This window comes from Pelophylax lessonae (assembly GCF_965119305.1).
Source record: "Pelophylax lessonae genome assembly, chromosome: 12".
Taxonomy (NCBI): domain Eukaryota; kingdom Metazoa; phylum Chordata; class Amphibia; order Anura; family Ranidae; genus Pelophylax; species Pelophylax lessonae.
Window position 1 is genome coordinate 215020173 of NC_138779.1, and position 288297 is coordinate 215308469.

Genomic DNA, 288297 nt, shown 5'->3' on the forward strand with positions numbered 1-288297 from the left:
TTTGGGGGTTCCAACTAATTTTCTAGCAAAAAAAATAACAGTTCTTTAGCAAAAAAAAAAAAAAATGTCACATGTAAAGAAAAAGTGCCAGAAAAGCTTTTTATAAGGGGAAGGCATGGTCACTTTAATGGGATGACCATATTTGGGGGGAGGAGCTGCGGCCACGTGATAATCACAGCATAGGGAAGCGACGCTTGTACAAGTCACGGGACCACACACCGGGCGGCGTGCGTAGCGACGTTGCGTGGTTACGTCACATGTTTACGGAAGTGAGGCGCCGGTGCTGGGAAGATGGAGGACAGGGACAGGCGGACTCTGAGGAGTAACAGGATGATGCTGGTCAGCTCCCTGCAGCTGGGGGACATCTGGGACCCTCTGGTGGAGAGGGGGGTGTTCACTAATGACATGATAGAGGAGATCCAGGTGAGGACTCTGTGGCAGGGAGTGCTGCCTTGTGTAGATGTCATTGTTGTCAGCTGTTCCTGGTTACCAAGGACAGACAAAGCTGCCCTAGAAGTGTCCCCTGTTTCCATGAACACAGACTGTCCCTAGAAGTGTCCCTAGTTACCATGGTTACACCAGACTGTCCCTAGAAGTGTCCCTGGTTACCAGGGTTACACCAGACTGCCCCTAGAAGTGTCCCTGGTTACCAGGGTTACACCAGACTGTCCCTAGAAGTGTCCCTGGTTACCAGGGTTACACCAGACTGCCCCTAGAAGTGTCTCTGGTTACCAAGGTTACACCAGACTGCCCCTAGAAGTGTCCCTAGTTACCATGGTTACACCAGACTGTCCCTAGAAGTGTCTCTAGTTACCATGGTTACACCAGACTGCCCCTAGAAGTGTCCCTTGTTACCAGGGTTACACCAGACTGCCCCTAGAAGTGTCCCTGGTTACCAGGGTTACACCAGACTGCCCCTAGAAGTGTCTCTGGTTACCAGGGTTACACCAGACTGCCCCTAGAAGTGTCCCTAGTTACCATGGTTACACCAGACTGTCCCTAGAAGTGTCCCTGGTTACCAGGGTTACACCAGACTGCCCCTAGAAGTGTCTCTGGTTACCAAAGATACACCAGACTGCCCCTAGAAGTGTCTCTGGTTACCAAGGTTACACCAGACTGCCCCTAGAAGTGTCCCTAGTTACAATGGTTACACCAGACTGTCCCTAGAAGTGTCTCTAGTTACCATGGTTACACCAGACTGCCCCTAGAAGTGTCCCTTGTTACCAGGGTTACACCAGACTGCCCCTAGAAGTGTCCCTGGTTACCAGGGTTACACCAGACTGCCCCTAGAAGTGTCCCTGGTTACCAGGGTTACACCAGACTGCCCCTAGAAGTGTCTCTGGTTACCAAGGTTACACCAGACTGCCCCTAGAAGTGTCCCTGGTTACCAGGGTTAAAACAAACTGCTCCTAGAAGTGTCCTTAGTTTCCATAGTTACACCAGACTGCCCCTAGAAGTGTCTCTGGTTACTAAGGTTACCCCAGACTGTTCCTAGAAGTGTCTCTGGTTTCCAAGGACACACCAGACTGCCCCTACACACACAGGCACATGTACAAACACATATGAACACATGAACATAGACATACACAAAGACACACACAAAGACACACACAAAGACACACAGACGAACACACAGACGAACGCACACGAACACACAAGCACACACACACGAACACACACACGAATGTACACGCACACACAGACACACACACACAAGCACACGAACACGCACACACGAACATGCACACACGAGCACACGCACACACGAACACACACACAAGCACACACACAGACACAAACACACACAAGCACAAGAACACGAACACACACACAGACACACATGAATGCACACAAGCACACGCACACACGAACACAAGCACGCACACAGACACAAACACACACACACAAGCACACAAACACACACACACAAGCACACACACAGACACACACGAACACACACACACAAGCACACGAACACACACAAGCACACGCGCACACACACGAACACACATGTATAAAGCCATTTTAAAATGTTCTAGCACAGTACCTTTTTCTCATTCAGCCGGGTACTGCACTGTAGGGAGAAGCAGAGAGCCCAGCACACTCCTTTCTCCCTTTACTTTCACTTTTGAAGCTGACGGAGCTCCCTCGCAGTGCCGATGTACAGTTTGGCAGGGGATCCGGAGATAGGGATCAACTGACAGCCCTACTCTCCCACTATTCCGCAGCACACCTCAGGACCTCTGGCGACACACCTGTGTGCCGCGGCACACTGGTTGAGAAAGGCTGCACTAGACTGCCACTAGAAGTGCCTTTGGTTTCCAAGGATACACCAGACTTCTCCTAGAAGTGTCACTGGTTTCCAAGGATACACCAGACTTCTCCTAGAAGTGTCCCTGGTTTCCAAGGATACACCAGACTTCTCCTAGAAGTGTCCCTGGTTTCCAAGGATACACCAGACTTCTCCTAGAAGTGTCCCTGGTTTCCAAGGATACACCAGACTTCTCCTAGAAGTGTCCCTGGTTACCAAGGTTACACCAGACTGTCCCTAGAAGTGTCCCTGGTTACCAAGGATACACCAGACTGTCCCTAGAAGTGTCACTGGTTTCCAAGGATACACCAGACTGTCCCTAGAAGTGTCCCTGGTTACCAAGGTTACACTAGACTGTCCCTAGAAGTGTCTTTGGTTTCCATCGACAGAGCGGAGAGACCACACTGTTTCTAGAATGGTTCTCTGGTTTCCAAGGACAGACAAAGTTGTCTGTAGAAGTTCCAAGGATTCCAAAGACAGACCAGGCTACCCCTAGAAGTGTCCCTGATTCCAGCACTAACGAGCTCTATGACCCTCTGTAAAGTGATCCCCCCCTGGAAGGGCTGGCCTAAGCCACGCCCCCTCTCTTTATCAACGCGATTCCCTCTCAGTGCTGCAAAAAGATCTGATATGAATAACCACCTCCGACATTTCCAGAAGGGTCATAGGCTCCGCCCACCATAGAGATTCAGCTGCTACCCCTCATCAGATCTAATGTCAGCCAAAGTCCAAGTATCGGCTGGGAATCCTTGTCCAAAGACTGTCGATGCAAATTACGCAAGGCTACCTAAAACTCTGCCAGGGCATTGATTGGCTGGCATCATGTCTTGTTTCAAGTAGGAAGACCTTTAAAAAAAACCTGCTGTCTAATTAAAAAAAAAAAAAGAGACCCTGTCTTTAGCATTTGCTGAGAACAATTGTTCAGGTGCAAAATCTCTGGTGTCACGCTTTACCCGGCACATCCATTGAAGTCTAATGGGCCAAATCCCCCGCCGCTTCCAGCTAGGGACCCCAAATTTTTTGGGGAGGTCGCCCGCCCACCTGGCGACGTAAAACGCGGAGCTCGAACCTCCGGTCCCCCCGGGGTCCGGAGTTACGGTCGGCATCCCAAAACTTTTGAACATCTGGAGTCCAGAGTCGCCGGCCGCCCACGGCCACCCGCCAGGCCCCCCCCCCCCCGGTTTGGGGGACGAAGGGGATCAGCCCGGGGGAGTGGGCGGGGCGGAGGGAGGCGCGGCGGGCACAGGTGTCAAACAGGCGGCCCTCCAGCTGTTGCGGAACTACAAATCCCATGAGGCTTTGCAGTTACAAGTATGACTCCCATAGGCAGAGGCATGATGGGATTTGTAGTTCTGCAACAGCTGGAGGGCCGCCACTTTGACACCCATCTAATATAATAGTGAGGCTCTTTTCTAGCTGTATGGATCCTGATGCGTTATCCTCTCCTACTTTTTTTTTTTTTTTTTTGCACGTGTGCAGCTCCCTCTCTCCCCCCCTGCTGTTGTGGACTATATGCTCTAAGGTTCTTATTTTGGCTTTACATATTTGATATCATTAGGATCCCCTGAGGAAGCCAATGCCGAAACGCGTCGCGATTTCTACTGGTGATTGTACATTGATCCCTGTGTCTGGCCAGATACAAGAAAGAAGTCTTTCATCTGATTCTCTATTATTAGAAACCTATGAAGTGGGCCACCAGAGAGGTCTTGTTGTATATGTACTAGGGATCGACCGATTATCGGCAAAGTCGATATATCAGGGGCTGATCTGCACTTTTCCTGATATATAAGAATCGGCCCGGAGGTTACCGATATTGCCGATATTTCAGGAAAGTGATGTACCGGAGTGATACCTGCAGCTAGAGGCATCCCCCCGGTACCGGTGTCCATAGCCGACGGTCGGCTGTCTTGTAATGATAACTGATGTGGCTGAGAACCCGCTCGGCTGTCATTACAAGGAGCGGGAGGGGACGTCCTACCCCCCCCCTCCCACCGCCTTCTGCGGCTCGCCCCGGGTCTCCCGTCCCACCGGGCAACCAGCCTGCACAGCCGCCGAAGACCCGATCACGTACCACTTAAGCCCCAGAGGATTTGGCTGCTCAAAGACCAGGGCCTATTTTGCGATTCGGCACTGCGTTACTTTAACGGACAATTGCGCGGTCGTGCGATGCTGTACCCAAATGAAATTGACGTTCTTTTTTTCCCCACAAACAGAGCTTTCTTTTGGTGGTATTTGATCACCTGTGCGATTTTATATGAAAATTCTCAAAAAAAAAAAATGTAAAAATCAAAAAATTTTTAAATTTTAGGCCAATTTGTTTTCTGCTACATATTTTTGGTAAAAAAAATTTCAATAAGCGTTTTTTGATTGGTTTGAGCAAAAGTTATTGCGTTTACTAACCAAGGGAAAGATTTATGTCATTTTTATTGTTTTTTTTTTTTCAACTAGTAATGGCGGCGATCTGCTCTTTTTTTTTTTTTTTTTTTTTTTTTTTTTTTTTTTTTTTTTTGCGGGACTGCGACCAGTGTTAATTTCGTCGACTAAAACCGACTAAAACGTTTTCGTCGACTAACACAATTCAGATGACTAAAATACGACAAAAACTAAAATGGCATTTTAGACAAAAGACTATAACTAAAACTAAATCGAAATTTGCTGCCAAAAATGAACACTGGTGCATGCTCAAAGCATAAATAATAACATATTCGATTTTTCACTCCAGGACCAGCAGTAGTATATAATGAGTTTGGAAATTGTAGAGAAATGCTTAAATAATGCATTACAAATTACAATTGAACTACACCCATTTGATTATAGATGACTAAAATGAGTTTTAGTCGACTAAAATGTAGGGCGTTTTAGTAGACTAAAATATACTGGAGTTTTAGTCGACTAAAAACGACTAAAACTAAAACACTTGCAGAAGACTAAAATGGGACTAAAACTAAAATGCCATTTTAGTCCTAAGACTAAGACTAAAACTAAATTGAAATTTGCTGCCAAAATTAACACTGACTGCGACATTGCGGCGGACAGATCGGACCCCTGACTGACATTTTTGACACTTTTGGGGGTACCAGTGACATTACTGCAGTAATCAGTGCTATACATATGCACTGTTACTGTGAAAATGACAGGGAAGGGGGTTAATTTTATTGGTGATCAGTGGGTTAAATGTATCCCTAGGGGCGTGATTCTAACTGTGGGGGGGCGTGGCTTTTGATGTAACCACAGAGACATACAATCCTACATAGCAGGATTGTATGATCTCTGCAGTTACACCAGGGAGAATGACAGGCGGCTTTGTTTACATCAGCCGTCTGCCTTTCTCCCTCTCCAGCGGGAGATCGCGAGTGACCGGCGGACATCGGAGCCGCCGGTCACTTGCGTGGGGATGTCAGGGAACGAGCGGTGCGCGCTCGCCCCCTAGAGGCTTGTGGGCAGTACGTCGCTTTGCCCAGGAGGGGCTGACCGCCACAGTATATAGTATAGTATATAGTCGTGCGGCGGTCGGCAAGTGATTAAAACGTCAAGGGTATAATTAAAAGGGGCTAAAATATTATTGTGTGCGGCCCCCAGGACAGCCTGCTGTCATCTCACAGAGCTGAAGCTGATGTTTCAGGGAAGCTCCACACTTACAGGGATAGAAGGGCTTTTTAAACACCAACAGATAAAAATGGTGACAGGGAAGGGAGCTCCAACACACAAGAGCACAGAATGGCGCCTGCTTAGTGTAGCAGAAAATGTATTGGGTATAGATAACAAGAGACTCACTTATAATAAGGGGTCTGTCAGCATGGGGAGTTGACGAAGGAGCATGGATGCTCCGAACGCACGCACTTCCTGCTTACCTCTTAACGGGACGTGACGTTATCGGCCTTGAAGCCGGAACACGGCCGCAGTCTATACTAGGGGTGCACCGATCCGACTTTTCTTGTCCTGATACTGATATCGATACGTGGCACTGTGTATCTGCTGATACCGATCCGGAACTACACACATACACATTAAGCATGCGGCTGCAGTCCAGAGCAAAGTCACTGCCTCATGTGTACGGCTCCTCCATTCACAGGCGGAGTGCATCTGATATCACTCCGCCTGTGAGCCGGCCCTATACAGGAAGTAGCGGCTCCCATCCCATACTACTACTACTACACTAAGGGACGGTTGAGATGCGACTCAGCAAAACCAGATCGGCCCGTGGATCGGCGGCTCCGTGCAAGTAAGGGACGGCTGAGCCAGGACACAGCAAAACCAGATCGGCCCTTGGATTGGCGGCTCCGTGCAAGTAAGGGACGGCTGAGCCGGGACACAGCAAAACCGGATCGGCCCGTGGATCGGCGGCTCCATGCAAGTAAGGGACGGCTGAGCCGGGACACAGCAAAACCGGATTTGCCCGTGGATCAGCGGCTCCATGCAAGTAAGGGACTGCTGAGCCGGGACACAGCAAAACCGGATCGGCCCGTGGATCGGCGGCTCCATGCAAGTAAGGGACTGCTGAGCCGGGACACAGCAAAACCGGATCGGCCCGTGGATCGGCGACTCCATGCAAGTAAGGGACTGCTGAGCCGGGACACAGCAAAATCGGATCGGCCCGTGGATCGGCGGCTCCGTGCAAGTAAGGGACAGCTGAGGCGGGACACAGCAAAACCGGATCGGCCCGTGGATCAGCGGCTCCATGCAAGTAAGGGACTGCTGAGCCGGGACACAGCAAAACCGGATCGGCCCGTGGATCAGCGGCTCCATGCAAGTAAGGGACGGCTGAGCCGGGACACAGCAAAACCGGATCGGCCCGTGGATCAGCGGCTCCATGCAAGTAAGGGACTGCTAAGCCGGGACACAGCAAAACCGGATCGGCCCGTGGATCAGCGGCTCCATGCAAGTAAGGGACGGCTGAGCCGGGACACAGCAAAACCGGATTTGCCCGTGGATCAGCGGCTCCATGCAAGTAAGGGACTGCTGAGCCGGGACACAGCAAAACCGGATCGGCCCGTGGATCGGCGGCTCCATGCAAGTAAGGGACTGCTGAGCCGGGACACAGCAAAACCGGATCGGCCCGTGGATCGGCGACTCCATGCAAGTAAGGGACTGCTGAGCCGGGACACAGCAAAATCGGATCGGCCCGTGGATCGGCGGCTCCGTGCAAGTAAGGGACAGCTGAGGCGGGACACAGCAAAACCGGATCGGCCCGTGGATCAGCGGCTCCATGCAAGTAAGGGACTGCTGAGCCGGGACACAGCAAAACCGGATCGGCCCGTGGATCAGCGGCTCCATGCAAGTAAGGGACGGCTGAGCCGGGACACAGCAAAACCGGATCGGCCCGTGGATCAGCGGCTCCATGCAAGTAAGGGACTGCTAAGCCGGGACACAGCAAAACCGGATCGGCCCGTGGATCAGCGGCTCCATGCAAGTAAGGGACGGCTGAGCCGGGACACAGCAAAACCGGATCGGCCCGTGGATCGGCGGCTCCATGCAAGTAAGGGACGGCTGAGCCGGGACTCAGCAAAACCGGATCGGCCCGTGGACCGGTTCATTTTACCGATCCCCCAATCCACCTATTGTGGAAGTATCGGTGCCGATATCCGATCCTAATATCGAATTGGTGCATCCCTAGTGTATACACCGCCGCCGGCCTGCTGGAAGACACTGACCGCCATCAGCACCTCTACAGGATCGCCTTCACCGTTCCTCACAGCCCCTATAGGGTGGCAGCAGATTAACTTTTATCAACTCCCCATGCTGACAGACCCCTTATTATAAGTGAATCTCTTGTTCTCTATACCCAATACATTTTCTGTTACACTAAGCTGGCGCCGCTCTGTTCTCTTCTTTCTCCAGAGCTTCTCAGCAGGCAGCCGCTGAGTATAGTCTCCCCACCCAGGACCAGAACTGGACTTTTTGCCTAATATCTCATCATGCCATCCCTAATAATTGCTTATTTTAACAACTTCTCCTTTACTAGTAGTGCGCCATGACACATTGTAAGCTCCAGCACACTGCCTGTGATTGACAGTCTCAGCTCTGTTCCTGTGTGCTGTATGGAGGGAGCTGTGTCCTTCCCTCCAATCAGCTCTCACTGCAGAGTGTAATGACAGCTCTCCGTCCCCTGATTTCTGAAAGCGAATACAAGCTGTGTAAATTCTGCACTTTGAATGTATGTAGAGAAGCAAAGGCTGCTGATAAACGGGTACAACGTATATAGGAGGATCTCTTCGTATCCCCTGAGGCCAGTCACTGCACTGAGGATATGGAAGTAAAGCGGAGCTGAACCCAAAAGACGAAACTCCACTTGTTTGCTCCTTCCGCTGCCACTTTTGGGTGGGTGGATACTTTTTAAAACCAGGTAACTGCTCCCACTTCCAGGTAATATCGCTGCAATCATTGTGCTGCAATTTACAAAATTTCCGGCCCCTCCTCTTTCGTCCCCTTCCCCCTCACTGCCTTCTGGGAGACACACAGGTCCCAGAAGACAGCGGGGACCGTTCACAATGCGCAGCACGACTCGCGCAGTAGGAAACTGGCTGCAAGTCTTCACTTCCTGTTTCCCTTAGTGAAGATGCCGGCGCGTGCACCTGGAGCCAATGGACGGATCTGATTGGGGTGCAGACATTGTGGGATCTCTGGACAGGTAAGTGTCCTTTAAAGGTCATCAGCTACAGAATTTGTAGCTGCTGACTTTTTTTTTTTTTTTTGCAGGCTGGAACTCCTTTATAAGATATGCCAAGATGGAGGTAGAAAAAAGTATCATTGTTACATGTACCAAGCAATGAGTCAGAAGTAACAAATACTTGTCAATGTTATTGTTGAAATTGTTAAATTTAAAATTCCAATAAAAATTTAAAAGTAAAAAAAAAAACAAGAAATTGTTAAATTAAAATTCCAATAAAAATGTAAAAAAGAAATTGTTAAATTAAAATTCCAATAAAAATTTAAAAGTAAAAAAAAAAAGAAATTGTTAAATTAAAATTCCAATAAAAATTTAAAAGTAAAAAAAAAAAAGAAATTGTTAAATTAAAATTCCAATAAAAATTTAAAAAAGAAATTGTTAAATTAAAATTCCAATAAAAATTTAAAAGTAAAAAAAAAAAGAAATTGTTAAATTAAAATTCCAATAAAAATTTAAAAGTAAAAAAAAAAAGAAATTGTTAAATTAAAATTCCAATAAAAATTTAAAAGTAAAAAAAAAAAAGAAATTGTTAAATTAAAATTCCAATAAAAATTTAAAAAAGAAATTGTTAAATTAAAATTCCAATAAAAATTTAAAAGTAAAAAAAAAAAGAAATTGTTAAATTAAAATTCCAATAAAAAATTTAAAAGTAAAAAAAAAAACAAGAAATTGTTAAATTAAGATTCCAATAAAAATTTAAAAGTAAAAAAAAAAATAAATTGTTAAATTAAAATTCCAATAAAAATTTAAAAGTAAAAAAAAAAAGAAATTGTTAAATTAAAATTCCAATAAAAATTTAAAAAAGAAATTGTTAAATTAAAATTCCAATAAAAGTAAAAAAAAAAAAAAAGAAATTTTTAAATTAAAATTCCAATAAAAAATTTAAAAGTAAAAAAAAAAAAAAGAAATTGTTAAATTAAAATTCCAATAAAAATTTAAAAGTAAAAAAAAAAAAAGAAATTGTTAAATTAAAATTCCAATAAAAATTTAAAAAAGAAATTGTTAAATTAAAATTCCAATAAAAATTTAAAAGTAAAAAAAAAAAGAAATTGTTAAATTAAAATTCCAATAAAAAATTTAAAAGTAAAAAAAAAAAAACAAGAAATTGTTAAATTAAGATTCCAATAAAAATTTAAAAGTAAAAAAAAAAATAAATTGTTAAATTAAAATTCCAATAAAAATTTAAAAAAGAAATTGTTAAATTAAAATTCCAATAAAAGTAAAAAAAAAAAAAAAAAAGAAATTTTTAAATTAAAATTCCAATAAAAAATTTAAAAGTAAAAAAAAAAAAAGAAATTGTTAAATTAAGATTCCAAAAAAAATTTAAAAGTGAAAAAAAAAAATAAATTGTTAAATTAAAATTCCAATAAAAATTTAAAAAAGAAATTGTTAAATTAAAATTCCAATAAAAGTAAAAAAAAAAAAAAAAAAGAAATTGTTAAATTAAAATTCCAATAAAAATTTAAAAGTAAAAAAAAAAAAAAGAAATGTGTTAAATGAAAATTCCAATAAAAATTTAAAAGTAAGAAAAAAAAAATTTGTTTAAATTAAAATTCCAATAAAAATTTAAAAGTAAAAAGAAAAAAATGTCATTGAAAGTCATAGACTGTGTGTTTGTTGGCGTCAGTTTTCTATTCTTAAGAGATACGAGACAGCAGATGAAGCTTTATACATTTTTTGGGAACTTGCAGAAGGAGTAATTCTTCTTTTTTTTTTTTTTTCTTTTCCTCTAGAGAGCCGGGACACGCAGAGATCAGGCTCGCCAGTTATTAGTGGAATTGGAGACGCGGGGTAGCCAGGCGTTTGCGCTGTTTCTGCTTTGTTTGAAGGAGAGTGGACAGCACAGCCTGGTGGATGCCCTCCAGGGAGGTGGTGGAGGTGTGGTAAAACCAGCGCCCGTATACCCAAAACCAGTGCCCGTATCACCAGCACCGATCGCCCATCTTCCTGTGGGGAGACGTGAGCCTCCATGTAAGTTGTTTTTTTTTTTTTTTTTTTTTTTTTTTAAATTTAGTAAAAATAGGTAAAGTGGTAGTAAATTCCTTACAAAAAAAAAAAACGACCCTAAACGTAGATTTAACCACTTGCCGCAAAATTATGTACCTGAACGCCATTCTGCTTCAAGTGGTTATACCGGGATGTAAAAATCATTGATTTTTATCCACCCTGGTCTGTGACAGTTTTCTGTAGCATTTCATTTAATAAATACTATTTGTACCCCCCTAGGAGGCATTAGGGGCCGCATTTGAGGTCCTCTTTACTCTGTAAATTGACAACCACTGCTCTAACCCTTCCTTATTTCATACAGAATATAAACATTTCTGGTGATTCCCTCTATTAGATATTATTATTATTATTATTATTATTATTATTTAAAAAAAAAAAAAATCAACTAGAGTTTATTTTAATTTTGTCCTTTCTTCTCATTAATTTAGCTATTTTTTTTTTGTGTTTGGAGGCTTCTCAAGTCATGAAGGGACTTCTCAACCTTATAAAAGAATAGTTCTTCTATACTACCTGCAAAGTAGAGGAAATACATTTGAATTGTTTGGGGTAAACTCATATTATTCATCATCATTTAATAGGATTTAGAGAGTTCAATACATAAACTACGTATGCGTTCACTACTGCTGGGCTTTAAAACCTTTTTATTTTCCCCTTTTTTTTTTTTCCCTTTAATTTGTATTTTTTATTTTTACAATGTCCCTTAACCACTTGATCCCTGGAAGGTCTTACCCCCTTCATGACGAGGTCATTTTTTGCCATTCGGCACTGCGTTGCTTTAACTGACAATTGCGCAGAAGTGCGAAGCTGTACTCAGATACATTTGATGTCCTTTTTTTCCAACAAATAGAGCTTTCTTTTGGTGGTATTTGATCACCTCTGCGATTTTTAGATTTTGCGCTATAAACAAAAAAAAAAAAAAAAAAAGACAATTCTGAAAAAAAAACAATATTTTTCACTTTCTGCTATATAATATAATATGATATAATATATATATATATATATATGTGTGTTTGATCACCTCTGAGATTCTTAGATTTTGCTCTATAAACAAAAAAAATAGCATCAATTTTGAAAAAACACCAATCTTTTCTACTTTGTGCTATAAAACATTCCCAATAAAAATTGTATTCTGCTACATATTTTTGGTAAAAAAAAAATCCCAAAAAGCGTATAATAATTGGTTTGCACAAAAGTTATAGCGTTTACAAAATAGGGGATAGATTTATGGACTTTTAAATGTTTTTTATTAGTAATGGCGGCGATGAGCATTTTTTACTGGGACTGCGACATTGCAGCGGATAAATCTGACACTTTTTGGGGACCAGTTATCAGTGCTAAATAATATGCAGTTACTGTATAGATGACACAGGGAGGGAAGGGGTTAACACTGGGGGTGATCAAGCGGTTAAATGTGTTCCCTAGGTGTGCTTACTAACTGTTTTGGTAATGGATTGAACAGAGGCAGAGCGATCGGTGATTCAGCTTAGCTTAGCTGAATCACACGATCTTTCCCTGCCTCTCTGACAGGAGAGCCGTCTTACATTGTTTACATTCCAGACGGCTCTCCTGTCAGTTTTGCCAAAGATCGCAGGAGGAGATCGTGCCCACTCCTCCAGCGGTTTACCTCCCGCTGTGACTAATAAGCCGCGTGCACATAATCCGGTAGATCTACGAGATTATTTGAAGCCGAGCCGCCCTGCCGCAGTAAATCGGTTGGCAAGTGGTTAAAGAATTTTTGATAACTTTTCTTGCTGTCGCAATGAATGTAAACATCCATGTAATTAATACAAGATGACAGGTCCTCTTTATGGAGAGATCTGGGTTCTAAATGGTGGGATTCAAGTGTGAATTTCTGCCTGAATTCACACCTGAACCGGACCATGGCCCGGCTCCATGGAGAGCCGGTCACACTTGCTTGTCATGCAATTTGGATACGGGGAAACCCACATCCAATTCTCATATGTGTGAACCCAGCCTTAAGAGGAAAAGAAAAAAAAAAAAAACAACCATTTGTACATTGGTCTAAAAAACGGAAGCGACGTCAATGTCGCTCTGGTCCTCCAAGGACATGAATAGGAGCGGCGGTCATCTTTCTATCACTTCTCTCTGAGAAAACCATCAGACTCCGGATGGTTTCCGGGCTCGGCGATCGGTAACGTTAGCCTGGGAAGCTGTAGGGGGCACCTCTCCCGTGGCAAATTGGCCACTGGGATCACTTTTATCAGAAAGCCGGCCGTCTGAGGGAGGTGCAGCTGCAGCCATAATCCTGGTATTTAACGTCAAAGTCACTATGTAATTTTCCAGTTAGCCAGTTGGCAAGTGGTTGAAGGATAAGTTCACTTTTGCAGGTAAAAAAATGTGCATTTATTATTTATTTATTTATTTTGAGCCTGAAAAGCAGGCATCACTAAATGGCGGACCCCGGGCCAAGTCCGGACCGAGTCAATGCTCCCTCCGGCCCCACCACAGTTGCGCCATTTAGGATTTGCTTTTTTTCCCTCTGCCGCCGCTGCCCACTAGCTGCCACATTACCAAGCTGCATGGTACTATGGCACCATGTGATGTGGCACTCATAAAGACGCGCTACGTTTGCCCATTGTGGAAAAGTACCATTGAGAGCCAAACGTACAGTATGATTCAGACCTCGGCTGGAAGAAAATCTTACTGACTGGACCGTGATAATTTTTAATTCAATACCCCTGCTGTAAAGCATGTCACCAGCGATCAGATCACTGGTGCCATGCAGGTCTCCAGCAGATCTGCCAGTGTGCCTGTGTGCTCGTACATCCCATATGGCAAGATACAATCTGCCAGGAAGTACCACCATGGGGCTCCACAGAGCGCCATGATAGTTCTTTGAAAACTACAAGCAAAGGCTGCCAGACCTTGTAGTTTTGCATTCACAGGGCACTGTGAATGGGTGGCGTGGCCAGGTGGGCGGAGCTTCAGACACATTTTTATTTTTTTAATTGCAACAGCAGGGAAGGAAGGGGGGGGGGGGAGATCCCTGCTAGTTGTCAAATTGGGGAGGTGCGGGGGCCGGTCCATTCATAACCTGTTACTCCCTAAATATGGATGTAAAATGTTACAAAAGGTGAACTTATCATTTAGGAATATTATTGGATGCAGTATTGGACGTGATCCGTGTTTTCGTAGTTTTATATCATATTCCTGTAGAGTGTTATTGGTTTTATTGAACAGATATAATGACCCCTTTCTAGTAAGAGATTGACGGATTATCAGCACAGCCGATATACCGTGGGCTGATATGCACTTTCCCCGATATATTGGAATCGGCCACCAAGGTTACCGATATTTCGGAAATTGCATGTACCGGAGTGATGCCTGCAGCTAGAGGCATCACCCCGGTACCGGCGTCCATAGCCGACGGTCGGCTGTCTTGTAATGACAACTGATGAGAAGCCGCTCGGTCCCCCCCCCCACCCGCCGCCTTTCATGGCCAACCAGGAGACCCGGTATGGAGAGGGAGGGGATAGCTATCTTCATGCCACAGCGGGATGGAGAGGAGAGGAAGGTGTACGGGGATGGGAGAGGAGTGTGTGTACAGGGAGATGGGAGGAGATTGACACTGATATCACCTACCTAGCTGTATGGGGATCCGCATGCAATGCTATGCAAGTCCTCTGCTGGCCTCTGCACCCGCTGGTGACAACCTCCACTATCTGTCACATGTTACAACGCAGAGCTGTCAGAACAAGGCTGGAGGGGGGGGGGGGGGGGCAGGACTACACGAGGTGATCAGCACATACACCAACCCAGAGTCCTAGAAAGGGTGATCTACACCAGTTTATGGAGGTCTTCACCAGTACACCAGTATAGGGTGATGTGCACAAGTATATGGCGATCTGCAGCAGTTTATGGAGATCTTTTCCAGTATGCCAGGGTGGGGGGCATTTACTGGTCATATCTCCAGCCCCAGAATGGCCACTGCTAAGTGCATTTGTGAGGGAAGAGTTGTGGAGAGGCAGCTGACCAATAAAGGGGGGGGGGTGCATTTAGTGGAAGACCCGATCAAAGCCGCATTCATCCCTGATCGGGTCTCCATGCAAAGATTCGGAAGTGATGTCATGACGTCACTTCCGGGTACTCTGTGCCAGATTAATAAAAATGACAGCATTCAAAACAGCCAAACTTGGCGTTTTTCAATGCTTTTAAGTGCAGAGGAGGGGGTCTTTTAGACCCCCCCCCACCCCCAGATCCCTCCACAAGAAAAATATTCTTTTTTTTTAAATGTGCGAAAATATCGGCCGATACCGATACGCGATGACCAAAATATCGGCAATGAAAAAACTATATCGGTCGGTCACTACTTTCTAGTATCTGCCATGTTTATGCTCTTTATTTGTATAGCTGCTGCCAAGTTAATATCATGAGTTTTTAATTTTTTTTAAGCTGCAATAATATTTAATTGTCTTCTTTCCTCAGGTAATCCAGTTGTAAAGACTAAAGTAATGGACATAGAAAAGGTTGGTATTGTTTGCACTGTGTGGCTTATTTTATACATAATTTGCATATTTTACAACTCCTAGGGGCTCGTTCACATCTCACCCAGCATTTTTAAAGCTTCATAACCGCCCTTCAAAACTTGCCCTGAATAGTACAATGGCACCCCACAGTGCTGTTCACACAGGAGCTGTAGCGTTGTGTTGTGTTAAAAATAAGGCAGCATGTCACTTTCACGAGGCACTGACGCTTGTCAGCCGCCTCCATGGATTTCAATAATAATGCTCTGTAACCGCAGCTTAAAGCGGAACTTTACCCATAATATTTTTTTTAGCAAAGAACCATACATTCCACATGATTAATTATGCTACCAAACTTAGTGTGTGCTGTAAAATGCCTCCAGCGTTTTTTCCTGATTCTTCTTGCCGGAGGCCGCCATTTTGCTGAAGCCCAGAGCCCCAGCGGTAAATCATAAAGCAGAACTAAACCCATCGCTCTATGGTTTCAAAAAACCGTTCCATTCTTGAAATGCTGGGATTGCTTAAGGCCCCTTTCACACGTGCGGACCGTTCATTTCATCAGTTCAGTCATGTTAAAAATTATTTAAGTTTACTGTGCATCAGTTTTTCATCCATTTTTGTAACAGTTTTTTACATCCTCCAGTTAGAGCCCCTAACTACCTCCCGCCCAATGTATTGTGAAATGACGGGCGGGCATCGGCTCTCTCATTCCGGGACGATGTCTTATGACGTTGTCCCATTCTCTCCTCGCTTGCACACCCGCAGAGATCGGTGGTGCGCTCTGTCCCTGGGACATGGCGCATCACCAATCTTGGTAAAGAGCCGATGGTGAGGCTCTTTACCTATGTGATCACCTGTGTCCAATCACAGCTGATCACATGTAAATAAGGAAATGTCGGTTATCGGCATTCCTCTCCTCACTGACAGCGTGTTAGGAGAGGAGAGCTGATTAGTGGCATTTCCTCACAGAGGAGATCTGCCCAGATAATCAGTGCCCTGATTGATCAGTGCAGCCCCAACAGTGCCCATCAGTGATGCCAGCCAGTGCCCATCAGTGATACCAGCCAATGCCGCCTATCAGTGCCCATAAGTAGTGCCCATCAGTGCTGTAAATTGGTAGTAGTGCCTCCTCATCAATGCCCTTCAGTGCCGTGTCATCGGTGCCCATCAGTGCCACCTCATCAGCACACCTCACTTATTTACAAAGTTTTATAACCGAAACTACAGCTGGCCATACACTATATGAAAAATCGTTCAAACTCATTTTTTAAAAACTAACACTCGGCCGTGAGAGCAAACGATCGTGCCATCATGTATTGACCAATAAATCGTTCAATGGACATAAATGAATCCGTTTTTTGTTCCGTTTTTCACATATATGCGGTGCAGACAGTCTGGGCGAGAAATGCATTAACCTTTGAATTTATCGTTCGTTCGGCAGAAAATTTCCAAACTTGTCCTTTGTTTTTTCGCCTCAAAAAGGTCACAACCAATTACCGATTTGTGCCCATTAACTGGCCGAAAAATTAAAGAACTGTCCAAATAACTGATCTTCAGCCGATTTTTCGGATAATTTATGGGCAGCATTATAAATTTTTTTTTTACCATTTTTTGTTTGTTTTATATTCGATTTTTGTTATTGCAGAAAATAAAAACCCCAGTGGTGATTAAATACCACCAAAAGAAAGTTCTATGTCTCTCAAAAAAATCTGAAAATTTAGTTTGGGTGCAGCCTTGCATGACCGTGCAATTGTCATTCAAAGTGTGAGCGCGCTGAAAGCTGAAAATAGGCCTGGGCAGGAAGGGGGTAAAAGTGCCCGGTATTGAACTGGTTAAACAGTATAAGCACTTATTTTCAAAGTTTTACATAGCTATACATGTAAAATGTTCCAGCATGAAGTGATCCGGCAGGACAAAATTTTCTGACTAAATTAAGGCCATATTTCCAGGATTATCCGATGAACTTTGATCCCTGCGGTTATTGTTTAATCATCAATAACATGGAATTTGCGGAATCCACGGGACTGTCCTTCAGAGGCGGCTCGGATATTGATCGGCAGAAGATGGAGATGCGGATGAGATCGTATCACTTCGAGGTGTCTGTGAAGAATAATCTGAAAGGAGCGGTCAGTGTGTTTTATACTCTGATATGTCCAATAGAAATGATACTTGGTATAAGGTGTTGATGGGTCATGTTATTATATCCTTATATGCAGGAAATCCACAAGGAGCTCCAGCTTCTGGCCGCCAAAGATCACAGCAAGAGGGACTGCTGCCTGGTCATCATCCTTTCCCATGGCTGTGAGGTGAGACGCTCATACAGATGTATTACTATTAAAGTGGTTGTAAAGGCCGAAGGTGCATTAAGATAAAAACCTTCTGTGTGCATCACCCTCCCAATACTTACCTGAGCCCATCTCAATCCAACGATTATCGATGCACAAAACACTCGGCAGTACGGGAGTCTCCCTCCTGATTGGCTGAGACACACAGCGGGCACCATTTGCTCCCACTGCTGTCACTTAAACTCTGTGAGCCAATGAGAAGATAGAGGGGGCAGGACCTAGCCGTGGCTTCATGTCTGAATGGACAAACAGCTGCGGCTTGGCTCGGGTGCCCCCATAGCAACCTGCTTAATGTGGGGGAAACTCAACAGGAGGGAGGGACCAGGAGCGCCCAAGAGGGACCCGAGAAGAGGAGGATCGGGGCTGCTCTGTGCAAAACCACTACACAGAGCAGGTAAGTATAACGTTTTTTATTTAAAAAAAAATAAAAAACGAGACTTTAGTATCACTTTAAAGTAATTCTCAAAGCAGAAGGTTTTTTTACCTAATGCATTTTATGTATTAAGGTTAAAAGCCTTCTTTATACTGCCCCCCATTCTTACCTAAGCCCAATGTCGATCCAGCGCAGTGCATGAGAGCAGCATCGCCTCTCTCTCGCTCGCTCTCTCTCGCTCTTTCTCTCTCTCGCTCTCTCTTTTTCACGGTCAGAGACTATGGCCATGCTCCTGGACACGGTCAGAGACTATGGCCATGCTCCTGGACACGGTCAGAGACTATGGCCATGCTCCTGGACACGGTCAGAGACTATGGCCATGCTCCTGGACACGGTCAGAGACTATGGCCATGCTCCTGGACACGGTCAGAGACTATGGCCATGCTCCTGGACACGGTCAGAGACTATGGCCATGCTCCTGGACACGGTCAGAGACTATGGCCATGCTCCTGGACACGGTCGGAGACTGTGGCCATGCTCCTGGACACGGTCCGAGACTATGGCCATGCTCCTGGACACGGTCAGAGACTATGGCCATGCTCCTGGACACGGTCAGAGACTATGGCCATGCTCCTGGACACGGTCCGAGACTATGGCCATGCTCCTGGACACGGTCCGAGACTATGGCCATGCTCCTGGACACGGTCAGACTATGGCCATGCTCCTGGACACGGTCCGAGACTATGGCCATGCTCCTGGACACGGTCCGAGACTATGGCCATGCTCCTGGACACGGTCAGAGACTATGGCCATGCTCCTGGACACGGTCCGAGACTATGGCCATGCTCCTGGACACGGTCCGAGGCTACTGGACATGGTCAAGGAGTGCAAACATGCTATAAGAGTTGTTGGAGACTGGGGACATTCTTTGGGAGTCACAGACTGGAGGCACTGAAACTGAGGGCCACAGGTTGGGCACCATGACTTTAGTCCCTTCCCACCATAGCCTGTATGGTTTTACTGTCTTGTTGGGTCCCAAGTTCTTCTCCATAGAAAACTTGAACTTGGTTTCCATACACCACAATGATGGTTACCAAAAAGGCTGAAACCACTTGTATGCAGAGAAGCTCACAGTGTGCGGTGAAATCATTGCAAGCCATTTCAGTCCAGGAGAGGAGCCGCTACAACTGTGCAAGACTAAAGGGAAGGCCAAAGGTCAGATTTCAGGACTTGGATTATTTTGGGGAAAAGGAAGTATATGTATGTTGCTGTGAATGTTTTACATTGAGGTGTCCTTTTACCGATAATTGTAAGAATCTCTGACAGGACAATGAAGTTGTCAAACCGATGGAGCTGCTCATTAAAATGAAAGCGTATCTTTCTTCTCAGACACGGCACACGCGGTTTCCGGGCGGAGTTTACGGCACCGATGGTGTAAAGATCCCCGTGGAGAGAATCGTCACTTACTTCAATGGTCACCACTGTCCGAGTCTGGGAGGAAAACCGAAAATCTTCTTCATCCAAGCCTGCGGAGGCGGTAAGGAGGACTCATAGGCAGTTCTCATTATAATTCACACTTCACATGAGTCAGTCGGTCACTATCAGCATTTCAGAATAATCATTTGTTTACATTATTTTGAGTGAAAAAGGTGGAGGTGGTTATATAGGCATTTGCTTTGCTGTTGTTTCGTTTTTTTTTTGTTTTTTTTTGTCTCTTATTTTTTACGTAAAATATGCACTCCTTTTCATTTGCAATTAATAGAAATAAAAAATTCTCATTCTTTCCCACTCTTTTAAAGAGACCCGGTCACCAATTTAAAAAAGCACAGAAAAATCAAAAATTTTAAATGCTGCACGAACACAGCTGTTTGCCCCAACTTGGCAGACATGTGGGTGAGCGGCCCCTAATGAAGATGGTGTCTGCTTTGGGGCCCCTCACCCACACTGCTGTTAGTTAACCACTTCCCGGCCACGCTATAGCCAAAAGATGGCTACAGCACAGTTGTCCAGTTCTGGGAAGGGCGGCCACGGACATCATCCTCCCAGAACTGCGCCCCCTGGGACGTGTTTTCGAGCTCTGTGATCGCAGATGCCAATCACAGTGGCCCTTTACCATGTAATTAGCTGTGTCCAATCACTGATGGACACTGGTGAGGAGGCACTGATTGTAAACAAACTTGCCAGTTTTTGGCACTTCTTTCCTCACGCGAGAGAAGAGGAGAGCAAGCAACTGGCAATTTTGACAGAACATTTACACTGATTATCAGTGCAACCCCGTAAGCACTGCTTATCGGTGCCTCCTCATCAGTGCTGCTCATCAGTGCCTCCTCATCAGCGCAGCTTATCAGTGCCTCCTCATCAGCGCAGCTTATCAGTGCCTCCTCATCAGCGCAGCTTATCAGTGCCTCCTCATCAGCGCAGCTTATCAGTGCCTCCTCATCAGCGCAGCTTATCGGTGCCTCCTCATCAGCGCAGCTTATCGGTGCCTTCTCATCAGCGCTGCTTATCGGTGCCTCCTCATCAGCGCTGCTTATCGGTGCCTCCTCATCAGCGCTGCTTATCGGTGCCTCCTCATCAGCGCTGCTTATCGGTGCCTCCTCATCAGCGCTGCTTATCGGTGCCTCCTCATCAGCGCTGCTTATCGGTGCCTCCTCATCAGCGCTGCTTATCGGTGCCTCCTCATCAGCGCTGCTTATCGGTGCCTCCTCATCAGCGCTGCTTATCGGTGCCTCCTCATCAGCGCTGCTTATCGGTGCCTCCTCATCAGCGCTGCTTATCGGTGCCTCCTCGTCAGCGCTGCATATCAGTGCTTCCTCGTCAGTGCTGCATATCAGTGCAGCCTCATCAGTGCCCATCAATGCTGCATATCAGTGAAGCCGCCTCATTGCCCCCCTCATCAGTGCCCATTAGTGCCTCCTCAACAGTGCAGCTATCAGTGCCCATCAGTGAAGACGAAAGATAACTTATTTGGAAGATTTTATAACCGAAACTAAAACTTTTTTTTTGTTTCATTTATTTAGCAAAAAAATAAAAATTCAGTGGTGATTAAATACCCCCAAAACAAAGTTCTATTTGTGTGAAAAAAAATGCTAAACATTTCATATGGGTACATTGTTGCATGACTGCGCAATTGTCATTCAAAGTGCGACAGCACTGAAATCTGAAAATTGGCCTGGGCAGGAAGGGGGTGAAAGTATCTGGTATTGAAGTGGTTCAGGTCGACCTTTTGCATCTGTGCACCGGCTGCATTCCCATACACTTACATGGGCTGCATACATGCAGCACCTGACAGTTCAACCTGCATGAGTACATAGCTTATTCACAGTGTACGGGCATCAGCGCCTGTGTGAAGGAGACCTTATAGTAGATATTTTTTGTAAATGTAGAAAACCAATCTCTGAAATCATTTTGTAACTGTTCAGTACACGGCTCTAATGAAAATGTCATCTATATTGTGATTTTGATTTTTTTTAAGATCAGAAAGACCGAGGCATATCGGTGGAATCTGCAGACCCCCCTGGGAAATTTGACAATGGTTCCTTGCAGTCTGATGCCACTCCTGTCCGTCCTGATGAGGAAGATGGAGACGAAACGGATGCAGTGGCAAGCCTGCCCACCTCCAGCGATATTCTGGTGTCCTATTCGACCTTCCCAGGTGTGTATATATCATGGTCTAAGACAGAGATCCTCCAACTACGGCCCTTCAGCTGTTGTGGAACTACGCATCCCATGAGGCATTGTAAAACTCTGACATTCACAGACATGGCTAGGCATGATGGGAATTGTAGTTCCTGAACAACTGGAGGGCCATAGTTTGAAGACCCCTGGTCTAAGACCTTCCAGCAGGAAGGAGGAATCCACAGCCATTAGTTGCCGTCATAAATGTCCTTCCTCTATTGCTTTGTTGGTTAGTGGCAGGTTTTATTTAGAACTTTTACATTTGTTTCCTCCCAAGCTGTCAATCTTTCCATCAGGTTACGTCTCCTGGCGCGATAGAAAAAGCGGATCATGGTATGTGGAGACGCTGGACGAAATCCTAGAAACCTACGCCACGTCTTTGGACTTGCAGACTCTGCTGGTCATGGTTAGTGTGTCCCCCGGTTCTGGCTTTGTTTTTTGTGTTTGCTGTTACGTGGGCCAATTCTGACACTTCTCACATACTGTACATGTGAAAATTTTCTTTATGTCACATGGTATTTGCGCAGCGGTTTTTCAAGCGCAATTTTAAAAAAAAATTACACTTTAACCACTTACCGCATACTGACGTACCCGTACGTCGGGTAACTTTGCGGGGTTATACCGGGATGATGCCTCTAGCTAGAGGCATCATCCCGGTACCATGGTTTAAAGCCGACGGTCGGCTTTCCGTCGGTAACGATCGAGCGGCTCCCGGGTGAGCGGGAGGGGACGTCGCCCCCCCCCCCCCCCCTCCCGCCGCCTTCCGTGGCTTTGCTCGGGGCTCCCGTCCCACCGGGAGCCCCGAGCACCCAGCCGGCACGTCCGCCGGCTGGTTGGAGTCCTGATGAATGCCGGAAACGGCATTGATCGGGTCTCCGATGACGTAACCCAGAGGCGGCGTCCATGACGTCACTTCCGGGTTACTGTGCTACAAAAGGCGGCAAATTTAAAAAACGACTGTATGCAAAAACGCCGTTTTCTGCGTTTTGCATACAAGGAAGTGTAGTGGAGGGGTTTGGGGTCTTTTAGACCCTCGATCCCTCCATAAAGTGTACCTGTCACTGCATATTGGTGTCACAAGGGATGTTTACATTGCTTGTGACAGCAATAAAAGTGATCAGATTTTTTTTTTTTTTTAAACTGTAATAAAGTTTTAAAAAAAAGAAAAAATAAATAGGAAAAAAAAAATGTAGCCGCCCCCGTCACCGTTAGCTCACGCACAAAAAAAAATGTATACGCAAGTCGAGCCGCAAATGAAATCGCTGTTCAAACCACACATGTGAGGTATCGCCGCGATCGCCAGAGCGTGGGCAATGATTAAAAAAAAAGAGCTACACTCTAACTCTAAACTGGTAACCGTTAAATAAATTTAAAGCGTCGCAGATTGAGATCTCTATTGACCGTAGTTTGTCGCCATCCCACGGGGGGGTGCAATTTTAAACCGTAACATGTTGGGTATCTATTTACTCGGCGTGACATCATCTTTCACAATATAAAAAAAAAATGGGCTAACTTTACTGTTTAGTATTTTTTAAATGCAGTGAAATGTGATTTTTCAAATTTTTTCCAAAAAAATGGCGTTTTAAAGACCGCTGCGCAAATACCGCGTGACAAAAATTTTTGCAATGACCGACATTTTATTCTCCAGAGTCTTTGCTAAAAAAAATATATATAATGTTTGGGGGTTCTAAGTAGTTTTCTAGGAAAAAATACTGATTTTAACTTGTAAACAAAAAGTGTCCGAAATAGGGCTGGGGCTTAAGTGGTTAATGAATTTTACTGCACACAAACACAATAAAATACCTAATGTAAGGAAATGAAGAATCCGCGCACACTAATGAAAAAAGCAGCTAGCAATAATAAAGCCAGCACCAATCTATAAAAAGTATAAGTAAATAAAATTACAGCGCTGATAAATGTTAGTGAAAGTCTCAGCTGGGCGGTACTCACGCCCTACTTCAAGGAAGATCAGCACAGAGTCCAAAATACACACGACTGTCCAAATAGAAAGATCACAGAAGTAATTCCGGTGTCACATGTGAATAAAGACAAAGTCTATAATAGTGTGATAATGCGATGAGCAGATGTAGGGAGCAGGGGAACAGGTCACACCAGTGATGGAAGTCCTAGAGTAACACCACATAAATATCTCCTCCTTCCCCACATGTAGTGCAAACTCACCGGATTTAAAATCCAAAAAGGCATATCCAGTGTATCACAACCCCCGCCATCATGGCTTCATCTCCTACATTCAGACATGATTCAGCATGGATTCATGAAAAATCGTTCATGCCAAACCAATCTAATAACCTTCTACGATGAAGTGAGCTGCCACTTAGATAAAGGTAAGCCTGTGGATGTGGTGTATCTGGACTTTGCAAAGGCCTTTGACACCGTTCCCCACAAACGCTTACTGTACAAACTAAGGAAGGTAGGTATGGACCATAAGGTGAGTACCTGGATAGAGACCTGGCTCCAGGGGAGAGTACAGAGGGTGGTGATTAATGGGGAGTACTCTGATTGGGCGGGTGTGGAAAGTGGGGTCCCCCAGGGTTCTGTCCTGGGACCAATCCTGTTTAATTTATTCATAAATGATCTAGAGGAGGGGATATCTAGTACAATCTCAGTATTTGCGGACGATACTAAACTAAGCATGCCAATATCTTCTATGCAGGATGTGGAAATCTTGCAAGCGGACCTGAACAAAATAATGGGGTGGGCAACTACATGGCAGATGAGATTTAATGTAGAAAAATGTAAAGTAATGCACTTGGGGGCCAGAAACCAGAAAGCAAGCTACTCAGTAGGGGGGGAACCTCTGGGTGAGTCTAGGATGGAAAGAGACCTGGGGGTACTGGTAGACAACAAGCTTGGCAGTGACATGCAATGCCAAGCCGCTGCAAGCAAAGCCAACAGAATACTGGGATGTATAAAAAAGGGGATTCACTCCAGAAATAAAGAGATTATTCTCCCGCTCTACAAGACTCTGGTCCGGCCACATCTGGAGTATGCTGTCCAGTTCTGGGCACCGGTCCTCAGGAAGGATGTGCTGGAACTGGAGAAAGTCCAGAGAAGGGCAACAAAAATAATTAGGGGAATGGAGGACATCGGCTATGAGGAAAGACTACAAGCACTGAACCTATTCTCTCTGGAGAAGAGACGATTGAGGGGGGATATGATATCAATGTACAAATACTGTACTGGCGACCCGAGCATAAGGAACAAACTATTTAGAGTAAGGGAATACAATAAGACACGTGGCCACTCACTAAAACTAGAGGAAAGGCGGTTTAACCTTAAAGTGCGTAAGGGGTTCTTCACTGTAAGAGCGGTAAGGATGTGGAATTCTCTTCCGCAAGCAGTCGTATCAGCAGGGAGCATTGATAGTTTCAAAAAACTATTGAATGGACACCTTAAAGACCACAACATACAGGGGTATACAATGTACAACATACAGGGGTATACAATGTACAACATACAGGGGTATACAATGTACGGTTAAAAGCAAACACACACACACATCATAGGTTGAACTGGATGGACTTGTGTCTTTTTTCAGCCTCACTAACTATGTAACTATGTAACTCCACACAAATATTCACACGTGTACTCAATAGGAGAGACACCAGTATTAACATAAAGGCAAATCCCATTTATTAGTTTAAAATGAAAGTACAAAACATGGTAACGCACATGTGTCACGACGCTGCAAGCATCACAGCGGTGCAACCAGAAATAGCCACCACGCCCTGGTTGCGCCGCACTGATAGGCGGCACTGGTGTGCACTGAGAGGCGGCTCTGATGGGCACTGACGGGCAGCACTGATGGCCACTGATGGGCAGCACTGCTGGTGGGCACTGTTTTTTAGCTTTTCTGTAATCAGGGCACTGATCGTTCCCCTTTGTAGACAAAAAATTGCCATGCAAAATAGGCCCTTACCCCTGTTGAAGATTAGTAAAAAACATTGGGATAGAAAAAGGCGGGGCTTTGCGGGCCAGTGGGAGTAGAAGGATCAAAAACGGAACCAATAGTAAAATCAAAGATACATTTTATTGATATAACAAGTAAAAAACAAGCATGGGTTGCCATGCATGTATGATAGCAACGAAATAACATACAAAATTATTAAAATCAAAATATATAACGTCACTGTTTGTATAGAAACATATCCCACAAAGGGATTAGAGCGAAAAACAAAGCCTGTGTAGATGGAAGATGGGTCTCAAGCTGGATTCGGTCACGGTGGTTCCCCAGCAAGGCGACGCGTTTCGCTTAAGGCTTCCTCAGGGCCTGAGAGACCATAACAGACCGATGTTTCCTTTTAGCAGTGACTTGTGTTAAGCGACAGGGCTGTAGCGATGCACAAGCTGTTCGGAAGATAATACTTCCGTATTCACCATACAGAATCTATATAGGCATCAAAGGAAAATCTCTTGCATTAAATCCGATATATTGGGTCCCAGCTGTGTCATCAAGGTCAAGGCTGCTAAAGATGGCTCCACTCTAGCATCTTGGGGTACAATCACCCCTCAGCAAGTAATTATCCTCTTCCTGATTTATTCATCCATATGTGCGATCACCCCCAGATACAATCAATCTAGTGTTTATATTGCAATAGTTTAAGCCAGGCTCAAGGGACCTTTCTCTGTGCAGTTTGTAGGAGGTATATCCCCAAACTTGTCCTAAATGACGGCAGAGTTGACCTCTCCTCAGACTGAAGGGTGCTCCAGGCAGGGAAATAGGACCTATGCAAACATCTATTCCAATTATATGGACCAACGGTCCTGGGCTATAAGCCCTCTGTATTGTCATATGCTCACCGCCTGCCTTAAGCGAAACGCGTCGGATTGCTGGGGACCTACCGTGACCGAATCCAGCTTGAGACCCATCTTCCATCTACACAGGCTTTGTTTTTCGCTCTAATCCCTTTGTGGGATATGTTTCTATACAAACAGTGACGTTATATATTTTGATTTTAATAATTTTGTATGTTATTTTGTTGCTATCATACATGCATGGCAACCCATGCTTGTTTTTTACTTGTTATATCAATAAAATGTATCTTTGATTTTACAATTGGTTCTGTTTTTGATCCTTCTACTCCCACTGGCCCGCAAAGCCCCGCCTTTTTCTATCCCAATGTTTTTTACTAATCGTTCCCCTTTGAGGAGGAGTCGCTGATCGGCTCTCCTCGCCACACACTCTGACAGTGTGAGGCAAGGAGAGCCAATAAATGGCACTTCCTCATTTACATGTGACCGCTTGTGATTGGACACAGCCGATCACATTGGTAAAGAGCCAAGTCATTGGCTCTTTACCAAGATCGGGGTCGCGCGATGACCTAGCAACATGGCGCGGCCACGATCGCCGCACTTCGCACCCTCACGGGCGTGCAAGAGAGGCTGCCCCAGAACAATAGCCGCACCGCTCTGCCGTCATTTGACAGTGGGTGGGCGGGAGTGACAGCTCTGAAAGCTGAAAATTGTCCTGGGCAGGAAGGGGGTGAAAGTGCCCGGTAAGCAAGTGATTAAATGCAAGACACAGACAGCTATGTTTAAAATGTGAAGCAGAACAATTGGGGAGTATTTTGGTGTAGCATTTTAGGCTACAGGAGTAAGGAAAGAAAGGGAATAGATGTGCACATTGTCATGCTTTGCAGCTGGTGTGTTTTAAAGTGATTTTTGTTTTTTTTCCTGTGCAGGTGGCAGATGTTGTATCATCAAAAGGAACTTATAAACAGATCCCTGGATACTTCAATTTCCTTCGCAAGAGGTTCTTTTTTAAAACGGATTAGGGGGAAGATTCTGTTTTTCATTTTCGGTTCTGTATCGATACCCTCAATCATGGGATTGCCCTGTAGCTTCGGACCTAAAGGCTAAGATTACCTTTTGAATATATTACATGTTCCATCCGTATTTAGAGTGGAATATATAACCTGTTTGATGTCCTTCATCCTCTTCCCCTCCGACCCCCCCCCTCCCCTGTGACAGTGGGCGGGGATCTTCTCTTTGCACCCACTCACAATTTAACCACTTGACAACCAGTCACGTAGCTGCAGGCATTACCCCAGGACCATTTTTTAGAGCCTGCTGTCAGCTCTTTTGTAAAAGCAATCCTAGTGGCTAACTAGCCCCTGGATTGCTTTTACAAGAAGTGAAAGGGAACTGCCCCCCTCCACCTTTTGTGGCTTTTCCCATCTGACTGGGAGTCCCGTTCACCAGCTGGCGCTATTTCCACTGGTTGATTAGAGCAGTGGTCCTCAACTCTGGTCCTCAGGGCCCACTAACAGGCCAGATTTTAAGTATTACCTTGGGGAGATGCAGACTAGAGTACTGCAATCACTGAGCAGCAAATCATATCACCTGGGATGTATTTCAGTTATCTTGCAAATCTGGCCTGTTAGTGGGCCCTGTAGGCCAGGGTTGAGGACCACTGGATTAGAGAGCCGAACAAAGAATGGATCGGCTTTTGGCTGTGGTAACCTGGAAGCAATGACCTGACATTACTTCCGGTTTACTGTATAAAGAACACAAAGAGGGGTGTACCGACCTTGTGCATTACCCAAATGGAGTTTATTAAAATGAAATGAGAAGACATATACTCACAAAAACTGAAATTGTTAAAAGCATATCGATCCATAATGGACCCAAAGCAACTAGGTCATATATATATATATATATGTGTATGTATGTATATATATATATATATATATATATATATATATATGTTTGGAGGTTCTAAGAAATTTTCTAGCAAAAAATACTGATTGTTACCTGCAAACAAAAAGTGCTAGAAAAGACTGGGTCTTGAAGTGATTAAAAACTCTACATGGCCACCTCATTTAGAGTTCTGTGAATGAATGAACTACAAGTGCCATCGGTCACCACGGCCTACAGCTTGTAGTTCTCAATGGACTGAAAGGGCGCTGGTGAGCATGCTCATAGTTTATTGATTCTTCCTGAAATTCAGTAACTGCCTGCCCATATCGGAGGTACAGAGAGACATGCTACTGAGAGTCTGCAAGATCCTGGCATTGCACCCATGATCAGCAATGCTTTACAGGCTCCAGTGTTAAAAAAAAAAAAAAAAAAAAATAATACATTTTATATTTACTTTTTTACCTGGAAAAAAAGATATGCATTTCTTTTTTTTTTTTTTTAAATAAAAGGTGAACTTATCCTTTAACTGACACACTCCTATGAGCTCCTGTACAACTGGTGCCATAATGTTTTTAGTATTTCAGTACACAAGGCTAACTTTTGGTATTGGACGCAGCTGACAAATTATTGGATAGTACAAAATGCATTTTTGGAAAGAAGAATGCAAGCAGCCTTATTTCCTTTCCTTTTTTTTTTTTTTTTGGGGGGGGGGGGGGGGAATGATAAGGAGTCGTGCACCTTTTTTCAGATTTTTTTTTTTCTTTTCTTTGCTATTTGTATCAAAGAACTTTATCAATGATGTGTATGGATTAATGTCGTCCTTCCTTTCTACAGTCTTACTTATCATGAGACCTGACCACACCAACAGCTGTGTCACTTCTCACGTTGTAAGGACACCTTCAGATTGGGTCAGCCTTTTCCATCCTTGGTAAAGCCTCTCCCTGGGCAAATATTGAGTTCCTTCACCATAAGCACTTTTCAATCATCATGGAAAAGCTGAACTGTTTTGTACATTTTTTCTTAAATTTTAATTAAAGAATAAAATATTTTTTTAAAGCGGAAGTTTATTGTGCTTGTAATTTGCCTTCCCATCAGTTCCCTGCTTGGGCATGCTGGTTTGCAGGTAAAGGTCCATAAAGACATGGATGAGCGAGTTTGGGGTGGAGGAACTTGACTGGCCTGCACAGAGTCCTGACTTCAGCCCGATAGATCACCCATGGGATGACTGCAAGCCATGCCTTTTCGTCCAACATCAGTGCCTGACCTCACAAATGCGCTTTTGTAAGAATGGTCAAGCATTCCCATAGACACACTCCTAAACCTTGTGGACAGCCTTCTCGGAAGAGTTGAAGCTGTTATAGCTGCAAAGGGTGGGCCAACACCATACAAGGAAGCAAGGGTCACAGATAAGCTGAAGATCATACAGCAACCATCTGTCACTGCTTTTCCTTTCATAGCATCTGGACCACCCTATAGCAGTGACAGATGGTTGCTCTATGATCTTCAGTTTGTTTGTGACCCTTGTTTCCTTGTATCAACCTGTTAATTATTATACAGGGTTTATATGGCGCCAACAGTTTGCGCAGCGCTTTACAATGTGAGGGAAGACAATACAATTCAAAACAGGAGGAACTAGAGGGCCCTGCTCGTTAGAGCTTACAATCTAGAAGATCCTAACTTTGTTACCAACTCGGCTTGCCGTTGGATTTTCTTCTCTGCTTGACCCCTGATTGTGACATAACTGTGCATGACTCTGACTTGGCTCCTGACTACAGTACCATCTTCACTCTTCTGATCCACTGTGTATGACCCTGGCATTGGCTCCTGTCACCTCTCATTTCACTGACCGTCTGTGTATGACCTTGGCCCGGATCCTGAACGTGACACCACCATTAGTTACTGCACCACGTTTACCTACTGTGGGTATTGGCACTCCCAGGGCCACAGAGCGAGTTTGAGGTGGAAGAACTTGACTGGTCCTGACCTCAACCTGATAGAACACTTTTGGGATGAACTAGAGCGGAGACTGCGAGCCACCCCTTCTCGCGCCTGACCTCGCAAATGCGCTTCTAGAAGAATGGTTAAACATTTCCATAGACACTCCTAAACCTTGTGCACAGCCTTCCCAGAAGAGTTGAAGCTGTTATAGCTGCAAAGGGTGGGCCAACTCAATAACCCTACAGACGAAGACTGGGGATGCCATTTAAGTTCATGTGTGTGTAAAGGCAGGCGTCCCAATACTTTTGGTAGTTGTGTGTGTATTTTTAGCAGGAGTTCCCTGAGATTGGAAAGTTATTTTAAGGTTTCCTCTGTGTTGAAAAGGTTGAGAAAGGGTGCCTTTTTAGTATTTTTTTTTTTTTTATTTTTTTTTTCAAATTCCTCAGAAAAACAAAAGTCTAATATCTATGTATATAAAAGATTATTCAAGAAAAAAAAGACTAAAAAATTAAGTTATCTCTTGGCGTGGGGTAGAATGTACTGAGAACAGAGCCACCTGCTCCACAATACATGAACATTTGTTACTGTGGCCTTGACACCCTCCAAAGTATTTTCCTCGGCCAAGAAAAACACACACAAGCCATAGTAAGATGTTTATTCCAATGTCACCTCTGTGTATACAGCTTCTAATTCTAGATTTGCATTGAGTCATTTGTTGTAAATAAGGACACGGTAGTTACTGATGAAACCTTACCAGCATTATTTTTTTCTTTGAATTACAGTACTTGCCTAACCGGGTTAGGCCTCATTCACACAGGCATGCATTTATAGGACATTTCTAATTGCATGTATTCATCTTAATTTACACCAGAAACTGCGCATTTACTGTGCCTTTTTATTTGCATTTGACGAGCATTTATTATGCACATTTGCGATGCATTTTTCCTAAACTTGCATTTCCTGTGAGATCACTTCCGTCTTCTTTCTTCTTTGGGGTTTTGTGCTTTGCACCACATTTTTGTGCATTTACATGCATTTTGTGCATTTGCAGTGCAGAAAAATGCAGTTTGCTGTACTTTTTTTACTGCACTGCAATAGCATAGTTGCCAACAGTCCCCATTTGCCCGGGACATTCACGAAAAACAGAACGATATCACAGTCTGAGCCTGTCTTGAGCAATATCCCGAAAAATAGTCTTTGTCACAGGGGGTCGCTATGGGGGTGTGGAGCACACCAATGGTGTAGCTGTAGGGATCCCATGTGGTCCCTCTGTCACACAACTTTCAATATGTAGTCTTGTCCCGGCTCAGCTTGTATTTGTTGTGATCGGCTGTGGAGGGGCTGGGTGTCTGCTGTGCCTCATGAAGCTGCAGGACCACCCTCTTCCACTCGGCTTATCGAAAAGAAGGGCAGCGCGGTGGTGAACAGGGAAGAGACACAGCTACAGCTGCGGTGAGTCCTATAGAAAGCTGTCTGCTAACTGTCCTATGCAGCAACTTTTGTGTGCCTGTCCCCCATCATCCTGTCCCAGTGTCTTCCCTCTCAGCAGCTGAAACAGCCCAGCTCTGCTCATAACTCCCCCCCACCCCCTTCACCAACCCTATTTAGCCCTCCTCTTCTCCATCCACCCCAACTCTGCTTACCCCCCAACCCCCAATTCTGCAAAACCCCCCTTTTCTCCATTCCCCCACAACTCTGCTCACCCCTCCAACCCCCAACTCTTCTCCACCCACCCCCAATTTTTGCATCCCTCCCCCGTCTCATCTTTCTGTTGGCAATACCCCACAGATTCTCTATGGGGTTTAGGTCAGGTGAGTTTACTGGCCAATCAAGCACAGTGATACCATGATCATGTGACCAGGTATTGGTAGTTTTGGCAGTGTGGGCGGTGCCAAATCCTCCTGGAAAATGAAATCCGCATCTCTATAAAGCTGACCAGCAGAGGGAAGCATGAAGTGCTCCCTAATTTCCTGCTAGAGGGCTGTGCTGACTTTGGACTTGATAAAACACAGTGGACCAACACCAGCAGATGACACGGCTCCCCAAATCATCACTGACTGTGGAAACTTCACACTGGACCTCATGCAACTTGGATTCTGTGCCTCTCCTCTCTTCCTCCAGACTCTGGGAACTCTGTTTCCAAATAAATGGCAAATTTTTACAGTCCGTTTGGCCAGAAAACTCGCCTGACCTAAATCCCGTATAGAATCTGTGTTGTATTGTCAAGAGGAAGATGATAGACACCAGACCCAACAATTGTAGATGAGCTTAAAGACACTATAAAAGCAACCTGGGCTTCCATAACACCTCAGCAGTGCCACAGGCTGATCGCCTCCATGCCACACCGCATTGATGTAGTAATTCATGCAAAAGAAGCCCCAACCAAGTATTGAGTGCATACTATACTGTACATGGACAGACTTTTCAGTAAGCCAACATTTCTGTATTAAAAATCTTTTTTTTTTTAATTGGTTTTATGTAATATTCAAATTTTCTGCGATACTGAATTTTGGGGTGTCACTAGCTGTAAGCCATAATCATCAAAATTAAAAGAAAGAAGTGCTTGAAATCTATCACCCTTGTGTGTAACGCACCTATATAAAATATGAATTTCACTTTTTGAATTGAGTCACTGAAATAAATTAACTTTTTGATGATATTCTAATTTTATGAGATGCACCTGTATTACCACATTCTCTGCTATTAGTCATCTCTGGCTCTATTTAACCACACCCCCTTAAGCCACGTCCAATATTTAGCGTAATTTATACTACGCCAATTTTTTTTGCACCCGCTAGACCAAGCCTATAAATAAATACCCTGCCCCTAATTAAACTAATAATCCGCCTACAGAAAAAAAAAAGTGTCCCTAAAATTTGTTGCCAACTATGCAATAGTGTGAACTATGCCCATAGGACAACCTGGATTTTGGACTGTCTATGCAGTTGTAATGTGGTCAAAAATGCATCCCTCTGCATCTGGTGTGAATGGGGCCCCAAATGGTAGATAAATGGTAAATTCATGTGACAACACTGAAGAAATGACACTTTGCTACAATGTAAAGTAGTGAGTGTACAGCTTGTATAACAGTGTAAATTTGCTGTCCCCTCAAAATAACTCAACACACAGCCATTAATGTCTAAACCTCTGGCAACCAAAGTGAGTACAAATGGAAATGTCCAAATTGGGCCCAAAGTGTCAATATTTTGTGTGCCTCCATTTTTTTCCAGCACTGTCTTAACCCTCTTGGGCATGGAGTTCACCAGAGCTTCACAGGTTGTCACTGGAGTCCTTTTCCACTCCTCCAGGATGACATCACAGAGCTGGTGGATGTTAGAGACCTTGTGCTCTTCCACCTTCTGTTTGAGGAGACCCCACAGATGCCCAAAAGGGTTTAGGTCTGGAGACATGCTTGGTCAGTCCTTCACCTTTACCCTCAGCTTCTTTAGCAAGGCAGTGGTCATCTTGGAGGTGTTTGGGGTCGTTATGTTGGAATACTGCCCTGGGGCCCAGTCTCCGAAGGGAGGGGATCATGCTCTGCTTCAGTATGTCACAGTACATATTGGCATTCATGGTTCCCTCAATGAACTGAAGCTCCCCAGTCCCGACACACTTGTCCTTGTACTTCTCACCTGGTTGCCGCCACACATACTTGACACCATATGGACCAAATACCATGGTTTCAGTAATCCATGTTCTTAGTCTGCTTGTCAACAAACGGTTTGTGGTCTTTCTTGTGCATCATCTTTCGAAGAGGATTCCTTCTGGAATGACAGCCATGCAGACCAATTTCATGCAGTGTGAGGCGTATGGTCTGAGCACTGACAGGCTGACCCCCCCCCCCCCCCCCCCAACTCCTTCAACCTCTACAGCAATGCTGGCAGCACTCATACGTCTATTTCCCAAAGACAACCTCTGGATCTGAAGCTGAACATGTGCACTCAACTTCTTTGGTCAACCATGGTGAGGCCTGTTCTGAGTGGAAACTGTCCTGTTAAACCGTTGTATGGTCTTGGCCACAGTAATGCAGCTCAGTTTCAGGGTCTTGGCAATCTTCTTAATAGCCTAGGCCATCTTTATGTAGAGCAACAATTCTTTTTTTTTTTTCAAATCCTCAGAGAGTTCTTTGCCATGAGGTGCTATGTTGAACTTCCAGTGACCACCAAATAACACCAAATTTAACACACCTGCTCCCCATTCACACCTGAGACTTTGTAACACTAACAAGTCATATGACACCAGGGAGGGAAAATGGCTAATTGGGCCCAATTTGGACATTATCACTTAGGGGGTGTACTCACTTTTGTTGCCAGAGGTTTAGACATTAATGGCTGTGTGTTGAGTTATTTTGAGGGGACAGCAAATTTACACTGTTATACAAGCTGTACACTCACTACTTTACATTGTAGCAAAGTGTCATTTCTTCAGTGTTGTCACATGAAAAGATAGAATAAAATATTTACAAACATGTAAGGGGTGTACTCACTTTTGTGAGATACTGTATGTGTGTGTATATATATATATATATATATATATATATATATATATATATATACAGTAAAACCTTGGTTTTAGAGTGTTTTGCAAGACAAGCAAAATCTTTTTGTAAATCTTGAGTTGATAAACAAGCGATGTCTTGATATGCAAGTAGCATCAATTCACAACTGAATATAAAAGAGAAGAGAGGAGCCTCTACTGTAAGTGTAGCAATATGGTTACATTTAATGAAGGTCCAACATTTAGCAACTCACATGGTTGATTGTTAAAACAGGCACATCTAAGTATGCCGGCATCCGGGGTAAAGCTGTTCACATAGACCAGGGGTGGGGAACCTACGTCCCGGGGGCCGTATGCGGCCCTCAAAGTCATTTGGTCCGGCCCCCCATGCAGCTGAGTCTGTCTCTCAGCTGATCTGTCAGAATGGAGCCAATGCTTCCTGTATAGTTCCGGCTCCGTTCTGACAGTCTGAGTGAGTCACAGGCGGAGTGATATCAAATGCACTCCGCCTGTGACCAATACAGGAGACATCGCCTCTTCCTCCAGCGCGGCACCGCTGCTAGCCAGCATTTCCCGCCAGCAGCACACACAGCAGTACCAGCCAGAACCAGCAGTACCAGCCAGAGCCAGCAGTACTTGCAGCAGTATAAGCCAGAGCCAGCAGTACTTGCAGCAGTATAAGCCAGAGCCAGCAGTACCCACAGCAGTATAAGCCAGAGCCAACAGTACCCACAGCAGTACCAGCCAGAGCCAGCAGTACCCCCAGCAGTACCAGCCAGAGCCAGTAGTACCCACAGCAGTACCAACCAGAGTCAGCAGTACCCACAACAGTACCAGCCAGCAGTACCTACAGCACAGTACCAGCCAGCAGTACCCACAGCAGTACCAGCCTGAGCCAGCAGTACCAGCCAGCAGTACTAGCCAGCCGTACCAGGCACAGTACCCACAGCACAGTACCAGCCAGCAGTACCAGCCTGAGCCAGCAGTACCCAAGGCAGTATCTACAGCACAGTACCAGCCTGAATCAGCAATACCCACAGCAGTACCAGCCTGAGCCAGCAGTACCCGCCATCAGTACCCACAGCACAGTACAAGCCAGCAGTACCAGCCTGAGCCAGCAGTACCCACAGCAGTACCAGCCAGCTGTACCCACCAGCAGTACCAGCCAGCTATACCCACCAGCATTACCCGCCAGCAGTTCTTTTCAAAACTTACCACCACAAAGTCGACTGCGCTCCAGACTGACCGACGCAAACCTGGAAAAAGAGTTGCGAGTAGCAACATCATCAATACCAGCTAACATCACACACCTCACCAAAGAGAAGCAGTTGCAGCCATCACATTAGGGGTGAGTTAATTAAATGTTTGACCAAATATAACAGGCACATTTTTAAGTTGATAATTTTGTACGGCCCTCGAATGATTTCATAAATACCCAAATGGCCCTTGGCAGAAAAAAGGTTCCCCACCCCTGACATAGAACATCCTCCTCACCGCCCTCGACATTATCCCTTCCACGAGTGCTTCAAGCCTCGCTTTCAGATCGCTCTACTGCAGGGTAGTCTTCCCTTTCACGACTGCAAACTTACGGCGGTGAGGAGGATGGTCCATGTGGCCAGCTTTACCCTGGATGCCTGCATTGTTAGATGTGCATCAACCATGTGAGTTGCTAACTGTTGAACCATAATTAGATGTAACCATATTGCTGCACTTCGAGTCGCCTCTCTTCTCTTTTATACACTGTAGCGCCTACCCGATTTTGCTTCCAATCCCCTTGTGGAGGAGCCATTTGTGGATGGACCTTTTATGGTTACACAACCTATCACATTTCTATAATCTTTTTATATGGACTATAAACTGAAGCATTTATGAATAAATGATTGTGAAATGAATCATTTGAGTTTCCATTATTTCTTATGGGGAAATTCGCTTTGATATACGAGTGCTTTGGATTGCATGTTTCCGGAAAGAATTATGCTTGAAATCCAAGGTTTTAATATATACAGTATATATATATATATATATATATATATATATATATATATATATACTGTATAGTATATAAAATGTGGATGGCATTTTAGGGTTTATGAAAGTCATCCTATAATAAATACTGGTATAACTGCTGAAGATAAAATAATTGGTTTATGAAAATAAAATACAACAGTTCATACATTTAAAATAGTAATGATAAAAAAAGTAAACATTTTTTTAAAAATACTAATAAATGGATCACTTAGTTTTACAGAGCCAGCTGATAGGGAACAATGTAATAACCAACCACTAGACGGGATGAGAGGGAGATATTTGGACTTGGATACAATATTATGATGTGGGGCTTCAATTTTAAATTCACGCATTCCCTTCCTCACTCTATACCAGGGATCTCCAAACTACGGCCCTCTAGCTGTTGCCGAACTACACGTCCCATGAGGCATTGTAAAACTCTGACATTCACAGACATGACTAAGCATGATGGGAATTGTAGTTTCTGAACAACTGGAGGGCCGTAGTTTGGAGACTCCTGCTATATACAAACTGAAAGAAAAATTTTAGCTGGAACTCCAATTTACAATTCTCTATCAAATAAAATGTAACCTTCAGCATCAACTATTGAGAAGCCTTTTGTGTAAATGGGCCCTCTGGTTCACCTCAGTTGTACTATAGATAGGGGTGTCGGCTCCTGTGAATATCTCAGAATTCATGCACCTGCTTTAACTTATTAGCTTTATAATCTTATCTTTTCAATGAATAATGGCCCCTAGGCTGTATCCTGGCCAGAAATCTGGACTGTTCCTTTGGCTGCCATTATCGTACCTGCGTGGTAGGTAGTCCAAAAAATTAGCCAGTTTGTGTATATATAAGGCGTTAGACATGATCGAGTCATTCTACAGGTCACAATCACAATGTTCAAGTTCGTGGTGCTCGCAATCTGCCTTGGCTACGGTAAGCTAAAGAGTTGTCTTTGTGTTTCTTTGGGAAATCTTTTGTATAACACGTCCCTACTAGTTGCTAATAAAGTAAGACACATTTGAATTTCGATCCTAAGGAATAGGTTTAGCTAGGCAGAACCTGTCAATTTTGGCTATGGGATTACCAATTGGCTAGTTTTGACAGTGGGTTTACCAATTGGCTAAGACTTGATTGTGGGATTGCCAGTTGTCCAAATTTTGATGTTGGGATTACCAACTGGCTAAACCTTGACAATGGAATTACCAATTGACCAAAGCTTGGCAGTGGGATTACCAATTGAGTAAGTCTCGATGGTGGGATTACCAATTGGTTAAATCTTGGCAGTGGGATTACCAATTGGCTAAATCTTGATGGTAGGATAACCAATTGACTAAATCTTGGTGATGGGATTACCAATTGGCTAAATCTTGATGGTGGGATAACCTATTGGCTAAATCTTGGTGATGGGATTACCAATTGGATAAATCTTTGTGGTGGGATTACCAATTGGCTAAATCTTGGTGGCGGGATTACCAAATGGCTAAATCTTGGCAGTGGGAGTACTAATTGACTTAATCTTGATGGTGGAATAACCATTTGGCTAAATCTTGGTGATGGGATTACCAATTGGCTAAATCTTGATGGTAGGATAACCAATTGACTAAATCTTGGTGATGGGATTACCAATTGGATAAATCTTTGTGGTGGGATTACCAATTGGCTAAATCTTGGTGGCGGGATTACCAACTGGCTAAATCTTGGCAGTGGGATTACCAATTGGCTAAGTCTTGGCAGTGGGAGTACTAATTGACTAAATCTTGATTGTGGGATCACCAATTAGCTACATTTTGGTGATAGGTTCACCAATAGATGGGTCATCTTAAATCCGCTATGCTTTTATAATTCTGGTCATATTGACAATCTGCTTCAGCTGATGACCTTTAAAAACAAGTATTTGGTTTTTCATCAACTGCCACCACACTGGGCTTCGGTTAATAAAATAACGCAAAAAGAGCCATGATGTGAAAAAGTCCACAGCAGCCAGAAATGCGAGAAGCTTGGTCACCTGTATATACAATATACTACAGTATTAAAGCAGAGCTAAACTGTATCTGAGTACCACAAGCTGAAAATGCTATTTAATTCATTTTTAATATTCAGTGCAAACTCCCCCATCCGTCCATGTCTCCTTGCTTTATTTTGTTGAGAAAACAAGTTGGCTCTGTCCCGCGAAACAACGTAACTGTGCTTCGTTTCGCGATACTGCTAGTGGGGGGCACGCACACACGCCGCTTGGCTAGGGGGGGGTCAATCAGAGGGTCCGGTGGCTGGAATTGCCGCGGGGAACCGGGGTCGCTCCCCGTGGAGACAGATCGGCAGTCTGCCATTGTAAACACGGCAGACCGCTGTTCTGTTAGTTATGAGCACAGTGATCCTGTGTTCCTCTTATTTAGGAACACAGGTCTCTGTGTTCATGCAGCAAGCCCATCCCCCCCCACAGTTGGAAAGCACCACCTAGGGACACATTTAACTCTTTGATCGCCCCTGGGGTTAACCCCTTCCCTGCCAGTGTCATTAGTAAAGTAACAGTGCATATTTTGAGCACTGATTACTGTATTAATGTCACTGGTACCCCCAAAAGTGTAAAAAATGTCAGTTAGGTGTCCGATCTGTCCAACGCAATGTCGCAGTCCCGCAAAAAAAAATGTTTCCCCTAGTTTGTAGACATGATAACTTTTGCGCAAACCATCGATATATGCTTATTGTGGTTTTTTTAACCAAAAATATGTAGAAGAATACAAATTGGCCTAAAATGTAAAAAAAAATTCAATTTTTAAATTTTGTTTATTGGCAATGTTATATAGCAGAAAGTAAAAAATATTCGGTTTTTTTTTTTTTCAGAATTGTCACTCTTTTTTTGTTTATAGCGCAAAAAATAAAAATCGTAGACTTGATCAAATACCACCAAAAGAAAGCTATATTTGTGGGAAAAAAAGGACATACATTTTATTTGGGTACAGCGTCGCACGACCGCGCAATTGTCAGTTAAAGTAATACAGTGCCGTATCGCAAAAAATGGCCTGGTCATTAAGGGGGGAAAACCTTCCTGGGCTGAAGAGGTTAAAAGTCAGCAGCTACAGTATTTGTAGCTACTGACTTTTAATTTTTTTCAATCAAGGCTGAACTCCGCTTTAAATCCACCACTCAAAAGGAAGCACTCCTATGATGAGTGTTTACAGCTTGCAACATCAAAGAGGGGATTCTGTAGTCCACCGAGAAAGCTGGGAACAATGAAACTGCTAACAATCAAGCATAGGAAGTTATCAGCTCACAGGATTTCTGGCAGGACCAACACTAACACTTCCGGTCAAAAAGTGGTTAAACTCACTTAGTGCCTTATCTGCATTAAATTAGCCACAGAATGTGTGTAATTAATATGCATTTGGTTTTAAAGGGATGAGGTGGCAACCCAATAGCAGCATGAGGGTTAAAAATAGTTCATGTTGCTAGAGTTGTTTAATTTAGGAAGAAATCATACACTTACGGAAATTCTTTTTGGTTATTTTTTGAATTTAAAAAAGTGAATAAAGGAATTGGTAAATGATATTTTGTTTTTCCTTGTAGCCTACAGCTGTGGCAGGCCAGCTGTACCCCCCAGCGTTGCCAGGGTAGTCAATGGTGAAGATGTAAGACCACACAGTTGGCCATGGCAGGTATGCTCAATGAAGTACATTTCAATAAGCTACAAATTAACTTTCAGCTAAGTTCTGTCATGAAACATATCCTTTTTAACTCTTTGCTAAACTCCTTAGCCTTTTGTGTAAGGCCGTGGAAGATAGACCTTTAGAGAAAATGGGAGGAGCTCAGACGAAAACATTTTTCAGATGCTTATAAAAAAGTTAAATGCAGCAATTTCTGAATTAACTGAGAGAGACAGGGAGATACATTTCAACTTAATTGGACATATTGTTCTAGGAATTTAAATATTGTTTTGTGCAAGTCACTTAAGACTGATAAATACAGATAGCTGATTGGCCATTGCACTTTAAGTGTAAAGTATGCATACAAAAATGATAACTAAATATGGCCGATCCTCTTACATGCATATCTAAATATCAGATCGGAGAATAGTTCACGGATAAATGATTGGACACATTGGAAATTTTTAGTTTGTTTAGAGCCAGGTAAGAACAATGTATGGAAATGTCTACCATCAACTGTACAGTGAAATGATGATGTGCAGGGAGATTAGGAAAATATTGCAAGAGATTTAATATCTTATTACTGATGAATGCCAATGATGATAACAACAGCTAACTACTTTCTAGTACCCCAGATTATTCTTTTAAAAAAACAGGACCATGGATGTTTGATCAGTGCAATTTTTTTTTGTGTGCAGTTTTGTGTGTGTGTATACATTAAATCATTTGTACATGTTTTGAAATTTTCCTATAGTATAACCACGCAAGAAAGTGTGCCAGTATGACCTTTGACTTTCTACTGTTCCCCTGATGTCCTTTTAAGGGGCTGTAATGGGGTCATAAGTCACCCCCAAAAATTTCAATACCAGCATGTTCCTGAAAAGATTACATTTTCTTTTGTTTATATATGGGTGGATTTCACTCACTCATTCTCCCAACTTTTTCGATGATTTAGCATTGTATGTTATTTTCTCTCAATACTACATTTTGCCATGTCTCCCTCCTAGATGCTGGATTGTCAAACAGTGTCTTAACAGACATTGTATCATTTTGCGCACATGCGAGAGTTTGATATTCCAAATAAAGAATTTATAAAAAAAAGTACACTTTTAAAAGATCTCTATTGTATAACCAGGCACATCAAGTAGGTTTGCTACTTGTTTCCCTGATGTCCTTTAAGGGACTGTAATAGGGTGAACAGTCACCCTAAGTTACAATTTTCCCCTGTTGTATCAAAAAGCTGTTTGCAGAGCCAGTGCTCTCTGCACACACAGTTCTACCAAAGAAAGCACCTATGGCGTTCTCTTAGATTCCCATGCTCCACAGGCTAATTAATAATTTACTTAAATCGAGCAACACTTAAAGGGCCATGCTCTGGTTCAGCAAAAGCCTTGATATTCTGTAAAAAAAAAAAAAACCCAGGCACAAAAAGCAAGTTTGCCAGTATAACCTTTTGACTTTTTACTGTTCCCCTGATGTCCTTTAAGGGGCTGTAATGGGGTCAACAGTCACCCTAAGTTCCAATTTTCTCCTGTTGTGTCACAAAGCTGTTTGCAGACACAGTGCTCTCTGCACACACAGTTCTACCAAAGAAAGCACCTATGGCATTCTTTTAAATACCCATGCTCCACAGGCTAATTCACAATTTGCTTTCATGGCTTAACACTTAAAGGGCCATGCTCTGGTTCAGCAAAAGCAATTCTGTAAAAAGAAAAAAAAATTGAGGGGACTTCACTGCTGTGAAAAATAACACAGAGCATTATCGACATACATTCCTGAAATTGCCTAAAAAAAAAAGTCCTACCGAATATTCCATCATCTCGAATCATCTTTGCATATCAGTACCAGTATGACCTGTAAGATGCTTCATAATTTTAATTAATTCAATCTTCCTTGTCTCTGTTAGATCTCCCTGCAGTACCAGGGATCCAGTGGAGCCTGGGGACACACCTGTGGAGGCACCCTGATCTCTGAAAACTGGGTCCTGACCGCTGCCCACTGTATCAGGTGACTTTCAGATGCTGAAATTTAAATATTGTTCCCAAAAACTCATGTAAACCCTTTTTTTTTATTTTTACATGTGACACATTTCCTTTTAACTGGTTTTCTTTATTAGAAAAAACAACAATTAATATAGAGCTGCTATGCAAGGTAAAATTGCTTCCTCGCTTCCTTGTGTCAGTGGCAATTAGGCGACCCATGCACTGGTTGGCTCACTGCTTTTGAAAAACACTGCGCTCATTTTATTTTAATGGCATGTCATGGAATAAACAAAAAAATCCGGGAGACTGCACTCCAAATAAAGTCCAAGTTTGTTGTATAAAAAGCAATATAATACGGCAACCAAGCATTGTGGGGCATGAGAAAAACTCCAGACATTTCGCACTGTTCTAGCTCTTAATTACGACTCTACTAATTAAGCTCAAGAGCAGTGTGAAACGCGTTGACTTTTTCTCATTCCCCACCGTGCTCGGTTGCTGTATCATGTTACTTTTTCTACAACAATAAATATGGACTTATTTGGACTGCAGCCACCCAGATTTATGCTTATTCACAGTGTTCAGAGTGACGAGGTAGACTTGCACCCAGGCGAGAGGTGTGGGGGATCAAGATAGCAAGCCAACATGGAGCAGCATCATATTGTTTACGGCATGTCATGGGAAGGGCAGCTATCGGCAAACTCAAATGCCAGTGAATGCAGGTTATTAAGGAGAGCGTTATTTTATGTTTATTGTTGTCCATGTAACACCTCAGTCTAGGGAAACTTTGGACACAGAATTATACCAAGATATAAAAGTTTAAACAGGGAATGTCCTAGGTTGGGTGACCTGCACAGCACAGATTCACCTCCAAAGCACTTATCCAGTTTCACTTGTGTTTTGTCCAGCTCCTCAAGGACATACAGGGTTTATCTGGGCAAACACAGCCTGCAGACTGCAGATGAAGAAGGTTCTGTTGCCATTTCCACTGAGAAGATCATTGTCCATGAAAAATGGAGCTCTTTTTTAATCCGGTGAGTATGACATGACTTTGGAATACACGATCTGTGGTTGCATTTACATTTTTCTTCCCTGGTGTAAGTTAAGACTAGATGTTAATGTTCCTGGTCTTCAGTCCCAGCTAATCCTGTGGCCCTTAACACTAACCATCCCTATAGTCCTAATATTAACCTTCCATCTAACCCCAACACTAACCTTCATGTAACCCTTACACTATATCCCTTCCTTTAATCCAAACACCAATCTTCCTACTAACCCTTGCATGAATTCTTTCCACCTTTCTGTAACTCTAGTTCTAACCCTCCCTGTAACCCTAAGGCTGATGTAAGACTGGTGACTTTGCAGCTAGCGACACATCAAGCTGGAGAATCTTCCCCTTACCTTTGGTAGTCGTACTTATACTGGCCCAAAAAGGCTGCAGAGTCTAGATTGCCACCCTCAGGGCAGGGAGGGAGTGACATATCAATGGCCCCTCTAGTGAGACCTATTCTATGGAGACTGGCAGGAAGTTTCTTAGTGATCCTGAGGTTAGCAATTTGTTACCCGCAACAGGTTTACGGCCTTAACACTAATCTTCCCATTAACACTAACACTAAGCCTACCTGTAACCCTATAAACTAAATCTCCCTGTAATAACCCCACTGTAATCCAAACACTATTTGCAACATCGGGACTGCGCAACTCAGTGTACAGTGCAGATTTTAGACTGACATTGATGTCACCCAACACTATTGGTGCTTTTCCACTGCATGGAACTGAACGATTCTGCTCGCTTTTGTGCTTTTCCACTGCTGGTACCACATGGTACGGTGTAGGAACGGTTCGGTTCGGTACGGTACGGCGGCGCTTTTCCACTGCATGGAACTGAAAGGTACCGCTCTCAAAAACAGTACCACCTCGATTGTTGTTCCAAGAGGTACCATACCCGGTACCATATCCCACAATCCTTTGCATGCAGTCACTACTAGCCACTGATTGGTCAGAGAATTGTTGTTATCCCACCCGCTTAACTTTAGTACTACTTTAGTGGAAAAGCAAACCATACCGGGACCGTACCGTACCGAACCGTTCCAACACCGTACCATGCGGTACCAGCAGTGGAAAAGCAAACCGGGCCAAGCAGGGCCGAGTAGAGCCGAGCCGGTACTTGCAGTGGAAAAGTGCCATAAAACAGTACCCCCTCGATTGTGGTTCCAAGAGGTACCATACTGGTACCATATCCCACAATCCTTTGCATGCAGTCACTACTAGCCACTGATTGGTCAGAGAATCGTTGTTATCCCACCCACTTAACTTTAGTACTACTTTAGTGGAAAAGCAAACCATACAGTACCGAACCGTTCCAACACTGTACCATGCGGTACCAGCAGTGGAAAAGCAAACCGGGCCAAGCAGGGCCGAGTAGAGCCGAGCCGGTACTTGCAGTGGGAAATGGCCATATGTCCAGTAAGGATATGTCGCAGAGAGAGGGAATCTGGGCAGAAAATTGTGCATGTATCTAAAAAGCATATGCCAGGGGAGACCCCATTTACTGCTTTAAGCCTGCAATACCCATGTGACTGATGTATGTGTGTTCTTTCAGCAATGACATCGCTCTGATCAAGCTGTCCGAGCCCGCCCCAGTCAGCGAGAGCATTCAGCCCGCCTGCCTGCCCCCTACTGGTTCCCTCTTGGCACATGATTCAAACAGCTTTGTGACTGGATGGGGTCGTCTGTACAGTAAGCAATGTCTTTACCTTTAAATAGGAATTTAAATTCTTAGTGATGGTTCTGGTATTTAAAGTGAACGTGTCAGCCATTAAAAGTCCTTCCTAGGAGCAGGAAGCACAGAATGTCTGAAGCACTATGAATTTGTTAATGCGTATCCCTCCCTCCCTCCCTCCCTCTGTTTCCTTCCTTCCATTTCCATTCAATTCTTTTACTGCTTTCCTCCATGTCCTTTATATTCTTTCCTTCCTTTCTTCCATTTCCCTTCCCTTCCTCTCCTTCCTTCCTTTCCCTTCTCTCCCCTCCTTCCTTCCTTCTATTCTATTTCTATTATTTTCTTCTTTCCCTCCATTTCCCCTCTATTCTTTCTTTCCTTCTTTTCCTATCTTCCTTCCATCTTCTTTCTATTCTTTCCTTCCTTTCTTAAAGTTTCTTTCCATTACCTATTCTTTCCTTCCCTCCATGTCCTCTATATTTATTCTTTCTTTCCTTTCTCCTATTTCCTTTCTCTTCGTTTGCTTCCTCCCCCCTTCTTTACGGTTTCAATAATTCCTTGTTTCAGGATAGTTTTTGTCTTTACCACTGGACTGCAGAATTTTATCTCTTCCCCACTTTTAGAATAATTGGGGTGCAGTTAGGCTTTAATTTTCACGTTCCACAGAGATGGCTTTGTCGGCCTTACCCCCCCCCCCCTATATTCAGTAGCTCCTCTTGGATTGATAGATTGAATTTTGGTTGATCATACAGCTGTCAGTAGCTCTCCCCCCAGCTTAAGATGATTACATATCATTGTGTGCTTTGTGTTTCAGCTGGCGGACCCATCGCTGATAACCTGCAACAGGCTCTCCTCCCAGTGGTGGATCACACTACCTGCTCCAAGTCTGACTGGTGGGGCTCTCAGGTCAAGGACACCATGGTCTGCGCTGGCGGTGATGGCATTGTCTCTGCATGCAATGTAAGTCATGGTCTTCCTTAGTGCTTAGTTCAATATAGGTCACCAAATTTGAGATTCATACTATTTCTGATCGATTAGGGTGAGCCAATAGTGTGGCACAACATCCTACTGAATCATACTAATGTAGCACTACTCCCTTGGGAGCTGCTGGTTACGGGTTACCCTGGGTTACCCTTAGCAACAACATGACAGTTCAGCATTTTCAAAGTGTTTTGGCTCAGTCAGGAAGCAGTCTAGGAGCTTTGGTTTTTGTGTTTTATTGAGAACTTGGATAGGAGAAGGGAATGAGTGAGATACTCCAACTTGAATCAACTATGCACAAATTGCTGGGACGACTAGATATTGCTGAGTGCGGCAAGGCTGCTGCTTCACCTTGTCACTAGCAGTGAAGAAGTAGTTATTGAACTGTATAAGATAAGCTATACTGTACTGCAGAACACTCTTCAGGGCCCTTTCTGGCACCCCCTTTGTTCCTATTCTTCAGGGTTCTCTACACAGCACCCCCTTTACTGTAACTCTCTGAGAAAGGCAGACGGCTGATGTAAACAAAGCCGCCTGTCATTCTCCCTGGTGTAACAGCAGCTATGTAGGATCGTATGTCTCTGTGGTTACATAAAAAGCCACGCCCCTTTACAGTTAGAAGCGCGCCCCTAGGGACACACTTAACCCCTTGATCTTTAATAAAGTTAACCCCCTTCCCTGCCAGTGTAGTTTTTACAGTAACAGTGCATGTGTATAGCACTGATTACTGTAGTAATGTCACTGGTACCCCCAAAAGTGTCAAAAATGTCAGTCAAGGGTCCGATCTGTCCGCCGCAATGTCGCAGTCCCTCAAAAAAAATCGCAGATCGCCGCCATTACTAGTTGAAAAAAAAACAATAAAAATGACATAAATCTTTCCCGTAGTTTGTAGACGCAATGAAATTTTGCACAAACCAATCAAAATACGTTTATTGCGGTTTTTTTTTTTACCAAAAATATGTAGCAGAAAACAAATTGGCCTAAAATGTTAAAAAAATTTGATTTTTAAATTTTTTTGAGGGGGAATTTCATATAAAAAAATGTGAAAATATTGTTATTTTTTCAAAATTGACGCTCTTTTTTTGTATATAGCGCAAAAAGTAAAAATTGCACAGGTGATCAAATACCACCAAAAGAAAGCTCTGTTTGTGGGGAAAAAAGGACGTCAATTTCATTTGGGTACGGCGTGTCACGACTGCGCAATTGTCTGTTAAATTCACGCAGTGCCGAATCGCAAAATAGGCCCTGGTCTTTCAGCAGCCAAATCCTCCGGGGCTTAAAGTGGAGTTTCACCCTTAAAAGACACTTTGCCCCATCTGCTTGCTCTGTGTCACCTGAAAAATAAATGGATAATCACGATTTTTTTTTCTTTACTTACCTTGTTTTAGAAGAAAATATACTCACCTTACTTCCACTTCCTCCCTCTGGGGCCGCGGCCCGCGCCGTCACTTCCTGCTTGCATTGATTCCTGGGAGCTGAGCGTCATCGCTCCCAGGAGTCAATGCGCCTGCACCGGCCCCCGCACGTCATGTCCGGTGCAGTCGCATCATTCCCTGCTAAACAGCTTCTGGGCATGCCCAGAAGCTGTGCAGGAATGACGTGCCTGCACTGGACATGACAAGCTGGCTGGTGTAGGGCATTCTGGGATGAAGAGGACACAGAAGAGGATGCCGAAGAGGACGCGCTGGCTTCAGCTGCCCACACCTGAGATGGCAGCGCTGGACAAGACATTTTCAAGGTAAGTATTTCTTCTAAAAGGTAAGTGCGACCTGGGACAGTTCAGAGGCTGTCCATTGTGGAATGCATTAGCCCTGACTGTATTTTAGTGAAAAAAACTTTCCGAGGGTGGAACTCCGCTTTAAGTGGTTAAAATAATTTAGATGTCTTTTTAAACCCAACATTGTTACTTCTAAATCACCGTATCTAATGATTGCATTGTACTCTGCAGGGTGATTCCGGTGGACCCCTGAACGTTCAGGCCGCCGATGGATCCTTCGAAGTGCACGGCGTTGTCAGCTTCGGCTCCGGCCTCAGCTGCAACTACAAGAAGAAGCCAACCGTCTTCACCAGAGTCTCCGCCTACATCGACTGGATCAATGATGTAAGCCCGACTGACAACAGTCAGCTCAAATGATTGCTTACCTGTGCTGCTGCTGCTTCTTCCACTACTTGCATGAAAAAAGAGAAAAGATGTATTATTCACTCAAAGGCTGCATTCATTGGTGCATTTTATATCTGTCACAAAACAATACCATAAGGCAGGGATAAGCAAACTGTGGCCCTCCAGCTGTTACAAAACTACAAGTCCCATCATGCCTCTGCCTCTGGATGTCATGCTTGTGGCTGTCAGAGTCTTGCTATGCCTCATGGGACTTGTAGTTCTGCAACATCTGGAAGGCCACAGTTTGCGTATCCCTGCCATAAGGTCTTGTTCTCTAATAATGGGTCATACACACAAATCTATGACAGTGCAGTGAGAAGGAAGCCTTGTTTCTCCATTCCGTTTAGATGTCTTGAGAAATATAAACGTTGTTAAGCTATAAAGATCACAAAAGAACATCCTCAGCATTCCTTAAAGATGTTCTTCAGTCCCCCCAAAGAAACTAGAAGCAGCTACAAATACTGTATCGCTGGTCTTCTGTTCCCCAGCACCACCATAGTAACCATGGGGGGCCGGCTGTAACTACTTGCAGCTTCATAGCTGTGCCCTGTGAATGATCCTGCAGCCTCCTGTGACCTTTGCATGTCCCAAGAGCCTGCGGGTCAGAGATTGGGGTGGTTGAGTTGAACTTCTGCTTGGAGGAGGAATTGGGAGCGGGTACCTGTCAAAACCGGGTACCCACTCGCCAAAAAAGTGTCCAAAATTTGAAGAGCAGGGGGGTAGGAGGCAGAAAAGTCGACCTTCCCTTTAGGGGTGAAGTTATGCTTTAAATTGGTTCTAAAGGCTCAAGGTTTTTTACCTTAATGCACTCTGGGGCCAGTCCTACCCCCAGCCCCCTTATACTTACCTGAGCCCCATCTTAATCCAGTGATGTGCATGAGAGCAGTGGCTAGCTTGGGTCTGTCTCTCTCTCTTCATTGGCTCACACAGCAGCAGGAGCCATTGGCTCTAAAGCCATTGGTTCTAAAGGCTCAAGGTTTTTTCCTTAATGCATTCTGGGTGCAGCCCTCCCCCCAGCCCCCCCCCCCCCCCTTATGCTTACCTAAACCCTATCTTAATCCAGCGATGTGCATGAGAGCAGTGGCTCTCTTGGGTCGCTCTCTCTCCTCATTGGCTCACATAGCAGCAGGAGTCATTGGCTCTAAAGCCATTGGTTCTAAAGGCTCAAGGTTTTTTTTCCTTAATGCATTCTGGGTGCAGCCCTCCCCCAGCCCCCCCCCCCTTATACTTACCTGAGCCCTATCTTAATCCAGCGATGTGCATGAGAGCAGTGGCTCTCTTGGGTCGCTCTCTCTCCTCATTGGCTCACACAGCAGCAGGAGTCATTGGCTCTAAAGCCATTGGTTCTAAAGGCTCAAGGTTTTTTCCTTAATGCATTCTGGGTGCAGCCCTCCCCTTAGCCCCCCCCCTTCTACATACCTAAACCCTATCTTAATCCAGCGATGTGCATGAGAGCAGTGGCTGTCTTGGGTCGCTCTCTCTCTTCATTGGCTCACACAGCAGCAGGAGTCATTGGCTCTAAAGCCATTGGTTCTAAAGGCTCAAGGTTTTTTTCCCCTTAATGCATTCTGGGTACAGCCCTCCCCCAGCCCCCCCCCCTTATACTTACCTAAACCCTATATTAATCCAGTGATGTGCATGAGAGCAGTGGCTCGCTAGGGTCTCTCTCTCTCTCCCCTCATAGGCTCACACAGCAGCAGGAGCCATTGGCTCTAAAGCCATTGGTTCTAAAGGCTCAAGGTTTTTTTCCTTAATGCATTCTGGGGGCAGCCCCCCCCTTTATACTTACCTAAACCCGCCCCCCCCCCCTTTATACTTACCTAAACCCTATCTTAATCCAGCAATGTGCATGAGAGCAGTGATTCTCTCGGGTCTCTCTCCTCATTGGCTCACACAGTAGCAGGAGCCATTGGCTCTAAAGCCATTGGTTCTAAAGCGTCAAGGTTTTTTCCTTAATGCATTCTGGGTGCAGCCCTCCCCCAGCCCCCCACCCCCCCCTTCATACTTAACCTAAACCCTATCTTAATCCAGCGACGTGCATGAGAGCAGTGGCTCTCTTGGGTCTTTTTCTCTCATTGGCTCACACAGCAGCAGGAGTCATTGGCTTCTACTGCTTTCAATCACAGGCAGTGAGCCAATGAGGAAAGATTAGGGGGTGGCCGAATTATGCGTGGATGGACACACAGAGCGTGGCTTTGGAGTGAGCCTGCTTGAGTGCCTTCATAGCAAGAGGCTTACCATTAGGGGGGGGGGGGCACTCAGCAGTGGGGGAGGAGCCAGGACCATCGGCGGGGAACCCAAAATGAAGAGGATCGGGGCGGCTCTGTGCAAAACCATTACACAGAGCAGGTGAGTATAACATGTTTGTTTTTTTTGTTTTTTAAGTCTTTTTTCACACAGGCAGCTGGGTGGCGTCATCACCGCCCCTTTCCCCCCACCGCCAACTTAAAGTGTAAAATGCAGCTGAAGGAGGCTGCAATGCTTTGTGTCACATGCCAAGTTGACAGGTGGAGGAAGGAGCATTTAAATAGATAAAAAACTTTGGATTACATACACTGTATAGGTGCAATATAATATGTTTTTTATATATTCAAATATAGTTTTTTTTATATATTTATATATTTTACATATTCTCCTTTCTTGCAGAAAATCGCCAACAACTAAAAGACTTCTTCCATGGCAAGACTGTAGCATTCTCCATCTGCTGTTTTATTATCTAGACCAGTCTTCGAGTTTATGAATTAATAAAGATGAATGAGCAAACACATCTGCCTTGTCGCTGAATCATTTTCTCGGTTGATTTTGCTTCTATTGGTTCAGTTGTGTTGCAAACTGCCCTATCCTGTAGAGGTGCAGCAATCCAAAGCAGCCAATCAGATCTCATTGTACTGGGTTCAGATCATAGACAGATCATCTCCGATTGGCTGCTGTGGTTACTGGTACGTTTCGGCGCTCAGGTGAACTAGCGTGCCCATCGATGCGGGCATATCGCTCATTACCTGCCCGCTGTGAGCGGCCGGAGTATCGTCATCGATATGATCAATCATAGCAATCGCATGATTACAATATAAGCAAAACTATTCTGAATGGCTTCTATTCATAACAGCTTGCTTACTGTTGGGATGCTGTGATTGGCTCACAGCTATCACATGGTACCTGGAATGAGAGCTGTTCATGACAGTTAAAAGTATTGCTTATAACAGTGATCATCACTGTTATAAGCAATACTCTGAATGGCTTCTATTCATAACAGCTTGCTTACTGTTATGATGCTGTGATTGGCCCACAGCTATCACATGGTACCTGGAATGAGAGCTGTTCATGACAGTTAAAAGTATTGCTTATAACAGTGATCATCACTGTTATAAGCAATACTCTGAATGGCTTCTATTCATAACAGCTTGCTTACTGTTATGATGCTGTGATTGGCCCGCAGCTATCACATGGTACCTGGAATGAGAGCTGTTCATGACAGTTAGAAGTATTGCTTTTAAAAGTATTGTTTATAACAGTGAGCATCACTGTTATAAGCAATACTCTGAATGGCTTCTATTCATAACAGCTTGCTTACTGTTATGATGCTGTGATTGGCCCACAGCTATCACATGGTTCCTGGAATGATAGCTGTCCATGACAGTTAAAAGTATTGCTTATAACAGTGATCATCGCTGTTATAAGCAATACACTGAATGGCTTCCATTCATAACAGCTTGCTAACTGGTGTGATGCTGTGATTGGCCCACAGCTATCACATGGTACCTGGAATGAGAGCTGTTCATGACAGTTAGAAGTATTGCTTTTAAAAGTATTGTTTATAACAGTGAGCATCACTGTTGTAAGCAATACTCTGAATGGCTTCTATTCATAACAGTTTGCTTACTGTTATTACGCTGTGATTGGCCCACAGCTATCACATGGTACCTGGAATGAGAGCTGTTCATGACAGTTAAAAGTATTGCTTATAACAGTAATCATCACTGTTGTAAGCAATATTCTGAATGGCTTCTATTCATAACAGCTTGCTTACTGTTATTACGCTGTGATTGGCCCACAGCTATCACATGGTACCTGGAATGAGAGCTGTTCATGACAGTTAAAAGTGTTGCTTATAACAGTGATCATCACTGTTATAAGCAATACTCTGAATGACTTCTATTCATAACAGCTTGCTTACTGTTAAAAGTATTGCTTTTAAAAGTATTGCTTATAACAGTGAACATCACTGTTATAAGCAATAATAGTGTAAAAAAGAAAAATCCCAAATCAGCCCCCCTTCCCCAGAGTAGTACAATGTCACTAGGGTGACAATGAACTACTCTAATGACAGTATGTAAAAAAACTAAAAAAAAAAACTAAAAATAAATTGAATTAAAAAATTGTATTAATTTTTATTTTTTAATACTGTCACCAGTCAGTATCCATGATCACCACCACACCAGTCATATGAAGACACTGTACTGCACTGGTGACAGCATGTTAAAAAAAATGTGAAAAGAAAACAAATTTTATAAAAATTTCTTCATTTAAAATTATTATTTTTTTTTTAACTTCATAAAACTCGCAAAGTGTCTTACTAAATAGCTTAGGCTGTCTACTTTCCAAAAAGGGGTCATTTGGGTGGTATTTGTACTGTCCTGACATTTTAGGACTAGGGTTGAGCGAACACCTAGATGTCCGTGTTCGACGGGTTCGGCCGAACTTTAAAAAAAAGTCCGGGTCCGTGTCCCGGACTTTTACCGAACTTTTCCCGGACACCGAACCCCATTGAAGTCAATGGGGACCCGAACTTTAAGGCACTAAAATGGCTCTAAAACACCAAAGGAAAGGGCTAGAGTGCTGCAAATGGCAGCAAAACGTAATTAAGAGCATGGCAAGTGCTCTGCAAACAAATGTGGATAGGGAAATAACTTAAAACAACAAAAAAAAAACAGAAAAATAAAACAATGTTCTTCTTCATCTCTGAAGGACGAGGCCCATATGGAGTAGGAGGGAGGTTGAGGTGGTGGTGGATGTGGCGGTGACATAGGCGTGCGCACAGGGTGTGCTGGGTGTGCCTGGGCACACCCTAATCACCTAGGGCACATAGCATTGCCAGTGAGGAGATGGGAAAGATCTCCCTGGGACCTGCTCTGCTCTATTTCTCCTTGCCTACAGGTACATGGCCCCGATACATTACTCTCCCTGCTGGCAAACACATGCATGTGTATTTCAACTTTGGGGTGCACACCTTAATGCAATAGGCTGCGCACACCTATGGGCGGTGTAGGTGGAAGCGGCGGTGGAGGAGGACCAGGGCCGGATTAACAGCATCATGGGCTTGGTGCTGAGGATTTTGAAGGGCCTTAAGGGCCGTGCCTTGCCATGCACCCAGAGGAGGAAGGGTGCAGCCATGCATGCCTAATTCAACATGGGATGCTGTCTCTGAAGCCCATAAACACATCCATGCATCGCCAACTGTCCCTCCTTGTCCGGCCTTCACGCTGTGTGGGGAGGTTCTGAGGGTGCTGCCTGGGGAAGCGAGCATAGAAGCCAGACTTCTGTGTTTACAAGTGACAGAAGAGCGGTAACAGTGAATATGGCCAACCCGGGGCCTATATAAAAGGTAGGGGCCTGGAGCTGCAGCTCCAATAGCCCCTACATTAATCTGGCCCTGAGGAGGAGGACGAGGTAGCCAACACTGCTTCTTTTCAAAAATTTTAAATGAGGGTACACCCCAAAAGAGTGAGAAAGAGCAAAAATGGAACAATGGGTGGGTAAGGTCGGTATCCATTGCTATTCTGCATAAGGTACGGAAAAGTCCCGTGGGATCCATGCCTGGTTCATTTTAATGAACGTGAGCTTGTCCACATTGTCTCTGGACAGGCGGCTGCGCTTGTCTGTTATAACGCCCCCAGCCGTGCTAAATACCCGTTCAGATAATACACTGGCTGCAGGGCACGCCAGCACCTCCAAGGCGTAAAGGGCAAGCTCAAGCCATGTGCCCAATTTGGAGACCCAGAAGTTGAAGGGGGCAGACCCGTCATTCACTACATGTAGGCGTGTGCACACATACTGCTCCACCATGTTGGTAAAATGCTGCCTCCTGCTAAGACGTTCCATCTGAGCTGCTGGTGCTGCTGTTTGTTGTGGCGTGCTGACAAAGCTTTTCCACATTTCGGCCATGCTAACCCTGCCTTCTGAGGTGCTGGCGGTGCCCTGGTTGCGTTGGCGACCTCCTCCTCCTCCTCCTCTGCCTTGTGCTTCCACTGTGGCCCCGCTGTCAGATGGGAATGCCAGCAGCATGGCGTCTACCAGCGTGCGCTTGTACTCGCGCATCTTGCGATCGCGCTCCAGTGAGTGAATTAAGGACGGTACGTTGTCCTTGTAACGGGGATCCAGCAGCGTGGCCACCCAGTAATCAGCACAAGTTAGAATGTGGGCAACTCGGCGGTCGTTGTGGAGACACTGCAGCATGTAATCGCTCATGTGTGCCAGGCTGCCCAGAGGCAACGAAAGGCTGTCCTCTGTGGGAGGTGTATCGTCCGTGTCCTCTGTATCCCCCCAGCCACGCACCAGTGATGGCCATGAGCTGGCCTGGGTGCCACCCTGCTGTGAACATGGTTCCATCTCCTCCTCCAGCTCCTCCTCCTCCTCATCCTCCTCATCCTCCAGAACTGTGCCCCTGCTGGACAATTGCGTCCCTGGCGTTTGCGTGTGCAGGAACCCACCCTCGGAGCCCCTTGCGAATGACTGCCCTGAAAGCCTTGGAAATGTTACCTCTTCATCCTCCTCCTCCTCCTCATCCTGTGCCACATCCTCTTCCATCATCGCCCGAATTGTTTTTTCAAGGAGGCATAGAAGTGGGATAGTTAAGCTGAGAACGGCGTCATTGCCACTGGCCATGTTGGTGGAGTACTCAAAACAGCGCAACAAGGCACACAGGTCTCGCATGGAGGCCCAGTTAAATTAAATAGCGGAATAGAAAATATGATCCAAAAAAAGTGTATGTATATCACACGTACACAACCACACTGGGCCCCAATTACTATTGTTTGTACCCCTAAAAGGCTAGATGAGGAGTAGGGGGAGTATGGAACAGGCAGCACCCTCAAACCTTCAGAAGTATGAGATGAACCCCAACAACTTGGAAAGGTGGATCTCTCTCACACGTACCGACACAGACTATCCCGCAATTCAATTGATCCTCACAGGTTTTTATTGAATAGCGGAATAGGAAATATGATCAAAAAAAGTGTATGTATATCACACGTACACAACCACACTAGGCCCCAATTACTATTGTTTGTACCCCTAAAAGGCTAGATGAGGAGTAGGGGGGTATGGAACAGGCAGCACCCTCAAACCTTCAGAAGTATGAGATGAACCCCAACAACTTGGAAAGGTGGATCTCTCTCACACGTACCGACACAGACTATCCCCCAATTTAACTGATCCCCAAAGGTTTTTGATTAAATAGCGGAATAGAAAATATGATCCAAAAAAAGTGTATGTATATCACACGTACACAACCACACTAGGCCCCAATTACTATTGTTTGTACCCCTAAAAGGCTAGATGAGGAGTAGGGGGGGTATGGAACAGGCAGCACCCTCAAACCTTCAGAAGTATGAGATGAACCCCAACAACTTGGAAAGGTGGATCTCTCTCACACGTACCAACACAGACTATCCCCCAATTTAACTGATCCCCAAAGGTTTTTGATTAAATAGCGGAATAGAAAATATGATCCCAAAAAAGTGTATGTATATCACACGTACACAACCACACTAGGCCCCAATTACTATTGTTTGTACCCCTAAAAGGCTAGGAGTAGGGGGAGTATGGAACAGGCAGCACCCTCAAACCTTCAGAAGTATGAGATGAACCCCAACAACTTGGAAAGGTGGATCTCTCTCACACGTACCAACACAGACTATCCCCCAATTTAACTGATCCCCAAAGGTTTTTGATTAAATAGCGGAATAGAAAATATGATCCAAAAAAAGTGTATGTATATCACACGTACACAACCACACTAGGCCCCAATTACTATTGTTTGTACCCCTAAAAGGCTAGGAGTAGGGGGAGTATGGAACAGGCAGCACCCTCAAACCTTCAGAAGTATGAGATGAACCCCAACAACTTGGAAAGGTGGATCTCTCTCACACGTACCAACACAGACTATCCCCCAATTTAACTGATCCCCAAAGGTTTTTGATTAAATAGCGGAATAGAAAATATGATCCCAAAAAAGTGTATGTATATCACACGTACACAACCACACTAGGCCCCAATTACTATTGTTTGTACCCCTAAAAGGCTAGGAGTAGGGGGAGTATGGAACAGGCAGCACCCTCAAACCTTCAGAAGTATGAGATGAACCCCAACAACTTGGAAAGGTGGATCTCTCTCACACGTACCAACACAGACTATCCCCCAATTTAACTGATCCCCAAAGGTTTTTGATTAAATAGCGGAATAGAAAATATGATCCCAAAAAAGTGTATGTATATCACACGTACACAACCACACTAGGCCCCAATTACTATTGTTTGTACCCCTAAAAGGCTAGGAGTAGGGGGAGTATGGAACAGGCAGCACCCTCAAACCTTCAGAAGTATGAGATGAACCCCAACAACTTGGAAAGGTGGATCTCTCTCACACGTACCAACACAGACTATCCCCCAATTTAACTGATCCCCAAAGGTTTTTGATTAAATAGCGGAATAGAAAATATGATCCCAAAAAAGTGTATGTATATCACACGTACACAACCACACTAGGCCCCAATTACTATTGTTTGTACCCCTAAAAGGCTAGGAGTAGGGGGAGTATGGAACAGGCAGCACCCTCAAACCTTCAGAAGTATGAGATGAACCCCAACAACTTGGAAAGGTGGATCTCTCTCACACGTACCAACACAGACTATCCCCCAATTTAACTGATCCCCAAAGGTTTTTGATTAAATAGCGGAATAGAAAATATGATCCCAAAAAAGTGTATGTATATCACACGTACACAACCACACTAGGCCCCAATTACTATTGTTTGTACCCCTAAAAGGCTAGATGAGGAGTAGGGGGAGTATGGAACAGGCAGCACCCTCAAACCTTCAGAAGTATGAGATTGTGTTCACTGTACCCCACAAAGATTGAGTTCACTGCACCCCACAATGATTGTGTTCACTGCACCCCACAAAGATTGTGTTCACTGCACCTCACAAAGATTGTGTTCACTGTACCCCCCAAAGATTGTGTTCACTGCACCCCACAAAGATTCTGTTCACTGTACCCCACAAAGATTGTGTTCACTGCACCCCAAAAAGATTGTGTTCACTGCACCCCAAAAAGGATGTTGTTCACTGCACCCCAAAAAGGATGTTGTTCACTCCACCCCAAAAAGATTGTGTTCACTGCACCCCACAAAGATTGTGTTCACTGCACCCCAAAAAGATTGTGTTCACTGCACCCCAAAAATGATTTTGTTCACTGCACCCCAAAAAGGATTTTGTTCACTGCACCCCAAAAAGGATGTTGTTCACTCCACCCCAAAAAGATTGTGTTCACTGCACCCCAAAAAGATTGTGTTCACTGCACCCCACAAAGGATTTTGTTCACTGCACCCCAAAAAGATTGTGTTCACTGCACCCCAAAAAGGATGTTGTTCACTGCACCCCAAAAAGGATTTTGTTCACTGCACCCCAAAAAGATTGTGTTCACTGCACCCCACAAAGGATTTTGTTCACTGCACCCCACAAAGATTGTGTTCACTGCACACCAAAAAGGATTGTGTTCACTGCACCCCAAAAAGATTTTGTTCACTGCACCCCAAAAAGATTGTGTTCACTGCAGCCCAAAAAGATTGTGTTCACTGCAGCCCAAAAAGATTGTGTTCACTGCAGCCCAAAAAGATTGTGTTCACTGCAGCCCAAAAAGATTGTGTTCACTGCAGCTCACACACAGAAAAATGGATGTGGATCACTGACACCTGCCTATCTCCAATCCCACACCACACAGCAATATCGATTGTAGTTTGTAGAACACAGTTTCCCTAAAATTCAGCAGACTCTGTCCCTAACAGGATTGAGAAGAGATCGTAGATCAGGATTGAGTGCAGACCCCACCCCCCACACAGCAATATCGATTGTAGTTTGTAGAAGACACTGACCCTATAATTCAGCAGACTCTATCCCTAAAATGCCTACAACTCGCCCTGCCTAAACACTCCGACCTGTCCCTCAATTCTATCCGGACACAAATGGTTTTTTCCTGCCTATCTTTCCCTAATCAGCAGCCAGCACGTTGATGTGTGCTCTGTCCCTGAATCTAAGCAGCATAATGACGCCGCTGCGGCTGCCTCGAACTTATAAAGACTTGGTCACATGCTTCAGACGGCCAATCACAGCTACTGAGACATTTGCAGGCATGGCTGGGATGGCTTAAGGCACACCAGTTAAACGATTGTTGATTGGCTGTTGAAAGCCCGCCATGAAAAGAGCGCCAAAGCATGCAAAACCCGGAAATAAAACGACCGAACACGGATTTTTACCCGAACATACAGTAAAGTGTCCGTGTCCGTGTTCGGGTACAAAAAATCCAATTATTCGGTACGAACACGAATAATACAGTCCGTGTTCGCTCAACACTATTTAGGACCTCAAGAAATGAGATCAGTACATCAGGATTGATCGATTTTTTTCAAATATATATCCCATAGTTTGTGAACTCTATAACTTTCCTACAGACTAAATAATATACACTAGTCAGTATTTTTTTTTATCAAAGAAATTTAGCAGAATACAATTTGGCCTAATTTATGAAGAACGATTATTTGTTTGCAAATTTATTTAACAGAAACAAGAAAAACATGGTAGAAAGAAACATTTTTAAAAAATAATAGAAACTTTATGGATTAAAAAAAAAATTAAGAAAACATCTACTGAAAGATAAAAAATGGAAAAAAAAAAGGAGAAACTAAGAAGAGAAATAAGGAGAAGAAAACGAATGCAGCCACCACATCGAAGAATTGGTAAGCTGCAAAAAAAAAAAAAAATGTATTTGGGGTTTAATACTGCTTTAACAGCTGCAGATAAAATAATGAACTAATAAAAAGGAAATAAAATATTTGTTCATACATTTATATTAGTATTGAGAAAAATAGGCAATAATAAAATCATATACACTATATTGCCAAAAGTATTGGGACGCCTGCCTTCACACGTACATGAAAATGGCATCCCAGTCTTAGTCTGTAGGGTTCAATATTGAGTTGGCCCACCCTTTGCAGCTATAACAGCTTCAACTCTTCTGGGAAGGCTGTCCACAAGGTTTAGGAGTGTGTCTATGGGAATGTTTGACTATTCTTCCAGAAGCGCATCTGTGAGGTCAGGCACTGATGTTGCATGAGAAGGCCTGCCTCGCAGTCTGCACTCTAATTCATCCCAAAGGTGTTCTATTGGGTTGAGGTCAGGATTCTCTGCAGGCGAGTCAAGTTCCTCCACCCCAAACTCACTCATCCATGTCTTTATGGACCTTGCTTTGTGCACTGGTCCAAATCATGTGGTGGAGGCGGGATTATGGTGTGGGGTTCCTTTTCAGGGGTTGGGCTTGGCCCCTTAGTTCCAGTGAAGGGAACTCTTAAGGTGTCAGCATACCAAGACATTTTGCACAACTTCATGCTCCCAACTTTTTTGGGAACAGTTTGGGGATGGCCTCTTCCTGTTCCAACATGACTGCGCACAAATTTTAGTAGATCAACCCCAGTGTAACCACCAAGGTAGAGATAGTTGGTCTTGGATAAAATGATGTGATACTTTATTTCTAAAGTCACTCATTCCTTTCCTCACTTCATACACACTGAAAAAAATAAGTTTTAGCTGGAACTCCCGCGTACGATTCTCCTTAAAACAAATGTTCACCTCCCGCATCAACTATGCAGATGTCCTTGGTGTAAATAAGCCCCTTTAGTTCACCTCAGGTGTAACTCAGATGTAGTTGGGGGTATCGATAGGTGTAACTCAGATGTAGTTGGGGGTATCGGCTCCTGTGAATATCTCAGAATTCATGCACCTGCTTTAACCTATTAGTTCTATAATCTTATCTTTTCAATGTACAATGACCTCTAGCCTTTTTCCATACCAGAAATTTTGGAATGTTCCTATTGGTGGCTATTATCGTACCTGCTGCAGTTGGTCTCGGAGAATCAGCCAGTTTGTGTATATAAGGCGTCATTCTACGAGTTATTCTACAGTTCACAGACACAATGTTCAAGTTCGTGGTACTTGCAATCTGCGTTAGCTACGGTACGTCAAAGATTTGTTCTTGTGCATTTTTGGGAACTCTCTTATATAACATTTCTCTACTAGATACTATTATAATAAGACACATTTGTAGTTGAATAATAGAGAATAGGTTTAGCCAGACAGAGCATGTAAATTTTGGCGGTGGGACTACCGATTGGCTAAATTTTAGTGGTGGATTACCAATTGGCTAAATTTTAGCGATGGATTACCAATTGGCTAAATGTTAGCAGTGGGATTACCAATTGGTTTAGATTTTGGTGGTGGAGTTACCAATTGGCTAAATTTTGGGGGTGGAGTTACCAATTGTCTAAATTTTGGCAGTGGGGGTTACTAATTGGCTAAATTTTGGCGGTGGAGTTACCAATTGGCTAAATTTTGGCAGTGGGGGTTACTAATTGGCTAAATTTTGGCGGTGGAGTTACCAATTGGCTAAATTTTGGGGGTGCAGTTACCAATTGGCTAAATTTTGGCGGTGGGATTACCAATTGGCTACATTTTGGCAATGGGATTACCAATTGGTTCCCAGTTGTAGCAGTGCAGTAGTGAGGGCCTAAAGATCCTTGTGTGCTTTCAGAAAAGAAGCACAGAGTATCCATATAATCAACCCTATTGGTGCACCCAGTATATATACAGTATATACAGGGTTTTTTTTCAGCACCTCCGGCACTGACTGTATGTAATGGTAAAGGGTGCTGGGGTGTGCTGTAGGGTCTATTGATGCTGGCTGCTGGGGGATTTATTCTAGCTAGAGGGGATCTAGTTTATTCAGGGGGATCTATGCTTGCTGGTGGGAGACCTATTGTTGTTGGGGGGTGGGTCTTATATTGCTACGAGAGATCTACTTTTGAGGGAAGGGTCTATTATTGCTGGATGCTGGGGAGTCTATTGATGCTGGCTTAGGGGAGATTTGTTGTTGCTGCCAAAAGGGGGGGGGGGGTTGTTTCAGATAGCCTATTGTTGCTTGAGGGGGCTCTATTGTTATTGGCTACAGGGGATTTATTTTACTACGTTTCTTGTTATCATTACCAAATTCCATACAAATTACTTATCACCACAAAATTATACTTGGTTCTGTATTCTCTCAAAGGGCAGTAATGGGGGGTGGGTAGGGGTTGGAACCAAGGAGCGGTGATCGGAGGTAGGTTGGGGTGGCGAAAAGGGGATGACTCAGAATGGGGGAGTTCCTGCACCTATTCTCTCTCAAAAAAAAAGCCCTGAGTATGTATATATATATTTATTTGTAAATTTAACTATTTTTTATATTTTCTTTCTCTCTGTAGCCTACAGCTGTGGCGTGCCAGCTGTAGCGCCCAGTGTTGCCAGGGTAGTTAATGGTGAGGATACAGTACCATACAGTTGGCCATGGCAGGTATGCTCAATGAAGTATCTTTCAAAAAGTTACAAGCTTACTTCCAGCTAAGTTCTCTCTTGAAATATATCCTCCTTTAATGTTTTGCAAATTCCTTAGTACTTGAGAATGGGCAGTTGCACTGTAGTGAAAAAGGAGGGTGGAAAGAGATGAAATGCAACAATTTCTGAATCAACTGAGAGACGCACACACACACATTTCCACTTAGTTGGACACATTGTTCTAGTAATTGAAATATTCTTTAGCAGAAATTACTGCTTACTTAGGAGCAATAAACACAGATTGCTGATTTGTTAAAGCTATACATACACACATGATAACTAATTATGGGCAATCCTCTTAGATTACTGTGCATATGTAAATATCAGAAAATAATAAATGGACAGGTTGGACAATTTTAGTTTGTTAATAGCCAGTCAAGGGCAATGCATAGAGATGTTTACTGACAACTTCATATAGAACTAATGATGTGCAGGTAGCTAAGGAAAGGATTTCAAGAGACTTATTACCTTATCGTTAACATGTACTCCTGATAAAAAAAATAGCTCCCCACCCTCTTCTGTAGTGTCTCAGCTAATTCCCTTCAAAAAAGAGTAGCGTGAATGTTTGATGAGTGCAAATAATAATCAGTTTTGGCTGATTGTGTCCATTTATATGCTTTTAAAATATCCTTATAGTATATCCAGGCACATCAAGTTAGTTTTTCAATATGACCTTTGACTTTCTTATTTTCTTCCGCTGTCCTTTGAGGGCTTAAATGGGGTCATCAGTCACCCCCAGTTCTAAGTTTTTCCTATTCTGTCCTTTGAGGGCTGTAATGGGGTCAGCAGTCACCCCAAGTTCCAATTTTCTTCTATTGTGTCCTTTGAGGGCTGTAATGGGGTCAGCGGTCACCCCAAGTTCCAATTTTCTCCTATTGTGTCCTTTGAGAACTGTAATGGGGTCACCAGTCACCCCAAGTCTAAATTCCCTCCTTTTGTATCACCAAGCTGTCTGACCAAATGCTCTCTGCCTATACAGTTTTATGAAAGAAAGCATGTATGGCATCCTTTTAGATGTGCATGTTCCTTAGGTTATTTTACAAGCTCAAGGCTCATCACTTTATAGAGCCATGCTCTGGCTCAGCAAAAGTCATGAGAGTCTAAAAAAACAAAAAAAAAGTTTGTGGAGTATTTATTACCATGCAACATTACATTTACGTAGAAGTCCCCTTTCTCCCTTATGGAGAGCATTAGTTACATAGGTTTCTAGAATCACCTGAAAGTCTATGCTTAATATGCCACTGAAGTCCCTTTGCATATCAGTACAAGGCTGACATATAGGATTTTACACAATAATAATTAATTCAATCTTTCTTGTTTCCTTTAGATCTCCCTGCAGTACCAGGGATCCAGCGGAAACTGGGGACACACCTGTGGTGGCACCCTGATCTCTGAAAACTGGGTCCTGACCGCCGCCCACTGTATCAGGTAAGTTTCAGATGCTGAAAATTAAAGTAATAATCCCAAAAACTAAAATTATTTGTTTCCATTTTTAGTACATGTGATTCATTTTCTCTAACTGCTTCACTTTATTAACAATAGAAAAGAGGAAAACTCCAACATGTTAAAAAACAAGGCAATTTATATAGAACTGCTATGCACGTTAAATGTAATGTTAAGAAAAATTGCCTCTTCACTTCCTTGCATCCATGGCAATTTGGAGACCTGTGTCCTAGTTGGCACACTGCACTTGTTTTATTTAACGACATGTCAGCTCAGAGCAACCTCAAATACCAGTGCATGAAGGTAATTAGGGAGAGTGTTCTGTTATGCTTATCATTGTCCATGTATGAAGCTCTGTCTAAGGAAACTGTAGACACAGAGTCCTATCAGGAAATAAAAGATTAAATGTCAGAGCAGGTCCTAGGTTGGGTGACACCAATACACAGATTCACCTCCAAAGCACTCATTTATTTTCACTTGTGTTTTGTCCAGCTCTGCAAATACATACAGGGTTTTTCTGGGCAAATACAGCCTGCAGACTGCAGATGAAGAAGGCTCTATTGCCATTTCCCCTGAGAAGATCATTGTCCATGAAAGATGGAGCTCTTTTCTCATCCTGTGAGTATGACATGACTAAGGAATACACGATTTGTAATGGGCTGCATTTACGTTCTTCTCCCCTATGCTCACTCTGCTGTGTCTAGGTGTTGATGCTCCTGGTCTTTAGTCTTATCTAGACTTGTGACCTCAACACGAACCATTCATGTAATCCTAATACTATCCTAATACTATTCTATCAACTAACCTCAATCTGTGATGGACTGCATTTACTTATTTCTCCCCTGTGCTCACTCTGGTGTCTAGGTGTTGATGGTCCTGGTCTTTAGTCCCATCTAGACTTGTGACCTCAACATTAACCATTCTTGTAATCCTAATACTATCTTAATACCATTCTATCAACTAACCTCAATCTGTGATGGGCTGCATTTACGTTCTTCTCCCCTGTGCTCACTCTGCTGTGTCTAGGTGTTGGTGGTCCTGGTCTTCAGTCCCAGCTAGATTTGTGACCTCAACACTAGCCAGTATAGTTCAAATTCCCATCGCACACATTCCTGGATACAGCACATTTATAATGGGTGCTGCAGCGATCACCAGCTGGACACTGGATATATCACAGATAAGTATACCTGTTCGCCAGCACACCATGGATCTTGCAAAGCAGTCCAAAAACTTTTTATTGCGAAAAGACAAGGTATGTGCCTTGACGAAGGGGTCCTGTGTGGCTCCAAAACGTTGCACTTACCTTGTTATGATGTGATCCTTTCGCAATAAAAAGTTTTTGGACTGCTATGCAAGATCCATGGTGTGCTAGTGAACATGTATACTCAACACTAACCATTCCTGCAATCATATTACTATCCTAATACTAACCTATCAAATAACCCCGATCTGTGATGGGCTGCATTTACAGTCTTCTCCCCTGTGCTCACTCTGGTGTGTCTAGGTGTTGATGGTCCTAGTCTTCAGTCCTAACTAGACTTGTGACCTCAATATTAACCATTCCTATATTCCTAATACTAACCTATTAAGTAACCCCAATTTCTGATGGGCTGCTTTTACGTTCTTCCACCCTGTGCTCCCTCTGTTGTGTCTAGGTGTTGATGGTCCTGGTTTTCAGTCCCAGATGGACTTGTGACCTCAACACTAACCATTCCTGTAATCCTAATACCATCCTAACACTAACCAAATGAATAATCCTAAGACTAACCTATCAAGTAAACCCAGTCTGTGATGGACTGCATTTACGTATTTCTCCCCTGTGCTCACCATCAACATTAGATGTTGATGGTCCTGGTCTTCAGTCCCAGCTAGACTTGTGAACCCCAACACTAACTCTTCCTGTAACCCTAAGGCTGAGTTAAGATCTTTGACTTTGCTACTAGTGGCACATCGCAGTGGAGAACCTTCCACTTGGCCTTGGTAATTGCTCTCGCGCTGGCCCCAAATGCTGCACAATCTAGCTCTCTAGCATCAGGGCAGGGAGGGAGTGACATCTCACTGGGTCTGCTAGTGAGAACAAATTGATAGGGAGAGGCAGGAAGTCTCTTAGTGATCCTGAGGTTAGCAAATTGTCACTTGTGACAAGTTTGCCCATGTGAAATGGCCCTACCACCAACCTTCCCAATAACACTATGCTAACTAACTGTAACCCACAAACTCCCCCACCCTTTAAACTAGCTCTCTCTTTAATCCTAAAGCTGTCCCTCCCTGTAACCCTAAAAGTAACCCTCCGTGTAATTTCAATACTAACACTCCCTGTATTTTTAACACTAAGGCTCCCTGTAAATCTAACCCTCCATGTAACTTTCGCACAAATTGTCCTGGTAACCCTAGCAATAAGCCTTCCTATACTCTCCCTTTAATTCTAACACTAATACTCCCTGTATCCCTAACACTAACCTAACCCTAACCCTCCATGTGACCCTCATACAAACCCTCCCTGTAACCCTAACACCAACCCAACCGTAACCATAACACTAACCCTCCCTGTAACCCTCACACAAATGCTCCTGGTAACCCTAACACTAAGCCTTCCTGTATTTCTAATAATTACCCTCCCTATAATTCCAACACTAATACTCCCTGTATCCCTAACACTAACCCTCTCTGTAAGTCTAACACTCCATGTAACCCTCACACAAATGCTCCTAGTAACCCTAACGCTAAGCCTTTCTAACAATTACCCTCCCTATAATTCTAACAATAATACTCCCTGTATCTCTAACACTAACACTCTCAGTAAATCTAACCCTCCATGTAACCCTCACACAAATGCTCCTGGTAACCCTAACACTAAGCCTTCCTGTATCTCTAATAATTACCCTCCTAATTATTCCAACACTAATACTCCCTGTATCCCTAACAATAACCCTTCCTGTGACTCTAACCCTAACTCTCAATTTAACCCTCATACAAACCCCTCCCTGTAAACCTAACACCAACCCACCTGTAACCATAACACTAACCCTCCCTGTAACCCTCAAACAAATGCTCCTGGTAACCCTAACACTAAGCCTTACTGTATCTCTAACAAGTACGCTCCCTATAATTTAAACACTAATACTCCCTGTATCCCTAACACTAACCCTCCATGTAAATATAACCCTCCATGTAACCCTCACACAAATGCTCCCGGTAACCCTAACACTAAGCCTTCCTGTATCTCTAATAATTACCCTCCTTATAATTCCAACACTAATACTTCCTGTATCCCTAACACTAACCCACCCTGTAAATCTAACCCTAGCCCTCCATGTAACCCTCATACAAACCCCTCCCTGTAACCCTAACACCAACCCTCCCAGTAACCCTCACACAAATGCTCCTGGTAACCCTAACACTAAGCCTTCCTGTATCTCTTACAAGTACCCTCCTTATAATTTCAACACTAATACTCCCTGTATCCCTAAAATCTACCCTCCATGTGACTTTCATACAAACCTTCCCTGTAATCCTAACACCAACCCACCTGTAACAATAACACTAACTCTCCCTGTAAATCTAACCCTAACCCTCCATGTAACCTTCATACAAACCTTTCCTGTAATCCTAACACCAACCCACCTGTAACAATAACACTAAAGCCTCGTACACATGCAACGAATTTCCGCCGACCGGTCGTCCGTCTTTTGTCCAGAGTGGTGTCTGTTGGTTGGAATGTGCTCTAGACTGCACACAAATTTTCCCGTACGACAGAATTCTACTTCAGAAGTGATGTCATGTGTTGGATTGCTTTGTATGTGATGCATCTCTGAGCATGCCTAGTCTTGCTCATAAGATTTTTCCCCGTCGAAATCTGTACTAATGAGACGAAAATCGGACGTGTGTTGACGGAGGACAAATATTTTAATGCCTGCACATCGGGATTTTGTCAGCCGAAAAGTCGGAGTCGGCTGTCGGAAGCACCATACTTACAAGCCGAAAATTGGCAGATCTGTCGTTGGACGAAATTTCCCGGCCGAATTTCTTATCGTGTGTACAGGGCTTAACTCTCCCTGTAAATCTAACACAAACCTTCCATGTAACCTTTGCACTAACCTTCCTTGGAACACTAACTCCTCTAAGAAACCGTAATGCTAATGCTTTTTTTAACCCCAACACTAAATCCTCTGTATTTCTAACATTAACCCTCCCTGCTGCAATAACACGAAATTCTACCTGTAATCCTAACTCTAAATTATCTGTGTAACCCTAACACTAAATCCTCTGTGTAACACTAACTCTCTCTGTAACCTTAACAATAAATCCTAACTGTAATCCTAACACTCTCTATAATACTCTCCCTAACTCTCAATCTGGTAACCCCTGGTTTGCAAGCCTAATTCTCCCAAGCCGGGCGCTTCATTCTTTCTAAATATTATTGCAAAGCAAATATCACTTGAAAAGTCCTGTCAGCTGATTAGTGTAATTTCCAGTACTAAGTGAATATGGAGCGTATGCTTTTATTGGGTCCAATTTACTTCTTTAAACCCGCAATTCCCATGTGACTGATGGATGCGTCTTCTTTCAGCAACGACATCGCTCTGATCAAGCTGTCCCAGCCCGCGCCACTCAGTGACAAAATTCAGCCCGCCTGCCTGCCCGCTAGTGGCGCCCTCTTGGCCAATAATTCAAACAGCTATGTGACTGGATGGGGTCGTCTGTACAGTAAGTAATGTCTTTACCTTTAAATAAGAATTCAAATGTTATAGCGATGGTTCTGATATTTAAAGTGAACCCATCAGCCATTTAAAGTCCTTCCTAAGGAAGGCAGCACAAAGTGCCTGCGGCTACTTTTGTTCAAGCATATCCAAAAGGCAGAATCTATCGTTTAATTTTCAATGGAGTGTGGAAGAGTTAGAATCTCTGTCGGGTTTTCTTTATTGCTGTGTCCCTTCTGGGGAGATTCACCCCCTCTGAATATCTTGGTATCCTTGTCTCTGGTACAGAAAGTGATAGGAAATCCAAAATATTACAGTTATCACTGGAGCAGAAATCGAGAGGAAATCTTCCAATGAGGACACCTCTTCCAGTGACAACTATCTAATGGAGGGTTTCCCTCTACTTTGGAGAGACTTCCTCTCACTTCCTGTTGTAGCTGTCGAACAGGAAATGCGGGTAGGTTTCCCCAAAGGAACACTGACAGGCCAATGCCTCCTTCTATTATAATTTTTTTTTAAAAAAGTTTAGGTTTTAGAGCTTCTTTTAATTAGAATATCTTTTCTCTATGGCACTTTGAACCAATGGCTCAACTTCCCCCAACTTCATATGACCCGTCCTTACCCCAAAACCACTCCTTGTGCAGTAAGACCCACCCTTTTCTTAGTTCTTTCCTTCCCCCCCCCCCTTTTTTTCTTTATTCCCTCTATTTCCTTTTATTCTCTCAGTCCTATCTTCTATCCTTCCTTTCTTCCTTTTTTTGCATTTTGTTTCTATTCTTTTCTTTCTTCTCTTCAATTCCGTTCTTTCATTTTTATATCTAGTCCATATTTCTTCCTTCAATTTCCTTCCCTTCCCTTCCCTTCTTCCCTCCTTACATTTCTATTCTATTCTTTCCTTTCTTCCATTTCCTTTTTTTTCTTTTCTTCTTTCCTTCCATATTATTTCCCTTCCCTCCCTTTCTCTTCTCTTCTCCATTCCCTTTCTATCCTTTCCTTCCTTTATACCATTTCCTTTCTTTTCTTTTATTTTCCTTTCTTCCGTTTTATTTTCTATTCCTTATTTTATCCTTCCATTTTCTTTCCTTTCTTTCTTCCCTCCTTTAATTTATATTCTATTCTTTCCTTTCTTCCATTTCCTCTATTTTCTTCTTTCCCTCTATATTGTTTCTCTTCTCTCCTCTTTTCTCCTCCATTTCCTTTCTATCCTTTCCTTCCTTTATTCCATTTCCTTTATTTTCTTTTCCTTTCTTACATTTTATTTCTATTCCTTATTTTTTCCTTTTATTTTCTTTCCTTCCTTTCTTCCTTCCTTCCACATTCCTTCCTTCTGGTTTCCTTCCTTTCTCTTATTTAATTTCTAATCTTTTCTTCTTTCCCTGCGTTTCCTTTCTATGCTTTCCTTCCTTCCTGTTTTACTTTTCTCTTCTCTGCTCTCCTTCTCCTTCCTTCTTTTTTCTATATATTTTTTTTCTTCCTTCCCTCCCTCCATTTCCTTTCTTTCCTTCCTTTTAATTTTTTTCCCCTCCATTTCATTTATATTCCTTCTCATTTTTCTTCTCTTTCTATTTATTTTTCCTTTTCCTTTTTTCTTCTATTTCCCTCACTTTTTTTTCCTTTCTTCCCTTACTTTTTTTTTCCTCCCCCCATTTCTTTTCTGTTCTTTCTATCCTTTCTTTCATGTTCTTCCTTTTCTTTTGCTTCCTTTCTTCTTCTTCCCCTTCCAACTCTTCCCCACTTTAGGAAAAAAAAATTGATGCAGTTAGGCCTTAAATATCACCTTCCACAGAGATGGCTTTGTTGGCCTTACACCCCCTATAGTCAGTAGTTCCTCTTGAGTTGATAGGTTGAATTTTTATTGAACTTACAGTTATCAGTAGCGGTCCCTCCAGTTCACGACGGTCACATATCATTGTGTGCTTTGTGTTTCAGCTGGCGGACCCATCGCTGATAACCTGCAACAGGCTCTCCTCCCAGTGGTGGATTATCCTACCTGCTCCAGGTCTGACTGGTGGGGCTGGCAGGTCAGGGACACCATGGTCTGCGCTGGTGGTGATGGCATTGTCTCTGCATGCAACGTAAGTCGGGGTCCTCCTTTGTACTTAGTTTAATATTGGCTGCCAAATTTGAGATTCAGGCATATGAGGTGTGCACCCCCAGGAGGGGAAGAAGCAGGTTCAGCCTACCTCGTTGGTCATGCAATTTCCATTGGATGGCGGATTAGACTATCTGAACTTTGATCCTCTGTTCCAGCAGAGATCACATGATCAAATGCCTAAGCTTTATTGATTGCATGAGCAGCACTGTAGAAAACCCAGAGCAGCATTTTCTCCAGCAAAAACACTATTTCCTGATTTGATAAACCTTGCGAGTAATATCCGTATAGTATAGGGTTATAGATTCTGTATCTTCATATAGATCATTGTCAGGGGGGTGTTTTTTTAAATCCAGTGAATACAGTTGTTGCTTTTAAATCACCGTATCTAATGATTGCATTGTATTCTGCAGGGTGATTCCGGTGGACCCCTGAACGTTCAGGCCCCCGGAGGATCCTGGGAAGTGCACGGCGTTGTCAGCTTCGGCTCCGGCGTCAGCTGCAACTACGAGAAGAAGCCAAGCGTCTTCACCAGAGTCTCCGCCTACATCGACTGGATCAATAGTGTAAGCCCGACTGACATCAGTCAGCTTCTTGTACAAATGATTGCCTACCTGTGCTGCTGCTTCCTCTTCTGCTTGCATGAAAAAGGGAAAGGATATATTTTTGCAAATTTGTGTCTTTTGTGGAGTAAAAAAAAAAAATTATACAATAAGGTCTTGCCCTCTGATAAGGGGCCAAACATACAAACCTATCATAACGAAATATATAAAAAATGTGCAGCACCTTTCAACAGAGATTCACTAAAAGTATTGGGACGTCTCCCTTTACACGGACATGAACTTAAACCACTTCCCGACCAACCGCCGCCTTTTTACTGCGGCAGGGTGGCTCTCCTGCGCAAACCAACGTAGATCTATGTCGGTCGTGCGTGGGAAGCTAGGGGACGCGCTCCCGCCCCCACTCGGCAGTAGGGAAGCCGATGTGCGGGTCAGGCGGCTCCTATTGCCGTCTGACACCCGCGATCGTTCCCCGCTGAGAGAGAAGGACGGTCGGCTGTTGTAAACACAGCTGACCGTTCTTCTCCCTGGAATGATCATAGAGCCCCTGTGATCCTTCTATATAGGATCACAGGTCTCTGTGGTCATTTCACAAGCCACACCCCCCCCCCCCCCCCACAGTTAGAATCACTCCCCTAGGATCACATATAACCCCTTGATCACCTATACTGTTAACCCCTTCCCTGCAAGTGTCATTATTACAGTAACCATGCGTATTTTTAGCACTGATTACTGTAGTAATGGTAATGTCAATGGTACCCCCAAAAGTGTCAAAAATGTCAGTTAGGGGTCCGATCTGTCCACCGCAATGTCGCAGTCCCACAAAAAAAATCGCAGATCGCCGCCATTACTAGTAAAAAAAAAAAAAACAATAAAAATGACATAACTTTCCCGTAGTTAGTAGGCACAATAACTTTTTGCGCAAACCAATCAAAATACGCTTATTGCGATTTTTTTTTTTACCAAAAACATGTAGCAGAAAACAAATTGGCCTAAAATGTTAAAACATTTTGATTTTTAAATTTTTTTGGGGGGAATTTCATATATCAGAATGTGAAAAATATATATTTTTTTTTTTTCAAAATTGTCAATCTTTTTTTGGTTATAGCAAAAAATAAAATTGCAGAGGGGATCAAATACCACCAAAAGAAAGCTCTATTTGTGGGGAAAAAAGGACGTTGATTTTATTTGGGTACAGCGTCGCACGACTGCGCAATTGTCCGTTAAAGTAACGCAGTGCCGAATCACAAAAAAGGCCCTGGTCAGGAAGGGGGTAAAATCTTCCGGGGCTTAAGTGGTTAAAGTAACGCAGTGCCGAATCGCAAAATAGGGCCTGGTCATCAAGGGGCAAATCCTTCCGGTCTTAAAGTGGTTAATGGCATCCCAGTCTTAGTCCGTAGGGTTCAATACTGAGTTGGCCCACCCTTTGCAGCTATAACAGCTTCAGCTCTTCTGGGAAGGCTGTCCACAAGGTTTAGGAGTGTGTCTATGGGAATGTTTGACCATTCTTCCAGAATCGCATTTGTGAGGTCAGGCACTGATGTAGGATGAGAAGACCTGGCTCGCCGTCTTGTCCCTTGCAGAACGGTGATCTGCCTTGTTTACATAGACAGATCGCTGTTCTGCCTCTCCCAGGGATGATCGCGGGGGGCCGGCAGACATCGGGTCTGCCGGACCTGTAGATTGACATCCCCGCTACCCAATCACGGCGTTGTAGTGTATTAACACAGACAGGCTTGTACAGGTTGCGTGATCGTGCCTTTGGCAGCGCGATGACGCCATCTAGTGGCTATTAAACAAAACTATATCAAGGTACGTCGTTTGGCACAATAGCACCACATTGCCGCAGTAAATACACAGGGGCCGGCCGGCAAGTGGTTAATACAAGACATGGGAAATGAGAAGGAGCATTTAAATAGATGAAAACCATTGTACTGAATCCTGTATATAAGTATACTATAATATGTTTCTGACATTTTCCCTTTTTTTTTTGCAGAAAATCGCCAGCAACTAAAAGTCCTCTCTTATGGCCGGACCGTAACATTCTCCAACCGCTCTTTAATTATGTACACCTGTCTTGTAATTTATGATCCAATAAAGATGAGTGAGCAAAACGGATCCGCCTTGTCTCTGAACCATTTTCTCAGTTGGTTTTGCTTCCATTGAATCGGTTGTGTTGCAGGCAGAGTTTTAAAGGTGCAGCAATCCAAAGCAGCCAATCAGATCTCATTTCACTGAGTTCAGATCATAGAAAGATAATTTCTAATTGGCTGCTGTGGAGCCAATGTGGGGCAGTTTCTTTTAAATCCTGCAAACATCCTGCTTTTCCCCCAGTTTATACAATTCTGACATGGGAATGTATACTTTAAATATGATGGCATCGAGTAGGCTGGTGTTAAATGGGCACCAGTTTTTTAAAATCTATCTACAAATGACATTGGATTGGGGTATATTTATCGAATTATGAGGAAATTAGACAAATGATTGCCTATATAGAGAAGGGAGAATTAGAATATTCTGTGTTTTTTATACATGGGCCCCTTACATAGGCACACCCTAATAACCCTGTGCGCATTAAGCCGGCCATAGATGGATCGAATCACAGGCAGGTAATCAGGAACTGCCATAGATTCAATCCATCTATGAGCAGGCTGGTTGTACTGAAGTCAGTCCATTGATCGACTTCAGTACAACCAGACTGTCGGATTAATGTCTGTAAAGTTGACACGTTTCGCCAGATATTTGGCTTTTTCAGGACTCAGACACATAGAAAGGGTTTTTGCATGCAATTACTGCCAGCAGCCGGAAAGGGTCTATTGCTTTGTGTGCCAGCGGGGAGATGGGAAAAATTTCCCTGTGACTGACTCTACCATAAGAAAAGTGCTTCTGCACTTCTGTCTAAGAAGGAGGAAGGGGTCAGAGATCCCAAGGAGGGGACAAGGGAAACCACCCCTAACTCCGAGAAAAAGGGGGACTTTACCGGATGTAGGGTGTGCAGTAAGTAAGCATATCACCACAACAACATTATTATCTTAAAAAAACATATGAATTTATTAAATACACTGAGGTTAAAAACCATAGACAAAGATCAGACATATAATTACAAACATAGCCATAGGAAATTCAAAACCATTCATGAGTGGTGATGGTCTTCTAAATGGTTCTGATGCGTTTCGCAGGGCTATTGTGTTCCGAAGTGCTTCCTCAGAGACCCTTGACTTGTTAGCCAACGCAGAAAATATGAGGAACGAAACCTTCATTGGCTGAGATAGGCATTACCGTGTACACATGAAGTGAGTGTCCAGTGACCACATCCAAAAGAGGATAACCCCCAGATAACAACTCCAGGGTAGCCCTCCTGGAGAGTACTGAACTCTGTAGATCTGGGCAAACAATAGAGCAGCCCGGCCTTGATAGGGACTCACCAACTCTTAGATCTTAGCAAACAAACAAAAAGATGCGTGTCCCAGTGGTGGGGAACTTCCGCACTTCTCTATCACTGTGCTGGTGGGGAGATCAATGCGCAGGCACTATATATATATATATATATATATATATATATATATATTGCCTAAAAAAATTAAAAGAACACTTTAAAAATTCATCAGATCTCAATGGGGAAATATCTCATGCTGGATATCTATACTGGTATGGACTGGGTAATGTGTTAGGATCTATACTGGTATGGACTGGGTAATGTGTTAGGATCTATATTGGTATGGACGGGGTAATGTGTTTGGATCTATACTGGTATGGACTGGGTAATGCGTTAGGATCTATATTGGTATGGACGGGGTAATGTGTTTGGATCTATACTGGTATGGACTGGGTAATGTGTTAGGATCTATACTGGTATGGACTGGGTAATGTGTTAGGATCTATACTGGTCTGGACTGGGTAATGTGTTAGGATTTATACTGGTATGGACTGGGTAATGTGTTAGGATCTATACTGGTATGGACTGGGTATTGTGTTAGGATCTATATTGGTATGGACGGGGTAATGTGTTTGGATCTATACTGGTATGGACTGGGTAATGTGTTAGGATCTATACTGGTATGGACTGGGTAATGTGTTAGGATCTATACTGGTCTGGACTGGGTAATGTGTTAGGATCTATACTGGTATGGACTGGGTAATGTGTTAGGATCTATACTGATATGGACTGAGTAATGTGTTAGGATCTATACTGGTATGAACTGGGTAATGCGTTAGGATCTATACTGGTATGGACTGGGTAATGAGTTAGGATCTATACTGGTATGGACTGGGTAATGTGTTAGGATCTATACTGGTCTGGACTGGGTAATGTGTTAGGATCTATACTGGTATGGACTGGGTAATGTGTTAGGATCTATACTGATATAGATTGAGTAATGTGTTAGGATCTATACTGGTATGAACTGGGTAATTCGTTAGGATCTATACTGGTATGGACTGGGTAATGTGTTAGGATCTATACTGGTATGGACTGGGTAATGAGTCAGGATCTATACTGGTATGGAATGGGTAATGTGTTAGGAATAAAATGATGCCACATAATTTGATGGAAATGAAAGGCTGAATTCAAAGACACCCCGAAAACCAAAGTGAAAAAATGATGCAGCAGGCTAGTCTATTTTGCTGAAATTTCATTGCAGCAACTCAGAATGGTCCTCAGTAGTGTGTATGGCCCCCACGTGCTTGTATGCATGCCTGACATTGTCAGGGCATGCTCCTAATGAGACGATTAATGGTGTCCTGGGATATTTCCTCCCAGATCTGGACCAGGGCATCACTGAGCTCCTGAACAGACTGAGGTGCAACCTGGTGGCATCAGATGGACCGAAAGATAATGTCCCAGAGGTGTTCTATTGGATTTAGGTCAGGTCAATGTGGGGGCCATTCAATGGTATCAATGCCTTCATCCTCCAGGAACTGGCTGCATACTCTCGCCACGTGAGGCCGGGCATTGTTGTGCACCAGGAGGGTCCCAGGACCCACTGCACCAGCGTAGGGTCTGACAATGGGTCCAAGAATTTCATCCCGATACCTAATGGCAATCAGGGTGCCATTGTCCAGCCTGTAGAGGTCTGTGTGTCCCTCCATGGGTATGACTCCCCAGACCATCACTGACCCACCACCAAACCGGTCATGCTGAACGATGTTACAGGCAACATAACATTCTCCACGACTTCTCCAGACCTTTTCACGTCTGTCACATGTGCTCAGGGTGAACCTGCTCTCATCTGTGAAAAGCACAGGGTGCCAGTGGCGGACCTCCCAATTCTGGTGTTCAATGGCAAATGCCAATCGAGCTCCACGGTGCCAGACAGTGAGCACAGAGCCCACTAGAGGACATCGGGCCCTCAGGCCACACTCATGAAGTCTGTTTCTGATTGTTTGGTCAGAGACATTCACACCAGTGGCCTGCTGGAGGTCATTTTGTAGGGCTCTGGCAGTGCTCATCCTGTTCCTCCTTGCACAAAGGAGCAGATACCGGTCCTGCTGATGGGTTAAGGACCTTCTATGACCCTGTCTAACTCTCCTAGAGTAACTGCCGGTCTCCTGGAATCTCCACCATGCTCTTGAGACTGTGCTGGGAGACACAGCAAAGCTTCTGGCACTGGCACGTATTAATGTGCCACCCTGGAGGAGTTGGACTGCCTGTGCATCCTCTATAGGGTCCAGATATCACTTTATGCTACCAGTAGTGACACTGACCCTAGGCAAATAGGTACCAGCTGGAAAAAATATACAGTGACATAGGAAAATGGACTGTAACAGAACAGCAAGGGAAACCAAACTAAACTAAAATAAAATCATATATTTTTTATATAATCATAAAAAGCATAAAAACATCAGTATTGCAGCTTATATATATCAGCAAATTTTTACCCTCCAGTTAATATATTAGTAGCTCTCTATATAGGAAAAGTCACATATACAGACTAGGATGATATCAGTCCAGTATAGATGAAGTGAACTTGTCCTAATATCTGTAAACTCAACACGTTTCGCCAGATATTTGGCTTCTTCAGGACTCAGACACACTGAGAGGGTATACAGTGGATCTAAGCAAGGGGACGTCCACCCACCAATGCCTAAGGCGGGCACATGGGATATCATAGGCCACAAAACCCAAGCACTTAAACCAAACTAAACTAAAATAAAAACATGTCTTTTTTATACAATCATAAAAAGCTTAAAAACATCAGTATTGCAGCCTATACATATAGGCAAATAATTACCCTCTAGTTATTACATTAATAGCTCTCTATATAGGAAAAGTCACATATACAGACTAAGATGATATTAATCCAGTATAGATGAAGTGAACTTGTCCTAATATCTGTAAAGTCGACACGTTTTGCCAGATATTTGGCTTCTTCAGGACACAGACACACAGAGAGGGTAAACAGTGGATCGAAGAGGCAGGACGTCCACCCACCAATGCCTACGGCGGGCACAGGGATACCATAAGCTACAAAACTCAAGCATGTAAAACAAACTAGACTAAAATAAAATCATATATTGTTTATACAATCTCAAAAAGCATAAAATTATCAGTATTGCAGCCTATACATATAGGCAAATTATTACCCTCCGGTTATTATATTAGAAGCTCTCTATATAGGAAAAGTCACATATACAGATTAGGGTGATATCAGTCCAGTATAGATGAAGTGAACTTGTTCTAATGCCTGTAAAGTTGACACATTTTGACAGATATTTGGCTTCTTCAGGACTCAGATACACAGAGAGGGTAAACAGTGGGTCTAAGCGGCGGGACGTCCACCCACCGATGCCTAGGGTGGGCACAGGGATACCATAGGCCCCAAAACCCAAGCACGTAAAACGAACTAGACTAAAATAAAATCATAAAAAGCATAAAAACATCAGTATTGCAGCCTATACATTTAGGCAAATTATTACCCTTCGGTAATTATATTAGTAGCCCTCTATATAGGAAAAGTCACATATACAGACTAGGATGATATCAGTTCAGTATAGAAAAAGTGAAGTTGTCCTAATGTCTGTAAAGTCTACATGTTTCGCCAGATATTTTGCTTCTTCAGGACTCACACAGAGAGGGTATTCCCTTAAATCCACACCCCCTTTCCTCCCCTCTTTTCCTTATGTCCTCCTTATTACAGAGAGGGTATACAGTGCATACGTCCATCCACCAATGCCTAGGGCGGGCACAGGGATATCATAGACCCCATAACTCAAGCATGTACATGAATAAGGGTGGCCAGGGTCAGAATTTAGGTACAATAAGCCATATAAGTAGTGACAGGGGATCTCAATGCAGAGCAGGGTCTGAAAACAATTAAATCCCCAGTAAAAGCAGCACACAGTACACACATAAACACTGGTTAGGCACACATTGAACCCCTTGATTGCCCTAGATGTTAACCCCTTCCTAGCCAGTGTCATTAGTACAGTAACAGTATATAGTATTATCATTGATTCCTGTATTAGTGTTACTAGTGATGTCAGTGTCAGTTAGTGTTAGATTCTCTGCCGCAATTTTGCAGTCCCGCTATAAGTCGCTGACCGCCGCTATTACTAGTATAAAAAATATAAAAATAAAAATAAAATTCCAGTATATATCCCATAATTTGTGGATGCTATAACTTTCATACAAACCAATCAAAATACACTTGGGATTTTTTTTTTTTTTTTTAACCAAAGACGTAGTAGAAGGCCAAAATTTGTTAAGAGATTGGATTTTTTTTTTATTTTTATGTCTTTTTCATTTATATATATATATATATATATATATATATAAAAAAAAAACAGTGGTCAAAAACCAAAATCTCTATTTGTGTGAAATAAATGATAAAAATGTAATTGGTATACAGCGTTGCATAACCAAGCAATCACCATTTAAAGTAGCACGGTGCCGAATAGCAAAAAATGGCCTGATAAAAAGTGGAGGGGTGGCGGTGGGGGGTAAAACCTTTTGGAGCTGAAGTTTGCTCAAAAGATAAATATTTCCCAGTAAACAATTTGTTAAAATTCTTACCCCAGTACATGCACTTTACAAATTTCAATTCTGCTTCTCTCTCAGTGCTTCTTCCCTTAATTTCCGGTCTTCACAGGAAAGTGTTGTCTGGAGTCAGCCTGTTATTTGGGAGAAGGGAGGAGCAGGGGAGTGCGCTGCTATCCTAGACAACTGGGCTGTGTGTTTCTATTGATGCACACTGTGCAGGGAGACACAACTCTAGTCACAAGGGTGGCTCCATAGGATGCTGCAAGAGAAAGGAGCCACCCTTGAACAGGAAACCTGGGGCAGCAATGATTACACCAGATTAAACTATATGTAAATCCTCACCTTGTAAAACAACCCATACAGTTTAAAATAGAAATGATAGGTAAAACATTTCGTAAAGATATGTATATATATATATATATATATATATATATATATATATATATATATATATAAATACACAATACCTTTCTTTTAATTTTTTTATAAGTGATCACATACCCTCTGTTCTTAGCCGCATAGAGATGTAAGGGTGGAGAATCAGCAGAACACTGGTCTTCCCTGTTATTTGGCAGTGCAGGAAAGGAAAGGAAGGTGGGGGGGGGGGGGGGTTAGGACTAGTCTGATCATTGGAAGAGAGCAGACTGAGTTCCCAGCACAGACCGAAAACTGACCACGCTGTGCTCTCATACATAGTGTGGCCAGTTTTTAACAGGAAAGTAGAGGGACTAGCAGGAACACTGGGGATTTCACATAAAGGAACCAATACAAAGAGAACAGGAGATTTCTTCATACAAGCACATGGTACAGCAGCCACATATCAGGAATATGAAATGTTGGGGTAAAATATTATTTAAAATGTAACACAGGCAAGGATGGTGATCAGTGGCTGGATGCAGAATTACCCCCCTGCCCTAGTATTGGGGGTCAGTGACTGGATGCGATATTACCGACCTGCCCTAGCATTTTTGGTCAGTGGCTGGATGCAACAATACCCACCCTTCCCTAGCTTTGGTGGTCAGTGGCTGGATGCAACAATACCCACCCTTCACTAGCATTGGGGGTCAGTGGCTGGATGCAACAATACCCACCCTTCCCTAGCATTGGGGGTCAGTGGCTGGATGCAACAATACCCACCCTTCCCTAGCATTGGTGGTCAGTGGCTGGATGCAACAATACCCACCCTTCACTAGCATTGGGGGTCAGTGGTTGGATGCAACAATACCCCCTTCCCTAGCATTGGGGGTCAGTGGCTGGATTCAAAAATACCCCCCTTCACTAGCATTGGGGGTCAGTGGCTGGATGCAACAATACCCCCCCCCCTTTCACTAGCATTGGTGGTCAGTGGCTGGATGCAACAATACCCCCCTCCCTTCCTAGCATTGGTGGTCAGTGGCTGAATGCAGAAATACCCACCCTTCCCTAGCATTGATGGTCAGTGGCTGGATGCAACGATACCCATCCTTCCCTAGCATTGATGGTCAGTGGCTGGATGTAATACCCACCCTTCCCTAGCATTGGTGGTTAGTGGCTGGATGTAATACCCACCCTTCCCTAGCATTGGTGGTCAGTGGCTGGATGCAGCAATACCCACCCTTCACTAGCATTGGTGATCAGTGGCTGGATTGGATGCAACAATACATACCCTTTACTAGCATTGGTGGTCAGTGGCTGGATGCAACAATACCTCCCCCCCCTTCCCTAGATTTGGTGGTCAGCGGCTAGATGCAACAATACCCACCCTTCACTAGCATTGGTGGTCAGTGGCTGGATGCAACAATACCCACCCTTCACTAGCATTGGTAGTCAGTGGCTGGATGCAAAAATACCCACCCTTCACTAGCATTGATGGTCAGTGGCTGGATGCAACAATACCCACCCTTCAATAGCATTGGTGGACAGTGGATGGATGGAACAATACCCCCCCTTCCCTAGCATTGGTGGTCAGTGGCTGGATGCAGGAATACCCCCATTCCCTAGCATTGGTGGTCAGTGGCTAGATATAATACCCACCCTTCCCTAGCATTGGTGGTCAGTGACTGGATGCAACAATACCCACCCTTCAATAGCATTGGTGGTCAGTGGCTGGATGCAACATTACCCACCCTTCAATAGCATTGGTGGACAGTGGATGGAAGGAACAATACCCACCCTTCACTAGCATTGGTGGTCAGTGGCTGGATGCAACAATACCCCCTTCCCTAGCATTGGTGGTCAGTGGCTGGATGCAACAATATCCCCCCCCTCCCTTCCTAGCATTGGTGGTCAGTGGCTGAATGCAGAAATACCCCCCTTCCCTAGCATTGATGGTCAGTGGCTGGATGCAACGATACCCATCCTTCCCTAGCATTGATGGTCAGTGGCTGGATGTAATACCCACCCTTCCCTAGCATTGGTGGTCAGTGGCTGGATGTAATACCCACCCTTCCCTAGCATTGGTGGTCAGTCACTGGATGTAATACCCACCCTTCCCTAGCATTGGTGGTCAGTGGCTGGATGCAACAATACCCACCCTTCCCTAGCTTTGGTGGTCAGTGGCTGGATGCAACAATACCCACCCTTCACTAGCATTGGTGGTCAGTGGCTGGATGCAACAATGCATACCCTTTACTAGCATTGGTGGTCAGTGGCTGGATGCAACAATACCCACCCTTCCCTAGCTTTGGTGGTCAGTGGCTGGATGCACCAATACCCACCCTTCACTAGCATTGGTGGTCAGTGGCTGGATGCAACAATACCCACCCTTTACTAGCATTGGTGGTCAGTGGCTGGATGCAACAATACCCACCCTTCACTAGCATTGGTGGTCAGTGGCTGGATGCAACAATACCCACCCTTCACTGGCATTGGTGGTCAGTGGCTGAATGCAACAATACCCCCTTCCCTAGCATTGGTGGTCAGTGAGTGGATGCAACAATACCCCCTTCCCTAGCATTGGTGGTCAGTGACTGAATGCAACAATACCCCCCTTCCCTAGCATTGGTGGTCAGTGGCTGGCTGAATGCAGAAATACCCACCCTTCCCAAGCAGCGATGGTCAGTGGCTGGATGCAACGATACCCATCCTTCCCTAGCATTGATGGTCAGTGGCTGGATGTAATATCCACCCTTCACTAGCATTGGTGGTCAGTGGCTGGATGCAACGATACCTTGCATCTGCCAGCTGGCCGGATAGCCAAACAAATCCAGGATCGCCTCTCTGCTATGGTAACCTGGAAGTGATGACCTGATGTCCCACCGCTGCTTGTAAAAGCAATCCAGCCAGGCGGCTAGGACGGCTTTTACAAGAGAGCCGACCACCGGCTCTGAAAAAACGGTACCGGGATAAAGCCTGCAGCTGCGGCATCATCCCAATATATATCCTTGGATTCCAGTGACGTTTTGGTACGCCGCTGGTCAGCAAGTGGTAAGCCGCCTTGGGTGAGTCAGCAGCCCATTTATTTTAATTGAACCCCTCAAAGTGATTCACATTAACGAGCGACATAACGCGGCCAAGATTTAATCGGGTCCAGAAACAAGCCAATAAATGCTTTGCAATCCCTTAGACAGACCGTCAGTCTTTCATGTGCGGATTCTCACGTACCGAGTTACAAGGTCTGCTAATCTGTTCTGCAAATATTATTGTGAGAAAAGGAGCAGCTATGGTGTCCAGCCCTGAGGACTTATCACTGAATACATAAAAAATAAAGACGATAAGACCCCCCCATACATAAATATGACTCCCGCACTGCGCGCACACACACCGCACAACCATGATCTTCCTCGTAGGACTGGCACTGTTGGTTGCTGGAGGTAAGTGATGATAGAAGAACCCCGTGTATTGTTTAACCACTTGCCTACCAGGCACTTAAACCCCCCCTCCCTGCCCAGGCCAATTTTCGGCTTTCAGCGCTGTCGCATTTTGAAAGACAATTGCGCGGTCATGCAACGCTGTACCCAAATGAAATTCTTATCATTTTTTTTCAAACAAATAGAGCTTTCTTTTGGTGGTATTTAATCATTACTGGGGTTTTTATTTTTTGCTAAACAAACAAAAAAAGACCAAAAATTTTGGGAAAAAAACCCCCAAAAACTGTTTTTATAGTTTGTTATAAAATTTTGCAAACAGGTAATTTTTCTCCTTCATTGATGTGCGCTAATGAGGCAGCACTGAGGGGCCCTGATAGGCACTGATAGGCTGCACTGTTGGGCACTGATAAGGTGGCACTTCTGGGCACTGATAGAGTGGCACTGATGGGCGATGATGGACGGCACTGAAGGGCACTGGTAGGTAGTGCTGAAGGGCACTAATAGGCGGCACTCATGGGCACTGATGGGCACTAATAGGTGGCACTGATGAATGGCACTGATGGGCAATGATAGGCACTGGTAGGGGACACTTATGATGGGGCACTGATAGGTGGCACTGGTGAGCACTGATAGGTGACAATGGTAGGTGGCACTTGTGGGCACTGGCAGATGGCACTGGTGGGCACAGGTGGATGGCACTGGTGGGCACTGGTAGGTGGGGCTGGTGGGCACTGGTGGATGGCACTGGTAGGTGGCACTGGTGGGCACTTGGGAGCACTGGTAGGTGGCACTGGGGGAACCAATTATCTCTCTCCTCTTCGGGACCAATGGCCCTCTGACAGCAGCCGGCGTTGGAGAAAAAAACAGCTGATCGCCGGCTGCTGTTTACTTTACATGATCAGCTGTCATTGGCTGACAGCTGATCACATGGTAAGGGGGCGGGACCGCCCCTGATCTCCGATCTGGGATCAGGCAAGTCTCATGGACTCGCCGATCACAGAGCGAGCCGGGCGCTCGTTGCCGAGAGGACGTCAATGTACGCCCTCCCGGCAATTCAGGTCCACGCAGTAGCCGTCATTCGGCTATAGCGCGGATGTCAAGCAGTTAACGACTCCGTATCCAGGCCAATTCTGACGCTTCTACATGTAAAAATAATTTTTTTTTTTTTTTGCTAGAAAACTACTTAGAACCCCCAAAAGATAAATACATTTTTAAAAGGTCCTGTTGAATAAAATGATGGGCGTTGCAATTTTTTTTATGTCACACGGTATTTGCGCAGCGGTTTTTCAAACGCAATTTTTTGGGGAAAAAAATAGATTTCTGTAAGAACTTACTGTAAAATATTTTTCTCTATTGTTCATCGATAGACGCAGCTCTGCTTAATCATAGACCGGTGATGGCAAACCTTGGCACCTCTAGATGTTTTGGAACTACATTTCCCATGATGTTCAACTACACTGCAGAGTGCATGAGAATCATGGGAAATGTAGTTCGAAAACATCTAGGGGTGCCAAGGTTCACCATCACTGTCAAAGACTATAGGGTTATGCTCCACCCACTAGGGATAGGGATATCCCTAGTGGGAGGAGCATAACCCTATAGTCTATGATTAAGCAGAGCTGCGTCTGTCGATGAATGAGAGAGAAAATACAAGGATTTCCCCCCTTATTGGCCAGGCCATATTTTGCGTTTCGGTACCGCGTTACTTTAACGGACAATTGCGCGGTCGTGCGACACTGTACCCCAAAAAAAATTGATGTCCCTTTTTTTTCCCCACAAATAGAGCTTTCTTTTGGTGGTATTTGATCACCTGTGCGATTTTTTTGCGCTATGAAAAAAAAAGTGTGAAAAAAACAACAACAATATTTTTCACTTTCTGCTATATAACATTCTCAAAAAAAAATTAAAAATCAAAATTTAACGTTTTAGGCCAATTTGTTTTCTGCTACATATTTTTGGTAAAAAAAAAATCACAATAAGCGTATTTTGATTGGTTTGCGCAAAAGTTGTCGCATCTACTAACTACGGGAAAGATTTATGTCATTTTTATTGTTTTTTTTTTTTTTTACTAGTAATGGCGGCGATCTGCGATTTTTAGCGGGACTGCGACATTGCGGCGGACAGATCGGACCCCTAACTGACATTTTTGACACTTTTGGGGTGACCAGTGACATTACTACAGTAATTAGTGCTAAAAATATGCAGGTACTGTAATGATGACACTGGCAGGGAAGGGGTTAACACTGCGGGTGATCAAGGGGTTACATGTGAGCCTGGGGAGTGATTCTAACTGTGGGGGGGCGTGGCTTGTGAAATGACCATAGAGACATGTGATCCTATATGGAAGGATCACAGACGCTCTGTAATCATTCCAGGGAGAAGAACGATCAGATGTGTTTGCAACAGCCGACTGTCCTTCTCTTTCAGCGGGGAGCGATCGCGGGTGTCAGACGGCAATCGGAGCTGCCTGCCCCGTGCATCGGAGTCCCCGCTGCCTAGCTGCAGGCGCGCGACCGACGTAGGTCTACGTCTTTTCAAGCAGGAGGTCCGCACTGCCGGAGTAAAAAGGTGGTAGGCGGTCGGTAACCAGTTAAGGGGGCAAATCCTTCTGGTCCAGAAGTGGTTAATGTGAGGTCTGGGGTCAAAAAGACCTCACATCTACAATTAAAAGCAAAAAAAAAAAATGTATTTTTTTCCAGCAAGGTCCTCCAAGGCCATAAAGTGGAGTGGGGGCCATCTTGCCCTCACTCGACTTCCTGCACAGCACCTCAGGTTACCGACGGCTCCGGTAAGCAGGGAAAACTACCAGGAAGCGACGGGGGGGTCACCTCTCCCACCGCCCATAAAAGTGATCCCGTGGGGAATCCGCCGCTGGGATCACTTTTATGTGAAAGAGAACCGCCCGTCCTGTAAGAAAACACCGGGGTTCTGGCAGAACCCCGGTATTTAAAGTCAAAGTACCGACATAAAACTGCGGCGGGCGGTCCGGAAGTGGCTAAGTAAATGATGAGTGGCTGTATTACCCCTTATACTGAATATAATAGAAGCAAATCATTCAGAAACTTTGTTTCAGATTTTTTATTTTTTTTGCTCTGACAGTAAATTTGTCATATTTTGTCTTCAAGCTTCCGGCTGTGGCGTTTCCTCTTACCCACCCGCTGTAGCGAGGGTGGTGAACGGAGAGGAGGTGTTACCACACAGCTGGCCGTGGCAGGTGAGCCAATAAAGAATTGGTGTTCTTCTTCTTAAAGTCTATCTTAAATCAAAACTTCATTTTTTGGATAAATTATGGGAGGGTTAGAGCCTCTGTCAGCTTTTTCTTCCTAATATAAGAAAAGGTGAATTTTGGGCACTGGACTTGATTCTTTTAGCTATCAGTCAGGGAACATTTGTTGAACTTGATAACTGAACCTCGGCAGCCCTACCGCGGAGCACCTTCTCCCTAGGCCCCTTTCATACCGTCTCCCTAGGCCCCTTTCATACCGTCTCCCTAGGCCCCTTTAACACCATCTCCCTAGGCCCTTTTCACGCCATCTCCCTCGGCCCCTTTCACACCGTCTCCCTAGGCCCCTTTCACACCGTCTCCCTAGGCCCCTTTCATACTGTCTCCCTAGGCCCCTTTCATGCCATCTCCCTATGCCCCTCTTTAACGCCGTCTCCCTAGGCCCCTTTCATACTGTCTCCCTAGGCCCCTTTCACGCCATCTCCCTAGGCCCCTTTCACGCCGTCTCCCTAGGCCCCTTTCATACTGTCTCCCTAGGCCCCTTTCACGCCATCTCCCTAGGCCCCTTTCATGCTGTCTCCCTAGGCCCCTTTCATACCGTCTCCCTAGGCCCCTTTCATGCCATCTCCCTAGGCCCCTTTCACGCCATCTCCCTAGGCCCCTTTAACACCATCTCCCTAGGCCCCTTTCACACCGTCTCCCTAGGCCCCTTTCACGCCATCTCCCTAGGCCCCTTTCACACCGTCTCCCTAGGCCCCTTTCACGCCATCTCCCTAGGCCCCTTTCACACCGTCTCCCTAGGCCCCTTTCATACTGTCTCCCTAGGCCCCTTTCATGCCATCTCCCTAGGCCCCTTTCACGCCATCTCCCTAGGCTCCTTTCATGCTGTCTCCCTAGGCCCCTTTCATACCGTCTCCCTAGGCCCCTTTCATACCGTCTCCCTAGGCCCCTTTCATGCCATCTCCCTAGGCCCCTTTCACGCCATCTCCCTAGGCCCCTTTCATACCGTCTCCCTAGGCACCTTTCACACCATCTCCCTAGGCCCCTTTCACACCGTCTCCTTAGGCCCCTTTCACACCGTCTCCTTAGGCCCCTTTCACACCGTCTCCCTAGGCCCCTTTCATACTGTCTCCCTAGGCCCCTTTCATGCCATCTCCCTAGGCCCCTTTCACGCCATCTCCCTAGGCTCCTTTCATGCTGTCTCCCTAGGCCCCTTTCATACCGTCTCCCTAGGCCCCTTTCATACCGTCTCCCTAGGCCCCTTTCATGCCATCTCCCTAGGCCCCTTTCACGCCATCTCCCTAGGCCCCTTTCATACCGTCTCCCTAGGCACCTTTCACACCATCTCCCTAGGCCCCTTTCACACCGTCTCCTTAGGCCCCTTTCACACCGTCTCCTTAGGCCCCTTTCACACCGTCTCCCTAGGCCCCTTTCACGCCGTCTCCCTAGGCCCTTTCACGCCGTCTCCCTAGGCCCCTTTCACACTCTCTCCCTAGGCCCCTTTCACACCGTCTTCTTAGGCTCCTTTCACATCGTCTCTCTAGGCCCCTTTCACACTGTCTCCATAGGCCCCTTTCACACGTCTCCTTAGGCCCCTTTCACACCGTCTCCCTAGGCCCCTTTCACACCGTCTCCTTAGGCCCCTTTCACACCGTCTCCTTAGGCCCCTTTCACACCATCTCCTTAGGCCCCTTTCAAAAGGGCTTTCCGATCCGGTCCGCCTATCAGTTTTTCAGAAAGATCGGATCCACCATGTACCCCTATGGTGCAGCGGATGTCAGCGGAGACATATCCGCTGACACCCGCTGCTATCCGATCCGATCCTGTCTGTGAAATCCGGACGTATGGAAACCCTATTTTCCATCCGTCTGGAGGATCAGATTGGATGATAATGGACAGGCTCCCATAGAGGAGAGCGGGGATCGGACAGCTCCATCTCTGCAAAGTAAGCGGAGACGGACTTGTCATCCGCCTGCTCAGCGGGGATCGCCGGATCGATCCTCGCTGAGCAAAATGGAGTCCGCCGTGCGCACCGCTCGTGTGAAAGGGGTCTGAAAAAAAAAGTGAGCAGTGGCCTCCACTCAGGGCCATCTTTAATATCATTTGGACCCTCCCGAATCCACTTATCAACTATTTGCGGGCAGTGCGGGCTCAAGGGGCAGCTGCTTTGGGCCCCACAATAATAACTGTGCCCGGGGCAGCTGCCCCTTTTGCCCTGCGTTAAAGACAGCTCTGCCTCTACTGAGAAGTCCAAGGGAAATAGACAAAGGAGCACCAGCTGGTCATCCTAAAGTCCATTACCATTTACTGTTTAACCACTTAAAGTGGAGTTCCATCCAAAAGTGGAACTTGCGCTCTAAATACTCCTGACCCCCTGACATGCCACATTTGGCATGTCATTTTTTTTTTTGGGGGGGGGGGGGGGAGCGGGTACCTAGATTTGACAGGCACCCGCTCCCACGTCCAGCTCGGGCCACCTAGGCGGCTCGAGCTGATGTTCTCCTCTCCCCTCCTGCAATATTCTGGGACACGTCAGAGGTCCCGAGAGAGTGCCCGGCCATTCACGACGTGCGGCGCAGCTCACGCCTGAGCAGTGCGCACCTGGGTGTGAAGCCGCAAGATGTCACAGCCGGGTGCCCACACTAGAGATGCCGGCACCGCCGAGAGGAGAGGGAGAGGAGTGAGGCTTCGGGCGGGACACATCAGAGGTCCCAGAAGATTGCCTGGCCATTCACGACGTGCAGCGCAGCTCGCGCATGCGCAGTGTGCACCGGCTGTGAAGCCGCAAGCTGTCACAGCCGGGTGCCCACACTAGAGATGCCGGCACCACAGAGAGGAGCGAGGCTTCTGGCGGCCGCATCACTGGACCGTGGGACAGGTGAGTGTGTGTTTATTAAAGGTCAGAAGATACACTTTTTGTAGCTGCTGACTTTTAATAAACATAAAAACGAGTGGAACTCCGCTTTAGGCGCCGTTTTCAGGTCGCGGGCGGAATTGCAGTGATGCTGCCCGCAATTCTGAACTATTGCAAGTCGCAGGACGCCCGAGCGATTCTTGTGACATGCATTGGCACCCCAAACGCATCACGATTTTGCCGCGATTGTCTTCCGACGAATCGCGGTAAAATCGCGCAAACAGAATCGCGGAAAGCCTGATGCCCAAAAGAAGTACAAGAACTTCTTTTGGGAGTCAGGCATCCCGCAAATCTGCTTGCGCGATTTTACCGCGATTCGTCGGAAGACAATCGCAGCAAAATCGTGCCACGTTTGGGGTGCCATTGCAAGTCACGGGAATCGCTTGGGGCATCCTGCGACTTGCAATGTTTTCAGAATCGCGGGCAGAATCACGACAACTCTGCCCGCGATCCGAAACTGTCTATTTCTGACACTTGTTATTTATGAGTTAAAATCAGTATTTTTTGATAGAAAATTACTTAGAACCCCCAAACATTATATATATATAATTATTTTTTTTTTTTTTTGTTTAGCAGAGACCCTAGAGAATAAAATAGAGATCGCATCATGATATTTTTCCCCATTGAGATCTGATGTGTTTTCAAAGTGTTCCTTTAATTTTTTTTTTGAGCAGTGTATATACTGTATACTGTATATACACAGTAATGACTGATAGGAACATCCCCCAAAATTTATATCCACACCGGGAGCACCAACACCCTTATCCAATCATCATGGAATGTGGTATAGCAGATGTTGATTGTCCAAGAACATGATGGGAGGTGTAAAAGTTGTAGGACCAACATGTTCTACTTACATAATGCCATCCTTGGTGTCAGGGGTCTGCATAGGTGTTGATCCTTCTATTCACATGGCTGGTGGGGCAATTCGTTTTCATTTCAATGGATGTTAAAATGGAATTAGATGTGGAAGACAGATGGTATTGAGTGCCCCCACCCCTGTTCAAGAATGGCTGTTCCAATTTGACATAGTAAACCAGTTGATGTCTCTTTTTCTCTATGGATACATAGATTAATATAATAAATGTTGGATCGATAATTCTGATTTACCATAATAGTGATTATAATGAGAATTAGTTCCTTTCTTCCTTTCAGATGTTATTGCAATCATAATAATAATAGTAATAATAAAATATTTTTTGTCTTCTTCTGTAACCCAGGTGTCACTGCAGTACATCTATAATGGTGATGGATATTGGTACCACACCTGTGGTGCAAGCCTCCTCAATGAGTACTGGGTACTGACCGCCGCTCACTGCATCAAGTAGGTTTATAGGTAACCAGTTCTGGACCGGAACGATTTCCCCCCTTAATGACCAGGCCATTTTTTGCGATTCGGCACTGCGTTACTTTAACGGAAAATTGCACGGTCGTGCGACGCTGTACCCAAATAAAATGAATGCCCTTTTTCTTCCCCCCAAATAGAGCTTTCTTTTGGGGGTATTTGACCACCTCTGCGATTTTTATTTTTTTGCGCTATAAACAGAAAAAGAGTGACGACTCTGAAAAAAAAAAATATATATATATATTTTTCACATTATGCTATATAACATTCCCCCCCGAAAAAAAAAATAATTAAAAATCTAATTTTTTCATCATTCTAGGCCAATTTGTATTCTGCTACATATTTTTGGTTAAAAAAAAAAAAAAATTGCAATAAGCGTATTTTGATTGGTTTGCGCCAAAGTTATCGCGTCTTCAAACTATATTTTTCACATTCTGCTATATGACATTCTCAAAAAAAAAAAAATTAAAAATCTAAATTTTTTAACATTTTAGGCCAATTTGTTTTCTGCTACATATTTTTGGTAAAAAAAAAATCCCAATACGCGTATATTTGATTGGTTTGCCCAAAGGTTATCGCGTCTACAAACTAGGGGAAAGATTTATGTAAATTTTATTTATTTTTATTTATTTTTACTAGTAATGGCCGGCGATCTGCGATTTTTAACAGGACTGCGACATTGCGGCAGACAGATCGGACCCCTAACTGACATTTTTGACACTTTTGGGGGGGGGGGGGGGCCTACAGTAATCAGTGCTAAAAATATGAGCTATCACTGTACTAATGACACTGGCAGGGAAGGGGTTAACCCAGGGGCGATCAAATTGTTAAGTGTGAGCCTAGGGGAGTGTTTTCTAACTGTATGGGGGTGTGGCTTGTGAAATGATCATAGAGACCTGTGATCCTAAATAGAAGGATCACAGGCGCTCTGTGTTCATTCCAGAGAGAACAACCGCCGTTCTCTCTCAGCGGGGAGCGACCGCGGGTGCCCGGCGGCAGTCGCGGCTGCCGGCCCCCTTGGATCAGCTTCTCCTCTTTCTAATGGGGCGGGGGGCACGCCCCCAGGAGCGCTCCCACCAACCGACATACCCATACGTCGGTTCGCGCAGCCAAGCCAGCCTGCTGCAGTATATCTGCGGTAGGCGGTTGGCAAGTGGTGAAAGAAGAACATAACTGGGGGTTATAACATGGTCACCACGGGGTGGTCCATAGACTCACAGACATAGCAAGATCAAATACTCTAAACTAGGGTGACCAGACGTCCCCGGTTTCCAGGGACAGTCCTCGGATTGAGGGCACTGTCCCTGGTCCAAGTCTGTCCCCAGTTTTGTCCCCAGATTCAGGACCGGATTAATGTAGTCAGGGCATCCCATGTATGTAGTCCTGTGCCCAACGGTCTGTGTATTATGTAGTCCTGTGCCCATCGCTCTGTGTATTATATAGTCCTGTGCCCATCGCTCTGTGTATTATATAGTCCTGTGCCCAGCGCTCTCTGTATTATGTAGTCCTGTGCCCATCTCTCTGTGTATTATGTAATCCTGTACCCAGCGCTCTGTGTATTATGTAGTCCTGTTCCTAGCACTCTGTGTATTATGTAGTCCTGTGCCCAGCACTCTGTGTATTATGTAGTCCTGTGCCCAGCGCTCTGTGTATTATGTAGTCCTGTGCCCAGCGCTCTGTGTATTATGTAGTCCTGTGCCCATCGCTCTGTGTATTATATAGTCCTGTGCCCAGCGCTCTCTGTATTATGTAGTCCTGTGCCCATCTCTCTATGTATTATGCAGCCCTGTGCCCAGCGCTCTGTGTATAATGCAGCCCTGTGCCCAGCGCTCTGTGTATTATGTAGTCCTGTGCCCAGCGCTCTATGTATTATGTAGTCCTGTGCCCAGCGCTCTGTTTATTATGTAGTCCTGTGCCCAGCGCTCTGTGTATTATATAGTCCTGTGCCCAGCGCTCTCTGTATTATGTAGTCCTGTGCCCATCTCTCTGTGTATTATGTAGTCCTGTACCCAGCGCTCTGTGTATTATGTAGTCCTGTTCCTAGCACTCTGTGTATTATGTAGTCCTGTGCCCAGTGCTCTGTGTATTATGTAGTCCTGTGCCCAGCGCTTTGTGTATTATGTAGTCCTGTGCCCAGCGCTCTGTGTATTATGTAGTCCTGTGCCCAGCGCTCTGTTTATTATGTAGTCCTGTGCCCAGCACTCTGTGTATTATGTAGTCCTGTGCCCAGCGCTCTATGTATTATGTAGTCCTGTGCCCAGCGCTCTGTTTATTATGTAGTCCTGTGCCCAGCGCTCTGTGTATTATATAGTCCTGTGCCCAGCGCTCTCTGTATTATGTAGTCCTGTGCCCATCTCTCTGTGTATTATGTAGTCCTGTACCCAGCGCTCTGTGTATTATGTAGTCCTGTTCCTAGCACTCTGTGTATTATGTAGTCCTGTGCCCAGCGCTCTGTGTATTATGTAGTCCTGTGCCCAGCGCTCTGTATATTATGTAGTCCTGTGCCCAGCACTCTGTGTATTATGTAGTCCTGTGCCCAGCGCTCTGTGTATTATGTAGTCCTGTGCCCAGCGCTCTGTTTATTATGTAGTCCTGTGCCCAGCGCTCTGTGTATTATGCAGCCCTGTGCCCAGCGCTCTGTGTATTATGTAGTCCTGTGCCCAGCGCTCTGTATATTATGCATCCCTGTGCCCAGCGCTCTGTGTATTATGTAGTCCTGTGCCCAGCGCTCTGTATATTATGCAGCCCTGTGCCCAGCGCTCTGTGTATTATGTAGTCCTGTGCCCAGCGCTCTGTATATTATGCAGCCCTGTGCCCAGCGATCTGTGTATTATTCAGTCCTGTGCCCAGCGCTCTGTGTATTATGTAGTCCTGTGCCCATCTCTCTGTGTATTATTCAGTCCTGTGCCCAGCGCTCTGTGTATTATGTAGTCCTGTGCCCAGCACTCTGTTTATTATGTATACCTGTGCCCAGCGCTCTGTGTATTATGTAGTCCTGTACCCAGCGCTCTGTGTATTATGCAGTCCTGCGCCCAGCGCTCTGTGTATTATGCAGTCCTGTGCCATTTGCCAAAAAAAAAAAAAATGTATATATATATATATATATATATATATATATATATATATGTCCCCGGATTTAATTTTAAAAATCTGGAAACCTTACTCTAAACCTGCATGATGTGACCATTCAGATCCTATTAGGATTAGGCTTGTTGAGGAATATTTTGGAAAGAAAGTGAGATGTCAGTAAAAGATGTGGTCAGGCTTTTATTAGAGGTCCCTGGATGATTGAGGCTTCATACAGACTTGTCACAGTGAATTTAATAGGAACCACGCAATTATAATGCGACACAGTTATAACATTGTTGATGGTCTCCATACGGAGATCTGTGCTGTTTTGTGCAATAGATAAGATCACTCTAATCAAATGTAGATTTTTTTTTTTTTTTTAAACTTCAAAAACTAAATTTCAACCTGTCTTTGCTTCCCACCAGTTCTTACAATACCTACAGAGTGATGCTGGGAAAACATGACTTCAGCCAGCTGGAACCCGGTCAAAAAACCATCGGTGTTGTCAAACTCATTAATCACCCAAACTGGAACCCTAATTGGCTTTCGGGCGGGTAGGTCACACTGAAATTGCATAGTCCTTATAATAACATAAGACGTTTATGAACACCTTATTGATAAGAAATATAGTAAGACATTGTTGCCCTATGCTACTCATAACATGCTGCGATGTTTAAGAGAAAGAATTTTCTAAATAGATTCAACATTTTTTTTTAAATGTTCATTTTCACATATATTTTTAACTGAAAAAGTATTCATACCCCTTGAAATTTTCCACTAAGGCTTGTTAGAGAACCTTAGTGAACAAACATCATTATGAAGGCCAGGGAACACATCGGACAGGTCAGGGATAAAGTTATGGAGAAGTTTAAAGCAGGGTTTGGTTATAAAAAAAATATCCCAAGCTTTGAACATCTCACGGAGCGCTGTTCAACCCATCATGGAAAAATGGAAAGAGTATGGCACAACTGCAACCCTACCAAGACATGGCCGTCCACCTAAACTGACCGGCCGGGCAAGGAGAGCATTCATCAGAGAAGCAGCCAAGAGGCCCATGGCATGGTAACTCTGGAGGAGCTGCAGAGATCCACAGCTCAGGTGGGAGAATCTGTCCACAGGACAACTATTAGTCGTGCGCTCCACAAATCTGCCCTTTATGGAAGAGTGGCAAGAAGAAATCCATTGGTGAAAGAAAGCCATAAGAAGTCCCATTTGCATTTCGCGAGAAGCCATGTGGGGGACACAGCAAACATATGGGAGAAGGTGCTCTGGTCAGATGAGACCAAAATGGAAACCTTTGGCCTCAAAGCAAAACTCTTTGTATGGTGGAAAACTAACACTGCACATCACCCTGAACACACCATCCCCACCGTGAAACATGGTGGTGGCAGCATCATCTTGTGGGGATGCTTTTCTCCAGCAGGGATAGGGAAGCTGGTCAGAGTTTGATGGGAAGATGGATGGAGCCAAATACAGGGCAATCTTAGAAGAAAACCCGTTTGAGTCTGCAAAAGACTTGAAGCTGGGGAGGAGGTTCACCTTCCAGTAGGACAACGACCCTAAACATACAGCCAGAGCTACAATGGAATGGTCTAGATCAAAGCATATTCATGTGTTAGAATGACCCAGTCAAAGTCCAGACCTAAATCTAACTGAGAATCTGTGGCAAGACTTGAAAATTGCTGTTCACAGACGCTCTCCATCCAATCTGACAGAGATTAAGCTATTTTGCAAATAAGAATGGGCAAAAAATGTCACTCTCTGGATGTGCAAAGCTGGTAGAGACATCCCCAAAAAGACTCGCAGCTGTAATTGCAGGGAAAGGCGATTCTACAAAATATTGACTCAGGGGATGCGAATATAAATGTACGCCACACTTTTCACAGATTTATTTGTAAAACAGTGTTGAAAACCATTTATCATTTTCCTTCCACTTCACAATTATGTGCCACTTTGTGTAGGTCAATGACATAAAATAAAATACATTTACGTTTTTGGTTTTAACATGACAAAATGTGGAAAAAAGGGTATAAATACTTTTTCAAGGCACTGTATGCTCCTGCTTATGTTTTTAGATGCTTTTATTTTAATACTGACAACTGTGAGTTTAGGGGAACCGTAATGGGCACGCCCTACTAGCCAAATGCCTAGTGTACCAGAGATAAACTAGTTGTTAACATATTAATAGGCTTCAGTACATTAAAATACTTTTAAAGCCATATAATAGAACTCACAGTTCCTCTTCCATTGTTTTTTTATAAGCCATGACATTTCTCTTCTGAAGTTGGCTGAACCTGTAGAATTTAGTGACACCATCCAGCCTGCCTGTTTGCCTGCTCCTGGCCGAATTCTAGAACAGAACACTGGCTGCTATGTAACAGGATGGGGTAACCTGCAAAGTAAGTAAGAGGTTTTATTTTTATGAATCATTTTGCCTGCTGAGCTTGAACTGCAAGTAAATCCTAAATCTCTTTTTTTTTTATTACCGTATATACTCGAGTATAAGCCGAGTTTTTCAGCACATTTTTTTGTGCTGAAAACGTCCCCCTCGGCTTATACTCGAGTCAACAAAAAAAAAAAAGTTCCCGGCCGCTCCGACGTGTTTAAGACTTAAAAATGGCACCGCCCGGCGTATACATGTCACTGCGCATGCGCCGCCACCGCTTGGGACAGGCCAGGAATAGCCGAACGTATACCAGCTTTCCTGAGCGGCGGCGGCGCATGCGCAATGACGTGTCGGCGCCGGGCGGCACCATTTTTAAATGAAGGCGCCTCTGGAACAGGTAAGTGAAACACAGCCGCACTAGTATGCCCGCAACCCCGCATCCTCTTGTACCATGCTTGCCACCCTGAATTCTCCTGTACATGCCAGCCACACTGCATTCTCCTGTACCATGCTTGCCACCCTGAATTCTCCTGTACCATGCCAGCCACACTGCATTCTCCTGTACCATGCCAGCCACACTGCATTCTCCTGTACCATGCCAGCCACCCTGCATTCTCCTGTACCATGCCAGCCACACTGCATTCTCCTGTACCATGCCAGCCACCCTGCATTCTCTTGTACCATGCCAGACACCCTGCATTCTCCTGTACCATGCCAGCTACCCTGCATTCTCCTGTACCATGCCTGCCACCCTGCATTCTCCTGTACCATGCCAGCCACCCTGCATTCTCCTGTACCATGCCAGCCACCCTGCATTCTCCTGTACCATGCCTGCCACCCTGCATTCTCCTGTACCATGCCCGCCACCCTGCATTCTCCTGTACCATGCCAGCCACACTGCATTCTCCTTTACCATGCCAGCCACCCTGCATTCTCCTATACCATGCCAGCCACCCTGCATTCTCCTGTACCATGCCAGCCACCCTGCATTCTCCTGTACCATGCCAGCCACCCTGCATTCTCCTGTACCATGCCAGCCACCCTGCATTCTCCTGTACCATGCCTGCCACCCTGCATTCTCCTGTACCATGCCTGCCACCCTGCATTGTCCTGTACCATGCCAGCCACCCTGCATTCTCCTGTACCATGCCTGCCACCCTGCATTCTCCTGTACCATGCCCGCCACCCTGCATTCTCCTTTACCATGCCTGCCACCCTGCATTCTCCTGTACCATGCCCGACACTCTGCATTCTCACCCTAGGCTTATACTCGAGTCAATCATTTTTCCCATCTTTTTGTGGTAAAAGTAGGGGCCTCGGCTTATACTCGGGTCAGGTTATACTCGAGTATATACGGTATATTTGACTGAATGCCTGAATCTGTTGCAGAGGTTCTCCCTGTAACAGCACTTCCTGTTGTAGGATGACAACATTAAGCCCTTGCCTTGCAATTATCAGCAGTATTTTAAGCCTGCCATGTGCACTCCTCAGTTAGACAGCCCAATGGCCAACTGAGAGCAATTTATAACCAAAATATCTCTATGACTTTGAGCCTAATTGGCTGAAATGCGTTAGCGGGGAAGGTCTCCTAGGTGGGGATTCTAATGTATGCTGTTTTGACTATGAAAGATTTTTTAAGGAAGTGAATGAGGCATGTGGCCTCTGTCTCTTCACATATTGTCTGCATGAGGAAGGAATGGGCTCCAGGGTTCAGCAACCAGCATGCTCACAATGAGGGACAATATCCAGAGCTTGGGAGCAGTGAGGTCCTTGATGGTCTTCTGATGACAACAATAGTTAGATACTGAGTTCCAATTGTTATCAAGTCCACAATAGTGTAGAGTCCAAATCGGACAATGCTTGAAATATTCAAGGTGCATATGGATATTTATTCTTCTAGTAGGGCAGATGAACAATCCAATTGGGTGGTCTAATTTGCGAGTGCCATAGGTTTTGATATGCATGTCAGTCACTAGCAGAATGAGCCAGTCTTTTTGGGGAGTGTCTGCAGAGGGTTATGCACTCACCAGCCACTTTATTGGGTTCACCTTAATAGTATCAGGTTGGACCCCCTTTTGCCTTCAGAACTGCCTTCATTCTTCGTGGCATAGATTCAACAAGGTGTAGGGAACATTCCTCAGAGATTTTGGTCCATAGTGACATGATGGCATCACGCAGTTGCTGCAGATTTGTCAGCTGCTCATCCGCGATGCCAATCTTCTGTTCCACCACATCCAAAAAGGTTCTCTATTGGATGAGATGTGGTGGCCATTGGAGTACAGTGACCTCATTGTCATGTTGAAGAAACCAGTTGTCAGGACCTGAACCTGGGACCTCTGCTGTGTCTGGTGGTGACTCTGCTTGCTGAGCCACCTGGAATGCTGGCCAGTTCCCTGGACAAATCCTTGAATGATCCTGCCATGAATCTTAATTGCCTTGAACTTTGAACCTTTTGCTCCTCCCATGAGCTTCCTCATTTAGGCCATGCCTCTGCACTTCTGGGTTGCCAGAATATTGTGCCTTCACCAGCCAATATCTCGCTTGTCTCTCCTGCTGGTGTCTGTATCTTCACTATCATCTGTTATCAACATTTGGCTTGTTCTTTGACTACGCTTCTGCCTAATCCCAACCTGCAACTACTTGTTACTGACCTTTGGCTACTTCTTGACTATGCTTCTTCTTGATCCCAATCTGCTATATCTGCTACAGGACCCTGGCTTGCTCACCTGCTGGTGGGGCAATCCTGAGGACCGCGACCTGGTGCTAACATGCAGCAAAATCCATCTCCACCATCAGGAGCTCTGGTGAACACCAGTTAGTACTTCGATTCCGCACCTCAGGTGAGCCTGCGTCATCTGCCAAGGTGACCTACCTGTGTTCCTATCCTGCTGGTTCCCGTGTGAGCTGCCACTGCTATAGCTACTGGCTTCCAAGCCTCACTCCAGATCGTGACACCAGTGGTGAGATGATTTGAGCTTTGTCACATTTTCCTGCTGGAAGGAGCCATCAGAAGATGGGTACACTGTATTCATAAAGGGATGGACATGGTCAGCAACAATACTCTGGTAGGTCATGGTGTTTAAGCGATGCTCAATTGGTACCAAGGGGTCCAGACTGTGCCAAGAAACTATCTCCCACACCGTTACACCACCACCAGCCTGAACCATTGATACAAGGCAGGATGGATCCATGCTTTCATGTTGTTTACGCAAATTTCTGAACCTACCATCTGAATGTAGCAACTGAAATTGAGACTCATCAGACCAGGCAATGTTTTTTCAATCTTCTATTGTCCAATTTTGGTGAGTCTGTGCAAATTGTAGCCTCAGTTTCCTGTTCTTAGCTGACAGGAGTTGCACATGGTGTTGTCTTCTGCTGCTGTAGCCCATCTGCTTCAAAGTTCGATGTGTTGTACATTAAGAGATGGTATTCTGCATACCCTGGGTGTAACGAGTGGTTTTTTGAGTTACAGTTGCCTTTTTATCATCTCAAACCAATCTGCCCATTCTCCTCTGACCTCTGACATGAACAAGGCATTTTCCTCCACACAACTTCCGCTCACTGGATCTTTTCTCTTTTTCCCACCATTCTCTGTAAACCTGAGAGATGGTTGTTTTTTAAAATCCCAGCAGTTTTTTAAATACTCAGATCAGCCTATCTGGCACCAACAACCATGCCATGTTCAAAGGCACTTAAATCCCCTTTCTTTCCCATTCTGATGGTTGTTTTGAACTTCAGCAAGTCATCTTCACCACGTCTAGATGCCTAAATACACTGAGTTGCTGCCATGTGATTGGCTGAATAGCAATTTGTGTTACCAAGCAATTGAACAGGTGTACCTAATAAAGTGGTCGGTGAGTGTATATGGGGTGTATCTGTATGGGTGTGTTTATATGGGGTGTATCTATATGGGGGGGTGTCTTTATGCAATGTATTTGCATGGGGGTTTGTCTATATGGGGGAAATCCTCATGGGGGTGCACAGCCCCTGAAACTCATCACTAACCTTATTCTCCTCTAGCTAATGGCCCTGCTCCAAACATACTCCAGCAAGGTCGTCTACTGGTGGTTGACTACAACACCTGCACTGAGCCTGACTGGTGGGGAACACTTGTGGACACCAACATGGTCTGTGCTGGAGGGGACGGCATTGTCTCCAGCTGTATGGTATGTTATTTATTCATTTTACAGAGTATTTTACCCACTATCAGTTTTTTTAAATTCTCTTTGGACTGGAGGGAATTGTAGCCCTATTAGTGAACTTGCGACAGAAACAATTGAGTACTGTCCGTGATACTTTACATACAAATTTTCAGGAAAGCTTTCGGGGTATGGGACCTTGAAGAAGGGACATACCTGAAAGATTATCCTGAAAATTGTATGTAAGTGCAAAAAAAAAAGGTATCATTAACAGTATTACTACTAGCAGAGGCATAACTAGAACCTTCAGGGCCCCGCTGCAAGAAACCATGAAGGGCCCCCCCGGACCCCTGGCTGGGGCCCTTCCCTTCAAACCTGGGGCTCTTCCCACTGATCCTGAGGCCCTTTACTCTCGTTGCGGGGCCCTTTATGATGGTCCCGCAGCGGGACCCTTTCACAAGTTCTGCAGTGGGCCCCCTTCCTGCCATCTTAGGGCCTCCCCACGGTGGTGGAATGCCAGGGCCCGGTCACAAGTGTGACCTTTGCGATCCTGGAAGTTCACCCACTGGTGTCAGTAGTTTTTATTTTTTGGTATTTTAATTATATTATTTTTTATCATTTTATTTTATTTATTTTTTTACAATGTCACTGACTATGACTCTGTCCATTCAGAAAAGGAAGGAGCTGGTAAATTACATATTTACCGACCCCTTCCTGGTTCTCTATTGTGACACATCCCCTGCAGCAGCCGGCAGGAGAGGGGAGGGAGGAAGGCGGGGCACATTGGGGGGGGGGACCAGGGGAGCACACAGGGGCCCAGAGACAGCAGAACACACTGGATAGGAGGAGCGGCGGGGGCAGCATACAGAGGAACCAATCTCCTCCATTTTCCTCCTGCGGCTACAGGAGGAAAAAGGACAGTGATTTCTCTACATGCTGCCCCCGCTGCCCCTCCTATCCAGGTGTACAGGGGAGCTGCACAGGCCCCCTGGAGCATGGGGCCCGGTTGCAATTGCAACCCCTGTAGTTACGCCCCTGTCTTTATTTAACCTCAACTACTATGTTACTCAGAAACTGAATTCTCTATTTCCCCTCCACTCAAAAACTTGAAGAGGATTCAGTAATGTCATCCCTTTCCCTTAGTGGATGGGTTTTCAAGGATCACTTAAAGCGGAGTTCCACCCATGTTTTAAATTTTATAGAAATCGCTGGCATTCCTCAATTAAAAAAATCACTGGCGGCTTTTTTTTTTTTCCTTGATCCGCTTACCTTGTTGCTAGGGGGTAAGCAATTTTCTTCCTCCTTGGGTGCCACGGCGAGGTACGTCACTTCCTGCGGCGCACAGGCTCCTGGGAGATGTGTGTCATCATTCCCAGGTGTCCGTGGGTATCGCCGCCTGTTAACATCGCGTTATTTCAAAACAGGAAATTATGCAATGCTAAGCGGTGCTAAGCGCCATTTTCTAGATTACTTTGGGTTGCCATAACAACGGGGCGGGACCTTCCTAGGACGCCGCCGTTGGGATGGCAACCAGAGACTCAATCGTGCGCCGCGCCGTTTGTCCTATGCGCATGTGCGAGATCCTGGAGGTGCATGCTGGGTAACCAGCAGCACCTATTCCCGGAAGAAGGCCCATGTGGGCTTCACATGCCCTCAATTAAGATGGGATGCCGCTGCAGAAGAAATATAAAGGTTAGTTTGATAAAAAAAAAAATAAATAAATAATGTATAACACAGCAAACAGTAATATATTTAGATGATAAATATAAATAAAATATAAATAAATAAATAAAATATAATAAAAAAAAAAAAAAAAAGATAATATTACATGGGTTAACCACTTGCCGACTGCCTAACGACGATTTACGTCGGCAGTCAGCCCCTCAGAGGCAAAGTGACATAGATCTACGTCGCTAGCCTGTGAGGGTCTAGGGAGCGAGCGCGCGCCCCCGGAGGCACGCTCCCGCGTGGTCACGGACCCCCCCGTGCGTGTGATCATCGGTGCAGAGGGAGAAAGGCAGGCGGCTAGTGTAAATAAGCCGCCTGTCATTCTCCCCTGTGTAGAAACAATGATCACATGGTTCTACTATGTAGGACCGTTGATCATTGTTCCTACAGCCCAAGCCACAGCCAATCACAGTTAGAATCACGCCCCTAGGGACACACATAGCCCCTCCCTCTCAAAAAAAGTTAACCCCTTTACTACCAGTGTAATTTTACAGTAATAGTGCATATGTATAGCACTGATTACTGTAGAAATGTCACTGGTAACCCCAAAAGTGTCAAAAATGTCAGTCAAGGGTCCGATCTGTCCGCCCCAATGTCGCAGTACCGCAAAAAAAATCTCAGATCGCCGCCATCAAAAAATGACAAAAATCTTTCCCTTTGTTAGTAAACGCGATAACTTTTGCGCAAACCAATCAAAATACGCTTTTTGCAATTTTTTTTTACCAAACATATGTAGCATAAAACAAATTGGCTGAAAATGTTAAAAAATAATTTTGATTTTTACATTTTTTTTGGGGAATTTCATATAAAAAAATGTGAAAAAATATTGCTATTTTTGCAAAATTTACGCTCTTTTTTTGTTTATAGCGCATGATCAAAAAATTGCACAGGTGATCAAATAACACCAAAAGAAAGCTCTGTTTGTGGGAAAAAAAGGACGCCAAATTTGTTTAGGTACAGCGTCGCACGAACGCGCAATTGTCCGTTAAAGTCACGCAGTGCCGAATCGCAAAATACCCCCTGGTCAGGAAGGGGGTAAAATCTTCCGGGGCTTAAGTGGTTAAAAAGAATATTTCCAGGGTTTACAAAAAAAAAAAAAGTACAGCTAGAACTCTGCTTTAAGGGAAAACCATCAAGAAAAATGAGTAGGCTGCCAATGCTGGCCTTTCCTTCGCGAATCACCAGTAACTTTTTGAAGGAAATAAAGCAATGTAATGCATTTTACATATTTACTGATAAAAAAAAAGACATGCATGGACACGCCCTTTAAGGAGACTTGTATCTTGCAGGGTGACTCTGGAGGACCCCTGAACTGCCAGAATGCACAGGGTGCCTGGGAGGTCCATGGTGTGGTCAGTTTTGGATCTTCTCTTGGATGTAACTACTACAAGAAGCCCTCTGTCTTTACCCGCGTCTCTGACTTCAATGGCTGGATCAGCACGGTGAGCACCTGATGTAACAGTGTGATACATTCATAAGGCAAAATAATACTTCTCATGGTTATTTTTAAAAAAATCTGCATTGATCATGAATCTGGCCATACACGTCGCAAATTGATAGAGCGAGCAAACTTTGAGTTCTGTTGTTTTGGCTGGAGCTGCAAATCAGTCGAAGGCATAAAATGTTGGTTTCAATCAAATACGATGAGGCACAATATTTTTTTTCTCAGTTCCAACCTCACAAATAAACACAGTTGATTGAACTCATGAGCGGCAGATTGCTCAGTTGTTGGCGATTGCTTGCAATTGATTCACATTGGATGAAAATTATAATGTGTATGGCCAGCTTCAGTTGTGGATGCTGTGTGTGCAACATATGGCCAAAAGAACTTCAACAATGTGCACATGGCATGTGCAGAATGCCCTATCACTATGCTCCACTGCCACTCCCCCTTTTTCACTTGCATGCAGTTCCTGGCTGTCAAAATAACAGCCAGGAGTTGCTGTAGGTGCGTTGTACATGGCAGATGTAAAATTTGCTGCTGTCAAAAAAACCGAACATTATTCAGAAAAAAGATATAGTGTTACAAAGTTTATACACATTGATCAGACTGGGGAGAGAGAGAGAGATACAAAGTAACATTGTTTACAAACATTGATCAGACAGGAATTAGAGAGATACAAAGTAACATTGTTTATAAACTTTGATCAGAGAGAAATTAGAGAGATACAAGGTAACATTGTTTATAAACATTGATCCGACAGGAGATAGAGAGATACAAAGTAGCTTTGCTTCTAAACATTAATCAGACAGGAGATAGAGCGATACAAAGTAACATTGTTTATAAACATTGATCAGACAGGAGTTAGAGAAATACAAAGTAACATTGTTTCTAAACATTAGTCAGACAAGAGATAGAAAGATACAAAGTAACATTGTTTACAAACATTGATCAGACGGGAGATAGAAAGATACAAAGTACCATGGCTTATAAACATTGATCAGACAGGAGATAGAGAGATACAAAGTAACATTGTTTATAAATATTGTTCAGACAAAAGATATAGTGATCAGACAAGCGATAGAGAGACACAAAGTATTATTGTTTATAAGCATTGATCAGACAGGAGATAGGAAAATACAAAGTAACATTGTTTCTAAACATTAATCAGACAGGAGATAGAGCGATACAAAGTAACATGGTTTATAAACATTGATCAGACAAGAGATAGAGAGCTACAAAGTAACTTTGCTTATAAACATTGATCAGACAGGAGATAGAGAGATACAAAGTAACATTGTTTATAAACATTGATCAGACAAGAGATAGAGAGATACAAAGTAACTTTGCTTATAAACATTGATCAGACTGAAGATAGAGAGATACAAAGTGTTTACACTAATCAACCCTTTTAAACTCCTTTTTCCCTTTATCCCCTGGAAGAAATGTGGGAAAATAAACAAAATATATATACATACTCGCCTCCCTGCTGCAGCATCCATATGATGCTGCAGCTGTCCCCCGCTGGCTCTAAGCCCGACAACTGAGCGATCATGTGACCACTAATCGCCCAGTTCTCGGGTCTGCTCTGAGCAGACAGTGGGGACTATCAGTCACCGCTGTCTGCTCTGCCCCTCCAGCATTCACTAAAGCACTGGGCTGTGCAGGGGGTGGGAGGGGCTGGCTGAGGCTCTCATCAGCACTTTTAGAGGCTGAGCCAGCTGCCTGTAAGGCATCTGGATGGATCCCGACATTATTTTTGGGATACATCCAATGACTGGAGCAGCTCTATGACGTCAGTTAGCCGACTGTCTGCTGATTCTGGGCCACAGGAGAGCACAGGTAAGTGACCCTCATAAGAAGTATGACCAAAAGAGCATTTTTTTTGTTACCCTTAATATTTGAACTTTTTTTTTATTCCGATTGCTTATTAACTTTTTAGGTATCACATTAAAAAAACAGCAAAGTTGGGGGGGAAAAAAAAGCATTTCTTTAATTGGTGAATAACTTTGCAATCCTGTGTACCAGAACCATCATTTTAGTGTCATTTTAGACAGGACAAACTATATAAATACAGTTTTTCTTTTAAATTTGTCGGTCTTTTTTGGTTTATAGCACAAGAAATAAAAAAAACGCAAAGGTGATCATATACCACCAAGAAAAAAGCTCTATTTGTGGGGAAAAAAAAGGATATAAATTTTGTTTGGGCACAGTGTCGCCCGACCACGCAACTGTCTGTTAAAATAACGCTGTAATGCGAAAAATGGCCTGGTCATGAAGGGGGGGGGTAAATCTTCTGAAGTTTGCATGAGCGCGGTTCAGTCTTCCTATAAAAATTTTTAACACATGTATGTACATGTACAATTGTGAAACTTATTTTATATTGTATTTTTTTTTCTTTTCAGACTATTGCATCTAATTAAAAGAAGTGGAAGAAGTCCTTGGCCTGAACTACAGACTATAAAATGCCTATAAAAATGTTTAATAAAAATCCCAAAAAAACACCAACTCCTGTGTCCTGATTGTTTGGAGATGATGGCATATGTACTATGTATACTCTGAGTATAGGAAGATGGCGGACTTTGACTTTGAGAAATTGTCATGAGGGATGATTTACTAAAAGGTGAAAAGGCTATTTACTTTCCAAGGGAAGTTGCACTTTGCAAGCAAATTTTCCCAGAGCTTAGTGAATCTGGGGAAAATTATCCAACCACATCCAAAAAAATAAAAATAAAAAAAAAAAACTGTACAGTATTTTTGCTTTAGCTGAGTTAGAAAAAGTCTAAAAAAACCACCGGTGGTCTGATTGGCACCCGTTGTCATAATATGTCCAAGGATAGTTAGGAGTCACCAGGTTTAATGAACATCAAAAATGCTTTATTGGTGAAATAAACTATTTTAATTAAGCCCCGGAAGATTTTACCCCCTTCCTGACCAGGGCCTATTTTGCGATTCGGCACTGCGTGATTTTAACTGACAATTGCGCGGTCGTGCGACGCTGTACCCAAACGAATTTAACGTCCTTTTTTTCCCACAACCAGAGCTTTCTTTTGGTGGTATTTGATCACCTGTGCGATTTTTGATCATGCGCTATAAACAAAAAAAGAGCGACAACTTTGCAAAAATAACAATATTTTTCACATTTTTTTATATGAAATTCCCCAAAAAAAATGTAAAAATCAACATTTTTTTTAACATTTTAGGCCAATTTGTTTTATGCTACATATGTTTGGTAAAAAAAAAAAATCGCAAAAAGCGTATTTTGATTGGTTTGCACAAAAGTTATTGCGTTTACTAACTAAGGGAAAGATTTCTGTCATTTTTGTTGTTTTTTTTTTTTAACGAGTAATGGCGGCGATCTGCGATTTTTTTTGCGGGACTGCGACATTGCGGCGGACAGATCGGACCCTTGACTCACATTTTTGACACTTTTGGGGTTACCAGTGACATTACTACAGTAATCAGTGCTATAAATATGCAATGTTACTGTACTAATGACACTGGCAGTGAAGGGGTTAACTTTTTTTTGAGAGTGAGGGGTTAAGTGTGTCCCTAGGGGTGTAATTCTAACTGTGATTGGATGTGGCTTGATGTGTAAGAACAGTGATCAACGGTCCTACATAGCAGAACCGTATGATCTTTATTCTTACACAGGGAAGAATGAGAGGTGGCTTTGTTTACATTAGCCGACTGCCTTTCTCCCGCTGTAACGGACGATCGTGAGTGACCCGATGTCCGCCGGGCACACGCGCGGGGGGGTCCGTGACCGAGCGGGGACGGGAGCGCGCCTTCGGGGGCGAGTGCTCGCTCCCTAGAGCCTCACAGGCTAGTGACGTAGACCTACGTCGCTTTGCCTGTGAGGGGCTGACCGCCGCAGTAAATAGTCGTGCGGCGGTCGGCAAGCGGTTAATGTTCTTTAACCATATGACTCCAACCTATCCTTGGACATATGACAAGAGGCGCCTCTGCTTGGACAACCAATGGGTTTTTTGCCCAGGTTCACACTGAGACCGTTTTGAAATCGTGCAAATTCAGCTGAACTCGCACTAATTCAAGCCGGCATTTCAGTCCGACTTCTGATTTAGGGTGACCCCAACCTCAGCAGATGTAAGTTATTTTTCTTTATTTCTACAGATGAACCTTTTGAGCTAATTAACCTACTTAATACACCATAAGAGCTCTCCCGCCTTCCTCTTTTTTTTTTCTGATGGACACCCTGAGCTACCTCAGAGACTGATGGTCAGCCCTTTTGGACCGAACCCCTCAGACCTCTGTTTGACCATCACATCCCAAATTTCAGTATTTTTCCTTGCACATTATTGGATAAAAGATGCCATTAGAGCTTCTCCTCATTCTCTAAGTTAGCCATTCTTGACCAGAGTTCCATGGAACCCTCGGGTTCCTTCAGAGGTTGCTAGGGGTTTCTTAAGCTGTGGCAGATTGACTTTCCAGCTTATATTGCCTCCAAAGGATGGGATTCTGAACACTGTGGTAAGTGGAGCATTCTCCCCACTGACCAATAATTTAAGAGACATTCTTTCCACTGATCATCAACGTAAGGAGCATTCTTCCCACTGACCACCAATGTAAGGGACATTCTTCCCACTGACCACCAATTTAAGAGACATTCTTTCCACTTGCCACCAATTTAAGGAACATTCTTCCCACTGACCACCAATTTAAGGGACATTCTTCCCACTTGCCACCAATTTAAGGGACATTCTTCCCACTTGCCACCAATTTAAGGAGCATTCTTTCCACTGACCACCAATTTAAGGGACATTCTTCCCACTGACCACCGATTTAGGGACATTCTTCCCAATGACCACCAATTTAAGAGACATTCTTTCCACTTGCCACCAATTTAAGGAGCATTCTTCCCACTGACCACCAATTTAAGGGACATTCTTCTCACTGACCACCAATTTAAGAGACATTCTTTCCACTGATCATCAATGTAGGGAGCATTCTTCCCACTTGCCACCAATTTAAGGGGCATTCTACCCACTGACCACCAATTTAAGGGACATTCTTCCCACTTGCCACCAATTTAAGGGGCATTCTTCCCACTGACCACCGATTTAAGGGACATTCTTCCCACTTGCCACCAATTTAAGGGGCATTTTTCCCACTGACCACCGATTTAAGGGACATTCTTCCTACTGGCCACCAATGTAGGAGACATTCTTCCCACTGACCACCAATGTAAGGGACATTCTTTCCTACTTGCCACCAATTTAAGGGACATTCTTCCCACTGGCCACCAATGTAGGAGACATTCTTCCCACTGACCACCAATGTAAGGGACATTCTTCCCACTTGCCACCAATTTAAGGGGCATTCTTCCCACTGACCACCAATGTAAGGGACATTCTTTCCACTGACCACCAATTTAAGAGACATTCTTTCCACTGACCACTATGTAAGGAATGTTCTTCCCTCAGACTTCAATTATTTGATTTCAGCTGGTGTTCCCTGGGACTTGAAAATTATTTCAAGGGTCCCTCTGTAGTAAACAGGTTGAGAAAAGCTGCACTAAGCTGAGAGAGAATTCCCTCAGAAGGTGAACAACCTATTGGCCTTTGGTAAATCATCCTCCCGAGAACGCGGGCCGCTCTTTGGCGCGGTCTGTTACCGCTGCATTTAACGGACATAACGGATAACTGATTACTCTACCGGCCCATTGCCAGTGTCATGTGATTGCTGTGACCAATCACAGCCTATCACATGACAGTAAACAATGAATGGTTTGCTTTCATGCCATTCATTGTATATAATTGTGCTGCTAGCGGTGATTGGTCACAGTCATCACATGGTACAGACAGGGCCAATCATAGCCCATTTGTACCATGTGATTTGCTGTGTCCAATCACAGGATCGGGACGTGATGTAACTCCCAAGATATTTGTTAGCAGAGGTTTTCCAGGTATAAGGAAAGGTCCCTGCAAGATATTGTACTTCAGAGGGGGGCATGTTGAGTGGCAAGGCCTCCGATTTAGAGGGGTTAACCTTAAAACCAGATAGGGATCCAAACTCATCTAACAGCTTATAAAGGTTGAGAAGGGTTATATGGGGGTGTGGTAAAGTAGGGAGGACGTCGTCTGCAAATAGTGAAATCTTAAACTCGCGTCCCCTGATCAAGACCACGCGGACATTGGAATCCTGACGAATCTGAGCTGCTATGGGGTTCGATGCATAGAGCAAAAAGTAATGGAGAGAGCGGATATCCTTGCTGTGCTGTAATAGTAAAGGGGGGAGAAGCAGCCAGCGGGGTTTTGATAGAGGCAGAAGGAGCCGCATATAAATGATTAATTGCTCTAAGAAATGGCCCCCGAAAGCCCAAATGCTCAAGGGCTGTGAACATAAAAAGGCCAACTGAGCCTGACAAAGGCTTTTTAAGCCGAGTAAAAGTGCTTCTGGGTTTTGTCTGTTTACTATATCTATTGTATTGATGACCCTTCTAGTATTGTCTTCTGCCTATCTCCAAGGTACGAAGCCCACCTGATCCTTATGTATTAAAGAAGGGAGGACCTTGTTAAGGCGAAGGGAAAGTAGCTTCGTTAATATTATAAGGTCGGAATTTAACAAAGCTTTGGGTCTATAGTTCCCACATAATGTGTGGACCTTGTCCAGTTTAGGTATGAGGGTCAAATTGGAGGTCTGCATATCTCTCGGGATTTCATCCTTGTGCATAAATCCAGTAACTGGTTGCCGACCGCCCGCCGACCGCCGAGTGCCCGCCACAGATATCCGGAGCAGCAATGACGTCACTCCCGCATACGCGGGAGTTCACTTTCCGGTGAGGAGCTCCGAAGGTCCGTCAAGATACGCCGGACCTTCAGAGCGCATGTGCCGCTGGTGTCAGCAGCTGCATGCAGGGTGAATATCTTCTAAACCGTGCAGGTTTAGGAGATATTAATTTTACCTACAGGTAATCCTTATTATAGGCCTTATTATAGACTTACCTGTAGATAAAAGTTAAAAAGCGGAGCATACTACCACTTTAAGTAAATGTCTGACCCTTAGGGACCCCAGATCACCAGAACTAGCATCTACATTGGAAGATTTCTCCTCTATTACTTTTCTGGGGACAACCCAAAATTTGGGATTTTCTTTTACTTTTCCTTTCAATGACAATGGCAAACAGAACCAATGGAAAGGCTGAGCCTCTCTAACAGGGGTGCAGACAGCAATAAAAACCTGACAGGGTCATATTATTCGTGGGAGACAATGGCAACATTTTCATCTCCCCTACGAGTTACATTCTACCTCTGGTTTGTTACTTAATACCCCCTGTTGTATATTGTTACAGTTTGTAATTTTGCAACACTCCTTGTTTCCATACTATGGTTGAGCAATTCATTGTTGTTTATTCTATGTCAATGGTACCTACTGACTTACACCGCACTATGTACCGAAACCTGTACCGCTGTTTATTCTCGTTTGTTACTTCATTATTCTTAATAAAACTTTTGAACAAGAAAAACCTGACAGGGGTTCCAATCCCTCTCCACTCAATCCAAAACGAAAGAAAACAAAAACGAAAACTTTGTTTCAAAAATTGCATCGGTCTTTTCCACTTCTAAGAAATAAAGGAACATTGTGGCCTGGTCTTGTTGGTGTCCTTTGCTCTACAACAACCAAGGTCTGCGATAAAATATATTTCAGGCTGCGAGAAAAAAAACACCCGGGGTCGATTTACTAAAACTGGAGAGTGCAATATCTGGTGCAGCTGTGCATGGGAGCCAATCAGCTTCTATAGTATCGTACACACTATATGAATTTTTGTACGATTTCTGTATAGTTTGTATAGTGATCAACCGATATTGTTTTTTAAGTGCCGATACCGATATTTTGGTCATCGGATATCGGTATCGGCCGATATTGGCTGATATTTTCAGACATTTAAAAAAAATTTATTTTTTTTATATTTTTTTTTTTCACAGGTACTGTGGTGGAGGGATCTGGGGGGACTAAAAGACCCTTAGTTAGTAAACGCAATAACTTTTGCGCAAACCAAAAATATGTAGCAGAAAACAAATTGGCCAAAAATGATAAAAAATTTTGAATTTTTTAATTTTTTGGGGGGAATTTTATATAAAAAAATGTGAAAAATATTGTTATTTTTTCAAAATGTTCGCTATTTTTTTGTTTATAGCGCAAAAAGTAAAAATCGCACAGGTGATCAAATACCACCAAAAGAAAGCTCTGTTTGTGGGAAAAAAAGGACGTAAATTTCGTTTGGGTACGGCGTCGTCAATTGTCAGTTAAAGTCGCACAGTGCCGAATCGCAATAAGTGGCCTGGACGTAAGACAGCAAAATCCTCCGGTGGTAAAGTGGTTAACATATTAGAAAAGTACGAAACACAATATTGTTTGGTAGTGAGGAAATCCTGCATAAATTAGCAGAGTGAGAAGGATTTTTTCTTTTTTTTTTTTTTATAAATACAAAACAACAAAAAAATATTAATTGAAAATATATTATAACTTGTAACGAAGAAATATAAAATACCAAGCAGAAAAAGAAAGTATGGCCGGGTCTTGTGTTAAAGTTGGACAACCACCAAGGTCAGTACAGCTAAAGGGCTGCGATAAAATATATTTCGGGCTGCGGGAATAAACAAATATGCTTTTTTGGAGGAGATAAGTGATATATTTAGCACAAATGTCAACCGATCGATAGAAATAGTTTGAATAAATAGGCCTCCAGGCCTGTTGTTGGACAAGGCTGTCCGAGGACAATGGATTCCCTACTTGCATTGCTGCTGTTGGCTGTCGGAGGTTTGTCTTACCATTTGAGCTTTATACTTTTGCATGTGTATTTTATTTATTTTTTTTATTTTATTTATTTAGGTCATTATTTATTTTCTTTTGTTTTTGGTTGTTGTTTTTGGTTGTTGTTTTTTGTTTTTTTGTCTTACCATTTGAGCTATAGTTTTGCATGTGTATTTTATTATTATTTTTTTTATTTTATTTATTTAGGTCATTATTTATTTTCTTTTGTTTTTGGTTGTTGTTTTTTGTTTTGTTTTTTGTTTTTTTGTCTGACCATTTGAGCTATAGTTTTGCATGTGTATTTTATTATTTTTTATTTTATTTTATTTATTTAGGTCATTATTTTTTATTTTCTTTTGTTTTTGGTTGTTGTTTTTTGTTTTGTTTTTTTGTTTTTTTGTCTTACCATTTGAGCTATAGTTTTGCATGTGTATTTTATTTATTTTTTTAATTTTATTTATTTAGGTCATTATTTATTTTCTTTTGTTTTTGGTTGTTGTTTTTTTTTTTTTTTTTTTTTTTTTGCTACTTTTGTCATAGAGCAACATTTTACTTTTATATTTACTTTTATATAGCTGTTGAGGACATCTCTCTAATTCTGGGTTCCTCATTTTGTCAGCCTTCCTCAGTCACTGCAAGAACATTTCATCAATGGAAATTTATGTAAATGAAAAGTAGATTTAAACGCTCCTCTAATTTTATAAATCGTTTTTCAATCATTTATAATTTAGCAATTTTCATTAAAATAATCCCTGGTGATCCTGCCATGAAGGTCTTTGTTCAGGCACTTCCTGTTATAAGGTGACAACTCTCCCGATTGTGCTGATGCATTGCCACCCTGTCATGTAGGGGGGAGATTTACTAAAACTGGTGTACACAGAATCTGGTGCAGCTCTGCCTAGTAACCAATCAGCTTCCAGGTTTTATTGTCAAAGCTTATCCACTTCTGGACCAGAAGATTTACCGCCCCCCCCCCCCCTTAACGAGCAGGCCATTTTTCTTGCGATTCGGCGCTGCATAATGTTAACTGGCAATTTGCGCGGTTGTGCGACGCTGTACCCAAATAAGATTGATTTTTTCCCACAAACAGAGATTTATTTTGGTGGTATTTGATCACCTGTGCGATTTTTATTTGTTTGCACTATAAACAAAAAAAGAGCGACAATTCTGGAAAAAAAAAAAAAAACAATATTTTTCACTTTCTGCTATAGAACATTCCCAAAAAAAAACAAAAAAAAAAAAAAAAAACATTTTTTTCTTCATCATTTTAGGCCAATTTGTTTTTTGCTACACATTTTTTGGTAAAGAAATAAATCCCAATAAGCGTATTTTGATTGGTTTGCGTCTACAAATTAGAGGAAAGATTTATGTCATTTTTGTTTATTTATTTATTTATTTTACTAGTAATGGCGGCGATCTGCGATTTTTAGCGGGACTGCGACATTGCGGCGGACAGATCGGACCCCATCTGACATTTTTGACACTTTTGGGGGGACCAGTGACATTACTACAGTAATCAGTGCTAAAAATATTCACTGTTACTGTAATAATGAGACTGGCAGGGAAGGGGTTAACCTAGGGGTGATCAAAGGGTTAAGTGTGAGCCTAGGGGGTGTTTTCTAAATGTATGGGGGAGGGACTTGTGACTTATTTACGCGGCGTGACATCATCTTTCACAATATACAAAAACATGGGCTAACTTTACTGTTTAGTTTCTTTTAATCACTTCCGCAAACCCCCCCCCCCCCCCACCCGGGGTGCTCCCTCCCCTCTCCTGCCGGCTGCTGCAGGGGATGTGTCACAATAGAGAACCAGGAAGGGGTCGGTAAATATGTAATTTACCAGCTCCTTCCTTTTCTGAATGGACAGAGTCATAGTCAGTGACATTGTAAAAAAATAAAATAAAATGATAAAAAATAATACAATTAAAATACCAAAAAATAAAAACTACTGACACCAGTGGGTGAACTTCCAGGATCGCAAAGGTCACACTTGCGACCGGGCCCTGGCATTCCACCACCGTGGGGAGGTCCCAAGGTGGCAGGAAGGGGGCCAACTGCTGAACTTGTGAAAGGGCCCCGCAATGAGAGTAAAGGGCCCCGGGATCAGTGGGAAGAGCCCCAGGCTTGAAGGGAAGAGCCCCGGCCAGGGGTCCGGGGGGCCCTTCATTGTTTCTTGCATGGGGCCCTGAAGGTTCTAGTTATGCCTCTGAATCTTGTTGTTTGCAATCCACCAATGACGTAACCATCCACCGAAATCATTCATCTTTATAACATTTTTGTGACCCGTGGTGATGATTTTTGCCTTTTATGCTTTTATTCAGCGTATGGCTGTGGTGTTCCCACCTACAAGCCAGCCACATCCAGAGTGGTAAATGGTGAGGATGCCGTGCCGCACAGTTGGCCTTGGCAGGTAAGCAGCATATCTATACATTGTATACACTCAAAGGTTACATAATTGGGACTTTGTATTGGCTGGTACAAATATTTGTTACATTTTGTTCAGTAACCAAATCACTTAGATGCACGGTGGCAAGGAGGCTCTTGTGCGCTGGATCACGTACCTATTACGTGGGGGGCGCACAAGCCGATCGGTGGGTGGGGGGTGGGCTAGATTTTGTTTCCCAGCAAGGCAGGGAATAAAATCTATCACATCCCTTAGTAAAAGCAGCACACACAGTTCACATAAACACTGGCTAGGCACACATTTAACCCTTTGATCACTCTATATGAGGGATGTCAAACTCAGTTTTATCGCGGGCCGCCTCAGCATTATGGTTGCCCCAAAAGAAAGGTGACAAGATTTTTAAAATGAAATCCGGGGACATATTTTTTTTTTTTTGATTGGCAAATTGTAAACTTCTTATTAAAGCATATTTTCTTCAAATTATATATGCGGTGTACAGTATGTGTTTATGGAATGATTGTATGACATTATTTCGTACATTTTGTCCATGAGATAAAAAAAAAAGATACTTCTTAGAATTTTTGGGGATATGACTACCAAATGTTAAGATGATAAGATAGAGAAAACACTTTTCAATGCATATTTTGTATTTTATTCTTACCAAAGAAGTGCGGAGGTGCGCTTAAAAAGAGTGGGAATTTCAGCGATGTGCTACGTGCAGAGTTCAGGGGTCCGCTATGTACAGAGTGCAGAGTTCGGGGTGCGGGATGTACAGAGTGCAGAGTCCAGGGGTGCACAATGTACAGAATGCAGAGTTCAGGGGTGCACGATGTACAGAGTTCAGGAGTGCACAATGTTGCAGAGTTCAGGGATGCGCAACATTAAGAGTGCAGGGTTCAAGGGTGCGCTATGTACAGAGTTCACAGTGCACACGCTACGTACACAGTGCAGGGTTCAATAGTGCGCTACGTACACAGTGCAGAGATCAGGAGTGTGCTGTGTACACAGTACAGAGATCAGGAGTGCGCTATGTACACAGTGCAGAGATCAGGAGTGCGCTATGTACACAGTACAGAGATCAGGAGTGCAATGTGTACACAGTACAGAGATCAGGAGTGCGCTACGTACACAGTGCAGAGATCAGGAGTGCGCTAGATACACAGTACAGAGATCAGGAGTGCGCTACATACACAGTGCAGAGATCAGGAGTGCGCTACATACACAGTGCAGAGATCAGGAGTGCGCTAGATACACAGTGCAGAGATCAGGAGTTTGCTACATATACAGTGCAGAGATCAGGAATGTGCTACATACATCGTGCATCGATCAGGAGTGCACTACATACACAGTGCGGCGATCAGGAGTGTGCTACATACACAGTGCAGAGATCAGGAGTGCACTACATACACAGTGCAGAGATCAGGAGTGCACTACATACACAGTGCAGAGATCAGGAGTGTGTTACGTACACAGTGCAGAGATCAGGAGTGCACTACATACACAGTGCAGAGATCAGGAGTGTGTTACGTACACAGTGCAGAGATCAGGAGTGCACTACATACACAGTGCAGAGATCAGGAGTGTGTTACGTACACAGTGCAGAGATCAGGAGTGCACTACATACACAGTGCAGAGATCAGGAATGCACTACGTACACAGTGCAGAGATCAGGAGTGTGTTACGTACACAGTGCAGAGATCAGGAGTGCACTACATACACAGTGCAGAGATCAGGAGTGTGTTACGTACACAGTGCAGAGATCAGGAGTGCACTACATACACAGTGCAGAGATCAGGAGTGCACTACATACACAGTGCAGAGATCAGGAATGCGCTATGTACACAGTGCAGAGATCAGGAGTGCGCTACATACACAGTGCGGCGATCAGGAGTGCGCTACATACACAGTGCAGAGATCAGGAGTGCGCTACATACACAGTGCAGAGATCAGGAGGGCTCTATGTACTCAGTGACGAGCCATTGGGAATAAGGATGAATGTGTGAACTGTAACCTAAGTGACTGTCTGCGGGTAATCAGAGGAGGCTCAACAAGTCATCACACAGGAAGTCCTACAGGGACAGTGCTACATACAATTCAGAAATGAAGTAGTAATCTTTGTATGTGGCTTCCTTTTGCTGCGTATTGCCTGTAGTCCTGCTGTCTATTATATTTACTATTTACTATTAACAAAGCATCTTTATTTCTTACCTATAGGTGTCACTCCAGTACACTTCTGGAGGATATTGGTATCATACCTGTGGTGGATCTCTCATCTCATCTGAATGGGTGTTGACCGCAGGTCACTGCATCAGGTATGTGATGGATATGGAGCTCCAATGAAAAAAGGGTTTTCACTTTGGGGTGACTGATGGTCTGCATGCACTCTTATGCAACTTTTACTAAAGATTTTGGGGTGGAGTTACTAAAGAAATAAATGATAAATAGATAAATGTGTGTTGTGTTAAGGAAGCCCCTTCAATTGAACGGGCAACCTACGGAATGGCAATGGACAAACAAAATGTAAAAACAGCAATTTTGTGATTAACTATCTAGGTTGCTTGGTGTGCCGATTAGAATGAATTGTTTTCGTGAACCCAGCCTCAGAGTCTTCAGTCAGTAGATAATTATATGGAGTAGCTGCATGAAGTCATCCAGTGTAGTTCCTCAAATTGGCTCCTAAATATTGCCATAGTTAGGGTTGGGAACCCTGTAGAGAAGAGTAGGCAATGTAGGTGCCTAGGTAGCCACTAGAGGTCCCTAGAGCAGTGAGTGGGGTGTACCATAGATAGTAAGAAAAAGTGCCAGCCTTGCCCATGTAGGGCATCTTGGGGAAAGGGTTCTAGCTCTAGTTTGGAGGAAGTCTGTCTGTGTGGTTGGTTGGCCATGGAAAGAAGTGCAAAGATCACAACAGCTGAAATGTTATCTTTTGAGGGTCAAGAAGCTTTGAAGGAAGGAGAGGTGTAGGACTTTGGAACCACTTAAATCCCTTAGGTATGGGATGTAAGCCTCTGACAAAACCCTAAGTGGTGTGCTCCTCTTCTCTGCTCTCTGCTTTGCTTGCGACTGAATTATTGTGCCATCACCATTGGGGTCAAGTATGGATTTTTCCTTCTGACCTCCAATGCAGAGGTCTCCAAACTAGTATGAGGCCCACATTGTATGTGCAGGCCAAAAAACCCTTACATCATGGTGCCCATCAGATTCCTCCTTACATCAAGGTCCCTATCAGAGTCTTCTGTTACAGCAGGGTCCCCACCAGAGTTCCCCCTTACATCAAGGTCCCTACAGAGTCCCCCCTTACATCAGGGTCCCCACCAGAATCCCCCCTTATATCAAGGTCTGCATTAGAGTTCCCCTTCGCATCAGGGGCCCCATTTGATTTCCCCTTACATCAGGGTCCCAACCAGAGTCCAACCTTACATCAGGGTCCCCACCAGAGTCCCCCCTTACATGAGGGTCCCCACCAGAGTCCCCCTATACATCATGGTTCCCACCACAGCCCCTCTTTATATCAGGGTAATCATCAGAGTCCTCCCCTTACATCAGGGCCCCCACTAGAATCCCCTCTTATTTCAGGGTCCCCATCTGTGTTCCCCTTCACATCAGGGTCCCCACCAGAGCCCCTCTTTATATCAGGATCCCCATCAGAGTCTCCCATTACATCAGGTTATACCAGGCAGCCTACTTTGACTTTAATCCTCAAGCTGTGCAGGATACACCATTGACCCTAACCACTGGCCTGATAAAATCTTGTAGAGGTCTAGATGTGGCCCAAAGGTCGTGGTTTGGAGGCCCCTGCTCTAAATGGAACATCTTCTGGAAAGGAAACCTTGTAGGAAAGGCCTCTGTTATGTTGTCCAGGGGTGATACCCCAGCCCATTGCTCCTTAGGGGGTCTATGGGACCAGGGCCGTCTTTATTCTTGATTGGACCCTGGGCAAAAATGTTCTTGGGCCCTCTTGAATCCACTTATCAACTATTTGGGGGCTCAAAGGGCAGCTGCTTTGGGCCCCACAACAATAACTAGACCCGGGGCAGCTGACCCTTTTGCCCTGTGTTAAAGACAGCCCTGTAGAGGACCAACAAATACCAGGTAGAAAGCGTAAATGAGGGCAGATGCTCCACTGCCACATAGCTGTGTATGTGATCCCTGACCAGCTACGCCACACTTTTATATCCCATATAACATATCCCATAATTTCTTTGCTTACAGCACCTCCAGAGTGTACAGAGTTCAGCTCGGAAGACACAACCTGAGGCAGCCTGAATCCAACATCAAGACCATCAGCGTCACCAAGCTCATCAACCACCCCAGATGGAACCCCAATGTTCTGGCCAATGGGTAATCTCCTACACAACAGACACAAAGAATGCTGTTTAATGATAACTTTTTTCTGAAAAAATGATACTGTTTCTGAATAATACGGAAAGCCATGAATGAATTTATGAACCAATAATGTCCATTTTAAGGCCCAGACAGTTAAATAACTGACAATCGCTGTCACACCCAGACAGGAATGTAACTGACACTCACTGTCATGTCCAGACAGGAATGTAACTGACACTCACTGTCATGTCCAGACAGGAATGTAACTGACACTCACTGTCACACCCAGACAGGAATGTAACTGACACTCGCTGTCACACCCAGACAAGAAAGTAACTGACACTCGCTGTCTTGTCCAGACAGGAATGTAAGTGACAAGCGCTGTCTCGCCCAGACAGGAATGTAACTGACACTCGCTGTCACCCCCAGACAGGAATGTAACTGACACTTACTGTCACACCTACACAGGAATGTATCTGACACTCGGTGTCACACCTACACAGGAATGTAACTGACACTCGCCGCTGTCACACCCAGACAGGAATGTAACTAACACTTGCTGTCACACCTACACAGGAATGTAACTGACACTCCCTGTCACACCCAGATAGGGATGTAACTAACACTCGCTGTCACACCTACACAGGAATGTAACTGACACTTGCTGTAACACCCAGACAGGAATGTAACTGACACTCGCTGTCACACCTACACAGGAATGTAACTGACACTCGCTGTCAAACCTAGACAGGAATGAAACTGACACTTGTTGTCACACCCAGACAGGAATGTAACTGACACTTGTTGTCACACCCAGACAGGAATGTAACTGACACTTTCTGTCACACTCAGACAGAAATGTAACTGATTTTAACCTACGGTAGCTTCTTCAGAGAGGGGGGTGTACTTTATTATCCAACATAAAATAAGAATGATGGCAAGCATCTCAAGTTCTACACACATATGGAAATTTTACATACAACATGTATATATTTATTGATAGTATCGGTTTATGTTTTTCTGGACCTATCTAAGCACCAACAGATGGAAAGTGACCTTCACTATCCCTGTTTAGATGAGCACGTAATCCTTTACACACACAACGTGACCTTTAAAAAATTTCTGTATCACTCGCTGTCACGCCTGGACAGGAATGTAACTAATTTTACACTATGGTGCTTCTTCATAGAGGATATGTTCTTATTTATACAACTTCAACCATCTCCAGTTCTACACACATATGGAAGCTACACTACATATATAATTATGCTTCGTATTAGTTTCTCTTTTACATGAAAGTAAAGTTTATGAAAGTAAAATTGTACTGGTCCTTTAAATTGCATAGTTCCATAGTCAATGCTTTCCCTTGTATCCACTAGGAATGACATCTCCCTCCTTAAGCTGGCAGAACCTGTAGAATTCAGTGACACCATCCAGCCCGCTTGCCTGCCCCCTGCTGGCGTCATCCTTGAAAACAATTTTGGCTGCTACGTCACTGGCTGGGGGAACCTTCAGAGTAAGTGAGCCTTGGCTTTAATCAACTTAGAGGTCATTTGCACTGTGGAAATCCCATAGACTGAAACTCCTGTCCTCTACTTCTGAAAATATATACAGTATTTGTATGGTCCTCCTAGGAGGTCTAATGTGTCTTACTAGCCTTCATGAGCTTGTAATATAGTTGTGTTAGTTGTCTAACTGAATAGTATCTTCTTCTACATCAATGTAACCAATTTAGGAAGGTAACTCCATGACTATAGAAATTATGGAATATGAATTTGGTTTCGCTATGCAGAGTTCAGTTATAGGTCATTAACCCTAGTCTCACATATGTGTATTTTGCATGCCAGACCATTTGTGGTGGGATTATTCATGACAGAACCTAATCAGAAGTCCTACTATGAAGACCTTGGCTAGTTAGGTTTTAGGATGCCCTGCATTCCTTATAGGTGTACTGTTTTTTTTTGTTTGTTTTTTTGTCAAATGTGCTGTCTTCCTTGGCTTCTTAACACAGACAGCTGATTTTAATTCTGACCATCTTGATGGTGAGTTTTGAGAGAAATTAGGGTGGCGTGGTGTTCAGCCCCGCCTCCCAATTCTCTCTATGCAGTTTGGGTTTCATCAGACCTTATTTTCGTAGCATCCTCTCAGATAGGCTTGCTAGGTTTGGTTAGGCAAATTTAGTTTCTCTGGCTCCCCTGTAATCAGCAGACCAGCATGTGATTACTTTGGGCTGTTCTGGGCTCTGCAGGCTGCGAGTTTGATTGCTTCCTCCTGTCTTCTGGAAACTTCCAGAATAGAGTGGGTGGGAGAGTCAAATAAGCAGCCTTAATATTTATGAAGCCCCAGCCAATCCCTGTGGAGTTGTGCCCAGAGGGTGGTTGAGGGCTGCATAAATAGTTTGGAGCCTCTGAGTGCAGTGTCCCCCCCCCCCCCCAGGAGGAGAGGTTCCAAACTGGAAGGGCTGCTGCCCTTCCTGGCACTCCAGCTGAAGATTCTGCTAGTCTCATCAAGGTCCCAGCTGTGCATAGGTGGGGAGACCTGTACTGCCTACCTGATGGTCAAATGGGTGGCATCCCCTACCAATTAGACTCATCCCTGTTCCCAGCTGAACCCAGGCCTTCCTGCTAACCCAGCGGTGCCCGGTGTGGAGGGTTGGCTGTACCCCCCACTGGAAGCTCTGCCCATGTCCATATTTGTTTGTATTTATCTGTTACAAGTATAGGGAGAAGACAGTTTCCAGTTTTGGAAGTTAATAAGATCAAATTTTATTTTTTTTATTTTTTTTAGCTGACGGACCTAGTGCAGACGCCCTGCAGCAAGGTCTTCTCCAGGTTGTGGGCCATGACATCTGCTCTCAGCGTGACTGGTGGGGAACTACCTTGAAGACCAACATGATCTGCGCTGGAGGAGATGGCATCGTGTCATCCTGCTATGTACGTACAACCTGATAAGACTCTATGGTCCTCACTCATCATTGCAGAGCTAGCATTCCTTGAGTGCTACTTGAGGAATGCTTAAAGGACATAATATTGGTTGAGGGGCCACTCTACCATGGCGTAAGCCCACTTCAAGGTGCCATCAATGCAACTGTAGTTTGAGGACTCAAGGTCAATAACTGCAGATATAAGTCTTCCACCGGGTCATCCTCCAAGGGTGATGCTGGATTTTAGGTAGAACTCAATCTTTGCTTTTAAAGTGGACCAAAATCAATGAATACAACTAACCTACTGTAAAAAAAAATAAAAAAAGAGAAAGGTTAACATGTACAGTACACTGGGAAGATGCCCAGTTCTAAGTGTGTCAAAAAGGCTTTAACTTTGCCTCCTCCCAAGCCATGCCCTATTCCTCATACTGACTCCAACAACAGGGCACTATTCCTCCCACTGACACCACCAATTGGGCACTATTTCTCCCACTGACACCAGCAATGGGGCACTATTTCTCCCACTGACACCAACAATGGGGCACTATTTCTCCCACTGATACCAGCGATGGGGCACTATTTCCCCCACTGACACCAGCAATGGGACACTATTTCTCCCACTGACACCAACAATGGGGCACTATTCCTCCCACTGACACCACCAATTGGGCACTATTTCTCCCACTGACACCAACAATGGGGCACTATTTCTCCCACTGGTGCCAATGATGGGGCACTATTCCTCCCACTGACACCACCAATTGGGCACTATTTCTCACACTGATACCAGCAATGGGGCACTATTTCTCCCACTGACACCAACAATGGGGCACTATTTCTCCCACTGACACCAGCAATGGGGCACTATTTCTCCCACTGACACCAGCAATGGGGCACTATTTCTCCCACTGACACCAACAATGGGGCACTAATTCTCCTACTGACACCAACAAGGGGGTACTATTCCTTATACTGACACCAATGATGGGGCACTATTCCTCCCACTGACACCAATGATGGGGCACTATTCCTCCCACTGACACCAATGATGGGGCACTATTCCTCCCACTGACACCAATGATGGGGTACTATTTCTCCCACTGACACCAATGATGGGGCACTATTCCTCCCACTGACACCAACAACAGGGCATTATTCCTTCTACTGGCACCAATGATGGGTCACTATTCCTCACACTGACACCAATGATGGGGCACTATTCCTCACACTGACACCAATGATGGGGCACTATTCCTCCCACTGACGCCAATGATGGGTCACTATTCCTCACACTGACACCAATGATGGGACACTATTCCTCCCACTGACACCAATGATGGGGCACTATTCCTCACACTGACACCAATGATGGGGCACTATTCCTCCCACTGACACCAATGATGGGGTACTATTCCTCCCACTGACACCAATGATGGGGCACTATTCCTCCCACTGACACCAACAACAGGGCATTATTCCTTCCACTGGCACCAATGATGGGGCACTATTCCTCACACTGACACCAATGATGGGGCACTATTCCTCACACTGACACCAATGATGGGGCACTATTCCTCACACTGACGCCAATGATGGGTCACTATTCCTCACACTGACACCAATGATGGGACACTATTCCTCCCACTGACACCAATGATGGGGCACTATTCCTCCCACTGACACCAATGATGGGGCACTATTCCTCCCACTGACACCAATGATGGGGCACTATTCCTCCCCCTAATACCAAAGATACTCCCATTGATGCCAGGACACTTTCTACTTTCAATGGCCATAGTCAGGCCAGTGAATTGGCCCTTTGCTCAGAAAGTTTGGAGACCCCTGATATATAGGATGTGGACATATGTTGACTCAGAACCTCCTCCTTTATGACTTTTTATTTGACTGTCCACCATTTTTTGATGGGTTCCATAAAATCATCTTCCTCCCCTGTGTTAAAACATTAACTTTATTCCTGCAGGGTGACTCCGGCGGACCCCTGAACTGCCAGAATTCACAAGGCGGCTGGGAACTTCATGGTGTCGTTAGCTTTGGATCATCTCTGGGATGTAACTACTACAAGAAGCCCTCCGTCTTCACCAGAGTCTCTGATTATAACAGCTGGATCAGCACGGTCAGTACCTAAGACTAAGTTCCATGTATAAAAATGTTTTCATCAATTATTTGCAGAGGCACCACGAATCTTCAACATCATTTGCTTAATACTTTTTTTTCTTAGGATCATTGGTGCCATCTAGTGGTAACAATGTGGTCTTTTTCCTGATTGAGCTGTTTCAGGAAAACATACTACATTATTGCCACTAGATGGCGAAGACTATCTTAGAAAATAAAAGTATTAAGCAAATTATGTTAAAGATTCATGGCACCTTTGCAAACGGTTTGCCATATTTGCACAATACATTTTTTTTATGCATTGACCCGCAAATCACAATGGAAATCAGAAGCAATGCATTTTATGGGAAGCAATACTAATTAAAGTTGAAATAATTAAATATGATCCAATCTCCAGCTGGTAAAGGATCTATTGGAAGAACCGATGCAGAGAGAAAAGGGGACCTAAACCACTTCAATAACGGGCACTTTCACCCCCTTCCTGCCCAGGCCCAATTTAAGATTTTAGTGCTGTTGCATTTTGAATGACAATTACGTGGTCATGCATCATTGTACCCATATGAATGTTTAATCATTTTATTCACACAAATAGAGCTTTCTTTTGGTGGTATTTAATTACCACTGGGATTTTTTTTATATTTTGCAAAAAAAATACAGAAAATGTTTTTCTTCGTTTCTGTTATAAAAATTTTGCAAATAAATAATTTGAAATTGAAAGCCATTTATTGTGTACAGCTGTCCTGTGATCGCTATGATCAGTAACAGCAATCGCATGATACAGATGCACTGTGATTGGCCATGTCTGTACCATGTGATCACTGTGACCAAATCAGAGATCATCACAATAGTACACAGTGAATGACTATGAATGAAAGCCATTTATTGCGTACAACTGTCCTGTGATTGCAATGATTGGTCACAGCAATCACATGGTACAGATGCACTGTGATTGGCCATGTCTGTACCATGTGATCACTGTGACCAAATCAGAGATCATCACAATAGTACACAGTGAATGACTATGAATGAAAGCCATTCATTGCGTACAACTGTCCTGTGATCGCAATGATTGGTCACAGCTATCACATGGTACAGATGCACTGTGATTGGCCATGTCTGTACCATGTGATCACGGTGACCAAATCACAGAGATCATCACAATAGTACACAGTGAATGACTATGAATGAAAGCCATTCATCGCGTACAACTGTCCTGTGATCGCTATGATTGGTCACAGCAATCACATGGTACGGGAGCTGACCCAGTTCAACTGCCGTGTCTGGTGACAGATCGTGCTGCAGTGTGGCCCCTAGGGCATGCACGAGGCATGTGACTGGCATAGGAATGGCAGTGCTCCCGCTTGGCCGCCATTTCTCCAGGAAGCAGTTAAATTTGCCTTACCAGTGATTTATAAACAGCAATTGGCGGGAAACTTACAGAAAAAAATAAATAAATAAAAGCTGTTTTTTTTTTTTACATATATAGTTTAAAAAACAGTTAAAAAAAACAAAAAAACAAATCCCCCCATCCAAAGTAAGTAAAGTGTACAAATCAGCTCTATCCGTCTACGCATTTCACTGAGCTTCCGCTTCATCAGGACAACAGATAACGCTTTCTTATATTGCTATAATAAGCGAATGGTAATCCATCCAGAAGAGATAATAAAAATGAACAATAACATAAAATATAATAATAATATAAAATGCAAATTTTTACTTTTTCTTGTTCTCTCCTGTTTTTTTCAGACCATTGCATCCAACTAAAGCTGACCTGCGATCCTGGAGTCTGCGATCCTGGAGTCTGCGATCCTGGAGTCTGCGATCCTGAAGTCTGCCTGATATTCCGAGGATTCCTGATTATTCAGTGCAGAGTTTCTTCATTTAATTTCTTATCTTTTCCAAAAAAAAAAAAAAAAAAAGACTGTCTTCCTGTCTGGAGTAATAAAGTTATTTTCCTGCTATCATCCAATTTGGGGTCTGTTCAATATGTAACCTAACTGCCATACACTATAGCTCTGACATATACCGCAGCGCTATACAGAGATCACTGACCCAATCACATCAGTCTCTGTACCAGAGGAGCTTACACTCTAATGTCCCCTCCCCCACAGTCACATTAGTCTCTGCACCAGAGGAGCTTACACTCTAATGTCCCCTCCTCCACTATTATTATTTTTATACATTTTTACAGGTCTGACATATACCGCAGTGCTGTACAGAGAACACTGAGCCAGTCACATCAGTCTCTGCACCAGTGGAGCTTACACTCTAATGTCTCCGGAGCTTACATTCTAATGTCTCCTCCCCCACAGTCACATCAGTCTCTGCACCAGAGGAGCTTACACTATAATGTCTCCGGAGCTTACATTCTAATGTCTCCTCCCCCACAGTCACATCAGTCTCTGCACCAGAGGAGCTTACACTCTAATGTCTCCTCCCCCACAGTCACATCAGTCTCTGTACCAGAGGAGCTTACACTCTAATGTCCCCTCCCCCACATTCACATCAGTCTCTGTACCAAAGGAGCTTACACTCTAATGTCTCCTCCCCCACAGTCACATCAGTCTCTGTACCAAAGGAGCTTACACTCTAATGTCCCCTCTCCCACAGTCACATCAGTCTCTGTACCAGAGGAGCTTACACTCTAATGTCCCCCCCCCACAGTCACATCAGTCTCTGAACCAAAGGAGCTTACACTCTTATGTCCCCTCCCCCACAGTCACATCAGTCTCTGTACCAGAGGAGCTTACACTCTGTACCAGAGGAGCTTACACTCTAATGTCTCCTCCCCCACAGTCACATCAGTCTCTGTACCAAAGGAGCTTACACTCTAATGTCCCCTCCCCCACAGTCACATCAGTCTCTGTACCAGAGGAGCTTACACTCTAATGTCCCCTCCCCCACAGTCACATCAGTCTCTGCACCAGAGGAGCTTACACTCTAATGTCTCCTTCCCCACAGTCACATCAGTCTCTGTACCAGAGGAGCTTACACTCTAATGTCTCCTCCCCCACAGTCACATCAGTCTCTGTACCAGAGGAGCTTACACTCTAATGTCTCCTTCCCCACAGTCACATCAGTCTCTGTACCAAAGGAGCTTACACTCTAATGTCTCCTCCCCCACAGTCACGTCAGTTTCTGTACCAGAGGAGCTTACACTCTAATGTCCCCTCCTCCACAGTCACATCAGTCTCTGCACCAGAGGAGCTTACACTCTAATGTCTCCTCCCCCACAGTCACATCAGTCTCTGTACCAGAGGAGCTTACACTCTAATGTCCCCTCCCCCACAGTCACATCAGTCTCTGTACCAGAGGAGCTTACACTCTTATGTCCCCTCCCCCACAGTCACATCAGTCTCTGTACCAGAGGAGCTTACACTCTAATGTCCCCTCCTCCACAGTCACATCAGTCTCTGCACCAGAGGAGCTTACACTCTAATGTCTCCTCCCCCACAGTCACATCAGTCTCTGTACCAGAGGAGCTTACACTCTAATGTCCCCTCCCCCACAGTCACATCAGTCTCTGTACCAAAGGAGCTTACACTCTAATGTCTCCTCCCCCACAGTCACGTCAGTCTCTGTACCAGAGGAGCTTACACTCCAATGTCCCCCCACAATCACACACTATTATTATTATTATACATTTATATAGCTCTGACATATACCGCAGTGCTGTATAGAGATCACTGAGCCAATCACATCAGTCTCTGTACCAGAGGAGCTTACACTCTAATGTCCCCCCACAGTCACACACTATTATTATGATACATTTATATAGCTCTGACATATACCGCAGTGCTGTACAGAGAACACTGAGCCAGTCACATCAGTCTCTGTACCAGAGGAGCTCACACTCTAATGTGCCCCCCCCCCCCACAGTCACATCAGTCTCTAAACCTAAGGAGCTTACACTCTAATGGTTCCCCCCGCCACAGTCACATCAGTCTCTGAACCGGAGGAGCTTACACTCTAATGTGTCCCCCCCCCCCCCACAGTCACATCAGTCTCTGAAACGGAGGAGCTTACACTCTAATGTCCCCTCCCCCACAGTCACATCAGTCTCTGTACCAGAGGAGCTTACACTCTAATGTGTCCCCCCCACAGTCACATCAGTCTCTGAACCGGAGGAGCTTACACTCTAATGTGTCCCCCCCCCCACAGTCACCGGAGGAGCTTACACTCTAATGTCCCCTCCCCCACAGTCACATCAGTCTCTGTACCAGAGGAGCTTACACTCTTATGTCCCCCCACAGTCACATCAGTCTCTGTCCTAGAGGAGCTTACACTCTAATGTGTCCCCCCCCACAGTCACCGGAGGAGCTTACACTCTAATGTCCCCTCCCCCACAGTCACATCAGTCTCTGTACCAGAGGAGCTTACACTCTAATGTGTCCCCCCCACAGTCACATCAGTCTATGTAGCCGAGGAGCTGACAGTGCGGTCAGGTTACACAGACAATACACTGGCGCCATTCTCCCTCTGAGGAGCGATTTGGAGTAGTTCGCTTTTCAGAGGGCAACTGATAGGTAGAGGGAAGGAGCTATGTTTTAACCCCTAAAAACCCCGCACCATCGAGGTGCGACCCATTTGTGACACCGCCCCATTCAGTTGGGAGTGATGAGGGGGGGGGGGGGTCATTTCACTGCACCATGATGGTGTGCAGCATATGTGTGCTCTTGTAGCTTAAAAGGGAGTGATTGGGAGGTAAACGTGGGTCTCAGCTGTGTGCTTTTACCCCCCCCCCCCCCATTCCATTCCCAACTGCAAGGGGTAAAGGGGGTTTTCATTAGAACTTTTTGGGAAGGAACGTCAGTCTCTGGGGCTCAGTAGGGAGGGTGGTGACTGAAGGCGTTGAGTCGCAACCCCTCTGGGGGGGGGGGGATGGATTCGATACTCCCCCCCCCCCCCCAATCCACCTACATAATCCCCCTCCTTTTTTATTTATTCTCTTTAAAAGAATTCTAAAAAAATCTTTACAGGTTTACAGAGGAAGGAAAACACAAACAGCCATATGGCAGGGGATGGCTGCTGAGATAAAACCAATGGCAGCATAGGCCACACTGGAAGAGCTCATTGTGTCCCATTTGACCCATCACCGAGCAGAACTGTCAAGAATAACTGCTGAGATAAAGCCGGTGGCAGAATAGGTCACACTAGAAACACTTGTGTCCTGTCTGACCCAGTCAGTAAAGAATGGCTGCTGAGATAAAACCAGCTACAGCATAGGCCACGCTAGAAGCACTTGTGTACTATATGACCCATTCAGTAAACAATAAGTGCTGAGATAAAACCAACTTCAGCATAGGCCACACTAGAAGCACTTGTGTCCGGTCTGACCCGGTCAGTAAAGAACGGCTGCTGAGATAAATCCAGTTGCAGGATAGGTCACACCAGCAGTGCTCCTTGTATCCTGTGTATGAGATTGGATACATTGTAACAGACATGGAGGATGAGAATGGCATTATTGGGCCATAAATTACACATATGTGGAGGTTGAGTGCCTTTTTAAGGAGTTATGGGCGGTGACAGATTTTCTATTGGCTGAATAGGGCAGCCGGCGTTGCCCGGCAACCATCTCCAAGCCATGGACTTCCCACGTGTCGCGCTCCCTGACGTCGCAGACAGGTGGTTCCTCCTGTGCGCAGGCGCACTCTCCAGCCAGCCGCACAGAACACGTGACGTGATACGCAGGCGCGGTAGCTGCTGGGATGAGGGTAATGCGCAGGCGCGGTGTGAATTGAGTGTACTGCGCAGACGCGGTAGTGCGGAAGGTGACAGGAGGGTACGGTGGCCGGGACGGGCTGTAGCGGAGGGTCGCCATGACGCTCTTCCATTTCGGGAATTGTTTCGCTCTGGCCTATTTCCCTTATTTCATCACCTACAAATGCAGCGGCCTGTGAGTGGAGGAGGGGAAGGGGGGGACCCCGGGGTGGGGGAGGGAAAGGCCCCCCCTGACTGACCCTGTCTGTGTATTACAGGTCCGAGTACAACGCCTTCTGGAGATGTGTGCAGGCCGGGGCCACCTACCTGTGTGTACAACTCTGCAAGGTGAGGGGGCAATACAGTGTGACTGACAGAAGGGGGCGCTACAGAGCTCAGAGACTGCAGACATGATACAAGAGATGGTCAGAGACTGCAGACATGATACAAGAGATGGTCAGAGACTGCAGACATGATACAAGAGATGGTCAGAGACTGCGGACATGATACAAGAAATGGTCAGAGACTGCAGACTTGATACAGGAGATGGTCAGAGACTGCAGACATGATACAAGAAATGGTCAGAGACTGCAGACATGATACAAGAGATGGTCAGAGACTGCAGACATGATACAAGAGATGGTCAGAGACTGCAGACATGATACAAGAGATGGTCAGAGACTGCGGACATGATACAAGAGATGGTCAGAGACTGCAGACTTGATACAGGAGATGGTCAGAGACTGCAGACATGATACAAGAGATGGACAGAGATTGCAGACATGATACAAGAAATGGTCAGAGACTGCAGACTTGATACAGGAGATGGTCAGAGACTGCAGACATGATACAAGAGATGGACAGAGATTGCAGACATGATACAAGAGATGGTCAGAGACTGCAGACATGATACAAGAGATGGTCAGAGACTGCAGACATGATACAAGAGATGGTCAGAGACTGCAGACATGATACAAGAGATGGTCAGAGACTGCAGACATGATACAGGAGATGGTCAGAGACTGCAGACATGATACAAGAAATGGTCAGAGACTGCAGACATGATACAGGAGATGGTCAGAGACTGCAGACATGATACAGGAGATGGTCAGAGACTGCAGACATGATACAAGAAATGGTCAGAGACTGCAGACATGATACAGGAGATGGTCAGAGACTGCAGACATGATACAAGAGATGGTCAGAGACTGCAGACATGATACAAGAGATGGTCAGAGACTGCAGACATGATACAAGAGATGGTCAGAGACTGCAGACAGAAAACAAGAGATAGTCAGAGACTGCGGACATGATACAAGAGATGGTCAGAGACTGCAGACATGATACAAGAAATGGTCAGAGACTGCAGACATGATACAAGAAATGGTCAGAGACTGCAGACATGATACAGGAGATGGTCAGAGACTGCAGACATGATACAAGAGATGGTCAGAGACTGCAGACATGATACAAGAAATGGTCAGAGACTGCAGACATGATACAAGAGATGGTCAGAGACTGCAGACATGATACAAGAAATGGTCAGAGACTGCAGACATGATACAGGAGATGGTCAGAGACTGCAGACATGATACAAGAGATGGTCAGAGACTGCAGACATGATACAAGAGATGGTCAGAGACTGCAGACATGATACAAGAGATGGTCAGAGACTGCAGACGTGATACAAGACATGGTCAGAGACTGCAGACGTGATACAAGAGATGGCCAGAGACTGCGGACACGATACAAGAAATGGACAGAGACTGCAGACATGATACAAGAGATGGACAGAGATTGCAGACATGATACAAGAGATGGTCAGAGACTGCAGACATGATACAAGAAATGGTCAGAGACTGCAGACTTGATACAGGAGATGGTCAGAGACTGCAGACATGATACAAGAGATGGACAGAGATTGCAGACATGATACAAGAGATGGTCAGAGACTGCAGACATGATACAAGAGATGGTCAGAGACTGCAGACATGATACAAGAGATGGTCAGAGACTGCAGACATGATACAGGAGATGGTCAGAGACTGCAGACATGATACAAGAAATGGTCAGAGACTGCAGACATGATACAGGAGATGGTCAGAGACTGCAGACATGATACAGGAGATGGTCAGAGACTGCAGACATGATACAAGAAATGGTCAGAGACTGCAGACATGATACAGGAGATGGTCAGAGACTGCAGACATGATACAAGAGATGGTCAGAGACTGCAGACATGATACAAGAGATGGTCAGAGACTGCAGACATGATACAAGAGATGGTCAGAGACTGCAGACAGAAAACAAGAGATAGTCAGAGACTGCGGACATGATACAAGAGATGGTCAGAGACTGCAGACATGATACAGGAGATGGTCAGAGACTGCAGACATGATACAAGAGATGGTCAGAGACTGCAGACATGATACAAGAAATGGTCAGAGACTGCAGACATGATACAAGAAATGGTCAGAGACTGCAGACATGATACAGGAGATGGTCAGAGACTGCAGACATGATACAAGAGATGGTCAGAGACTGCAGACATGATACAAGAAATGGTCAGAGACTGCAGACATGATACAAGAGATGGTCAGAGACTGCAGACATGATACAAGAAATGGTCAGAGACTGCAGACATGATACAGGAGATGGTCAGAGACTGCAGACATGATACAAGAGATGGTCAGAGACTGCAGACATGATACAAGAGATGGTCAGAGACTGCAGACATGATACAAGAGATGGTCAGAGACTGCAGACGTGATACAAGACATGGTCAGAGACTGCAGACGTGATACAAGAGATGGCCAGAGACTGCGGACACGATACAAGAGATGGACAGAGACTGCAGACATGATACAGGAGATGGTCAGAGACTGCAGACAGGATGCAAGAGAGGGTCAGAGACTGCGGACATGGTACAAGAGATGGTCAGAGACTACAGACATGATACAAGAGATGGTCAGAGACTACAGACATGATACAAGAGATGGTCAGAGACTACAGACATGATACAAGAGATGGTCAGAGACTGCAGACGTGATACAAGAGATGGTCAGAGACTGCAGACGTGATACAAGAGATGGTCAGAGACTGCAGACGTGATACAAGAGATGGTCAGAGACTGCAGACGTGATACAAGAGATGGCCAGAGACTGCAGACGTGATACAAGAGATGGCCAGAGACTGCAGACGTGATACAGGAGAGGGTCAGAGACTGCAGACATGATACAGGAGAGGGTCAGAGACTGCAGACATGATACAGGCGGAGGTCAGAGACTGCAGACATGATACAGGAGATGGTCAGAGACTGCAGACATGATACAAGAGATGGTCAGAGACTGCAGACATGATACAAAAGATGGTCAGAGACTGCAGACATGATACAGGAGAGGTGGTGGTGTATGGGGTTGGTTCTTGGATGGAGGGGTAGTGATGGGTGTTTTAGGTATTGAAGAGGGTGGCGGGGGGGGGGGGGTGAGTGATTTGGGTGGCATACAGTGTATGGGGGGGTTCTGGGATGGAGGGGTGGTACAGTGTGTGTAAGGGAGGGGGTATGGGCATTGTGGGTTGTATGTATGTATGTATGGGTGGGGGAGGGGGGATCTGTGTGATTTGGTCTCACCATAGATGTCCTATCACATCTACTGACCCAGAAGTAAGATTCTGTTTTCCTGTATTCCAGATGCTTTTCTTGGCGACCTTTTTCCCAACCTGGGAAGGAGCAGTGGGAGCGTACGACTTCATCGGGGTGAGACTGGAAACCTTCTACTATCCTCCCCGTTGCTCCTCCCCTACTATCCTCCCCGTTCCTCCTCCCCGTTGCTCCTCCCCTACTATCCTCCCCGTTGCTCCTCCCCTACTATCCTCTCCATTCCTCCTCTCCTACTATTCTCCCCGTTCCTCCTCTCCTACTATCCTCCCCGTTCCTCCTCTCCTACTATCCTCCCCGTTCCTCCTCTCCTACTATCCCCCCCGTTCCTCCTCTCCTACTATCCCCCCCGTTCCTCCTCTCCTACTATCCCCCCCGTTCCTCCTCTCCTACTATCCCCCCCGTTCCTCCTCTCCTACTATCCTCCCCGTTCCTCCTCTCCTACTATCCTCCCCGTTCCTCCTCTCCTACTATCCTCCCCGTTCCTCCTCTCCTACTATTCTCCCCGTTCCTCCTCTCCATTCCTCCTCTCCTACTATCCTCCCCGTTCCTCCTCCCCTACTATCGTCCCCATTCCTCCTCCCCGTTCCTCCTCTCCTACTATCCTCCCCGTTCCTCCTCTCCTACTATCCTCCCCGTTCCTCCTCTCCTACTATCCTCCCCGTTCCTCCTCTCCTACTATCCTCCCCATTCCTCCTCCCCATTCCTCCTCCCCTACTATCCTCTCCATTCCTCCTCTCCTACTATCCTCCCCATTCCTCCTCCCCTACTATCCTCTCCGTTCCTCCTCTCCTACTATCCTCCCCATTCCTCCTCCCCATTCCTCCTCCCCTACTATCCTCTCCATTCCTCCTCTCCTACTATCCTCCCCATTCCTCCTCCCCTACTATCCTCTCCATTCCTCCTCTCCTACTATCCTCCCCGTTCCTCCTCTCCTACTATCCTCCCCGTTCCTCCTCTCCTACTATCCTCCCCGTTCCTCCTCTCCTACTATCCTCCCCGTTCCTCCTCTCCTACTATCCTCCCCGTTCCTCCTCTCCTACTATCCTCCCCGTTCCTCCTCTCCTACTATCCTCCCCGTTCCTCCTCTCCTACTATCCTCCCCGTTCCTCCTCACTATTCCTCCTCCCCTACTATCCTCTCCATTCCTCCTCCCCTACTATCCTCCCCGTTCCTCCTCCCCTACTATCGTCCCCATTCCTCCTCCCCGTTCCTCCTCTCCTACTATCCTCCCCATTCCTCCTCCCCATTCCTCCTCCCCTACTATCCTCTCCATTCCTCCTCTCCTACTATCCTCCCCATTCCTCCTCCCCTACTATCCTCCCCATTCCTCCTCCCCTACTATCCTCTACATTCCTCCTCCCCTACTATCCTCCCCGTTCCTCCTCTCCTACTATCCTCCCCGTTCCTCCTCTCCTACTATCCTCCCCGTTCCTCCTCTCCTACTATCCTCCCCATTCCTCCTCCCCATTCCTCCTCCCCTACTATACTCTACATTCCTCCTCTCCTACTATCCTCCCCGTTCCTCCTCTCCTACTATCCTCCCCGTTCCTCCTCTCCTACTATCCTCCCCGTTCCTCCTCTCCTACTATCCTCCCCGTTCCTCCTCTCCTACTATCCTCCCCGTTCCTCCTCTCCTACTATCCTCTCCGTTCCTCCTCACCATTCCTCCTCCCCTACTATCCTCCTCCCCTCTTCTGTTCTCCTCTCTGCTCATCCATTTCCTGGTTGCTTTAACAAAAAATATTTTGAGATTTGTTCTCAAAAGAGGAAACAATAGAAAACAATACATTTTCCGTAAACACTCCAGAAAGACCAGAAGAAATCGTCCTCTCTCATCCATAGTTCAATCATTTTATTTTTGGCCGATGTCTCTCAGTTTTATATCTGAATGTTTTTCCCCCTCCTAGGAGTTTATGAAGGCCACGGTTGACCTGGCGGACCTCCTGGGGCTGCATTTAGTGATGTCCAGGAATGCTGGGAAGGGAGAGTATAAAATAATGGTGGCAGCCATGGGATGGGCGACGGCAGAGCTCGTCATGTCTAGGTGAGAAACTTACGACTCCTCTCCTTTTTCCTTCATTAATTAGTATTGTAGAGTGTTCGGAGTGTTCGGAGTCTCTGTAGTAAGAAGTGCCTGGAAAGCTAATCCTGCAATAGGGCATACTTCACCTTTCATACCGTGTTTCATGTCGCTCTTATTTAGGGTGTATTATAAAACATGGTTGCCTTTTCCAAACCCCCCTCATCCTCAAACTGCACCTCCCCTCCTTCCAGTTAGCTGAATCACAAGGGGCTTCTTGCTCCCATTTGCTGTTGATATTTGAATTCATCGGGTGCAACCATGCACAGCCACAGCATCTATTCACAGGAATGTGTGAATGGGAAGACTACAAGTCTCATCTGACACCAAAGCTGAGGGGAAAGAAAGGCAACAACCTTGCCGCACACTATCGGGACTTGACAGTAATGGGCCATACACACTATAAGATTTTTTGAAGACTTTTTCCTTTAGATTTATCAAAACCATATAATATGAGGTCAAACCTAAACACTTTCAATTTGTATGCAATCCGGCAGGCCCTTGCACTACATAGAAAAGGTAAATCTGAAGGAAAAAGTCTTCAGAAAATCTTATAGTGTGTATGGCCCTTTACTTTAGCAGAAGCAGCCTCAGCCTGGCTCCCTCCACAATGCGTTTCACCCCTGCCCATGGGGCTTATTCATGGTGGTGGGTGGGGCGTAACACATCATGGGGGGGTGGTCTGAACGGAGACAGGCTGAGGCTGCTTCTACAATAGTAAAAAAAGCCAAGGAGTTTCCAGTCACAACTTACCAACCTGCCTGCAACCAACCGAATTGACCTGTCTAACAGTATGCGTTTAAAACAGGGGTTTAGTTGCGTCCCGCGAATTCTGTTCGCGCGATGTTACTGCGATTTGGCAGGCGAAAATCGCGGCAACATCGCACAGCGTTTGGGGTGCTATTGCAAATCACAGGCATCACACAGGCGTCCCGCGATTTGCAATGATTTCCGGATCGCGGTGATTCGGTTGGTGCAGGGATGCCACGCCTGCACCGGAACCTATTTATTAGGTGTACCTAATAAAGTGGCTGGTGAGTGTATAGTTAGATTGTAAAAAGACACTAATCCATTTAGTTTATCTAATAACATTTATAAGTTGCCTCCTTTGTTTCCCTATCAGATGTCTACCTCTATGGGTTGGTGCTCGAGGAATAGAATTTGATTGGAAATACATCCAGATGAGCATCGATTCCAACATCAGCTTGGTACGGCATAACCCTTCTTTGAGGGGCTTCTCATTGGTTTATTGGTCAGGTGATGCTCTGATTGCTCTTGTTGACCTTCTCCTGTGTCCTCAGGTTCATTACATGGCTGTAGCCGCTCTTGTATGGATGTGGACGCGGTACGACCTCCCTACTCACTTCCGTCTTCCCGTAACGGTTCTCCTGGGACTCAGCATGTATAAAGCCTTCCTCATGGAGTAAGTATTATCCGAGTAAAAAGTACAAAATGTGTTCCAGGTCTCGGGAGAAGAAAGACACTGGAAATTAGTGATCGACCGATTGTTTTTTTTAATTGCGGATACCGATATTTTGGTCATTGCGTATCGACATCGGCCAATCTTTTCGTACATTTTTTAAAAAAAAATGATTTTTATTTATTTTTTTTTTTTTACTTGACAGGTACTCTTGTAGAGGGATCTGGGCGTCTAAAAGATCCCAAACCCCTCCTCTGCACGTAAAAGCATTCAAAATGCCAAGTTTGGCTGTCATTTTTTGAGTACCCGGAAGTGATTTCATGACATCACTTCCGGGTTTTTGCATGGAGACCCGATCAGAGCCGAATGTGGCTTTGGTCGGGTCTTCGGCAGCCGTGCCGGCTGGTTGCCCGGGTCTCCCGGTGGGACGGGAGACCCGGGCAAGCCACGGAGGGGGGGGGGGGTGGGGTTTGCGCAGGAGGGCCAACCTGCCGCAGTATAACTGCGGCGGGTGGTCCTTAAGTGGTTAACATCTGGTCTCCCGTGAAGCCATCACAGGAGATGTTGAATGGGAATGGACGTCCCATAACGGACTGTTTTTCTATGATTCAGCAAAGGATTTTCTCTCGGATCCCCGGCTGAACAGAGCGAACAAAGCCTGTGTGAAAGGGGCCTAAGCCCCTGTTGGGGTGAAGAGAGGAGAAGATTCAGGGACTGGCGGAGAGCTATGTGTGCTTTGATTTAACCGGTTGCCAACCGCCGCACGACTATATACTGCGGTGGTCAGCCCCGGCCAGGCAGGGTGACGTATGGGTACGTCACTCGCCTGTCACTGACTTGCGAGCCAATTGCGGGCGGGCGCGCGCCCGCCCCGGTTCGTTCACTGACAAGTCAGTGCGTGTGACCGGCGGACCCGATCGTCCGCCGGTCTGTCACGATCGCTCCAGTGAAGGGAGAAAGGCGGAGCGGCTTATGTAAACAAGCCGCCTGTCATTCTCCCTGGTGTAAAAATGAAGATCAGACGGTTCTACTATGTAGGACCGTTGATCTTTGTTTTTACACCAATAGCCATGTCCTACTACAGTTGGAAACACGCCCCTAGGACACACTTAACCCCTCCCTCTCCAATACAGTTAACCACTTCCCTGCCAGTGTCATTTTTGCAGTAACAGTGCATATGTATAGCACTGATTACTGTAGTAATGTCACTGGTACCCTCAAAAGTGTCAAAAATGTCAGTCAAGGGTTCCGATCTGTCCGCCGCAATGTCACAGTCCCGCAAAAAAAATTGCAGATCGCCGCCATTACGCGTTAAAAAAAGAAAACACAAAAAATGACAAAAATCTTTCCCTTTGTTAGTAAACGCGATAACTTTTGCGCAAACCAAACATATGTAGCATAAAACAAATTGGCCGAAAATGTTAAAAAATTTTGATTTTTACTTTTTTTTTTTTTCGGGAATTTCATATAAAAAATGTGAAAAATATTGTTATTTTTGCAAAATTGACGCTCTTTTTTTGTTTATAGCGCATGATCAAAAAAGCGCACAGGTGATCAAATACCACCAAAAGAAAGCTCTGTTTGTGGGGAAAAAAAGGACGTCAAATTTGTTTAGGTACAGCGTCGCACGACCGTGCAATTGTCCGTTAAAGTCACGCAGTAAAAAATCGCAAAAAAAACCCTGGTCTTTTAGCAGCCAAATCCTCCGGGGCTTAAGTGGTTAATTTTGTAAATGTATCCAAGTTGCAATGAAGCTTTTTGCAAACCTAAAAAAAAACATGGCGGATACTTTGCTTTCTTAATTTGAATCTCTCATGTAGGGGAAGAACTGCCCCCGTTAAGTCAGAAGACCACTTGGAGCAGTACCCTTGTTTACAATTGCTTTGGAATTTCCTCTTTTTGTTGGTGACCCGTTACTTGATGCATTGAATTAATTTGTTGTTTTTCTTCCTTGCAGCTGCTTCGTCCACATCTTCCTGCTGGGCAGCTGGACTGCCCTCCTCCTGAAAGCCGTGGTCACCGGTCTCCTGTCCCTAAGCTGTCTCACCCTCTTCGTCAGTCTCGTCCACGGCAACTGAGGAAGCCGCAGAATAAGCTAACTCTGGCCATCGGCCGCTGCGTCGTCTCTGTTCTAGGAAGGAGGCGAATGCCAAAGCGCTCTGGGGGAAAAGCAAAACTTTATACGTATTATTATGTTTTAAATTAATTTGCTAAAAAAACAACTTTATATAATAAAACACATGTGGACCACCTGTTTTGTGTTTATTTTTTATGGTTACATTGTGGTCAGGTATGTGGCCACTATTTCAATCAACCCCTGCCCTCCAAAAGCCCCTCAGGTGTTAAAAAAAACACAACAAACCAAAAACCTTTTTCCTGCAGTCACACTGGTAGAGAGTGGACCAGCACTTTACCCTCTCTGGCGGTCTGATTATGTCAGGATTTCTGTGCTAAAAGCGGTACATTGTTTTGCATGGAAATCTGTTGTTTTATATTTTAAAACTCACCTTCCCCTGCGATTTCTCCCGCCGTCCTCCCGCTGTGTGCTCAGCTGAGGCCGGCACCTGCCTTCCGGTTCCCTTCTCTGCCAGCGTTGCGACGCAGGGGGTGGAACCGGCGGCAAATTCAAAAATGTAAATACACCAAATGAGATGATAGAAAGCTGTGATCCTAACGGATTACACTGTATCATCCCATCTCACCACAGGATTTCACCTGGTGACTTTTCCAGTGCCCTGCCTGTGCTTTTCCAGTTCTTTGTGCCTGGAAAATAGAGAACGACCATGGAGTCCAAAAAGCGTTCTTTTTGCGCAAAAGCACTTTTAGACGAACTGGAAAACAGCAACAGCGAAACTGATTACTTGAAGAACTGAGCGATAGCGATTGGTGGGAAAATTCTCTCCGTTGGAAAATAATCATTTGTTATACTTCCCAAATTCCACAAGCGATGTGCCAGAAAGAGACATCAGAATCGTCGCTGTCGTCACTTTCCGTACCTGATGACGAATTTTCCCACCAATCACTATCGCTCAGTTCTTCAAGTAACTCCGTTTCGCTGTCGCTGTTTTCCAGTTCGTCTAAAAAACGATTTTGCGCAAAAAGAACGCTTTTTGGACGCCATGGTCGTTCTCTATTTTCCAGGCACAAAGAACTGGAAAAGCACAGGCAGGGCACTGGAAGAGTCACCAGGTGAAATCCTGTGGTGAAATGGGATGATACAGTGTAATCCGTTAGGATCACAGCTTTCTATCATCTCATTTTGGTGTATTTACATTTTTGAATTTGCCGCCGGTTCCACCCCCCCCCCCTGCGTCACAACGCTCGGAGGGAAGGGAACTGGAAGACAGGCGCCGGCATCCGCCGAGGATGGCAGGGGAAGGTGAGTGTGATTCTGGGGTAATCCCGAGTGTTGCTCGGGGTTACTGCTTTAGATACTGAAAATTAACCCCGAGCCACACTCGGGAATACCGCTAGGGAGATTAAGCCAATCAGGGCTTGGCTATAGTGGACAGTGCTGTCAGTCGACCACTGTGACCTTGCATTACAGCAGTGGCATTCTCACTGTTGGCCTTCCTGTGCTGCTCTTCTGCTGCGTTGGATTTCGAATCCACCCTGATTTCATTTTTATTCTGAAGACTACAGAACACCTCCCTTGTAGGATATTGAGAGGGAAAGCTATTCTGTAGCCCTGTACTGGGGTCACAATGCTGCACCTCCACAAATAAAGTGCAGTGAGTGAGAGTTGTTGCCCCCCAGGACAGGAAGTGTTACTGAAAGGATCCATAGACAGACGCAGCCTCATCTCAATGAGCTGAGCGGGTTTATGCTCCTCCCATCAGGAGTAGTCTAGGCAGGAAAATGTGAATATTCACGCCCAGGGGGCTGTCCCTCCAGGCATAAACCCTCACTGCACAGCCCAGCACATCAGTTTGTTTCTGCCTAGAGGAGGGGTAGGACCTTGGTTTCCTGCTGGGACTCCAGTCTCAGTTCTTTATTTCTTTTAGAGAATATTTTATTTTTCTTTACTCACTTGCTAGCTAGTATTTAGGGAAGAAATTCCTGGTGATCTGCAAGCAACCATGCTGGCTGGGGCTTCGCACTGGATAATTAGATCCTTATGGTCCCCCCCAGTCTGGCCTACGAGCATGAGCAGGTTATAGTTCCGACCTAGGCCTAGCCATGACTGTGACCCCTTATCTTGAGGGGGATGAGCCTGTGAGCGGATGCCTCACCGGGACACAACAACCTGGAACGCCCTGCAGCGTACCCCTCGGCTTACAGCAGCACCCCCACTTCGGGTGGGAGGCAGTCTGCCTGGAGCGGAGCCCACCCAGGCCATGGTATGGTGAGCAACTGTGCCCCCCTTGCCCCTGCTGGCCTTGGGGGGGGGGGGATGTGGGCCCTCCCCTGGGGATAATGGTATTTGTGCCTCCCAAGAGATCCCCCTGGTCTGAGGGTCCTTCCCTGTAGGATCTGTGTGTCTGGAGTGCTCTAGCGCTCTAGGGGGGGTGTGACATGGTACCTTGGGCTTGCTGGTTCCTGAGGCCTTCATGTGTCGGTCCCTAGCTGTATGGTGCACCATGGGCGCTGCCATCTTAGGTGTGGGCATTGGAATTTTTTCCCCATAGACTTGTATGGGGCAGCCATTTTCCCTGCGCTTCCTATTTTTTTGTATGGCCATTCATCTTTATGTAGCCCTGGTGCTGTACTCAGCAGTGTATCCTTATCGGGCGACATCACTTCCTGTGTGGTCATTTCCTGCCTTTCTCTCCATGCTGTGAAAGATTGAGGAGGACGTATGTCTATCTAAAAAATATCACTTTGATAACATGTTTCGGGGGCATGTCCCCCTTTGTCACGTCATATAAGCTACTTCCTCCTCCTCCAACATTAAACACACCACCAAATACACTTTTAAAGGAAGTCCTTTTGCTGAACCAGTCAGTTTTGTTTTCTCTGGCCAGAGGAGATGCATCGCCTGGAACCTCTCTGCCAGATTGCTCTCCAGGACCCGGGAAGGAGCTGGCTTAGTTCCCTTTCCCTGGCAAAGGCCATATCTGGTAGCAGCACACCTCTGACAAGTACCACAAGGGCCAGTGAGTTGTTTCCCAGTATGGGTGTGTGCACTGTTGGGCACTCTGAGGCGGGAACCCACGTGATAGCTGCGTTGGGTGTGTGGCCTGGCTGTGTTTGTTTGACTGGATGATGCTGGGCGTTAATCCTGTGGGTTAAAGTCATTTCCAGGTGCCGGAGGCTTTTGTTCCAAGCCTCGTTGGGGAAGGTAAAGAGTCGGTTGGCGCCTTAAAGGTGGTTCCTTCCAGTAATGTGCTGTCAGCATGATACAGGTGGAAGAGCTAATACTGCATTTTGGCACTTGCGATGTCTGACATGACAATTTTCCTTTAACCCTTGTTCGATGGAGGCTTTGTGGGGGTTTATACACACTCCCTGTGTAGCCACCAGATCATTTCCACACACACCCCGGTACGCGTCGGTCCCCTACCCTTCTCCATGTGCATCCCAACCATGTTTGCCAGGCTCCCCACACCCATCAGTGTACCCAGGACTGGCATAGGGTAGTGCTAAAGTGTAGAGGCATGAATGAACGTCCATTTATTGATCTCCCTCTTCCTGTTACTGGCCCGGAGGTACCATGTAAAATGTCACCAAAAAAATGCATCCTCAAATTAAAGTTGCATCCAAGACATAAAATATCCCCACCCACTTAGCTGTGTGCAAGAGTCTCCAGCCGCTGGGATGCACTATTGCTAACAATGGGACCCACGTATAGGAAAATGGCTGCTATACAATGGAACTAGCGTGGATTCTCATGAACACAGCCACGTCAGTACATAAGCATGCACTCCCGTCATAACCTGTTAGAGTGAATCCTATATAATATAGTTCATAAAAACCATATTTGATAGTGATTATGCTACTTTTCCAGCTATATCTGCAAGGGAGAATAGCAGCAATATTTCAATTATGTGGATCAAGCATAATAGATACCTACCAGCCATTATTCCAGCTAAAGAGCAGATACTTTTCAAAACGATAATAATTCCACATCACAAAACATATCTTTGCCAGTGAACACCGGGGCCCCTGCTGGCTGATATACATTTGCGCGGCGGATTTTGCATCGCACCGCCATAGATCTGGACCGGCGTTCGCTCGCCACTCAGAGCGCCCGCCGTTCGAGAGATCAGGCGAGTGGTATGCAGTCTCCATTTATTGGAAGATTTCACAACTACAGGTCTTTCCTCAATGCTAGGTAAAGCCATATTCGCTGTACAAAGCGATTACCGGTAAACTGAAATTGGGAGCAATTTGGAAATTTAAATAAAACACTTCCTGAAAAATGTCCACACAAATATTAATACCATTTCCACAACAGCGTGCACCTCCATCATGTTTGCCAGGCTCCCCACACCCATGGGTGGACCAGGGAATAGCATAGGGGGTGCTGCAGTGTAGAGAAGAGAGAGATGAATAAACATCCATTCGCTGATCTCCCCCTTCCTGTTACTGACGTGGAAGCAATGTGTGAAAGGTCACCAAAATATGAAACGTGTAATAAAAAAAAAAAAATACTGTGTAAAAAATTTAAGTTACACCAAAGCACTTAAAATCCCCCCCCCCCCCCCAAAAAAAAAAAAAAAAAAAATTGTTTTGGAAAATTACATTTAACAAGAAACAGATGAGATTTTTTTTTGAGTAATAATTTATTTGAATTTCTTGTAACATTCATTATACAGCACAGTAATGTCACTTGAAATATAACTTCTCTTTCCCTCCATCCTTTTCCTGTAAGGGGCGGGGGGCAATAGACGGGGTCAGCAGAATAGAGGAGGAGTTACCATGTACAATGGGTGACCGATTGCCTCCCAATCAGAACGGTTGCCAGCGTTGGGCACGGATCGGGGCTGCAGCTCAGGTAGAAAAGCACACAAGGCCGTGCCGCTTCTGAAATCATCTTCCCAGATCTCTCACTATATATACAGGAGATTTTACAGATTTTTTTGGTTCTATAGTCAGAAATAAAATCAACGAACGAAAATCCAGAACAGGCTCCACGCAAGACGGGCCCGGCTTCCTGTGTCTTTACCTGCAGAGGGTGGTGTAGGGTGCAGCCTGGAAAATGTCTAATAGTACAACTCCTTGTCCCACCAGCCTGGGGAGGAAAAACAGAACATCTGAATTAGGTTTTTAATGTCTAAGCAATCTGGGAATCTAAAATATTCACAGGTGAGTACTTTCCATGAATGACAATTACTCAGTCACATAGGTGTGCGCAGTCTGTTGCATTAGGGTGTGCACCCTAAATTAATTAAAACATGGGCAGTGGACTTGTCAGTAGGGCAGAGATTGGTGTCAGTAGAGCAGAGATTGGTGTCACTAGGGCAGTGGATGGTGTCAGTAGAGCAGAGATTGGTGTCAGTAGGGCAGTGGACGGTGTCAGTAGGGCAGTGGATGGTGTCAGTAGGGCAGTGGATGGTGTCAGTAGGGCAGTGGATGGTGTCAGTAGGGCAGAGGTTGGTGTCAGTAGAGCAATGGATGGTGTCAGTAGGGCAGAGATTGGTGTCAGTAGGGCAGTGGATGGTGTCAGTAGAGCAGAGATTGGTGTCAGTAGGGCAGTGGATGGTGTCAGTAGAGCAGAGATTGGTGTCAGTAGAGCAGTAGATGGTGTCAGTAGGGCAGTGGATGGTGTCAGTAGAGCAGAGATTGGTGTCAGTAGAGCAGTAGATGGTGTCAGTAGGGCAGTGGATGGTGTCAGTAGGGCAGTGGACATTGTCAGTAGAGCAGTGGATGGTGTCAGTAGAGCAGTGGACGGTGTCAGTAGAGCAGTGGATGGTGTCAGTAGAGCAGTAGATGGTGTCAGTAGGGCAGAGGTTGGTGTCAGTAGAGCAGCGGATACCCCCTGTGCACGCCTATGCTCAGTCATACAACGCTGTACCCAAATTACATTTTTATCATTTATTCACACAAATAGAGATTTTTCTTGGTGATATATAACCACTTGCCAACCGCGCTATAACCGAAAGATGGCTACAGCGAGGTCGTCTAGTTCTGGGGCGGTGTTTATTGGCGTCCTCCCAGAAAAAAAAGAAAAGCAATGCTTTTAGCATACGCTGCAAATATAAAAAATGGGTGGAACTCCGCTTTAACTAAACTAGAGATATGAAGACAGGACCTCCTTCCCCAGAGGAAACACAAGAAAACTAATGGGGGTCCTAACCCTCCCACACGCTACCCAAAGCTTAAAAAAGATTGGCTGCAGTCTTGCCTAAAGTTCAGTCTGATATACTCACTTCCGGGATGTCTGCGGACTCCAAGTTTACGGATTTCATCATAGACAAAAATCAAGATTCCAAATGGAAGAGGAACAAACCACCACTGAAACCTAAAAGATATACAGAAGTCAGGTTAGAGAATTTATTCTGCCTCTATATCTCTATATGACATGCAGCTCTATACAAAAAGCCAGTTTTAGCTGTAGTCATGGAATGGAAATGATCACACAGGGACGGTGTGCGGCCACTCTTATGTACTCAGCTCGGTTCAATCAGGAAGAAAAAAAAAAAAATATATATATATATATAGTTTTTTTTTAATAAAAAAACCCAAATATATATATATATATATACAGTATATAATAGGGATCGACCGATATCAGTTTTTCGTTGCCGATACTGATATTTTGGCCATTGCATATCAGTATCGGCCGATATTTTGTACATTTAAAGTTTTGACAAATAAATTCAATTTTTGACACAAATCTGTATACTGAACATGTGGGGTAGGTCTTTTAGCTGTAATGTGCGGTCTTCCCTTCCCTCCCTGCCAGAGATGTATAGTAACTAAGTAGAACTACTTCACTACTGTACTTAAGTACGGAAAGGCGGTATCTGTACTTTCCTAGAGTAGAATTTTTTTCTCCTACTTCCACTTTTACTTCACTACATTTTTTCGATGATTTCAATACTTCTACTCCGATATTTTTTTTTTGTGCTGCATAGTTACTCGTTACTATTATAAAAATTACCACTGCCAGAACAGTAGATGGCAGGTTTCATGAAGCTCAAAAAATGTGTATTATCAGCGCATAGGAAAATAAATGCTACTGTATGTATAAATAAAAGCTGCATTTGAAATAATAAAAAACAATATGATGTTCAAACTTTTGACTTCTTTCTTTAATAACTACATAACACAGTACTTGTACTTTTACTTTCAGTACTTGAGTAGCAATTTTTTTTCAAAACTACTGGTACTTTTACTTTCAGTACTTGAGTATCAAAATTTTTTAAAAAACTACTTGCAATACTTAAGTACAAAAAATTTTGAATACTTTAGTACTTCTACTCAAGTCACTTTTTGATCGAGCACTTCCACTTCTACTCAAGTCACTTTTTGATCGAGCACTTGTACTTTTACTCAAGTATGGGTTTTGAGTACTTTATACAACTCTGCTCCCTGCCTGCCAGGAATCCCGTGTGAACTTAGTTTAGTGTCATTAAAATCCTAGAATCCAATTTATTAGTGTTTCATATAATGTCCAGTGTGTGTTTTTGTAATAGAATATTGGGAAATACCTTCATTACATCGCTGCTCATGGCTCTGCTCGCTAATCTCCCGCTCTGCTGTTTTGTCCTCTCATAGCTGTCAGAGGAGGATCTCAGCCCCTCCCCTCTGCAGTGTTCACAGAAGTGTCCGTTATTAGATTAGAATAGTGTGAAATACCTTCGTTACATCTCCCGCTCTCCCGACAGCTGGGGGTCACGGAAGGGCCAAGCGGCGATGTAATGAAGGTATTTCACACTATTAGATTACAAAAACACACACTGGACATTATATAAACACTAATAAAGTGGATGCTAGGATTTTACATACACTAATATTACATACAGTAATATCGGTAACCTTCGGGGCCGATACCGATATATATCGGGAAAAGTGCATTTCAGCCCTCGATATATTGGCCTTGCGGATAATCGGTTGATCCCCAGTATATATATATCTATATATATATATATATATAGATATATATATTGATCCCTAGTATATATATATATATATATATATATATATATATATATATATATATGTATATATATATATATATAGATGTAGATATATATAGATGTAGATATATATATATATATTGTGACAGGAAGTCAGGTAAATCTGGGAATGTAGTCACTGAGAGGAGACACATTCCCACCTGCTTTGAAAAGTTCACTGATACTATAGGGTGTTGGCTGCAAAAAGAGCCAGCAGGAAGTTGAAAACCATTCAGCTGTTCAGAATGAGGAGATCAAGGCCTCTATAATTTGTCCAGAGAAAATCTATTGAGTGCTGCCTCCTGTCGCTGTGTGAGCTGGGAAGAGGAGGACAGACATACGTGTACCTCCCGACGCCGTGTGGGCATGGGAGAAGGACTGCTGCCGCCTGTCGCCGTGTGGGCTGGGAGAGGGGGACAGTCGGATGTGTGCCTCCCGACAAGCTGGTGAGCATGGGAGAAGACCCCCTACAGCGATGTGAAGCTAAGGAGGGTAACCACGAGTGAAGACGTCTCAAAGGTGAGAAGACAAAGTGTTCCATGTGAAGAGTGTGAAGAGTAAAGGATCCTGTTATAAATGAACATGTGCTGTGTGAAAGAAAACAAAGGGACATGTTCAATGGACAATGTTTGTGCTGTGTGAAAAGCAAACAAATGGACATTTGAGTGTCTGCTGTAGGATCAGCAGTGTCGGCCCAACAGTAGGTTGGGAAGACTTCTTAGGTAGGTTCCAGCGTGAGAAGGTAGCCGCCCACAGAGGCAAGGATTTATTTTGTCTTTTATTTTATTTTGGCTGTTTTGACGCTTGCAATTATGTGAAGTAAATTGCATGAATAAATCAGTCTTGTTTTCAACCTCTGCTCGGCTATCTCTCTGTGAAAACGCACCCCCAAAGGGGTCACCCATACGCCTACCACCGAGCTAATCCCTCACATATGGTGGAGGTATGCAGTGGGCATAAGCAGAGATCCCTGCAAGGAAGTGCAAATGTTTGATGAACTTTATCTGGTGCATGAGATTGCACAATCTATGTGTGCAGGAGAGAAGATCCTGACAGAAAAAAAAAAAGTGTTTTAAAGAGACAGCGGTCTCAAAATTATTTGATGAACTTTGTTGTGTCTGGTGCAAGTGACTGCACAAACTGTGTGTGCAGGAAAAGAGATCTTGCAAGAGAGAGAGAAAAACTACATGTGTTAAAGAGACAGTGGTCTGAAAAATTTTTGCTGGACTGTGAAAAATTTGTTTGTGGAGTTATTGAAGATGGGGCGTTCAAAACGCCTGAAGAATGCAAAGATAGATGAAATGAGAGACCGGATTCTATGGATGGAGGGGATGTTGCCGTCTGAACCAGCCCCATCCATGCCTGAGGCTCGGGTCACACTATTGCGATGCGGGAAGGCTGCGAATTCGCAGCCTTTTCCCGCATCGCACACGCACCCCCGGCAGTTCACACTGCCATATGCGATACGCTGGGGGTGTCAATGTAATCTTAACGACACCCCCAGTTTGATCGCATATCGCAGTGCGATCGTGCAGTTCGCACAGGATGGGATCGCACAAGTGTGAACCGCTGTGCGATCCGATCCTGATGCGGCTGCAAAAATGCCTCCTGTGCGTGTTTGCACCGGGTGCGATGCGAATTTAGCCATACAAACTGTATGGCTAAACTCGCACCGCACAGCTGATCGCATGTAATGTCGGAGCAGTGCGCTCCGACATTACATGCGAACCCGGCACTCGCATTAGTGTGAACCGGGTCTAAAGAGAGTCTACTAAAGAGGAAGGTTGTTGTCCCTAGCAACACTGATGAAACCGCTATGGAGACGCAGTGTGCTCAGATGAAAAGTAAACTCAAAATGGAGGAGATGTTGAAACATCTGATTATATCAAATGCAGCTCAACAGCAAGCAAATGCAGCTCAACAGCAGGCAAATGCGGATTTTCAGCAGAGCTTTGCAGCTCAACAAAAGGCTCATCAAGAGAGCATGGCAGGCTGGAAACAGAGACGCCAGCAGCCAATGGAGGCCATCGGTTTGGAGGAAACCGAGTATGTGTGCAGGGCTGAGTTGGATGCCTTGCAACGGAAAATGGAAGAAAAGGAACAAGCCTTGGAATTGCTTAAAATGGAGCATAGAAACTTGCAGGAAATGAATGAACTACTCAAGTCTCATGTGTTACAGTGGGAAGAATCCACTGCTCTTCTTTTGGTCGAGTTGCAAAAATGTCAAGACACTATAAAGGAGAAAGATACCATCCTCATGGAAAAGGAAATTGAAATTCAGACTTTGCAGAAGCAAAGTATGTGTGAAATGTTGGAGTTGCGTAATCAGCTGGAAAAAAGTCTTCAGTGTTTGGAAGTTACAAAAATAGACCTGCAGGAGTCGCAGGAACAGAATGTCGCTCTGAAAACGACATTGTCTCTCAGCGACAACGAGAAAAGTGAAAGAGAGGCTAAATTACTGAGTACTGTGTATGAGCTCACTACTTTGAGCAATGTGGTAAATGAATGGCGTGCGGACTGTGAAAGTTGGAAAGGTGAAGCCCAACGTTTCCAGCAGCAGTTAAAGGAGAAAGAAGCCTGTGTGGCAGAATTACAGTCTCATTCCCAGAAGCTAGCCAATGAGGTGAAAGCTCTTATGCAGGGAAAAGGAGATTGTGAACATAAGAGGGAAAAAGTAGAGGCACAGCTTCTGGAATCGCAAGTGAAGGTGTCAGAAGGTGACCGATTGTGTGCTAAGCTGTCAGAGAAGGCAAACCGACTGCAGGTTGAGTTGGACAATGTTACAAATCAGCTTTCTCAAGCAGACAGCAAATCTAGAGAAATTGCGGAAGATTTTTCTATCTTGGAATCGCAGCTGCAAGACACGCAGGAACTCTTACAGGAAGAGAGGTGTCAAAGGCTGAGTTTTAGCACAAAGCTCAAACAAATGGAAGATGAGAAAAATGGCTTCCTGGAACAATTAAAAGAGGAGGCGGAAGCAAAGAAAAACCTATCAGAGCAAGTCGCAACATTGCAAGCTCAGATAGCGGTTATGAAAAAACGCATGGAAGAAAGCGTTGGTTCATTACAGTGTGTTGAAGATGTGAAAAAGAAGTTTGATCAGATGCTTGGTGAAGAGAAGAATGTGTCTGCAAAATATGCAGAAGAACGCGCACGTGAAGAAACGGAGGTGCGTGATAACGAGAGCAAAGCCCTGTTCTTGGCTCGCTCTTTGGAGGAAGCTCTAGAGTGTAAGGCTGAACTAGAAAGAGTTAACCAACAGCTGTGTACAGAAATGGAAGATTTGGTCCGCTCCAAGGATGATGTTGTGAAAAGCGTTCAGGAGCTAGAAAAGTCTAAGCGAGCCTTAGAACAGCAAGTAGAAGAGATGAAGATTCCGTTGCAGGAACTGGAAGAGGAATTCCAGGCAACAGAGGATCTGTCCCAAAGAGGGGATAGTGTGCCTGATGCAGTTTTTAAAAGGATCAGTGTTTTGGGGTCTGTCCTGAGTGAGCCTCAGAAATGTGATGACACGTGGCTTGAATCACCCCTTTGGAATAAACCGTTCCTTCAAAAACTTCAAGCATTGGAAAATGTATCATTAGCTTCAGCAAACAAAAGAGTTGTGTAAGAAATGTGATGATTTCTCAGTTCAGGCTGAAAACCTAGTGGAGAAAACTAAAGCGGAGAAAACTAAAGCAAGTGATATAAATCTGGGAGAAAAAAGCAAACGCCACCTAGTGGAGAAAACTAAGGCTGTTGGTGAAAACGTGAAGCAAATGAATAAGTGCCTTTCAGGGAGTGTTTCCAAAATGGAACTGGTGAAAGACGGGTGGCAGAAGTTTGATCGTGATCTTGAGATACATTCCATGTGGAATTCAGATAGAGAAAAGGAACTAGGTGACCTTGAGCGGTCAAATAGTTCAGCAGAAAGTGCATTGAAGAAACCTGTAAAAGAATGTGTTGCAGTTCCATGCTTCTTCACTGATGCAGAGAGGAGGTCTATAATGGATACCACCCAGATCGCTGGGTTCAACTGTGTTGTTGCCTTTAACCCCTATGTTGGTGGAAGGAAAGTTGATGATGTTCTGGTTGGCTACTTCTGTGAAGAGTTTGGCAAGAAATATAAACTGAATATCAAATCAAATAGTAGGCCTTTACTGCGACTCGCTCAGGAGGGCGAAAAGTTTAAGAAGTTGATGAGTGCAAATGCTTCAGATCTGCCTATGAATATGAAATGTTTGAATGATATTGATATCTCTGGGAAAAGGAACAGGGGTCACTTTGAAGAAATGTGTGACAGCCTGTTGTCTCAATTGGAAAATCCTCTGCACAGCATCTTAGAGCAAGCAAAGCTCAAGAAGGAAGATCATTCCCTTTTACAACAAAAAGTCAATGATTGTGTACAGCTGTATGGAGAGGCAACTCAAGTCACAGAGGGATGTCAAGAGTCCCTACTTGGAACAAAGCTTAGTGAAGCAAAGGTTCTCAAAGTTTTGTGGAAAACATTTATGGATTGCAGAGAGAGGCGTCTTAAGAATGTTGAAGACATTAAGACTAGCCCAATTGAGTTGCCTATGGATCACGGTCCTCCATGGTGGATTGGACAGACGGTTATGAGGGACAAGCTGTCTGACATTTATGAGAAAGCTGTCAATGAAGATGACAGAAACGAGAAGGAGCAAAATTATGCCAAAAATGCAGTTGAAGAATGTGTATATGAGATGAGAGACAAACTGTGTGGCATTTATGAGAAATCTGTCAGTGAAGATGACAGAAACAGTTTCATCCGGAAGCTTGAGGATAATAGGAGGCTTATCAGTGAGTCAGCAGTGCCTGACACATGCGTGCCTGGAAATATGTGTCCCAACCCTAGGGTTGAAACAAGAGGGGGGGGTATGTGACAGGAAGTCAGGTAAATCTGGGAATGTAGTCACTGAGAGGAGACACATTCCCACCTGCTTTGAAAAGTTCACTGATACTATAGGGTGTTGGCTGCAAAAAGAGCCAGCAGGAAGTTGAAAACCATTCAGCTGTTCAGAATGAGGAGATCAAGGCCTCTATAATTTGTCCAGAGAAAATCTATTGAGTGCTGCCTCCTGTCGCTGTGTGAGCTGGGAAGAGGAGGACAGACATACGTGTACCTCCCGACGCCGTGTGGGCATGGGAGAAGGACTGCTGCCGCCTGTCGCCGTGTGGGCTGGGAGAGGGGGACAGTCGGATGTGTGCCTCCCGACAAGCTGGTGAGCATGGGAGAAGACCCCCTACAGCGATGTGAAGCTAAGGAGGGTAACCACGAGTGAAGACGTCTCAAAGGTGAGAAGACAAAGTGTTCCATGTGAAGAGTGTGAAGAGTAAAGGATCCTGTTATAAATGAACATGTGCTGTGTGAAAGAAAACAAAGGGACATGTTCAATGGACAATGTTTGTGCTGTGTGAAAAGCAAACAAATGGACATTTGAGTGTCTGCTGTAGGATCAGCAGTGTCGGCCCAACAGTAGGTTGGGAAGACTTCTTAGGTAGGTTCCAGCGTGAGAAGGTAGCCGCCCACAGAGGCAAGGATTTATTTTGTCTTTTATTTTATTTTGGCTGTTTTGACGCTTGCAATTATGTGAAGTAAATTGCATGAATAAATCAGTCTTGTTTTCAACCTCTGCTCGGCTATCTCTCTGTGAAAACGCACCCCCAAAGGGGTCACCCATACGCCTACCACCGAGCTAATCCCTCACAATATATATATATATATATATATATATATATATATATATATATATATATATAGATATTTATATCTATATATGTATATATGTATATATATATATATGTATATATATATATATATGAGTATCTCACTAAAGTGAGTACACCCCACACATTTTTGTAAATATTTTATTCTATCTTTTCATGTGACAACACTGAAGAAATGACACTTTGCTACAATGTAAAGTAGTGAGTGTACAGCTTGTATAACAGTGTACATTTACTGTCCCCTCAAAATAACTCAACACACAGCCATTAAGGTCTAAACCGCTGGCAACAAAAGTGAGTACACCCCTAAATGAAACAACGCTTTTGAGTTTCTGGTGATTTCACGCAGGAGCGCCGGCAGGCCCGGCCCGGCTCCTGAATGCCTATAACTTTACTCAGCAGTATGACAGCACGCCATCCCTTCCACCGGACTTAGCAGACATTGATCTAGCTCCATCTGGCCAGGCCGGCCTGGTATTGTATTTTACTTTCACCGTATACCAACAACTGTTTGTTCAATAAACACTTTCAGACCTTTTATCATTTGGAGGCTTGATTTGCATCACCTATATCGGGATAGTGCTGTCCATGCTGGTTGCGTGTATTTTGACCCAAACAAACCATTATCTTACCGGATGGGCATAAAGTTGAAAATGTTGGGCATTCCCGGGCAGTAGCAGAGGAAGTTACCAAGGATTAGCTGGAAGACGATGGCGATCACCAAAACTTTGTTCCTAGGAGAGAATATGGAGGAATGATTAGCTGTAACCCCACAGCAACGTACAGCAACGTGCAGACTGAGATGAGACCATGAAGTTCCTTGTCTAGGCACTTCCTGTTATAGGGTGACAACGCTCTTTTCCTGACTTCAAATTGTGCTCTGGCATACAGGGATTGCTTTATTGATAACACCAGGTTTAGAAATATTGAGAATGACATTAACATGTTAGAGCAGCCTTTCTCCACCTTTTCAACACAAAGGAACCCTTGAAATACATTTCTGGTCTTGGGGAACCCCTGCTAAAAATTAAAAATCTACAACTCATGACACATTAGTGTGACAGTCAGTGGGAAGAATGCTCCTTACTCTTCTCATCATTGGGAAGAATTACCCCCCTTACAGATAGCTAAAAGGAACAATGGTGTCAGTTGGAACTTGCAAGGCCGCAATGTCGCAGTCCCGCTAAAAATCGCTGATTGCCGCCATTACTAGTAAACAAATAAATAAAAATGACATAAATCTTTACTCTAGTTTGTAGACGCAATAACTTTTGCGCAAACCAATCAAAATACGCTTATTGGGATTTCTTTTTACCAAAAATGTGTAGCAGAAAACAAATTGGCCTAAAATGATGAAAACATTTTTTTTTTTTTTTATTTGGGAATGTTATTTAGCAGAAAGTGAAAAATATTGTTTTTTTTTTTTCAGAATTGTAATTTTTTTTGTTTATAGCGCAAAAAATAAAAATCACAAAGGTGATCAAATACCACCAAAAGACATTTCCATTTGTGGGAAAAAAAGGGCATCATATTTATTTAGGTACGACCTCGCAATTGTCAGTTAAAGTAACGCGGTGCCGAATCGCAAAAAATGGCCTGGCCATTAAGGGGGAAAATCTTCCGGTCCAGAAATGGTTAATAATAACCTCGCTGGGTTTCCAACCCTTTCCCAATTTAGTGAAATTTTTTTTTTATTGCAGCACGCGGTCCCTCCGGAGAGATTTTCTATCACTGTGACGGGGAATGAAGGGAAATCTCCCCGGTGGGGACACCTGGCAGAGGTTTGTTCATTTCCGCACTCCACCCCAAATAAGATAAAAGCACTTTGTCTGCCGTTGCGATTAATACAGAGGACAGCGACTTCTACCTGAAGAATCCTTGCTGGAAGACGGACAGACGTCTGGTTTTTCTGATGAGGACATCAGCGATCTGACACACTTCAATACTGATGAAGAAGACGGTGTAGCAGTTGTACTGTTGGTAGAGTCGCTGGCCAAAGGTCTGAAAGGTAAAGGGATATGAGGGATGTTTTATTTCTGTCCATCCATTTTTGAGATTTACACAGCTCTGCCACAAAGTACAGCCCTGTCTGGCAGAGTGGGAGACCTGATTGCTCTCTCCTGCAGTTCAAGTGGTTCTTAACCGCTTGCCGACCGCCGCAAGTAAATTTACTGCGGCGGTCAGCCCCTGCCAGGCAGAGTGACGTTAATTAACGTCACTAGCCTGGGAGGGTCTGGGGAGCGAGCGCGCGCCCGCGGAGGCGCGCTCCCGCGCGGTCACGGACCCCCCCGCGCGTGTGACCGGCGGACCCGATGTCCGCCGGCCACTCTGCGATCGGCGGGGGAGAGGGAGAAAGTCAGGCGGCTTGTGTAAACAAGCCACCTGTCATTCTCCTCGGTGTAAAGACACTGATCACACGGATCTACTATGTAGATCCGTTGATCAGTGTCCTTACAGCTCAAGCCACAGCCAATCACAGTAGAAAGCACGCCCCTAGGGACACACACAGCCCCTCCCTCCCAAATAAAGTTAACCCCTTCACTACCAGTGTATTTTTACAGTAACAGTGCATATATATAGCACTGATTACTGTAGAAATGTCACTGGTAACCCCAAAAGTGTCAAAAATGTTAGTCAAGGGTCCGATCTGTCCGCCCCAATGTCGCAGTACCGCAAAAAAAATCGCAGATCGCCGCCATTACGCGTTAAAAAAAAAACAACAAAAATGACAAAAATCTTTCCCTTTGTTAGTAAACGCGATAACTTTTGCGCAAACCAATCAAAATACGCTGTTTGTGATTTTTTTTACCAAACATAGGTAGCATAAAACAAATTGGCCGAAAATGTTAAAAAATTTTGATTTTTACATTTTTTTTGGGGGGAATTTCATATAAAAAAATGTGAAAAATATTGCTATTTTTGCAAAATTGACGCTCTTTTTTTGTTTATAGCGCGTGATCAAAAAATCGCACAGGTGATCAAATACCACCAAAAGAAAGCTCTGTTTGTGGGAAAAAAAGGACGTCAAATTCGTTAAGGTACAGCGTCGCACGACCGCGCAATTGTCCGTTAAAGTCACGCAGTGCCGAATCGCAAAATACCCCCTGGTCTTTTAGCAGGAAAATCCTCCGGGGCTTAAGTGGTTAAGCATGGGTGGCCCTCCATCTGTTTCAGAACTTCAAGTCCCATGAGGCATTGCAGGCAGGGCCATCTTTAATATTTATTAGACCCTGGACAAACATTTTCTTGGGACCTCCCAAATCCACCTATCAACTATTTTTGGGCAGTGTGGCCTCAAGGGGCAGCTTATTTTGGCCCCACACCAATGACTGGGCCCAGGGCAGCTGCCCCTTTTGCCCTGTGTTAAAGACGGCCCTGATTGCCGGCCACTGACAGTTACAAGTATGACTGAGTAAAGGCTGAGGTATGATGGGCCTTGTAGTTCTGCAACAGCTGGAGGGCCACGGGTTGAGCACTCATGTTTTAAAGCGGGTCGGCAGGCCGTTGGTTGTTGTGATCCACTAGTCCAGTGGTCCTCAACTCCGGTCCTCAGGGCCCACTAACAGGCCAGATTTTAGGTATTACCTCGGGGAGATGCAGACTAGAATACTGCAATCACTGAGCAGCAAGTGAGATCACCTGTGATGTAATTTAGTTATCTTGCAAACCTGGCCTGTTAGTGGGCTTCGAGGACTAGAGTTGAGGACCACTGCACTAGTCGACCGTTGGGGAGTTGACAGGTGGATTGTGACCACGGCTCTGCCTCCGTCAACCTCCGCCGCTCTCCTGTTAACTGCAGAGCGCAGAGCAGTAGGCAGGAGCTGGATGAAGGGTGGGAGCTGCTAAGTTATTAATGCATTCATTATTCAGCTATTATGAACTCTGGCAGCTCCCGCTCTTGCCTTCCACCCAGCACTATACTGTCTCCTCATCTCCGCTCTGATGGACACACGCTGGAAGGTAAGTGCTATCCACACAGTGCTGTGTGTGTATGTATGGGGGGGGGGGGCAGGGCTACACTGTCGGAAAGGGGAGAGAGGACACTTTGGGGGGGGGGGGGGGCTTGATGTGAAGGGGGTCTGATGACCCAGTTTTGGGGGGGTACAGGACACTACTGGGGGGGAGGAGGGTGGTGATTCGAAGGGGGCAGTGGACACTACAGTGGGGGGGGGGGTGATGTGAAAGGGGCAGAGGACACTACTGTGGGGGGGGACTGAGGACACTACAGGGTGGGGGGGTGATGTGAAGGAGGCAGGAGTCACTGCATTGGGGGGTTCAGGACACTACAGTGGGGGGCTGAGGACATTACAGTGTGTGGGGGGTGATGTGAAGGAGGCAGGGTACACTGCATTGGGGGGTTCAGGACACTACTGTGGGGGACTGAGGACACTACGGGGGGGGGGGGGTTGATGTGAAGGAGGCCGGGGACACTGCGTTGGGGGGTACAGGACACTACTGTGGGGGACTGAGGATACTACAGGGTGGGGTGATGTGAAGGGGGCAGGGGACGCTACAATGAAGGGGGGTAATGTGAAAGGGGTAGAGGACACAACACTGGGGTGTACAGGACACTACTGTGGGGGGCTGAGGACACTACAGGGTGGGGTGATGTGAAGGAGGCAGGGGACACTGCGTTGGGGGGCTGAGGACTCTACAGTGAGGGTAGTGATGTGAAAGGGGTAGAGGACACAACATGGGGGGGGTACAGGACACTACTGTGGCGACTGAGGACACTACAGGATGGGGGGTTGATGTTAGGGGGGGTACAGAACACTTCTGTGGGGGTAGGGGGTTATGTGAAGGGGGCAGGGGCACTGCATTGGTGGGGTACAGAACACTTCTGTGGGGGGAGGGGGGCAGAGGACACTGTGTTGGGGACAGGGGGGGTGTGAAGGGGACAGAGAACACTGCGTTGGGGGGGGGGGGGTTGAAGGGGATAGAGGACACCACTGTGATGCTGTCTTTTTATTGGGAGCTTTTTTTTTTAAAGGGTGCTGCATAGTATACTTCCCCCTCCTAGCACAAAACCCCTCCCCCTCTACCATATCACCTCCCAACATAAAATCTTTCTAAATCACCTTCCCTAGAACCCCCCCAGAAATTTCCCCTCCTATGACCAATTCTTCTTACCACCTGTTTCCCCCTAAATTCCCCCGACACAACACAAATCCCCTCCCCCCTAATCTCGTGGTGCCCCCCCAAACCTCAAATGATACCACAGTACCCAGGGCAGCCGTCCCTCATGCCCACCCCTTGTCATGGCCGGCTTGTTAGCACATAAACTGATTGGCTTCTTATGCTGCCACCCCCCCTTTCAGTCTAAGCTCTGCTGTACATAGATTTTAAATCAGATTCCCGTCCTCTCTCTGCTTGTATGTAAAAATAAGACATTTATTGATGTATTAATGAGCACAGAGCTACAATAATCTGCATCTTTTATATCTTCCTGGAGTCCAGCTGTAGGCTAATTTTTAATCATTTTTTTTTTTTATGCATTTCACCTTACCCATTGCTGTCCATAGCTGTCTTCTAAGTCCTGTAGGTGCTCATTCTCCCATTGGCCACGCAGACCCAGGCAGTATGCTGGGAACCAACCTTCCTGAGCCATGACGGTGAAATAGTCCACAAATCCCGCAAATGACTGAATGACGCCTGCCGGGAGAGGAAACGGTAAGAGAGAGAAAATAATTTTATGGTTGTTTACCTATCATATATTTACTATTTATTTATTACACTTATTTAATAATGGCCGCCCTGTCCAGGTGACGCTGTTCCATACAGAATAGGAAGAGAAGAGAAATCTCCTCTATGGGGACACCACATTAAAAACCCACCCTTAGGTTCTAAGCCAAGTTTTCATTCCTCTACCATCCAATCACTAGAAATAGGTTGGTGGTACATTGACGACATCTTACGTCCATTCAGAGATGGTACATTGACGACATCTTACGTCCATTCATAGATGGTACGTTGACGACATCTTACGTCCATTCAGAGATGGTACATTGACGACATCTTACGTCCATTCAGAGATGGTACATTGACGACATCTTACGTCCATTCATAGATGGTACGTTGACGACATCTTACGTCCATTCATAGATGGTACATTGACGACATCTTACGTCCATTCATAGATGGCCCCACTCTTGGAATCTCTATAAACCTTGGACCCTCCCAGTATTTTTTATTTTTTTTCCCCACTCACCGATCTGGAAGTAGGAGTAGGCGGCCAGAGCCTCATTCACCAGACGGTCCTGGCGCGGGTTCCTTGGTTTGAGATGCATGATGTCACTCTCTGCTCTCTCATAGGCCAGAGACACAGAGGGGAACTAGAGAGAAGGGAGAGCATTTTCTTTGTGATTTATTCATAGCCAGTTTGACATTCAGCAAGCGATTGCATTTCCCATAATGAATTGGTAGATGCTCTGCATGTGGGAATACGATGGATTTTCATTGCGTTGATTGCACAGAATAACTCTTCTGGGCCTGTTCTTGTGCCAGAAAATGACCCCTCAATACACTATATTGTCAGAAGTATTGGGGCACCTGCCTTTACACGCACATATACTTTAATGGCATCCCAGTCTTAGTCTATAGGTTTCAGGATTGAGTTGGCCCACCCTTTGCAGCTATAACAGCTTCAACTCTTCTGGGAAGGCTGTCCACAAGGTTTAGGAGTGTCTATGGGAATGTTTGACCATTCTTCCAGAAGCGCATTTGTGAGGTCAGTCACTGTTGTAGGAGATGGCCTGGCTCTAGTTCCCCCCAAAGGTGAGGTCAGGACTCTGTGCAGGCCAGTCAAGTTCCTCCACCCCAAACTCACTCATCCATGTCTTTATGGACCTTGCTTTATGCACTGGTCCAAATCATAAGGTGGAGGGGGGATTATGGTGTGGGGTTGTTTTTCAGGGGTTGGGTTTGGCCCCTTAGTTCTAGTAAAGGGAACTCTTAAGGCATCGGCATACCAAGACATTTTTGACAATTACATGCTCCAAACTTTGTTATGGACTTTGCTTTGTGCACTGGTGCGCAGTCATGTTGGAATAGAAAGGGGCCATCCCCAAACTGTTCCTACAAAGTTCCGTAAAGACATGGATGAGCAAGTTTGGTGTGGAGGAACTTGACTGGCCTCAACCCGATAGAGCACCTTTGGGTTGAATTAGAGCCAGGGGCTGACTGGCAACTTTCGAGCCCAGGGGGTAAGTACAAACCAGAGGCCCATGGTGCAGTGACTCGGCCCCCCTCCCACTCTCCCTCTTCCCGGCCTCCTCCTGACCCCCATTCCAGGCTGAAGCTTTGCTCTTTACTCTCTACTCACCGGCCGAATCCGGGTTCCCGACCTGGTCAGCAGGGGGCAGTTGGGGGGCGCTAGGACAGCTCGGTCGAGGCTACCTGGGGGAGGAGAGTCTCCATTTGGGCATGGAACTGGCCTCTGCTCAGACACAGTTTACACCATCCATGCTGGGGGGGAGGTCTGTGCTCTGTCCTTGTCTTTATCCCGCACTCAGTAGGTCAGCAGTGGGGACTTTTTACTTCTCTTCACCAGGAATCCTTTAGGCATGTCTGTGGCAGAAGCAGTGCAGCCTTTTTACGGAGCATCAGAGTGGGCCCCCTGGACCAGTCCTCCCTTGATTAGAGCGGAGATTGGGCCAGGCCTTCTCTTCAACATCCGTGCCTGACCTCACAAATGCGCTTCTAGAAGAATGGTCAAACATTCCCATAGACACTCTCCTAAACCTTGTGGACAGCCTTCCCAGAAGAGTTGAAGCTGTTATAGCTGCAAAGGGTGGGCCAACTCAATATTGAACCCTACGGACTAAGACTGGGATGCCATTAAAGTTCATGTAAAGGCAGGCGTCCCAATACTTTTGACAATATAGTGTAGGTCTCCGGCAAACTTCAGGTTTGTGACGTGCGATGCTCAGATTGCTGGAATCACTTTAGGTATATTGAGCATTGTACAGACAACCTGAAAATATTCTAAGCATGTAATCCTCACTGTGCTGATGAGGCCTTTCTACTGCATCCCTCTTAGTCTGGGTCTTACAGATTGCAGACATATGTCAGGGGATTAGGGGGGATGTGATGCAGTTTATGGTACCAGACAATACTCACAATATCAGTACACAACTCAATGAAGAGGATGGTGATGCAGCCCAGAGGTAGAGGGACACTGGCCGTGATGTAGATCAGATATGGGGCCAGTTCCGGAATGTTCTTGGTCAGAGTGTAGGCAATGGACTTCTTCAAATTGTCAAAGATCAAACGTCCTGGAGAAACCAAAAAGGATTTTTTAGGTTTAATAAGAAAAATTTTCTCTAAGTTTTACTTAATGCTGTACAGATTGTACAAAAGACTGACAATTGGGGGGCCACAAAACAATGGCACACTGATACATGAGGGCCCAGGGTAATGACACATTGTGGCTTGGGGAGCCAAAGTGACAGTAGGCTTACACAGGGCTTTTTTTCTCAGAGAATAGGTGCAGGAACTCCCCCTTCTAAGTTACTTTGTGTCTCCGCCCCCTACCCACCTCCGAGCAACTAACCCTTGGTTCCACCCATTCCAACCTCCGAGCACTGACCCTTGGTTCCACCCCTTCCAACCTCCGAGCACTGACCCTTGGTTCCACCCCTTCCAACCTCCGAGCACTAACCCTTGGTTCCACCCCTTCCAACCTCCGAGCACTGACCCTTGGTTCCACCCCTTCCAACCTCCGAGCACTGACCCTTGGTTCCACCCCTTCCAACCTCCGAGCACTGACCCTTGGTTCCACCCCTTCCAACCTCCGAGCACTAACCCTTGGTTCCACCCCTTCCAACCTCCGAGCACTGACCCTTGGTTCCACCCCTTCCAACCTCCGAGCACTGACCCTTGGTTCCACCCCCTACCCAGCTTCCAGTACAGTCCCTTTTAGAGAATATAGAGCCAAGTATAATTTTGTATTGGAATGTATAGGATTAGGTTATAATAACAAGAAAAGCAATAAAATAGATACCCCCCCCCCCCAGCAGCAATAGACCCCCAGCAGCAGCAAAAGATCTCCCAGCAGCCAACATCAATAGACTCCCTAGCAGCCAGCAACAGTGGACCCCTCCCTAAACAGTAGATCCCTTCTAGCAACAATTAACCCTCAGTATCAAAAGATCCTCCACCAGCAACAATAGATTTCCATGCAAAAATAGATCCCCATCCAGCAACAATAGATCTCCCAGCAGCCAGCATCAGTAGCCCCTCCAGCACCCATTGGAGGTGCCGGAACTGCGTTCCCCCGCGTTCCCGCTGAAAGCCCTGGGCTTACATGTTTAGGCCAAAAGCAATGGAAGCCTAACACTTGGGAGCCCCAGAACAGGGACACGTTGGTGCTTTGGGGAGGAAGGGGGGGCGGGGTTATGGTGACAGTATACTGACACATAGAGGTCTTGGAAGATTGACACATAATACTGATACATGGAGAGCAATGGATGATTGACACATGGAGGCCTCAGAATAATGGAGGTCTGAGACATGGAGATCTTAGAGTAAAAGAGGACTGACATGTGCGGGTCTCAGAGTAATGGAAGATTGACGCGTGGGGGTCTCAGGGTAATAGAAGATTGACGTGTGGGGGTCTCAGAGTAATGCAGGACTGACACATGGAGATCTTAGAGTAGTAGAGAATAGTAGATCTTCGAGTAATGGAGATCTTAGAGTAACTGAAATGTGGGGCTCTTAATGTAAACTGACATGTTTAGGTCTCAGTATGGAGGACTGACACATGGAGGTCTCAGAGTAATTGAAGACTGACACATGGAGGTCTCAGAGAAATAGGAGACTGACGTGTTGAGGTCTCAAGAGTAAATGAGGACTAACATGTGGAGGTCTCAGAGTAATGGAGAACTAACACATAAGGGGCTCAGATTAATAGAGGACTGACACATGGAAGGCTCAGAGAAATTGAGGACTGAAACAAGGAGATCTTAGAGTAATAGAGTGCTGACGTGTTGTGGGTTCAGTGATGTGTTGGGGTCTCAGAGTAATGGAGGACTTAAACGTGGAGATCTTGGAGTAATAGAGGACTGATAAGTTGAGGTCTCAGAGTAATGGAGGACTGACACATGGAGGTCTCAGAGTAATGGAGGACTGACACATGGAGGTCTCAGAGTAATGGAGGACTGACACATGGAGGTCTCAGAGTAATAGAGGACTGATAAGTTGAGGTCTCAGAGTAATGGAGCAATGACACATGGAGGTCTCAGAGTAATTGAGGAATGACACATGGAGGTCTCAGAGTAATGGAGGACTGATAAGTTGAGGTCTCAGAGTAATGGAGGACTGACACATGGAGGTCTCAGAGTAATAGAGGAATGACACATGGAGGTCTCAGAGTAATGGAGGACTGACACATGGAGGTCTCAGAGTAATGGAGGACTGACACATGGAGGTCTCAGAGTAATGGAGGAATGACACATGGAGGTCTCAGAGTAATGGAGGAATGACACATGGAGGTCTCAGAGTAATGGAGGAATGACACATGGAGGTCTCAGAGTAATGGAGGACTGACACATGGAGGTCTCAGAGTAATAGAGGACAGATACATGAAGGTCTAAGAGTAATGGAGGACTGACACATGGAGGTCTCAGAGTAGCGGAGGACTGACACATGAAGGTCTCAGAGTAATGGAGGAATGACACATGGAGGTCTCAGGGTAATGGAGGAATGACACATGGAGGTCTCAGAGTAATGGAGGACTGACACATGGAGGTCTCAGAGTAATGGAGGACTGATAAGTTGAGGTCTCAGAGTAATGGAGGACTGACACATGGAGGTCTCAGAGTAATGGAGGAATGACACATGGAGGTCTCAGAGTAATGGAGGACTGACACATGGAGGTCTCAGAGTAATAGAGGACAGATACATGAAGGTCTAAGAGTAATGGAGGACTGACACATGGAGGTCTCAGAGTAGCGGAGGACTGACACATGAAGGTCTCAGAGTAATGGAGGACTGACACATGGAGGTCTCAGAGTAATAGAGGACAGATACATGGAGGTCTCAGAGTAATGGAGGACTGACACATGGAGGTCTCAGAGTAATGGAGGAATGACACATGGAGGTCTCAGAGTAATGGAGGACTGACACATGGAGGTCTCAGAGTAATGGAGGAATGACACACGGCGGTCTCAGAGTAATGGAGGAATGACACATGGAGGTCTCAGAGTAATGGAGGAATGACACATGGAGGTCTCAGAGTAATGGAGGACTGACACATGGAGGTCTCAGAGTAATGGAGGAATGACACATGGAGGTCTCAGAGTAGCGGAGGACTGACACATGAAGGTCTCAGAGTAATGGAGGACTGACACATGGAGGTCTCAGAGTAATAGAGGACAGATACATGGAGGTCTCAGAGTAATGGAGGACTGACACATGGAGGTCTCAGTGTAATGGAGGACTGACACATGGAGGTCTCAGAGTAATGGAGGAATGACACATGGAGGTCTCAGAGTAATGGAGGACTGACACATGGAGGTCTCAGAGTAATGGAGGAATGACACATGGAGGTCTCAGAGTAATGGAGGAATGACACACGGCGGTCTCAGAGTAATGGAGGAATGACACATGGAGGTCTCAGAGTAATGGAGGACTGACACATGGAGGTCTCAGAGTAATAGAGGACAGATACATGGAGGTCTCAGAGTAATGGAGGACTGACACATGGAGGTCTCAGTGTAATGGAGGACTGACACATGGAGGTCTCAGAGTAATGGAGGAATGACACATGGAGGTCTCAGAGTAATGGAGGACTGACACATGGAGGTCTCAGAGTAATGGAGGAATGACACATGGAGGTCTCAGAGTAATGGAGGAATGACACACGGCGGTCTCAGAGTAATGGAGGACTGACACATGGAGGTCTCAGAGTAATGGAGGAATGACACATGGAGGTCTCAGAGTAATGGAGGACTGACACATGGAGGTCTCAGAGTAATGGAGGACTGACACATGCAGTGGCGTAGCGTGGGTTGTCAGCGCCTGGGCAAGGCAAAGACTTTTAGCACTCCCCGAGTCCCTTCCTACAATAGTACTGACCAGCCTGATTCCTATACTGACCTACCAGTCCACTACGCTAACATACCCGATTCCTGTAATGGCCACTACACTGACCTACCTGTCCACGACACTGACCCTTACAATGACCTACCTGATTCCTACCTGACCACTACACTGCCCACTACACTACACTACACTGCCCATTACACTACACTGACCAATAAACTACACTAAACTGTCTACTACACTACACTGTTCACTACAGTGTCCACTACACTACCCACTACAATGACCATTTCACTTCACTCTCCACTGACCATTACACTACACTACACTGTCCACTGCACTACAATACTACAATATACACTACACTACACTGACCACTACACTACACTGTCCACTACACTACACTGTCCACTGCACTACACTGTTCACTACACTACACTGTCCACTGCACTACACTGTCCACTACACTACACTGTCCACTACACTACAATACTACAATATACACTACACTACACTGACCACTACACTACACTGTCCACTACACTACACTGTCCACTACACTACACTGTCCACTACACTACACTGTCCACTGCACTACAATACTACAATATACACTACACTACACTGACCACTACACCACACTAACCACTGCACTACACTGACCACTATATTGTCCACTAAACTACACTACACTAACCACTACACTGCCCACCACACTACACTAAACTTTCCAATACACTACACTTCATGTCAACAATTCTGTGTTTTTCTGTCAGTATGGGGTGCTATGTGTACATTCATGAGGAAGAAGAATGAACTTAAATGATTTTAGCAAATGGCTGCAATATAACAAAGAATGAAAAATTTAAGGGGGTCTGAATACTTTCAGTACCCACTGTATATACAGGATACATTGTATCCTCCTCTCACCTTGTTCCACTCCTGTGACAATGGAGGCAAAGTTATCGTCCAATAAGATCATGTCAGCTGCGTTCTTTGCAGCATCTGATCCAGCGATTCCCATAGCAACGCCGATGTCCGCCTTCTTCAGGGCGGGGGAGTCATTGACACCGTCCCCTGTCACGGCCACAATGGCTCCCTGGAATAGAAGACAATTTTAATTTTGTAGAACGGAGGTTGGGCATGTCTCATCCTTCCCGCCAATCAGTAACATTGTAACAACTAATGCCTCGTACACACGCAACGATTGTTGGCCGTGAATTTTCGGCCAACGTCCGATCGGCCGATTATCGGCTTGTTAGTATGATGATTCCGACAACCGACTGTGGCTTTTCGGCCGAACAAAATCTGGTGTGCATGCTATAAAATTTTTGTTGGCCATCACCACAACGGCCGATTTTCCGTCAGTCAGTACAGATTTCGGCAGACAAAAATCAGATGAGCAAGACTGGGCATGCTCAGAGAAGAAAAAACACACGGAAAGTAAATCATCACATGACATCACTTCTGAAGTTGGTTGTTGTTGGCCAAAAAAATTTGTGTGCAGTCTAGAGCACATTTCAACCAACACAACAACACTGGACAAAAGACGGCCAATCGGTCGGCCAACAATCGTTGCGTGTGTACGAGGCTTTAGAATACAAAGTAAAGTAAAAGAAAACAATGTACAGATTGTGGGCTGTGATGACTTACCAGCTTCTGACAACTTTCCACAATGATGAGTTTCTGCTGGGGGGAAGTCCGAGCAAAGACCATCTCAGGGTGCAGCTTAAGAGCCTCCACCAGCTCCTCGCTAGACATGTCCTTCAGCTGACCGCCATTGATGACACAAGCCCGAGCGTCACTGCCGAGACAAGAATCATGCTGATTTATATATTTGTTTTTACATTCTTTTATTATCCTTGTTCTTAAGGTGTCACTCCACCCAAAAGTGATATTATAGTTATAGACTGAGTCTAGTGGATTGAGTCAGCCCCTAGCTTCTTAGGCGTCCTCAATACCCCAACAGCGAGATATCCCTGCCGTAAATCCTGACTCTACTTCTGTACAGCTGGGAGTCATCGGTGTTCCCACCATTTGTGTTACATTCAGCGTGATAAAAAATAAATAAAACATCCAGTAGGGATGGTGGGAACCCCTGATGATGGGCACAGTAGGCGTAAAGATCCGGGAATTCAGCACAGGGATGGTGGGAGATCCTTCTAATTGGGCACAGCAGGTGTTCAGACCAGGGAACTCAGCACAAGGATGGTGGAAGACCCTCATGATGGGTACAGCAGGTGTGCAGGCCCTAGAACTTAGCAAAGGGATGGTGGGAACCCCTCATAATGGGCACAGCAGGTGTACAGACCTGGGAACTCAACACAGGGATGGTGGGAATCCCTCATAATGGGCACAGCGGGTGTACAGACCTGGGAACTTAACACAGAGATGGTGGGAACCCCTCATAATAGGCACAGCAGGTGTACAGACCTGGGAACTCAACACAGAGATGATGGGAATCCCTCATAATGGGCACAGCAGGTGTACAGACCCGGAACTCAGCACAAGGATGGTGGGAACCCCTCATAATGGGCACAGCAGGTGTACAGACCCAGGAACTCATCACAGGGATGGTGGGAATCCCTCATAATGGGCACAGCAGGTGTACAGACCCGGAACTCAACACAGGGATGGTGGGAACCCCTCATAATGGACACAGCGGGTGTACAGACCAGGGAACTCAGCACAGGGATGGTGGGAGACTTTCATGATGGGCACAACAGGTGTAGACACCCGGCAACTCAACACAGGAATGGTGGGAACTCCTCATAATGGACACAGTGCAGAGGTCACACCTATAGAGTCCCCAAAAGAGCCTCATCTACCAAAAATAATATATCAGTTTTGGGTGGACTGACCCTTTAACTGGTTCCGGTTCACTAATGGCACTTTTCCACTGCAAGTACTGGCTCGGCTCCACTCGGCCCTGCTTGGCCCTACTTGGCTCGGTTTGGTTTTCCACTGCATGGTACCACATGGTACGGTGTTGGAACGGTTCGGTACGGTTTGCTTTTCCACTAAAGTAGTAAGTGGGTGGGATAACAACGATTCTCTGACCAATCAGTGGCTAGTAGTGACAAACAGTCAAGGCTGCATGCAAAGGATTGTGGGATATGGTATCGGTACGGCCCTCTTGGAACCACAACCAAGGTGGTACTGTTTAGGCGAGTCGTACCATTCGGTTCATGTAGTGGAAAAGCGCCGCCGTACCGTACCGTACCGTACCGAACCGTACCATACCGTACCGTACCGAACCGTTCCAACACCGTACCATGCGGTACCATGCAGTGGAAAAGCGCAAAAGCGAGCCAAACCATTTGGTTCCATGCAGTGGAAAAGCGCCAAGCCGTGAAGAAGGGATGAAAGTTCTGGAGATGGAACCATTAAAAGTGAAGTCGATAATGGAACCTCCCATGTTTTCATCATAACCGGTTCACTTTATTAATGAAAGCGTGGCGCCAAGAGTACGGTCAACTCGCTGCTCTTACCGTTTGTTGACCTGCTCAACGGGAATGCGCAAGCGAGCAGCAATGTCCTCCACCGTCTCGCTGCCCTCAGAAATGATGCCCACACTGGCGGCAATGGCCTTGGCTGTGATTGGATGATCTCCGGTAACCATGATGACCTAAGTCGCAAATGCATCAAGTTTATCCCTCGTAATTACAAAATAAAATTGCAAAATTCATGGATGAATTAAAGCCCCTTAGGCAAGCGGCCACGTGACAGTTTTCCATTTCCATTGCAGCCAACCAGAATTTACATTTCTTTTCTAGAACAGGTTAGATGATGAAAACTGGATTCTAATTGGCTGCTATGGAAAGCACAGCTATTTTTCATAAATTAGCCCCATCTTTCCCCCCCTTACTCGGATTCCAGCAGTTCGGCATTTCATGACAGCATCGGGTACGGTGGCCCTGGGGGGGTCAATCATAGAGATGAGTCCGGCAAAGCAGAGACCGCTGGTGGGGAAGTTCATTTCTTCGGTGTCGAAGTTGAATCCGCGAGGGAATTCCTTCTCATTCAGGTACAGATGACAGAATCCTAAAATAACAATTATACCTTCAGGTTATCTCTACCAGAGTTTACTGCAGATTCTTACCGGCTTCCGTTCTGCAGGTACCGAGAGAAGCCACTGAGCTAAGCGGGAGGGTCTGCCCCCTACTGCCACACCCAGACATGTGCAGAACCAAAAAATCTATTTTGTTTCGATTTGTTGCTTAAACAATTTCATTTAGTTCAATTTGTTGAATTCCTTTTCGGAATTAGTTTTGTTTCATTTTATTTCTTTTCGAAATTTGAATTTCGGAAATTTGTTATATTCTTTTTATTTTATTTTATTCTATTCAAAACTCAAATTTTGAAAGGTTATGTTCTTTCTATTCTATGGTTTTTTTATTCTATTCTTTTCTATTCCAGTCTTTTAATTTCTATTCTATATTATTCTATTATTTTGTTTTATATTTTATTTTGTTCTGTTTTACTCTATTATTTTCTATTCTATTCTACTCAATAACTCAATAACTCTCTCTATATAATATATATATAGAGAGAGAGATTGTGCAATCGTGCCCTCTCTGTAAATTTGGATAATTTGTTTTGTTTCGGTTCCGTTGAAATTTTTTACTATTGTGATTCGGAAATTCAGATACATTCGAATAACAAACATTTTGTAGGAATTTTGATTTGTAACGAAACGAATGGCACATGTCTATTCCTCACTCTTTTTTATTTTTTAGGATCATGTTGACTTCTCGTTCTTTCCTTACCCAGCACTCTCTCTCCCAGTCCTCCGAGGTCCATGTAAGCTGTCTGAAAAGCTTCCTGCCATTGTTCATCCAGGGGGAGCTCCTGTCCTTTGATCATGATGGTGGAGCACCTTTCCAAAATACGTTCTGGAGCTCCCTTCATGACAAGAAGATAACGCAGGTCCAGAGGGTCTTGGAGCTCATGGATGGACAACTGGAGAGGAAAACATTTCAATTTAGTTATCAATGAAAAATTCTCTTTTGCTTTTTCTCTAATGCCCCCTTTCACACGGACTTTCCGATCAGGTCCACCTGCCCGTTTTTTTCAGGTGCACCTGATCGGATGCTCCATGCAGCCCTATGAAGAAGCGGATGTCAGCGGTGACTTGACCTCATATTATATGGTTTTGGTAAGTCTAAAGGAAAAAGTCTTCAGAAAATTGTATAGTGTGTATGGCCCATTACTCTGGACACCTTTAGGAAATCCCTGAAAGCTCATCTCTTCAGGGAAGCCTATCCTACCTCCACCTGAACCTTTAATTCTTCCATCAGCTCATCCCTCACAGTTATTACCTTTTGTACCACTTGCCCCACCCTATTGTAAGCTTTAACCTAATGATGTGAAATGTAAAAATCCTTTGAGTATTTTTATTCGTTTTTTTAGGAATTGTGCAATAGCATTGTGTGTATGGGAGACACCATTTGATGCTAGCTGACCCCCTAAAGGGAAAAAAAAGCCTTCATTGCTGCACCGGGATATATATCCTAAACCACATGTGTCAAACACAAGGCTTGTGGGCAGAATCTGGCCCGCCAGGCCATTTCATTTGGTCCTCCCACCCCTCCTGCAGCCTCGACACCCCCTCATTCCCTCCCCCACCTTGTCTCAGTGGTCAGCAACAGAGAGGAGGCCAGAACTCGCATCTCCATGCAGCTTTTGAGAGGCTCGCCTCTGGGATTCCTTTGTCTTAGAGGTCGGCAGCAGAGAGGATGCCAGAACTCCTCCGCCACATCCTGCGCTTCCCCGTGCAGCTGTGGAGAGGCTAGTCTCTGACATCACCCCCGTCCCAGCAGTTGGCAGCAGAAAGGAGGCCAGAACTCGCTTCTCCATGCAGCTTTTGAGAGGCTCACCTCTGGGATTCCTTCATCTTAGAGGTCGGCAGCAAAAAGGAGGACAGAAATCCTCTGCCACATCCTGCACTTCTCCGTGCAGCTGTGGAGAGGCTAGTCTCTGACATCACCCCTGTCCCAGCAGTTGGCAGCAGAGAGGAGGCCAGAACTCGCATCTCCATGCAGCTTTTTAGAGGCTCGCCTCTGGGATTCCTTCGTCTTAGAGGTCGGCAGCAGAGAGGAGGCCAGAACTCCTCCGCCACATCCTGCGCTTCCCCGTGCAGCTGTGGAGAGGCTAGTCTCTGACATTACCCCCGTCCCAGCAGTTGGCAGCAGAGAGGAGGACAGAACTCCTTCTACCTCTCTGTGTAGTCGTAGCACTTCCCTGGTCTCCGCATTCAGCATACTCCAGCAGCTTCCCTGGTCCTCCTCCAGCACTTTCTGCTTCAAAGCTCCACCCCCAGCTTTTTCCCAGCGGCAGCACATGTGATATGAGGGAGGGTGGGGACTCTTGTCTTTTGATGGTGGTGGTGGGGGGGTTCTCTGGACATTTAGTCTTCCAGATACAACCAGCCCTTTGAGGGCAACCATAATGCTAATGCGACCCACAATGAAATTGAGTTTGACACCCCTGTCTAAGCCTTTATTTCATGGCTTTGTGCTCTTTTGGATCTTCTGTCCTGGAACGATAATATATGTTTCAGTTCCTTTGATAAAGTTTTTGGGTTTCCCATTTGCAGGGATTGGACGGTTAAATGCTCTGGGATCATTTCCACAAACTACAGACTAATCCACGTCATGGGGAGAAGGAAAGCCGGAAAAATTGTCCACTCACCTGAAACTTATTGGTTGAGTTGAAGGGTAACTCTGACACCTTCTTGAAGCGTTCCCTGTATTCCATGACATTGCCAACAGTCAGCTCGGAGAATTTCAGCAAAGCGGTCTCTGAGGCATCACCAATCACAATACGCTGAAGAGTACATAAGGGTTGGTCAGTCTGAATTCTCATATTTTAGCAACATAACATGCCAGGTAGGGGATTGAGTAATAGACGGGCTTCAACACCAACTATCTCGCCATCAAATTTCAAAGATATTAGTCTGACATATGTTACTATGTGAAAGACTTTTAAAATAATGCATCAAAAGCCAACAGAAACAAGGGAAATGTAATTTTCTTTAATAAAAATCTACTTTGGAATAGGCAGCCATGCTGTATATCAAGTCAGTTTTGGCCTGTGTACCCGTAACTCAAAACACCACTATTTATTAATGAGTTCGGAATGAACTGACAAGCTAAGTATCTGTTCGGTTCACAACTACTGTATGTCAGGGTTTCTCAACCATGGAACCCTAAGGTTCCTCCAAAGGTTGCTAGGGGTTCTTTGAGCAATGAGCAATTTCTGCCTCTTCGATAGGTTCCCACTGGCACCATTGATCATTTTAGCTGTCTGAAAGGGGGGAATTCTTCCCAAGGACCACAAATGTAAGCATCATTCTTCCCACTGACCATCACACTAATGTATCATGAGTTCTAGATATAGTAATTTTAGTAGAGGTTCCCTGAGCCCGAAAAGTTATTTCAATGGTTTCTCTTCTGTTGAAATGGTTGAGAAAGGTTGGTCTATGTCAGGGATCCTCAAACTACGGCCCTCCAGCTGTTGCGGAACTACACATCCCATGAAGTATTGTAAAACTCTGACATTCACAGACATGACTAGGCATGATGGGAATTATAGTTCCTGAACAACTGGAGGGCCCTAGTTTGAAGACCGCTGGTCTATGTCATCAATATATCCAAAATAAACTCTGGAAAAAATTGGTTGAGGCACTGAGGACTTTTATGGTACCGCAAAGACTTACAACTCCATAATTTTGTTTAAAAAAATATATTTATTGGTTTTTACACATGGTAAGAACAACCACCCATAAGAAGGTGGGAGATATCTCTCACCGAATTGGGTTGGGCCGTAATTGTGAGAAGGGATTGGGATATTTAGCTTTAGGTTATGAACTTGTATGAGATGTTGTAAGAGTTATTTAATTGTTTATATCGGTGGATTTATATTATGTTATATGTGTTATGTGTTGCTTATGATCTGTATTTTCTTATAGATCAATTCCTCCTGAATAGCACTCCTGATGAAGCGGATCTTCCACGAAACTTGTAGAGTATAATTGAAGGTGGACCAGTGGTCCCTCTGTATGAGGAACCACACGAACATTCTAATTGATCATATAGGAATTTTCAATATTTAAATCTTTTGGTTTAGTTTTAATCCAATGGCCTAGGTGCCGTTTGTGGACTAATTCACCACTATATGTCTTGTCTATATTTCCCCCTTCTTATGGGTGGTTGTTTTTAACATGTGTATAAACCAATAAATGTATATTTTTTAACAAAATTATGGAGTTATAAGTCTTTGCGGTACCATAAAAGTCCTTTATAGGACCCAGGTAATGATTAAGCACACATTGTAGTGTGTGAAACACGTCTACCTTGTCACTATTGTCACATTGGGATGTCCAGTCAATAAATCTGGATTTTGACTTCATCTGGAGTGCAGCCGTTCCTTTTTCTTTATTGATTATCCACGGAGGCGAGCCGGGGCGTGCACCGGTGTGTCATCAGGCTTTCATACCACCTTGAGCAGTGAGTCTTTCCTCTTTGATTCCATAAAAGTCCTTAGTGCCTCAAACAATTTTTTCCATTGCTATATGAAATTTAGGATGCCGATACATCTATATATTCTTATATATATGTAGCAAACCTTAATATCAGAATAAACTCTGGTATATTGGTCCAAGTAGGCTAATATTAAGGTTGGAAGGATGTTCCATACCTTAGAGCTCATTAGTATTTACCTTGGGTACAGGTACTCCATCCTGTCCACCCTTGAAAGAGGCACGATTACAAAGAGTGACCACCTTACTTAGAGCTCTCCATGTATCCGATGTTTGGTCAAAGCTTTGTCCTGAAATGTAGAACATATAAAATTATCTCTAGGAATCATTGTGGTGACAACGAAAGCGCTTGTAACCTATGATTTGACTAATAACCAAAAATATGCGTAATCTGAGCTTGATTTAGAATGTTGAGTGTTGAGACTCCTCAAATCCAAGACTCAAGACCACTTTTACCCACAGGTAGCCAAGTCTAGTGCCAACTTTTAGGATGCCAAGGAAAAGTGGTTAAGATGGTTACCTGACTGATCTTCAGTGGTGTCAGCTGTATGAATCTGATTGTCAAACCACAAGTGAGACACAGTCATTCGGTTCTGGGTCAAGGTTCCCGTCTTGTCCGAGCAAATGACCGAAGTGGACCCGAGGGTCTCCACAGCTTCAAGGTTCTTCACAACACAGTTCTTTCTGGCAAGTCGTTTTGCTGTGAGAGACAGACACACCTGATGGAGCATAGAGAAGTGTCAGTGACCCCAAAGCTGAATAGGAACCAGAAAGCACAAGCACATTGACCTTTTTTTTTACTTTTTTTCACATGTAAGGGTAGTTGAAGCCAACAAAGCAATGGAGAAGGACAATACGAGTGAAAATAAAATGAACTATATACTACTGTATATTATTATTTCAATCCTAAACACTAACACCATCACTTGGTCATCTCATATTTCATTTATTTGGAGTAAGTCGAGTCCACTTACTGTGACAGTGGCCAAGAGACCTTCAGGGACGTACGCCACCACGATGGCCATAAAGAAGACCATAGCCCTGAGGAAGGGGTAGCCGATGACCATAGCAACGATAAAGAAGGTACCACCGAAGAAGATAGCCAGCCCTGCGATGATGTCCACAAAGTGCTCAATCTCAATGGCAATGGGGGTCTTCTCATTACCCACTCCGGAAGCCAAGCTGGCAATGCAGCCAATGATGGTTCGGTCACCGGTATTAATAATAATTCCTGTGGCTGTACCTACCAAACCAAGCAACAAAAGTTGGTTATAGCTTAACACCTCATGCCTTTATCTCTTAGATCTAAATCCTAGAGTCCTATACCTCTATACAGGGCTTATGTCAGGGGGAACTCGGGGGGACACAGTTCCGACACCTCCAGCACTGATTTTATGTAATGGCAAGGGGTGCTGGAGTGTGTTGGGCGGTCTATTGATGCAGACTGCTGGGGGAATCTATTGTTGCTAGTGGGGATTTGTTGCAGGGAACCCATTGTTGCTGGGGAATCTATTGGTACTATGGGGGGGGGGGGGTTGTTGTTGCCAGAGGAGTCTTATGTTCCTCAGGGGTCAATTCTTGCTGGGAGGGATCTAATAGTGAGGGAGGGGTCTATCGTTGCTTGCTGCTAGAGGGTCGATTGATGCTGGTTTCTGAAAGATCTATTGTTTCTGGCAATGGTTTATTGTTGCTGGGGTCAGGGGCAGACTTGCAACTTTCGGCCCAGGGGGCAAGTACAAACCAGAAGCCCATGGTGCAGCGACTCGGCCCCCCTCCCACTTTTCCTCTCCGCCCCTCCCACTCTCCCATTCCTCCTCCTGACCCCCATTCCAAGCTGAAGCCCAGCTCCAGATACTCTCTACTTACTGACTGAATCCCGGTTCAAGACCTGGCCAGGGCAAAAGAGTCTCCAGTTCAGAGAGTCCAAGGAGAAGCCAGTGACAATCATTCCACCGTGCTTCTGTCACGATAACACGTCGGTCTGGCTTCTCCTTGGACTCTCTGAACCTAATTGAAACAGCCTTCTTACCCTTTTCTACACCTGAGCCTGTTTTGATTTGGACTCCAGCCGCACACAGTTCCCCCTGGATGGGTTTGTGTGAGCTCCACACACAACTGTGAAAGGGGTTCACCCCTCTAAATACAGGTCTCGGTGACCTTGTACGCACCTATTTTTGCTCTACACCCCCTAGTGGACACACAGAGAGAATGCTGAGCCTGCCGAATTGATTTTAAATCCATACATGCAGAATCTCTTCTAATACAGACAGAGGCCTCACAAAGAGTTATGTGCAATATTTTACATTACCCCTGAAGAAGAAGCGAATAGCTTCGAAACGTGTTGGGTATTTCGGTGTGAACTTACTTGCACGTCTCTGTTGCTGCATTGTATCGTATTTTCTGCATGTGTATATTCTATGTACCCATTTGCTGTTTTTAGACTCTTTGTTAATAAAATATTTGTTATATTTTTTTAAACATACTCTACTACTTTACTTGTATTACACCCATCTGAGTGCCTAAAAAGTCCCAACCCCTTAGGGGAACCCCTTTCTCTTGTTGTATTTGCTTATCCGGGATGTGGCACCTCCTCCTTTAAGGGGGCTTAGGCTGAGGATAACCTTTTGTTCATCCAGGTGTACAGGGGAGCCGCACAGGCCCCTGAAGCATGGGGCCCCTGTAGTTACGCCCGTGCCTTGTAGGAGTTTCTTACCTTCTAGACACATAGTAGAGAAAAAAGCAATGTTTCTTGTTTCCAGGGGGCTCTCATGGGTGTATTCTGGCGATCGGGTCTGTGGCTCGGATTCCCCTGTCAGAGAAGAATTGTCCACCTAAAAGAAGACCACAGGATCCAGTTTTATGAACTTTTTGTAACGCTAAGTCCATGACAGACCTTCACAGACTTTTTCTAATTTTTGATTAGATGAGCAAATCAGATGCCCAAAGTGGTTGCAGAGTCTCACCTTACACCCTTGTGCGGTAATAATTCTAATATCAGCAGGTACACGGTCTCCACCTTTAATTTCCACAAGATCTCCGACCACCAGCTGGTTGGCGTTAATCTGAGACTTATCTCCATCTCGTATAACGGTGGCTTGCTAGAAGCAAAAAAAAAGGTGTGATGAAAGTAAAAGACAACTTTTTCGAAATTATTGGATGGGTACGGAATAGGTAAAAACCACATCATATTTTTTAGCCAATTGTGAGCCATTGAGGAGATTTTCCTTCACTTCCTGTCCCCATAAACAACAGGAAGTGAGAGGAAATCTCTCCAAAGTAAGGTAAATTCCCTCTTAGTTGTCTTTGGCGCAATTGTCATCAATGGAATAGTTCCCCCTTATTCTTGCCCTGGTGGACAAGATGGTACTGCAGAAGGTTTATATCATAATGGGTGCAGCGGGTGTACAGACCCGGGAACTCAGCACAGGGATGGTGGGTACCACTCATAATGGGCACAGCAGGTGTACAAACCCAGAAGCTCAGTACAGGGATGGTGGGAACCCTTATAATGGGCACAGCAGGTGTACAGACCCAGAAGCTCAGTACAGGGATGGTGGGAACCCCTTATAATGGGCACAGCAGGTGTACAGACCCAGGGACTCAGCACAGGGATGATGGGAGCCCCTCATAATGGGCACAGCAGGTGTACAGACCCAGAAGCTCAGTACAGGGATGGTGGGAACCCCTTATAATGGGCACAACAGGTGTACAGACCCGAGAACTTAGCACAGGGATAGTGGAAACCCCTCATAATTGGCACAGCAGGTGTGCAGATCCAGGAACCCAGCACAAGGATGGTGGGGACCCCTCATAATAGACAAAGCAGGTGTACAGACTCAGGAACTCAGTAGAGGGATGGTGGGAACCCCTCATAATGGGCACAGCAGGTGTACCGACCTGGGAACTAAGAATAGGGATGGTGGGAACCCCTAATAATGGGCACAACAGGTGTACAGACCTGGGAGCTCAGCACAGGGATGGTGGGAACCCCTCATAATAGGCACAATAGGTGTACTGACCCGGGAACTAAGAACAGGGATGGTGGGAACCCCTAATAATGGGCACAACAGGTGTACCGACCCGGGAACTAAGAACAGGGATGGTGGAAACCCCTAATAATGGGCACAACAGGTGTACAGACCTGGGAGCTCAGCACAGGGATGGTGGGAACCCCTCATAATGGGCACAGCAGGTGTACAGACCCGGGAACTCAGCACAGGGATGGTGGGAACCCCTCATAACGGGCATGTGTGCAGAGATCTAACCAAAAGAATCCCAGAGATAGAAGAGAGGCTCTCAGGGCTTTAACTCGATTGCATCCATCAAAAACTTAAATATTATGTTATTTTAAGCTAAATAACCAAATGATATTGGCTACATTCAGGCTGCATTCACATGTCAGCGTTTGGATCGCGGGCAGAATCGCCGCGATTCCGCCCGCGATCCGGAGATTATTGCAAATCGCGGGGCGCCTGTGCGTTGCCCGTGATTTGCAATAGCACCCCAAACGCTGAGCGATGTTGCCGCAATTTCCGCCTGCCGAATCGCGGTAACATCGCGCAAAAAAAATCGCGGGACGCTTTACGCCCAAAAAAGTACAAGAGCTTCTTTGGAGCGTATTGCGTCCCGCAATTTTCTTTGCGCGATGTTACCGCGATTCGGCAGGTGGAAATTGCGGCAACATCGCTCAGCGTTTGGGGTGCTATTTCAAATCACAGGCAACGCACAGGCGTCCCGCGATTTGCAAAAATCTCCGGATAGCGGGCGGAATCGCGGCGATTCTGCCCGCGATCCAAACGCTGACATGTGAATGCAGCCTCACACCTGAGCGTAGCGGTTTTTACCGCGATTTTACCGCGATTTTTACCGCAATTTACAGGCGTTTTTTGTGCAGGCGTTTTTTGATTGAATAGAGACCAATGGAAAACGCCTGTAATCTGCCCAAAAAGAAGCTCATGTACTTTTTTGAGCGTTGGGCGTTTTGCTTACAGCGTCAAAACGCTCAGATGTGAACAGGGGCCATTGAAATGAATAGGATTTGTCTTGTTGGGCGTTTTGAGAGCTGATCCTAGAGCAGAAAAACGCCCCAAAAACGCCCCAAAACGCCTAGATGTGAACGGAGCCTAAAGCAAACTTTTCCAGAAAGCAAGCAAGGATTTTTGGGAAACATTTTGTACATCTTTTTTGTCAAGTCAATCTTAGGGCAGTACAATTTAAAGTTTTTCAGTAGTAAATACAGTGCATCTATATTGTATTCTGCCTGTAGGGGGAGCCATTGCATCATTCAATCATAATACCTCTCAAGGATTTCTATACTTTCAGAGTTCATTTTCTCATGACTACTTCATGACAACAGGATATACCGGTAGTTAGATAATATATATATGTGTACTGTGGTACGGTGTTTGTTAATTTTTTTGTGTGTTTTTGTGTGTGTGTGTGTTTTTGTTTTTCTGGTAAGCTGACTTGTTAACTGAGATCTGATTAATGAGCATTAAATTGGCATGCACACTCCATGTACCAACAAAATCATGCTCACAGCCATTTTGGGGAAATTCCCATGTCGGTGTTTGCTACATTGTGTCACAATCATCGCTTGTTTCATATTATTCATTCATACTGAATAGACTGAATCAGGAAATATGACATTATGGCCACTAGATGGAGCCAATGATAAGAATTTATAGGAGGATTCCTTGTCACTCATGAGCCTCCTTTAACCTACAATAGTGATTGGACAATATACTTGATGCCAAAAATCAAAGATCTAATTATTTGTATTGAGTGTTATGAGTATTTTTTTCACTTAAAATCACTTTTTTTAAAAATTTAAGTTTCCTTTTTCTAATTTTAGTAACATTCAAATTCCGTATCGGTTATGTCTACCTGGGGTACAAGGTTCTTGAAACTGGCAATGATGTTGGTGCTCTTGAATTCCTGGTAGTAGCCGAAGCAGCCGGTGACCACGACCACAGCTATCAGAGCGACGGCCAAGTACAGCTAGACAAAGATGGAAGCAGAGATAGGGTCAGACATAGAACCACATGGCGGGCGTTAGGACTTCGGTTAAAGGAGAACTCCAGCCAGAAGCTAGACCACCAAAATGACCTGTGTATGTAACAGGGTGTTAATATCTAGTGAGCAGGGCTGGCCCAAGACACTGTGCTGCCTGGGTCCAAGAATGAAATGCTGTCCCTCCCACCCCCACAAAAAAATCACTCCCACCAAAAGGCCCCCCACATCCATTATTTTATATCATGATAATAAAAACTAAAATTACATTTTTAGTCAGGAAGTCAAATGTACATGCAACAGCACCTTGTCTGTATGCAACATTATATGACATAACATTATGTTTAATTCCAAGAGGGGCAGGCTAGGGTAATATATGGACAGGCTATGGTAGTATAGGGGCAGGCTAGGGTAATATATGGACAGGCTAGAACAGTATAGGGGCACACTAGGGTAGTATAGGGGCAGGCAAGGGTAGTATAGGGGCAGAATAGGATAGTATATAGGCAGGCTAGAGCAGTATAGGGGCAGACTAGGGTAGTATAGGGGCAGGCTAGGGTAGTATATGGACAGGCTAGGGTAGTATATCGACAGGCTAGGGTAATATATGGACAGGCTAGAGCAGTATAGGGGCACACTAGGGTAGTATAGGGGCAGGCAAGGGTAGTTTAGGGACAGGCTAGGGTAATATATGGACAGGCTAGAGCAGTATAGGGCAGACTAGGGTAATATAGGGGCAGGCTAGGGTAGTATATGGGCAGGCTAGGGTAGTATAGGGGCAGGCTAGGGTAGTATGGGGTGGGCAAGGGTAGTATAGGGGCAGAATAGGATAGTATATAGGCAGGCTAGAGCAGTATAGGGGCAGACTAGGGTAGTATAGGGGCAGGCTAGGGTAGTATATGGACAGGCTAGGGTAGTATATGGACAGGCTAGGGTAATATATGGACAGGCTAGAGCAGTATAGGGGCACACTAGGGTAGTATAGGGGCAGGCAAGGGTAGTTTAGGGACAGGCTAGGGTAATATATGGACAGGCTAGAGCAGTATAGGGCAGACTAGGGTAATATAGGGGCAGGCTAGGGTAGTATATGGGCAGGCTAGGGTAGTATAGGGGCAGGCTAGGGTAGTATGGGGTGGGCAAGGGTAGTATAGGGGCAGAATAGGATAGTATATAGGCAGGCTAGAGCAGTATAGGGGCAGACTAGGGTAGTATAGGGGCAGGCTAGGGTAGTATATGGACAGGCTAGGGTAGTATATGGACAGGCTAGGGTAGTATAGGGGCAGGCTAGAGCAGTATAGGGGCAGACTAGGGTAGTATAGGGGCAGGTTAGGGTAGTATATGGGCAGGCTAGGGTAGTATGGGGCATGCTAGGGTAGTATATGGACAGGCTAGGGTAGTATAGGGGCAGGCTAGGATAGTATAGGGGCAGGCTAGGGCAGTAAATGGACAGGCTAGGGCAGTATATGGACAGGTTAGGGTAGTATGGGGTGGGCTAGGGTAGTATATGGATAGGCTGGGGTAGTATAGGGGCAGAATAGAATAGTGTATAGGCAGGCTAGGGTAGTATAGGGGCAGGATAGGATAGTATATAGGTAGGGTAGTGTATGGACAGGCTAGGGTAGTATTTAGACAGGCTAGGGTATTATAGGGGCAGGCAAGGGCAGTATGGGGGAAGGCGGAGCGGCCCGGGGGGCACTTTTCATCATGACACACAAAACTGCTGGAAAAAAATCTTAGGCATTAATTTGCTTGGTAAATAGAAGAAAAGGAGAGGTGGCCACGGTTCAATTTGCTGCCCCTCTCAAAGTTCTGCCTGTGTCCAATGGACCCAGCGGGACCCATGGTAGGGCCAGCCTTGCTAGTGAGACATCTAGTTGTAGAAAGTGAGAATTACACCAGCAGTGTCACTGGAGGCCTGAGTTCTCCTGAAAGCCAGAACAAAAGAGAAATACTTCCCTGGCAAAACAATTCCAGTTAAGAAACTATGGATCGACGGGGGCATCTAGTGGTTTGAAAACTAAACCTGAAATCTTACTAGAAGGAAACAATGTGACCCTAACACCCTGTTACACGTGGACTTCTTTGGTTCTTCATTTTCTGCATTGAGGTGGAACCTGCATGCTTAAGGTTATAATGTACAAATTGTTCCCTCTATGACTGAAGATGGGTACTGAATTATTAATAGAAATAGCCTCCAATAGTTTGGTGGAACTGCATTGTATATAATGGCTAGTTTGTTGTTTGGAAGCCATGAACAATGAGATGAATATACTGTATAGCCAATTGCATTCCATTTTGATGATTTAAAGCATATGAGTTCAAATTTATTATTTTGTTTTGGGTAGAGCAGGAAAAAGTTGGAGCCTACGTTGGGGTTGTCTGTGTCCCTACTGGGAAGATTTTCCCTCAGTTCCTGTCAGGAGAGGAAATAATGGAAATCTCTCCAATGGGAACACAAACACATTTTTAGTAGCGTTGGGAAGGATTAGAACTTCCTACCATGTTTTTTGCGGTCTATGTCTTCCTAGCCCGGGAGCCCCCCATTATTTTGTACTAGTGTCACAGGGACAGGAAGTAATGGAAAATCTCCCAGTTGGGGGTCACAGATTGCAAGTAAAATTTGACAGAGACACATTCCTTCTCCACTATGTCCAAATACATTAAAAAAAGTTTTGCTCAAAGTTGGGTTTTAAAAAGTTATTTGTTTGGATTTTCCCATTAATAATCTAATGTCTAAGCCCTATGGGTTGGACGAAACATGTTGGGGGAGCGGCCTGGAGTTAGACTGAGACTGTTATCACCTTTAACACACTGGGCTTGTATGGTGTGCGGTTGCTGAGATTTTTCTTTCCTTGTTCTTCCCATTAATAAGGTCATACATGTCATAACAACCAATTACCATTCTGAGGTGAACTGTGAATTTCAGTAGGAAAAATAAGGGTGAAGTCCAAGCACAGATCTTTATGCTATAATGCTAAATTAGGCTAAAGGTAATTTCCTGCTGCTGGCCATCACTCACATTATCCGCAGCGGTCTGGTCTCCTTGTGAGGCCTGGATGCCAAATGCAATGAGACAGATGACAGCTGCCACCCACATCAGGCACTGCAGCCCTCCGGCCAGCTGACGAGCAAACTTTACGTATTCTGGGGTGCCCTTTGGAGGTTTGAGCTCGTTAGGTCCGTCGCGGATCAATACCTCTGATGCAAAACTGCTCTTCAGACCCTGTGGAAAACAGCACAACATTATATCACAGAAGATATCAAATAACACAATATCTTCCTATCACATGCTTCACTGGGGGTCATATAACCTCTACTATACATTATAGATGTCATCAATGAGTTGTAGCCATTTACAAAATATATATATATTTTTTTTTTGGGAATGGAGGATATTACTTCTTAATGTAAAAGAGATTTTAGATGATACTTGGGTATGGAAAACCTATAGCCATTTCCAACCACAGGCTATACAAAGTCAGTGAAAATACAAAGCAAAGAAAAGGGCGCACCAGCCTAGCGCATTATCCTCAGCGAGTTTATTAAATTAAAAATTAAAATCAGCTACTCACAAACAATCGTGAAATTCAGACACATCAATTCCATAAATCTGCCTCATGCCAGAGGATCAACGTCTTTACTGGAAGCAGAGGGCTGACGCGTTTCGAGGCCGTGCCTCTTCCTCAGAGCCTGGAGGCCATGGTCAAGTCCGTAGTTTAAATATGGTATGGAAGACCAGGCCTCCACATGGCCCTTGGGGATGTGGGAGGAGATATCGCCCAGATGGGCGTGACTACACAGCTAATTGCCCAAAACTATTGCAGATCACAATTACAATTACAATTACAATTGGCTAGCCCTAAGCGACCATTTACTCCACTGGTGAGCTGTCAAATCCATCAAAACTTCCCAACTCATCGTAGACTCTTCTTAAAAAATCATACATGCCAAATGATACATTTAAGCTAATCTGATAAGACAGACCTGTGCATGTCTCGGTCCAAACCAAACAAAACATCGCATCCTCCTCGTGCAGTGACACTGGGACAATCCAGCGCATGGTATTAATCAGGCCATTGCTTATGCACATCCAGAGAACTGTGCATACACACACTCTTTTTGTAAGTAGATAGTGTGTAAGGCTACTATAATAGTGCACTGTGGACTGTTAGGGGTTAATGTGGTAGACTGTGGACTGTCAGGTGTAATCGGTTATCATGAAATAGGGGAAGATACTAGTACTAGGCACATTACCTGGTGGTCTAGTGGTATCCGCCATTAGCTTGATTGTCAGAATATTAAAAACGGTTACACTGTAGCGGCGGAACTGCGGTGGAACGCACGCCGCTCATCCCGGAACTGGCGTGCGCACCACCGCATGACATCACTTCCGCCCGTCCAGGCAGCGACGACTTCCGCCCGTCTCACTATCCGGGCGGTGGAACACGACTCCCTGATCCGGAAGATAGGGGGAAGCCGTCCAATCCGATGGCGTCCCCGGCAAGCTGTTCCCACAGTGACCGCAAGAGGAGGGCGCATGTATGCTCCGCCCATACATAGTGCAAACCATACCATACGATACGGGCCAGAGTGGAGCAGATCGGAGGACCATATCAAGAAGAATTTATATTTAAGTACACAATGAAGAATCCACTCTGGTGGGAATTATATGGAAAGCTCACCAAAAAGTGGAAAAAATGGTAGTCACACATGATTGTAATAGCAGTAACAATATTCATACATACATCGGATATAACAACCTGGAACAGTAAAATTAAAATTAATATTAAAATTAATAGGCACTAGTGGACCAATGACGTGACTTACTGAGCCAAGATAAAATCACATATATATATATAAATAAATAAAAAAATGTATAAAAAAATACTCAATATCCAATTACAATATACACAGTGATGAATAAAAAATATATATAGATACTGAACTAAAATAATTCGTTATATAAAATCTATGTTAAAACCATATACCGTATATACTCGAGTATAAGCCGAGTTTTTCAACACATTTTTTTGTGCTGAAAACGTCCCCCTCGGCTTATACTCGAGTCAAGGAAAAAAAAAAAATTCTCTGGCCGCTCCGACGGGCTTAAGCTTTAAAAATGGCGCCGCCCGTCGCATACATGTCACCGCGCACGCGCCGCCGCTCGGTAGAGGCCGGGAATAGCCGAAATTATACGAGCGTCGGCGGCGCGTGCGCAATGACGTGTCGGCGCCGGGTGGCGCCATTTTTAAAATGAAGGCGCCGCTGGAACAGGTAAGTGAAACAGCTTCACTACCTGCCATTATGCAGGGCTGCGGGCACACTACAAGGGATGCAGTGCTGTACCATGCCCACAGCACTGCATCTCCTGTAGTATGCCCTCAACCCCGGATCCTCTTGTTCCATGCCAGTACCCTGCATTCTCCTGCACCATGCCAGTACCCTGCATTCTCCTGCACCATGCCGGTACCCTGCATTCTCCTGCACCATGCCAGTACCCTGCATTCTCCTGCACCATGCCAGTACCCTGCATTCTCCTGCACCATGCCAGTACCCTGCATTCTCCTGCACCATGCCAGTACCCTGCATTCTCCTGCACCATGCCAGTACCCTGCATTCTCCTGCACCATGCTAGTCACCCTGCATTCTCCTGTATCATGCCCGCCGCCCTGCATTCTCACCCTAGGCTTATACTCGAGTCAATGATTTTTCCCATCTTTTTGTGGTGAAAGTAGGGGCCTTGGCTTATACTCGGGTCGGCTTATACTCGAGTATATACGGTAAATATATGTGTGCATATAATGTGACTCGTTGAATATAGCGTGTAGAACCTTTAAAGCGAATTTGTGCGTGCTATACCTCCTCTACAAACAAACCTTGGAGAATTTGGGAAACTTAACTCAGTAAGCCAGTACAGAACATTAAGTGTGGGACCTATACTGAAGACTATACTCTTGAGATATATTAAGGGGGGAAGAGAAGATGGTATATAAATCAGTGTGTGTATGTACGTGCATGTTTCTATGCACAACCACACACACACGCACATGGAGGGGGGGGGGGCACATACGCCAGCCTATACTTGTGCTTGCCAGCATATGCGTGTGGACCCCTCAAAAGGAAATGAGAGTAGTGCGATACTAGGATGGAGCCATAGGAAAGGGGCAGTAGTAACTGGACAGGTGCCGGGAGGACAGGAACACATACAAAACGAGGGGAAGGAGTGCGCTGTAAGGGACTACAGTACGCCCTGGATCTCGAGATCTTCATTCAATCCCCCAGGGGACATGGACCCTCAAGATCTCGAGCCTCCAGGCTCTGAGGAAGAGGCACGGCCTCGAAACGCGTCAGCCCTCTGCTTCCAGTAAAGACGTTGATCCTCTGGCATGAGGCAGATTTATGGAATTGATGTGTCTGAATTTCACGATTGTTTGTGAGTAGCTGATTTTAATTTTTAATTTAATAAACTCGCTGAGGATAATGCGCTAGGCTGGTGCGCCCTTTTCTTTGCTTTGTATTTTCAGTGTTTGGTCGACCGCCCTGGTCGTAAGGGGCAGCAAAGCCTAGCCATCATGGATGCCTATTATCAGCACGTGTTCCGGGATTGAGGCAGCCTGAGGACCAGGTTCCGAGCGCAGGAAAGGGGGTGCTGTATAGCACTTATCTTTTTTGGAATATACAAAGTCAGTTTCTTGAACAACTTACAGCCAACCCCTACTACAGACTATAAAAAGTCACTTCTTTCAGTGGCCTACAGCCAACCCCAACCAAGGACTAGACAAATGATGTTCCTTCAGCAGTTTACAGCCAAACCCAAATACAGACTATACAAAGTTGTTCCTTTAGAGGCCTACAGCCAACCCCAACCAAGGACCAGGCAAAGTCAGCTCCTTTAGAGGCCTACAGTCAACCCCAACCAAGGACCAGGCAAAGTCAGTTCCGTTAGAGGCCTACAGTTAACCCCAACCAAGGACCAGGCAAAGTCAGTTCCGTTAGAGGCCTACAGTCAACCCCAACCAAGGACCAAGCAAAGTCAGTTTCTTTTAGAGGCCTACAGCCCACCCCAATTTAGGACGAGCAAAGTCTTTTCCTTTAGAGGCCTACAGCCAACCCCAACCAAGGACCAGGTAAATTATGTTCCTTTTGAGGCCTACAGCCAACCCCAACCAAGGACTAGGCAAAATCAGTTCCTTTTAGAGGCCTACAGCCCACCCCAGTTAAGGATGATACAAAGTACATTCCTTTAGAAGCCTACAGCCAACCCCAACCAAGGACCAGGCAAAGTCAGTTCCTCTAGAGCACTGCAGCCAATCCCAACCAAGGACCAGACAAAGTCAGTTCCTTTAGAGGCCTACAGCCCACCCCAGTTAAGGATGATACAAAGTACATTCCTTTAGAAGCCTACAGCCAACCCCAACCAAGGACCAGGCAAAGTCAGTTCCTCTAGAGGACTGCAGCCAATCCCAACCAAGGACTAGACAAAGTTAGTTCCTTTAGAGGCCGATAACCATCTCCAAACAAGGACTAGGCAAAGTCCTTTCCTTTGGAGGCCTACAGCCATCTCCAAACAAGGACCAGGTAAAGTCAGTTCCTTTAGAGGCCTACAGACAACCCCAACCAAGGACCAGGCAAAGTCAGTTCCTCTAGAGGACTTCAGCCAATCCCAACCAAGGACTAGACAAAGTCCTTTCCTTTAGAGGCCTACAGCCATCTCCAAACAAGGACCAGGCAAAGTCAGTTCCTTTAGAGGCCTACAGCCAACCTCAACCAAGGACCAGGCAAAGTCAGTTCCTCTAGAGGACTGCAGCCAATCCCAACCAAGGACTAGACAAAGTCCTTTCCTTTAGAGGCCTACAGCCATCTCCAACCAAGGACCAGGTAAAGTCAGTTCCTTTAGAGGCCTACAGACAACCCCAACCAAGGACCAGATAAAGTCAGTTTCTTTTAGTAGCCTACAGCTAACTCCAACCACATACTATGCAAAATCAGTTCCAGCCAACCCCAGCCCAGCCAACCCCAACCAAGGTCTATACAAAGTATGTTTCCCCCCCCCCCCCCACATCCAGAAACAACTTACTTTTTTGACGCTTGTTTGATACTTCAGTTCCAGCTCCTCTATGGTAATCTCGTGGTCATTCTGCAAAAGAGTATGTCAAATTTTAAAATAATATTGTAACATCCACCTAATGAGTCCCGGAGTACTATTATGGGCCTTATTATGGAGACCACTTTTTCCTTTAATCACTCTTTGCCTTGCATTACTGATTAACTGACTCTTCTCTACTATAATAAATAAAGGAAGTTTGCAGAAAGGGTTTTGCTTCTGCTTTCCTATAATAAAATTATTGAAGATAAATGAAAAATGTCCAACCCTTCCGATTGTTCTCTGTTTTGTTCAACCTAAAAAAAAAAACAAAAACTGACCCAAGGCCGAGGAACAAGTGCCGTGCATGCTTTGATGTTTAATTTAAATAACTCAGCTATTGAAACAACTGGATAATGGAATGGCTGGATTGAAACATGTATGGATGTAATGACCGAAAGCGTTTTAGTTATACAGTAGATGAGTAGATCCCAGCTTCTTCTGGTATATGTTCTGGATAAAACACACATCTCCTTGCCATAATTCCAGACTCTGCAGGTAAATTAGTTGTTTTGGGTGTCCCTGTCCACCCTTGTGTGGTTCAGCTCCTTCTGTTACATTTTCTATAAGGTATAGTAAATATACCGTACAATCCATAATGGGCACAGGTGGTGTGCAAACCTGTGAATGTAGTGCAAGGATGGTGGTAGCTCCTCATTTTTGGCACAGCAGGAGTACAGACCCGGGAACTCAGCACAGGGATGGGGGGCACCCATCATAATGGGATCAGTGGGTTTGCAGACCTGGGAATACAGCATAGGGTTCTTGGGAGCCCCTCATTTTGGGCACACTAGACGTACAGATGCAAGGATGGTAAGACCCCTCATAATGGGCACAGCAGGTGTACAGACCTAGGAATTCAGCACAGAGATGGTAAGAACCCCTGATAATGGGCACAATAGGTGTACAAACCTTGAAATCCAGTGTAGGGTTGGTAAGAGCCCCTCATAATGGGCACAGCAGGTGTACAGACCTTGGAATTCAGCACAAGGATGGTGCAAACCCATCATAATGGGCACAGCAGGTGTACAGACCCGGGAACTCAGCACAGAGATGGTGGGAAACCTTTCATAATGGGCACAACAGGTGTACAGAGCAGAGAACTCAGCACAAGGATGGTAGGAAGTAGAAACCCCTCATAATGGGCATAGCAGGTGTACAGACCCGGGAACTCAGCACAGAGATGGTGGGGAACCCCTCATAATGGACACAGCAGGTGTACAGACCTGGGAACTCAGCACAAGGATGGTAGGAAGTAGAAACCCCTCATAATGGGCAAAGCAGGTGAACAGACCTATACTTCAGTGTAGGGATGGTGAGAGCCCCTCATAATGGGCACAGGAACTCGGCACAGTAAAGGTAGGAACCCCTCATATTGGGCACAGCAGGTGGACAGACCTGAACTTCAATGTAGGGATGGTGAGAGCCCCTCATAATGGGCACAGGAACTCCGCACAGGGATGGTGGAAACCCCTCATATTGGGCACAGCAGGTGTGCAGACCTGGGAACTCAACACAGGGATGGTGCAAACCCATCATAATGGGCACAGCAGGTGTACAGACCCGGGAACTCAGCACAGAGATGGTGGGAAACCTTTCATAATGGGCACAACAGGTGTACAGAGCAGAGAACTCAGCACAAGGATGGTAGGAAGTAGAAACCCCTCATAATGGGCATAGCAGGTGTACAGACCCGGGAACTCAGCACAGAGATGGTGGGGAACCCCTCATAATGGACACAGCAGCTGTACAGACCCGGGAACTCAGCACAAGGATGGTAGGAAGTAGAAACCCCTCATAATGGGCAAAGCAGGTGAACAGACCTATACTTTAGTGTAGGGATGGTGAGAGCCCCTCATAATGGGCACAGGAACTCGGCACAGTAAAGGTAGGAACCCCTCATATTGGGCACAGGAACTCAGCACAGTAAAGGTAGGAACCCCTCATATTGGGCACAGCAGGTGGACAGACCTGAACTTCAATGTAGGGATGGTGAGAGCCCCTCATAATGGGCACAGGAACTCCGCACAGGGATGGTGGAAACCCCTCATATTGGGCACAGCAGGTGTGCAGACCTGGGAATACAGCACAGACATCCCACCTTTTAAGTCCCCAAAAAGAGAGCTGCAACTGTCAGGAGATTTACATGTCAATCATCTGCCAAACACCGAAATATCAGTGCTGGTTGGACTGTCCCTTTAAAGACCCCTTAAAGGGGGTGGAGATGGGAACATCAATGCAAAAGGTCTCACATCTAGAGTTCCCAAAGGATGAGCGAAACAATAAGCAATTTATCCCAACTGAAACTATTCAACCACAATATGAGTGGTAGATACTTTGTAACTGTATCATTTGTTTATGTATGTTTCCAAAATATGGCACTCTGTGGTCTCACAGCTTCAAAAGATCATGAATTTTAGGAGATTTGGTTAGGAGGGCATTTATAGTACATACACGTCTGTCTAGTGGGAGCGCAGTTCACGTGAGGTCGTTTAGGGAGGTTCTCTTTATATAACACGGTCACAATCGTTTGTTCCCCTAAAATAGGATTTTATCAGCCGCCTCCATATCCACCACTGGCTGTGTAGGTGGAAGCAAATATGGCGCCTGCTGTCTGCCCGGTAACCACAGAGATTACTGTCCGCTCAGATAGTTGTCTCAGAATTGTCTGTTTGTTCATCTAACATCTGCTCAGGAAAAGTGTTAACAATAGAGGAGCTGTAGATAATTTATTATTCTAATTAATACTATTTTTCTTATACTTGTAAAAGAGATCAGCATGACCTAATCATATCAGTATTAAAAATATTGTTTGTATCGCCGGTGAGGGGCAGTTGTATGAGCTCATTACATGGGGGGGGGGCACCACTTCTTGTATACCTGCTTCCTTCTCAGTGACTCTGCACAGTAGTTAGGCCTTATGCCTCGTACACACACAACGATTATCGGCCGACCGATCGGCCGTCTTTTGTCCAGTGTTTGTTGGAATGGGCCTAGACTGCACACAAATTTTCTCGGCCAACAAAAATCAACTGCAGAAGTGAAGTCATGTGCTGGTTAGCTTTCCGTGTGTTTTTTCTTCTCTGAGCATGCCCAGTCTTGCTCATCAGATTTTTGTCTGCCAAAATCTGTACTGACTGCACGAAAATCGGCCGGTATGTTGACGGCCAACAAAAATTTTATAGCCTGCACACCAGATTTTTTCGGCCGAAAAGTCGGAGTCGGTTGTCGAAAGCATCATACTAACAAGCCGAAAATCGGCCGATCGGACGTTGGCCGAAAATTCACGGCCAACTATCGACGCGTGTGTACGGGGCATTAGGCTCCATTCACACGAATGCTTTTTTTTTTCATGCTTTTTGCTTTTTGCAGGAATGCATTTCATTTTTTAACTTGGGTTCCTATGAAAAAGGTTCACATCAATGCATTTTTGTGCCTCTGCGTTTTTGGAAAGGGTCTGAGACTCTTTTCCTGCAAAATGCAGCGTTTTGCATGTAATAGACTTCAATGGACTTGCATCCAAAATGCAAGTATTGCAATTTTTCCGTAATTTGCATTTTGCGTTTTTTAAATCCGCCCAACAACTAATTTTCCAAAAAAAATAAGCATAAAAAAACGCGAAGTGCAAATCGCAGTAAAAAAAGTGGAAAGCATAGCAAAAAGCACTACAGACACGCTCAAAAGTAACATGCATAGATGTGAATCGAGCCTTAGAGCTCAGTCACACCATGCAGCATTCGTAATCACGCAATCTCTCTTTCTCTCTCCCTCGCTTGCTTCTCTCTCTCTCTCTCTCTTGCTCTCTTCTCTTTCTTTCTCTTTCTCTCTCTCACTCTCTTTCTCTTTGCTCTCGCTCTCTTGCGCTCTGTCTCTCAAATTATGTACAGCACGTATGAAGGCATTAGGGCAGGTTGGAATGTGATGTGCTACAAAAAAAGCTTTTTCTCTCTTTCTCTCTTTCTCTTTCTTTCTTTCTTTCTTTCTTTCTTTCTTTCTTTCTCTATACTTCTCCATCTCTCTCTCTTTCTATCTCTCTCTCTCCTTTTCTATCTCTCTCTCTCTCCTTCTCTTTCGTTCTCTCTTCTTCTGTCTGTCTCTCTCTCTCTCCTTCTCTCTCTCTCTCCTTCTCTCTCTCTCTCTCTCTCTCTCTCTCTTTCTCTCTCCTTGTCTTTCTCTGCTTCCCCTTCTCTCTCTCTCTTCTCTCTCTCTCTCTCTCTCTCGCTCTCTTTCCTGCTCTTTCTCTCTCTCTCCCCTTCTCTTTCTCCTTCTCTTTATCTCGTTCTCTCTCTCTCTCCTTCTCTCTCTCTCATTCTCTTTCTCTTTCTCTCTCTCTCTCTTTCTTTCTCCCCTTCTCTTTCTCTCTCTCTCTCTCTCTCTCTCTCTCTCTCCTTCTCTTTTTTCTCTCTCTCTCCTTCTCTTTCTCTCTCTCTCCTCTTTATCTCCCTCCCCTTTTCTTTCTCTCTCTCTCTTCTATCTCTCTATCTCCTTCTCTCTCGCACTCTCTCCTTCTCTTTCGTTCTCTCTTCTTCTGTCTGTCTCTCTCTCTCTCTCCTTCTCTCTCTCTCTCTCTCCTTCTCTCTCTCTCTTTCTCTCTCCTTGTCTTTCTCTCCTTCCCCTTCTCTCTCTCTCTTCTCTCTCTCTCTCTCTCTCTCTCTCTCTCTCGCTATCGCTCTCTTTCCTGCTCTCTCTCTCTCTCTCTCCCCTTCTCTTTCTCCTTCTCTTTATCTCGTTCTCTCTCTCTCTCTCTCCTTCTCTCTCTCTCTCATTCTCTTTCTCTTTCTCTCTCTCTTTCTTTCTCTCCTTCTCTTTCTCTTTCTCTCTCCTTCTCTTTTTTTCTCTCTCTCTCTCTCCTTCTCTTTCTCTCTCTCTCTCTCTCCTTCTCTTTCTCTCTCTCTCTCTCCTTCTCTTTCTCTCTCTCTCCTCTTTATCTCCCTCCCCTTCTCTTTCTCTCTCTCTCTTCTATCTCTCCCTCTCCTTCTCTCTTGCACTCTCTCCTTCTCTTTTTCTCCTTCCCCTTCTCTTTCTCTCTCTCTCTTGCGCGCTCTCTCTCTCCCTCTCTCTCTCTTCCCCTTCTCGTTCTCCTTCTCTTTCTCTCTCTCTCCCCCCTCTCTCTCTACCTCTTTCTCTCTCCTTTTCTTTATCTCCATCCCCTTCTCTTTCTCTCTTTCCCCCTTCTCTTTCTCTCTCTCTGTTCGGGGCAAATATGGCAAAAATAAATGTGAATAGACTATTTCCTCTGCTGTTTGAAAGTAAATCATTGATTTAAAAAGGAAACTGCAGGGTTTAGCCACTAGATGGAGCAGAGTATAAGGATCTCCGATAATACCTAGCTCCATCTTGTGGCCAATAGTGGCCAAAAGGTCTACCAGCATAGAAAGAAGTCTAATAACAGTTTTTTCTCCCCATTTGCCCAGAGTGAGTGTACATGCACTTTTATTGGGAATTGCTATGCAATTTATTTGATAACTGCCCACCTTGGTCTGCTTTCAAGCCAAACTGGACATCTGCCTTGGGGCAGCATAAGGATTACTTTCTGATAGTTGTATTAATAGTTTTTATTTAGCTTGTACTAACAACTTATTAATGCATACAGGTTCTGGTCTTTATCTGGAACTCCAGCACTTACTATATCCATCTCCTTCTTCATCTGCTCCATCTTTTCCTTCTTCCCCCCTCCTTTTCCCTTCTTCTTAATTTTCACGTCCATCTCATCATTGCCTTCCTTCTCCACCTCCACCGAGTACATGTCGTACGTTTCCTAAAGACATAAAAAAAAAAAAGACAAAATTTGATTAGTTCAGATTTAAAGCTCTATTTTCCAGTTAAACAATATCTAAACCAGTGAACAATAATGTAACATAAACATATTACAGCTCACACTAGATATGTGCGGTTCATTTAGTTCCAAATCAAAATTTGGGCTAATTTTTCATTATTCGGAAATTCGTATGTATCCGAATTTCTGAATTACAATAATTCTGAGTTTAAACGAATTTGAAGTAACAAAATAAAATTTGGCCAGAATTCAAATTCAAATCGAATTTAACTCGAAATCTAATTTGAAAACAAGTATAGAAAAGGACAGAATAAAGTAAAATAGAATAAAAAATAGAAGTGTAGAATAAAAGAAAGCAATAGAATAAAAATAGAATATAACCGTCTTCCGAAATTCCGAATAGAATAAAAAAGACAATAGAATAAAGTTCAACAGAATAGAATAAAATAGAAAATTTAACCATCCTCCTGAAATTAGAACTTCGAATAGAATCAATTAGAATTGAATAAATTTGAATTCAAACAGAATAGAATAGAAAAAAAAAAACAAAACAATAGACTAGATTAGAACAGAAAGATTACAACCGTCTTCCGAAATTCAAATTCGTGAATAGAATTAATTTCAATTCAAATAGAACCGATTCGAATAGAAAAGAAAATAATAGAACAGAAAATAAGGGAATAGAATAGAAAAATCTTGAATAGAAAATAGAATAAAATAGAAAAAAATGTAATGGTCTATTTTCAAATAGAATAAATTCGAATCAATTTCAAATCGAATTAGAAAACGAATTCCGAAAAAAGTGAAACAGATTCCGAAAATTAATTTAACAAATTTACCTAAATAAAAACTATTTAAATAAATTGAAACTTAAGTAATTTTTTCATTCTGTGCATGTCTAGCTTACACGTCATTAGCTGGGGTGGCTGCATTTGTTTTCTTTTTAGGCCAAGAACTCATTCAGCAAGTACAGAAAAATACCTTGTGATCCTGCCAGAAAACCAGTGTCTTTGTCATTTCCTGTGCACTGGTAGAAAATCTCTAACAACAAAATTAACCTTCCCAGCTATCTTCTGTGAATTAAAAAGCCCTCCTGTCCATATAATAGAGCTGAGTAGGGTGGGTGATTTTTGCAGTCCAAATAATGAGAGTACTGTACTACCTGTACTGTATGTACAGGAGAGCAGTGTTGTGACCCTAGGGCAGGAATTGTGCTACTGAACGGATCACCAACTAAAAATAAAGGAAAGAAAAGCCTGAAAGGAAAACTAACGCAGCCACTACTTCTAAGGACCAAAAACCAGCAATGGATTACTTTGTTGCTTTGGGGTTTAGTTTAGATACACTTTTATCTTTGCTTATACTTCTAGGTTGAGAAGGTGTGTTCCTAGAGTGATACGTCCAATCATTGGCAAGATAGGACTTGGAATCTGAATTGTAGAGGTAGCCTTGGGGAGCCCCCAGAGTAGTATAAAAAGGATGATACAACACAGGTTGAATGCAAGTCCTGTAAGTCTTTAGTAAGGTGACCCAAATCAATAAAATGTAAATCCTTTTATTTCACTTTTAAATGTCCAGTATTCACTCCATGTACTGCAAGCATCCAAGCTCTAATGAAGTGAAGGGGAGTCTTGAGTTTTGAAACAAGTTGGCTTAAGCCCTGATGAAGGGGAGTCTTGAGCTTCGAAACATGTTGGCTTAAGCCCTGATGAAGGGGAGTCTTGAGCTTCGAAACATCTTGGCTTAAGCCCTGATGAAGGGGAATCTTGAGCCTCAAAATGTGTTGACTTAAGCTCTAATAAAGTGGAGCTTTGAGCCCTGAAACCTGTTGGCTTAATCCCTGATGAGTCTTGAGTCCCCCAAAAATGTGTTGGCGTAAGCCCTGATGAAGGGGAGTCTTGAGAACTGAAATGTTTTGGCTTAAGCCCTGATAAGGGGGAGTCTTGAGCCTCAAAATATGTTGGCTTAAGCCCTGATAAAGGGGAGTCTTGAGCTCCAAATTGTGTTGGCTTAAGCCCTAATGAAGTGGAGTCTTCAGCTCCCCAAAACATAGTGGCTTAAGTACTGATGAAGGGGAGTCTTGAGCCCTAAAATGTGTTGGCTTAAGCCCTAACGAAAGGGAGTTTTGAGCCCCACAAACATGTTGGCTTAAGCTCTGATGAAGAGGAGTCTTGAGCCCCAAACATGCTGGCTTAACCTTGATGAAGGGGAGTCTCGAGCCCTGAAACTTATTGGCATAGGCCCTGATGAAGGGGAGTCTTGAGCCATAAAACATGTTAGGCCCTGCTAAAGGGGAGTCTTGAGCCCCAAAACCTGCTTTCTATTTGGATTTGGGACAGGAAGTGAAGGTAAATCTCCGCAATGGGACACAGATGGGGAAAAAAAATCTGAGGGTTTATAATCCTCTCTTGCGCTATATAAAATGGAAAAAAAGAGTTTTGCCTATAATTCTACTTTAAGCCCTGATGAAGGAGAGCCCTGAAACATGTTGGCTTAAGCCCTGATGAAGGGGAGTCTTGAGCCCTGAAACATGTTGGCTTAAGCCCTGATGAAGAGGAGTCCTGAGCCCTGAAACATGTTGGCTTAAGCCCTGATGAAGGGGAGTCTTGAGCCCTGAAACATGTTGGCTTAAGCCCTGATGAAGGGGAGTCTTGAGCCCTGAAACATGTTGGCTTAAGCCCTGATACGCGCTGGCTTAAAGAATAACTAAAGGCAAAACTTTTTTTTTTTTTTTTTTTAGTTTTGGATAGAGTGGAGAGTGATTAGAAACTTTATCCATTTTGATTGCTGTCTGTGCCCCTTTTTTGGGTTGTCCCCATAAAAGGAATAGATGGGAAATCTTCCAATGTGGACACTAGTACCCTTAATTTGTAGGGATCTCCTCCTGCTTTCTATTTGGCTTTGGGACAGGAAGTGAAGGTAAATCTCCGCAATGGGACACAGATGGGGAAAAAAAATCTGAGGGTTTATAATCCTCTCTTGCGCTGTATAAAATGGGAAAAAAAGAGTTTTGCCTATAATTCTACTTTAAGCCCTGATGAAGAAGAGCCCTGAGACATGTTGGCTTAAGCCCTGATGAAGGAGAGCCCTGAAACATGTTGGCTTAAGCCCTGATGAAGAGGAGTCTTGAGCCCTGAAACATGTTGGCTTAAGCCCTGATGAAGGGGAGTCTTGAACCCTGAAACATGTTGGCTTAAGCCCTGATGAAGAGGAGTCTTGAACCCTGAAACATGTTGGCTTAAGCCCTGATGAAGGGGAGTCCTGAGCCCTGAAACGTGCTGGCTTTTTTCCCCCTGACTTTTGAAGACTTCCAGAACTTGCATTTGATTTTTGACACTCTCTTCCTCTTTATATATCTTTATTATATTTCTAAAGATCAATGTATTCCTTCCTGATGCCCAACATGGCAGCTCATGTATGGCCAGATCAAAGTTCCATGTCAAACGTCTTCATCGTATTGGTAAATCTTTCAGCTAATGTCATTTATTGGCCTTTTTAGAGGTTAACTCACTTTGACACCTTAAGCTATTTTTGATTATATAAACCTTGGCTGATAAGGGGACACTTTCTCCTCTAATCTTGGGCTGGCCAGCAGGTCTAACAGCGCCTGACAATGGCGTATCGCATGTACAAGGTGCTAAGCAAACATTGCGCTGTGTATTCACCGTTGTTATTACAGAAAGAATTTGTCCTTTACAGGATAAGGGGGAGATATGTTATCGCAGCAGCTGCGCTTGTGGTCACATTCATGTTCATTGCTGAGCGACGTTTTAAGGTGATGCGATAAGGTTGTCTTTCAGGTTACACAAAACAAAGGCAGGATGTGCATGTATATACAGTATGTGTGTGTATATACTGTATATATATATATATATATATATGTGTGTGTTTATATATATATATATATAGATAAATATGTATATATATATATATATATATATACAGTGTGCATAATCAGATATAATGTACTTAATACACCAAGGACTTTTACTCTTGATTTAGAGGACAAGTCCACCCAAAATGTGATATTTTAGTTCTAGGTGGAGCCTGGTTATTCCAACAGTGAGATCCCCATGCTAAAATTCCTGACTCTACTCATACACTTTTAAGTGCTTTTAGTTTCCCCGCCCACCGTTGTGAGCCCCAGCTCCACACATTGCTTTGTCCATAATATAAAATAAATAAATAGCGTGCGGGGATGGGGGGGACTCTTCATAATGGGCACAGCAGATGTACAGACCCCAGGACCCAGCACAGGGATGGTGGAAACCCCCCATAATGGGCACGCCAGGTGTACAGACCCAGGAACTGAGCACAGAGATGGTGGAACCCCTCATAAAGAGCTCGGCAGGTGTACAGGCCTGAGAATTCAGCACAGGGATGGTGAGAACCCCTCATAATGGGCACAGCAGGTGTACAGACCAGAGACCTCAGCATAGGGATAGTGGGAACCCCTCATAATGGGCACGCCAGGTGTACAGACCCGGGAACTCAGCACAGGGGTGGTGGGGACCCCTCATAATGGGCACAGCAGGTGTACAGACCGGGAACTCAGCACAGGGATGGTGGGAACCCCTCATAATGGGCACAGCAGGTGTACAGACCAGAGACCTCAGCATAGGGATAGTGGGAACCCCTCATAATGGGCACGCCAGGTGTACAGACCCGGGAACTCAGCACAGGGGTGGTGGGGACCCCTCTTAATGGGCACAGCAGGTGTACAGACCCGGGAACTCAGCACAGGGATGGTGGGAACCCATCATAATGGGCACAGCAGGTGTACAGACCAGAGACCTCAGCATAGGGATAGTGGGAACCCCTCATAATGGGCACGCCAGGTGTACAGACCCGGGAACTCAGCACAGGGGTGGTGGGGACCCCTCATAATGGACACAGCAGGTGTACAGAACCGGGAACTCGGTGCAGGGATCTCACTAAGAAGTAACTGGGTCTGACTCTCCAGGATCTAGCAAACACTGACCTATCTCTTTTGGGTGGAGTGGCCTTTTAGTTTGGCAAGGTCAAACAGCTACAATAGTAAAAGCCAGCTAAAATGTTCTTCTTCATTAAACCATGGTGAGTTGAAATTTGATTGGCTAGGAGTTGCTGTCCTTTGGACATTCCTGCTCTTTGGCTTTTTAAATAAGAATAATTAAGTAGCAATTTGCAAAGAGCAAAACAGCCAATCAGTGAGCAGCTGGCAATGTCCTGAATACCCTTTGACCGATGAAGAATTACATTGTATACATTGTTTCTTTTTACAGCTTTGAGGTCCAGAGATCATATATTCCCCTGATGCTCAACCTGCAGCCCTTGCTGACCACCCTGTAGACCCTGGCAGTCAGTAATAAAAGCAATGGTTTTATAAGGAAGCGGTGATGGTGGTGATTTCTAGCAGTCTAATATCATGTCCCCGAGCACTGACAGTCTCCTGTAGCACATCCACCAATAATGACACTTTCCTGCCATCTATTTTCTTGATTGGAAATGTCACAGGGGGTACAATCCTTAATATAACAGTGATGAGAAGGTGTTATCCTCCCATTTGCACAGAATTTTGATGTTGCCCCAAAATCCCCCTTATTGGGTCCCCCTCCCACTCCTAGGCCCCATAGTAGCAGTGCAGGCTGCTATGGCTACTGTTACCCCACTGTGTGACAGTGTCCTGCTACATACATATAACATAACATTTTTTTGGGATAGAGTAGGGAAGAGTTAAAATGTCATGATTTTGCCCTCTTTGTCCCACTGGGGGCATTTCTCTGTTGCTGTCGGACAGGCCTCTCCAAACTTTCTAAACAAAGGGCCAGTTTACTGTCCTTCAGACTTTAGGAGGGCTGGACTGTGACCATCGGGAGTACAAAACGTCCCAGCATCAGTGGGAGTAAACAATTCCTCATCATTGGTGACACGTGGAGGAATTGTGCCCATCATTGGTGCCATTTAACCCCATTATTTGTGTCATGGGGAAGAATTGTGCCCCATCATTGGTGTCATTGGACCCCATTGTTGGTGTCATTGGGAGGAATTGTGCCCCATCATTGGTATCATTGAGCCCCGTTGTTGTTGTTATTGTTATTGGGAAGAAATGTGCCCCATCATTTTTGCCATTTATCCCCATTGATAAGACCATTGGGAGGAATTGTGCCCCATCATTAGTATCATTGAGCCCCGTTGTTATTGTTATTGGGAAGAAATGTGCCCCATCATTTTTTGCCATTTAGCCCCATTGATGAGGCCCTTAGAAGAAATTGTGCCCCATCATTGGTGCAATTTACTTCCATTGATGAAGCCATTGGGAGGAATTGTGCCCCATCAATGGCGCCATTTAGCCCCATTGATGGTGTCATTGGAAGGAATTGGGCCCCATCATTGGTGCCATTTAGCCCCATTGTTGGTGTTATTGGGAAGAATTGTGCCCCATCTTTGGTGCCATCTAGCCCTAGTGATGAGGTCATTGGGAGGAATTGTGCCCCCTCATTGGGCCCCATTGCTGGTGTCATTGGGGGGAATTGTGCCCCCTCATTGGGCCCCATTGCTGGTGTCATTGGGGGGAATTGTGCCCCATCATTGGGCCCCATTGCTTGTGTCATTGGGGGGAATTGTGCCCCCTCATTGGGCCCCATTGCTGGTGTCATTGGGGGGAATTGTGCCCCATCATTGGGCCCCATTGCTTGTGTCATTGGGGGGAATTGTGCCCCATCATTGGGCCCCATTGCTGGTATCATTGGGGGGAATTGTGCCCCATTATTGGGCCCCATTGCTGGTATCATTGGGAGGAATTGTGCCCCATCGTTGGTGTCTTTAGGCCCCATTGTTGGTGTCATTGGAAAGAAGTGTACCCTTCATTCATGTCCGTGAATAAAACAGCACCCCGATGACTGGATAAAATCAAACAAAGGGCCAATCTCTCCGAAGTGAGGAATATCCTGTTTTTTTAGATAGTTATCCCTGCAACAGGTGTCCCCATTAAAGGATTTCCCCTGTATCCCTGTTTCAGTGAAAGCAAGACAGATAGAGAAGGGGAATCTCTTCAGACAGCAATAAAACAAAAACCTGACAGAGGTTCTAACCCATTCCTATAAAAAAAAAAAAAAAAGTCCTTATTGAATGCACTGCTTGTGGCCTTACTCTATCCAAAACCAAAAAAAATTGTTGGCTTTAGATACACTTTATTTGCCCATAAAAACATTTGTTTGTGGCATGGGCAGACTCAGGGAGAACAAATACTTTATCTAATTAACAAACTGTACTGTATATCTGCCCTCTCTTACCACAGAGCTGGGCCTCACAAATTCATAGAGCCTCTCTGCTGGAGGACAGATAACGAAAGAGGACAGATAACGATAAATAGGAGGTGCCAAAAGTACTCATTTTCCACTGCCAACTACTCAGCACTAGTAGCTTCAATGTCAAATTTATAACTCAGAAAGTTATATCTGAAATATCTCTTTTGGATGGACTGACCCTATAATTTGGGTGGACTGACCCTTTAATTTGGATGGACTGACCCTTTAATTTGGGTGGACTGACCCTTTAATTTGGGTGGACTGACCCTTTAATTTGGGTGGACTGACCCTTTATTTTGGGTGGACTGACCCTTTAATTTGGATGGACTGACCCTTTAATTTGGGTGGACTGGCCCTTTATTTTGGGTGGACTGACCCTTTAATTTGGATGGACTGACCCTTTCATTTGGAAAAGGTCAAAGACCTACAACACTAAAGGCCAGGTCACTCTATAAAATCAGTAATATAAACTGGTTTGTAGACCCACGACCCCCCCACCACCACCACCACCACCACCAACACCACCCTTGACCTAGGTCACTGCTTAAGTTAGAACATAATCATCTGCTCCTTGACCTCTTCTTAGCTTCGAGACCCTTCATAGTAATTTGTTGGCCGAAGGTGTCGATAGAAAAGGTGGTGGCAGGAAGATCCGACCATCAAAGTTCTTTACAGCAATTGCAGCATTTAATACACATTTGTATCAGCAGGTTGTGCATGTAATAGTCGGCCCAGATACCCATTGAGAGCAGTCATGATCATCTTACAAAACTGGTTGTGGGAGACCACTTTACATTGGTCAGTTTGGGGGGGGGGGGGGGTTGACTGCACAGGGGAGTGACTGCCCATGTGGATGTGTCCAGTTTAGTTCAACTCAGACTAGAAAGGGTTGACCTAATGACCTACCACTGTAGACCTTTTATTATAGAGGTTTCTTGGTTGTCATCTTCATCCTGTGGCTTCACTAATCAGCAGGTCTATGAGTAAGGGCATTAACTTATAAACCAATGAAGCCAAAGGACGAAACCCACAGCCAGGGAACTAGAAGCTGATAACAACCTCTGTAAAGACCGTCATCGGTAGCGACCATTTTTCTTTCTTGACTGGCCCGGTTGATCCTAATTTAGAAGGCAGAGATAAGACTGGGACCTTCTACTTTCTATATTCTTGTGTTGACTTAACATGATATATATATATATATATATATATATATATGATTTATTATATATATATATATATATATATATATATATATATATATGTATATATATATAGACTATATTACCAGGACGCCTGCCTTTACACACACATGAACTCTTATGGCATCCCAGTCTTAGTCCGTAGGGTTCAATATTGAGTTGGCCCAACCTTTTCAGCTATAACACCTTTAACTCTTCTGCGAAGGCTGTCCACAAGGTTTAGGAGTGTGTCCTTGGGAATGTTTGACCATTCTTCCAGAAGCGCATTTGTGAGGTCAGGCAATGATGTGGGACGAGAAGTCCTGGCTCGTCGTCTCTTCTCTAATTATTCCCAAAGATGTTCTATTGGGTTGAGGTCAGGACTTGAGGCAGGCCAGTCAAGTTCCTCAATCTCAAACTCGCTCATCCATGTCTTTATGGACCTTTCTTTGTGCACTGGTCCAAATCATTTGGCGGAGGGGGGTATTATGGTGTGGGGTTGTTTTTCAGGGGTTGAGCTTGACCCCTTAGTTCCAGTGAAGGGAACTCTTAAGGCGTCAGCACGACATGTTGGACAATTTCATGCTCCCAAGTTCAACTTTGTGGGAACAGTTTGGGACATGAAGGGGCCATCCCCAAACTGTTCCTACGAAGTTGGGAGCATGAAATTGTCCAAATGGTCTTGGTATGCTGACGCCTTAAGAGTTCCCTTTACTGGAACTAAGGGTCCAAGCTCAACCCTTGAAAAACAACCCCACGCCATAATCCATCCCCCCTCCACCAAATGATTTGGACCAGTGCACAAAGCAAGGTCCATAAAGACATGGATAAGCGAGTTTGGGGTGGAGGAACTTGACTGGCCTGCCTCAAGTCCTGACCTCAACCCAATAGAACATCTTTGGGAAGACTTAGAGTCGGTTCACATTAAGGCGACACAACGGCACCACGATTTCGGAGCGACTTGCAGGGACTTCACATAATGGAAGTCTATGCAAGTCGCTTTGAGGTCGCCCCGAAGTAGTACAGGACTTGTGTCGCTCCTATTAGAATGGGTCCTGTAGCGGTCAATGGACCACGAGGGAGCGCGACTTGTCAGGCTGACAAGTCGCCTGACAAGTCGCGCTAGTGTGAAAGGCTCTTAGAGTGGAGACTATGAGCCAGGCCTTCTCGTCCAACATTATTGCTTGACCTCACAAATGCGCTTCTGGAAGAATGGTCAAACATTCCCATAGACACACTCCTAAACCTTGTGGACAGCCTTCCCAGAAGAGTTGAAGCTGTTATAGCTGCAAAGGGTGGCCCAACTCAATATTGAACCCTACAGACTAAGACTGGGATGCCATTAAAGTTCATGTGTGTGTAAAGGCAGGTGTCCCAATACTTTTGGTAATATAGTGTGTGTTTTATTTTTTAGATCATTCAATACAAAATTAATATAGTTAAAAAATAAAACATACACTATATTACCAAAAGTATTGGGACGCCTGCCTTTACACGCAAATTAACCTAATGGCATCCCAGTCTTAGTTCATAGGGTTCAATATTCAGTTAGCCCACCCTACTGTATGTATGTGTATATGTGGGTAATATATATATATATATATATATATATATTTACAATATATAATAATTTTTTTTTCACTCACCTTCTTCCCCATTTTGCTTGTTCGGTGGTCAGGGGAATTCCTTCAGGTTGATGGTTGATGCCAACAAGTCTTGGCACGCGCCTGAGTCAACTTATAAAGTCCAAGAGTTGGACCCTCCCCGAAGCATAGAGTGCATCAGCCACCCCCATCTTCCACTCTCTACCCCTTTACGTCTGTAAGGCAGATCCAATCTCTGCTGTGTGATAAAACAAGGACAAGTAGGTTACAGACACCTTCTCCTGTCCTTCAGTGTCTCACATTCCATGGCCAGTGCTGTATTGACTCCAGGGTCGGCTCAGCACTTTACATCTCAGGCTTTTAGAACAGGGATATAACAAAATTAAATTGTAAAATGATACAACTGTCCAATGTTCCGTAAGTATCAACTGACAATTTTGTTTAAGAGCCCGTTCACACTTTTACGACTTGCCAGGCGACTTGGTCAGCCTGGCAAGTCGCGCACCGTCGGGTCCATTGAGTAGTACAGGACCGGTTATAATAGGAGCGACACAAGTCGCTCCGACTTAGAAAAAGGGTCCTGTACTATTTCGGGGCGACCTGGAGGCGACTTGCATAGACATTCATTTTATGAAGTCCGTGCAAGTCGCGCCGAAGTCGCGCTTTACGCGACTTCACAGGTCGCCCCCTAAATCAGAGCAACCTAATGTGAACGGGGGCTAAAGCTACCACTGTACCTGGGGCAGCCGCCCCTCCTGCCCCCCTTGATCCTTGCAAGTATGGATGTCTTTAAAGCTAATCTAAGGGAAAAAAAAAATTTCTCATGCAGTTGGGCTGTGCCCGCATTGCATGGGTCAACCGCTCCTTTGCCTAGGGGTGAGCAGGAACCTTATACTCACCCGATGCTCCGGAAAACGGCGCTCCCCCACTGTCCAGAGGTAGCCTGTTCCTTATCTATGGAGCCTGCTCTGGGCGTGATGATGTCAGGATGGAACAGTCCACTATAGAAGACCGCTGAAGTTCGGGGGTGCCAGACTGGTCTTGTGCTGGGAGAATGGGCGGATTAGGTAAGTATATCTCCGCTCTCTTCTCCCCTAGACAAAAATGAGCAGTTATTCAAAAGTTCAGCTTTAAAGACATCCACATCTGCAAGGACCAAGGGTGGTGGTGAGGGACAGTTGGCCAGAGGAGGACTGGGCCAGAGGGCAGGGGGGCAATTGCCCCCTGGGCTGCTCTGATGCCCGTAAAAAGGCTGCACCACTTCTGCCACAGACATGCCCAAAGGATAACTGGTGAAGAGAAGTAAAAAGTCCCCGCCGCTGACCTACTGAGTGCGGGATGAAGACAAGGACGGAGCGCAGGCCTCCCCCCCAGCATGGATGGTGTAAACTGTGTCTGGGCAGAGACCGGTTCCATAACCCACTGGAGACTCTCCTTCCCAGGCCAGCCTTGACCGAGCTGTCCCAGCTCCCCCCAACTGCCCCCTGCTGGCCAGGTCAGGAACCCAGATTCAGCCAGTGAGTAGAGAGTACCTGGAGCGGAGCTTCAGCCTGGAATGGGGGTCAGGAGGAGGACCGGAAGAGGGAGAGTGGGACGGGGCCCGAGTCACTGCACCATGGGCCTCTGGTTTGTACTTGCCCCCTGGGCCGAAAGTTGCCATTCAGTCCCTGCGGTTGGCCCAGGTGCAGTGGTAGGGTGGTCACCCCATCATCACATGCTCCAGATCAATGACTGGCAACCAGTATGCCACACCAGCAAAGACCCGGCTATTGTCCTCAAGGCCAGGACAAGAAGTGGACAAGGGGGACAGCCGTAGGGGGTTCATCCCCTCACCGCGTGCTTCAGATTAGTGACTGGCAGCCAGCAGGCCAGGGCTTCATGTCTGCTCTAGCAGCTACCGCTATCAAACTGTGCTCCAACATGCCCACTATCCATCAGGAATGCGCCAATATGGGTATCGGTGCCAATACCAAGCATTATGCTCCTGATACAGAAACTTTGCAGTGCGATTTGCGTCAATACAAAATGGCACAAATCACACTGCAAAGAATCACAAACGATTTAAACAGGAATGTGGTGCGATTCCTTTCTGAATCGAATGTGATTTCCCCCCACCGCTCCTGTGTGTGTATAGAAAGGGAAAAGCTCCATCTAGTGGGCAGTTTATTAAAAATGTTAGAACTCACAGTTCATATCTGGCCAAATGCAAAATCTTCATAGGTGACCCAGTCCCGCCGATGATAGCAAATCACAGTCGCTGGAGGTGCTCACAGGGCGGGAGGAGATGTAGAGGCGGTGCCGCCCCCAAGCTGACATCACTTCCGCCTTATAACCACAGGGTCCCGGAACTTCTCCTCCAGCCCTGTAAGCACCTCCAGCGGCCGTGATTTGCTATCATCGGCAGGATCGGGACACCTATGCAGATTTTGCATTTGGCCAGATACAGTGGGGAAATTATTTATTTGATCCTCTGCAGATTTTGTGAGTTTGCCCACTTACAAAGAAATGAAGGATCTATATTTTTTTATCATAGATGTATTTTAAATGATAGAGAGACAAAAAATCAACCAAAAATCTAGAAAAAAACACATAAAGCAAATGTTTGTTATTAAGTTGCAGTTCAGTGAGTAAAATAAGTATTTGATTCCCAAGCAAAACATGACTTAGTAGTTGGTGGAGAAACCCTTGTTGGCAAGCACAGAGGTCCAACGTTTCCTGTAGTTGGTGACCAGGTTTGCACACATCTCTGGAGGGATTATGGTCCACTCTTCTTTACAGATCTTCTCTAAATCCTTAAAGAGGAGTTCCAGCTGTGAAAAAAAAAATTAAAAGTCAGCAGCTACAAATACAGTAGCTGCTGACTTTTAATATATAGACACTTACCTGACCAGGGAGCCCACGATTTCAGCACCCCAGCTGATTTTCGGATCGGCTGCCGGGTGCTGCCGCCATTCATTCTAAGGAAAACCGGCAGTGAAGCCTTTCGACTTTACAGCCGGTTTCCTACTATGCATGCATAAAGCACGCTGCACATTAGAATAGGCCCAGTGGCGGGAGAAGGGGACAGAACTTCCGAGGGACGGCACCGCGACGCTGTCTCCCAGAAATAGGGAAGGGTACCTGTGAAAAACAGGTACCCGTTCCCCCCTTCCCCCCTGTAGGTGCCAAATGTGGCACCAGAGGGGGGGGGGGAGGAAGCAGATGAGTAGAAGTTCCACTTTTGGGTTTCTTGGCAACTCAAAGTTTTAGGCTCCCCCCATACATTTTCTATAGGATTAAGGTCTAGAGACTGGCTTGGCCACTCCATGACCTTCATTTTTTTTTCTTCTTGAGCCACTCCTTTGTTGCCTTGGCAGTATATTATGGGTCATTGTCATGGTGGAAGACCCATCTTGTTCTGGCTTAGGAAAGAAGGGGCCCCGTCCAAGATTTTACAATACATGGCCCTGTCCATTGGCTGTCTCAATGCGGCAATGTCCGCCTGTGCCTTTAGCAAAGAAACTGCCCCAGAGCATCATGTTTCCACCTCTGTGCTTGAATTTTTGGATGGTGTTCTTAGGGTCATAACCAGCATTTTTCTTCCTCCAAACACGACCAGTTAATACCAATGTGAGCTCCGTTTTGGTCTCATCTGACCACAGCACTTTCTCCCAATCCTTCTTTGAATCATCACCTTCTTGAGGAGGGGGACTCACCGTATTTGGATGAAGAAAAATTCCCACCATTTTAAAGAATGCCTTAAGACAGTGTTCTCCAAACTGTGGCCTTTTGCTTGCCTTTAGCCAACCCTTGGAGCATTATTCCTTCCACTGACACCTACAATAGGGCACTATTCCTCCTACTGACACCAATAATGGAGCACTATTTCTCTCACTGACACCAACGATGGGGCACTTTTCCTCCCACTGACACCAACGATGGGGCACTATTCCTTCCACTGACACCAATGATGGGGCACTATTCCTCCCACTGACACCAATAATGGAGCACTATTTCTCTCACTGACACCAACGATGGGGCACTTTTCCTCCCACTGACACCAACGTTGGGGCACTATTCCTTCCACTGACACCAATGATGGGGCACTATTCCTCCTACTGACACCAATGATGGGGCACTATTCCTTCCACTGACACCAATGATGGGGCACTATTCCTTCCACTGACACCAGCGATGGGGCACTATTCCTCCCACTGACACCAATGATGGGGCACTATTCCTCCCACTGACACCAATAATGGGACACTATTCCTCCCACTGACACCAATGATGGGGCACTATTCCTCCCACTGACACCAATGATGGGGCACTATTCCTCCCACTGACACCAATGATAGGGCACTATTCCTCCCACTGACACCAATGATGGGGCACTATTCCTCCCACTGACACCAATGATGGGGCACTATTCCTTCCACTGATACCTACAATAGGGCACTATTCCTCCTACTGACACCAATAATGGAGCACTATTTCTCTCACTGACACCAACGATGGGGCACTTTTCCTCCCACTGACACCAACGTTGGGGCACTATTCCTTCCACTGACACCAATGATGGGGCACTTTTCCTCCCACTGACACCAACGATGGGGCACTATTCCTTCCACTGACACCAATGATGGGGCACTATTCCTTCCACTGACACCAGCGATGGGGCACTATTCCTCCCACTGACACCAATGATGGGGCACTATTCCTCCCACTGACACCAATAATGGGACACTATTCCTCCCACTGACACCAATGATGGGGCACTATTCCTTCCACTGACACCAGCGATGGGGCACTATTCCTCCCACTGACACCAATGATGGGGCACTATTCCTCCCACTGACACCAATGATGGGGCACTATTCCTCCCACTGACACCAATGATAGGGCACTATTCCTCCCACTGACACCAATGATGGGGCACTATTCCTCCCACTGACACCAATGATGGGACACTATTCCTCCCACTGACACCACAATGGGGCACTATTCCTACCACTGACACAAATAATGGGGCACTATTCCTCCCACTGACACCAAAGATAGGGTACTTTCCTCCCACTGACACCAACGATGGGGCACTATTCCTCCCAGTGACACAAATAATGGGGCACTATTCCTACCACTGACAGAAATAATGGGGCACTATTCCTCCCACTGACACCAAGGATGGGGCACTATTCCTCCCAGTGACACAAATAATGGGGCACTATTCATCCCACTGACACCAATGATGGGACACTATTCCTCCAACTGACACCAATGATGGAGCACTATTCCTCCCACTGACACCAATGATGGAGCACTATTCCTCCCACTGAAACCAATGATGGAGCACTATTCCTACCTATGATACCAATGATGGGACATTGTTACCAATGCCATGACATTTTCTCTACTTACCACAGTTCAGCACCTCTAAAGTCTAGAAAACAGTACACTGGACCTTTGTTTAGAAAATTTGGAGACCCCTGCCTTAAGTCATTCTCTGATTGGTCAAGCTGGGGATCATGACATCAGCACCCCTCCTTTCCCCCTTATCCAATCAGAGAACGCATTGCATTCATTGAAAACAATACACAGCCTTCTGTGAATGGCAGCAGCGCCCCCTGTGTTCGTTATGTGGATAGGCAGCTGCCTGGCAATGGACCTGGGACACTGCCGCTATTACCGCAGAGGCGGTGACTACTACAGTGATTCTCCACTTTCACAGGTGTGGAATATGGATACTTATTGTGTTCCAAGCTGGACCAATAGCGATGTGAAGGGGGGGATGGGTACATGCACAAGGTCTGAGATGGTGTCAGGTACTGGCTCCACCTTTTAGCTGCAAGAAAAGGCAAATGGTGAAATCTAGTGGTTTTCACTTTTTATGGTCCTAAGGGTTCAATTAAAAATACGTTTCTCATGGTTTTCTGCTGAATGCAACAATTTTTTTTTTTTTTGTAAGTGATGGAAATGTCTGTAAAAATAAAACTATCTAGGTCAAAGCTTCCTTCCAGAACTGGCAGCGTAATAAAGTAGAAGAGAGGAACCACAGAGATTCACAGCTCAGTGTGACCACAGACATTATCTCCCCACCGCAGTCTCATGCAAAGAGCAGAGTATGCAATGGCTTGCTTGCAACCTTCTGATTTTCTTACATCATTTAAATAACAAAAACCTCTTTCAGAACTGTTACTTAGAGCCGAATTCCAGCAATTCAGCAACTTTGCAAACAATGCAAGCGAACTAAGAGTTAAGTCCTATTAGGTGCATGTCACCTCCGGGACTTACCTCTATTACTTCTATATGGCAGGTTTACTGCCATATTGGCCCACCCAGTGCTGGGACAAGGTCATCCAGCGCCAGGGCCGGTGCAAGGATTTTTGGCGCCCTAGGCAAAATAAAAATTGCCGCCCCCCCATATGCTCGGCCCACGATGTGAAAAGAGAATTACAATATGAAGGGAAATTTTTCTTTCTTTAATCATATACTGTGTGTTGTTATTAGGGGAAAAAATATTGTTACCTCTTGGATAAGAAAAATAGCCTTTTCCCTTAGTTTAGTGAATGTGGGGGAAAATCCTGTGCTCCCTGTTTGTATTCGGCAGCAAGATTGTCTTAGGTCTTTATCCTTCATCAGAGGCTCTCCTCCCTCACCGCTATCCATCATAGGCTCTCCTCCCCCACCTCTATTCTTCATCATAGGCTCTCCTCCAGCACCACTATCCATAGGAGAGCCTATTAATGAAGAATAGAGGTGGTGGAGAAGAGTCTATGGGGAAAAATAGTGGTGGTGGAGGAGAGCCTATGATGGATAGCGGTGCTGGAGGAGAGCCTATGATGGAGGATAGCGGTGCTGGAGGAGAGCCTATGATGAAGGATAGCGGTGCTGGAGGAGAGCCTATGATGAAGGATAGCGGTGCTGGAGGAGAGCCTATGATGAAGGATAGCGGTGCTGGAGGAGAGCCTATGATGAAGGATAGCGGTGCTGGAGGAGAGCCTATGATGGAGGATAGCGGTGCTGGAGAAGAGCCTATGATGAAGGATAGCGGTGCTGGAGGAGAGCCTATGATGAAGGATAGCGGTGCTGGAGGAGAGCCTATGATGGATAGTGGTGCTGGAGGAGAGCCTATGATGAAGGATAGTGGTGCTGGAGGAGAGCCTATGATGAAGGATAGTGGTGCTGGAGGAGAGCCTATGATGGAGGATAGCAGTGGTGCAGGAAAACCTATGATGGAGGATAGCAGTGGTGCAGAAAAACCTATGATGGACGATAGCAGTGATGGAGGGGAGCCTAAGATGAAGGATAGCGGTGGTGCAGGGAAAACCTATGATGGAGGATAGCAGTGGTGCAGAAAAACCTATGATGGAGGATAGCAGTGATGGAGGGGAGCCTAAGATGAAGGATAGCAGTGGTGCAGGGAAAACCTATGATGGATAGCAGTGGTGGAGGGGTTAAAACCCCTTTAGACAGTGAGTAAGTCTCCTATAACTATTTATAATAGTGAAGTCTTTATCAGAACCTATTGGACCCCCCCCCCCTCGAGGTGTGCGCTGTGCTTGGGGCTCACTGAGAGTTGTAGTTTTATGTCAGTCATGTGACCCCCCCAGCCCCCTCACCTGGATGATCTGGAACCCCTGGTGCTCCTCCACATACACAGCCATGTGTGGGGGGATTCTCAGGGTCTTGTTGCTGGCGTCCATGTCTCCTCAGATCTCCGAGTTGCAGGCCTCAGATTCCCCGGACAGGCAGCAGTACTCCTTGGCAGCACAAGCAGCTCCCTCTATCACATTTCCCTACCCCGGCGCTGAGTCAAACTTCCTGACTCGCTCATTGGTTCTCCCCCCGCCCTTTCTCCTCCGACGGCTGACGTCATCTGCAGGGGAAACCTAATGCGCATGCGCGGCATCGCCGCTACGAAGATTTCCGACGCTGGAGCCCGGTGTCAGCCCTGAGACTCGCACACATCTCAAAATCGCCCAGGCAGCCGCGGGCGCCGCCGTGCAGGTGGAGCACAACAGGAGGGGCGCCGCCTGCAACCGCCGGTCCATACTGATTCCGGGACCGGGGTGCAGCAGGTAGGATGCTGGCGCCCCCTGCTGAGTTGGCGCCCTAGGCGACTGCCTGGTTCGCCTTACAGGTAGCGCCGGCCCTGTCCAGCGCCCATAGCGAAGAAGGCGAATTTCACCCCTCCTACCAGGTGGAGTCCCCAGTAGAGTCCCTCTTTACTTCAGGTGTCCCTAATAAAGTCCCCCTTTACATCAGGTGTCCCCAGTAGTGTCCCCCTTTATATCAGGTGTCCCCAGTAGAGTCCTACTTTAAATCAGGTGTCCCCATCAGAGTGCCCCCTTACACCAGGTGTCCCCAATAGAGTCCTCCTTTACATCAGGTGTCCCCAGTAGTGTCCCCCTTTACATCAGGTGTCCCCATCAGAGTGCCCCCTTACATCAGGTGTCCCCAATAAAGTCCCCCTTTACATCAGTTGTCCCCATCAGAGTGCCATTTTACATCAGGTGTCCCCAGTAGTGTCCCCCTTTATATCAGGTGTCCCCAGTAGAGTCCCCCTTTACATCAGTTGTCCCCAGAATAGTCCACTTTTACATCAGGTGTCCCCAATAGAGCCCTCCTTTACATCAGGTGCCCCCAATAGAGTCTCCCTTTACATCAGTTGTCCCCATTAGAGTCCCCCTTTACATCAGGTGTCCCCAATAGAATCCCCCTTTACATCAGGTGTCCTCAATAGAGTCCCCCTTTACATTAGGTGTCCCCAATAGAGAATAGAGTCCCCCTTTACATCAGTTATCCCCAGCAGAGTCCCCCTTTACATCAGGCGTCCCCAATAGAGCCCCCCTTTTTATCAGGTGTCCCCAGTAGAGTCTCTCTTTACATCAGGTATCCCCAATAGAGTCCCCCTTTACATCAGATGTCCCCAATAGATTCCCTCTTTACATCAGATGTCCTCAGTAGAGCCCCCCTTTACATCAGGTGTCCCCAATAGAATTCCCCTTTACATCAGATGTCCCCAGTAGAGTCCCCCTTTACATCAGATATCCCCAGTAGAGTCCCCCTTTACATCAGATATACCCAGTAGAGTCCCCCTTTACATCAGATGTCCCCAGTAGAGTTCCCCCTTTACATCAGGTGTCCCCAGTAGATTCCCCCTTTACATCAGGTGTCCCCAGTAGAGCCCCCCATTACATCAGGTGTCCCCAATAGAATCCCCCTTTACATCAGGTGTCCCCAATAGAGTCCCCCTTTACATTAGGTGTCCCCAATAAAGAATAGAGTCCCCCTTTACATCAGTTATCACCAGTAGAGCCCTCCTTTACATCAGGTGTCCCCAGTAGAGTCTCCCTTTACATCAGGTGTCCCCAATAGAGTCTCCCTTTACATCAGGTGTCCCCAATAGAGTCTCCCTTTACATCAGATGTCCCCATTAGAGTCCACCTTTACATCAGGTGTCTCCAATAGAGTCCCCCTTTACATCAGATGTCCCCAATAGAATCCCCCTTTACATCAGATGTCCTCAGTAGAGCCCCCCTTTACATCAGGTGTCCCCAATCGAATTCCCCTTTACATCAGATGTCCCCAGTAGAGTCCCCCTTTACATCAGGTGTCCCAGTAGAATCCCCCTTTACATCAGGTGTCCCCAATAGAGTCCCCCTTTACATCAGGTGTCCCCAATAGAGAATAGAGTCCCCCTTTACATCAGTTGTCCCCAGTAGAGTCCCCCTTTACATCAGGTGTCCCCAATAGAGCCCTCTTTTACATCAGGTGTCCCCAGTAGAGTCCCCCCCTTCCCACCTTGTCCCAGGCCTGTGCCCATCCCTCCCCCTGCTGCCCATTCATAGAAGCCTTTGTATTTTGTAAATGAGTTCACATAATACAAAGGCTTCTGTGAATGGACAGGAGGGGATGATCATAGCAGTTACAGGGACTCTGCTCTTGAAGGAACCGGCACCACAGTAAGCAGCATCGGAGCTCCCGAAGTTATCTTCCTGGAGCATAATAAACCTGTCAAATGTGAATAATTAGGAGAAGTCTAGGAGGCAGCAGGAACCTCATTAGAGGTAACTCTAGTAGTGATGTCACTGGTCCCCTCAAAAATGTCAGTTAGGGGTCCGATCTGTCCGCCGCAATGTCACAGTCCTGCAAAAAATCGCAGATCGCTGCCATTACTAGTAAAATAAATAAATAAATAAATAAAAATGCCATAATTCGTTCCATTAGTTTGTAGACGCGATAACTTTTGCGCAAACCAATCAATATACACTTATTGGGATTTTTTGTTACCAAAAATATGTAGCAGAATACATATTGGCCTAAAATGATGACTTCTTAATTTTTTTTATTGGCAATGTTTTATAGCAGAAACTAAAAAAATATTGTTTTTTTTTTTTTTCTAAATTTTTGCGATTTTTTTTTTTTTTTTTATAGGCGCAAAAAAAAAAAAAAAAACTGCAGAGGTAATCAAATACCACATAAAGAAAGCTCCATTTGTGGTGGAAAAAAAAAAGAACATACTTTTTTTTTTTGGGGGGTACAGCGTCACGACCACGCAATTGTCAGTTAAAGTAACGCAGTGCCGTATCGCAAAAAATGGACTGGTCATTTAGGGGGGTAAAACCTTCCAGGGCTGAAGTGGTTAAAGACCTACAGGCCATAGTCCCTACATTATGGGATCTATTTATGAAAAAAAAATTTGTTGGATGAACATAACAAGCATTTGTCCAGTCCTAACGAACTCTGACTGTATTTTCATCAACCACTTCTGGACCTTTTTTTCCCTACAAACAGAGCTTTCTTTTGGTGGTATTTGATCACCTGTGCGATTTTTATTTTTTTGTGCTATAAACAAAAAAAGAGCGACAATTCTGAAAAAAATTTTTTCACATTTTGCTATATAACATTCCCCCCCCCCCCCCCAAAAAAAAATAAAAATTAAGAATCAAAGTTTTTCATCGTTTTAGGCCAATTTGCATTCTGCTACATATTTTTGGTAAAAAAAAATCCCAAAAGGCGTATTTTGATTGGTTTGTGCAAAAGTTACCGCGTTTTATTTATTTATTTTTTACTAGTAATGGCGGCGATCTGTGATTTTTAGCGGGACTGCGACATTGCGGCGGACAGATCGGACCCCTAACTGACATTTTTGACACTTTTGGGGGTACGAGTGATATTACTACAGTAATCAGTGCTAAAAATATGCACTGTTACTGTAATAATGACACTGGCAGGGGTGGGGTTATTCCAGGGGTGATCAAAGGGTTAAGTGTGAGCCTAGGGGGTGTTTTCTAACTGTATGGGGGAGGGGCTTTTGGAATCAACACAGAGACCTGTGATCCTATATAGGAGGAACACAGGCGCTCTGTGATCATTCCAGAGGGAAGAACGGTCTGCTGTGTTTTCAATGGCAGACCGTCGCTCTCTCTCAGAGGGGAACGATCGTGGGTGCCCGGCGGAAATCGGCACCCCCGCTTCCTAATGGGGGCGCGCGCACGTGCCCCCAGGAGCGCTCCCATGAACCGCCATACAATTATGATGGTTCGCGCAGCCTGCTACAGTATATCTGCAGCGAGCGGTTGGCAAGCAGTTAATACAGTCATTTCCTGTGATCGTCAGCTCCATCTAATGGTCATAACGCTGTATTTTTACTGATTGAAGTATTTCAGACAAAATACCACTTTATGGCCACTAGATGGAGCTGACGGTCACTGTATTAGGCTAAATACGTTCAGGATTCACCAGGGCTGGCCCAATGTTTGTCACAACTGTCTAACATTTTTTTTTTTTTTTTTTAATAAATTGACCCTATTGTATCCCATGTTGGGTATTCCTAATAAGAGTTAAGGCAGCTGCTGGTCAAGGGGCTGACTGGCAACTTTCGACCCAGGGGGCAAGTACAAACCAGAGGCTCATGGTGCAGCAACTCAGCCCTCCTCCCAATCTCCCTCTTCCCGGCCTCCTCCTGACCCCCATTCCAGGCTGAAGCTCCACTCCAGATACTCTCTACTCACTGGCCAAATCTGGGTTTCCGTACCTGGCCAGCAGGGGGCGGTTGGGGGGAGCTGTCCTCGGTTGGGGCTGGTCAGGGGAAGAGAGTCTCCAGTGGGGCATGGAACCGGCCTCTGCTCAGACACAGTTTACACCATCCATGCTGGGGGGGGGGGGGGAGGCCTGCACTCTGTCCTTATCTTCAACCCGCACTTAGTAGGTCAGCGGTGGGAACTTTTTACTTCTCTTCACCAGGAATCCTTAAGGGCATGTCTGTGGCAGAAGCAGTGCAGCCTTTTTATGGGGTATCAGAGCGGGCCAGGGGGCATTTGCCCCCCTGCCTCACTGGCCGAATCTGGGTTTCCGACCTGGCCAGCAGGGGGCAGTTGGGGGAGCTGTCCTCGGTCGGGGCTGGGCAGGGGAGGAGAGTCTCCAGTGGGGCATGGAACTGGCCTCTGCTCAGACACAGTTTACACCATCCATGCTGGGGGGGAGGCCTGCGCTCTGTCCTTGTCTTCAACCCGCACTTAGTAGGTCAGCGGTGGGAACTTTTTACTTCTCTTCACCAGGAATCCTTTAGGCATGTCTGTGGCAGAAGCAGTTCAGCCTTTTTATGGGGCATCAGAGCGGCCCAGGGGGCATTTGCCCCCCTGGCCGAGTCCTCCCCTATGCTGGTCCCTTGTTAGAGTAAACCTGGAGCTGGTGCTGAGTAGTCACATCACCATCCCTGGGACCTTGTCAGCTTTTGCATGGAGATGCTGGATTTTCCCTTAGTCCTGGTTCACCCTTCCAGGATATAGGGGGCCCATTAAGATACGGCGCTCAGACTTTTATGAAAATCCAAAGTTTTTGAACTTTGCATTGTTTATACTGCTGTTTAATTCTCTGAGCAGAACTTTTCTTTCAGCAGTTCCCTGGTTTTTTCTTTTTTCTTTCTTCGATTACACTGCAAAATCTGTTATGACCTTGTCAATGCCGAATACTTGCCTTGTCTGCCGTGTATACTGTACGCTCTTATCGCTGCCTCCCGTCCACGCTCAGCAGGCGTGGTGAAAGGGCAATTTGCTTATCGTGTGCCCAGCTAATGCAATTTGTAAATATTTCCACAACCTAAACATTAGCAATATAATAGACCTTAAAAGTCCCTATTAATAGTGTATATAAATATACAGTATCTCACAAAAGTAAGTACACCCCTCACATTTTTAAAAATATTTTATTATATCTTTTCATGTGACAACACTGAAGAAATGACACTTTGCTACAATGTAAAGTAGTGAGTGTACAGCTTGTATAAGAGTGGTATAACCTTGTTTGACTGTAGGAAGACACACTTGTCTTTGTATTCCTCACCTGGTTGCTGCCACACACACTTGACACCATCTGATCCAAATAAGTTTATCTTGGTCCTATAAGACCACAGGAGATGGTTCCAGTAATCCATGTCCTTAGTCCTTGCTTGTCTTCAGCAAACTGTTTGTGGGTTTTCTTGTTCATCATCTTAAGAAGAGGCTTCCTTCTGGGATGACAGCCATACAGACCAATTTGATGCAGTGTGCGGCGTATGGTCTGAGCACTGACAGGCTGACTCCCCACCCCTTCAACCTCTGCAGCAATGCTGGCAGCACTCATGCTTCTATTTCCCAAAGACAACCTCTGGATATGACGCTGAGCATGTGCACTCAACTCCTTTGGTCGACCATGCTGAGGCCTGTTCTGAGTGGAACCTGTCCTTTTAAACCGCTGTATGGTCTTGGCCACCGTGCTGAAGCTCAGTTTCAGGGTCTTGGCAATCTTCCTATAGCCTAGGCCAGTGATGGCGAACCTTGGCACCCCAGATGTTTTGGAACTACATTTCCCATGATGCTCATGCACTCTGCAGTGTAGTTGAGCATCATGGGAAATGTAGTTCCAAAACATCTGGGGTGTCAAGGTTCACCATCACTGGCCTAGGCCATCTTTATGTAGAGCAACAATTTTGTTTTTCCATTTTAAACTTCCAGTGACCAGTATGAGAGAGTGAGAGCGATAACACCAAATGTAACACACCTGCTCCCCATTCACACCTGAGACCTTGTAACACTAACGAGTCACATGACATCAGGGGGGGGGGGATGACTAATTGGGCCCAATTTTGACATTTTCACTTAGGGGTGTACTCACTTTTGTTGCCAGCGGTTTAGACATTAATGGCTGTGTGTTGAGTTATTTTGAGGGGACAGCAAATTTACACTGTTATACAAGCTGTACACTCACTACTTTACATTGTAGCAAAGTGTCATTTCTTCAGTGTTGTCACATGAAAAGATAGAATAATATATTTACAAAAATGGAAGGGGTGTACTCACTTTTGTGAGATACTGTGTATATATATATAGCCAGACCTTTTCCTATATTTCTGTTATTTATTGAGTTTTTGCATGTAGAAAATATTAGCTCAATACATCTTTTAGAGAAAACAGTAAAAATAAGTTGGTTAGTGTGGCGTTTGGAAGGACTGAGCCTCTGGATCTCAGATTCTGACCATACCCTACGTAGCCCCCTCCTAGGTAGGTGCTCGGTAACGGCATTGGTTTGCTCCATCTGCTTATCAGGGGAGCCTGATCAGTAGTTTTGCCTGTTACATGTGTCCATTTGTGATTCACTTGGTCTGAGGGAGTGTCCCCACTGTATCCAATCAGGGAGCCTGTTGGACAGTGGAGGAAACCCAGCCAGTGACACACAGGCTTTTGTGGCTGTCCCAGTGGGAGGGCACAAGACTGGTGCATCCTGGGATTGGCTTATAAAAGCCAGGGGCACATGTGACAGGGCGTCTTTGGGCGGGAAGCCAGGTCCCAGGAGGAGGGTTACGTTGGTCTCTCCTCCTGTCAGCAAGGAAGGTGGTCACAGGCAGTCGGCCTAGTGGATCCAGTGTGTGATGCTGAGCCAGGAGGTCCAGGATGCTGACAAGTGGAGCTGAAGGCAGAGCAACCCAGGGAAAAACAGTGTCCGTAGGTATCGGGAAGCTTCTGCCCAGGAAGGCGACCACTCCAGTGGAGAGTCAGTAGACAAGGGGCTAGCATGTACGAGAAGTGAGAAAGGGGATGCCAAGTCAGGACCATCTTCCCAACCCCCCTGTGCCCCTCACCTCGCCCTTTTCCTTTTTATTACTTTATAGTAAAAAAACAGCACAAGATTAACCGACTCCACTCAAGGTTTTATTAATCTCGCATTCTTGCAATGACAGAAGATGTAAAATTGTATCATTTTTATTTTTCTCATTATGAAGGTCATTTACATACAGCAGGTCGGAGGAGACAACTTCGCCATTTTTTCGGGGGGTCCTCTTGAATTTCAAGACACCGTTTTGGTTTATAAGGACTCGGAGGACCGTTGGTTAAGCTAATCTGACTACAATGATGACAATGTAACATACGACTCCAAAGATCAGAGACAAAAAATTAAACAAGAACGCTCTGCTAGAGTTTCTTCTCGCTGAGATCCAGTCCTGCTTTGACACAGCGTCGCTCGTCTGCAGAAGATGATAGAGAATAGTTATTTTGTGTATATATATATGTGTGTGTGTGTGTACACATTGCATGGACCAAAGCAGTCAGACACCCCTTCTATTTAGTGAAATCGGCTAATTAAAGTAGAATTCAAGGCAAAACTGTTTTATTTCTCTTATCGAAATGAATATTTTTAAATTTTTTTAGTTTTAGATAGAGTAACTCTAGGTCAGTGGTTCTTATCCTTGTTGGAGGTACTGAACCCCACCAGTTTCATATGCGCATTCACCGAACCCTTCTTAACCACTTAAGCCCCGGAGGATTTTCCTGCTAAAAGACCAGGGGGTATTTTGCGATTCGGCACTGCGTGATTTTAACGGACAATTGCGCGGTCGTGCGACGCTGTACCTAAACGAATTTGACGTCCTTTTTTTCCCACAAACAGAGCTTTCTTTTGGTGGTATTTGATAACCTGTGCGATTTTTTGATCACGCGCTATAAACAAAAAAAGAGCGACAATTTTGCAAAAATAGCAATATTTTTCACATTTTTTTATATGAAATTCCCCAAAAAAAATGTAAAAATCAAAATTTTTTAACATTTTTGGCCAATTTGTTTTATGCTACCTATGTTTGGTAAAAAAAAATCGCAAAAAGCGTATTTTGATTGGTTTGCGCAAAAGTTATCGCGTTTACTAACAAAGGGAAAGATTTTTGTTTTTTTTTTTTTTAACGCGTAATGGCGGCGATCTGCGATTTTTTTTGCGGTACTGCGACATTGCGGCGGACAGATCGGACCCTTGACTGACATTTTTGACACTTTTGGGGTTACCAGTGACATTTCTACAGTAATCAGTGCTATACATATGCACTGTTACTGTAAAAATACACTGGCAGTGAAGGGGTTAACTTTATTTGGGAGGGAGGGGCTGTGTGTGTCCCTAGGGGCGTGATTCTTACTGTGATTGGCTGTGGCTCTAGCTGTAAGGACACTGATCAACGGATCTACATACTAGATCCGTGTAATCAGTGTCTTTACAGCGAGGAGAATGACAGGCAGCTTGTTTACACAAGCTGCCTGACATTCTACCTCTTCCCCCGACGATCGCCGAGTGGCCGGCGGACATCGGGTCCGCTGGTCACACGCGCGGGGGGGGTGCGTGACCGCGCGGGAGCGGGAGCGCGCCTCTGCGGGCGCGCGCTCGCTCCCCAGACCCTCCCAGGCTAGTGACGTTAATTAACGTCACTCTGCCTGGCAGGGGCTGACCGCCGCAGTAAATCTACTTGCGGCGGTCGGCAAGCAGTTAATTGGAAAAATAAAATATGATTTTTTTCAAATTCAAAACATAGGTATATACAGTATTTAGGTATATATTTATACATAGGTGCGCAAAATGAACAAAACCATTAAAGAACAAGGCAGACTAGCCTTTTCATCAAATCTGGCTCTCCTCACCTTGAATTCAGCAAGCGTGTTCTTTTTTTTTTGCGGGACTGCGACATTGCAGCGGACAGATCGGACCCCTAACTGACATTTTTTACACTTTTGGGGGTAACAGTGACATTACTACAGTAATCAGTGCTAAAAATATGCACTGTTACTGTAATAATGACACTGGCAGGGAAGGGGTTAACCCTGTGGGTGATCAAGGGGTTAAATGTAAGCCTAGGGGAGTGATTCTAACTGTGGGGGGGGCGTGGCTTGTGAAATGACCATAGAGACATGTGATCCTATCTAGAAGGATCACATGGGCTCTATAGTCATTGCAGGGAGAAGTACGGTTGGCTGTGTTTACAACAGGCGACCGTCCTTCTCTCTCAGCGGGGAGAGATCGCGGGTGTCAGGCAGCAATCGGAGCCACCTGACACAGGCATCGGCTTCCCCACTGCTGAGTGGGGGCGGGAGCGCCATAACTCGCCCCCTAGCTTCCCTACGTCGGTTCGCGCAGGAGAGCCACCCTGCCGCAGTACGCAGTTTACTGTGGCGGGTGGTCGCCAAGTGATTAAGGGTAATCCCACACCAAAATGTATAAAAAAAAAGCGTAGGGTCCCCCCCAAAATCCATACCAGACCCTTATCCGAGCATGCAGCCTGGCATGCCAGGAAAGGGAGGGGGGATGAGCACCATACCAGACTACATGCCCTCAACATGGTGTGGGTGCTTAGGGGCAGGGGTGGCACCACCCCCTGTGACGTCGGCAGCCCAGCTGAAAGCAAAAAAAACATTGCCAGCAATAAAAAAAATTGTACAAAAAGTGTGCCCCCCCCCCCCCAATCCATACCGGGCCCTTTCAGGTCTGGTACAGATTTCAAGAGGTAACCCCATACCAAAATAAAAAAATTAAAAAAACGGCGTGGGGTGTAAAAACGCATCTAAAATGCAACTTTTTTTGGTGTATGTGCATTGAAGTCTATTACATGCAAAACGCAATCTGCTGCGGGAAAAAAAAGTCCCTGACCCAAAAATGCACCGACTAAAAAAACGCATAGATGTGAACGTGTACTAGAAGGAACCATGTTAAATGGACTGTACTGCATTTCTGTAAACTGCAAAACGCACTAAAAAATGCATAGGTGTGAACCTAGGATAAGGGAGGGCAATAGCCCCTGTCAGGATTTTTTTTTTGCCATCTGTGTTTCACTGGGAAGGCTTCCTTTTACTTCCTGTCCCATAGCCAAAACAGGAAGCGTGAGGAAATCCCTCCAAAGTGAGGGAATCCATGGTTGTCATCTGGGTCACCAGAACTAGTGTCCCCATTGGAACACTATTTCTGTTCTGGGGACAACCCAAAACTTGGATTTTTTTTTTAACTTTTCCTTTCAACGGTAATGGGTGAATTTCCTAATAGGGACACAGACAGCAATAAAATATCGATGGTTTCTAATTACTCTCCATTCTAACCCTAATATAATATTGATTTTAGTTGACTCATTAATGGTTAACCCCTCCCTTATTCTCTTAGTTTTCTTCTCTCTCCCCCCTAGCACCTAGATTACCCAGGATAACCTATATCACCAACCGCACAGTTCCCATAAAGAACTTCATGTTGCAAACTGAAAAACCACAAGGAACACTAATGCAACCCTTGCTTGTGTCACTCTTCCTTTCCACTATTCACAACCCCATCTCCCATCTTCCCCTCCCATGTTCTCTTAGTGCTTTTTTATTTTTTTCTCTCCCCCTAGCACCTAGATTACCTAGGACAATGCATATCACCTACCGTACAACTCCCATACGGCACTCCACATTAGGACCAAAAAACCACAAGGAACACTAATCCAACCACCCTTCCTCTTCGTGTCACTCTTCCTTTCCACCATTCAAAACCCAATCTCCAATCTACCCTTCCCATATGGTCATTGTACTTTTTTTTCTCTCCCTCTAGCACCTAGATTACCCAGGACAACCTATATCACCGAACATACCACTCCCATAAGACACTCCACAATGAAACCACCTCTCCCGTATTCTCTGAGTACTTTTTCATTTTTCTCTCCCCCTAGCACCTAGATTACCTAGGACAACTCCCATACGGCACTCCACATTAGAACCAAAAAAAACACAAGGAACACTAATCCAACCACCCTTCCTCTTCGTGTCACTCTTCCTTTCCACCATTCAAAACCCAATCTCCAATCTACCCTTCCCATATGGTCCTTGTACTATTTTTCTCTCCCTCTAGGACCTAGATTACCCAGGAAAACCTATATCACCTAACATACCACTCCCATAAGGCTCTCCACATTGAAACCACCTCTCCCGTATTCTCTTAGTACTTTTTCCTTTTTTCTATCCCCCTAGCACCTAGATTACCTAGGTCAGTGACTGCAAACCTTGGCACCCCAGATGTTTTGGAACTACATTTCCCATGATCCTCATGCACTCTGCAGTGTAGTTGAGCATCATGGGAAATGTAGTTCCAAAACATCTGGGGTGCCAAGGTTTGCAGTCACTGACCTAGGACAACTCCCATATGGCACTCTACATTAGAACCAAAAAACCACAAGGAACACTAATCCAACCACCCTTCCTCTTCGTGTCACTCTTCCTTTCCACCATTCAAAACCCAATCTCCAATCTCCTTCTCGCCCTCTAGCACCTAGATTACCTAGGACAACCTATATCACCTACCATACCACTCCCATAAGGCACTCCACATTGAAACCACCTCTCCAGTATTCTCTTAGTACTTTTTCATTTTTTCTCTCCCCCCTAGCACCTAGATTATCTAGGACAACTTCCATACGGCAAAACTCCCATACGGCACTCCACATTAGAACCAAAAAACCACAAGGAACACTAATTCAACCCTCCTTCCTCTTCATGTCACTCTTCCTTTCCACCATTTAAAACCCAATCTCCAATCTACCCTTCCCATGTGGTCCTTGTACTTTTTTTTTTCTCTATCCCTCTACGACCTAGATTACCCAGGACAACCATATTTCACCTAACATACCACTCTCATAAGGCTCTCCACATTGAAACCATCTCTCCCGTATTCTCTTAATACCTTTTCAATTTTTCTCTCCCCATAGCACCTAGATTACCCAGGACAACCTATATCACCTAACATACCACTCCCATAAGGCACTCCACATTGAAACCACCTCTCCCGTATTCTCTGAGTACTTTTTAATTTTTTCTCTCCCCCCCTAGCACCTAGATTAACTAGGACAACTCCCATACGACACTCCACATTAGAACCAAAAAACCACAAGGAACACTAATTCAACCACCCTTCCTCTTTGTGTTACTCTTCCTTTCCACCATTCAAAACCCAATCTCCAACCAACCCTTCCCATATGGTCCTTGTACTTTTTTTTTCCCTCCCTCTACAGTAGGACCTAGATTACCCAGGACAACCTATATCACCTGACATACCACTCCCATAAGGCACTCCACAATGAAACCACCTCTCCTGTATTCTCTTAGTACTTTTTATTTTTTCTCTCCCCCCTAGCACCTAGATTACCTAGGACAACTCCCATACGGCACTCCACATTAGAACCATAAAACCACAAGGAACACTAATTCAACCCTCCTTCCTCTTCATGTCACTCTTCCTTTCCACCATTCAAAACCCAATCTCCAATCTGCCCTTTCCATATGGTCCTTGTACTTTTTTTTTCCCTCCCTCTACAGTAGGACCTAGATTACCCAGGACAACCTATATCACCTGACATACCACTCCCATAAGGCACTCCACAATGAAACCACCTCTCCCGTATTCTCTGAGTACTTTTTATTTTTTTCTCTCCCCCCTAGCACCTAGATTAACTAGGACAACTCCCATACGACACTCCACATTAGAACCAAAAAACCACAAGGAACACTAATCCAACCACCCTTCCTCTTCGTGTCACTCTTCCTTTCCACCATTCAAAACCCAATCTCCAATCTACCCTTCCCATATGGTCCTTGTACTTTTTTTTTCTCTCCCTCTAGGACCTAGATTACCCAGGACAACCTATATCACCTAACATACCACTCCCATAAGGCACTCCACATTGAAACCACCCCTCTCGTATTCTCTGAGTACTTTTTCATTTTTTCTCTCCCCTAGCAACTAGATTACCCAGGACAACCTATATCACCTACCATACAGTTCCTATACGGGACAGCACATGGGAGCTAAAAACCACAAGGAGCACTAATCCAAACTAATAGAGTTACTAGTAGCTTGCAGGAGTGCTAAAATTCAGCACTCCTGCAAGCTACTAGTAAAATTATGAAAGCACTCCCTCATATCCTATTGGCTCACCTGGAACATTCACCTTATTAGGTGTTGAGTATTTTCATACCTACCTTACTGTCCTACTACACTGCTCAAAAAAACTAAAGGAACACTTTTTAATCAGAGTATTGCATCAAGTCAATTAAACGCCTAGGATATTGATCTGGTCAGTTAAGTAGCAGAGGGGGTTGTTAATCAGTTTCAGCTGCTTTGGTGTTAATGAAATTAACAACAGGTGCACTAAATTGGCAACAATGAAACTACCTCTAAAACAGGAATGGTTTTACAGGTGGAGGCCACTGACATTTGTTCCTCTACTCATCTTTTCTGACTGTCTTTCATTAGTTTTGCATTTGGCTGGGGTCAGTGTCACTACTGGTAGCATGAGGCCTTACCTGGACCCTATAGAGGGGGTCAGTGTCACTACTGGTAGCATGAGGCCATACCTGGACCCTATAGAGGGGGTCAGTGTCACTACTGGTAGCATGAGGAGATACCTGGACCCTATAGAGGTTGCACAGGCAGCCCAACTCCTCCAGGATAGTACATCAATACGTGCCATTGCCAGAAGGTTTGCTGTGTCTCCCAGCACAGTCTCAGAGCATGGAGGAGATTCCAGGTGACAGGCAGTTATTCTAGGAGAGCTGGACAGGGTCATAGAAGGTCCTTAACCCATCAGCAGGATCGGTATCTGCTCCTTTGTGCAAGGAGGAACAGGATGAGCACTGCCAGAGCCCTACAAAATGACCTCCAGCAGGACACTGGTGTGAATGTCTCTGACCAAATAATCAGAAACAGACTTCATGAGGGTGGCCTGAGGGCCCAACGTCCTCTAGTGGGCTCTGTGCTCACTACCCGGCACCGTGGAGCTTGATTGGCATTTGCCATTGAACACCAGAATTGGAAGGTCCGCCACTGGTGCCCAGTGCTTTTCACAGATGAGAGCAGGATCACCCTGAGCACATGTGACAGACGTGAAAGGGTCTGGAGAAGCTGTGGAGAATGTTATGCTGCCTGTAACATCGTTCAGCATGACCGGTTTGGTGGTGGGTCAGTGATGGTCTGGGGAGGCAAATCCATGGAGGGACGCACAGACCTCTACAGGCTAGACAATGGCACCCTGACTGCCATTGGGTATCGGGATGAAATCCTTGGACCCATTGTCATAACCTACGCTGGTGCAGTGGGTCCTGTGTCCCTCATGGTGCACGACAATGCCCGGCCTCATGTGGTGAGAGTATGCAGCCAGTTCCTGGAGGATGAAGGAATTGGTACCAATAAATAGCCTCCACGCTCGCCTGATCTAAATCCAATAGAACATCTGTGGGACATTATGTTTCAGTCCATCTGACGCCACCAGGTTGCACCTCAGTCTGTTCAGGAGCTCAGTGATGTCCTGGTCCAGATCTGGGAGGAAATACCCCAGGACCCCATCCGTCATCTCATTAGGAGCATCCCCCCGATGTTGTCAGACGTGCATAAAAGCACTTGGGGGGCCATACAAACTACTGAGGACCATTCTGAGTTACTGCATTGAAATTTCAGCAAAATGGACTCGCCTGCTGCATCATTTTTTCACTTTGATTTTTTGGGGTGTCTTTGAATTCAGCCCTCTGTAGGGTGATAATTTTCATTTCCATCAAACGATGTGGCATCCTTTCCTTCCTAACACATTACCCAGTCCATACCAGTATAGATCCTAACACATTACCCAGTCCGTACCAGTATAGACCCTAACACATTACCCAGTCTGTACCAGTATAGATCCTAACACATTACCAAGTCTGTACCAGTATAGATCCTAACACATTACCCAGTCTGTACCAGTATAGATCCTAACACATTACCAAGTCTGTACCAGTATAGATCCTAACACATTACCCAGTCCGTACCAGTATAGATCCTAACACATTACCCAGTCTGTACCAGTATAAATCCTATCACATTACCCAGTCCATTCCAGGATAGATCCTAACACATTACCCAGTCCATACCAGTATAGATCCTAGCACATTACCCAGTCCATACCAGTATAGATCCTAACACATTACCCAGTCCATTCCAGGATAGATCCTAACACATTACCCAGTCTGTACCAGTATAGATCCTAACACATTACCCAGTCCATACCAGTATAGATCCTAACACATTACCCAGTCCATACCAGTATAGATCCTATCACATTACCCAGTCTGTACCAGTATAGATCCTAACATATTACCCAGTCCGTACCAGTATAGATCCTATCACATTACCCAGTCCATACCAGTATAGACCCTAACACATTACCCAGTCTGTACCAGTATAGATCCTATCACATTACCCAGTCCATACCAGTATAGATCCTAACACATTACCCAGTCCATACCAGTATAGATATCCAGCATGATATTTTCCCCATTGAGATCTGATGTGTTTTCAAAGTGTTCCTTACATTTTTTTGAGCAGTGTAGGATCTCTATACCTAATACCATTGTATTAATGTCTTTGTTCTAACCAGAAATCTATCAAGCTTCTAACTTCTTGTCAAAGCTGGCAACATTTGCCGCATTGAGATCCCAAGCAATGTTGTCAGCCCTGTCTGAGTTTTTCCTGGCTACAGAACACCTCCATTTTTTTAGATTAGTAGAGTCGGATGAGTTCTGTAGTCCAGAAGAGGAGAACTTGGGCAGGGCTGACAACACTTATTGGAATTTCAATAGAACAGATAAACTGGGGGGATTTCCTAAAACTGGAACATAGAATCTGATGTAACTGTGCGTTGTAACCAATCAACTTCCAGGTTTTATTGTCAAAGCTTAATTAAACAAATTGAAGTTAGATGCCGATTGGTTACTATGCACAGCTACATCAATGTCTGTGTGTACCAGCTTTAGTAAATCTCCCCCACAGTGTTGTCCGCTCCAACAGAAATGTTGAATTTTACTGGATTTCTGGCAGGGAACAACGGGCTATTTTCTGTATTTGCCGTGTTTGCAAAGAGACAAAGCATGAGGAAATGTGCATGCCTTACCAAGATGTGCTTTTTTACCCAGTCCATACCAGTATAGACCCTAACACATTACCCAGTCTGTACTAGTATAGACCCTAACACATTACCCAGTCCATACCAGTATAGACCCAAACACATTACCTAGTCCATACCAGTATAGATCCTAACACATTACCCAGTCCATACCAGTATAGATCCTAGCACATTACCCAGTCCCTACCAGTATAGATCCTAACACATTACCCAGTCCATACCAGTATAGACCCTAACACATTACCCAGTCTGTACCAGTATAGACCCTAACACATTACCCAGTCTGTACCAGTATAGATCCTAACACATTACCCAGTCCATACCAGTATAAATCCTAACACATTACCCAGTCCCTACCAGTATAGATCCTAACACATTACCCAGTCCATACCAGTATAGATCCTAACACATTACCCAGTCCATACCAGTATAGATCCTATCACATTACCCAGTCCATACCAGTATAGATCCTAACACATTACCCAGTCCATACCAGTATAGATCCTAACACAATACCCAGTCCCTACCAGTATAGATCCTAACACATTACCCAGTCCATACCAGTATAGACCCTAACACATTACCCAGTCTGTACCAGTATAGATCCTAACACATTACCCAGTCCATACCAGTATAGATCCTAACACATTACCCAGTCCATACCGGTATAGATCCTAACACATTACCCAGTCCATACCAGTATAGATCCTATCACATTACCCAGTCCCTACCAGTATAGATCCTAACACATTACCCTGTCCCTACCAGTATAGATCCTAACACATTACCCTGTCCCTACCAGTATAGATCCTAACACATTACCCAATCCATACCAGTATAGATCCTATCACATTACCCAGTCCATACCAGTATAGATCCTAACACATTACCCAGTCCATACCAGTATAGATCCTAACACATTACCCAGTCCCTACCAGTATAGATCCTAACACATTACCCAGTCCATACCAGTATAGATCCTAACACATTACCCAGTCCCTACCAGTATAGATCCTAACACATTACCCAATCCATACCAGTATAGATCCTATCACATTACCCAGTCCATACCAGTATAGATCCTAACACATTACCCAGTCCATACCAGTATAGATCCTAACACATTACCCAGTCCATACCAGTATAGATCCTATCACATTACCCAGTCCATACCAGTATAGACCCTAACACATTACCCAGTCTGTACCAGTATAGATCCTATCACATTACCCAGTCCATACCAGTATAGACCCTAACACATTATCCAGTCCATACCAGTATAGATCCTATCACATTACCCAGTCCATACCAGTATAGACCCTAACACATTACCCAGTCCATACCAGTATAGACCCTAACACATTACCCAGTCCATACCAGTATAGATCCTAACACATTACCCAGTCCATACCAGTATAGACCCTAACACATTACCCAGTCCATACCAGTATAGACCCTAACACATTACCCAGTCCATACCAGTATAGACCCTAACACATTACCCAGTCCATACCAGTATAGATCCTAACAGATGTGCTTTTTTTACTTTGCCAGACATACACTTTAAAATGTAATCTGCTGCCAATACAGGGCTGTGCTCTTACCTTGCTGGAGAAAATCACGGCAACAAGTCCAAGAGGGCAAGCACAAAAGATCATACTTAGGATTGACCAGCAAAGATAATCTTTTGGCCTGGACACCATCGCTGAAGAAGGCTGGGTAGCAGCCATGGGGGCATTGGTTGTCTGGTAGACCATGTATGGCTGCTGAGATGCCAAAGCTGTAGGATATGGTGGTTGGCTTTGATACTGAGGATGGGGTCCAGGAGCAGTAGTTATGGGATATTGAGGCATATTGGTAGGTGGATAGTGAGGCTGAGGAGCCATAGGTGTGGTGTACATGGGCTGCTGTTGAGTCATGTTGCCTGGAACATTTGAATAGTAGGTTGGGTAGGTACCAGGTGGTTGACCCGTTACGACCTGGGCGGCTGGATAAGCAGTGTGGTACATAACAGGTGGTTGGCCTCCTGGCATGGATGTTGTTGGGTAGGGTGGAGGAGCTAGATTGCCCGGAGGTGCCGGAGATATTGAAGTTGGATAGATGGGCTGGAAGTCCTGAACTTGGCTGGGTGGAAGCTCTTGTCCAGTTGTTTCCATTGCATGTGGAGGTGTATTCTCTTCCTTGAGACTGACTTCAGATGGTTCCTGCATTGTTCAAGTGGTTCTAGGAGACTTCTATTGTCTTTACCTCCACAGAAGGTCACCTAGAGTCCTTCAAGATGAACCGACTAGCAGAAAATGAGGAAATCCTTCACCGTTCGGCTTACAGATTATGGGTGGTTTCCACATCAAATAAACTTCTTTAAAGGTGCCAGGCCGGGTCTCCATATAGAGTAAAACATACAAACTGCAGGAAGCCAAAACATGTTAGGCAAGTATCGTCATACGGAGTAAGACTTGCCAACTACAGGAAGCCAAACCTGGTTGGGCAACCATGTTGTAATGTCAATAGCATGTGGAAATTGGACGCGGATTTGCTAATAGTGGTCTGTTTAATGTGTTCTTTATCAATTTTGATGGATTTCTATTCCTTTTAAAACATGTTAATATTTCTTTGCCGTTATGGATTTAGCCAAAGCTGATAATTAACCACTTGCCGACCGCCGCACGACTATTTACTGCGGCGGTCAGCCCCTCACAGGCAGAGCGACGTAGTACTATTGCTAGCCTGTGAGGGTCTAGGGAGCGAGCGCGCGCCCCCAGAGGCACGCTCCCGTGTGGTCACGGACCCCCCCGCGCGTGTGACCGATGGACCCGATGTCCGCCGGTCACTCGGCGATCGTCGGTGCAGAGGGAGAAAGGCAGGCGGCTGATGTAAACAAGCCGCCTGTCATTCTCCCCAGTGTAGAAACAATGATCATATGGTTCTACTATGTAGGACCGTTGATCACTGTTCCTACACCTCAAGCCACATCCAATCACAGTTAGAATCACGCCCCTAGGACACACTTAACCCCTCCCTCTCAAAAAAAGTTAACCCCTTCACTGCCAGTGTCATTTTACAGTAACAGTGCATATTTATAGCACTGATTACTGTAGTAATGTCACTGGTAATCCCAAAAGTGTCAAAAATGTCAGTCAAGGGTCCGATCTGTCCGCCGCAATGTCGCAGTACCGCAAAATAATTGCAGATCGCCGCCATTACGCGTAAAAAAAAAAAAAAACAACAAAAATGACAAAAATCTTTCTCTTTGTTAGTAAACGCAATAACTTTTGCGCAAACCAATCAAAATAGGCTTTTTGCGATTTTTTTTTACCAAACATAAGTAGCATAAAACAAATTGGCCTAAAATGTTAAAAAATTTTGATTTTTACTTTTTTTTGGGGGGAATTTCATATAAAAAATGTGAATACTATTGTTACTTTTGTAAAATTGACGCTCTTTTTTTGTTTATAGCGCATGATCAAAAAATCGCACAGGTGATCAAATACCACCAAAAGAAAGCTCTGTTTGTGGGAAAAAAAGGACGCCAAATTCGTTTAGGTACAGCGTCGCACGACCGCGCAATTGTCCGTTAAAGTCACGCAGTGCCGAATCGCAAAATATGCCCCGGTCAGGAAGGGGGTAAAATTTTCCGGGGCTTAAGTGGTTAAGGTTTTTGGTAGACATCAGCATAGAGGAGAATTCCTTTTTTTAGTTGTTTCTTGGCAACCCCAGTGAACTGATCCCTGTGTGGACCTTCCTAGTTCCTCTGTGTTGTTCCCTTTTATATAGCCAAGTAAGGTAGTCTCCCTTCCCCTGCTGCATTTTTGAACGGCAAAATGAGGGGGAGTCAAATCCCAATCATGCGCTATAAACAAAAAAAAGAGCATCAATTTTGAAAAAATAACAATATTTTTCACATTTTTTTATATGAAATTCCCCCCCAAAAAAATGTAAAAATCAAATTTTTTTAACATTTTAGGCCAATTTGTTTTATGCTACATATTTTTGGTAAAAAAAAAAATTGCAAAAAGCGTATTTTGATTGGTTTGCGCAAAAGTTATTGCGTTTACTAACTACGGGAAAGATTTTTGTCATTTTTGTTGTTTTTTTTTTTTAACGAGTAATGGCGGTGATCTGCGATTTTTTTTGCGGGACTGCGACATTGCGGTGGACAGATCGGACCCCTGACTGACATTTTTTACACTTTTGGGGTTACCAGTGACATTACTACAGTAATCAGTGCTATACATATGCACTGTTACTGTAAAATGACACTGGCAGTGAAGGGGTTAAATTTTTTTGAGAGGGAGGGGTTAAGTGTGTGTCCCTAGGGGCGTGATTCTAACTGTGATTGGCTGTGGCTTGAGGTGTAGGAACACTGATCAACGGTCCTACATAGTAGAACCATATGATCACTATTCCTACACAGGGGAGAATGACAGGCGGCTTGTTTACATCAGCTGCCTGCCTTTCTCCTGCTGTAACGGACGATCGCGGACATTGGGTCCGCCGGGCACATGCGCGGGGGGGGGGGCCTGTGACCGCGCGGGAGCGCGCCTCCGACGGCGCGCGCTCACTCCCCAGAGCCTTACGTCACTTTGCCTGTGAGGGGCTGACCGCCGCAGTATATGTACTTGCGGCGGTCGACAAGCGGTTAACCCACTTCTGGACCGAAGGATTTGCCCCCTTAACCACTTGCCGACTGCCTAACGCCGATCTACGTCGGCAGTCAGCCGACGTAATTCTAACACTAATCCTCCCAGTAACCCTAACACTAACCCTAACTGTTTCTCTAACACTAACACTCTCTGTAGTCCTAGCACTATCCATTCCTGTATTACTAACACTAGCCCTAACTGTAACCCTAACACTCACCCTTACTGTAACCCTAACACTGAGCCTCCATATAACTCTAACACTAATCCTCTATATAATCCTAACACTAGGCCTAACTGTAACCCTAACACTAGGCCTAACTGTAACCCTAACACTGAGCCTCCATATTACCCCAACACTAATACTCTCTATAATCCTAACACTAGGCCTAATTGTAACCCTAATACTGAGCCTCCATATAAGCCTAACACTAACCCTCTTTATAATCCTAACACTAATGCTTCCTGTAACCTTAACACTAGGCCTAACTGTAACCCTAACACTGAGCCCCCAAATAACCCTATCACTAACCCTTCCTGTAACCCTAACACTAACCCTCTCTATAATCCTAACACGAACCTTTCTTGTAACCCTATCACTAACCATTCCTGTAACCCTAACACTAACCTTCTCTGTAGTCCTAGCACTATGCATCCCTGTATTCTTAACACTAGCCCTAAAGGTAACCCTAACACTCACCCTTGCTGTAACCCTAACACTAGGCATTGCTGTAACCCTAACACTAGGCATTGCTGTAACCCTAACACTAACCCTTCCTGTAACCCTAACACTAACCTTCTCTGTAGTCCTAACTCCCTGTAAACCTAACATTGTGCCTCCTTCTCCTAAAGTAAGCTTGTACTTGTCACTGTACTGTGTGGGGCACAGGGTAGATGTACATACTGTACCTAAAAGGGCGCTTATACTTTATTGGATATCTCTACATTTGGTGCAGGTTGTCCTTAGAGGTATGCCCCGCCCCCTATCAATCAGAGTGCACCCACCTGCTCTAGTACTGACCTCGGTCCCCATTCTAAGCCATCTCGCAGCCGTGCCCCAAACCAAAACCGCTTCATTCAGAAAGGGTCTCCTCCCACGTAGGTACGTTTTTTGGTCTTACGTTGAGGACCTCAGTTTGAGATGTTTCGGGGATCCCTGTAATGTTCTGGTACCTTTGGGTACCCTAATTACTCTTTCATAAGTGTATGCGCCCCACCATTCTCTTTTGGTAAGGTGCGCATACACCTTTAAGACTGATGCTGTCATCACTGAGCGCCGGACTGGATGGCTATTTAAATCACCAGCTCTCACTCACATGTGTTCGTTCAACCTGCTTTGTGCCTTGATGCTAACCTGTCTTGAAGCTCTCATGCTTGCAAGCATACCTCGCTGTCGGAACCACGCTGCGCTGATCCCTGTATCCCGCTACCGGATCATCCGCTCTTGCCGAACCTCTCCTCTGCTACATTGCTATTAGTGATAAGTACCCCAAAGGGGAAACCTCTATAACCTTCATACTAAAGCTTACACTATCTAGCTCTGCATACTAAGGACTATAACTACCACCTGTTCTTGCACTGGGTTGATCTCTCTTGTATGTCCACCTGCTACTCTGTCATCTGCTACCATACATGATTGCTAAACCTATCTGCATCCCATCTGCTACTATCTTACTTTCAAGAACATTTCCTTTCAAGTGTCTGTCATCTACCATCTCTACCCAACCTGTCTCTTCAGCCTATCATCACTGTGTTACTATATACATAAGTCACTCTAGGAAACATCTTATTAAGTGTGTGTATTTACTTGCTGAATTGAGATCATCCACACATGATGAGTCATTGGGAGTTGGGATTGGTGTCTCAGCGTTTCTCTACATGACTACTGAAGTGGAATATTTCTGCAGCTGAAAATCCACATCATACATAAAACGCAGGAGCGTTACAATCCCTCAGGCTGGATTCGTGCCACTTCCGGTGATGCTAATTGTGTTTATGTTGAGGCAACTTGGTATCTATTTTTTAACTACATCGATGAATGTGTTTCATTGATGTGTAGCAGTTTTTTTTTTTTTGTTCACAACGTGTTGCAGCGTGTTGGGATGCAATGCAATGCACTGCAGCTCATTGCATCCAAAGCAACCCATCTAAACATGGGAGAAGCATTTGATTTTTGATAACATTTTGTATATCATAAACCTTTTTTTTTCAGCTCATTGTATCTCCTGTGGGTCCTTTGTGGTCACTTCCTGTCTATGTGCGCTCCATCGATGATTGCTTGGCATTACTCAGGGTGGGTTTCCTGATGGTGGCCATGTGTGTGGAACATCAAAGGCCCGCATGACTTTGTTTAAGTTGCCCACATTCTCCTAGAGACAAAACAACGCAGATAAAAGGTTCTTTCTCCTATGACCAAAGGATGCCATTTTGTTCTGTCACTTCACTAGGAGGTAGAGACACAACATATTTTGACTTACAGACGTCTTAGGTCTGAGCAGATTGGTAGACTCCATCTTCATTGCAATTTTTTCAGTAATAAATACTGTAAACTTTGAACCTAACTAGGTGTGGCCCTCAGTAGACCCCATGCAGCCCTCCTGAAAATGAAGACTTTTCCTATTCATTTGAGTTTTTCTGATAAAGAATAAGCAAATGGTTGGAATTGTCCAACTGCAAATTGGTCAATTCCCAGTTTGGAGAGCCATGTAGACAGGTAACTAGGTGTGGCCTTCAGTAGACCCCATGCATCCCTCCTGAAAATGAAGACTTCTCCTATTCATTTGAGATTTTGATAAAGAATAAGCAAATGGTTGGAATTTTCCAACTGGAAACTGGTCAGTTCCCAGTTTGGAGAGCCATGTAGACAGGTAACTAGTGGCGCTTTTCCACTGCATGGAACCGAACGGTTCGGCACGCTTTTGTGCTTTTCCACTGCTGGTACCGCATGGTATAGTGTCGGAACGGTTCGGTACAGTACGGTACGGCGGCATTTTCCACTGCATGGAACCGAACGGTACGGTACGGCTCTGAAAAAACAGTACCTACTCGATTATGGTTCCAACAGGTACCATAACTGGTACCATATCCCACAATCCTTTGCATGCAGTCACTTCTAGCCACTGATTGGTCAGAGAATCCCACCCACCCCGTTGTTATCCCACCCACTTAACTTTAGTACTACTTTAGTGGAAAAGCAAACCATACCGTACCGCACCGTTCCAGCACCGTACCATGCGGTACCAGCAGTGGAAAAGCAAACCGGGCCAAGCAGGGCCGAGTAGAGCCGAGCCGGTACTTGCAGTGGAAAAGTGCCATAGGTGTGGTCCTCAGTAGAGCCCATGCAGCCCTCCTGAAAATTAAGTCTTCTCCATTCCGTTTGAGTTTTTCTGATAAAGAATAAGTAAATGGTTGGAATTTTACAGCTGGAAATTGGTCAATTCCCAGTTTGGAGAGCCATGTAGACAGGTAACTAGGTGTGGCCCTCAGTACAGCCCACGCAGCCCTCCTGAAAATGAAGACTTTTCCTATTCATTTTAGTTTTTCTGATAAAGAATAAGCAAATGGTTGGAATTTTCCAACTGGAAACTGGTCAATTCCCAGTTTGGAGAGCCATATAGACAGGTAACTAGGTGTGGCCCTCAGTAGACCCCATGCAGCCCTCCTGAAAATGAAGACTTCTCCTATTTATTTGAGATTTTCTGATAAAGAATAAGCAAATGGTTGGAATATTCAAACTGGAAATTGGTCAATTTCCAGTTTGGAGAGCCATGTAGACAGGTAACTAGGTGTGGCCCTCAGTAGACCCCATGCGGCCCTCCTGAAAATGAAGTCTTCTCCATTTCGTTTGAGTTTTTCTAAAAAAGAATAAGTAAATGGTTGGAATTTTACAGCTGGAAATTGGTCAATTCCCAATTTGGAGAGCCATGTAGACAGGTAACTAGGTGTGGCCCTCAGTACAGCCCACGCAGCCCTCCTGAAAATGAAGACTTTTCCTATTCATTTTAGTTTTTCTGATAAAGAATAAGCAAATGGTTGGAATTTTCCAACTGGAAACTGGTCAATTCCCAGTTTGGAGAGCCATATAGACAGGTAACTAGGTGTGGCCCTCAGTAGACCCCATGCAGCCCTCCTGAAAATGAAGACTTCTATTTATTTGCGATTTTCTGATAAAGAATAAGCAAATGGTTGGAATATTCAAACTGAAAATTGGTCAATTCCCAGTTTGGAGAGCCATATAGACAGGTAACTAGGTGTGGCCCTCAGTAGACCCCATGCGGCCCTCCTGAAAATGAAGACTTCTTCTATTCATTTGAGTTTTTCTGATAAAGAATAAGCAAATGGTTGGAATTTTCCAACTGGAAATTGGTCAATTCCCAGTTTGGAGAGCCATATAGACAGGTGCCTACAAAGGGTTAGCATGTCTTTCTGTGTAAGCCCTTGTAATTTCTGACTGCGCTCATTTCCTCGTGTCAGTTAAAGCGGTTGTAAACTGCTGGTGGCAAAAAAAAAAAAAAAATGTCATAATGTGCTAGTATGCATCGCATACAAGCACGTTATGAGAAACTTAGGAACACAAACTAAGTAGTATGGTGTAAAGTAGAGATCTTGTTCAACTGCTTAAACAGCCCAATACCAAGGGAGCACCAACCCAATAAATCAAGATTAACAAAGGAGGAGAAAAGAGGGAAGGGGGACAAACATCAATGGGCGTTAAATGATCAGTGGCGGCCCGGCCATTAGGGGCGCAGGGGCACCGCCCTCCCCCTATCCATGTGTCCGGCCCCCTAATTTACATGCAGGGCACCGGAAGCATGGATTCCAATGGGGGATTTTTTTTTTTTTTTTTTTGAAGCACGTGATTAGAGCTCTAATAGGCTTCAAAAAAGGCTGGGCTTGGGGCACAGAGCACTGCCCCCTAAGCCCACCCAGTCGTGTGACAATAGCGGAAAAAAATTCTCGGCCAATCAGGAAGTGGATCCTGAGACCTGTTTCCCGATTGGCCAAAAGGAGAAGGCATCCTATTGGCCAAGCAGGGAGGAGACAGCCGCCGAGAGGGAACATGGAGACCGAGGGGGAAGCCGCCGCCTGTCAGCCCCACGGAGCAAGGTAAGTAAACTGGTGTGGGGGAGGGGTCTGTCTGCTGCTGGAGTGATTGGAGGGGGGTCCGACTGCCGCTGGAGTGATTGGAGGGGGGTCTGGGGGGTCCGTCTGCCGCTGGAGTGGTTAGAGGGGGGTCTGGGGGGTCCGTCTGCCACTGGAGTGATTGGAGTGGGATCCGTCCGCTTAACGCCGCCCCCCCCCCCCCCCCCCGTCTGGTGGAGCACCAGCCGCCACTGTAAATGATGGACCCTTTGTATATATATATATATATATATATATATATATATACAGAGAGAGAGATCACATGGAGCTTGCCTACATGTTTTGTGGTATGGGCCGCTTCTTCAGGGCTTCTTACTCCATATCTAGCTCTACAAAAATAAAGTGCATCAGGTGTGTTCAGTCTAAGTGGAGACTTCAAACGGCAAAGCATGCATCACATACTAGTACATTATGAGAAACTTGAGTATCTGTTAAAGTATTATCCCGCGCACTGGAAATTTTATATGTTTAGGAAAAATTGTGTTTGCAGCCTGCCCTGTATTTCCTATGGGAAATCAATAAGTGAAAAAGAGAGTTTGGGGTAGGCGCTCCTCTCCAATGCTATTATTTAATTCTTCATGTACATGAGTATGCACCACTGTGATGTGTGGTATCAATAAAAAATAAAAAAAATCATATGTGGTCCTGGGGAGGTGATGTATGTGCAATAACATAAAACTGTAAATACATACGTTGCAAACTGATATCAAAAAGTGCTGTGTATAATAGGATAAAATTCAAATTGTGGGCAATAATAAACCAGTGTGTGACTTGGTGTTTTCCCTGCTGCCACTAGAGGGAGTGTGTGCAGCTTGGATAAATTGTGCTGTGATAAATAAATTGAAGAAAATATATTCTAAAAGTGCCTATAAAGTGCAGTGACGATAACAGAAAATATTGTAAAGAGTCCAGACAATATTCTATAACTGCAAAGTCCGTATAATGTTCCAATAATTTTCCATTGTTTGAAAGCAGGAATCAATGCAGGGTTTCTGGGTAACCAGATGAACAAAAAGGTGCTAAAGTGATTTGTGCCTTCCTCCTCCTTAGTACTCTGGTGGGTACATACACACGTGCTCTCCCCCTTATGTGAATGCACTCACCGGAGCTCCTCACCCCAAAAGGGGTATAAAGCCTTGTATATATCCGATATTCAGATCTCCTCTCCTTATCCTGGGTATTGTGCTTTATTCGATCCCCACCATGAAAAGATAAAAAAGCTCCCTTGGTGTAGTATATCAAGCTTTTTATTTCACAAATAAAATATCCACTTACAGTTAGGAATCCTGTATGCGGTCCGCCGTGCACTGCGGATATCTGGATCCGTGCGATTCATGGTCCTCAACCAACAAATGCAGAAGTGATGCAATGATGCTATGTCCCACCCTACGCACATTTCGTCAAAGTGACGTCATCAGGCTTTATACCCCTGTTGGGGTGAGGAGCTCCAGTGAGTGCATTCACATAAGGGGGAGAGCACGTGTGTATGTATCCACCAGAGCACTAAGGAGGAGGAAGGCAAGTTGAAGTGTATAAGGTGGGCCAGAACATAAGGTGGCTATATGGGTGCAACACATTTTTTTTTCCCCTTTGTAGCACGGTCCCCATAGGACTTGCTGTGTGATGACTTCTTAGGCCTCCTCTGGTTACCCCAGCCAATTGCTGGGGATTTTTCACATATCCCTCCTTACTCCCATTTTGCTCGTTACTCAATAAACATTCCAGGGGGATTTGTATTTTTATATATTCATTGTGAAACTTGGATGGAAGGGGGGAATAGCGGGATACTGTAACGCTCTGGGGTTTGATTTTGTAATCTGGATTTGCAGCTGCAGAATTTCCACTCAGTAGTCGTGTAGAGATGTGTTGAATCACCTTATCCAACTCTCTTGACTCATCATGGTGGCTCAGCCTGCTTCAGTATGCACACACACAAACTCTCAGAGAAGATGTTATTGGAGTGATAGTTGTCTATGCAATAGTATTGAGGTGATATACTGAAGGGATAGGCTTGAGTACTCAGGTAGTAAGTTTGCAGGAGTGGTAGCAGATGGTGATAGCTAGTATGCAGGAGAGATAGCAATCATGTACAAGTAATAGGTGATAGGTGATATCAGATGAGGTGTGCAGGAAATGCTAAGCAAAATAGAAGGATATAGGTTACAGGTGGTAGTAGGTTCAAGAGCTAACACTCTAGGTAACGCTGCAGGTGATAGCTGGTGAAGAGCATGTATCTTAGAGCTTAGTAACAGTTCTTATTATGCAGAAAGATATAGCAAGTGGTTTGGTAGGAAGGGATCCCCTGCGGGGCACTTATCACAAGCAGGTGAGCGAGGGTAAGGATCAGGTAACAAGGTAAAGGATCAAGTAGCCAGGCTCCGGTCAGTCCAGGTATAGGGAGGATAGCTGGAGGATACGGCAGCGTCAGTCAGGCTTGTATTATGAGCGGTTGCACGAACAACTTGTGAGTGCAGACCGTCGGTTGAAATAGCCGCTCAGAGCGGCGCCTAGTGATGACATCATAATTTGTTAAAGAGACATGCAGCTATATGCGTTCCACCTACCTGAATGGTGGAATGCAACCCGGAAGTAAGAGGCTAGAAGGTACTGAAAGTACCAGGATCTTACAGTACCCCCCCCCCCCCCCAAGGCCGGCTCCAGAAGGCCTATAGCACAGGTCTCTCAGGGTATTGGGAGTGAAATCTTCGTATAAGCCTGGATGCGTGAACGTCAGAAGCATCCAACCAGGTGTCATCTTGGGGTCCATAATTTTTCCATCTGATGAGATATTGGAGTTTTCCTCTGTGGATACGAGAATCCAAAATCTCCCTAATCTCAAATTCTTCTCCACCTTCAACTTGTACTGGAGGTGGAGGCAAGATGGTAGGTCTAATCCCTTGGTTGGGTATATGTGGAAATACGTGGAAAATGGGGTGTATCTTAAGATCCGCCGGTAATGTGAGTCGAACTGCAGATGTTCCTATGAGTTTCTCGATTGGGAAGGGTCCCAAAAACAGAGGTCCAAGCTTTTTACTGGGAATTTTCAACTTCAAGTTTTTTGTAGATAGCCAGACAAGATCCCCAACAGTATATTGAGGAGAAGGTCTTCTACGAAGATCGTAGTACCTTTTTTGTTGGCTATGAGCATGTGATATAGTGGTGTTAAGTAAATCCAGAGAGTCTTTTATTTGGGTGAGATAGTCAGAGGCTACTGGATTACTTGATGGTAGGATGCGTGGTGGAAGAAGTGTGGGATGAAACCCATAGTTTAGGTAGAACGGACTTTGCTTAGTAGTACTGTGGGTTGCGTTGTTATAAGCAAACTCCGCCAAAGGGAGGAGGTCCACCCAATCATCCTGTAGGTATGAGGTGTAGCAACGCAAATATTGTTCAATACACTGGTTGACTCTTTCAGTTTGTCCATTGGTCTGTGGGTGATAAGGGGAAGTAAGCTTCCGCTCAATACGCAGTATGCGACATAGAGCTTGCCAAAACTTAGAGATGAACTGTGATCCCCGGTCAGATAGGAGAGTCTTTGGAATTCCATGTAGTTTGAACACGTTTCACCAGTAACTCCGCTGTTTCCTTAGATGAAGGTAGTCTGCGAATAGGAATGAAACGTGCTATCTTTGTCAGATGGTCCACTGACACTAAGATGGTAGTAAATCCTTTGGAAGGTGGTAACTCTACTATGAAGTCTAGAGACCTAACTTCCCATGGAACTTTGGGTATTGGTAGACTGCAAAGTAGACCAAATGGTTTTGTAGTGTCAATTTTGGACCTTGCACAGATGTCACATGAGGAAACAAATTTCTGTACAGACGTCTTCATTCCAGGCCACCAAAATTGCCTGGTGAGTAAATTAAATGTCTTAGTCATACCCATATGTCCTGCCATAGGTACGTCATGTGATAGTTCTAAAATTTTAGTACGCATACCAGGAGGTATGTAGAGTTTGTTGTCAAAGTAGAGGAAGCCTTCTGCATCAGCACTTAATTGTGGTGGTGGTGAATCCAGTCCTAGACTGTGCAGAATCTCTTCCTTTAAGGAACGAACAAACCAATAATACGATCATGGGGTATAATAGAAAGTGAAGGGATTTCAGCACAGTTATCTTCGGTTAACCGTGATAACGCATCCGCCTTCTTGTTTTTATCTGCAGGAGTGTAGGTCACTAAGAAATAAAATTTTAGGAAGAATAAATGACCACCGTACCTGCCGATGGGAAAGGGTCTTGTTGATCTGAAGGTATTGGAGATTCTTATGATCTGTATATATGAGTATTGGCAACCGGGTACCTTCGAGTAAATGTCGCCAATTTTCAAGTGCCAGTTTCATGGCAAGCAGCTCCTTTTCACCCACTGGGTAGTTCACCTCTGGGCTACTTAGTGATTTAGAGAAAAAAGCAACTGGGTGAAGTGGTGAAGCGTTTGTTGGTCGTTGGGAAAGAACTGCTCCTACAGCCATATTTGACGCATCCACTTCTAGGATGTATTGGAGGGATGGGTCTGGATGGCGTAGTATAGGAGCGGAAGTGAGGCTTGATTTTAACAAGCGGAAAGCTTTATTTGCTTCTTCAGACCATTTGTATGTTTTTTTCACACTTGTGAGTTGTGTGAGCGGTCTCACGATAGAAGAGAAGTTCTTGATGAACTTCCTATAGAAGTTTGAGAATCCGAGGAATCGTTGTAATGCCTTACGAGTTGTTGGTACAGGCCAATCCAGAATACACGATATCTTGCTCATATCCATCTTAATGCCATTCTTTGATATGATGTATCCTAGGAATAATACTTCTTCCTTATGAAATAGGCATTTCTTCAGCTTTACATATAAATTGTGTGTGAGTAATCTGGACAACACAAGTCTTACATGTCTTACATGTTCAGACAAGGATTGAGAGTAAATGAGTATATCATCCAGATATACCACAACACAAACATTGAGTAGGTCTCTGAAGATGTCATTTATAAAGCGTTGAAATGCTGCGGGAGCATTACACAATCCAAAGGGCATCACTAGATATTCAAATAGTCCGTATCTAGTTCTGAATGCCGTCTTCCACTCATCCCCATCACGGATGCGGATGAGATTGTATGCCCCTTTTAGGTCCACCTTTGAAAAGTAAGTGGCTCCACGCACTTGTTCAATGAGTTCCGGAATGAGAGGTAAAGGATAGCGATCCTTTATCGTGATAGTATTTAACTGCCTATAGTCAATGATAGGCCTAAGACTTAGATCCTTATTGCGGACAAAGAAAAGTCCTGCAGCTGTGGAAGAGGCAGTACTTGAGCGTTTTTCTCAAGGAAGACTTCAGACAAGTCCTGATAGCATGGTGGTGGTGTGATTTCATCCGACACCATGGACAGGATTTTTTTATAAGATTGGAGGTTACACATGGTCTCGCAATAGTGAGAGGGGAAAGTTAGTGTCCGCGTTTTCCAATCAATGATTGGTTGATGTATGTGTAACCAGGGAAGCCCAAAAATAATGGGAAAATGTGGTGAAGGTAATACATCAAAGGTGGTGGTCTCAACATGAGACTCGTTAGTAGTAACAAGAAGTGCTTGTGTTTGATTGGTAATTGGACCAGAAGATAACGGAATACCGTTAATTAAACTGACAGAGACAGGGATAGGTTTTGAAACAATAGGTATTTTATTCAAAGCAACAAAACTAGTGTCAATGTAGTTCCCACAAGATCCTGTGTCGATCATAGCCTTGGTAGTGATTCTATTTTGGTCCCATTGTAAGATCAAATGAATGAAAAGATAGGGATTAGAAAAAGAAGTCGTTAATCCCCCCAGTAATACATGTGAACACTTACCCTCTTTTTTGAGGACAAGGGGACAGACGCTTATCAGATGATCAGCGGATGCACAATACATACAGAGATTTTGAGATTTTCTCCTGGCTCGTTCAACAGACGACAATGGTGGACGTATAATTCCTACCTCCATAGGAGTAGGATCGGAAGACGAAAATCGAGAAGGATTGGGTAATGGTACTCCCATTTTCTCAGCCTTCCTTTCTCGTAACCGTCTGTCGATATTGATGCGGAGTTGTATTAAGGCATCCAAAGTGCCAGGTAAATCCGCTCGGGCGAGCTCGTCTTTTACGGCTTCGGATAACCCCAGCCTGAACTGGGTTCGTAGAGATGCTTCATTCCACCCTGAATCTAGGGTCCATCTCTTGAACTCTGCTACGAAGTCTTCAACAGGTCTCCCTCCCTGTTTTAAAGCCCTCAATTGGGTGTCAGCAGTACTCTGCCTGTTTGGGTCTTCATACAGGCTAGAAAGTTCTGCTAGGAACGCAGGATAGGAGTTGATAAGAGGGTCGTTTTTCTCAAAGAAGGAGTCTGCCCAAGCCCGTGGATCACCTGACATATATGATATAGTGGTACAGACCTTAATTTGGTCTGTATTGTAAGTACAAGGTTTTAAATTAAAAAGCAATTGACATGCGTTTTTAAATTCACTAATTTTTTTCCGATCACCTGTAAACACTTGTGGAGGGTTTATTTAAGGCTCACGGGGTTGAGCAGCAGTGAGCTGTGATACACGGGCTACCTGCTGTCTCAAAGTCTGATTTTCTTTTTGCACTTCGGTAAGAGAAACAATTAATGAATCTACCTTTTGTGTTAGGTGCATCACATGAGTGGCTAATTCTGCTGAATCCATTTTTTCTGGTTCGTGCAATCTGTAACGCTCTGGGGTTTTATTTTGTGAACTGGATTTGCAGCTGCAGAATTTCCACTCAGTAGTCGTGTAGAGATGTGTTGAATCACCTTATCCAACTCTCTTGACTCATCATGGTGGCTCAGCCTGCTTCAGTATGCACACACACAAACACTCAGAGAAGATGTTATTGGAGTGATAGTTGTCTATGCAATAGTATTGAGGTGATATACTGAAGGGATAGGCTTGAGTAGTGATAGCAGTTAATAATAAGCACTCAGGTAGTAAGTTTGCAGGAGTGGTAGCAGATGGTGATAGCTAGTATGCAGGAGAGATAGCAATCATGTACAAGTAATAGGTGATAGGTGATAGTAGATGAGGTGTGCAGGAAATGCTAAGCAAAATAGAAGGATATAGGTTACAGGTGGTAGTAGGTTCAAGAGCTAACACTCTAGGTAACGCTGCAGGTGATAGCTGGTGAAGAGCATGTATCTTAGAGCTTAGTAACAGTTCTTATTATGCAGAAAGATATAGCAAGTGGTTTGGTAGGAAGGGATCCCCTGCGGGGTACTTATCACAAGCAGGTGAGCGAGGGTAAGGATCAGGTAACAAGGTAAAGGATCAAGTAGCGAGGCTCCGGTCAGTCCAGGTATAGGGAGGATAGCTGGAGGATACGGCAACGTCAGTCAGGCTTGTATTATGAGCGGTTGCACGAACACCTTGTGAGTGCAGGCCGTCGGTTGAAATAGCCGCTCAGAGCGGCGCCTAGTGATGACATCATCATTTGTTAAAGAGACATGCAGCTATATGCGTTCCACCTACCTGAATGGTGGAACGCAACCCGGAAGTAAGAGGCTAGAAGGTATTGAAAGTACCAGGATCTTACAGATACTCCAACTTCAGTGGATAAGGACAACTCTCACTTGGCCTCACCAGATTACTTGTGGAAGCAGCTGCACTGCTTTACCATACTGCCACTTGCATGGAAGAATTAAGTCTTCTTGCTCCCTCCAGCAGCAGAATTGATGCAACTACTTTCTCTTCAGGACACTCTCTAGCGTCTCCTTTACAGACACCCCTCCACTGACTCTTCTACTTGAAGAGATGGCCCTCACAGGTCAGGCCCCATGACACAGATCTGTACTCACTGTAGGCAGAATCAGATCCTTTCCAGTGTCTCCCTGCCAGTCAGCTCTGCAGGACATCTGGGTTCAGCCTCTCGCTGACTTTCAGGCCCTCAGCTCGACCACTTAAGGCCGCATGGCAGCTTCTACAGAGGAGGGGCAGCCGCCCTTTCCCTCCGGAACCCCGCTTTTCAGCCAAAGACCCCGAGCACATGTGCCCTTGGCATTTATACAGTCATCCAGCATGCACTAAGGCACTTTCCTCTGCCAATCTCCAGGACTGTAACAATGCCTGTGCCCTTACTTCTCAGGTTTCCTCCCACTGTCCAATATGCCTCCCTAATGGACCAGCGTGAAACATTCAGACAAGCTCAGCTGCACCAGAGCACCATGAGTAGACCCCACCAATAGCTCCTTCTTCCCGGTAGGTGGAGAGCAGTCTACATTTACCTGGCAATCGTCCCAGTAAGCAGAAAGAACCAAAAAGGATACTTCCAGCGCCTACCTAGGAGGGTGCTACACCTTTTTATTGGTTGAACTAGATGGACTTGTGTCTTTTTTTAACCAGACTAACTATGTAACCTGCTATATGGGAAGGCGGAGCCTGGAGTTGTGGGAGTGGATGAGCTGGCCTATATATGCCCAAGCCTACCTCCATACCGGGCTGATGTTGATTGGTCACTTCTGGTTTACCAAGCAGACAGGATACTTTCCAGGGCGTTCCACAGAATACCGACGCCAGTTTTCAACCGCTTGCGCACAACGGAGGCTCACCTTTCCGAACTTCCGGGTCAGCTGACGAGCTCCCGGAAAAGGTGAGTAAGCGAAACACGGGTTGAAACTGCCGAACGAGACGCACACATACGAAGATGGCAAAATAAGTACGAAACGCACATTTTAAGCGAATTTACGCTAACCACTTAAGCATGTACGCACTCATACAAACCATTTTATATCACAAATGAAACAGGCATCCGTATAGTAGAGACCCCGAATGGGAAGTCTGCTACACAAGAAAAAAAATAAAAATACACGTGTGGGTTAAACAGTCTTACTAAGCTCTATGTAAAAAAAAAAAAAAAAAAACACGCCAACACTGCCACCTACTGTGGACAGCACAAACTACACATCAGAACTACCACCAGGCTCAGACGCAAGAGTACACAAGCTGAGTCACAAGTATACAACCTGTGAGTTATGCTTCAACATTTGTTCTGGCCTCAACATAATGCAACCACTTGTGTAAGCTCCACTCAGTTCGAAAAGAAGCTTATAGAAATACTAACCTAGTAATACCATTAAAATACAAGCCACCATCTCATGCACGTGCGATAACAATACAGCATGACAGGTCCTCTTTATGGAAAGTTCTGGGGTACAAAAGACCCTAAAACTCTCCTCTACCCTTAAAACCCAAAGATTAAAAAAAAAAATGGCTTTTACTTGTGGCAGAACCAGAAGTGACATCATGATGTCGCTCCGGTCTTCCTAGGGATGAGGGGAAGCCATCTTTCCCCCCCAGCACTTGAATTTGTTTTCCAGGGTGGGTATGGCTGATGGCTGCTGCCCCCCTGGATGGGGTATGACTAACAGCTGTTGCCCCAAGCAGGTATGGCTGCTGCCATCCCTTGGTGGGACTCGGGAGTATGGTTCATGGCTGCTGCTGTCCCCCTTTAGGGGTATTGCCCACAGCTGCTGTTCCCAAGGGTGGGTATGGCCAGGGCTGGAGGGATGTTTGCCCTGGGCGCAATGGTTTATTGCAAGGATAGGGTGCCTTTACCCTAATGGAAGGGGGGGGGCACAGTTTGGCATCCTTGCCCTGGGTGCTGGATGACCTTGTCCCAGCACTGGGTATGGCTGGCAGTTGCTGCTGTCCTCCAGTGTGGGTATGGCTTGTGGCTGTCCCCCAGGGTGGGTATGGCTGGCAGCTGTTGCTGTCCCCCTGGGTGGCTATGGCTGGCGGTTGCTGCTGTCCCCCTTTGGGGGTATGGCTGGCGGTTGCTGCTGTCCCCCTGGGTGGCTATGGCTGACGGTTGCTGCTGTCCCCTTCGGTGCATATGGCTGGCAGTTGCTGCGGTCCCCCAGGGTGGGTATGGCTGGCAGTTGCTGCTATCCCCCAGGGTGGGTATGGCTGGTAGTTGCTACTGTCCCCTAGGGTGGGTATGGCTGGTAGTTGCTGCTGTCCTCCAGGGTGGGTATGGCTTGCGGCTGTTGCTGTTCCCTTGGGTGCATATGGCTGGCAGTTGTTGCTGTCCCCTTGAGTGTGTATGGCTGCCAGTTGCTGCTGTCCTCCAGTGAGGGTATAGCTTGTGGCTCTCCCCCAGGGTGGGTATGACTGGCAGTTGTGCTGCTGTCCTCCAGTGTGGGTATTGCTGGCGGTTGCTGCTGTCCTCCAGTGTGGGTATTGCTGGCGGTTGCTACTGTCCCCCAGGGTGGGTATTGCTGGTGGTTGCTGCTGTCCTCCAGTGTGGGTATTGCTGGTGGTTGCTACTGTCCCCCAGGGTGGGTATTGCTGGCAGTTGCTGCTGTCCTCCAGTGTGGTTATGGCCCACAGCTGCTGTTGTCCCCCAGGGTGGATATGGCTAATGATGTCCCCAGGCAGGTATGGCTGATGCTGTCTCTTGGTGTGGGTATAGATGGTGTTGTCCCTTGAGGTGGGTATGGCTGGCAGCTTCTGTTTGTCCCTCAGGGTGGGTATGGCTCATGGTTGCTTCTGTCCCCTAGGGGTGGATATGGCTGCTGCTGTCTCTTGGGGTGGGTATGGATGGTTGCTGTTGCTGTCCCAGGCAGAGTGCATTTGTTATTACTCAGCCTGTGAGTGGGAGCCTGCACTAAACAGGACGTATCGGCCATGCTTCCTCTAAGCCTGGCTCCATTCTTATGGATTCTCAGGGACGGCGAGTCAGGAACCTATGATCTGGGCTTGCCGACCCACAATCCCAAAGGAGGAGGGCCACATCGGAGGGGTTGTGCACCCCCGCCATAGGCTATTTATCTACCAGCATATCTTTGGCGGAAACCAGAGTACCTGGGATTTGAACCAATAACCCCAGTGCTGCTAGGCAGAAGTGCTAACCACTTAGCTACCGTGCTGCCTGTATTTTTTAAAATATGGAGGGGCGTGGCCTGGACGTTTATGGCGGCGGACGTGTGAGGAGAGAGCTCCACCATCCGTCTACTCAATCCGCACATCCCGAGGCAATCCACAGCTCTAAAATGGGGAAAGGAGACAGAACTTCTTTCTCGACCACGGGACCAAGAGCAGCGTGCCGGGGTCCAAGTTCCAGACATGTTTAAGAGACAGGCAGAAGAGGGCCTCACGTGCAGCAGTACAGGCTGCATCCAGAGGCATGGAGGTGAGAGACACACACATTCCACAGGCGCCAAAACCTCCTAATATTGGCGATCCCTCACTTTCCTCACCTGCCCTGAATGTGCCCACAGACACCCCTGGCCATTCTGCACCCTTACACTGTGTGTCCCTACAGGAACTCAAAGTCATAGCAGATGACATAAAATCGACTCTATCAGCAGCCATTGCAATGCACAACATTTCTGGAAGGCTTGAAGAAGTGGAAGAAATCACTGACAGGCACGACACAGAAATACTGAATGCAAGAAGAGATTAATCTGACCACTCCACTCAGCTGAGAGACCTCCACAGACACTTGGAGGATCTTGAAAACAGAGGACGCAGGAACAATATTCATATTCAGGGGATTCTGGAATCCATAGAACCAGCCCGATTAACACAAACTGCCCTTCCAATCTTTAAAGACCTACTGGGAAGACCACCTGATACCCCAATAGAGATTGAGCGGCTTCACAGGGCCTTAAGGCCTAAAGGAAGGGAAACAGACCCACCAAGAGACATTATCGGTTGTTTGGCGCAATTTACATTAAAGGAGGAGATCCTCCACAATGCCAGAATACGGGGGTCGCATACTATTCCAGGGTTCTGAGGTACAACTATTTCAAGACCTCTCTCCAATCAGGTTGCAAAAACTCAAAGATCTGCGTCCATTGCTGAACCTCCTAAGGCAAAGGGAGATTCCCTATAAATGGAAATTTTGGTTTTGCCTGTTTGCCGGCTCTAGGGGACGCTTTGCTTCACTTAGACACCCTGAGGATACTGCGACTTTCTGCAATACTCTGGGCATACCACTGATAGAAATACCCAGCTGGTCCCATGTGAGCAGACAACTCCCAAATTCACATGCAGAAGACATGGACACACTCCATCAAGACGAACCAACATTCTTCAGAAGACGCCGGTTATCACCTAACCCCCCCACTTCGCCAGTGAACAGGTGCAGCCCTGGCCAGGGTAGTGCCCCTTCATCTCCTGCCCACAGGAAAGCTTGCAGATATTAAATATACTCTCTCTCAGCACGACGTCATCGCAGCGTGACCCGGTTTATCAGATCTTACCAGAAATCATCTCTTCATATCCATGACAACGTATAAATAGCCTTCACACTGCAATCTTTTCCATGAGTGCAAATTCATCTTTTGATCTACGACGAGATAGACTGTGAAAGTATGCCGCTCTGGCCTTCTGAGTATTCTCACTTACTCCTTCTTGTCCAATTTTGTTTTTTCTTTTTTGTGTTTTTGGATTTTTCTTTTTCTCCTTTTATTCCTTTGATCTTCTCATGGTCGGTGTCCAGGTTGACGGAGTGGCCCCCCTCCCTGCCATTTAATTGACTTTGAGGGGAAGCCCACTCCACAGTTCACATGATAACAACCTACTTCAACATCGAATCTAATGTACCCCTGTGGACCATAGGTGTGCACAGCCTATTGCATTAGGGTGTGCACCTCAAAGCTCAAACACATATGTGTGTGCATGTGTATATATGTATATATATATATATATATATATATATATATATATATATATATATATATATATATATATATACTGACGGTGTCAGTAGAGCAGTGAACAGTGTCAGTAAGAGTCAGTTCACACTGGGGCAAACCGACTCTGCACGACTTGGGGAGGCGACTTGTCAGTCCCGTGCACCACGACTTCGGAGCGACTTTGCAGGGACTTCACATAATGGAGGTCTATGCAAGTCGCTCCGAGGTCGCCCCAAAGTAGTACAGGACCCTTTTTCTAAGTCGGAGCGACTTGTGCCGCTCCTATTAGAACGGGTCCTGTACTACTCAATGGACCGCGACCGAGCGCGACTTGTCAGGCTGACAAGTCGCCTGACAAGTCGCGCTAGTCTGAATGGGCTCTAAGGCAGAGATTGGTGTATTTATTATTTGTATTATTTTATTTTTTATTTTATTTTTTTACATTTTTTTTTAATTTTTACACATTTTTTACCCATTAGGGGACTTTGGTAAAATATCAGGGGTTTAGGCAGGGGGAATCTGCGCCACCCAGAGTGAGTAGGGCGTGCCCAGGCACACCCTGTGCGCACGCCTATGCTGTGGACAGTGTTGGGGTAGTTACTCAAAAAATGTGACTAGTTACTAGTTACTTCTGTAAATTGTAACGAGATTACTTTACTAGTTACTGCATTTGAAAAGTAACTTCACTACTTATTACTTTACTTTCCTCTTTCTTAATTGACCGTGTAGAAGAAGATACATGACACTCTTTCTGCATAGAGTTTATTGTATAAACACAGGCTTTGGGAAACATGAGAACAAAACCTGAAAAAACAGAATAAAACATAAAGTGCAACAAAATGTCATAAACTTCATCCCTCTCTATTCTTCGAAATAACGATTGTATCGCACGGCTTGGGTAACGCAGGAAAGCGCGTTCCTATAGCCTAGTAAAGTAGTGTAGTTACCAATATTAGTATTGTGACTAGTTACGTTACTTCGTTACCAAAAAAAGTAATGTAGTTACTGTAATCCGTTACTTTGTAACACTGCCTGTGGACTACTGCATAAATTCACATCCTCTCCCGCCTGCACTAAATTACACCCGGTCATGTTGTGCTTTCTGGAGAGATGTGACGAGATCAAAGCTTACCTCAGCTTAGTTTAGAAGGTCTGACGGTCACATATTTCAGGCTAGTTTAATTGTTGGTCCTTGCTGAAGAATATTAGAGCATACATTTTTTTCTCCCCTATTCTTTTTTCAATGCAATACCATTTTTAAAATGTCAATTCCAAACATTGCCACTAGATGGCCATATTTCTCTATTCTTGAGACAAAGTTTTCCTATGGTCTCAAAGTTGCTGAATCTTCTCAACGTCTCTTCTTGTTCTTTATACATTTATAGCATGTGCTCATGTCCGAGTCCAATCTGCTCCAGTAATCTTTCACGAGACACAGGTATGTTAACCACTTAAGCCCCGGAGGATTTGGCTGCTCAAAGACCAGGGCCTATTTTGCGATTCGGCACTGCGTGACTTTAACGGACAATTGCGTAGTCGTGCAACACTGTACCTAAACTAAATCGATGTCCTTTTTCCCCCACAAACAGAGCTTTCTTTTGGTGGTATTTGATCACCTGTGCGATTTTTATTTTTTGCGCTATAAACTAAAAAATAGCGACATTTTTGAAAAAATAACAATATTTTTCAAATTTTTTTTATATGAAATTCTCAAAAAAAAAAAAAAAAAAAAAAAAAAAGGTAAGAATCAAATTTTTTTTAACATTTTAGGCCAATTTGTTTTCTGCTACATATTTTTGGTAGAAAAAAAAAACGCAATAAGCGTATTTTGATTGGTTTGCGCAAAAGTAATTGTGTTTAATAACTACGGGAAATATTTATGTCATTTGTATTGTTTTTGTTTTCTTTTAAGCGAGTAATGGCGGCGATTTGCGATTTTTTTTGCGGGACTGCGACATTGCGGCGGACAGCTCGGACCCCTGACTGACGTTTTTGACACTTTTGGGAGTACCAGTGACATCACTACAGTAATCAGTGCTATACATATGCACTTTACTGTAAAAATGACACTGGCAGGGAAGGGGTTAACTTTATTAGAGATCCAGGGGTTAAGTGTGTCCCTAGGGGCGTGCTTCTAACTGTCAAGGGGCGTGGCTTTTGATGTAACCACAGAGACACACGATCCTACATAGCAGGATCGTATGATCTCTGCAGTTACACCAGGGAGAATGACAGGCGGCTTTGTTTACATCAGCCGCCTGCCTTTTTCCCTCTCCAGCGGGAGATCGCGAGTGGCCGGCGGACATCGGAGCCGCCGGTCAATCGCGCGGGGATCTCAGTGAACGAGCGGGGGCGGGAGCGCGCCTCCGGCGGCGCGCGCTCGTCCACTACAGGTTTGTGGGCGAGCGACGTATATATACGTCACTTTGCCCAGGAGGGGCTGACCGCCGCAGTAAATGTACTTGCGGCGGTCGGCAAGTGGTTAATGCAGTTCCATAATTTTACTTGATTTGTATGGTTTATATATGCCACAAGCTCGTTCTTTACAAACCGGTTTGAAGTAACCCCTCTTTCAAGGGAAAGTTTTTTACTTGCTAATTCAGCCAATTCTAATAGTTGAAATAATTTATTAGTCTTTCACTTCCACCTTTGCCCTACAGGCATGGATCTTCCCCATTTATTATTACTACTCTTATTATTCTCAAACCTCATAGTTATAAACACCTACTAAGTCTTTGCATCTGTAGACGGATGGAGGTACCTTTGGTTCCCCCCACAACTTCGGTTAATTTGTGGTACTCTCTAGATACCGTAGACTCCTTACCACTACCCCAAACAGCTCAGTTCTGAGCGGACAACAACCAACAATCCCGACCCTTATAGCAGTTAAAAGCAGGACTTTTTCTGCGGTTGGTCCTTAACCCCTCTTCTGCCCCAAGGGGGGGAGTATCTTTCTTCTATACTTTTTTTTTTTCCCCACCCCCGCTGCTCCTCCCCTTCATCCCTGATCCTATCAGTCCCCCCTTACCCTCATACCCTTGTTTTTCATCATCATGGAAACTTCCACACTTACACTTGTATCCAAACGCCTTAAAATTGTATCACTCAATGCTAAAGGTCTGAATGTCCCCGAAAAGAGATCCAAGCTAATCCTTTGTCTTCACTCTCTTAAAGCAGATATAATGTTTCCACAAGAGACACATTTCAAAACTGACCGTATTCCTAGATGGCAAACCAGAGACTTCCCATCAATGTTCCACTCCACAAACAGCCTGGCTAAAACCAAGGGTGCATCAATCCTAATATCGAAACACATCCCTTTTGAAGTCATGGATACCCTGATTGACAAAGATGGAAGGTATGTGTGCATCAAAGGCTCTCTGTGGAATATACCTCTGACTCTGGTCAAGGTTTATGCACCTAACGTAGCACAAGTTAGCTTATTTAGGGAAATGTCCACAATTCTCACGTCCTTCCAGGAGGAGTGTCTCCTCTACGGAGGTGATTTCAATCTTGCGCTTAACCCAGTGGAAGACACCTCCACTGGGACCTCCTCCTTACCTTATAAGGCGCTGAAACAGGTCAAGATAAAGCTACAAGATCTGTCCCTACATGATACGTGGCGCTTATTAAACCCATCTGTGAGGGATTATTCATTCTTCTCTTCCCCACACAACAGGTACTCAAGGTTAGACTACCTCTTCGCACAAAAAGACATCCATCTAATTAAAAAAGCTACCATTGAACCAATGTGTGTATCAGATCATTGTGCCATCTCTGTCACACTCATGATCCCCCAAGTCAATAGACATGAGAAAGTCAATTATCATGCAACCCAAAAACGTGGAAATAGTGAGAAATCAAATAACAGAGTATTTCCAGACAAACGACACACCTGAAGTGGAGACCTCCACTGTATGGGAGGCTCATAAGTGTGTTATCAGAGGTACACTACCATATTTTCCGGTGTATAAGACGACTGGGCGTATAAGACGACCCCCCTAATTTTCAAGTTAAAATAGGTTTTGGGCTATACTCGCCGTATAAGACTACCCCCCTTCCGAAGCAAGGCAACACCATTGAAAAACATCAGATTTCTCATAGATCTCCAAGGTACCCCAAGTACTGTAATACATGTAATCTCTCATAATATCTCCAAGGTACCCTAAGTATTACCAGTAGATGTAATCTCAAGACGCTGGCTGTGCGGGAATCCTGTACCGGTATACCGTATGTACCGTAGCTTTGGCTACATACAGTATACCGCACAGAGCCAATCACAGAGAGCGATGTATTCTATTATTGAATGCAAAGCCTGCTCTGATTGGCAGAGTCAGAGAGGCGGGCTGATGTTACTCCGCCAATCCAAGCAGGCTTTGCATTCAATAATAGAATACATCGCTCTCCCTGATTGGCTCAGCACGGTACACTGTATGTAGCCGAAGCTACGGTACATACGGTATACCAGTACAGGATTCCCACACAGCCAGCATCTTGAGAGATTACATCTACCGGTAATACTTATACCTTGGAGATATTATACTCGGCATAAAAGACGACCCCCCATTTTTGGGGTATTTTTTTGAGGTTCAAAAGTAGTCTTATACGCCAGAAAATACAGTACTTAAAATGGTGGCATACAGAAAAAAGGCGGCCCAAAAAATATTTCTGAACTCTTCTCGCAAGCTAGGAAACTTGAACTCTCACAAACGCTCACACGCACTAAAACACCTTGAGGAATTAGATCAGGTAAGGGGCAAAACAGAGAAATATTCAATACAAAAGTCAAGAAGCGCTTCATATTATCACAAAAGCTGTTTTACAAATTCAGCAATAAAAGCAGCAAATACCTTGCAAGGGCCTTGGCTACAAAAAGAGCTCAGAACACCATCCGCTTCATAGTGGATTCCACAGGCAAAAAGAGGCACTCCAACTCAGAGATAGCTCAAGCCTTCACCCAATACTATACAACTCTTTACAACTTACCCCCTGAGCACAAACCCCAGGAAATCACTGGCTCGCGAGTCAAAATTATTAGGGATTACCGCCAACAAAATGGTTTCAAACCACTCACTAAACAACAGTCCATTAATGGCCCACTAACGCTAGATGAATTCTGTCTTGTATTAAAACAAATGAAGTCAGGGAAAAGCCCAGGCCCCAATAGTTTCTCTCTGGCTTACTACAGATCCTTCGCAGACACCCTGGCCGCGCCCTTTCTGAAAACATTTAATAGTCTCGCCAACCCAAATTCCAGCCATTCTAAAATTTTAGAAGCCCATATTTCTGTAATACCGAAAACAGGGAAAGACCTTACACAAGTACAAAACTAGCGTCTAATCTCACTACTTAACGTAGACCTAAAAATATTCGCCAAGATACTCGCTAATCGCCTTTTTTTCTTCATTCCATCCCTAGTTGATTCAGATCAGGTTGGCTTTGTACCTGGTAGGGTGTAATGTTCTGGTACCTCTGGTACCCTTGTCTCCATATTTCTCCTCTGCTAATTGCGTCCCATCTTGTATAACAAGAGACGCATATACCTTTAAGACCGGATGACATCATTGCCGAGCGCCGCTATGAGCGGCTATTTCAATCGCCGACTTGCTCTCACTCATCGCTCGTTCAAACCACATGTTCACCGCACCTACTCCTGTGAAGTCGGAGCTGCTGACATTCTCCCTTGCTGAACTGAAGCCGGAACCTCGCTGGTGATCCGTATCTCGCTACGGGATCACCTCTCTCCTATGGACACTGTTACTACTAACCTAACTAAGGGATAAGTACCCCACAGGGGATTCTTACTAACCAATCTCCTAGTGTCATCTACTGCAATTACCAAGACTATCTCTATCTATCTATTCACTATCATCTGCATAGACTGTTAGCTCTTGGGACTACCTTCAACTATCCTTGCACTAGGTTACTCTGTCTAAGTATACTCCATCTGTGTCCTCTTACCATCTGCACTATACTAGACATCAGAACCTATCTGCTTTACCATCACCTGCAACTCTCCTAATACTACTTCTAGTGCTCACCATACAATAGCCTGTCTCTCATCTATACATCCTCATATATTCTATCCCTCCATTAAACATCTAATTAATATATATATGGTATATAACAGGCTGTACACGGTGATGAAGTCCTGAGAGTTGGATATGTTGTTCAACAGAATCTCTACAAGGCTACTGAGTGTAATAATTCTGCAGCTGTAAATCCATCCACTAACAAAAACGCATGAACGTTACAGATTGAACGAGCCATTAAAAAAAAAATATGGATTCAGCAGAATTATCCACTCATGTACTACAATTAAAACAGCAAGTAGATGCATTGATCCTTGCGCTTACAGAGGTACAAAATGAAAATCAGACCTTGAGACAGCAGCTTGGCCGCCTCACACAGCCTCCTGCTGCTCAGCCCCGTGAGCCTAAGATAAACCCTCCTATAGTGTTTTCTGGTGATCGGAGCAAATTTCGTGAATTTAAAAACGCATGTCAATTGTTTTTTTTGTTAAAACCTTTAACCTACACCACTGACCAAATTAAGGTTTGTACCGTCATCTCCTATTTAACGGGTGAACCCCGGGCCTGGGCAGACGCTCTCTTTGAAAAGGATGATCCACTCCTTAATTCTTATCCCTTATTCCTAGCACAACTCGCTAGTTTATATGAAGACCCCAACAAGCAGAGTACCGCTGATACCCAATTACGGGCCTTAAAACAAGGAAGGAGACCTGTTGAAGATTTCGTGGCGAATTTTAAAAGATGGTCCCCTGATTCAGGGTGGAACGACACATCTTTACGAACGCAGTTTAGACTCGGCCTATCTGAGGCCGTTAAAGATGAGCTCGTCCGAGCGGATTTACCTGGCACTCTAGAGGGACTGATACAGACCAGTATCAATATTGACAGACGACTACGAGAAAGAAAGGCTGAGAAGATGGGCTCACCATTTTCCAGTCCTTCTCGGATGTTGCCTGCTGACCCTACTCCTATGGAAGTAGGAATGATACGCCCACCTCTGACCCTTTCTGAACGTGCCAGGAGGAAAACCGAACATCTTTGCATGTACTGCACATCCCCGAATCATTTGATAAACAGCTGTCCCCTTGTCCGCAGAAAAGAGGGTGAGTGTTCAAATGTCTTGCTAGGGGGACTCACAACTTCCTTTTCTAATCCTTATCTTTTTGTTCAATTAACATTGCAGTGGGACCAAACTAGGATCACCACCAAGGCTATGATCGACACCGGATCTTGTGGAAACTACATTGACATTTGTTTTGTCTCCCTTAATAAAATACCTATTGTTTCTAAACCCAAACCTGTCTCCGTTAGTTTTATTAACGGTACCCCTTTATCCTCTGGTCCTATCACCAGTCAGACACAGGCACTTCTTGTAACTGCTGACGAGTCTCATGTGGAGACCACCACGTTTGATGTATTAACTTCACCACATTTTCCAATCATTTTGGGACTTCCCTGGTTACACATACATCAACCAATCATCGATTGGAAAACAAGAACGTTAGCTTTCTCTTCTCACTATTGTGAGACGACATGTAACCTCCCCACACATGATAGGATCCTGTCTGTACTGCCGGATGACATTATTCCCAAGTGTTATCAAGATTTATCGGAGGTTTTCCTTGAGAAAAACGCTCAAATGCTACCTCCCCATAGGGACTATGATTGTTGTATCGATCTACTCCCTAATAGCAAGTTGCCTTTCGGACATGTATATCCTCTCTCACAGGATGAACTCTCTCATCTTAAGGAGTATCTGGATGAGAACTTGGCAAAAGGATTCATCCGACCTTCTACTTCCTCCACTGCTGCTGGGCTCTTCTTCGTCCGCAATAAGGACTCTAGCCTTAGGCCTATCATTGATTTCAGACAATTAAATGCCATTACAATAAAGGATCGTTATCCTTTACCTCTTATTCCTGAACTTATCGAACAGGTGCGTGGGGCTTCTTTCTTTTCAAAATTGGACCTAAAAGGGGCATACAATTTAATTCGAATCCGTAAAGGGGATGAATGGAAGACGGCATTCAGAACCAGATACGGACTGTTTGAGTACTTGTAATGCCATTTGGGCTATGTAATGCTCCCGCAGCCTTCCAACGGTTTATAAATGAGATATTCAGAGACTTGCTTGATGTTTGTGTTGTAGTATATTTGGACGATATTCTTATCTATTCTCATTCCTTACCTGAGCACATAAAACATGTGAGACTTGTGTTGTCAAGACTACTTGCACATAACTTATATGTTAAATCAAAGAAATGTTTGTTTCATAAAGAGGAAGTACTATTCCTAGGATATATTATATCTAAAAGTGGAATCAAAATGGACATGAGCAAAATATCCTACCTTCCTTGATTGGCCTGTGCCAACCACTCGCAAAGCATTACAAAGGTTCCTTGGATTCTCTAACTACTATAGGAAATTCATTAAGAACTTCTCTGCGATTGTGAAACCTCTCACACAACTTACAAGCACGAAGAAACCATTTAATTGGTCAAAAGAAGTAGATGGAGCATTCTGTCTGCTGAAATCAAGCTTCACTACTGCCCCCATACTATGCCATCCAGACCCATCCCTTCAATACATCTTGGAGGTAGATGCGTCTAATATGGCAGTAGGAGCAGTTCTCTCACAACGACCAACAAACACCTCACCTCTTCACCCAGTTGCTTTCTTCTCAAAGTCATTAAGTAGCCCCGAGGTGAACTACCCAGTAGGTGAGAAGGAGTTATTAGCCATAAAACTGGCGTTAGAGAATTGGCGACATCTACTTGAGGGCACTCAATTGCCAATTCTGATATATACTGATCACAAAAACCTTCAATACCTTCAAACTAATAGAACTCTTTCCCACCGGCAGGTACGGTGGTCGTTATTCTTTCTGAGATTTAATTTTTTAGTGACTTACACGCCCGCAGACAAAAATAAAAAAGCGGATGCACTTTCACGACTAGCAGAGAAAGATTGTACTGAGGTTCCCTCAGTTCCTATAATACCACTTGAACGTATTATCGGAGTCGTTCGCTCCCTGAAGGAGGAGATTTTGCACAGCATAGGATTGGACTCACCTCCACCACAACTAACTACTGACGCAGAAGGCTTCCTCTACTACAACGATAAATTATACATACCCCCTACTATGCGAACCAAAATCTTGGAATTGTCGCATGATGTACCTATGGCAGGACATATGGGTATGACTAAAACTTTCAATCTACTCACTAGGCAATTTTGGTGGCCAGACATGAAGACAACCGTAAAAAAGTTTGTTTCATCTTGTGATATCTGTGCAAGGTCTAAAATTGACAACACGAAACCATCGGGGTTACTTTGTAGTTTACTGATACCCCAGGTTCCGTGGGAAGTGGTATCCTTAGACTTCATAGTGGAACTACCACCTTCCAAAGGATTCAACACCATCTTGGTATCAGTGGACCATCTGACCAAGATGGCACATTTTACTCCTATCCGAAGACTACCTTCGTCCAAACAAACAGCGGAATTACTTGTGAAACATGTCTTTAAGTTACATGGTATTCCAAAAACACTGCTGTCTGACCGTGGTTCACAATTCATCTCAAAGTTTTGGCTAGCTCTATGTCAGATTCTACGAATAGAGCGTAAACTTACTTCTCCATACCACCCTCAGACCAACGGACAGACAGAGAGAGTTAACCAGTGCATTGAACAGTATCTGCGTTGCTATACTTCGTATCTACAGGACGATTGGGCAGATCTCCTCCCGCTGGCGGAATTCGCCTATAACAACGCGACTCATAGCACTACTAAACAAAGTCCATTTTACCTAAATTACGGGTTTCATCCCACACTCCTTCCACCACGTATCTTGCCATTAAGTAATCCAGTGGCATCTGATTATCTTGCCCAGATAAAGGATTCTCTGGGATTACTCAATAATACCATATCACATGCTCATAGCCAACAAAAGAGGTACTACGACCTCCATAGGAAACCCTCTCCCCAATATGCCATTGGGGATCTTGTTTGGCTTTCTACAAAAAATCTGAGATTAAAAATCCCTAGTAAAAAACTTGGACCTCTATTTCTGGGACCTTTCCCAATAGAGAAGCTTATTGGAAAAGCTGCAGTACAACTCACATTACCAGCAGACCTCAAGATACATCCTATCTTCCATGTGTCTCTACTGAAGCCCCATGTTCCTAACCAAGGAATAAGGCCTACTATCTCACCTCCACCTCCTGTACAAGTGGAAGGTGGAGAAGAATTTGAGATAAAAGAAATTTTGGATTCCAGTTTCAATACAAGAAGACTGCAGTATCTTGTACGATGGAAGAACTATGGGCCCCAAGATGACACTTGGCTGGATACCTCCGATATACATGCCCCTAGACTGATTCGCAATTTCCACTCGAAATATCCAGAAAAACCAGTTCTAGAGGCCTTCCGGAGCCGGCCTTAAGGGGGGGGGGGGTACTGTAATGTTCTGGTACCTCTGGTACCCTCGTTCCATATTTCTCCTTTGCTAATTGCGTCCCATCTTGTGTAACAAGAGACGCATATACCTTTAAGACCGGATGACATCATTGCCGAGCGCCGCTATGAGCGGCTATTTCAATCGCCGGCTTTCTCTCACTCATCGCTCGTTCAAACCACATGTTCACCGCACCTTCTCCTGTGAAGTCGGAGCTGCTGACATTTCCTTTGCTGAACTGACGCCGGAACCTCGCCGCTGATCCGTATCTCGCTACGGGATCACCTCTCGATCTATGGACATTGTTACTACTAACCTATCTAAGTGATAAGTACCCCACAGGGGATTCCTTACTAACCAATCTCCTACTGTCATCTACTGCAATTACCAGGACTATCTATCTATCTATTCCATACCATCTGCATAGACTGTTAGCTCTTGGGACTACCTCCAACTATCATTGCACTAGGTTACTCTGTCTAAGTATACTCCATCTGTGTCCTCTTACCATCTGCACTATACTAGACATCAGAACCTATCTGCTTTACCATCACCTGCAACTCTCCTAATATTACTCCTAGTAATCACCATACAACCTGTCTCTCATCTATACATTCTCATATGTTCTATCCCTCCACTAAAACATCTGATTGAGTATATGTATATTGCATAACAGGCTGTACACCGTGATGAAGTCCTGAGAGTTGGATAGGTTTATTCAACAGTATCTCTACAAGGCTACTGAGTGTGATAATTCTGCAGCTGAAAATCCATCCATTAACAAAAACGCATGAACGTTACACCCCTCCACTGCAGCTCCATTTCTCTAATTTTGCAATAATAATGACATGGGTATTTGTTTCACACACGTGATAGATCCCACCTCCTTGGTATTCTTGGATCTCAAGCTGTCCCACAGAGGAGGCAGGATTGTGTCTAAGACGCACTTCAAGCCCTCTGCCGGCAACTCGTATCTCCATTCAGGACGTTAATTTTTCACATTTTGCTATATAATATTCCCCAAAAAAAATTAAAAATCAAATTTTTTTAATTAACATTTTAGGCCAATTTGTTTTTTGTGGTAAAAAAAAAATCGCAATAAGTGTATTTTGATTGGTCTACGCAAAAGTTATCGCGTCTACTAACTACGGGAAAGATTTATGTCATTTTTATTGTTTTTTTTTTACTTGCAATGGAGCCGATCTGCGATTTTTTTTTTTGGCGGAACTGCGACAATGCGGCGGACAGATCAGACCCTTGACTGACATTTTTTACTTTTGGGGGGGACCGGTGACATTACTACAGTAATCAGTGCTAAAAATATGCACTGTTACTGTAATAATGCCATTGGCAGGGAAGGGGTTAACCCAGTTGGTGATCAAGGGGTTAACCACTTGCCGACCGCATACTGTATATATACGGTGGCAGAGTGGCTCTCCCAGGCAAAACCACATAGGGGTACGTCATTTGCCTGGGAGGAGCTAGGGGGTGATCTCCTTAGTTATCCGGATACCCTTATCCTAGCATTCATGTTTCCCCCAAAAAATCCACACCAGACCTTTATCCGAGCATTCAGGTTCCCCCCAAAAAATCCATCCCAGACGGCCATCCGAATATGCAGGTTCCCCCCCCCAAAAAAATATATCCCAGCCACTTTTCCGAGCATGCAGGTTCCCCCCATAAAAATCCATACCAGACCCTTATCCGAGCATTCAGATACTCCCCCAAAAAATCCATACCAGACCCTTATCCGAGCATTCAGATACCCCCCAAAAAATCCATACCAGACCCTTATCTGAGCATTCAGGTTCCCCCCACAAAAATCCATACCAGACTCTTATCCGAGCATTCAGATACCCCCCAAAAAATCCATACCAGACCCTTATCTGAGCATTCAGGTTCCCCCCGAAAAATCCATACCAAGCCCTTATCCGAGCATTCAGATACCCCCCAAAAAATCCATACCAGACCCTTATCCAAGCATTCAGATACCCCCAAAAAATCCATACCAGACCCTTATCCGAGCATTCATGTTCCCCCCGAAAAATCCATACCAGGCCCTTATCCGAGCATTCAGATAACCCCCAAAAAATCCATACCAGACCCTTATCCGAGCTTTCAGATAACCCCCAAAAAATCCATACCAGACCCTTATCCGGGCATTCAGATACCCCCCAAAAAATCCACACCAGACCCTTATCTGAGCATTCAGGTTCCCCCCACAAAAATCCATACCAGACCCTTATCCGAGCATTCAGATACCCCCCAAAAAATCCATACCAGACCCTTATCTGAGCATTCAGATACCCCCCAAAAAATCCATACCAGACCCTTATCCGAGCATTCAGATACCCCCCAAAAAATCCATACCAGACCCTTATACGAGCATTCAGATACCCCCCAAAAAATCCATAGCAGGCCCTAATCTGAGCATTCAGGTTCCCCCCCGAAAAATCAATACCAGGCCCTTATCTGAGCATGCAGCCCGTACAATACATACCAGACAGAAAAGGGCCTGCTATAAATTGGAAGGGAATCTTATGTCATTTTTTCTTTGTTAGTTAGAACCTGTGAATTTTTTTCCCTTAGATCTTGGGGCCCCACACCACCCTTAACTTTTTGACTATTGGCCTGGGGCCACTTTCGTTTCTCCTCTGACAAGCGCTGCAGCTGGCATATACCTCCAAAACTTCTGTCTGCACTTTCGTTTCCTCTCTGTGCGAGGCTGAAGTCTATCAGGCGGGGCCTTGCTCTTTCATCCTGACTCATAGTGCTGGCCGCGGTCCCAGAACTTATAATGAGAGCCATTACTTTGTATGAACATAATCACATTCTACTGTAACACAAGCCTGCACTTTCTCTGCCCAAACAAGTTTAAGAAAACTATTCATTAAAAGGTGAACTGAAGGCAACAGATTAAGTGAAAAGTGTAGATAAGATATCTCCTTTGAAAATGTCTAAAGTCCAACTCCAGACATTATTTCGTTTTGGGTTGAGACTAGGAATGAGTTTAAAGCGGAACTTACTATTAATCTATAGGCTGTTAGCAGATTGGCTCTGATTTTAGGCACAGTGTTACTTTCGACACTGTGCCTAAAATCAGAGCCAATCTGCTAACAGCCTATAGATTAATAGTAATGACTAAGTGCTACTATTTGCGCCTACCTCTTTGTCCCCTGCTCCATCTGTCACACAAAACTTCAATATAGAGCATTATTGGAAGTGCAGCCGTCCAGAATCATTTGCATATGAGCCTATAGATTTACTGCTGCTCAGGGGCTCTGGGCTTCAGCAAAATGGCAGCCTCCAGCAAGAAACAAGAACAATCCTGAAAGCAATTTACAGCACACAGTGATGTTGGTAGCATACTTAGTAAAGTGGAAGGAATGTTCCTTGCTAAAGAACATTGTAAGTTCCGCTTTAAACTCATTCCTAGTCTCAACCCAAAACGAAATAATGTCTGGAGTTGGACTTTAGACATTTTCAAAGGAGATATCTTATCTACACTTTTCACTTAATCTGTTGCCTTCAGTTCACCTTTTAATGAATAGTTTTCTTAAACTTGTTTGGGCAGAGAAAGCGCAGGCTTGTGTTACAGTAGAATGTGATTATGTTCATACAAAGTAATGGCTCTCATTATAAGTTCTGGGACTGAGGCCAGCACTATGAGTCAGGATGAAAGAGCAAGGCCCCGCCTGATAGACTTCAGCCTCGCACAGAGAGGAAACGAAAGTGCAGACAGAAGTTTTGGAGGTATATGCCAGCTGCAGCGCTTGTCAGAGGAGAAACGAAAGTGGCCCCAGGCCAATAGTCAAAAAGTTAAGGGTGGTGTGGGGCCCCAAGATCTAAGGGAAAAAAATTCACAGGTTCTAACTAACAAAGAAAAAATGACATAAGATTCCCTTCCAATTTATAGCAGGCCCTTTTCTGTCTGGTATGTATTGTACGGGCTGCATGCTCAGATAAGGGCCTGGTATTGATTTTTCGGGGGGAACCTGAATGCTCAGATTAGGGCCTGCTATGGATTTTTTGGGGGGTATCTGAATGCTCGGATAAGGGTCTGGTATGGATTTTTTGGGGGGTATCTGAATGCTCAGATAAGGGTCTGGTATGGATTTTTTGGGGGGTATCTGAATGCTCGGATAAGGGTCTGGTATGGATTTTTGTGGGGGGAACCTGAATGCTCAGATAAGGGTCTGGTGTGGATTTTTGGGGGGTATCTGAATGCCCGGATAAGGGTCTGGTATGGATTTTTTGGGGGTTATCTGAAAGCTCGGATAAGGGTCTGGTATGGATTTTTTGGGGGTTATCTGAATGCTCGGATAGGGGCCTGGTATGGATTTTTCGGGGGGAACCTGAATGCTCGGATAAGGGTCTGGTATGGATTTTTTGGGGGTATCTGAATAACAATGTTCTTTAGCAAGGAACATTCCTTCCACTTTACTAAGTATGCTACCAACATCACTGTGTGCTGTAAATTGCCTTCAGGATTGTTCTTGTTTCTTGCTGGAGGCTGCCATTTTGCTGAAGCCCAGAGCCCCTGAGCAGCAGTAAATCTATAGGCTCATATGCAAATGATTCTGGACGGCTGCACTTCCAATAATGCTCTATATTGAAGTTTTGTGTGACAGATGGAGCAGGGGACAAAGAGGTAGGCGCAAATAGTAGCACTTAGTCATTACTATTAATCTATAGGCTGTTAGCAGATTGGCTCTGATTTTAGGCACAGTGTCGAAAAAAAAAAAAAAAAAGAGCAACTGAGCATGTGCAGAGAAGGGTAAAACAGTGTTTTACTGGATTTTAAACAGTATAGGCACTTATTTTTAATGTTTGAAATAGCTATACGTGCAGTCTGAAGTCATCAAGCAGGACTTAATTTCCTGACTAAAGTTCCACTTTAAGATTCAGCCCAAACACAAGTTTAGACTGAACCTCGGCTGTTCGGGTGCCGAAACATTTACCCATTTGGCAGGACCCAAAAAAAAATTATATTTTTTTATATTTTTATTATTATTAATAATAACGAATAATATATTTGCAACCCAAGGGCCAGACAAAAATAAAAATATGAAAAAAATAGTATAGCAATAATTATAGTAAAGAATAATATATTTGCAATCCAAGGGCCAGACAAAAATAAAAACAATAAAAAAATAGTATAATATTAATAATAATAATAATAATAATAATAAAGAATAATATAGTTGCAATCCAAGAGACAGACAAAAATAAAATATGAAAAAAATAGTATAATAATAATAATAGTAAAGAATAATATATTTGCAACCAAATAGACATATAGGAATAAAATATGCAAAAAATATAATAATAATAATAATAGTAATAAAGAATAATATTTTTGCAACTCAAGGGACAGGCAGGAATTTTAATAATGAAAACATAATATAATATTGTCTCTTCTTTGGGTTGAAGATATATTATTCTTAATATAAATTAATATTTTTATTTTTTTTTTTCATATTTTTATTTCTGTCTATCCTTTGGGTTGCAAAAATATGAATAAATAATATAATAATAATGATTAATATTTTTATTCCTGCTTGTCTAATATGCATTTTAAGGAGGAAGCTCTGGAAAGACAAGACAAAAAGCTTGAGGTTCCCTCCAAAATATCCATGCAAGACCCTTATTCAAGCATGCAGGTTTCCCCCCAAAAAAATCCATCAACGACACTCATCCAAGCATTCAGGTTCCCCTCAAAAATCCATACCAGACACTTATCCAAGCCATCAGATCCCCCCCCAAAGAATCCGTACCAGACCCTTATCCAAGCAATCAGGTTTCCCCCAAAAAATCCATACCAGACCCTTATCCGAGCATGCAGGTTCCCCCCCAAAAAATCCAACCCAGCCACTTATCCGAGTATGCAGGTTCCTGCCAAAAAACCCATACCACCTTTATCCGAGCATTTAGGTTCCCCCCCCCAAAAATCCATCCCAGACACTTATCTGAGCATGCAGGTTCCTCCCAAAAAAATCCATACCAGACCCTTATCCGAGCATTCAGGTTTCCCCTAAAAAACCCATACCAGACCCTTTATTTGAGCATTCAGGTTCCCTCCAAAAATTCATACCAGACCCTTTATCTGAGCATTCAGGTTCCCCCCAAAAACCTCTGAGAATTTTTTTTTTTGTAGGATGTGTCCCTGCTGAGAGCTTTTCTCTTACTTCTTGAGGGGTTTCCGGGTCAACATTCCACTTTAATTAGTGGTTATGTCCTCTGCAGGATGACAGAGTCACCGGCATTTCATAGTTATGTGATCATCAAAGAGAACCTGTCTTGATAGAAATTATGAGTAGCCCTACCAACGTGTAGAGTATGCAGGCTTTGAGGTGCCTATCCTTGCTTTAAAACCACTTCAATACAATGCACTTTCACCCTCTTCCTGACGAGGCCAATTTTCAGCTTTCAGCCCTGTCACACTTTGAATGTCAATTGCGCAGTCATGCAACACTGTACCCATATATCATTTTAACAGGCCCCCCAAATTCTGAAGGACAGTAAACTGGTCCTTTGGTTAGAAAGTTTAGAGACCCCTGCCCTAGACTTTTTATTGAGCCAGAAGAGTGACTGTTGCTGTGGGCATTGCCAGGACAAGATCACCTGGAGCCCAGGGAGAAACATACCAGGCGCGCGACTGACGTAGTACTACGTCGGTTCACGCAGGAGTGGCTGCCTGTTGCAGTAAAACTGCGGCAGGCGGTCCTTAAGCAGTTAATTAAGTCCTTTTTTAAAAGCAAGCCTGTCACTTGGATGATTGTGTTTAAGTGAGAAAAGGACCTAAAATTACAAACTTCAAGATGCCTATATGTACTCTTAGTTGTGAAATGCTCCATGGGGGCCCCTGTACTCAGTATAGAGTTCCTGCGTCTGGCCCCAGAGCAGGAGCCCCACTGCACATTCTTCAAATCAGTGGTAAAGTTGATATTTGCATATTGTGTAATTTGAGATCAGAGGCTCCCAGATTGCTCAACTTTTCCGCATTTGCAAAGCTCAGACTGTCAGATTGGAAAGACCATATACACTATATTGCCAAAAGTATTGGAACGCCTGCCTTTAGACGCACATGAACTTTAACCACCCAAGAACCAGGCCTATTTCTGACAATTGTTGTTTACAAGTTAAAATCATTTTTTTTTGCTAGAAAATTACATAGAACCCCCAAAACATTATATATATATATATATATATATATATATATATATATATATATATATATATATATATATATTTTTTTTTTTTTTTTTTTTTTTTTTTTTTTTTAGCAGAGACCCTAAAGGATAAAATGGAGATTGTTCCAAAACATTATATCTTTTTTTAGAAGCCAGTAGTGCACCAATGCACAAAGCAAGTTCCATATTCATGTTGAAACAGGAAGGGGCCATCCCCAAACTGTTCCCATTAAGTTGGGAGCATTAAATTGCCCAAAATGTCTTGGTATGCTGACACCTTAAGAGCTCCCTTCACTGGAACTAAAGGGCCAAACCCAACCCCTGAAAAACAACCCCAGACCATAATGCCCCCAGTGCACAAAGCAAGGTCCGTAAAGGCATGGATGAGCACGTTTGGGGTGGAGGAACTTGACTGAGTCCTAACCCCAACCCGATAGAACACCTTTGGGGCGAATAAGAGCGGAGACTGCGAGCCAGGCCTTCTTGTCCACCATCCTCACAAATGCACGTCTGGAAGAATGGTCAAACATTCCCATAGACACACTCCTAAACCTTGTGGACAGCCTTCCCAGAAGGGTTGAAGCTGTTATAGCTGCAAAGGGTGGGCCAACTCAATATTGAACCCTACGGACTAAGACTGGGATGCCATTAAAGTTCATGTGCGTGTAAAGGCAGGCGTCCCAATACTTTTGACAATATAGTGTATATTCATCAGGCATTGCAGAATGCTGTGTTATTCTGGATGTCACATGATTTGATTGGCCTGCGCTAGACACTCATGCCAATAACTTTCCCCCAGGGGAGTAATGGCAACTCAGTCTGTTGTCGGCCAAAATAAACATCCAATGTCCATGTGGATGCTTTCTAACTAAGCCTGTACCCATAAAGGTGAACTACCAGTATAAAAAAAAAATGGTAGCCACTACTGGTGTCTAATTTTGGAAGCTGTAACCCTTACCTTTTGCTTTACTGCTTAGTGGATCTCTTACCCGGCACTGATTTGTGGCCAGAAAAATGTGCAATGCATTTATGAAGGTCTGCAGATGGAACACCTGCATGTTCTTAATGTAGCTCACCATGTAGGTTGCTTGTCTTGTAGTTTCATGGTTGTGAGTTCAAATCTGCATTCACATTACATGTTTTTGTGTATCATGAGCCAGCAAATGCTGGTATATAGTACTACGGACAGGGGAGGGCTGGCAGCCTTAAGCCTGGGGGGCAAGTCCAGTCAAGTGGCCCGTTGAACCACCGAATCAACTCACCATCCATGCCCACCTGGTTTTAAAACGGATATTCATGTTATATAGCAAGACAAATTTGATACAATGTGGTATCATAATTAAATTTTAATAGCAACAAAGGGGGTTTAACAAAAATAAAATTGTAAATCTGTTGTAATCAGGGCACTGGTGATCATTGCCCTGATTACATTCTTCTGTGTCCCCGGCGGCTGATCGGCTCTGCTCCTACTGCAGTCTCTGTGTGAGGAAGGAGAGCTGGTGATGAGAGATGATCTCATATGTTTACATATGAGATCATCTCTCATTGCATGGGCCGATCACGTGGTAAATGGCCGCTGTGATTGGCCATTCACCACGATCTGTGATTGGCTGTGTCCAAGGGACACGGCAGACACAGATTTTCCCCGATGCGCGCTCGCGGGAGCGCGCGGGGAGCCTGTCACTGGGAGGCCGTTTAAAGATGGCCTCCCTGAAATTAGAGCCCGCGCTGCAGCCGTCTTTCGGCTATAGTGCGGGCCGGAAGTAGTTAAAAAAAAAAAAAATTATTGATCACTTTTATTGCTGTCACAAGGAATGCAAACATCCCTTGGTGACAGTAATAGGCAGTGACAGGTACTCTTTATGGATGGATCGGGGGTCTATAAGACCCCAAATCCCTCCACTGCATTTTAAAGCACGCAAAAGCCAAGTTTGGTTGCTTTGAATACTGCCATTTTGTTTTTTTTTTTAGCTTTTGCCTTTAGGTCTCCAGTGACTGGAAATGATGGTATGACATCCCCTTCCGCTGCTTGTGATAACAGCCAAGCAGTTGCTTAGCCACACTGGTTGTTATCACAAGAAAGTCAACTGTCTGCACTAAAAAACGGTACCAGGGTGATGCATGCAGCTGTAGGCATCACCCTAATACAATCCCTTGAAGCCAAAGAATGCAAATTTGCATTATGTCAGCGTTAAGGGGTTAAGTAAGCATTTTACAATCACCTAGCTCACACCTCACCTATTGTTAAATACAGGATGACTGCAGATTTACTGTCAGGAGAGACTGACCAATGTGTTTATACTTCATCAAAAACACTTGCTGAATCCTTTGCACATGTGTGGTAACTACACAGGGCACGGACAACTGACAGCCTTACAGCCACACACATACACCTCAGGATAGACCATTATTTTTTCAAAACTAAAACTTTTTAATTACATTTGCCTTTTTTGCACAGAGAATAATATCACTTTGTCTGTCTGAGCCTACCTTAAAGAAGAACTTCAATACAATTAGTAACTGTTGAGAGAATGAACACTTTGGTTAGGACTGTGTAACATACAACAGAGAGTACTGAGTACAGAAGTCAGGGAGAGAAGGGGAGAGAGAATGAGAGAGGGAGAGGGAGAGGGGGGAGAGGGAAAGAGAGAAGGGGGGAAGAGGGGGAGGGAAAGAGAGGGGAAGAGGGAGAGAGAAAGATAAGAGATGGGGAGAAAAGACAGAGGCAATGAGAGAGGGGGGGGGGGGGGGAAGAGAAAGCAAGTGAGGGAGAGAGAAGAGAGAATCCTTATGGCACTACAAAATCCAGCATATCAGGCTCCCGCTTCTCAGCTTCCCACGCACAGCACAAGGAGATGTCCACCGCAGCGCTGGGTCACTACCGTCTGTCAGCCGCCCCCCATACAGATACACAACTACATGCCAGTTTTTATTACAAAACATACATAGGACAGCAGGCATCTTAACCTGCAAAGACTCATTTTTTTTATTTTTTATTGTTTTTACTAGTAATGGCGGCGATCAGTGCTTTTTAGTGGGACAGCGACATTGCGACGGACAAATCTGACACAAAGTGACACTTTTTGGGGACCAGTGACACTAATACAGTGATCAGTGCTAAAAAATGCACTGCTACTGTATAAATGACAATGGCAGGAAAGGGGTTAACGCTAGGGGTGATCAAGGGGTTAAGTTTGCTCCTAGGGAATGCTTTCTTACTGTGTGGGGGATGGATGTACTAGAGAAAATAAAAAGATCTGTGTTTCAGCTCAGCTGAAACACAGATCTCCATCTTCCTGTGACAGAACAGCCGTCTGCCTTGTTTACAAAGGCAGACCGCTGTTCTGTCCTTCTCCTGCATGATCGCAGGTGACCTGCTGATTGGCTCCCGCTGTGTCGCGTCCCCTAGAACCCGTTCACAAAATCACGCATCGGTATGTGATTTTGCACAGCCAGGCCGCCCTGCCACACTATATATGCGGTGGGCGGTGTGGAAGTGGTTAAGCTGGATGAGTGGGTCCTGTAGTCCTTCGCTAGTTGGGGGATCGGGGGTGGGTGACACATGCTGAGATCTGAGGGGCTTATTGCTGGGACCTGTAGTCCTTCACTTTTGGGGGGATTACATCCCCAAAAGCAAAGGACTGCAAGTCCCAGCATGAACCTTGGCTGAGATCTACACATGTGTCCTCCTCCTTTGCGGCCAGCTTACACTCCCATGACACAAGGGGGAGCCCTAGGGGACCTCAGGGACCCAATACCTTTAAAGAGGTTGTAAACCCATGAAACTATTTTTTTTTTTTGCTGCAACCTGTAAGAGAAACCCATAATGAGCTAGTATGCATCGCATACTAGCTCATTATGAAATACTTACCTTAGAACGAGCCCCCGCCGTGCCGCCCGCTTACCTGTATGATGTCCAGTCGCCCGTCTTCCGGGATCACGGCATCCGGCCATCTGATTGGCTGGAGACCCGCGGTGACGTCACTCCCGCGCATGCGTGTGGGAGCCGACGGTCACGGCACGGGGCTGTGAAGAAACGGCACCAGCAGCCGTTCCTTCAGAGCGCATGCGCCAGTGACGTCACTGGCTGCATGTCAGGTAAATATCTCTTTAAAGAGGAAGTAAACCCTCCTCAGGAAGTTGTACCTATAGGTAAGCCTATATTAAGGCTTACCTATAGGTACTGTAAATATCTCCTAAAAATGCACCGTTTAGGAGATATTTACCTTACATGCAGCCAGTGACGTCACTGGCGCATGCGCTCTGAAGGAATGGCCGCTGGTGCCGTTCCTTCAGAGCCCCGTGCCGTGACCGTCGGCTCCTGCGTGCGTGGGAGTGACGTCTCTGCGGGTTTCCATCCAATCGGATGGCCGGATGCCGCGATCCCGGAAGACGGGCGACTGGACATGTCGCCCGTCGTACAGGTAAGCGGACGGCATGGCGGGGGCTCCTTCTAAGGTAAGTATTTCATAATGAGCTAGTATGCGATGCATACTAGCTCATTATGTGTTTGTCTTGCAGGGTCAAAAAGAAAAAAAAAAATAAAGGGTTTACAACCTCTTTAACTGGCCTGTATACAGCATGTATATTGATGTCTAGCTGCTCCTGGCTCTAAATACTTGTCTCATACCTGTATTATACAGGTATGAGACAGGTATATAGTGCCAGGAACAGCTAGACATCAATATACATGCTGTATACAGGCCAGGGGGTAAGTACAGGGAAAAAATGCTCCACATGTTGTCCCCACATTACATGACACTTTTTTTTTTTTTGTCACTCACTGGAAATTCTTCCCGACCACGTCCTCACAGACACTGTGTCCACCGCAGCAGCCAGCAGGTAACTTGAACTTCACTTTAAATCTGGATAGCCGATTTGCCGCCGTAAGTTTACCAGGCCAGGCCAGCCCTCTCTTCTGCATCAGCCCCACGTTGAAGGTTGGAAGGAGGAGCCGGAGGTGGGTGGGGCCGAGCGGCTGTGGCCAGTAATCGTCGCGGAGGACGGCTGACCGCGGCGCTTTGCATGGGTCCTCCTCTCTGCTCTGGAGACTGTGACGTCACTGGTTGCTAGACGCTAAGCGGTGATCTAGCAACCAGGTCTCCAGAGCAGGGCAGTCGCCGGAACTTCCAGGAAGTGACAGACAGCGCCAGCGCTGCGTGTGAAAATCGGGTACCGACTGACACAAGATACTGAGCGGCCTTTTCTGAGGGGGATCAGATCGGCCCGGGGGGAAATTGCCACCTTGCCCCCCGGCCCAGCCCGCGCCTGACTACGGAGAAGATGCACTGCTGGCTGAAGCCTGTGGCGGATGGTGTTAGTGTGCTGCTGTTGAATACTGAGATCCCTGGATTTCATAGTCCTAATCTCATGTGGTAACAATTAAGTGTTTCATTTGCCACCAAATGTTTTCAATTGTTCTCACCATGTTATTTTCAGTATATAGTTGTACAAAGAAGTTGGAATGTTGGCTAGATCTTGTGGTGCATGACGTAAGTGTACTGCAGTTAGATATAGAACCTCCTGGATTTCTTAGTTCAGATCCCAGAGCTGGTAACAATTTTAAGTTACAAAAAAAGCTTTGAGAGTCTAGATCAGGGGTCCTCAACTCCGGTCCTCAGGGCCCACTAACAGGCCAGATTTTAAGTATTACCTTGGGGAGATGCAGACTAGAGTACTGCAATCACTGAGCAGCAAATGATTTCACCTGGGATGTATTTCAGTTATCTTGCAAATCTGGCCTGTTAGTGGGCCCTGAGGGCCAGGGTTGAGGACCACTGGTCTAGATCCATGATATAGGTGCATGAGTAAGTACTTCTGATGTCTTCTGGTACTGTGGTGCAGCCTCTATCAACAGACTCCAACACTGACCTGCTAAATCCTCCACTGAAACAGGATTACCCACATGACTACCTGTTGAGGGAGAAAACTCCATCCACTTAGTCATTACACTACACAAAAGTCAATGTACTTGTGTAAATTTGGCAATTATCATGATTAACTGAATTTACATATGCAGTTGACGAGGCAACCCAATCATCCTTTGACATCATAATGGTAACAGCATTCAGGTTTAAAAGAGGTTGAAGGTTCAGGATTCCCATCTTGAAAAAAAAAAAAAAACTTGACCAAAGAAAGATTTAAACCAAAGGTAAAGTCTACAGCCACCACACTTGAGCCACAAGGTCAGCCAAAAAGAGATGAGCGTTCAACCAAAGTCGAAGTCTACAAGGTAAACAGCACCCACAAGCTCAACCATATAAGAGAGGAATTGAACCAAAGTCAAAGTCTACAACAGCCACATGCTCAACCGCGTAAGAGGGGATTTGAACCAAAGTCAAAGTCTACAACAGCCACATGCTCAACCGCGTAAGAGGGGATTTGAACCAAAGTCAAAGTCTACAACAGCCACATGCTCAACCCTGCAAGAGGGGATTTGAACCAAAGTTGAAAACTACAACATAACCAAGCAGCAACACCTCAACCCATAAGGACATCCGAAGAAAGCAGGGGAAGTGAATCAAAGTTGAAGTCTACAACCTAAACAGTAGCCACAAATTTAACCATATAAGAGGGGATATGAACCAACATTGAAGTCTACAACATATTTTAGGCAGCAACACCTTGAGCTACAAGCTCATGCAAGCCAGAGGGGATTCAAACTAAACGTGAAGTCTTCAACTTAAACAGAAGCCACAAGGACAATCATATAAGAGAGGATTTGAACCAAAGTTGAAGTCTACAACGTAAACAGCAGCCTTAAGCTTAACCATATAAGAGGGGATTTAAAGCAACATTGAAGTCTACAACATTAACAGGCAGCAACACCATGAGCCACAAGCTCATCCAAGGCACAAAAGATATGAACCAAAGATGAAGTCTACAAACCTAAACAGCAGCCACAAGGACAATGATACAAAAGAGGATTTGAACCAAAGTTGAAGTCTACAACATAACCAAGCAGCCACAAACTCAACCACATAAGAGGGGAATTGAACTAAAATCAAAGTCTACAACATCCACCCGTGTAAGAGCTGATTTGAACTGTTGACGTCTACAACATAACCAAGAAGCAATTCCTCAAACCACAAATTCAATCAAGCAAGCCAGGATTTGAACCAAAGTTGAGGTCTTAAACCTAAACAGCAGCCACAAGCTCAGCCCTAAAATGGGATTTGGACCAACATTGAAGGCTACAACATGACCACACAGCAATACCTTCTGCCACAAGCTCACCCAAGCCAGGAGAAATTTTAATCAAAGTTGAAATCTACAGCTTAAACCGTAGCCACAAGAACAACCATATAACGTAAGGTTGAGCATATGCTGCTGTTTAAGTTGTAGACTTGAATTTTGGTTTAAACCTTCTAAGCAGGGATTTGAACCGAAGTTAAAGTCTACAACATAACCAAGCAGCAACACCTAAATCCACAAACTCATCCAGAGGGGTATTTTAATTAAACTTGAAGTCTACAACCTAAACAGCAGCCACAAGCTCAACCACATAACAGGGGATTTGAGCCCAAATTAAAGTATATAACATAATTAAGCAGCAACACCTTGAGCCACAAGCTCAACCACGTAGGCAGGGATGAATACTTGACCTAAAATGAAATGAGGAAAACACATGAAACTAGAGAAATATGTGATCACCACAATTTTTAGAGTCAAACAGATACAATGGGTAAAATAACGGATGTCATATCTTGCCAACAATATCACTTTGTGGTTTGCTGATCTCGGGGAATTTATAGACTGGAAAGTAACATAGTAGATATTATTAGAACTCAAATGGTGTCTAACCTAACCACATTTTTTTTTTTATTTAGAAGCCCGATTTCTTGTGTCAACTAACACTTTAGCTTTTCGACATGAGGCTGTTTGCCTTGTTTATGAGCTGGGACTGAACTGACCGGCGCGGCCCAACACATGTGGTGTAAACGAGCCCTCTTTGTGATTTTTTTTCTATTTTGTGTATTTTGATCATTATTTTTGCAATGATCCTTTACAGTTATTTTACGTTTACTGCTGTTGCTTTTCCCAAAGATCTAAATGCATGTAGCCAAAAATGGCAACATTTTACTGACTTTTGCAGTTCCTATGTTTGCAGGTTGGAACTCACAATACCTCAATCTTACTCTGACATCATCTAAGGCCGTCCAGCACAGACAAGGAAGCAAGCCACAAAAAGCAAAATTCAACCACTTTAACCACTTTACCACTGGAGGATTTTGCTGTCTTACGTCCAGGCCACTTTTTGCGATTCGGCACTGCGCGACTTTAACTGACAATTGCACGGTCATGCAACGCCGTACCCAAACAAAATTTACGTCCTTTTTTTCCCACAAACAGAGCTTTCTTTTGGTGGTATTTGATCACCTGTGCGATTTTCATTTTTTGCGATATTAATTAAAAAATGCGACAATTTTGAAAAAATAACAATATTTTTCTACTTTGACAGTTAAAAAATATCCAATATATTCAATTTTTGTCATATATTTAGGCCAAAATGTATTTAGCTACATGTCTTTGACAAAAAAATTCTCAATGAGCGTATTTTTAACCGCTTTAAGACCGGAAGATTTTACCCCATTCCTGACCAGGCCATATTTTGCGATTCGGCACTGCGTTAATTTAACAGACAATTGCACGGTCGTGCAATGCCTTACCCAAATTAAATTTATGTTCTTTTTTTTCCCACAAACAGAGCTTTCTTTTGGTGGTATTTGATCACCTGTGCGATTTTTACTTTTTGCGCTATAAACAAAAAAAGAGCGACAATTTTGAAAAAATAGAAATATTTTTCACATTTTTTTTATATGAAATTTCCCCCCCCCCCCAAAAAAAAATGTAAAAATCTATATTTTTTATCATTTTAGCATGTTTTCTGCCACATATTTTTGGTAAAAAAAAATCGCAATAAGCGTATTTTGATTGGTTTGCGCAAAAGTTATTGCGTTTACTAATAAGGGAAAGATTTCTGTCATTTTTGGTGGGTTTTTTTTAACGAGTAATGGCGGCGATCTGCGATTATTTTTGCGGGACTGCGACATTGCGGCGGACAGATCGGACCCTTGACTGACATTTTTGACTCTTTTGGGGGTACCAGTGACATTTCTACAGTAATCAGTGCTATACATATGCACTGTTACTGTAAAAATGACACTGGCAGGGAAGGGGTAAATTTTATTGGAGAGGGAGGGGTTAATGTATGCCTGGTGCTTACTGACATGTGTGGGGGGAGGTGACTGAGTGACACAGGCACAGATCGCAGGTTCAGCTATGCTGAACCCTGCAATCTGACACTGTCTGTCACTTAGGAGATCCGCCCGCTTTGTTTACACAAGCAGGCGGATTTCCACACTAGATCCCCGACGATCGGGGAAGAGCAGCGGTGATCACTGCCACTCCTCCCCATGCCCGACTCCCGCTGTAAGTGGTTAACCACTTCCTTACCGAGTCATGTAAAATGACGTCGGCAAGGTGGTTGTCTAGATCCGGGCCGCCGTCATATGACGTCGGCCCGTTCTAGCTGCTACTGCGCGCCCCCGGCGGCGCGCAGCGGCGCGATCAGGGATGAGGCTCGTCCCTCGGACATAGCCCATCACTGATCAAGGTAAACAGCCAATAGAAATTGGCTGTTTACCACGTGATCGGCTGTGTCAATCACAGCCGATCACATGAGCGGCTCCAGCACGAGCCGCTCGTTCTCTCTGCAATGCGCGCCCCCGGGGGCGCGCAGAGCAGCGATCGGGGACGAGGCTCGTCCCTCGGACAGAGTCGATCCCCGATCTAGGTAAAGAGCCAATGTAATTGGCTCTTTACCACGTGACCGGCTGTGTCCAATCACAGCCGGTCACAAATGTCAACAGAGAACACGGTAACTAGCTGTCACCGTGTTCTCCTCCTCACACACTGATCCTGTGTGAGGAAGAGAGTGTGGTAACAGCTAGTTACCAAGTACAGTGCACCCCAACCACACTGATTGCCCCCCCCCCAATAAAGAGCACCTGTCACTAGCCCATCAAAGTACCCGAGTACCTGTCATCAGGTACTCAGATGACAGGTACTCGGGTACTCTGATGGGCTGGTGACAGGTATTCGGGTACTCTGATGACAGGTATTCGGGTACTCTGATGACGGATACTCTGATGACAGGTACTCGGGTACTCTGACGGGTACTCGGGTACTCTGATGACGGGTACTCGGGTACTCTGATGACGGGTACTCGGGTACTCTGATGACGGGTACTCGGGTACTCTGATGACAGGTACTCGGGTACTCTGATGACGGGTACTCGGGTACTCTGATGACAGGTACTCGGGTACTCTGATGACAGGTACTCGAGTACTCTGATGACGGGTACTCGGGTACTCTGACAGGTACTCGGGTACTCTGATGACAGGTACTCGGGTACTCTGATGACGGGTACTCGGGTACTCTGATGACGGGTACTCGGGTACTCTGATGACGGGTACTCGGGTACTCTGACAGGTACTCGGGTACTCTGATGACAGGTACTCGGGTACTCTGATGACGGGTACTCGGGTACTCTGATGACAGGTACTCGGGTACTCTGATGACGGGTACTCGGGTACTCTGATGACAGGTACTCGGGTACTTTGAGTACCTGTCAACGGAGTACCCGTCATCAGAGTACCTGAGTACCTGTCACCTACCCATCAGAGTACCCGAGTACCTTCCACCTGCTCATCAGAGTACCTGACGCCTGAAGTACCCAAGTACTTGCCGCCTGCTCATCAGTACCCATCACTACTCATCAGTACTCATCAGTACCTATCACGTATCAGTACTGATCATCAGTACCCATCAGTACAGTATCACCTATCACCTATCAGTCAGTGAGTACTACTCATCAGTACCTATCACCTGCCTGTCACCTGCCCATCAGAGTACCCGAGTACCTGTCACCTGCTCATCAGTACCAGAGTACCTGTCACCTGCCCAACAAAGTACCCGAGTACCTGTCACCCTTCATACAGCCACCATGTCCAAGTCCAAAAAGGTTTATATACGTCGTCCGTTTAAACCTAAATACCGGTGTTATGGTAGCAGATAGCTGCCATAACCCTGGTATTTTTTTAAACGGTGGACGGTTGGCTTTCCGATAAGGGTGGTCCCAGCGGCGGATTCGCCGTGGGATCACCCTTCCGGGATGGCGGAAGAGGCGCCCCCCCCCCCCTCCCGACGCGTTCCGGTCCTTTTCCCCGCTTACCGGACCCGCCGGCAGCGGGGAAAACGATCCGGTCCCGAATCCTCACAGACAGGATGTCGAGTGAGGGCAAGCTTGCCCTCACTTGACTCTATGGTCTTGGAGGACCGGAGCTACGGAAAATGTTGTTGCCTAGCAACCAGTTTAAAGGTCCTTTTTTTTTTTTTTTTTCATTTTATATTATAATTATTATTTTTTTTTTTTTCTATCTTTTAGTGTACTTGTGAGATCTGAGGACTTTTTGACCCCAGATCTCACAAAAAAGAGGTCCTGTCGTGCCTATTTCTATTACGAGGAATATTTACATTTCTTTTAATAGAAATAAAAATGATCAATTTTTTTTTTTTTTAAACGGTGTAAAAATAAAAAATAATAAATAAAATAAATAGTAAAAAAAAAAAAAAAAAAAAAATTAAAGCGCCCTGTCCCCGTTAGCTCGCGCGCAGAAGCGAATGCATACAGAAACCCCGCCCACATATGTAAACGGTGTTCAAACCACACATGTGAGGTATCGCCGCGATCGTTAGAGCAAGGGGAATAATTTGAGCCCTAGACCTCCTCTGTAACTCAAAGATGGCAACCTGTAGAAATTTTTAAATTGTCGCCTATGGGGATTTTTAAGTACCAAAGTTTGTCACCATTCCGTGAGCGTGCGCAATTTTGAAACATGACATGTTGGGTATCTATTTACTCGGCGTAACATTATCTTTCACATTATGGAAAAAAATTGGGCTAACTTTACTGGTTTCTTATTTTTTAATTAAAAAAAGTGAATTTTTTCCAAAAAAACTGCGTTTGGAAGACCGCTACGCAAATACGGTGTGATAAAAAATAGTGCAATAATCTCCATTTTATTCTCTAGGGTCTCTGCTAAAAAAAAATATATAATGTTTGGGGGTTCTAAGCAGTTTTCTAGCAAAACAACTGATTTTAGCTTGTAAACACCAAATGTCAAAAATAGGCCTAGGCAAGTGGCTAGGATGCATGATGATGCTCCTTGGATGTTCGGCCCCTCTATATGGCTAGGCTTTGAAAACGTCTCACACATGTGGTATTGCCATACTCAGGAGGAGTGGCAGAATGTATTTTGGGGTGTCATTTTTGCTGTGTACATGCTATGTGTTAGGAATATCCTATAAATTGACAACTTTGTGTAAAAAAAAAAAGTTTTCATTTTTTTCCCACATTTTCCAAAAACCTGTGGAAAAAAATGATATGTTCAAACGACCCATAATGCCTCATAGAATATACGTTGGAGTGTTTGCTTTCCAAAATGCAGTCATTTTGTGGACTTTTCCATTGTATTGGTGCTCTAGGGCCTTGAAAAGTGTGATAGGTAGTAAGAAAGTTTTATGTGTATTTATGCTCCTAGAACGCCTGAATGTGCTTCTTGGACGTAGAGTCTCTTTTTGTGGCCAGGCTGTGTAAAAGTCTCACACATGTGGTATCGCCATACTCGGAAGGAGTAGCAGAATGTATTTTTGGGTGTAATTTTTGCTGTGTACATGCTATGTGTTAGAAATAGCTTATAAATTGACAACTTTGTGGGAAAAAAAAGAAAAAAAAAATTTTTTCTTCATTTTCCCAAGAATTGTGGGAAAAAATTACAACTTCAAAAAACTCACCATGCCTCTTACTAAATACCTTGGACTGTCTACTTTACAAAAAGGGGTCATTTGGTCGGTATTTGTACTGTCCTGACATTTCAGGGCCTCAAGAAAGGAGATAGGCAGTCAGTACATCTGGTGTGATCAATTTTCAGTAATTGGTACCATAGCTTCTAGACTCAATAACTTTCACACAGACTAAATAATATACACTAATTTGGGTTAATTTTACCAGAGACATGTAGCAGTATACATTTTGGCCCAAATGTATGAAGAAAAATTTATTTTTTGCAAAATTTCATAATTGAAACTAAAAAAAAGTGTTTTTTTTTCAAAATTTTTGCTCTTTTTTTGCATATATCACGAAAAAAAAAAACCCCAGTTGTGATCAAATACCACCAAAAGAAAGCTCTATTTGTGTGAAAAAAATGATAAAAATTTTGTTTGGTTATAGTGTAGCATGACTGAGCAATTGTCATTCAAAGTGTGAGAGTGCTGAAAGCTGAAAATTGGTCTGGGCAGGAAGGGTGTCTAACTGCTCTGTATGGAAGCGGTTAAACCATATGCAATTCCAAGGAAATAAAATGTAATATATTGCGGCTTACCAACTCCTAGATGTGGTGGCCGCATTCGTTTTATTTTCTCAATGCTTTTTTTCCCCCTCTGTTTTCACCTGGTGATCCTGCACTTAAATCCAGCACCTTCATTTTGTAAACCCGGCCTTATTGTTTGTTTTTTTAATCCAAAACTCCTCATTTAACCCAGGCTTATACTTACCTAGGTGGATGCAGCATTGATCCAATGCTGTATCTATCTTCTGGTGCCTCTACACCGAGAACTGAGCGAATAAACACAGCTGAAGCTCTCATTTGCCAGTGAGTAGAGAGCTGGTTACTAGAGATGGGCTCAGGCGTGTTCGGGATCCTAGTCCCAACCCACCTGCCCAGCTCGGTGCCCCAGCAGACTTCATTCTGCACTCCGGTGACTCGTTTTCAGTCGACATCGGGCTAAATCCTACTGTCAGCTGACCTCACTGAGCCGGTCCAGACTCTGGAGGGATCCCGACTGTAATGTCAGGATCCAACCAGATGCCTGGACAGGCAGCTGGCTTAGCCTCTCAGTGAGTCGCTGAGAGCCCGAGCCAGCAGCTCCCGCCCCCTGCACAGCTCAGTGCTCCAGTGAGCGCTGGAGGGGCAGAGCACAAATCGGTGACTGATAGTAACTGGTAGAGATGGGCTCAGGCGTGTTCGGAATCCTAGTCCCAACCCACCTGCCCGATCCCACCAGGAAGCCGACACTGCACCCCACTAATCACAAGCAGTGAGACATTTCCCGCTCCACAGCTGCACAGACAGGGAAATGCCTCACTGCTTGTGATTAGTGGAGTGCAGTGTCGGCTTCCTGGTGGGATTGGGCAGGTGGGTTGGGACTAGGATCCCGAACACACCTGAGCCCATCTCTACCAGTTACTGTCAGTCACTGATGTGTGCTCTGCCCCTCCAGCGCTCACTGGAACACCGGGCTGTGCAGGGGGTGGGAGCTGCTGGCTCAGATCCTCAGCAGCTCGCTTAGAGGCTAAGCCAGCTACCTATCCAGATATCTGGGTGCAGTGGCGGCTGGTGCCCCATCAGTTGAGGGGGGAGGGAGGCAGACAGACCCCCTCCCCAATCACTCCAGCCCGCACCACGATATCCCCCCACCCCCCTGTGCCAGTTTAAGTACCTTGCTCCATGGGACTGACAGGCAGCGGCAGTGGTGGCTTCCCCCTCAGTCTCCATGTTCCCTCTCGGCGGCCGTCTCCTTTATCCTTCTTGGCAAATAGGATGCCTTCTCCTTTCGGTGAATCGTGAAACAGGTCTCAGGACCCACTTCCTGATTGGCCGGGAGGAGAATCAGTGCGGCAATAGCGAATATTCATTCGCTATTGTCACACAAGTGGGAAGTATGTTCCTTACATTGGTGGTCAGTGGGAAGAACGCTCCTTTTATTGGTGGCCAGTGGGAAGAATGCTCCTTACATTGGTGATCAGTGGGAAGAATGCTCCTTACATTGGTGGTCAGTGGGAAGAATGCCCCTTATGTTGGTGGTCAGTGGGAAGAATGCTCCTCACATTGGTGATCAGTGGGAAGAATGCTCCTTACATTGGTGGTCAGTGGGAAGAATGCCCCTTACATTGGTGATCAGTGGGAAGAATGCCCCTTACATTGGAGGTCAGTGGGAAGAATGCTCCTTACATTGGTGATCAGTGGGAAGAATGCCCCTTACATTGGAGGTCAGTGGGAAGAATGCTCCTTACATTGGTGATCAGTGGGAAGAATGCTCCTTACATTGGTGGTCAGTGGGAAGAATGCCCCTTATGTTGGTGGTCAGTGGGAAGAATGCTCCTCACATTGGTGATCAGTGGGAAGAATGCTCCTTACATTGGTGGTCAGTGGGAAGAATGCCCCTTACATTGGTGATCAGTGGGAAGAATGCCCCTTACATTGGAGGTCAGTGGGAAGAATGCTCCTTACATTGGTGATCAGTGGGAAGAATGCCCCTTACATTGGAGGTCAGTGGGAAGAATGCTCCTTACATTGGTGATCAGTGGGAAGAATGCCCCTTACATTGGTGGTCAGTGAGAAGAATGCTCCTTACATTGGTGGCCAGTGAGAGGAATGCTCCTTAGATTGGTGGCCAGTGAGAAGAATGCTCCTTACATTGGTGATCAGTGGGAAGAATGCTCCTTACATTGGTGGTCAGTGGGAAGAATGCTCCTTACATTGGTGGTCAGTGGGAAGAATGCTCCTTAGATTGGTGGCCAGTGAGAAGAATGCTCCTTAGATTGGTGGCCAGTGAGAAGAATGCTCCTTACATTGGTGATCAGTGGGAAGAATGCTCCTTAGATTGGTGGCCAGTGAGAAGAATGCTCCTTACATTGGTGGTCAGTGGGAAGAATGCTCCTTAGATTGGTGGCCAGTGAGAAGAATGCTCCTTACATTGGTGGCCAGTGAGAAGAATGCTCCTTAGATTGGTGGTCAGTGGGAAGAATGCTCCTTAGATTGGTGGCCAGTGGGAAGAATGCTCCTTAGATTGGTGGCCAGTGAGAAGAATGCTCCTTACATTGGTGATCAGTGGGAAGAATGCCCCTTACATTGGTGGTCAGTGGGAAGAATGCTCCTTAGATTGGTGGCCAGTGAGAAGAATGCCCCTTACATTGGTGGTCAGTGGGAAGAATGCCCCTTACATTGGTGGTCAGTGGAAAGAATGCTACTTACATTGGTGGCCAGTGAGAAGAATGCTCCTTACATTGGTGATCAGTGGGAAGAATGCTCCTTATATTGGTGGCCAGTGAGAAGAATGCTCCTTACATTGGTGATCAGTGGGAAGAATGCCCCTTATATTGGTGGCCAGTGGGAAGAATGCTCCTTACATTGGTGGTCAGTGGGAAGAATGTTCCTTTTATTGGTGGTCAGTGGGAAGAATGCTCCTTACATTGGTGGTCAGTGGGAAGAATGCTCCTTACATTGGTGGTCAGTGGGAAGAATGCTCCTTACATTGGTGGCCAGTGGGAAGAATGCTCCTCACATTGGTGGTCAGTGGGAAGAAGGAGGAGGACACACCCAAGGAGCTCTCTGTGAGATCCAGCCCTTTTCAAGCCTGGGCCTTGCTTGCTAGCTTGGCCCAGGAACAATGCCTGATCCTGGGGGAGGCCCTGGGAGGGATCCCCCTGATGACACGGGGCCTAGTGAGGAGGAGGTGGAGGACCTGTCTGTGGGTCCAGGCCCCGGTGAGAATGCGGATGTCTTCAGCCAGAAGGTTATCAATCGTTTTAGGGCGATTGGGAGAGCGGAAGAAAAACTTAAAGGTTTGAAGGCTGAACACAAATCCTTCAAAACTAAGTATTTCCAGGCCTGGAGTAAAAATCGCACAGCCATGAAGCCTGAGTTGCAGGAATTGGAGGAAAAGGTGAAGAAACAAACTTTATTATTGGAAAGGCTGAAAGACGGAAGTGGAGCATTTAAAGAAAAATTTGACAATGAGAGGAGATTTACCAGCCAAGCATCAGCAAGTTCTGTGGATCAGCAGCCTCGGTTAATGGATGACCCGGCTCCATCTGCCTCTGCACCTCTCCCCCCATGCCAGAACTGGGAATCACCAGCGGCAACCAGCCAGGGGGTTGAGAGTGGACATGGATCCCTGACATTTATCCAGGAGATGGAGTCACCCCTGAAAGCAGACAAGTTTGTCTTTTCTGATGATCCATCAGAAATCCCTGAGGATGGGCAGAGGAGATACAAACCAGCAAAGCTAGTACTGGTGGAGAAATCCCAGTTTACCATGCTGCCTTCCAGCATGTCTGCCCCACCTGCTGTAGTGGATGGTGTCCCAGGTGAGAAGGAACTGCATATTGCAGTTATTGCTGAGGAGAAATCCGGTGCAGACATGCAGGGTAAATCCCTGACAGAATCACCAGATTGTGAAAGAAAGGTGGATGGACTTGCATCTAACACCCCAGGCATAGATTTTTCTGCTCCTGCTGAGACCAGTAGTCCCTCTACAAGCAAAATGGCTGCAAACTCCAAAGAGTTTGCTTCAGCTGAGTTTCCCAGTGTTCAAGGGTTGATTGACCAGCTGTTTGCTGGTGGGGGAGGGGATCAACATGGTGTTGCAAGTGGAATGGAAGTAGCAATGGAAATATCCTGCAATGCTTTACCTGCTGCTATGTTAAAACAGGATTCTATTTCTACAACTGAAAACTCTGTCCCAGTGGAAGAGAAGATGATCGCTGAAACTCTTACCAGTGCAGCAGCAGCTATGGATTCTGCTGTGAAGACAACAGGAATAATAAATATCCCAGCAAGTATAAAAAATTACAATAATGTTAAAGCAATGAATGTGGTGGGTGGTGGTGAAGGGGTTAGTAATGCTGGGAAAAATGAAAATGTTATTTCTCCCCCTGCTCAGCAGAGGAAAGATTTGATTGCACAGATCAATCCCGAATCTGTGCAATCGTTATCTGCTAAGTGTGTGTCAGATAATTTAAAAAAAACTGATGGATTTTCTGCTGGGAGGAATGTTGGAAGCTATGCTTCAGCTTTGGGGAGTCGCACCAGGGTGGGTGGTGGGGATTCTGTTAATCACAATTCAGGGAGGTTTTTTGGGGGGCAGGTTAGTGGGTATAGGAGGAGGAATGTGGTACAGTTGAGGTGGGAGGGGGAAGGAACCCCAATAGTAAGGGGGAGGGTGGCTGAGTTGATTTTGGAAATGGGGTTTAAAGCCTGTGATATTTTTGCTTTAATTTGCCCGGTGGGGAGTTATGAATTTGATTTATCGTTTGTAAAACCTGAAAGTTTGGATCTCTTCTGGGAGAGATTTAGGAGGTGCAAGGGCCTTCAGCAGTGGAGAGGTTTGGTGCCAAAGGTAATTTCAAGGCAGCCTTTGATAAAGTTGGTGACCATTCTGGTGCGTAACGAATCCATACCAGAGGCTGATTTATTAGTATGGCTACGCCGATATGGCGAGGTCCTCACTCCACTGCGGAAGGTCCTTGATGAGCATGGGATATGGACAGGGGCCTGGACAGTGTCACTAAAATTGGGGGTGCTGGGCGATGTAGTTCAGCACCTTCCCTGCTCAGCCTTTCTGGGTAGGGATAGGCTGACCATTTTCTACCAAGGTCAGCCTAAGGTGTGTAATAAATGTGGTGATAAAGGCCACTTTGCATCGTCCTGCACCCACAAGAAGTGCTCACTGTGCCAGGATTTAGGCCATTTGGCCAGAGAATGCACCCAGATTCGGTGCAATTTGTGCCAGCAGCTGGGTCATCCATATAGCCAGTGCCCAGAGGCACTGCATAACTTGCCAGGATTGGAGACTGAGCTGCAGAGGCTTGATAAAGAAGATGAAGCAGCTGAAGTTAGAGAGGAAATTGTTGTTGCCCCTCCTGTGTCTGTTGTGTCAGATTCTGTTTCCCCTAGTGATGTGGTCCCTGAGTCTGTCCCTCCTGTGTCTGTTGTGTCAGATTCTGTTTCCCCTAGTGATGTGGTCCCTGAGTCTGTCCCTCCTTTTGTTCCTACATCTACTGTGCGTAGATCCTCCAGACTAGCGGAAGCTGCTGGGGGGGCGGGTATAGTGGATCTTCCCCCTCGGCCTACTCCACCTCCAGTCCCTGTCTCTCGACACCGCAAACGCGGCCAAGAGGGTGCAGGGGTGCTGGATGGTGGTGGGGTCGATGGGGTTGAGGGAGGGGTGTCCATGTCCCATGTCTCACCCTCTGTTGTGGAGGATTCGGATGATGAGGGGTGGGAGAGGACAAAGAGGAAGAAAAAGAAGAAGAGGAAGACCAGTAAAGCGGTCATTTCTTCCTTACAGTTAGAGCCAGGAGGGGTTCCTCTTGGCAACACATTTTCGGTTTTATCAGGGGAAGAGTTAGTATCTGATTTATCTACTTCTTTATCATCTATGGATGAGGGGGAGTCACATAGTGTAAAGAGAGCTGTTTCGGGTGATGAGAGTGTGGTGGAGGTTAAGAAACGACTACCCCAATCATCCTGATGGCAGTGCCCGCTCTGATAAAGGTGGCGACCATTAATGTCGCCAGCGTGAAATCTGCAAGAGCTCGTGATATTGCCTTATTTTTGCTCAGTGAGTTTGATGCTGAGATTTTATTTTTGCAAGAGACCTGGCTCAATACTTTGGCCGATGTCCATCTAGCAAAAAGGGAGTGGAGATGCGGTCCCTCCTTTTGGTCTCTTGCGGCTGAGCCTTGCAGCGGAGTTGCGGTTCTTTTTAAAACCGATATGGTAACGTGCCGGCGGATAATTGAGGTAGAAATGGGGAGATGCATGGTCTTAGACGTCTCTGTTAGGGGGCAGGACCTGCGCCTGATCAATATCTATGGACCGCAGTCAAAATGGGACAGGAAATGCCTCTTCACAAAGATCAAGCCCTTCCTTTTTACATCCCAGCAGGTTGTCTTTGGAGGTGACTTTAACACCATAATTAGGCCTGAAGACAGGAGGGTCTCCATAGACAGGCTGGGTTATGATAGCGTTTTTCTTAGAGATATGGTTAGACAAGCAGGCCTGGTAGATGTGCACATTAAGCACTGCCCTGGCAGCACGGGATTCACGTTTCAGAGAGGGAATAGTCAGAGTAGGATAGATAGGTTTTTTTTAAAGGAGAACTCTGCTTTCTCGGCTCCTGAGTTGAGGGCGGTGGAGTTCTCTGACCACTGTATGCTGTCTGTGACTCTGAATGCCTCGGACACTCCACCCAGGGGAAGGGGTACCTGGAAACTGAATTCGGCTCTCCTGGAAGATGTAGAGGTAAGACAATCCTTTGAGGATTTTTTTCAGGCACAGGTTTCTATTCTGGACTTTTGCAGCAGTAAGTCAGAGTGGTGGGAGCTTGTGAAACAAAGGGCGATTGGACTTTTCAAGGCCATAAGTAAGAAGAAGCAGCTTGGTATGTATATTGCCTACCAGCATTTGCGGAGGAAGCTTGATCGTCTTGTCTCGTATGGAGGAGATCCAGGGGAGATCTCGGAGGTAAAGCTTCTTCTTAGGAAGTGTCAATACGACCGGCATGCCTCCTTGGTTCTGGAGAGAGATTATGGGAAATATCACTCGCCTGATCCTTACCAGAACTGTAAGCAAGGCATAGCAGTTAAGACGGTCATAGGTCTGAGGGATAGTACGGGTTCCCTGGTGAAGTCCAGATCAGGGATCCTGGAGATCTTCAGGTCATATTACGCAGACCTTCTGGGAAGAAAGGACCTTAGTCGGGACAGGATGGAAAGCTTTCTGGATTCTACTCCAGGATTGGGAAATGATACATTGCCTTTGATGGATTTGACAGAACCAATTTCAGCGGATGAGGTAGTTCGTGCTATAGAGAAGCTGGCTACCAAAAAGTCGCCTGGGCCAGATGGGTTGACAGCTGAATTTTACAAGTGTTTTAAGTCCATTCTGGCTCCCTTTTTAACGGAGGTTTATAACAGCTGTTTAGATGAGGGTTCCCTCCCTCCCTCCATGAGGCAATCCGCTGTGATTCTTCTGTCAAAAGGTAAAGACCCCTCAATAATTGAGAACTGGCGCCCCATCAGTCTTCTCAATGTTGATAGAAAGATCTTGGCGAAGATTCTTTTTTGGCGCTTGTCGTCAGTAGCAGGCGATTTGTTGTCCAATCATCAGCACTGCTCGGTCCAGGGCAGAAGTACCTTTTCAGCAATTTTAGCTGTCCGGGAGGCTTTGGAGCGATGCAGGGCTGCTGGATGGAGAAAGTACTTGCTGGCATTGGATCAGGCGAAGGCTTTTGATCGAGTCAATCATGAGTACCTGTATTTGCTACTTGGTAGATACGGCCTGCA

At 45.0% G+C, this 288297-nt stretch overlaps 7 protein-coding genes across 9 annotated transcripts; 5 read left to right on the top strand and 2 right to left on the bottom strand.

The window, feature by feature from the left end:
• Window positions 1-257: 257 nt before the first annotated feature.
• Window positions 258-27735, top strand: CASP9 (caspase 9; the record flags this gene model as incomplete). The annotated part of the gene is given in 10 exon segments (XM_082273631.1): window positions 258-278; window positions 280-423; window positions 10712-10949; window positions 15432-15472; window positions 17419-17595; window positions 17686-17775; window positions 19577-19724; window positions 21663-21842; window positions 22162-22271; window positions 27568-27735. Coding segments are annotated over 10 exon segments (1242 nt in total). The 3' UTR covers window positions 27661-27735.
• Window positions 27736-37837: 10102 nt separating this feature from the next.
• Window positions 37838-51222, top strand: LOC309568037 (chymotrypsin-C-like; the record flags this gene model as incomplete). 2 transcript variants are annotated; one of them, XM_082273616.1, is made up of 8 exons in its annotated part: window positions 37838-37906; window positions 40538-40626; window positions 42521-42621; window positions 43502-43627; window positions 45196-45332; window positions 46130-46275; window positions 48245-48397; window positions 51104-51222. In XM_082273616.1, the coding sequence occupies exons 1-8, from the start codon at window positions 37867-37869 to the stop codon at window positions 51119-51121; spliced, it is 810 nt and encodes a 269-aa protein (XP_082129742.1). In that variant the 5' UTR covers window positions 37838-37866. The 2 variants fall into 2 exon arrangements, with proteins under 2 accessions (XP_082129742.1, XP_082129741.1); XM_082273615.1 differs by lacking the exon at window positions 51104-51222 and having other exon boundaries at window positions 48245-48430.
• A 9470-nt stretch (window positions 51223-60692) lies between these two features.
• Window positions 60693-105445, top strand: LOC309569030 (transmembrane protease serine 9-like). Its single transcript, XM_082274791.1, has 15 exons — window positions 60693-60737; window positions 62018-62106; window positions 63475-63575; window positions 64083-64208; window positions 68161-68297; window positions 70220-70365; window positions 70796-70948; window positions 82660-82711; window positions 85834-85922; window positions 90066-90169; window positions 93685-93813; window positions 95522-95658; window positions 99666-99811; window positions 102802-102954; window positions 105359-105445. The coding sequence occupies exons 1-15, from the start codon at window positions 60698-60700 to the stop codon at window positions 105374-105376; spliced, it is 1620 nt and encodes a 539-aa protein (XP_082130917.1). The 5' UTR covers window positions 60693-60697; the 3' UTR covers window positions 105377-105445.
• A 6249-nt stretch (window positions 105446-111694) lies between these two features.
• LOC309568039 (chymotrypsin-like elastase family member 2A) lies at window positions 111695-125307 on the top strand (the record flags this gene model as incomplete). The annotated part of the gene is made up of 8 exons (XM_082273617.1): window positions 111695-111734; window positions 114052-114140; window positions 116349-116446; window positions 118347-118475; window positions 119840-119976; window positions 121248-121393; window positions 123365-123517; window positions 125263-125307. 8 exons carry the CDS (start codon window positions 111695-111697, stop codon window positions 125278-125280), a joined length of 810 nt encoding a protein of 269 aa, XP_082129743.1. The 3' UTR covers window positions 125281-125307.
• A 3959-nt stretch (window positions 125308-129266) lies between these two features.
• TMEM147 (transmembrane protein 147) lies at window positions 129267-138553 on the top strand. Of its 2 annotated transcripts, XM_082273619.1 has the most exons (7): window positions 129267-129412; window positions 129495-129564; window positions 132908-132973; window positions 134785-134921; window positions 136081-136165; window positions 136259-136380; window positions 138335-138553. In XM_082273619.1, exons 1-7 carry the CDS (start codon window positions 129336-129338, stop codon window positions 138453-138455), a joined length of 678 nt encoding a protein of 225 aa, XP_082129745.1. In that variant the 5' UTR covers window positions 129267-129335; the 3' UTR covers window positions 138456-138553. The 2 variants fall into 2 exon arrangements, with proteins under 2 accessions (XP_082129745.1, XP_082129744.1); XM_082273618.1 differs by having other exon boundaries at window positions 136081-136380.
• Window positions 138554-143320: 4767 nt separating this feature from the next.
• On the bottom strand, window positions 143321-203130 carry ATP4A (ATPase H+/K+ transporting subunit alpha). Its single transcript, XM_082273604.1, has 23 exons — window positions 202797-203130; window positions 192534-192665; window positions 186842-186901; window positions 181784-181987; window positions 178639-178752; window positions 175716-175850; window positions 175466-175583; window positions 173727-173995; window positions 173273-173471; window positions 172933-173042; window positions 170904-171038; window positions 168980-169172; window positions 168079-168254; window positions 167702-167838; window positions 165864-166014; window positions 165141-165309; window positions 160287-160441; window positions 158377-158500; window positions 157675-157820; window positions 154036-154169; window positions 152801-152902; window positions 144690-144781; window positions 143321-143551 (listed from the first exon to the last, which is right to left on the bottom strand). The coding sequence occupies exons 1-23, from the start codon at window positions 202806-202808 to the stop codon at window positions 143523-143525; spliced, it is 3096 nt and encodes a 1031-aa protein (XP_082129730.1). The 5' UTR covers window positions 202809-203130; the 3' UTR covers window positions 143321-143522.
• Window positions 203131-218103: 14973 nt separating this feature from the next.
• Window positions 218104-229292, bottom strand: LOC309568041 (uncharacterized protein; the record flags this gene model as incomplete). The annotated part of the gene is made up of 2 exons (XM_082273620.1): window positions 228579-229292; window positions 218104-218238 (listed from the first exon to the last, which is right to left on the bottom strand). The coding sequence occupies exons 1-2, from the start codon at window positions 229182-229184 to the stop codon at window positions 218104-218106; spliced, it is 741 nt and encodes a 246-aa protein (XP_082129746.1). The 5' UTR covers window positions 229185-229292.
• Between the last annotated feature and the right edge of the window lie 59005 nt (window positions 229293-288297).

What these genes read in the sequence shown, in the direction of transcription:
- LOC309569030 (XM_082274791.1), top strand. Translation starts at nt 60,698, where the DNA reads ATGTTCAAGTTCGTGGTACTTGCAATCTGCGTTAGCTACG. An exon ending in AGGATGGGGTAACCTGCAAA is followed by an intron (nt 95,659 to 99,665) that starts GTAAGTAAGAGG and finishes ATTCTCCTCTAG; the next exon opens with CTAATGGCCCTGCTCCAAAC. An exon ending in GCATTGTCTCCAGCTGTATG is followed by an intron (nt 99,812 to 102,801) that starts GTATGTTATTTA and finishes TGTATCTTGCAG; the next exon opens with GGTGACTCTGGAGGACCCCT.
- TMEM147 (XM_082273618.1), top strand. Translation starts at nt 129,336, where the DNA reads ATGACGCTCTTCCATTTCGGGAATTGTTTCGCTCTGGCCTATTTCCCT. An exon ending in GAGCGTACGACTTCATCGGG is followed by an intron (nt 132,974 to 134,784) that starts GTGAGACTGGAA and finishes TCCCCCTCCTAG; the next exon opens with GAGTTTATGAAGGCCACGGT. An exon ending in TATAAAGCCTTCCTCATGGA is followed by an intron (nt 136,381 to 138,334) that starts GTAAGTATTATC and finishes TCTTCCTTGCAG; the next exon opens with CTGCTTCGTCCACATCTTCC.
- ATP4A (XM_082273604.1), bottom strand. An exon ending in CTCTACTATGTGTCTAGAAG is followed by an intron (nt 173,996 to 175,465) that starts GTAAGAAACTCC and finishes TTGGTTTGGTAG; the next exon opens with GTACAGCCACAGGAATTATT. An exon ending in GTCTCTTGGCCACTGTCACA is followed by an intron (nt 173,472 to 173,726) that starts GTAAGTGGACTC and finishes ATGCTCCATCAG; the next exon opens with GTGTGTCTGTCTCTCACAGC.